Source organism: Ursus arctos, unplaced genomic scaffold (assembly GCF_023065955.2).
Source record: "Ursus arctos isolate Adak ecotype North America unplaced genomic scaffold, UrsArc2.0 scaffold_4, whole genome shotgun sequence".
In the NCBI taxonomy this organism is placed as follows: domain Eukaryota; kingdom Metazoa; phylum Chordata; class Mammalia; order Carnivora; family Ursidae; genus Ursus; species Ursus arctos.
In genome coordinates, this window is record NW_026623056.1 from 85696497 (window position 1) to 85939479 (window position 242983).

General features: G+C 43.5%; 3 protein-coding genes and 3 pseudogenes across 18 annotated transcripts; 5 read left to right on the forward strand and 1 right to left on the reverse strand.

The window, feature by feature from the left end:
* Positions 1-10108: 10108 nt before the first annotated feature.
* On the reverse strand, positions 10109-194451 carry SETD4 (SET domain containing 4). 16 transcript variants are annotated; one of them, XR_008957322.1, is made up of 19 exons: positions 194165-194450; positions 192882-192987; positions 187316-187411; positions 183215-183252; positions 181006-181094; positions 177097-177526; positions 174839-175013; positions 173307-173388; positions 172126-172206; positions 169490-169613; positions 168507-168637; positions 107774-107956; positions 105642-105749; positions 105037-105220; positions 80020-80094; positions 75469-75647; positions 74087-74139; positions 13106-13208; positions 10109-11380 (listed from the first exon to the last, which is right to left on the reverse strand). XR_008957322.1 is itself a non-coding variant. In XM_057306739.1 (14 exons), the coding sequence occupies exons 1-14, from the start codon at positions 194258-194260 to the stop codon at positions 105190-105192; spliced, it is 1770 nt and encodes a 589-aa protein (XP_057162722.1). In that variant the 5' UTR covers positions 194261-194450; the 3' UTR covers positions 103381-105189. The 16 variants fall into 16 exon arrangements, 7 of the variants coding, with proteins under 7 accessions (XP_057162722.1, XP_057162724.1, XP_057162726.1 ...); XR_008957324.1 differs by lacking the exons at positions 10109-11380; positions 13106-13208; positions 74087-74139; positions 75469-75647; positions 80020-80094 and adding an exon at positions 103381-103477; XR_008957323.1 differs by lacking the exons at positions 10109-11380; positions 13106-13208; positions 74087-74139; positions 75469-75647; positions 80020-80094 and adding an exon at positions 103381-103542.
* Positions 194452-200347: 5896 nt separating this feature from the next.
* On the forward strand, positions 200348-204592 carry LOC130542639 (carbonyl reductase [NADPH] 1). Its single transcript, XM_057306744.1, has 3 exons — positions 200348-200755; positions 201324-201431; positions 203894-204592. The coding sequence occupies exons 1-3, from the start codon at positions 200467-200469 to the stop codon at positions 204328-204330; spliced, it is 834 nt and encodes a 277-aa protein (XP_057162727.1). The 5' UTR covers positions 200348-200466; the 3' UTR covers positions 204331-204592.
* A 103-nt stretch (positions 204593-204695) lies between these two features.
* Positions 204696-211072, forward strand: LOC130542640 (carbonyl reductase [NADPH] 1-like; annotated as a pseudogene).
* Positions 211073-217170: 6098 nt separating this feature from the next.
* Positions 217171-217798, forward strand: LOC130542668 (carbonyl reductase [NADPH] 1-like). Its single transcript, XM_057306837.1, has one exon. The coding sequence runs from the start codon at positions 217216-217218 to the stop codon at positions 217627-217629; it is 414 nt and encodes a 137-aa protein (XP_057162820.1). The 5' UTR covers positions 217171-217215; the 3' UTR covers positions 217630-217798.
* A 948-nt stretch (positions 217799-218746) lies between these two features.
* LOC125281475 (carbonyl reductase [NADPH] 1-like) lies at positions 218747-224370 on the forward strand (annotated as a pseudogene).
* A 6564-nt stretch (positions 224371-230934) lies between these two features.
* On the forward strand, positions 230935-234573 carry LOC130542670 (carbonyl reductase [NADPH] 3-like; annotated as a pseudogene).
* The last annotated feature ends 8410 nt before the right edge of the window (positions 234574-242983 follow it).

Consider the following 242983-nt stretch of genomic DNA (forward strand, 5'->3'; position numbering starts at 1 on the left):
CCTGAATCTTAAATGATGGAATCACTCAGATGCAATTTCCTACAATCTGAGAATCAATTAACAGCTCCTGAATCTGTAAAATTAAGAAATCTGTATAGCTTCATAGGGTTGCAGAATGGATTGAACAGCACAGGCTATGTAAAACAAAAAGCACCATGCCTGGCCTAGAGTGACAAGTCTACATGTGCTGTGCTCAGACCTAATTATTTCCCAGGATGCATCACTGATGTATTGCCCCCTCCACCCCACCACTACCTGTCTCACCCCCAACACTCTTCCCTGACTGGCTACGGGACCCTGCTCCAATCAGTCACAGCTTCCTTTATGCCAATGCTGCAATGGATAAAAGAAGGACCAAGAAAAGATAGACCCACTTGAGCATCTGAAACTTCTTTTTACTTACAGCCAACACTATAATTTCAGTTAAAATGTTGGAATAATTTTGTTTTCCATTATTAGCATGGTTCTTACTTACCGGGATGAAATATGATTTCCTCTGGTTAAAAAAAATGCCCAATATTTTGTAAAAGATGAAGTAATGCCTAGTAACCTTGGTTGTTTTTAAAACCCCTTCCTATCAACTGCAAAGGGGACTTGGTTTAATGTTGATCCATGCCACAGTATATTTGCTTCACTTCCAGCTTCTGGCTAACCCCTTAATGAGTAAGTTAATTGGGTAACATGAGTCAATTAATCAGAATGCATACTTATTTTTATGAACTCTACTGCCAATGCATTAATTCATGACATGTGTTTCATAAGTTGGAAGAATGGCTAAAATATAAGTATAGATTTTTACATGACATATGGTTCTAAAAGTCAGACGGTGTGAATAATTCATCCATTCATTCATCTAAGAAGTGCTAATTAAGTATGTACTATGAACCAGTCATGATTCTAAGCACTGGAGGTAATAGATGAATCAAGTCAAAGACAGGAAGTAGGCCCACAAACAAGTCCTTACACACAGATTTATGAGGGAGGTGTGGGCAGAGTGGGATGGTGCACAATGCAGGGGCCATACCCCTGCCAGAGGGTCAACCAAGGTTTCAGAGGGGCAGAGCTGCATCGAGAAGAACGAGTCAGGACTCACTGGATGATAGATGGAGAAAGAGGATACAGTGATAGAAAGACATTCCAGGTATTGGAAATTTCCTGTGAAAATGCCTCAAGGCACCCAGAGCACAGTAATTCAGAATGACTAGAAAGTTAAGGTCCAGGGAAAGAGAGGGAAGCGATGAATAGGAGCTAAGTGGAGGAACAGCCAGAGCTTAGAAGACCTTGAGCAGCAAACTAAAGATTTTGGGCTTTATTCCGAAGGCAATGCAAACTTCTGAAGGGTTCGAGCAGGAGGGCTGATGTGCTAAGATGCTTAAAAGATCATTCCAGGGACAAAGATCACTCTGGCAACTGACAGGAAGAGACTAACCCAGAAGGTAGTATCAACGTTCAGATCAGAGACGATGAAGGTCTGGGGTGAGCCAGAGGCATTTGGGAGAGGGAACAGATAGTAGATTTCATGTATATATTTTTCCAACATCAAGATGTAATTGACTCAGGTATATTTATAGCTCAAATCAATAGGGTTTGCTCATGGATGGAGGTAAAGTGAGAGGCAAGAGTCTGGGGTAGTGATTGGATGAGTGGCAGCACCACCAATTCAAGTACTGGAGACAGAAGGAGAACCGGGTGGTAGGGGGACATCAGGAGCTGCTGCATTCAGTCATGTGGACTTGATGGCACCATCGACATCCAAACTGCAGGTACTCCACAGGCTATTTATAGGTGGGTCCAAAGCTTGGGAAATGAGTCTAAGCTGGTGAAAGACATTTAGAAATCATCACTGCGAACATAATGGAACCAAGAGAGGACATGTAATTGCCCAGGAGGGGCAGGTGGAAGAAGAGGAGTCCAGGAAAAGGTAAGTCTGAGGATGACATAGCAACATAGAGGATGGTAAAGAGAGGGGGTGTGTACATGGAAATCAACAGATATAGCATTTCAAGAATATGCAGTCAACAGTGCCAAATAGCACAAGGAAGACAGGAGAACATGCCATGGATGTGTCGTTGTTTGCAAATTTCAGTTCCCATGAGTTTGAGGATTGGCACTGAGCGTGGGCCACAATCAAGGAGAGGCAATTAAGAAAGAAAGAAAGAAAGAAAGAAAGAGAGAGAGAGAGAGAGAGAGAGAGAAAGAAAAAAAGAAAGAAAGAAAGAAAGAAAGAAAGAAAGAAAGAAAGAAAGAAAAGAAAAGAAAGAGAAAAAAAGAAAAGAAAAAGAGAAAAAGAAAAAGAAAACCTATGGCTCTCAAACTTTAATTTGCAACAACAACAAAAAAAAAAAAAAAAAAAAAAAAAAAAACCTGACAGGTATTTTTAAATATAATTCCTGAGCCCTACTCTCAGAGCTTTTAATACAGTGGGGCTACAGGCGATCCCAGGAATCTGCATTTTTAACAAGCACCTAAGAGTTTCTAAAGGATGGTCAGAGATTCCACTCTTAGAAACACTGTGAAAGTGGCTCTCTTTAAGTTGAAATTGGGTACTTTTTTAACAGAAGCATTTTATTAGCAAAAGTATTTCCCAGGGGTCCATGATACTCATTCCTGTTCTACTTACGGAGACTCAGGAGGCCGCCAGATTGTTTTAATCTTCCCAGTGACTTCAGTCTTACAGCCCTCAGTATCCTCAAAATGAGATCAGCCGTTCTCATAACTGAAAGAATAACCTGAGCATTTAAGAAAATCTGTCTACTTGGGGCGCCTGGGTGGTACAGCGGTTAAGCGTCTGCCTTCGGCTCAGGGCGTGATCCCGGCGTTATGGGATCGAGCCCCACATCAGGCTCCTCTGCTGGGAGGCTGCTTCTTCCTCTCCCACGCCTCCCCCCCGCCCCGCCCGCTTGTGTTCCCTCTCTCACTGGCTGTCTCTATCTCTGTCAGATAAATAAATAAAATCTTTAAAAAAAAAAAATCTGTCTACAATGTCCTGGTTCCACCTTACTTCCTGAATCAGGCTCCCAGATGTGGAGCCCAGGAATCCAGATTTCTGAAGCCCCCCAGTAGATTCTGTGGTTCAGCTAGGTTTAGAAACAACGGAATAGATCATCTCTAATCCAACATCCATCCTTAATAGTCCATGAATTCGGCACACATCTGCAAGAGGAGTTGGGCTTTGGCTGCCAAAATAAGGCCCTAATAAACCTCCCTGTCAAAAAGGAAGTTTAAAATTCCTTGATGTCAGCGGAGCTTGCGATAGAAACTGTAGTCCAACTGTGAGTTTTCAGAGTAAATATTATTACAATGATGTAGAATTTTAGCTGGTCCTATTAATTATGCAGTTGAAGCACTTCGATGAATTGCGGGTGCCCTAATGTAAACATTGGTTCAGTAATTGTTACTCTCAAGTTCAATGGCCTCCTCAAATCAGTCAGCAAAGATTTACCATTGTTGTTATAACAACAAGAGGAGTCCAGGAAGAATGAGTCCTTTCGCCAGCTCTAACACTGGAAAATTCGGTAAACATATATTTAAGTCAGTGCCAAACAATAAATTCTCTGGCTAATAAGGATTATTAAGGGAAATGAGATGTCTCATAAGTAATGTAAAGGGCTGGTAAACACTGTCATTTCAAAGTCCCAGGTCTCCAGAGGCAAAGGTGACAAACTCTTGCAAATAAGCTGATCCCCCCCTCACCTCTTCTTTCCTCCTGTAGTGATCCCCATCGAGTGCTAGTAATGGCCTGTGTTCCAGACTAGGGTTTGCTAGAAGAGAAGGGGAACAGAAAGACTGGGAAGCACATGGCAGAGAAGCATTGAAAACCTGCTGGCAAGCTCTGCCTTTGCTGTGTCCAAGATTTTTTTCTTATAATGGCCCTAGGGAGGTACCTTCAGCTTCCTACAAAAGAGATTTCCCTCTTAAAAACCTCAGTAAGATTCCCCACACCTATATCATAAAACTCACTTTGTTTAGAGGCCAGCAAGAGCATTTTCCCATTGGGCCTTGGTTTCTCCTGCCCACTATCCTCTACCCTCGCTCCCAATACCATACACAGCCTCCATTCCAGCAACATTAAACTTCTGACTTTCCACAACTCAGGATCTTTCTCTGCATGTGCTAAAGTCACCAAAGCAGTAGCCTTTCAGCTCCCTTTCCTCACCTGGAAAACTCTCTTAGCTCTCAAGACCCAGCTCAGACAGTACTTCCTAGGTGAAGCCTTCTCAGATTATCCCAGACATATGGGTCCACCCTTGGTGCTCCGGAGCCCTTTGTTTGAACTCCTGTAACATCAAGTATGCTGCTGAACATTTATCTAGTTGCTTATCCAACTCATCTGCTGGACCATGAGCAGCTCAAGGCCACGCTCATAGTAGGCTCTGTTAGATGGGTACAAGGGAGGGAGGGAGGGAGGGAGGGAAGAGGCAAGAAAGGAATGAAAGAAGGTAAAAAGAATAGATGGATGGAATGACAGACCAAAAAAGGGGCAAAAAGAGGCAGAAAGAACTGGACTAGAGTCAGGAGGCTTTATTTCTCCATCTGCTGATATAACAAATGTTTATTAGGAATAACTATTAAGTTCAAGACATGGTGCCTGGCATACTGAGACAAATAAGACACAACTGTGACCCCTACCAGATGCTCACAGGCCAGCAAAGAATACAGATAAGCAAGCAGACAATCACATTAGAGTCTATGAAGTCCAGTGAAGGTATACACAGGGTGCTATGATATCATATAGGAGAATTCACCAAAACAGTCCAGAGGAGTCGAATGGAAAGCTGAAACTTAAAGCATGAGTAGGGTGGGAAGCAATTTACATTTCCAGGAGAGGAACAGTATGTGCAAAGGAAGGAAAATAAAGAAAAGCTTAGACAAAGAATTGGGGCAAGAGAGATAAGGCTGGAGACGGAAGAGTTCTAGAGTAAGCATGTGGACATGAGAGAAAGCTCTTACAGAACCCTCAGCCTTTGTATGTGCCGCTCCTTTTGCTTAGAATATGCTTGGTTTTCTCCAAATTCTGCCACCCTTTAATTAGAGGTTCCAGGCACACTACACTTTCCCATGATAACACCCTTCAAAATTCATTGACCTATTCTACCTAATACCTGGCTGCCCCAGTAAACTGGAAGGTTCCCCAGACTAGGCATTGCATCTGTCTTGTTCGTCATTGTATCCCCAGCACTTAGAAAGTGTCTGGCCTGTGGTGAGCCCTCCATAAATATTGGATAAATGAATATAAGAAATGCATGGTCTTATTAACCAAATCTTTCCATCATGGTTCTCTGAAATAGTAAAAAAACAAAACAAAAAAATCCCACCTGGGAAAATGTTTGAGAAAAATCCATGAGGTAGAAAGGATCCCAGCAGAGAGCTTGTTCTCACCTAGCCTCTGACACTCAGACAAGATGTGTTCCCCAGCAAGACATGGCAGCTCACCAAGCCTGGGTCTCTTATTTATCAAATGTGGCTACTGGCTTGGATGAAATCTAAGATTCTCTCTAACTCATCAGGTCAATGGTGTTTACATTATAGCTCCAAAGCCATAATGACCCGTGGCAGAGTAATTTGCTGATACTGAGATGAAGGAAAGCACTCGGTGCTGTTCACCTCCAGGACTGTGGTCTCACTGAATTTGTCCTCGGGGAAGCTGCTGCAACATCCACTCTAGACTTTATTAGATATTAAAACACAGTCAAAGAGGAAAGGAAAGGTCACCTCTCTGGCACAAATAAACTTTCTTCTAGTAAGTCCCCAAGAGACGGGGTATGGAGTGCCCAACATTTTCCACTTTCAAGTTTAAAATGGCCAGAAAGAACCACTATCCCTAGAGCCAAACCCAGGAGAAGGGCTTGAGGTCCCTCCAGCAGCAAAGGGCCACGTGGTTTGCTCTATGCCCAGGAGATTCAGGGGATTGGAAACAAACTAAAGCCATGATTTAAGTAATTTCATCTATGTGTTTCCAGAGATTAATTATATTTATTGTATCTGACACCAGTCAGGGATAGCAAACATCTTTTGTGAGGCTTACAACAATATTTAAAAAGCATTACTCGTAATGGCTGATTTTGTTTTATTATATCTGACTCAAAGCCAAGGTAGACAGCACTTAGCTGTCTGTGGACATTAATGTTTGGAGAGCAACAAAGACAGCTCCCCTCTCGGGCCTCCTACCGGCACCTGCACATGTTGCCCACCCCTCTCAGTATATGTGACAGTGGAGTGGGGGCAGGGAGGCAGTCCAACACCTCCAGAATTTGTTGTGCAGCCACTGTGCAGGCACGGTGCTAGGCATTGCTGGATCCTCAGAGGTGGATAAGACAAGGATCCCTGATCCCCAGGTGGGCACAGGGCTCACCTCTAGTTGAACAAACATTACCCCATAAAGACAATACTACGTGCCATACAATGGGTAAGGAAACAGTAGGATAAGAATACGGAAGGGAGGGGTAAGTGCCAAGTAGGACAAATCAGGAAAAGGATGTGGCATATGAGATGAGCCAGCAAAGAAGAGGTTTCTCTTAGGCCAACACAAATGGGAATTGGATTCTGGGTGCCAAGAGTAGCACAGGCAAAGGTGGGGAACTGAGAAGGGGTGGGGCTCAGGCAAAGCTTTAGATAGCATGTGCCCATGTGGGGAAATAGCACACAGTGGGACAGGAAAAATGGAGCATGTGGTGGAAGGCCTTGAATACTTCCCGAAGAGCAGGCGAACGTTTCATATGGCTATGGAGCCATACACGCCCTTGGGCAGAGCAGTAGCATGAGAAGATCTACACTCCGGGGAATTTGCGTAGTGTGTCAGATAAGCAGCCAGCAGGGCCTTTCAGAAAGCGCCCTCCACGGCCCGGATGAGAGCCACTGGTCTAGAACACAGTCACACCCGGCGATTAGGGGCTGTTGGATTGCTACAGAAATTAACGTGGTGGGCTCCGTAAATTCTAGTCAGCTGGCCTGGGGACCTAACGATGGTGTACGCTTAGAAAGAGGCAATTTTAAATTTTCAGTCACTGACAGAAACAATATGCAAAGACAATTCATTTGTAAGTTGGGGACTGCCCTCCCACATGACAGAAATTTGTTTCATATCTTTAAGGGGTGCTTCCCTTTCCAAAAAGAACTTGTCATCTAGTGGAAAAGATGAAAGTATTTTGGACAACCAGGAGATCCGAGCATGAGGGCATTTACATTCACCTGTGCTCACAACATCGGACAAGAACGCAACCCACCAGGGAGGACCCCCACTAACTACGTAGGGGTTTGTCTCCACAAGCCGTAAAAAATAGCACAAAAGTAGAATGTCTTTAAAATCCATCACATCTTCAACAGAGTTAATTTTACTGGAAAATTGTTCTCCCTTTTTAGAACATTAGTCCCTAGGGACAGAGTACGAGGGGGAGAAACTTGTTTTTTTATGAACTTGCCTAAGAAAATTGATACACCCTAAAGCCCATCTAGTTATGAAATTCCATTGCATCTGTCTCTTGTTTGTTTGCTTTGAAACCACCAATCTAAATCTACTTGGGACACTCAATGCAAAATAATAATAGCTCTGTTCATTTTTATTTGGCTTTAAAGGAAAAACCAGCAGAACAAGGGGATCAAGGTCTCAGTTAAAAATCAAGAAAATGTGGCAGAAATTGACATCTATGCAAAATGAATCAAGATCAAACCTCTGTATTTTTGCATTGTCATTGAATTTTTTTCTTTACAAACAAGACATTTATGCCTTTCTTTCCTGCATAATTTCTGGATCCATCCTTGGTACCCCATATTTTGTTGTGCCAAGTATAAATCCTTAAACATCATAAGAAATTTCTACTGTTTATCTTTGAAAAAATACAACTCAAAAGAGCCATAAAATTGACTTGTAAAATAATGGATGCTAGCATAAACAGGGATACATACACATTTAGGTGCCTGTTGAGAAATGCATGTTTATATAAATAGCTTGTTTTTTATTTTAAAGTCATTTTAGACTTATAGGAAAGTTGAAGAATAGTGTAAAGAATTCAGAATTCCCATATACCTTTCACCCAGATTCCCCAAATATTTCTCGTGTGCACGTGTGTGTGCACACGTGCATGTATAGATATGTAATTTGCATGCATGATGCACTTTTATCCCTAATTGCTAGAGTCTGTGTCTCCTCAAAACAAAAGCATTCTCTTACACAACCACAACATAATCCCAAAGTAAGAAAATTAACAAGCTATTGTTCAGACTTATTATACAGACTTTATTCTAACTTTGCCAGTTGTCCAAATAGTGTCCCTTAGAGCAAAAGAAAATCCCAGATCACACATGGCGCTCATTTGTCATGCCCTCAGCAGTATCGACCTTTGTGTGTAAAGAGCAGAGACAAAGTGTTTCCATCACACGGAAACTCAGAAAATACTATTCCCTTGGGTTCTTCCTGAGGAATCTACTAAAGCCCATTCTTCAAACAACAAAAATGACCGGAGAAACATACACATAAGGACAGATGGTGGGCACTTAACATGTAGTTACTTGAAGAACTAAGCCTAAATGAAAGTTAACAGGGAACCTTATAGTATATAGGACTATGTGAATACAGACCTGACTGTGAGGATGTAGGAAAGCCATAAAAAATGGAGGGACAAGGAATAGCATAGGTAATAAAATAAACTAAAATAAAATAAAAAATTCCTGAACTGTTTTCAGGAATCATGATTGGTGGTAATAGTATCATGTTATTACTCTGAGACTGCTGTGTTTATACCAAGGGATAAAGCAAGTGAGTAATTATAGGATATTCTAATCCCGTATGCTTGGGAACTAAGGTTTTTGGTGTGAAAGAGGGAAGATACAGATGTAAATAGAGGAGGTAAAGTAAAAACCCTATAGTCTTTAATCTGAATTAGAAATGGGTGTGTTGTTAAGTTTAGCCATTCTGACTGGTGTGAGGTGGTATCTCATTGTGGTTTTGATTTGTACTTCCCTGATGTTGAGTTATGTTGAGCATTTTTTTCACATGTCTATTGGGCATTTGTATGTATTTGAAGAACTGCCTTTTCATGTCTTCTGCCCATTTCTTAACTGGGTGATATGCATTAAGGAGGGCACTTGATGTAAAGAGCAGGGTGTTGTATACCACAGGTGAATCACTAAATTCTACCTCTGAAGCTAATAATACACTATATGTTAAATTGAATTTAAATTTAAAATTTTTTTAAAAGAAATTGGTGTTAATTGATATGGCATTTTATCTATTTCTAGACAGATGACAGGTAATGAGAAAGAGAGAGTGAGACATAGACAGATATGTATGTGTGTGTGTTTTCCTAGCTCTGTCCACTTAAAATGCCTAGAAACAGTGGCCAACGCAGTTCTAGAATCATGTCAAGGACATACAAGAGCAGCTGATCACAAAGGTCTGGGTGGAAGAGTTTCTCTGGCTCACAGATGGGACAACGTGAACTTCCATAAGGATGAAAATTGCAAGAAATTTGGAATTCATCAAATATATTTAAACTCATGAGCTCATGATGACATGTTTGAAAAACCTAACTGGTAAACTTTTGAGGATGACAAAGAACTGGTACACGATCTTGAAAACTAAGTAAAAGGAAACTGTCGAACATGTATCTTACTTCCTATATGAACTAAACTACTAGGTCACCAAATAGTGGATGAAAGGAAGTATATCCCTATAAAATTATCCCGCAAATAAATGAAAACAAAGTGATGGACTTAGAACATTACTGTTCTGCAGGCTTCAATGAAGGAACGGATCTAGGTGATGTGCATCACATCCCCCAAAATTAAACACAAGAGGGAAAAGAGCAGGTGCGTGACGGAAAAACACAGCACCACCGACAATCACCTCTCAATCATCTCTCCCAGGGGGTGACCCTGAATCTGGTAAGACCTCTGGATCTGGCTGTCAATTTATAGGAGGACAGGGGACAGAGGAGCATGCTGACCTGCACAGTGAGGGTATAATCAGCAAAATCCAGCCTGGGGGATACTCCACAGGTCAAAGGGGCCAGGTTCTTCAAGTTTATACATAAAAACTTTTTATTTAGGCAAACCTATGATGTGTGGGCCTGGATACTTTTAATTGAACCATAAAGATGCAACAAATTTAATACCATAAAAACCATAAAAGTGTTTATTTTTGGTGGGAGTGAGGGAATTTCTAGAATAACTGGCAAAATTCTATTACAATAAAAAAGTTTAAAAATAGATTTAAAAGTCAAAAAATAAAACAGTTGTTATTTTTAAAAACCTTCCCAGAACAGGAATCCATTATGATTATATATACAACATCAGGAAACCCTTACAGTGTGCATCCATATATAAAATAAATGTCTGGAAGAAGACTTGAAACCTACATACCAAACAATGAATGATAATCAGTGGGATGTACTACTGGGGCTCAGATCAGGACAGCGGGGAAGCCCAGAAGCTCAGTACCAAAGGACTCACTTCTTGCTGGATATATTTTTACCCTGTTTGCATTTTTACAAGCAACTTTTCATGCATTATTTATATAGATTAAATGATTCCATCAATCAAAGAATGAGGGAGTGATGAGTTAAGGAATGCGTAAGCTAGTGGGCTAGTGAGAGTAAGTGGGTGACTGAGTGAATGAATGAGTTAATGAATGAATGAGTGAATGAATGAATGAGTTAACGAATGAATGAATGAGTTAATGAATGAGAGATTAAATGAGTGAATGAATGAGTTCATGAATGAATGAATGAGTAAATGAATGAGCAAGTGAGTAAATGAATGAAGAATGAAAAAAGTACCCCAGTATGATAGCCAGGTCTTAACTAGTAAAGTCTTCATAAAATCATGTTAGTAAACCACAGGGAAAAACAGATCATGCAAAGGTCAACCCAGATACCTCACCCCCTGCACATTTGAAGAACTTTAAATCCCTAGTCACTGACTCCATGAGATTTATGCTAAAATTTTATAAATGAAAAATTTATAAGGAAACTTGATAATAGACCAGTCAAGTATGAATTCAGAGCCAAATGCCACTTTGAATGATCCCCTGCAACCACTGTAACACCATCCTGCCTGCCCTCTGGGAACCCCCAATCAGGAGATCCCACCAAGAAGTCTTGCTGGCCAAAGAATTCTAAAGCACACGTCTGCATCCATCCAGAACTATTTCTTTGCAACATTCCTTTTCAAACACAGAATCACAGCCTCTAACTCACTTACCAGCCAGTGTCCAAATCCAGAGCAGAGAAGAATTCTTTCAAAATTTATGCAATTGAAAAACAACTCTACCTCCAACCAAGTTTCTTCAAGTTGCTGTGCTCAGCTCTAGGAATTCAAGTTTTTAGAAAGCTGGTCAGAAGAAGAGTGTCTTCCTTAACTTCTCTAGGCTTCAGTTAGTCTTTAACTGTAAAATGGAAGGAATACATCACCTTGCCTCACAGAGAGGTTATGCGGTCTCAAGAGAAAATTACGTGAAATGCCCAGTACAGTGCCTGGTTCATAGCATGTGCTCAGGAGGTGTTTGCTGTAGTTATTTTTTTTTCTCATTAAGGTGAAATTCACATAACACAAAATGAGCCATTTTAAAGCAAATAATTTGGTGGCATTTAGTATGATCATAATGTTGTGTAACCACCTCTATCTAGTTCTGAAACATTTTCATTAACCAAAAGGAAGTTCCATGTTCATTAAGCAGTTAGCTCCCTATTTCCCTTTCTCCCTGGCCCTGACAACTGCCAATGTGCTTTCTGTCTCAGTGAGTTCACCCATTCTGGGCACATCATACAAATGGAATCATACAACATCCCATCTTTGGGGTCTGGCTTCTCTCACTTAGCCTCATGTTTTCAAAATTCATCCATATTATAGTAATGTATCAGTACTTCATTCCTTCTGAAGGCTTAAAAATATTCTATTGTATGTATAGACCACAATTTGTTTATCTGTTAATCTATTGATGACATTTCAGTCACTTCTACTTTTTGGCTAACATGAATAGTGCTGCCGTGAGCATTCACATACATGTATTTGTTTCAGTGCCTGTTTTCAATTCTTCTGGGTATAAACCTAGGAGTGAAATTTCTGGGTCATACGGTAATGCTAGGTCCAGCTTTTTGAGGAACGGCAAAACTATCATTATTTCGAAAGTATTCATCACAGTCCTACTAAGTATAGGTACTGTTTCATGAGGGGTATAAATATCTACGAGCCAGAAGTTGCTATGAGAATTAGTTTTCTGCGAGCACCATTTTTCTAAAAGAAAACAAATAGTTATTACACACATTTCAAATGGTTATGGGTAAATAATTCTATTCTTTTAAGTAGTGCTGATAACTTCCAACTAGGTCAAACTTGACCTTCTGTAGCATCTAACTAATGAAATGTGTTTCTAGACCTTCCATATCTGTACACACATGAATCCAAAATGGCAGAAAGCCTGTCTGGCCTAATTGTTCAGATGGCTCCACATCAATTGAAGGCAGTTCAAGAAACAAATAGAACAGCAAGCTGAAGGAGGAGCTATTAACAGAGTTCACAGAAATACAGGTCGAGGACACCATTGTGGGCTTCGGAAAAACTAATCCAGGGCAGAGATTCAAAGAGCAGAACAACAGGGCAAGAATGCCAAGACACGGAGAACATCTCCCACTTACAGAAGGAGGCAGGGTCAAGAGATGAGAGAGGAATGTTAGTTTCATGCCCCTGCCAGTATCTTTCATGGCTAATTACACCCTGACAGCCTATAAATTCCTCTAATAGTTTTCAATGGGAAAACTATTTTCTACCCATCCCCTCAACTATTAAGTAATGTAGCTGGTTTAGACTGGCTTCCAGAATCACCCAAGTGGCGCTGATTATCATTCATGGGTGTGGACAAGGGAGAAAGCAAGAATGCATTCTTCTGAGAGCCTTCTGGGCAAAAAGCACCATGTATGGTAAATATCAGATTCCACATATAAAATGTCCCCATTTCCCAACTGAAACAAATATCTAAGGAGCACCTCTCCTCCCCCTCTCTCTCTTCCCACTCTGCCACCTCTAAGACTAGGACCCAGCACAAGAGCTAACCTCTCCAACCGCCCAGCCCTCAAAAGTCATTTTTCACAGTCAAGGAATTTATCTTTCTTACCATGGAAGAGTTCTGGCTCCAAATATATCAGCTAAGAAATAAAAATTCAGCTTTGCAGAAACAAAAGCTCATTCATCTCCAACCCGCAGCTTCTTTCATGGTTCTGGATAAAGAAGATAATATATAGCATTTATATGGCAACTTCGATCTTCAAGATACTTTATAGACATAGTTCAGGAAACAAGTAGTAGGTTGACAGATCACTTTCAAAACCCCGTTTTTGGCTAATCAACACTTAATTTAAATAAAGGAGAAATGGAACAAAGGCCCATTTGAAGAGACTAGTTCTAAGAAGAGAATGAACTATCTATGGGGCAAAGAAAATAAGTAATAAAATACGTGTCGAGTCCCCAAAAGAGAGACCCATGTCTGCTAAAGCCCACTGATTTTGGAGTCAAGCACATCTCATTTCTAATCTTTTACCCTACCATTTACTAGTTCTCTATCCTCTGAGAGCATCAATATTCTCACTGGAAAATGGGAGAAATAACACCATTTACCAAATAGGTTTAAATGAGTTAATGTCCAGCCTGACAATCAGTAGTCATGGTGGTACTGGTAATAATATGCCCCATATTGGTGACCCAACTTTTAGAATACAATTTGTTATGTTATAGGACTAAATCTTTCCAAAATATTAAACAGCTTGGGAATCCCTGAAGACGTCAAAAAGTAGCACATATTTTGCATTTTTTAACAATTTAGAAACTGGTCATGATGGATAATCCTTTTAATGTACTGTTGGATCCTATTAGCTAGGATCTTGTTGAGAATTTTGGCATCCATATTCATCAGGGATAGAGAAATTCAGTAATGTGGTGGGATACAAAATCAATGCTCAGAAATCAGTTGCATTTCTATACACAAATAATGGGACTGAAGAAAGAGAAATTAGGGAATCCATTCCATTTACAATAGCACCAAAAATCATACGTTATCTTGGAATTAACTTAACCAGAGACGTAAAAGATCTATATTCTAGAAACTACAAATCACTCTTGAAAGACATTGTAGAAGACACAAAAAGATGGAAAAATATTCCATGCTCATGGATCGGAAGAATTAACATAGTTAAAATGCCCATGCTACCCAGAGCAACCTACACTTTCAATGCTATCCCGATCAAAATACCGAGGACATTTTTCAAAGAGCTGGAACAAATAGTCCTTAAATTTGTATGGAACCAGAAAAGGCCCCGAATCGCCAAGGAACTGTTGAAAAGGAAAAACAAAGCTGGGGGCATCACAATGCCAGATTTCGAGCTGTACTACAAAGCTGTGATCACAAAGACAGCATGGTACTGGCACAAAAACAGACACATAGACCAATGGAATAGGATAGAGAACCCAGAAATGGACCCTTGGCTCTTTGGGCAACTAATCTTTGATAAAGCAGGAAAAAACATCCGGTGGAAAAAAGACAGTCTCTTCAATAAATGGTGCTGAGAAAATTGGACAGCTACATGCAAAAGAATGAAACTTGACCACTCTCTCACACCATACACAAAGATAAACTCCAAATGGTTGAAAGACCTCGATGTGAGACAGGAATCCACCTAAATCCTAGAGGAGAGTATAGGCACCAATCTCTATGACATCGGCCACAGCAACCTTTTTCATGACACATCTCCAAAGGCAGAGAAGCAAAAGATAAAATGAACTTGTGGGACTTCATCAAGATAAAAAGCTTCTCCACAGCCAAGGAAACAGTCAAAAAAACTAAGAGGCAGCCCACGGAATGGGAGAAGATATTTGCAAATGACACTACAGATAAAAGACTGGTATCCAAGATCTACAAAGAACTTCTCAAACTCAATACGCAAGAAACAAACAAATCCTAAAATGGGCAGAAGATATGAACAGACACTTTTCCAATGATGACATACAAATGGCTAACAGACACATGAAAAAATGTTCAAAATCATTAGCCATCAGGGAAATTCAAATCAAAACCACACTGAGATACCACCTTATGCCAGTTAGAATGGCAAAAATTGACACAGCAAGAAACAATAATTGTTGGAGAGGATGTGGAGAAAGGGGATCCCTCCTACATTGTTGGTGGGAATGCAAGTTGGTACAGCCACTCTGGAAAACAGTGTGGAGGTCCCTTAAAAAGTTAAAAATTGAACTACCCTATGATCCAGCCATTGCACTACTGGGTATTTACCCCAAAGACACAGACATAGTGAAGAGAAGGGCCATATGCACCCCAATGTTCATAGCAGCATTGTCCACAATAGCTAAATCGTGGAAGGAGCCGAGATGCCCTTCAACAGATGACTGGATTAAGAAGATGTGGTCCATATATACAATGGAATATTACTCAGCTATCAAAAAGAACGAGTTCTCAACATTTGCTGCAACATGGACGGCACTGGAGGAGATAATGCTAAGTGAAATAAGTCAAGCAGAGAAAGACAATTATCATGTGGTTTCTCTCATCTATGGAACATAAGAACTAGGAAGATCGGTAGGAGAAGAAAGGGATAAAGAAAGGGGGGGGTAATCAGAAGGGGGAATGAAGCATGAGAGACTATGGACTCTGAGAAACAAACTGAGGGCTTCGGGGAGGGGGAATGGGATAGGCTGGTGATGGGTAGTAAGGAGGGCATGTATTGCATGGTGCACTGGGTGTTATACGCAACTAATGAATCATGGAACTTTACATCAAAAACCAGGGATGTACTGTATGGTGACTAACATAATATAATAAAAAAATATTATTATAAAAAATTTAGAAATTGTTTTTTTTTTAAACCTTTACAATTAATAACCGGACATTAATGATGTAGCATGAACCTGGGCCAAGTCTCTTCCAAGATGCTTGAGTAAAGATGTCTGGGAGCAGGAGAGGCTCCGCATTGTATCCACCCAAATGATTTCAATTCATCACCAAGCTCGCTTCCATGTATTTCCTGTTGGGTGTGGACTGAGATGAAGTGGTGTCATTTGTGGGAGGAATTTCTCCAAGTCACAGAAAGGCTTACAGAGAAATATAGATTTAAGACTAAAAATTGTATGTCAGTTACTTTTATGAGTAAAGATAGGAGTGGAGACCATTGAGGCTTACAACTCTTCTCTCATCAACAGAGAATTTAGACATGTGAAGTACTGTTTCATGCTTACACATCTGGGACAATCTACCTACTTAACACAATCAGTCAAATGGGACCTGTGTGGAGAATTCTGAATGTCCAACTGGGAATTCATTAATGACCTTAAAATCTATTTCGCCACCCAGCTCTCCCCCATGAATTCCAGAACCATCAATTTTAAATGACCATCTCAAGTTCTACTTGTCCAAATCTGCCCTTATGGTCTTCTCCCAACATCTCTGCCCTTCCTCCCTCCTCCTGTGTCTCCTTCATCTGTGAATGGTTCTCTCTGCATTGTTTTGCCCAGTAGAAACTGAGGGTCCATGTTGGCATCATTTTCTTCACCTCCCACCCACACATTATGGCCAACCCATCACCAACTTCTATTTTCTCTTCTAATTCTAATCAGACCTCTTCACATTTCCCCAGTCCCTTGGCAAAAAAACCTACAAACCCAACAGACTGTTATTTTTTTTTTTTTTTTTTTGCATGGACTAGTCCCCCAGCATCCTCCTTGGCCCTGGCCTAATCTCTTCCCCACAGTTTCCAGGATAATCTCAAAACTCAGAGTTCTACCTTTAATCTTTCCTTGGCTTCCCATTGTCCAGGTAAGGGAAAAAACATTGAGCATGGCCTAGAACACTCTCCATGGTCAAGCCTCGCAGATGTTTCCCTACTCTGAGCTCCAGCCAGAGCCTTCCTTTAAGTGCCCACTCCTGCCACAGGATCTTTGCACATGTTCTTCTTCCCCCCCTCTCACACACTCTCTTTCCCCTAACTCTGCCTCCAATTAAACAAGTCCTACTTGCCTTGCAAATCTCCACTCAAAAATTGCTCCTGAAGAAACTTAAATGCATTAGTTCCATGTAGCTCCATGTGGCTCTGTACGTATGTTCATGGAATCATATCTCTTTCTCTCACTGCCCTCCTTTCAGTCTGCATGTGGCTGTTATGACTGCCCTCCTTTCATTGCAGTGGTTGTTATGATTGCCCCTCAACTAGCCTGCGAGTTTAATGAGAGTAGGCCCTGTGTATGGTTTGTGCATCATTATATCCTGACTACCAAGCCCAATGCCTGGTGAAAAGTAGGCACTTGGTAAATAACTGTTGAATGAATGAGTGAAAAAATGAATGTGAAAAGGTATAAGGCATGCCAAATAGGAGAACAGCGGAGATCTACGTGTAACCTTAAAAGAGTTCTATACAACAAAATCCCGGGACATGGCAAAGGGAAGGCAGAGAACCTCTGTGTCCCAGGTCAAGATCTTAAAGCAGTGCCCCAAGATCCTGGCTTTGTTGCGACCAGCAAACTCTGCAGGAAGAGAGGCACAAACATTTGGGCGCCTTCCTCTCCTTTCACCGCTCTGAGAATCTTGAGTTTCAGATGAAGGGTCAACAGTAGGGCTGAAGATGAGTGACAGAAAGAAGGAAAATGTCACTGAAAAACATTCTAGAGCTTTCAAGACAAGATGTAAATGTGCCAAAGAATATCAGATAGAAATTGGACCTATCTATAGTTTTGTAAAATGAACAAGGTAAGGTCATAAATATCCATGTGTTTTATATACAATGGAATATTACTCAGCCATCAGAAAGGATGAATACTTACTATTTACATCGACATGGATGGAACTGGAGGGTATTATGCTGAGAGAAATAAGTCAATCAGAAAAGAACAATTATAATATGGTTTCACTTATATGTGGAATATAAGAAACAAGGCAGAGGACCATAGGGGAAGGAAGGTAAAACAGAATGGGAAGTCATCAGAGAGGGAGACAAATCATGAGAGACTCTTAACTCTAGGAAGCAAACTGAGGGTTGCTGGAGGGGAGGTGGGTAAGGGTACGGGGTAATTGGGTGATGGGCATTAAGGAGGACATGTAATGTGATGAGCAACTGAAGTGTTATACGCAGCTTATAAATTATTGAACACTACATCTGAAACTAATGATGTAGTGTAAGTTGGCTAATTGAATTAAAATTTTTAAAAAATCCATGTGTTTTATGTCCCTTACAAATTATATAGTCCCTCCACCATCTTAAAAACTGTTGGAAATTTCCAACTTGTGGGGAGAAATACAGTCCTCAGCCTTTCCCTGAGATGTCTGAGGAAGTGAGACTAGACAGGGGTTTGGCAGCGTGTCGCCAAAGCCACATCATGTTTCAAAGGAAGATGGGAAGCGATGTGTTCTGCCCAAAAACATGGAATTCTTCGGCTGAGAGCAGCAACTAGATCTGCTTCCAGGCTGCAAACTGCTGGAGGATATTTGCCTAAATGCTAAAAGGACTCTAGTCATGCGCCTTTTCTGTTTTGATAGTTACTCATTCATCTAAAAGGAAAAAAAGACATGAAAATGAACAATTCTCTCATGTGGCTGCCTACATTTACAATAAAGCATGTTGAAGGAACTGAGGAACTAACAAAGCAAGGACAAGACCATCCTGCAGAAAGACAGTAGCTTCCCAAAGAACCACCCCTCAGTTCTTTCCAGGGCCAGACTTGAAAGTGTGTTTGTTGCTTTGTTTTAAAACTTTGACTTTATGTATGGTGACTAACATAATATAATTTAAAAAAATATTATAAAAAAATAAAACTTTGACTTTAAAGCAATATACATGATATTCGGACCTGCATTTCAAACAGAACAACAGCATTCTAAACTCTAGCTTTATGTAAAAGTAAAACATGAATACTTGGCTGGTTTCTTCTGCCCCAGCTCATAGGATTGAGAAAATGCTTGAGAACCTTCTATCGGGAAATACATGAGGTGTTGTCACTCATCCAACTTTTTCTTACCTCTTCTGAAGACCCCACCTGTATTGCTCTGTCCCCTCTGCCTGAACCACCTCCAAGTCAATCCAGAACCCTCTTCTCCTGTTTACTAAACTTCAATCTTTACCCTCTGCCCTTTTCTTGCCTTGGCAAAAACCCTAAAGCTTTCAGGGTGGTTAGCAAACAGTAGGTGTCAGCCTAAGGGTTAAGAATTCACGCTCCCAGATGATAATCATCAGTATATTGTTCTGGAAAATTAAATACACCTGGGCCAAGTTTCTTAAGGCTGTACTCTTTGGAGATGTTTCAATTTAAAAAAAAAAAAGAAGAAGAAGAAACAGTTCAAGAATGTGAACTTCATTTCTCACATATATTTTCCTAGGCTGGCTGGCTTGCTTGCTTGCTTTTCTTTTCTCTTTTTTTTTTTTTTCTTTCCTTTTTTTATTTCATTGTGTGCTTTGGGTTTTCCCCAGATTTTTACCTACTCTTGTCCTTGACATATGAGAAATGTGTTTGCATTCTGCCATCTTAGTAGGGGCATCAAACAACAAAAGACTGTTTGTTCAAAATGTCCTGACTGCCCTATGATTAAATTCAGGCCATCACTGTCTTCACACAGTGCACAGCCCTCCAGTGGCAAGGCTTCACAGCACCTGGCTGTCTAAATGGTGGGTATACTCATTCAAGAAATGCTTATTTACATGAGAGACTATGGACTATGAGAAACAAACTGAGGGCCTCAGAGGGGAGGGGGGTGGGAGAATGGGATAGACTGGTGATGGGTAGTAAGGAGGGCACGTATTGCATGGTGCACTGGGTGTTATACGCAACTAATGAATCATCGAACTTTACATTGGAAACTGGGGATGTACTGTATGGTGACTAACATAATATAATAAAAAAAAACATTAAAATAAAAAAAATAATTAAAAAAAAAGAAATGCTTATTTAATCGTTCTATGCACCAAACGTGGTGCTTGCGTCAAGGCTCCAAAAAACCAATCAAGATGTTCTGGTTCGCAAGGAATTGCCAGCCGTTGGGAATGACAGACTAGAATAGCAGTGAGGCTCCACCAGAGGAGCGGACACCTGTGAGAGAAGGCAGGCGGAGGAATGAAGCATGTGATGGGGTCACTCATGCACCAGATGGTGGAGATGCCGCGGCAGGCCTTCCAGGCAGAGAGCGGCAGAGGCAAAGGTACAGAAACATGAAAGGACATAGGGCAATAAAGACACAGGGCATTTTAAGGTGGCCAGACCAGGCTTCCGGGAAGAGTGGCAAAAATGAAGCTTAGAATTATCTGTTGAAATAGATTATGAAAGCTTTGGTGTGTCGTGCCAAGGAGGTTAGATTTATCCTGCATTAAGAGGAAGGAAAATACAAGGTAAGCTTTTCGTCTGACAAGGGACTCGACAAAGAGTTATAATAGAAAGCGTTATCCTGATGTTTCTCCTACGGCTGTAGTAGAAGTGTAGGCAAGGAGAACGGAGGGGAAAGAGGCATCCTTTTCAAATGAGGACCACCAACTTGAAGGGGACTTCAGGAGGAAGGTGGCCTCTAAACAATGCCTGAAAGGATGAAGAGGGCTCAGGCCATGAATGATGAAAGAAAGCCACCTATTCAGAGCAGAGGTACAGGTACATGGCTTTGTGCAGGAGCAGGGCTGGCCTGCAGCTGTTGGAGGTTTAGTGTAGGAGGTGAGCTGGCAGGGTAGCCTAGGTCACACTGCGGAACCTTGGGATGCCACATTACGGATATGGTTCTGAAGGCAACAGATGCCTGCAGGATTGGTGATTTCGAAGTTAACTCTGGCAACATTGAGGAGTATGGATGGGATGTGGAGAGAGACTAGACAGAGAGACCAGTGTGAGGGCCACTGAAAAAACTAGGCAAGAAATGACAAGGGCTTTGTGGCCGAGGCTGACACAGCTGGACTGCAGCTTCCAGCCTCCACTGCGAGGGGGTGTGGCCATGTGGAGTATGAGCAGAAGTGATGGGCTCAGCCGCAAGATCTGCCCATCAAACCTCCTGAGTACCTCTTCAATGCCTCTTTCCTGGCAGTGATGAAGATGAATCCAGGATACCCTTGGTGGCCCAGGGGACCCTCCATCAGCCTGAGTCCCTACATGGCTGCATGGACTATAACCAGTGTACTTGACCAGTTCTCTTTTACATGAGCAAAAACTAACCTTCTCTTGGTTTTGTGCCAATTATGCTTTGAGATCTATTTGTTATACCAGCTATGCCTGCCTTACCTAACGTTGGCCTCAACTATGATGGTGGCAGTGGGGAAGGAAAGAGACAGAGTCAAGACATATTGTGGAGGTTAGTCCTCAGGAACTGGCTACCAATTTTAAGAGCAGGTGAGGGTGAAGAGTCAAAGATGGCACCAACATTTCCAGTCTGGATGAAGGGGAGGATTGTGAGGTCATTAATCTGAAAGGGTGACTGCAGGAGGAGAAAGGGGTTTTAGAGGAAAGTAATGAGATCCATTTGGAAACTGCAGAAGTTGGGGTCCAGTAGGCAGTTAGGAACACAGGCAAGAAGCTAGCCCATGGAAGCCTGGAGACACTTCCAGAACAGCCCAAGATGCCCAGGAAGCCTGCTGTTCACTTTATTCATACTGCAAGGAAATGTTGCAAATGTCAAGGACTACAGATTATATTAATTAGTTATTTAAAGTATTATTGGTAACCTTTCAAGGTGAACACTGAATGAATTATGGGTGATAAGTTGTCTTGAGTTAAAAAAAAAAAATCCCAGTTCTGCTACTTATCAGCAAAACAAGAAACTTCATCTCTCAGGGACTCTGTTTTCCTCCTGTACAAGATGGGAATAATACCTCTGGCCTTCCAGTGTGGCTGTGAGGAATAAATGGAGTAACATAGTCATCACATGGGGCTCTGCACCACCATGTGTCATTACCAAAAACCAATGTCAAAAAGAGCTGGTACTTAAGAATTATTCTACACATGCCACTGAGTCCACCCACTTAATCTTCACAATACCCCTCAGAGGTACTATCACTTTCGCCACTATATAGAACAGGAACCCAAGACCAGAGAGATCAAGGAGCTTGCTCAAGGTCACATAGCTAATGGCAAAGCCGGGCTATTGCTCCAGCAGACAGACTCTGGTGGATGGACTCTTCCCTACAACATGAGACATCCACAGCAGGGCACTCCTCTTAGGAAGGTACAGTCCCCTTGGGGAGCACAGTGTCCCTCTTCGTCCTTGCCTTTCCTGAGCCCTGGCCTAGGAAGTATTTCCAGTGGCTGTAAGCACTTGCTCATCATCTTTACCAAGCATTTCATCAAGGCTCCTGACAGTTCTCCAAAGATGTGAAGTGATTATGAGAACCTCTGACTTGTTCTTGAAAGGCAGTTTCACAATAATGGGAAAAAGTCAGGAATTCCCAAGGAATAAATGCCAGTTGGGCAAGATAATAATCTTGGGGCATTTATAATGTTCTTAATTTTTCAAACCATGTCCGCAAGCTACATCTCTTTTCCACCAAAGGAGATGGGACTCAGGCCATTCAAAGTTTCATGGAGGGAAACAGAGAACACTGGCAGAGAACTTGTAAATTGTTACCCTTGAAAAAGGCTACTTCCGGCACCTCTCCCTTCTCTTTCTCCTCCTGGCCTGTCACAAGCCCCGGAAAACAAGTGCAAGAGAAGAAAAGGGGAGATGAATCATTCTGGCTACTGGGCCATCTCATGGATTGTGGGACTGACCCTCCCTACTTGGAAATAGCCCGGAGCCTCCCTAGAGGTTGTGACACTACTGTTCCATCGGTCCTTCTCTTTCAGGCTGTTTTACTGCCTGGTCTGGGGACAAGATCAGACTGGAGCACAGGCTTTGCTATGAGTTACTGAATTTAAGTTCTAAGAGGTAAAAGTCGAAGCAGTGGGATGATGCTCGGAAAGACACCAGGGGTGGGGCAGCTCAGACCACGGTGATTGACTTAATAAAGTATGAATTCCCAAAGAGGGAAGCCCAGGACTCTCTCCTGCCTCCATGTTATTAATAGGACATTCCAAGCAGTTTCAAAAGTGAGAAGGCCGGAGAATTTCTGGGTGGTTTCTGACCCCATCTGCTGAAGCTCCACAGGACTCAGCTGCCATGAGCATCTCCCCTCATCTGCCTTCAGCTGCCTCCCCAGCTCTTCTTGTGGGCATCTGAGGGGAGCCATGTGCACTGGAGCCTTTTCTCCATGGTACACAGACTGCTTCAGTCCCTCTTCAGGATTCCACACAGCTTATAGACCTTCCCCTCCCAGCTATAACCCTTATTCCTAAGCCTTGGTGTCCATCGTACTCTCATTTTTTAAAAAAAGTTTTCTATCTTAAAAACCACAAAATAAAAAAAAAATCAATCAATATATATCTTAGAAGTACTTCTAATAGTCTCTGTACCCAACAGCCCTGGTGGCTGGCTGGTGCCTTGTTCTTCTTTGCTCAGTCTGTAGCTCATTTAAGCATCAGTGGAGATGACTCATGCTCTAGTTCTTAAAATCAAACTTGTTCCACCAAACCCAAAACCCTGTATTTATCCAAATTGTAGAAACATGCTCTTACCACCCATCCACCAAAATACCTCCCATTCAGACCAACAGAGCGTTAATGGCTGATTCAACCCTCCCAATTTCCAAAAATATTCATACTGCTTCCTCATCAGGGCAGCAGCCCTCAATTTTCTACTCTCGGGCAGAGAATCCCACTCACAGTGGGCTTACCAACCCAAAGGTCTGACATAGGACTCCTATCGTGGGCATTTTTTTAAAAGCTCAGGGGCTCCAGGTATGTACACCTTGACTGGTGGGATCCCCTGATTCAAGCTCTTCATTTTGCTGGTGGGGAAGCCAGGCCCACAATGTTAAAGGATTTGCCCAAAGTTCCAATTAAAAGATTTACTCAAAGGAAGCTTCATCACCCTCCAACGCAACACAGACGCTCAAATAGCTTTCATATTTTCTCTAGGTCTAGAGGAAGGAAATCACTTCCAATTTTTAAATCCTTCTTAGGTAAACAATCACTTAGCTCTCATTGGTAACAACAACTTCTTTCCCTACCAAAGAAGACTTCATGGCAGAGAGGGCTCAGGCTCAGAGAGCTTGGCTGTGAACAAGCAGAAGGAATGCTCTTCCAGGCAGCCTGAAGGTGAGACCTCCTGAGATCCATAACAAGACCTGGAGTAAGCAGTTCCACAGGCTGGAGCATAAGGCAGATGAAAAAGAATGGTTAAAAGCAGATTTAAACGCTTGGTATCCTTACCACTATTCTTCCAAAGTAATTAATCTCCAATTATATTAATACATATATAGAGATATAAGTCCCATCATGTGCAATTCTATATTATTGTAGCTTCAAGAAGTCTATACCCCAAGAACATTGGGAGAAGTCAAATTTTGCTAATCATAGGAGGGAGATTTCATACAAAGAAGAATTTCCCAACCATTGGGGTTTTTTATAAAAGGCATGAGCTTCCAACAAAGTAATGAGCTCCCCACTGCTCAGTGCATTTGTGTGGGGGCTGGAAGACTGCCTGCTTGGAAGGTCAGAGAGATTTCTGTTTTGATAGGAAGTTGGCAAAAGGACATTAAAGGAGTCTTCCAAGCATAACAGGTTGTGGACTTTTGGGTAAGAACTAAGGATCCACCTGGGTTTAACCCCAGTTCCACTCCTTACCAGCTGGATGACCTGGGCAAAGGAGCTAACATCTCTGTGCTCCAGTTTCCTCAATGGAAAATGAGGATACAAATACTAGTGCCTACTTCAAGGATTATCGCATGGATTAAATGATTAAATTACATGAATATCAGGGTCTAAGACATAATCAGTGCTTGGTAAATGTTCATGGTTGTTCTTGTTATGACATTGTTATTATTATTGTGTGCTCTGGGTTCTCATCCTCTTCATGCTCCAGCATCACGGGATGCCTTGTAAGTAGATGCCACCAAAGTGGCTACACAGCACAACATGACATCCTTCCAAGTACAGACTATGCACAAAATACCCAGTTTCCTTCTGATGGCTCACTTTTTTCTCTTTTTTTTTTTTTTTTTTAGTCAAAATGAAGCATAAGGCAGATGAAAAAGAATGATGAGACTCAGGTTTGAACAGCTGACATCTTTATAACCATTCCTCAGATATAATTAGTCAATAGTTACATTAACACATATACAGAAATGTAAGACCCATCATGTGTACTTCTATCTTATTAGCTAGAATTCAAATGTTTTTCCACCCTCAACCCCCTGAAAAGCACTTCTGGTGAGGAGAGTGGAAAGTCAGATTGGGGACCCTTTCTGCCTTTCCATTGGTTCCCTGGTGTTGAATTTTTCAGAAAAGTTTACTTTGAACTTCCATGACCCTCCTTCCACCCCCCTGCAAATTTACACACAGAACACCTTTGTGCGGCTGAGACATGGACAGAGCACAGAGAAGTTCTGTCAAGCCAAACAAGTTGATTCATGAGCAAAAATCCCCCAACTGCGTTCACAGATTAAATTGGAAAAGTATCAGCTGCTTCTGGTTGAAAATTCCACTGAAACACTTCACAGGGTGCCTGTGCCTTCAGTACATATAGTTCCCAGTGCTTGCACAATAGTCTACACGTGCAAACACACACGCTCAGTGGTACATAAGTGGCGTGTGGCCTCAAGATGTCTGTGTCATCTGACAGCCAATGGTTTCCTGCATATTTTCTGTGCAAACACATCCCTGTCTACTAATGTGCTGCAGCCCACAAAGTTTAACAAGTTTCGGGTGGTGGGGCACTTGGATTTTGAACTTTACAACACTAGACACCTGAGTCTAGCAAAGGGAAGTTCCCTGTTTTGTTGGCAGCCTTTTATGCTGGCATGCCTTTTACGAAGAGCTTCAATGTTGGGTAAGGAACGGCTATAGGTCTGCGCTATCCTATATGATAGCCACTAGCTACTTGCTTTTGACACTTGAAATGTGACTGATCCAAATTAAGACATGCTACAGGTATAAGATACACACCAGATTTCTAAGATTTAGTATCAAAAAAGTAACTCACTAATATCTTTATGGATATATATGTTACAGTAGTAAATAGACTATATTCGATTACATGAAATCTAGTATTAAAATTTCACTTGTTTCCTTCTCCTTTTTCAGTGTGACCACTAGAAAAACTTAAATTACACATATGGCTCACATTATATCTTAATTGTTCAGTGTTGACCACAAGTATTTATTAAAATCAGAATCTCATAGAGGTGCTCCAGGAATCTACATGGTTAATACGTACCCAGGCGATTAAGATTATTGCCAACTGTGGACGCCTGAAGTAGCAGACAGTGACTTGAACCATGAGTCAGAACACCTGGATTCTGCACTTCATTCAAGTTCCTCCTCCTTCCTGGGCCTTGGTCTCCTTATTAACAGAAGGAAGTTCTTGGATTAGACCTAGAAAGGCATACAGCTTAAGGCTTCCATTCCCATTACCCGCTGACTGTATGTCCATCAACCCATGAACTCAGGTCAACAGAGATCCCAGAGACTGACTGGACCCAAATGGATAATAAATTCAGGCCATTGTGACCCGAGAGAAGCATTCATGCTCTTCAATCACAGGTACTCCTGAGAAGTCAGGGAGAAAGGGTTACCTGGGGGCTTCCCAGAGAGTGCAGCTAACTTTGGCTGAACCAGATAGAACCTCATTTATATAAATGTCATCATCACCACTAACTGACCAGGGACCCATGGCATGTAAAGTGTGCGCACACACACACACTCATGCAAATCCTGGAGCAAATTCATATCCTTAGGATGCCCTAAAAGTGGCCAAGATTCCAGGACCAACCTGGGGCAGAACCCAGCTGACCCTCAGTGAAGGCTACTTGATGCAACCTACCAACCTATTCAACCAGAAGAATCCTTTTTCAGACAGGAAGTGGGAAACCAACTTTTTTTTTAACCTTACGGAACTATCAATTTCACCTTTCCAAGAGGGCTCTGACAAAAGTTGTTAAACCAGCCTTCAGAACCTTTGAAATGCATCTTCCTAATGGAAAATGGTTTTCCAGTGGAGAAAAATTAGCTTGTTCAAAATATTTCCAAAAGTAACTAGTGAAATAAGTAGTAAAAAAAAAAAAGTCTGTGGCTTTTGGAGGAGGAAGGATAGGAAGCAGAGAAGGAAGTGGGTAAAATCCACTTCCAATTTAAACCCCAAGTGCCCTTAGGGCAAGGATGTGGGACAGTCTCTGATTCCTGGCTACCAGAGGGCACCAATAGATGGACGTTAGATTTCAGATGGTAGTATTTCAAACAAATGTTTGTTGACTAGTGTGTGAAGACAAAATTCATAAGACTGCCTAAAAGGAAAATATCCTGGCCCCAACCTTTTTCTTAATCAATGTAAAAATCCCCAGATTCCCCACCACTTTATTGACAGAGCGAAGATAGTAGTAAAGACCAGCAACAAGCTGGTCACTCTGCAGCCACTCAGATATCAGTGCAAGGGTCTTCTATGACCCAGGACAGGCTGTACCCAGGGAAAGGGCTTTTTCTCCATTAAATAATAATATGACATAGGGCTGAGACACCAGACACCATGCTGAATGTAGAACCCTTGTGGAAGAGACCAATCTCTATATCTTGCATCACTAAAGACTCATGTTTTTAACCTCAGACCTTCCAAGATTATATTTTCACATTAGTTTGATTTTCATGTTTGACTGAAATGTCAACTTCTGACCAAGCTCATGAAACTGGGGTTGGCCTGACCCACAAGGACTTTACCATCCCAGCTGGACAATTCCTGCCAGCAGGTAAGAGGAGGAAGACAAACAAACTTATAAGAAGTGTAATAAGCAGAACTTGGACCCAAATTATGAGCTAATGCCATGAATAAACACACACAGAGATTCCAGGTAAACTGTAATTCTGTTTACAATGGAACAAGGCATTCTTTCCTGAGACTTCTCCTTCTCACTTATCTGATTAGTAGCTCCACATTCATGTGATCTCCTTCTTAAAAGTTTTCTACTACCACATGTGCAGGTAATAGTACTTTGCACAAGAAGTCGAGCTTAGTTAAACACAATCAGCATGGTCCAGGCAATCAGCTACATACACTGCCAAACAAAACCTCTAGTACCATTACCAACTGCTATGGCCATCTCACTGTATGACCTCACCTCGTCCTCTGAACAGAAAACAATTAATAGTACCCTTTTTGCTATCCTTAGATCCCAGCCTTGAGAGGGACATCTGGGTAACTTAAGTATTGGGTTTTAGAGATGCTGGGTCACCAGGAACCCATGTTAATGAGCAACCAAGGGGCTTCTTGGAAGATGACAGCCCAACAAGCAACTTTTAGTCATCATCAGTGAGAAATTACTGCAAGTAGACCTTGGTACCCAGTCTGAGCCTAGCCCAGCCCAGCCTGCCATATACAGAGACTGTAATGGAAATAGGGGCTGTCTTTAACTAAAGATATTGAAGGCATTAAGGCAAGGGAAGCACTACTTCAGTTACCTTCCATGAAGTACAAGACTAAGTAAAAAGAGAAATTCTCTCCACAGAAGACCACACAGCTGTGGCCCCTAAGGGCTCCACATGTCATCGGCTCAAGCAGAAAAGATGGCACCCAAGGGAGTGGACCTGAGAGGGGAGGCAGCCCTCACTCCTAGGGGTACAGAGGCTCTCCAGGGGTCTTGGGTGGCAATGGAGGCAGCTTCCCAGCATCAAACAATAAAATGGCAGCTGCACATGGTAACCAAGCTCACAAGTAATTAGGAGAAAGGTTTCTGAAGGCTGAGCTCCCAAAAAAGCAAGAAAAATATGAGTCGCCTATACTAACGTGAACCTCTTTTAAAGTTCAGGAGTTCTATGATCTTAACTATAGTTTACAAATTCAAACCTTTTCTGAGATGCAAAAATTGTAGACACACTGAAGGGCTATGGATTCCTCCAAAGGGTGAACCAGAGATCTCTTATGGTCATATCTCCCTTGAGGTAAGGCAATTAGCTGGCTTAATCTGAAGCTTAGAGAAAATGAAAGATAAGCCTCTCGGTGAGTAAACAGGATGAACAACAGAGGTGGCATGCGGTCATAAGAACTCAGTGCCGTAGGGTTAGGCCTAGGGGTTTCACCTGTCTAAAGAGTAGTCATCTTCACAGGGGAGTGGAGGAGCATAAAGAGCACTGACTCTGGGGGCACCTGGGTGGCTCAGTCAGTTGAGCGTCCGACTCTTGATTCCTGCTTAGGTCCTGATCTCAAGGTCCTAAGATCGAGTCCCACATCAGGCTCCACATTCAGTGGGGAGTCTGCTTGGGATTCTCTCTCTCCCTCTCCCTCTGCCCTTCCCCATTGTGCTCTCTCTCTCTCTCTCCAAAATAAATTTAAAAATCTTTTCTTAGGGGCACCTGGGTGGCACAGCGGTTAAGTGTCTGCCTTCGGCTCAGGGCGTGATCCCGGCGCTGCGGGATCGAGCCCCACATCAGGCTCCTCTGCTATGAGCCTGCTTCTTCCTCTCCCACTCCCCCTGCTTGTGTTCCTCTCTCGCTGGCTGTCTCTATCTCTGTCGAATAAATAAATTAAATCTTTAAAAAATAAAAAAAAATAAATAAAAAATCTTTTCTTAAAAAAAGGAAAAAAAGAGCACTGACTCTGGACTCATAAAGATGTGGACTCACATCCCATTTCTGCCACTTGCCAATACTGTGAATTTTAACCAATTAGGTAAGCTCTTGGTATGTTGGACACCTCAACTATCAAATTAATATTCTAATAAATACCTTGCAGGACATTTTTGAGAATTAAACAAAATACATAAAGCTCCAAATAGAATGTCTGGCATATTGTAGTTGCTTTAAAAAAAAAGTAGCTGGAGTGCTTGAGTGGCTCAGTCAGTTAAGCATCTGCCTTTTCCTCAGGTCATGATCCCAGGGTCCTGGGATCAAGCCATATGTCAGGCTCCTTGCTCGACAGGGAGCCTGTCTCTCCCTCTCCTTCTGCCTGCCACTTCCCCTGCTTATGCTCTCTCTCTCTCCTGCTGTCAAATAATTAAACAAAATCTTTTTTTTAAAGTCTCTTATTTTAAAAAAAGTAGCTACTGCTATTAACCAGCCAATTCTAACCAGCTTCCCTTATACATAAAAAAAAAAAGCATAAAAACAAATCAGAGATTGAGCCCACTAATGAAAAGGTCAAGAACAGTGTTTGTGAAGTCCTAGAATTTGAGAGAGAAAATCTCAGATTACATGGTCTAACCCCCTTATTTTTGGACATAGAACTGAGGCTGTTAAGTGTCAAATTAAGGCTACACAATTAATGAGGAACAGAACAGACCCAAAATCCATGCTTGGCTACTGTTGTGGGTTGAATTGTGTACTCCCAAAATAAAATATGCCGGAATCCTAACTCCCAGTACCTGTCAATGTGGCCTTATTCAGAGCAGGAGTCTTTACAGAGGTAATCAAGTTGAAATGAGGTCACTAGGGTGGACTCTAATCCAATATGACTGGTGTCCTTATAAAAAAAAAAAAAGGAAATGTGGACACAGACACACACACACAGGGAAAGCACCAATGGGAGGTTGGAGTTATGTCACATCAAGCCTGCATAACTACCAGAATCTGGGAGAGAAACCCGGAACAGATCCTTCCCTAGAGCCTTCAGAGGAGCAGTGCACTGTAGACACCCTGATCTTGGACTTCTGGCCTCCAGAACTGTGAGACAATAAATTTCTATTGTTTAAGCCACTCTGTTTTTGGTGTTTTGCTTAGGCAGCCTTAGTAAACTAGTACAACTACTTCCCAGTATACCATGCCAATACACCAGTAGTCTTTAAATCCTGTTCCATAAGGCCCTAGGGCTCCTGAAAAACAGTGATGTGCTGATAAATGTTTGATAAATGGGCCTCAGGAGGAGGTGAGGGGGACCTAATATGTACTATTTACCAATTTCCATGGTGTAAATACTCCCACCATGGCCAATTTCAAACTACAAATGTGTGGTCAGCAAATGCAAAGTCGGGAAGACCTGCACACTGTCAGCTCTCCTAAGCCAATATGAGCCCCTGGGGGGCACCGCAGGGAACGCCACAGACAAGCAGAAGACCAAAGAAGCAGGACTCCAGGATCACCGGTAGCCCAAAATAAGCACTGTGTATTTGGGAGTAATGCTACTAAAAAAAATGCATGAAACCATTGCCATAAACCATGACCCTCAGAAGAATATATCCACCTCTTTTTTTTCAACCTGTAGCTCCAGTTAAGTATCTATAACCTGCATGGACCTCTGGAGCCCTGGATAAGTGCCTGTGGAGATCTACCAGCTTCAGAGGGTACCTCAAGGGGCTCTTTGTCAGACGTCACCCCCTTTATTTCTGGCCTCTACTTCCTGTCCATTAGAGGTCACGCAGCTTTCACTGACCTAGAGATGAATTTCAAAAAGAATATCTTTCTTTCATAGTCAGCAAAGGGCCAAATTCTTTACCAAAAAAAAAAATCTCTTTGGGAAAAAAATTCCAGAAGAATCTATTCACAGATTCTGAGTCCTTAAACCAACTATCCAATGTGACACAGAGCTGAGACACCATGAGAAGGTTTCCTTTTACTGGGCCTGTTCTCCAGGTTGATGCTTCTGCATTATAACATTGATGTCTCAAGACTTCACATAACAGTTCAACCCACAGGAGTCAGTGTTTATGAAGTTTCTTTCCCAAGATGACATATTTATCCCACAGTTCAACTATTTCTTTTTTTAAAAGATGTATTTATTTATTTGAGAGGGAGGGAGGGGAAGAAGGAGGGGAGAGAGAGAATCCTCAAGCATACTCCTCGCTGAGCACAGAGCCCGACACGAGGCTCAATCCCAGGACCCTGAGATCATGACCTGAGCCAAAAGCAATCCCAGCTTAACCAACTGAGCCACCCAGGTGCCCCTCAACTATTTCTAACAGAGAAAATGTATAGACTAAACACAGCAAACAATAATGGTGGAAGAGAGGGGGGGTCATATAGTGGTTCTCAACTGGGGGTGATTTTGCTTCCCAGGAGACCTTTGGCAATGTTTAGAGATATTTGTGGTTGCCACAACTGGGAAAGTGGTTGCTATTGGCATATAGTGGGTAGAGGTCAGGGGTGCTCTTAAACATCTAACAAGGCACAAGAAAGCTTCCCATGATAAAGAATTATCCAGTCTAATGTCAACAGTGGGAGGTTAAGCACCCCTAGATTGGGGAAATGGATGGCCCAGAACACAACAAGATAAATTTGTTTATGGTCCCATCATGGGTCTAAAGAGCTGGCCAACAAAATGGTCTCAGGATAGTGGCATATCTTCTGTATTGACACTCAAAGAAGAGGCTCTGAACAACAAAATCATTTTCAATAATAATATAAAATAATTAATGAAATTAATTAATGAAATAATAAATAAGAGACCCTATTCCTTTGACTCATTCTTTGTATCCAAGACAGACAATTAAAATGCTTTAAAAAAGAAAAAAATTTCATTTTAAAGATATTACCCAAATTCAAGAAAATATTTCATTCATGAACTAAAAGTTGCACTTATCAATCAAAAACATTTTCACCCGGCAACTCTCACTGTTTCAATGTTTTCAATTTTCAACACAAAAATTCTGAGCGGTCATGCAAAATAACAGAATTAGAGGAACTCAAATTTCATTTCTTCATCTTTGTAGTCAGGGCACGAACAATGTTTATTTACAGTCTACTGTTTAAAAGGCAAGAACGTGTAGTGCCGTAGCACTGGCGGCACAAACTGTAAAAAAAGAAAAAGTGAGGTCAAATGGTTCGGAATCTTTTTAAATTTAATCTTTAAAAGAGTGCATATAGCTGAGTCTCCTTGTGTGGGGAGCTGACTCTATAACTGGAGTTTCTCAATTAATTTCCACAGAGAATAGAGTTTACCTATGAGCCAGGCTAGAACTCAAATTCCACCACTCGCTGCCACCATATTCTAACGGTCACACGGGCCAGGCCCTTCAACATGGGAAAGGCCTACACCAGGAGGTGAATTAGTGAGAAGGTGAGGATCACATGGGGGGCCACGTTGGAGGCTGGCTACCACATTTGGCAATTCATTGTCAGCTGTCAGTTTTGTGTGGCAGGGACCCCACTACACAACAGCAAGAGAAGTCTTTCTTTTTCTGCCTCAATGCAGGGCATCAATACTGCATCAAGAGGACGTTCTTATTACAACAGTGAATGTCTTCAGTGTCCTATTCATATTCCTCTTGTTTCACTAATAGCCAGCTCTCATCTTACAAGACAGTAAGCCGACTTGGCAAGAAGACCGAACACAGTGATTGTGAACAAGAGAGTATGGAACACTGCATCAAAAACTAAGGATATACTGTATGGTGACTAACATAACATAATAAAAAATTATTATTAAAAAAATAGCAAGTAAAAAAAAAAAAAGATAGTTTAACCATCATGGACAGCTCTAATTAGCAAGAAACAGGAGCGGTGACCAGTCTGAGTTGGCGTAAACACCTAGAAGGGAGTATTATTTTGATAAATGACCAAGACTCCTCAAACCTACAATTCACTGGCTGAAGTCAGCCTGGAGGACATTATGCCACATCTCCTGTGACTTGGCCACTCACTCGCTCTGTGAATTCTCCCTCTGTATCTGCACTCAGGGGGTTCTCAAATACTTGCTGAGTAAGTAATACCATCAACAGATTTATAGTCATTTGACATTTTCATCCTAAATTTTGCCCTAAAAAATACCAAAATATTCACTAAAGCAAATACTACACAATCTCAAAAATTATATTGATAAGATTAAATAACATGAGGAGATCACTGTGACAAAGCAGAAAATCAAAAACTTTTTTGATAGTATTTTTTAAACTTTGGAAAAAAAACAGCTATTGCAGAAAACATTGTTTGGATGAATATATGGTAATTACACATAATGGTTGTGTTTCAGCATTAGGACTAAATTGATATATTTTCCTTTTTTTCCTTTTTTATATTTCTATTTTTTTCATAAGGTTTCCAACAGTATTAATTGACAGGGAGGGGTCTTTAGTTAACTCTGTATAGCTAAGTAACATAAGAAGTAAAAGAGCATAGAAAGAGCACTGGCCTGGGAAAGAGAATGTCTATGTTCTAGTACCGTTGTGCTGCTAGTCTGCAATTTGAAGTCTTTCCACTTCTCAGCTTCTGCAAAAGGTGGGAATAGGGAGTACTAATCACTTCACAGGTGTGTCGTATGGATCAAATGAGACGCCAAACACAGCAAACGTATTTTCATTCTTATTTTCCACTTCTCTGCTTTGTTCTAGCAATTCAGGTAGAACGGCTCATGTGATTGATTAAAAAGAGACCACTTTCAGAGTTGCTTTCATTGTAAATAGCAAACTAACCAATAAAAAAATAATTCCAAAAGTACTACATTTTTTATTGCTTAGTTTGAGAGATTACAGCTAGAACATTTCTTTTGAAGTTGAATATATTCTTGAAGAGTGTTTTCCAACCATCATGGCTTCCAGCCACACCAGCACCAACTCTGGCATATCTGGGTGTGTTAACGTGTCAGACACCTTAGGTGAGAGCCCCCTACAGTAAACTACAGCTTGAGACCCAGTGGTATGCACCAAAACGGACAACAGAATATATAGAGAAGACTCCAAAAGAACCAGGAACCCATCTGTCTCCTCATTTGATCTACATGGGCACACGCACGCACACACACACACACACACACACACACACACACACACATTTCAGTTGCTTCAGGAGAACTGGACCACCAACAACTCAGAGCCAGTGGGCTGAACTTCCTGCTGCAGAGAAACAACTCTGATGTGTAGGTTTCCTGCTTTCCTACAAGGAAAGAATGAAGATGGCAGGGCTCAGGGATGTATTGATAGGATGCTGTCCTTTAAAGGAGCAAAAAGGAGGTGGCTGGATGGCTTAGTCAGTTAAGCATTGGACTCTTGATCTCAGCTCAGGTCTTGATCTCAGGGTGGTGAGTTCAGTGTCCCAGGTTAGGCTCCATGCTGGGTGTGGAACCTACTTTAAAAAATAATAATGAAAGATGCTGAACTCTAGGAAACAGAGGGTTGCTGGAGGGGAGGTGAGTTGGGGGAGGGATAAGTAGGTGATGGGCATTAAGGAGGGCACTTGATGGAATGAGCACTGGGTGTTAATATGCAACGGATAAATCACTAAATTCTACCCCTGAAACTAATAATACAGTATATGTTAACTAAATTGAATTTAAATAAAGAATAAAAATAATAATAATAAAAATTTAAAAAATAAAGGAGCTAAAGGAACCCAGTGAGAGAGAATCCAGGGTTTCCTGTCTGGGGGAATGGAGAAATAAGACAGGGAATGTAATAGTTAGAAAGAAAAACTATAGGAACCAGGAGGCACTTACATCCCCTCCACCCCAGTTCTAACATAATACAAAACGAAGTACCCCTGAGGCAGGGACCATAGAACTGCATGCAACTTTACCAAAGGAGTAAAGGGACATCCTAGAAGACACAGTGAGGCCCCGGGATGGGAGGAAAGGGAGGGACGCTCAGGAAAAATCAGCAAAGGTGGCCAGTCATGGGTGCCAAGGGGACAATGAGGAGCACAAATTCCCAGCAAACGTGAGGCAGCAAAGTGATTTAAGAAAGAATGGGTGGTAAACTGTGCCAAAGTTGGCAGGAGATGAAATAAGAGGGAAAGAGGACTGGGGTGCCTGGGTGGCACAGTCGTAAAGCGTCTGCCTTTGGCTCAGGGCATGATCCCGGCATTCTGGGATCGAACCCCACATCAGGCTTCTCTGCTAGGAGCCTGCTTCTTCCTTTCCCACTCCCCCTGCTTGTGTTCCCTCTCTCACTGGCTATCTCTCTCTGTCAAATAAATAAATAAAATCTTAAAAAAAGAAAAAAAAAAGGAGGGAAAGAGGACTGAGATGCAGCCAATGGTTTGTCAATAGGTAGCAACTGGGATCTGGTTGGGGGGCAGGGGGGCTTGTTGTAATGGAGTGGTGGGAACAGGAGCAATGACCAGGTGGAGATAATCTCCAATAATCATGCCTCATGGTGCCCCTAAGCATACACCAGTAAAGAGAGACTACGCTGGAGGAGGCAGATTTGTAAAACCGGGAAGGAGAAATTATATGGTAAGAAAATATGAATACAAATAAGGGTGAGATTAGGGGATAGGAAATGTATGGGTGTTGGGTGGTTTGTCACAGTAGGATAGAAGAGATGTAAAGGGGCCCAACCTGGAACTTGAAGGACTCACGGGAGTGAGGTAGAATAGGTGAGAGCTGGGCACAGACCCAACTCAGAATCCAGTTCAGCAAGTAGGGCCCAACGTCCACAGGGGTTGGCAACAACCAACCAAGTGTCATCCAGGGAGGCAGACAGCATGGGATGGGGTGAGAGAAGGGAGCACATCTGTCAACATGGTGAGCCATGAACTTTCCTACAAGTAAACTGAACCAGGAACAGGAAAGAAGCAGAAGCAGGAACTGTTCTAGGAAAGAGGCAGAAAGACAGCCAAGCAGCATCAGAGAAGAAGGGCAGAGAATTGGACTCCTGCCAATGGACCATGGTTCAGAGGCAAGACTCCAGCCCCTGGGGAGGACTGACAAGGGCAAACAGAAAGGAGAGGCCGATCCAAACACAAGTGGGAGACTGAGTACTGGGCAGGTTCCCATGAGAGGAGCCAGGTTCCCAAGAGAGCATGGCAGCCAGTGGTAGTCTTGGGTACAAAGCAGACCTAAGAGCACGGACAGTGACTGGTTGCACCCAGAGTGCTGGGCCAGAACCCTAAGCTCCCTCCCCTAGAGGCACAGAAAGACCAGGAAGCTTGGCTGAACATCCCTCTTTGGTTCAAAAGATCCCAGCAGAAGAGGACCACTGACGCAGAGAATCAGCAGGGGCCAGAGATGGGGTGTGTTAACACAAAGTGCAGCTCATCTTAGAAACATAAGCAGAAAAGGAAGCACGCAGCGTAAGCGAGAGCTTAGGAACAGTCTTGAAGAGTATTCCGTGGAGAGGACTCCCAGGAAGAAGTGAGAGGGGATTCCCAAGGAATGCTTGCACTTGCTGCCCCCAGGCCTAAGCAATCATGGACCCAGAGCTGTTGCAGAACACTAATTCATCAAATTCAATGCACCCCTGATGCACACCAAATCAGAGGATTCGAGACTGATCTGCTGTGAGGTCCAAGGAAGAATCTGACTTCGAGGACGGGTAGATGCCCATGGGAGTTCCCACAAGAGGTTATGAACATTCTTTCTTTAGAAGTTGTTTTTCATAGTGCCGATTCACTTACTCTGAGACAGTCTGCATATAGTTCTGAGGGCCAAGAAATGAGTCCAACAGCATCACACAGTACTCTGCAGCCCATTTGTTCCCTCTCCTCCAAACCTGCCCAGCACAGGCCAGCAGCTGCTTTCCATTCTGCGACTCTCCAAGTTTAGGGTACTGGCTCAGGCACTCTTTCAGTGGGATGACTGAAAAAGTGCATTTCTTCTTAGCCAAACAAATGCTTCAACATCATCGATTCCTATCTTAAGCCTTTTAAAAGGCCCAAAACCCTCAAGGGCCAACAACAAATTCTTTAAAACTTTCTGACTTTACGTTGGCTGCCTTAAAAATTGTATGCTTGGTTTTTCTTTAAGGCAAGAATATTTTAGATCTGGGATGCCTGGGTGGTTCAGGTGGTTAACTGTCTGCCTTCGGCTCAGGTCATGATCCCAGGGTCCTGGGATCAAGACCCTCATTGGGCTCTTGCCTCAGCGGGAAGCCTGCTTCTCCCTCTGCCTGCTACTCTCCCTGCTTGTGCTCGCTCGCTCCCTCTTTCTCTGACAAATAAATAAAATCTTTTAAAAAAAGAATATTTTAGATCTGCTCTTGTTAGCCTCAGATGAAAGATCTGCACCTTTAAGTGAATATCTTACCCAAAAGAATAAAGCATTGTGCCACCCCGGCTGCTGAGTCCAGGACTCTGGGGAACGCTGAAGAGCAACCCAGAGAGACCTTTCAGAGGAGCTAGCACTTGGCAGTCTCCTGTTTCTTTCAAGAGATTAAATCATAAATGTCCCCTGGGGCAATCGGACTGACCTTAATAAAAGATCTTAGTAAAGAAATGAGGAGGACAGCTTGACCCAAAACTCTGGCCCACATATCAGGGATGTGGCAGGGATAAGCGAGGACAAGATTGGACCTGGAGTCCAAGTGACAAGACTCTTACCTCTTTGAATCAAGTTCCTCTCAAAGAATCAGAACCTTGGAGCAGATAACTTAAAAAAAAAAATGTCTCCAAACTGTGCTGCGTTTTCAAATCCAATAAAACATAGATTTGGGTCATTTTCAAATTCCAGTAAAACAATTCAAACATGAAATTCCTGGGATTAAGGTACCTGCACTTTTTCTGAAATCCTTTTTTTCCTCTCAATACCATGTATAAGATGCCTCAACATGGACAAACACACATACAGAAATAAAAGTCCATTTTCGTGGCTTATAACCCACACACTGATAGAGACCAGGAATCACTCTCCAATTCCTTCCCCATCTTGTATCACCTCATGGAATCTCCTCTGCAAAAAGCCCCAGGAGGGCAGATAACAGTGAACAGGGGGAGGACCCAGGCAAGCCACTGCTGTCTGGTTTCCCCAATGCATGTCTACTCCACCAGCCCCCACGTGAGCTTCACGCACCAGCTTACACCAGCACAGTGCCCAGGATCTCCCCTTCCTCTCGTCCATCTTCCCTGGTCCCTTCTGTTGATTGCCTCCATGGGAACCCCTTCTCCCTGATCCAGGAGCATCCTGAATGATGAGGTAGCCCTGGCCTCAAGTCTAAACTCCAACATGTAAAATCTGTCTGACCCTCTAAGGCTCAAGTTTTTTGTTTATAAAATGGGCTTACAGTATGGAGGTTCCCCAAAAAGTTGAAAATAGAGCTACCCTATGACCCAGCAATTACACTACTAGGTATTTATTCAAAGGATACAAACAGTGATTCAAAGGGGCACATGTACTCCAGTGTTTATAGTAGCAATGTCCACAATAGCCAAAACATGGAAAGAGTCCAGATGTCCGTTGGCAGATAGATAAATAAGATGTGGGATATATATAATGTAATATTACTCAGCCATCAAAAAGAATGAAATCTTGCCATTTGCAATGACATGGGTGGTACTAGAGGGTATTATGCTAAGCAAAATAAGTCAGTCAGAGAAAGACAAATACCATATGATTTCACTCATATGTGGAGTTTAAGAAACAAAACAGATGAACATAGGGGAAGGGAAGTAAAAATAGTAAGATGAAGCTAGAGAGGGAGGCATCCATAAGAGTTCTGAACTCTAGGAAACAAACTGAGGGCTGCTGGAGGGGACTTTGGGGGATGGGGTAACTGGGTGATGGGCATTCAGGAGGGCACTGGATGTAATGAGCATCAGTATAATGATGAATCTAATAATACAGTATATGTTAACTAAATTGAATTTAAATAAAGAATTTAAAAATAGGCTTATGATACCCGCAACTGAGGACTTCTGTAGAGATAAAATGAGATCATATATGGAAAGCACTTGGCATAAGGTAGTGCTCTGAGAAGCTCTGTTCCTTTCCTTCTCAATTTACTTATAAACTAATGCTAACTGGATGCCAGGAATACTTTGAGAAGTATTTAACATAGCTCAAGGAATAATTTGAAAAGAGTTTAATGTAGCTCTTGTCCCCCAAGAAATACATAATGAGTTACAGAATGTTACAGAAATGTTCAAAGAAGTAGAAGGAAAGTGCCCCAGAGGATGTAGAGATGCCCGTGAGGGAAATGAAGGAGACCAAAAACTTCCAGTCTGGAAAGCCAAGAGGAGATACATGTTTGGATGCTACAAAATCTACAAAGATTGGGCACAGAGGGTTAGAGAGGTTTAACATGTTGGAGTTTAGACTTGAGCTCAGGGCTACCTCATCGTAAGTCCCAGGATGCCCCTGAATCAGGGAGAAGGGATTTCCATGGAGGCAATCAATAGAAGGGACAAGGACATTCTTATCAAATCCTGATACATGGCAACATTCCCTGCTTGTATCTCTCCAAATCTCTTTCTTCTTCTACAGAATGAGGATAATAATACCTACCCCAAAAGATCACAGAGAGGATTAAGGTTAGATAATGCGTAGAAAAAATGTAATGCAATGCCTGCGTGTTCGTTTTCTATAGCTGTTGTAACAAATTACCACAGACTTAGTGGCTGTTTAAAGACACACATATTATCTCATGAATCTGAAAATTAAAGTCCAAAATGGGTCTCACTGGGCTAAAATCACAGTGTCAGCAGGGATGCATGCCTTTTGGAGGCTCTGGGGGAGAATCTTGCCTTTCCTAGCTTCTAGAGACCACCTGCATTCCTTGGCTCCTGGCCCCTCCCTCCACCTCCAAAGCCAGTAGGATAGCATCTTCCAATCTCCCTCAACTCTACTCCTCCTGGTTTTTTAAAGCATCCCTGTAGTTACATTGAGCCCACGTGGCTACTCCAGGAAAATCTCCCCACTGCAAAATCTTTAATCATATTTACAAAGTCCATTTTTCCATGCACAATGACATGTTCACAGGTTCTGGGGATTAGAATGTGGACATCGATGGGGGCCATTATTCTGTCAACCACAGCTTGGTATGAAGTATGTTCTCAACACATGGAAGCTGCAGCAGCAATAAGGAAGAGGAACGGGCAGCAAAAGAAGTAGACGGGGCCTAATGAAATTCATTGCCCAAATATTAAAAACCGGTTCAAAAGAGAGTTCAAACAAATCTACAGATGACACATCCAAGAAGGTCTGTAAAGCCAAAACCAAAAATGCAAAAAATAACAAGTGTTGACAAGGCTGTGGAGAAAATGAACTCTCATGCACTGTTGGTAGGAATGCAAGCTGGTGGAACCATTGTGGAAAACAGTATGGAGGTTCCTCAGAAAATTAAAAATAGAATTACCATGCAATCCAGCAATTCCACTACTAGGTATTTACCCAAAGAAAATAAAAACACTAATTCAAATAGATATACACACCCCTATGTTTATTGCAACACTATTTACAATAGCCAAGATATAGAAGCAACCCAAGTGTCTATCCATAGATGAATGAATAAAGAAGATGTGGTATATATATATATATATATATATATATATATATATATATATATATATGTGTACACACACACACACACACACACACACACACACAGAGTGGAATACTACTCAGCCCATAAAAGAGAATGAAATCTTGCCATTTACAGCAACATGGATAGACCTAAAGTATATAATGCTAAGTAAAATAAGTCTGAGAAAGACAAACACCATATGATTTCACTCATGTGTGGAATTTAAGAAACAAATAAAAGAACAAATGAAGAAAAGAACAGACAAACAAAAATAAACTCTTAAATACAGAGAACAAACTGGTGGTTGCCGGATGGGGGAGTGGGTAGAGGGATGGGTGAAATAGATAAAATAGATTAAAAGTATACCTATCCTGATGAGCACTGAGTAATGCATAGAATTGTTCAATCATTATATTATATACCTGAACCTAATATAACACTGTATGATAATTATACCTCATTAAAAAAAAAAGTTCTCTAAAGAAAATCTAAGGATATTTGTGCTATGTCATCAACTCCTGAAGGCTGGCATTACAGATAACAGCCAACTCTTCTTTAGTAAATGTGTTGGTGCTATTTAAAATTATGAGAATTTGTAAGTATGTGTGGCAATGGTTGATAACTAGGTTTCTCATGTTCATTTCACCATATATACATACATTGAATCATTATGTTGTACACCTGAAACTCCTGTTATATGTCAATTACATCTCAATATAAATGCATGCATACATAAGATCATAGGAATCTTAGCAGTATTCAACTCAGATCAGCATTTTTGACAAGAAACTGAAGTGGCCCATGAGCTGCAAATTGCATCATTCATCATCACCTTGAGGAGCATTCTGCCTCTGCTTATAAACTCTTAATCACTCAGTTCTATGCGTCTCAATAATTAACATATTCATTCATGGCAGTCCTACCTATATTTTTAAGCATTTTTTTGTCCTAAGATATCTTGACCCTATTAAAGTGCATGTTCTGGGATTTTCTTATGTTTCACCTTTCAGAGCAAAGATACTGGCTCATTCAACATTTTAGTATAATGCTACCTAAAAGCAAAGAAATACACTCTTATTTCACAAAAGACAACACTTCACAATAAGAATTAAAATGGTCTTGTTGCTCATTTACTGAATCACTGCCTTGCCCATCTATTGGCATCACCAACACTGGGCCTTCAGCCATAATGAGATTACCTAAAAGCACAAAGACAGTACCATTATCTTCCAGATATCTTTCCAAAATGCCCCCAGCATCTGACACCTCAGCCAGGCTAGACTTATTCTCCAAAGTATGCATGTTGTACATTTTTCAGATACCTCATAAGTTACATGTGTGGTGAGAAAAGGGAGCTTTGATCCTAGAACACGCCCCAACAAAAAATTTTCATTCTAATCCTCAGAACAGTCTTAAAAACAAAATTGTTAAAAAGGGTTTCTTCTCACAATGTTAACTAAATAGAGGTTGATGGGGGGAAAATTTTTTTTGCAAAGTGCTCTGTAAGCCTAAATTGGACTGGCACCAATTTACATGAAAGTTATATAAACCTTTGGAGACCATACTGGACAGTCTTGCCATGGTTTTGGCTATCAGTATCTTAAAACTTTCCCCATGTTTGGGGATTTCCACCCACACATACTGCCCATCACAATAGCCTGTCACTATAGAAGCTCAAAGTGCTCCCACCCCACTTGTTCCTATGCCTGTGAGGAAGGCTGGTACATGACCTCTCGTGACCAATCAGAGCTCTAGCTGGTTTTTTGACCCTGAACTGAGGGACCCGGCCTTATTTTTCTTCACTGCACATCACTATATTTATGGGTTCATTTATTATATTTCCCCAAATGAAGGTAAGGCTTCACGATGGCAGCAAATTTTGTTCACTACTGTATTCCTAGTATCTGAAATAATACCTCCGTCATAAAAGGAACACAATGAATTTCCTAAATGAATAAAAAAATGATGGACAGATGATTCATGTGCTAAGAAATGCAATTTACTATTTCCCTTCCCACAGTATCATGCATAATAAAGAATTTATTTGTGCATTCCTTCATCCAACCATTATCATTAAGAGAAAGGCACAGAGGGGCAATACAAGATCATTTTCTTGTTTTGTTTTAGGGTGCATTCACTCCTTTCATTTTGCAACCTGTTCTCATGAGTAAAACTCTACATATTCTTTCCCCTGGCAGTGCATATTTAGAAGGATATCTTCAAAATGGTAGATTATCACCATTTTGATGACTGCAACTTCCAAAACTCCCAAGAGGAAAATATTACAAAATGATCCAAACATGTCAGATAGTCAGCCACTGTTGGTCACCTTAGAGGACAAAAAGAAATATTTCAGAACAGAGTCAGGCAAACAATGCCTTAACATTTTTAAAGGGAAGAAGATTCATAGAATATATCATAATACTTAACATCAATTTCCTTAAAAATCTAGAGCAGATTAACAAAGATCTATGATATGTTCTGCATATTTTGACACACATACACCCCCATCCCATCTTATATTTTACTCTCCATGCAGAATATCCTTGGTTTCCCCGCAATTACCCTCTGATACGTTTTCCAGAACAATCACCATCATAGATGTCCTCCACTTGATAAACTCCAGGTTGTCTATATCTGTTATAAATTGCAATATCCAAAGCTAGAAATAGTATTCCAGATATTATGAAAACACAGAACCATCAATCACCCTTTTGGTATCAATATATGTCTATCAAAGTAGCTCATGATTTCATTTTTCTTTTAGCAAATTCTTCATACTGTACATTGAAACTGCTCCCAAATCAGTCATTCCATACTATACATTTTTCACAAAAAGAGGAAGACATAAAAACAAGTGGCAAACATAGTACATTCATCGAATTTCCCTCCTTCTCCACACCCTTATAAATGACAGAAGAGATGGTTTTTAAAATACTGGAGCCATAACAGCTGTGCAGAACAAGAAACAGTACCCAACACTAACCAGAAATTTTGAAACAAAAAGCAGAAAGATAAAAATCAGACAAGATCATTATCTCCTCCAGTCCCGTCCCCCGCGAAATAAGTCAAGCAGAGAAAGACAATGATCATATGGTTTCACTCATTTATGGAACATAAGTAGGAAGATCGGTAGGAGAAGAAAGAGAAGACGAAAGGGGGGGGTAAACAGAAGGGGGAATGAACCATGAGAGACTATGGACTCTGGGAAACAAACTAAGGGCTTCAGAGGGGACGGGGGTGGGGGAATGGGATAGGCCGGTGATGGGTATTAAGGAGGGCACGTATTGCATGGTGCACTGGGTGTTATACGCAAACAATGAATCATGGAACGTTACATCAAAAACTAGGGATGTACTGTATGGTGACTAACATAATATAATAAAAAAATATTATTATAAAAAAAATCAGACAAGATCAACTTGCTAGAGAAAACCACAAGCAAACACTTGTGTACAAGAAAGCCGCTACAGCAGCAAGGTCCACAATAGCCAAGCTGTGGAAGGAGCTGAGATGCCCTTCAACAGATGAATGGATAAAGAAGATGTGGTCCATATATACAATGAAATATTACTCAGCCATCAGGAAGGAAGAATACCCATCATTTGCATCCAAATGGATGGAACTGGAGGGTATTATGCTAAGTGAAGTAAGTCAATCAGAGAAAGACAATTATCATATGGTTTCACTCATATGTGGAACATAAGGAATAGCTTGGAGGACCACAGGGGAAGGGAGGGAAAACTGAAGGGGGAGGAAATCAGAGAGCGAGACAAACCATGAGAGACTCTGGACTCTAGGAAACAAACTCAGGGTTACAGAGGAGAGGGGGGTGGATGGAGGGGGTAACTGGGTGATGGGTATTAAAGAGGGCACATGTTGTGATGAACACTGGGTGTTATATGCAACTAATGAATCGCTGAACACTACATCAAAAACTAATGGTGTACTATATGCTGGCTAACCGCACATAAATAATAATAATGATGATAATAATAATAAAAAGAAAGCCGCTACAGAGAGGAGTGGTTACACCATTACACATTACTCCAAGCTCCAAGAAAATGGACCCAAGAAGCAAGAGTGAATGGGCAAAACAATAGGGGATTACATGGGCCATTGCCTTTGGAGCAGACACATCTCTGGCTCCTCTCCTCCACTCCACACCCCACCTCCCACCTTGAACTGAGTGGTAACTAACAGCAGCACATAACACAGGTAAAAGTGATGGATTGAGACACTTATACCTAAGAGGCATTCATTCACCTGACGCTATGGCAGAAAGTGGCTTGATGCTCACTAAGCCCATCTTCCTCTTTCTGGACACACAGGAAGACTTTATTGCCAGCCTCTGCTGAAGTTAGGTTGAGATCCTGTAACTAGTTTCTAACCCATAGATGACAATAAAGTGCACCTTTCCAGATCTGGCCATGAAATGTTGCATGCAATCATCCTCATTTTTTTTTCCTCTCTGAAATTAAAGAACACAGTGAAAATCTATGAGGAGCTCCTGGAAGATGACAATGCTCCAAGATGTAAACAGCCAGGATCCCAACATCAATAGAAAGAAAAACAAATCTGTATTGAACTACTAAGAGCTTTGGGTTATTTCTTACAGCTGACATGAGTTCTCCAATTAATACCATAGCCAAAAAAGCACTCAGAGGATATGGAGCAGCCACAGTGAGAAAACACCTCACCAGCATCTCCATCTTCTCTATCAGGGCATTGACAGGAAATGGATGGCACACCTGAAGCATTGACCAAAGAGATATTCACAAATGGACTATTTCAAGAGTTAAAGGGAGGGCTGAAGGAACCATCCAAAGATAGAGAAGTTCTCAGAGGTTAGCAACAGAGGAAAACCATGACTTCCCCCAGGCCTGAAGGGGGAAAGGATAGAGCAGGAAGAGCTGTAGCCATAAGGGTAGAGTATGTCAACATAAGTTCTGACTATAGATAAAAATAACAACAACAACAACAAACATCACTATTGCCAAAACCAGGATGACAGAGGGCAGGGCAGGGGGAGGGAGGACCAATACTCAGTCTTTCCTCCTGCCCTTGAGACTCAGCTGGAGTTTCCCTTTAGCTGAACCAACTGGAAGGCGCTGGGCAAAGGAGACCAGTGACACAGAGATCAGCCTCCTGGGGCCCAGAGCAAGGCTGATTAGTACAGAACATGGATCTGGGAGACAAACAGAAAACCAGAATATGTTCCCAACAGTCCATCCTGCCCAGCCCCCAGTCACCAGAGATAAGCACCTGTGATCAGACCTGGCATCCACAGAGGGACAAACAAAAGAGAAATGAGTAGACAACAAAGAATCAAAGATTTAAAGAAAGAGCAGCATGAGATCACCACAAAGAAGAAATAATACCAAAGGTACAGAGTTCATAGAGCAAATAGAAGAGGATTAACATAAATTTCATGTTTTGGAAATGTTAAAAATGACTATCATATCCATAAATTAATAATTACATGAGAAAATTTGAGAAATCTTAAAATTTTTTTTAAAAATGGATTCAGAAAGTAAAATACCCCGAGTAAATGCAACTGGAGAAAGTTCATATTTAAATAGTGACTTGTTGACCTGGAAAACTGAGCCAAGGCATTGTTTAAGAAAATGTCATCTAAAAGAAAAAATGGAAAATAAAAAAAATTTTAAATGTACAAAGTGCCAATATACATCTAATGAAAATTCTAGAAATAGAGAACAGAGAAAATTCTAGAAATGGAGAAGAACAAGTAATCAAGAAACAAAAAGAAAAATTTCCAGGGCTGAAGAAACATATGAATTCAAAATATTCATCACCTGCCAAAAGACCTACCTTCCCTTTGACACATTGGTACAAGATTCAGGAGTCTGGGGATAAGAGAAAATCCTAAATGTTTCATAAGAAAATAAAACAGTCTACCGAAAATGAATGAACTTCTCCTTGACAATACTTGAGGCTAAAAGACAATAGAGTAATAACTTAAATTTCCGAGGGGAATTATTTTGAAGCTAGAATCTGATTCCCATCAAAATTAGCATGGAAAACGAAAAACAAAATAAAGGTATTTTCAAGACATTTGAAGATTCACACATGGGCCTTAGATTAGAAAAAAGAGAAATTAATTCAAAAAGGGAAAGATGTGGGGCACCTGGGTGACTCAGTCAGCTGGGCATCTGACTTTTGATTTTAGCGCAGATCGTGGTCTCGGGGTTGTGAGATCCAGCCCCGCATCGGACTCCACACTCAGTGCAGATTCCGCTTGGGATTCTCCCTCTCCCTCTGCCCCTCCCCACTCTCTCACTCTCTGTAAAATAAAGAAATAAAATCTTTTAAAAAGGGGGGGGGGAGATGTGGGACCCAAGAATCAACAATAAATGGGGAAACCAATAAAACATAGTTTGGAAATATATTTTTAAATTCTTAACAATAATCTGCAACTAAAATCCCAGAATATCTCTATATGAGAGAAGATGTCTACAGGGGAAGGAGGAAAGGGAGTAAAAATATGCTAAGGTTCTCATTGTGTTTGGGATAGGAATGAGAAATAAATAAATTAATTCTTAATGACTAATTTGGAATTAATATTCCAAATATTCATTAACCTAACAATGAGAAAGGGGATATAATTTTAGATAAAAGATTTTATTAAATAAAAGCAAGTAATACTATACAAAAATTTTGATGATCTCAGTAAGTATGTGATTTTTTACAAAAATATGAATTAATCAAATTTCATCTTAGAAAGGGTAAAGACTGTGAGTAGGTGGATAAATTAAAACCCTTTTAAAAACTGAAAAGGTAGTCAAAGCCAGAATCCTTTTTAAAAACAAAGGAATTATGAACAAGTACTTTTATAAGGATTTCTATTCCTTGAAGCAAGTGGTAATCCTTAAATTATGTATCTATCTGGAAGTACACAAAAATAGAGAGATTCCAGACTCATTCAACACAGGTAGCATCACTGTGATTCCAAAACCAGACAAGGTTAGCCACAAATAAAGTGAAGCCATAGGCCAAAGTTACCTATAAATATGTAAACATAGATGTAAAATACTAAAAATTATATTAGCAAATCATATTCCGTAATATATTATTATTTTTTAATTCTAGCCAAGCAGAATTCATCTAGAAATGCAAAAGTGGTTCAACATTAGGAAATTTATGATGCAGTCAACTACAACAGATGTAAGGACAAAACATTCTGTTCATCTCAATGCAAAAATTTATTTGATAAAATTCTATACTATTTCCAAATTTTTTTAAAAAACTCTTATTACACTAAGAAAGGATGTAAAATCATGTACCTGAAACTCACAGAAAATATCATACCAAAAAATGAAAGATTAGAAATTTTCCATTACGGTCAAGAACAAGACAACCATCGTTGCTATTATTCATCATTGTTCTGCATTATAGGTTCTATTTTAAAAGAGAGAAAAGTAAAAGAAACAAGAGGTGTAAATTGTGGATAAAAATTTCCCTACATGTAAACCACACTGAGATACCACCTTACGCCAGTTAGAATGGCAAAAATAGACAAGGCAAGAAACAACAATTGTTGGAGGGGATGTGGAGAAAGGGGATCCCTCCTACATTGTTGGTGGGAATGCAAGTTGGTACAGCCACTCTGGAAAACCGTGTGGAGGTCCCTTAAAAAGTTAAAAATTGAGCTACCCTATGATCCAGCCATTGCACTACTGGGTGTTTACCCCAAAGATACAGACGTAGTAAAGAGAAGGGCCATATGCACCCCAATGTTCATAGCAGCAATGTCCACAATAGCTAAATCGTGGAAGGAGCCAAGATGCCCTTCAACAGATGACTGGATTAAGAAGTTGTGGTCCATATATACAATGGAATATTACTCAGCTATCAGAAAGAATGAGTTCTCAACATTTGCTGCAACATGGACGGCACTGGAGGAGATAATGCTAAGTGAAATAAGTCAAGCAGAGAAAGACAACTATCATATGATTTCTCTCATCTATGGAACATAAGAACTAGGATGATCGGTAGGGGAAGAAAGGGATAAAGAAAGGGGGGGTAATCAGAAGGGGGAATGAAACATGAGAGACTATGGACTATGAGAAACAAACTGAGGGCCTCAGAGGGGAGGGCGGTGGGGGAATGGGATAGACCGGTGATGGGTAATAAGGAGGGCACGTATTGCATGGTGCACTGGGTGTTATACATGGGAAACTGGGGATGTACTGTATGGTGACTAACATAATAAAAAATCATTTAAAATAAATAAATAAATAAATAAATAAATAAATAAATAAATAAATATTTAGGAACAGGAAAAAAAATTTCCCTACATGTAGACAAATTGTGATCCCAAGAGAATTGACAGAAATATTATTAAAAATAATATCGGATATGAAACTAGTAGCTTTCTTATGCACAAGCATTAACAAATTGAAGACCTTTTAGATTTTCTTCTAATACTTTTGTAGTTTAGTGTTTTACTTTTTTATTTGTATGTATTTATTGATACTATATCCTCACATAAATAATAAAATGCAAAAAAATACAAGTTATTTGGGAGTTTGGTGGTACTTTAATTTGCCAAGTTGTTTAAAGTTATAAAAGTATTTAAAAATTGGCAGCAACGTTTTTGATTATTTGAGAGAAAATTTTGCACACAATATGTCATATATTTTGGACAAAATGCAATACATTTCAATGCAAGCATATACTACATAAAAGCACACCTACTAGAGCTCAAGGTCCATGTGATGCTACAACAAATGAACTAATTTATTTACTAATAAGTTAGTATTTTGGGAATATATTATGTGTTAGACTCTGCAGTGCACACTATGAGAAAAATGAGATGGAGCATTTGCCAGCACATAACTTTTCTTACATCTATAGCAAGTCATAGCCTCATATTAATATAAAATTTACCTTTATAGAAAGAATATGGTTATGTGTAAGCAGAAATTTATAAAGTGACACTGATGTGGCAAGGGATAAGTATATTAAGAAACTAGATTGAAGAAAAGAAGTCTTTATTAAGTATAATTTGGAAAATTATGGAGAGTTTAAAGATGTTTTTATAAAAATCTCTGTTTATAGTCACCACTAAATAGTGGTGAGATAAGTAATCATAGAAGCAGAATATTACATGACTAAGGTGAAAAGGGATGGAGATCCTCTGCCAGAATGAAAAAAAGAAAAGAAAAGAAAAGAAAAAAAGCAGTATGTTGTTATTTTGTTTAATACAATGTGATTCTCTTTTTTTTTTTTTTTTTTAGTTCCTTAAGCCATCTGGAATTCATTTTAGCAGACCATGTTTTCTTCATTTTGCTCTCAGCAGAAAGTGCTCTGTGGATACCAGTGGCTGCATGACTCTCTTGCCCTCAGTCCTGTCCTACCTGGGATTTTAGAGGTTAAAAGAATGATACATTGCCCAGTTTCAACCCCAATATTGCCAGTTACTACTTGTGTGATCTTAGGCTGCTACCAAACTCACTGAACCTCAGTCTTCTCATCTACCAGGAGGAGAAAATAATACCTATGTCATAGCATTGTCAGGAGGATTAAATAAGAGCACATATGAAAAGTCACCAGCACAGTGCCTGGTGTTGTTCTTACAGCTGGGAAACAAATCCCTCCAAACTCAATGGCTTAAAACAATGATGTGCTATATAAATGAATCTGCTTCTGAGCAGGTGTCAGCAGGGACAGCTCATCTCTGCCCCACCTGGAGTAAGCTGGGGAAGCTCTGCCAAGGTGACTCTCTCACAGGGCTGCTAAATGTTCTGGCTTTTGGGTATTCCCCACGAGAGCCTCTCCAGGGGCAGCCTGGGCCTCCTCTCAACATGGTGGCTTGGATTCCAAGAATAAGCATCTCCGGAGAAAGGAAGCAGAAGCTGCCAGTTTCTTAAAGCTTCGGCCTGAAAACTGACACAGTGTTCCTTCACCATATTCTATTGGTCAGTTACAGAGCCCAGATTCAATCTGCCTCTGGGCACATATTATTCACATCCCTCACCCATGCAAAATACACTCCCCCTCCCAGATCTGCCAAATGCCTCAGTCCTCTAAGTCATATCCAAGTGTAACTGAAGTTCCCTGTGTGTGGCTCTTCATACACAACTCATGGAGTACTGTTCGTCACCATCTGAATACTGTGGACTACAGAGACCCCCACATACACACACACACACACTCCACACATAGTAGTGCATCAAGCACAGAATACCCACAATAGATGTTCCCATTCAAAACAAGAGAGACAGGAGGCACACAGTCAGCAAAGGTCCAAAGCAGTCCCACACTCCAGCTGCATAGATGCTGTAGGGTTCTTTCTAGGACCCAGTACTACTCACTGCTCTTAATTCTACCTTCTGGGCCCTTCTCTCTGACTCCAAGCATTCTTACTTTTCTAAAAGAACACATAGTTGGTGATCCCATAGAAGCCAGTGCTCTACTTTGCTTCTTTTGATCCATTCTGGTGATGTTCCCAGTCAATAAGTGTTCACAGTCAATAAAGTGCTCACAGTCAATAAATAGAGTCTATTATTGTTCCTGCTATTAATAACATGGGTAAAAATATACAGATGACTTACCAAACAGGCGATACTTACCAGTAATTTTGGAGGACAGGATTAAATAGGTAACCTCACAAAATGAAATTTAGTAAGAGTCAAGAAAATTCCTGCATTTAGACTTTAGAAATCAATTTTATAATTACAGGATGGGGCTGGCATGCTTGTCTCTTCCACTAAGCTGTAAGCCTTTTACAGGAGAAAATTGAGGGGATTTAGTTGACAGCAAGCTCACAATGAAACAAAAGCATGAAGAGACACACACTGTAAGTGGCATCCAGACAATGTAGCTTATGATCAGGATGGTGAGGAAATAAAACCACATCACAGGAGTAACTTTGAAGAAAATGAGTGACTTCAGCTGGAGACGAGAAAGCCTTAGGGAAGTGATATCGACTGAGGGGCTGGATATCAGCTTCCTATGTCTCAAAGACTGTCATGTCAAAGAGGAAATGGACTTAGCTCCAGAGGACAGAATTCATGCTCTCAACCTCAGTTGCCTGTTGGCATTACGCAAAGAGTTTTAAATAATAGTGATACCAACACCCTCCCCAGAACAATTCCATCAGTCACTGAGGGTGGACCCCAGGCTGTAAAGGTTTTGTAAAATTCATCAGGTGATTACACTGGACTGCCATGCTTGTGTATACTGGACCTAGAGCAAACATCAGTGAATGAGCTGACTCACGGGCATTGGCTTGCCCATCACCAGAAGCCCTCAAACAAGAGGCTGGGAACTGTCAGTCCCTATTACTATTACAGAGAGGTCCTGCATCAAGTGAGAGCAGATGAGCTTTAAGACCCACTCCAGGATTTATAGATTCAAGGATGGAGAGTAATTCAATCCCATCCAGCAACAGAAAGGAGTCAGAGTCCTCATTGCTGATGGAGCTGTGCCCACATGTTCAGCCTATGGCTCTGTTCCTCCCCAGCCTCCTGGGACAGACAGCTGGAGCCCCTCCTCTCCATAATGGGGTCTCCTGGAGCGGACTTCTTTGCCCAAATGGACAGTTTGAGTCAAAGAATAATCTGTTTGGAATGGTTAAGAAAATAGGAAGTTTGGGGGGGACACAGAGTGGAGGAAGAGGTACTTAAGCCCATGATGTGGGTATTTTAATTTGAAATTTTATGACCTTTGTTCCACAAGGAGGCTCTTCCATCTCCCCCACTTCTACCCACTGAGTTTCCAACCCAACTCCATTCTTTTATATCAAACTAAATTGCTCTCTTTTTGGACTCACATTCCCTTCAAGTATGTGCAGATAGCTAGTGGTTCCCATCATTTTCTGTTGGTAAGGCAAAGTCCTCATGAGGTATTAGTTCTTATAAGTATAAATCATAGCCTAAAGCCTCACATACCTGCTTCTCTGCCCCTCTCTGAACTCTCTCCAGTTCTTTTTTTAAATAATATTTTTTATTACATTATGTTAGTCTCCAGTTCTATTTCTACACCTTTCTATTACTGAAGTGCACAAAATACATTAAAATATCCCAGCTGTGTTAGCAGCAGCCTGGAATAAGAAATAAACCACACTGACCATACTCCTGACAAAATTGTGTTTCACAATCAGAATCCTTTCTCATTTTCTTATAACTCCCACCACAAGAGAAGACACCACTGCATCTGCGTATCCCACAAACCAAGAGCTGATATTTAGCAACTATCAGGTGACTGTGTTGTTTTTCCACATGAAATTTTTGTAATTTGCAGATACGGGTCTCCTTCACACTGGGCATTGACCAAGACCGGTGGCAAGAAAGAGAGATTTTTCTTGTAATGCGAATGCAGATTAAAGAGGGAAAAACTGTTATAAATCACAGCACTGTCTTCTGAAGGCCAAGTGCACACTATAAAACTTGCTCAGTTCATTTCAAGCAACTGTTTAGTTCATCAATGCTTTATTTGTAAAAGCAAATGCTTGGCCTTACAAAACATCTATTCAAACATCAGTGACTCAGAATTCTGGGACTTTCCTGCTTGTCTGGGAATTATGTTTATGATACAAATGCCTAGTTAATAAAAGCTTGCCTTCCACGCGTCAAAGACCTTTACGATCTTAAAGAAAGAGGGGAAAAAAGCTGCACTGGCCGCTTTCCTTTGTTCTTCTTTTGCAACATAAATGACATCTGTGAAGTTTCATTGTACTTGAAAATAACCAACCAGAGGATTTTTAGGGTTGAGAAACTACTCCGTATCCAGTATAATGGTGGGTACATGTCATTAAACATTTGTCCAAACCCATAGAAGGCACACCACCAAGTATGAACCCTAAGGTAAACTACGGACTCTGGATGATAATGGTGTATCACTGTAGCCTCACCAACTGGAATACATGTGCCACTCTGATGGGTGATATTGCTAATGGGGTAGGCTGTGCATGAAGGGGAAGGGAGGAAGCCAAGGGGCATATTGGAAATCTCTGTACCTTCTGCTCAATTTTGCTCTGAAGCTAAACTGCTCTAAAAAGTAAAATCTATTTTAAAAAAATAAATAAATAACCAGTCCTATTGGAAGTAGGCCCTCGTGCATTCATGGGCTCTGAAAGCATTTTGAAAGAATATTTCCTTTGGAAAGACCAGAAGGTATGGGTGCCTCAGAGAAGGTTGCCTTTGGAAGTTGGAGATTTTAGGGTTGATTGTTACTCCCTTGGGATGTTTACACCTGCCGGTCTCATTACCTGGAAATCTCTTCCCCAGGTCTTTGCATGAACTCAATTTAAATGGCATCTCCTCGAGAGAGAGACAAGCCAAGAAACTGACTCTTAACTATAGAAAACAAACTGATGGTTATCAGAAAGGAGGGGCCTGGGAGGGCAGGGGCAAATAGGTGATGGGGATTCTGGAGTGCACCTGCTATGATGAGCACCTGGTGATGTATGGAAGTGTTGAATCACTATACTGTACACCTGATAATAATATAACACCATATGTTAACTCTATGGGAATTAAAATAAAATAATAAAAATTAAAATTAAAAAATAAACGTTATCCCCTCAGAGAAGCGATCCCTCCCTCTCTCCCCACCACCCTATCTAAAACGGCTCCTACTCACCTGCCGCCATATCAGCATGCCTCCCCGCCATCATCACCCTCCGATTCTCCTGTGGGTACTGGTTCTTTGCCTTCCCCACCCCCAGAGAGTTTTCCTAGTGTTTTGGAAAGTGCCTCTTCGTTCTTTAATATTTACTGAGAGCCAACAAACTGCTGTGAAGTGCAATGTTTGCCTACATTACCAGGACGTTGCCCAGTTGATACAGGGGAGGACAGACCATGTTGGTCGCCACATGCTGCTCTCATGGTGCATCCGGTAGCCTCCTGTTGCATGCTACCAGGCGGGGGGGTGGTCAAGGCAAGGAGAGCCGCAGACAGCCACACCCCTGCGAGGACCTCAAGGAACAGGTGGGGATAGATATGGCTGGCCCAGATATAGTTCTTTCTTATCTGGAAATATAATGTCCTTACTTCTAAGACTTTCAAAGAAAGACTCTCATCTCTGGCTGAAACGTAGCCCAGCTTTTCCAGATCAACCTAGGAGGACTGCCCCTGAAAACCACTGAGGCTCCCAACACAGAAAGCTGGTTGGGACATGCCAGTAGTTGGGGAATTGAAAATAAAATCACAGATGAAAAGTTTAGGATGTTGTTTCTTTTCCAAGGGAGATCCTATTCTAATAGGGCAGCCACAAACACCTCAACCATATCACAGTGATAGAACGAAAAAGAACTCTGGGAAAGCCAGATATAAGCATTCTTACCAGGATCACATGTACATATGATATAGACTCATATATAGATGGAAGCATTATATTATAAATTATATTTATAGAGATATGATTTTATACATAGAATGTAGTTTCTTCCTCTCTCTCTCTGTTACAATTTGCCAAATTTTAACCCGTCTCTCTGCATTTGCACCCCTGCCCAGGCTTGTCATGACCAGACTGTATTTTCTTGCCTGCTGACTTGGGCTAGGCCATGTGACCTGCCTTGGCCATGGCACGTGGGTGGAAGGCAAGGGCACTGCTTCCCAGCCTAAGTCCAAGCAGCCTCACGCATTTCCATTTTCCTTCCTCACCTCCACCATCACTGGGAAGAACATGCCTCAGTTTACCCAGTGGTTAGCCTCCCATCCCCAGAGGAGAATGAGAGATGCTGGAGCAGGGCCATCCCAGCCAGCCAGCCATGCCTGCAGATACACGATCAATCACAGTTAATTATAGTTTTCAGCCACTGAGTTTTGGGGAGCTATGATGTGGCATTCTGTGGCAAATGACAAATGATCCCCTGTATCCCACACAGGGGATGTGGATATTTCTTTGTAAAGACCTGAAGGCACCCAGCATACATTTGGGTGTCATTTCTTACCACTCTCCACATCATCCTTCCAGTTCCTCAAGAGACATTTTTGTGTTTTGAAATTACAGATGCGTAGAGAGAAATTTACAAACACCCTGTCCCCAATGCCCATAACTGCTTATTATTTAACCATCTGTCACATTTACTTCAAACCATTCTTAACATTCAAGATTACCCATAAAGTTGAAGTCTGCTCCAAGGCTGGGAACTCTACTTTAAATCACTGAAGATGAACCAGCCAAGTCCAATGCTGCCCCCCACCCTTTCCCAACTAGTCATGTGGCCCATGGCATTGGTGTTTTTGGAGCAGGTTGGCAGGAGCTGGAAGAGGCGTGAAGGAGGACAAGGAAAAGGGGGAAAATCATTCAGAAGTTAAGACACTGTGCTGCCACTTGGTTAGGATCAATAGCATCTACTCCTTGCAGGGACCTCATGTCCAGAGATACCTGTGAAGATTGCCATCAAACACCATCACTCCCTTGGGAAATGGCTTAAAAACTCAATGAGGCAATTTATAAGCTCACAAGTCTCTCAGACAATCAGTGGGAACTTTCTTTGGAGGTTCTATGATTTGCCAACTCCCAGGAACACAGAGAGAGAGAGAGAGAGAGAGAAAGAGAGAGAAGAGAGAGCTGCACCCAGAGGTGTCATAGATCTCAGCCTTGTCACTGAGATTGCCAAGGCATACTTACCAGTCCCTTGCTGAGATGGGGCCCACCTCTAATACATTCTTTCCCAACATCCACTATCTGGTCACCTCCCCTTCCCACATTCTACTCCTCACCACCAAGCCACCAAGAAAGTATACAGTGGCTACAGCTGTGGTGGAACACTAGCAGACTCACGCGTTCCTGGGGGATTTATTTGGTTTCACGCACACGTGGGGGTGTGCAGGGGAGGTGAACAAGCGTAAGGGAAAGGTTGCTTTGATCCTAAATCTGGAAACAAAACATACTGACATGAAGCAGTGAAAAGCCAGATACGGCCAATGAGAAACCACAGCTTGACTCTCAGAATAAAACATCATTATCACGTTTTTGTACGTCCCCTATGGCCCCTAAAAGCTCCATTTAAAAACAAACTAAAAGGCCAAAGCTGAAGAGGCTCTTACAATCTGTGAGCCCATGGCCTGGGTGAAAGTAAACTTCTTATTCTGCTCCCCTCACCCAGTGGCATTAACACCTGCAAGCTTCACCCGTACATAACTCAGCCCAGCCACTCTTTTTATCTTGGCAGCCTCTGGAAGCATTTCGCCAAGGTTCTGGGCTCTTTCAGTCAACATGACCAATTCCACATCCTTTTATTAATTACTAACCATTTCCCCTTGTAGTCAGCCCTGAAATCCCTGCTTTGATCTGCCCGACATGTCACATGGTACGTTCTTGTGAACACAGCCCCTCCCGTGGCCGGCTTAGAACTGGCAAGCCTGGCAGACACACACACAAGCAAGGAAGACATTTCCTGTAGACACTAGAAAAAAGGGAGTTCTACCAGGAAATCAATAGCCATAAGCAAAAACTCATTTTGTTCCCTCACTCAGTATTTGTTTAGTGAGAACTGGAAGGTGCGCGCTGAGGATCAAAATAACAGTGGCTCTCATGAACACCCGCCATCCTGTTCGGTTAGAGAAATCGTAACTTACTTAGTTCAAAAGAAGACCATGATTCCAAAACTAGTAAATTATGATGAACTGAATCAGTGCTTAACCAGGAAGATTCACAGACGGGTCCTCTTGCAGCTTCTGTTAAACTTTTCCAAAGGAACTGAGTCATCTGCAGATTCTGACCATGTCAGAATGCCTTGTGATGAGATGCGCTTGTCTTATAACCAGCACAAAAGACACGAGCAGATGCCCTTCATCCAAACCCACTTTCTTCCTTGGACCACTCTCGTATAAACAGCCTTTCTGGTATTTCAAATTGGCATAACAATAACCCAGAAGCATTTCTGAGAGCACACATACAGATCTGTTCTCTCCCTGGAGGCCACAATGGATGCTTCCAGGGAAATCTGAAGGCGAGCACTGTACTGAAAAGTTAATGAAAATGATTGAATTTCTACAGTCCACCACAAGGTCCAAAAAGAAAGTAGCCCTTACCAGACTTACGTCGCCAGGCAAGCATCCAATAGTACATGAGCTGAAATTGGCCACATGATCCAAAACATCATAACAAATTATTTGCCTTTATTAAATATTTAGACCATTTCTATTTAAGAAAATCATGAAGCTTTTTCGATGCACGGCTTAAGATGCAGGTAAGCTAAAGATCAACTTTACTTCCTCCCGCAACCCCCACTCAGGCAAGTCAGTAGTGCCCATCCCACTGCAATAAAAAAAAAAAATACCAACTCGACTCTGCTTCTGCTGAAATTGCTGTCTGGTATGAAGATCAAAGGGGCCTTTTTCCCCAGCAGATTACTTGTCTGCAGTTCCCTGGCCTCTCAGTGTGGTCTCAACTGCTCCCACTTGTCCCATGCTGCTTAGGAGTGAGCAATCACCTTGGTCTCCCAGCTCTGTGATTGGGCTTGTAATGACAGTAATTGCCAGTCTGGTAAGTCACCTCCAACCAGGGAGGAAAATGCCCTCCAGACACATTTCCCAGACCCACATGAAGAGATAGGAACGAATTCATAACAGAAAATTATCCAGTCCTGTTTGTACAATGCCACCAAGACCAACAGGCTTTTTGTTTTTCCTTTTTATTAATGGCTCTCCTAACTAACACCACTGGGCCACAAAGGCATGTGTCTGTTCCCTCAAATGTCCTTGACTTGCTTTGACCACCAGAAGCCCACCAGGAGGCAATAGGTCCTTACAGCATTACACATCTCTCCAAGGTATTGTGGGGCTGGGGTTGCCTTTGAGGTTATATCTGCCCAGGGAAGGGGCCACCCAGGTTCTTATCTCCAATGGGAGATACATGAGGTGTAAACCAAGTTTCATCTAATTTCTTCATTACCTTTTCTGTTTAAATTTGATCCCTTTTGGTCATTGTAGAAAGACAAGATTGGCATGGTCAAGGCATAGATGTAAATTGTAGTTTCCGTCTTATTTCTTACCAATAAAGCCAAATATATAACTAGTGTGAATAAATATTAACATGAAAATTTTAAATATAGTATCTACTAGCATCCATACAACTTCAGAATTGCATGTATATGCTAGATTATAATTTTATATAATTTCATAGAGATGGATTTAAAGATGTGATATCTTGGCTAATAATAAAATGCTATCTCATATATTAACCTAATCAAGTACTGTGCAAGCTAGTTTAAATCTATATAGGATATGGAAAACATTACGGAGTTTCCTCAAAAAATTTAAAATTGAACTACCTTACGATCCAGGAATTACACTATTGGGTATTTACCCAAGCAATACAAAAACACTAATTCAAAGGGATACATGCACCCCTATGTTTATAGCAGCATTATCTACAATAGCCAAATTATGAAAATAGCCCAAGTGTCCATCAATAGATGAATGGATAAAGACGAGATGATATAGATAGATAGATAGATAGATAGATAGATAGATAGATGATAGATATAGGTATATATAAAGGAATGAAAATCTTCCATAAAAAGGAATGAAATCTTGCCATTTGCAATGACGTGGATGGATCTACAGAGTATTATGCTAAGTGAGGTAAATCAGTCAGAGAAAGACAAATACTATGATTTCACTCATATGTGGAATTTAAGAAATAAAACAAATGAGCAAGGGGGGAAAAAGAGAGAGAGAGAGACAAACCAAGAAACAGACTCAACTATAGAGAACAAACTGGTGGTTGCCAGAGGGGAGGTGGGGGGAAGGGGGAAATAGAGGATGGGGATTAAAGAGTACACTTACTATGATTTTAAAATATGAAATGATTTAAAAAATCTATATAGGATATGTCCAGAAACTGGGTGCTGACTAAAGTCTCTTGTTTCTCAACTCCACACCCTCCCTTTTTTATCTTGCTCTCTGACCCTGGGGCAGAAAGCCCAGAAACTACCATTTCCCTTGCCAACCAGCCTTCCATTGGGTTCCACCAGTGGGAGGCACCAGTAGCAAACTGAAAGGTGGGAGTGAGGAAGGTACTATTTTTTCACCTTCTAGGTGCCTCTGGCAATGGTTAGCCCCATCAGCAGGCTGGCAAAGGTGGCTTCTGAACTTCTGCTCAGACAGCTCAGTCTTACAGCAACAGCTTTTGTGGCTCAGCCAGCCTAAGGGGAGAGTCCAGCATGTTCCCCTTGGTTTCTTCAAGCCTAAGAGGATGGTGGCTTCCTGCAGTTACTAATCTCCCCATTTTTACACCTCCATCCCTCTCATATGTACTACAAATTCTCTGTATTAAATTTCTGTTTCGAAATGCCAATAGTGGTTTCTAAACAGAAAAATGCACTGACCAGACACTGATTGTTACAGCTTGTCATATAAATAGTTTATTCCCATAAACCAAATTTGCAATGAAGCAAATTTTAATCAGATGGTGTAAAGATGATGGTAAGGTCGTTTCACTCAGTCTGCCAAATCCATGGCATAATTAGGAATAAAAGTTTAATTACATAAATTCACCTTCTAAGGTCCCATAAAATAGGCAAATGGTCCAATCCCTTCTCCAAATAGTTTTGGCTAGCATTTTGTGATTGTTGGTTGTGGGTTTGTCCATCTGGGCCATGTGGTGGTTTGCTGCAGGACCTCAGGCATTGTCACTGAGTTGACATGGCTGTTTAATGACCTAACGAGCTAGGTATTGGAGGCCAGCACTTTGATCCATGCACATGCACAGGATATAGACATAAGAGCTTCCCAAACCAACTGGATAGAGTCCCAGTGGGAATACTTCACGACATATTAATCAAAGTCAAATGGCAGAGCAAATTGAACTGGTTCATTAATTATGAAAATTCTCTCACAAAGTGACATCTTGTTAACTATGTGGAAGCTTAGCACATTTTCACTTGGTCCTTTTTGTCTACTCAGATATAAAATGTCCCATTTAGTAATGAATCGAAGTTTTTCTTTTCCTTATTTAGGAAGTAAAAGCTATTTCATGCCTAACCCACACATCTAAATATATACTTGTGTGTTTACCTAAGCCCACTATGTGGACAGAGGTAGCGTGTTGGTGAAAGGAAGTTTACAGGGCCAGAATTTGTTTCACAGAGATATATAGAAGGAATCAGGAAAATAGATTTGGAGTATTTAAAAACCTTTGGATCCATGTCAAGTGCCTGCGCACCCTGAGCTAACTGGAAAAATTCTACTGTAATATGAAAAGTTGACCTTACTTTTCTAGGTTTGTTAGCTAAAATAGTAAAAAGAATCTGTGCCTCTCTCCACTATCACCTAAAGGAACTTCAGTTCCCTGGGTCTCTTCTTCCTTTCAATGTGCGGAAGTGAGAAGTTGAAGAAATATATTAAGTATTCCCTTCCTATATTCAGGCCTTTTGTATAAACTGAGATGGTCATTGTATACCATTTGACTTACAAGGCTCCTAAGTATCTCAACTGTCCGATCCTATGACAATGCCTGATCAACAGAAATCCTTTCTGGGTCAGTTGGGTGATTGGTTTGGCTGCCATGACATAGGCCATAGTAACAGGGACTTCAACTGATTGAAGTTTCTTTCTTTCACATAATGGTCTCATCATACATATGTCAAGACTGTTGTTGACCTCCATAACCTCGAAGTCCCAGGCTCTCTCTGTCTTGTTGCTCTGCCATTCCAAACACATGGCTTCCATTTTGCCAGCTATTGACTTGTGTAGACCTAGGCCAACACATAAAAGCCAAGTAACAGCCTTGCACACAGAACCTCAAGGTCGCAACCCACGGACCAGAACATAGTCACATGGCACTTCTCACTGCAAGGGAAGCTGGGAAACAGTCTTTGTCTTGCATTGCCATGCATTCAACATGACTAAAGAACAGACAGCAATGGTTACTAGCCACCTCGGCCACATTCTTCCTCGTGTTCAGGGGCTGTGTGTCCCTAAGTGCACAGACAAGGCACAAAATAGACATTTATTAAATGAACAAATAAACAAATGAGTGGATGAAATTCTTAAGGGGATGCTCATTTAATAACAGCTATGAGGAGACATGGTTAGGATGTTCATGGTTGGTTTTTTTCCATCAATTTCTCAGAAGTGAAATTTAAGTTTAGTTAGATAATTGAGTTGATTTGGATAACATATATCTCTATGTCAGAACAAGAATCCAGTGTGACTACGCTACTGATGACTCCATCATATTTTTCCCCAGCATTTCCCAAATCTATATGGCCATGGAATCCTCTTGTCAGAGAACATTCATATTCATGAGACTTTCATGAAAAACATTCTCTTGCCTAAAATCTTAGCAGAAAAGTAGAATTCAGCCATTCATCTTTTTAGATAGGACTTTCTCAATCTGTACATAGGCAAAATACATTAAAAAAAACAGCGAAGCTACTCTGTAGGATACTATAATGATGGATACATGTAATTATACATTTGTCAAAACCCATAGAATACACAACATCAGAAGTGAACCCTAATGTAAACTATGGACTTTGGATGATTATGATGTGTCAGTGTAGTTCCTCAGTCATAACAAATGTCCCACTCTGGGGTGCGTGGGGGGAATGGTGATAATGGGAGAGGTTATGTATGCGTGGGGGCAGGAGGTATATGGGAAATCTCTCTACTTTCTGCTCCATGTTTCTGTGCATTAAAACTTCTCTAAAAAATAAAATATACTTTAGAATAAATAAGCTTTTCCAGAGCACACTAACAATAGTTCCACGGTATCTTCCCATGGCTGCGAGTAACTACGCAGGTTGACCTACCACCTTATATGACATCCTCATTTCCCCAGTGATTTCCCAACAATCATGGGAGGTTAGAAACGGCAGGGACTTCAAAATGTCATCAAAGCCGCCCATCTGCCTTCAGATCCTGATGTCACTACACTACTGAGAGAAAACAACATCAGAACGAGACCTCATGACATGATCTCATTCATATCCAGGGCCTGGATAACATCATTTCCACTTTAAGTAAACACTAAAAAGGGAAGATTATCCAGACAGACAATCTTAGATGCACTATATTTGTGGAGTAAGGGACTGTAACCAGCAGGCCCAGGAAATCTGGCATTTGTTCGGAAAACACGTCTGGATTTTGAAAGGGCTCTGCCTAACACGTTCAGTGTATGCCCAGAGATCTTTGAGGAAGTGCACTCATAAAGAGGATATGACTGTGCTAGAAACTGTGATTGATCTACATTCATACTGCAACTCTCACTTAAAAGGGAAGTGAGTCCAGTTCCCCTTTGAAACAGCTTCTCAGAAGCACGTGGCCACCAACCCCTAGGAAAGCAGGGACATGAATGTTGTAGCAGTCTCGAAATTCCACTGTTTTGTAACGACCCTCCCTTTATCCATCCAAAGGGTGTGTGAGTGAGGGCAGAAAGGGTAGCAGTTGCAGGTGACAAAACTCTCTTGGAATTACAGAGCTCGTATTTAACAGAGCCTGGGGCATTTGTCCCATTTCAAAGAAGTGTTTCAAAATATTAATTAAAAGCTCTATGTTGGAGAACCCCTTTAAGGAGCACGGTTTGGGGGAGGAGAGCTGAGAAGAAAGTCAGTTGAAAATAGTTTGGAGCAATCTATTAACCAATCTACACCCTTCCACCATAGTTTCAGTTATCCCATTTATGAATTTTGAGTCTCCAGAAATTAAAAAAGACTCTTTCTCCATCGATCTAGGCAGATATCCATTTCATGAAGACTGCAGAAAGCTAGATAATGATAGAAATAATTGTGCTAATTTTGAAAAGAAAAAGGTTAAGTTTGATTATGGTAAATAGTAATGAAAACCGTGTGTTATTCAATGTAGTCACTAAAAGGATGGAAATGTTTTCAAATGTGATTCATTCCAACTGAAACAGGAAGGGAAGTAAAAACATGAGCATCTAACAAGGCAGTTAAACTGCTAGGTCAGAGCAACTCTGCCCCATGGGGAGGAAACTGTCCTCCTCCCTGTGGGAGCTGGACCCACTCAGTCCAGCCAGCAGTCTCTGGAGAAAGAGTCATTGTACCGCGCATGTGCATACATGCCTACACACCACACTTGCCCACGCATGCGCGCACAAACAAGGGCGCACACACGACAGCAGCCAGCCAAAGCATGAAAGTGGGAAGGCTACATCAACCCCTTAAGAACCAGGGCAGCCAAAAGACATCCTTCAAGAAGGAAAGGAATCAAGAAAAAAAAAAACTTATGGATATCTTAGGTCAAAATGTTGTTGGAAGAGGGTTGGCCAGTTTCTGGATTCAGGGGTCCTGAGACAAAGAGCCTAAACGTCAGTAGGCACTTTGGGTAAGGAAGCCAGAGCAGACTTAGAAGGAAAGGGGATGAGGCCCTGCAGAAATAATACACTGCACACGTTCAAATGTGCATGCTACGCCTTGGGGATTTGCAACCTGAAGAAAATGGCCGAGTTATTTCTGAAGCTGGAAAAACGTACAGAAAACACATGCTTCTAAAAGGGGAGAGTCATGGAGTTAGGAGAAAGGGATGACCTTGGCTTCTATGAGTCTATGCTCCTACTTTACTTTCCTTAACCAGAAAAATACTTTTGTGTAATGATACATTTATCTTTTAATTTTTATTGAAATTCAATTTAATTTATATATACTGTGTTAATAGTTTCAGAAGTAGAATTTAGTGATTCATCAGTTACATATAACACCTGGTGGTCATTACATTAAGTGCCCTCCCTAATGACATCCTCCAATTATTCCACAACAGCCAAACTATGGAAAGAGTACAGATATCCATCAACAGATGAATGGATAAAGAAGATGTGAGATATATATATAAAGGAATATTACTCAGCCATCAAAAAGAATGAAATCTTGCCATTTGCAACGAAATGGATGGAACTAGAAGGTATTATGCTAAGCAAAATAAGTCAGTCAGAGAAAGACTATCTTATGAGTTCACCCATATGTGGAATTTAAGAAACAAGACAGATGAAAATAGGGGAAGGGAAGGAAAAATAAAATAACGAAATCAGAGAGGGAGGCAAACCATAAGAGACCCTTAACTCTAGGAAACAAACTGAGGGTTGCTAGAGGGGAGGTGGGTGGGGGATGTGTCATGATACATTTAAAGCCCATAAGCAGAAAAACCTAGCTGTGCAATAATCAGCAAGAGATACCAGAGAACATATACTCTCGCATTTGCCTCACTTCCTCGTGAGAGAAGCCACTGGCTCCACGTTATGGAAGAGTCAAATGCGTGTCATTTGTTTTAAGTTTTTCAAGATTTTGACTGAATCTAATCAAGGCATGAGGAAGGGAGTCAACTACTCCCGAGGCAGATACAGTCACAGTCTTGAGGGGCGCACACACCTAGACATCTGCTCCTGACTTGCTCTTGGCTCAGCCTCATGCCGGCAGCTGCACTGGCCACTCCCCCAGGGAGATCCCACAGACCCCCAGCCTTTGGTGCCAGCCCATCCTTCCCTGTGTCCCTCTCTCCCCTTCCTCTCCCCTTCTCCTCCCAACCTTCTCAGCCATTCTCTGCTAGACCTCCATTAGCGAAGTCATAGTCCTCACCTAGAATGTTCATAGTCCTTGCTGGAATATTTTGGCATATCCCTGCTTAAAAGAACTCTGTAACTCCCCTCCCATACAAGATGAAATCCAAAGCTCTCCAATGTGAACAAATAAACAAATCATAAAATGGGCAGAAGATATGAATAGACACTTTTCCAATGAAGACATACAAATGGCTAACAGACACATGAAAAAATGTTCAAAATCATTAGCCATCAGGGAAATTCAAATCAAAACCACGTGGAGATACCACCTTACACCAGTTAGAATGGCAAAAATTGACATGGCAAGAAATAACAATTGTTGGAGAGGATGTGGAGAAAGGGGATCCCTCTTACACTGTTGGTGGGAATGCAAGTTGGTACAGCCACTCTGGAAAGCAGTGTGGAGGTCCCTTAAAAAGTTAAAAATTGAACTACCCTATGATCCAGCAATTGCACTACTGGGTAGTTACACTAAGATACAGACGTAGTGAAGAGAAGGGCCATATGCACCCCAATGTTCATAGCAGCATTGTCCACAATAGCCAAACTGTGGAAGGAGCCAAGATGCCCTTCAACAAATGACTGGATTAAGAAGATGTGGTCCATATATACAATGGAATATTACTCAGCTATCAGAAAGAACGATTACCCAACATTTGCAGCAACATGGACGGGACTGGAGGAGATTATGCTAAGTGAAATAAGTCACTCATTTACTCTACATATTTTTTAATTGTAATCATAATAGGTAAGAACTGGTTATACCACATTTTCAATTAACATTTTTGTGTGTAGCCCATATTTATAATGAATGTTATAATGATATGATAATTATGCTGTTTACCCATGAAGATAAACATTTTTCCACGTATTTTTTAAAATGTGTACTTTTTTCCCCTTGTGAACTATTCTTTCTCTAATCATCTCTTTGAGGCCTTAATAATTATCTTGTACATGTTATAGAACTCTTCCTTGGCTATTTCTGTGAATTTTTTTCTATTCTATTTCTCAATTATCTCACCCAGTAAGTGCCTAACATTGTGCTGAATACAAAATGGGTGTGACATAATATTGTCGATTAATCATTTTAAATTATTCACCCTACCAAGTGACGAAGGTTAGCATCACCACTGATAAGTCATATTGATATTGTGTATTCCTGACATGATGCGATGAGAAAGGCACTTCATCTCTACGGTATTCTTCCCCAAACTCCATCACCCCAGTCTAATCATGAGAAAATAGGAGACAAACTCCAGTTGAGGGACATTCTATGAAAACCTTAACCAGTACTCTTCATCAATGTCAAGGTCATAAAAGACAAGGGAAAACGGAGAAATTGCCACAGATTGGAGAAGACTAAGAAGATAATGACTAAATGCAACATGGTGTCCTGGAGTAGATTCTTTATAGAAAAGGAACATTAGTTGAAAAAGCCAATAAAATCAGAATAAAGTCTTAATACTATTGTACTAACATCAATTTCACAGTTTCGATCAGCATCATAGTTAGATAATATACTGACAGGAAGGGAAGCTGGTTGAAGGGTATATGGGAACTGCCTGTGCCACCTTCCCAACTCTTCTATAAATCTTGTTATTTCAAAATAAAAAGGGTTTTTTTTTCTTTAAATGATTCACTCTGGATACATGACTAGAGTCACTTCACAGAAGGTCACGTTTTTACCCAACACAACCTTAGCTCTTTCATCAACAACTTCAAATGACAGAATAAAGGAACTGTTTACTGGCTTCATAATAAATGAGAAGATAGCTAAGACCCAAGCAAGTATGGTGTATTGGATGTGCGTTTGCCAAGTTGGAAGAGAGATCAGAAACATAATTAGGTCATTAAGACAGGTCGAAATCACCTTTCTAAGGCAGGAGAAGTAGACCAGACAAGCTAAAGACAAGTTCCCCCAAAGCAGCATGGTGTGCTGGAAACAGCCAGGTTCTGAAGCTGACCCCTGGCACGGCCCATCTCCGGTTGGTTGGGGACCTGAGGAAAGTAAACAACCTTCCAGAGTCTTGGCTTCTTCAAACTTGAAGTTGAAATAGTAACATTTCTTTCATGGGGCTCTAGTGTAGGGGTCAGCAAACTTTTTCCATGAGACAGGAAATATTTTATGTTTGGGGTCAGATGAGCTGTGTGGCAGGTGTTCAACTCTGCCAACGCACCTTGGAAACAACCATAGACAATACAGAGTGGCCAGGGTCTTAAAGAAGATCTTCACTGGGGAGGAAGAAGAAGAAGGAAGAGGAGATTGATAACTTTCATATGCCACAGAATTCCCCCAAACCAATGCCAGGATGGTGGCAGAAGTAGTGTTGCGTACAGAGCCCTCTATTTCTAAATGCAATATGGTTCATGTATTAGCACCCTGGGAATACAGGAGCTGTAACATGTGTTTGCTCTACTATTTTAAAATAGTCAGTACAATTACAGGAGGAAAATAGATGGGATGGATGGAACTCGAAGGACATATTACTTGCATAGATAGGAAGCTAGTGCCTTGTACAAAGCAGGTGAAATGCACTGATGTGTAAGTAAACTAATGTGTTAACTACAGGCAGTGACTAAAACATCTGGCATAATCCAGAAGACATGCTGTGCTACATAGCAATAATAAGTTAGCCACATAGAACATGTGAAAGATAGAATAGATTGAACTTATTATCTTAAAAGGGTGGTAGAACAGACAAGTGTTACCAGTAGATAAAATGGAGCACAAAGATCAAGTCATAAGATTCAGATCAATGAAACCTCCAGGCCAATAGCTTTTTCATCCCTAAACTGGCCACTCACTGATGATATCCATTATGGTCCCATTCTGGCCCATATGTGCTCTGCCCTCAAAAAACACACATTAAACCCACAACCACCATATTATTTCTATAACAAATTACCACAAAACCTTGCAATTTAAAAGAACTAAATTTATTACCTTACAGTTCTGGAAGTCAGAAGTCTAATGTAGGTACGACAGGGCTATAACCAATGTGTCGATATGCCTTCATTACCTTATGGTGGCTCCAAGGAAGAATTTGTTCCCTTGGTGTATTAGTTTGCTAGGGCTGTGTAACAAAATACCACAGACTAGGGACTTAAACAACAGAAATGTACAGCCTCACAGTTCTGGAGGCTGGAAGTCCAAGATTAAGATGTCAACAGTTAGATTCCTTCTGAGGCCCTTGAGGAAAGGATTTATTCCAGATCTCTCCCTATTTTATAGATGGCCATCTCCTTCTTGTAATTTCACATCATAATTTCCTTTGTCCTTGTTTGTTCCCAAATCTTCCTCTTCTTATAAGGACATCAGTCATATGGGATTAGGGGCCACCCTAGTGACCTCATTTTAACTTAATTTCTTCTGCAAAGACCCCATCTCCACACATGGTCACATTCTGAGGTACTGGAGGTGAGGACTTCAATATATGAATTCAACAGGGGTGAGGGACACAATTCAGTCCATTAACACTAGGCTTTTCCAAATTCCAGAGGCCACCTGCATTCCTTGGCTCATGGCTCCTTCTTCCATCTTCAGAGCCAGCAGTGTAGCATCTTCAAACACACATCTATCTCCCTGACTCTGCTTCCATTATCACATCTTAACTCTGACTTCCCTGCCTCCCACTTTCCCCAAAAGGCCCCTTGCCATTACATTGGGCTCACCAGATAATCCAAGATAATCTCCCCATCTCAAGCTCCTTTATCACATCTGCAAAATTCCCTTTGCCAGGTGGGGTTACATATTCACAGTTCTAAGGATAAGATGAGGGCCTCTTTGGGGGCCAGCATTCTGCCTAAAACAGTCACTCAGCATTTTAATTGGTGACCTACAGCTATTGTCAGGTATCTTCCCAGTACATCAAACGTGTACTGGTTAAAGTACCTCCTACTTACTGATCCCTTGTTTAACCTCAGCTCTAGTTCTTATAACTACATCGTTGGCAGGGAAGGCTGATTCAGCAGATAGTCAAAACTCAGCCCAGGATTCTAGAATCCTGGAAGGATGGTCCTGTCATCTCACAGGCACTGGACCACAGGTACATTCATTACCCCATCAATTTCTTATTGCTTTTCACGGTAAGTTTTGAATTTTTTTGTAAACCATGTGATTTGAGCATCTCATTTTGGTCTGTGAACACTTCTGTTCCATGTCAGCTAGGATAGCTTGCCTGGTGGGGTATTAGAGGTTACCAATACATCAAGGTCATTTTCCACACGTCATCAGCTTTCATACAGAAGCAGACTTTTTAGTCAAGAGACATGCTGAAATTTGATGGAGGAGGGTAAGGTCTAGGATGTGGGGCTTGGGCTCAGAGAGGGTAGTCTTGGGTAGAACCCAACAATGAGCAGCCCACCGTCCATGAAGTTCTCAGCATCAGAGGACCGGGGGGTGACAGAGCATCCACTATCAAGGAGAAGGACACTGTAGGCCAACTTCCCCTAAGCACGTTGCCCAGACCAGCCCTGCTTACACAGTGCCCGGGGCTCATGGCAGGCCAGATTCCAGGAGCATTGTGTCAACTTGCTTTGAGGCAGTTAGACACACCAATGAACTTGGAATAATGTGGGAAATCTGACAGCCAGGACATGAACAGGAGGGCAAGGAAAGGAACAGCGAACAGAACTCCTGTTTCCCCTTTAGTGTTGTCTCTGAGCTATGACTTTCATAATTTGTGGAATCCAAAGCAGAAAAAGAATGTCAAAAGATTCGTACATACATAGGTTTAAAAAAAACTTTCTGCCTTTTTCCAAATATCAAAATACCAAAAACAGAAATATTCCAGATTTCAAAACGGAAATACATGCTTAATTTAATTTTTAAAAAAGGAATGCCGTTTGAAAAACATTAAGAGGTGTTCTTCTTATACCAAATGCTGAGTCTAGAAATAGATTTTTACTTCAAAAAGACTTTAAAAAGTTAAATGAATATCCTTTTCATTCAATGTCAGTCTTTTAAAAGTTAAAAAAGAGAGAGAGCTTTTCCCAATAGTAATTATCACTGGACTGCTTTCAAACCCCTACATTTTGGATTTCTTATTAAAACGGAATAAAATGTGTCCTGCCTAGTGAAAGAATATGGAGAGTTACAAGGACCATGCCAAAAACCCTTCCCTTTAGATTCCAAAGCAGGATAAGCCTGAACACATGTGGGTGTGTCATCTACGTTGAGCCCACCACAAAGACTGGAATCAAGAGTTTCATTGAGCAATGGGCATCATTAATAATGCATAGACGACCGCTCACCAGTCTCTCCAAGTGACAGAAGACATATAAACCTTATGAAGCTCAGTAGAGCTTCATACCCTAGCCTTATAAAAAGCAGCCTTTTCTGGTAGAAACCTTCATAGTTAAGCTTTCAGGAAATTAATGATACAAGTATAAGGCAAGGAGAAAAATAGCTTATTTCCAAAGCGGAACGATCTAGGTTTCCTGCCACTGACATTGTTTTATATGAAGAGATGCTACGTGAGAAATACTTGGCAAAATGCAGATACAATCCTAGTTTCAGAGCTCCCTAATCTGACCCTGAATTGACAACCAAAAGAATAAAGAATTCTTCCTGAGAAAGGTTGCATTTGGCTTCCATATCAAGAATACATTTGTTCTCCCCTTAATTCCAATTACAGATATTTATTCTAAAGAATTAATCAGAGATGTGAGGAAAAAATGCATATATAACAATATTTAGTTCAGCATCAACTCTGAAAGTAAAGAATTTGAAACAACGTAAGTGTCCATCAGTAGGAAAACAATCAAATAAAGTGAAGAAGGTAAAAACTGGAATAATATACTGCCTTTAAAAACAGGGTTTTTGAAGACTATTTAATGCTGTGGGAGTATGCCCAGGGTATAACGCAATATGGAAAGAAGGATATAAAATCATAAATACTGATTTCAATTTTGTCTCTAAAACGGTTAGAATTATTATTTTCATGATACTTTGCTGTTTTTTCCAAATTTTCTACAATGGAAAAGTATCACTTCCATAACCCGGGGCGGGGGGGAGAATATATTATTCAAAGAAATGGATTTATCCAAAGAAAACTGCCCCTTTCCAGCGCTACTATTTTTACAGTAGCCCAGAGCGTGGATGGAGAGATGAGTACAAGGAAGGCTCCCGCCACCACACCCTCCAAACTGTTTCCACCCAAGCCCCTGCAAGGCTTCCCCCTGGTTAAGACGGCGTCTACACCCCCAGGGGAAACACTACTGCAGCCGCTCTAGAGAACCAGCCCAACTATAACTTTATGGTTACACTGATGGTTCAAAGTCTGACCACAAAGCAGTGTTAGCAGTGAGTTCTGTCTATTCAACAACAGACGGATCCCGCCCTCCATTCCTGATATTCACAGATAAGCAGTTCAACAAACGCGCCATCCGCCCAAACAAGACTTGCAGGGTTCCCGCACTGTGTGATGACACATAACGCGATGTCCAAGTGTGTGTGCAACATGTGGGGGAGACAGGAGACGGAGAGAGGTGGGGGAAGGGGAGGGGTGGCAGAAAAAGACAGGAACGACTGAAGTCTGCGCCTGGCTAATCTAAAAAGTCTGAAAAGTCACTAACCATAAAATCAGTTAGCATCTCCAGGATGGGGAGGAACACATCTCGAACCCTGGCTAAAAGGAGAATAGCCCCTCTGTTTCTTCTTCCAGCCACTCAACATGAACGTCACCAGCTTTGTCTTATGCTTCTGTGCACACAGTAGTCTAGAGCACTTGAAACTGGTGCCCAGTAAAAAGGGAGCATTGAGTTGTTCTTTCAACAGGATTGCCTAGCCTGACTGCATGCATAGTCATCTGCATGCATTAACAAGTACACGGAATAGTGGAGATCTGGCATGGGTATAGAGAGCCATCTAGTGGCCGCTTGGGTAAAAAACAGGGCAACACGGCCTACACAGGAAGCAACGTGTCATCTTCTACCTATGACAGTATTTTGTATTTTATTTGATAAATAATTACTAAGCACCTAATGTGTCCTAGGAACCAAGCTAAGTTTGGGGAAATGCAGGATCAAGACCCAAAAAAAGGAAGAATTTCTCACAATTTGTAAATATATCTCATTAGAAAATATCTCCTTTTGTTGTCTCTGTTTATGAAAGACAAAACAAAATCCCACGTTCAAAACAAAACATCCCGGGGCGCCTGGGTGGCACAGCGGTTAGGCGTCTGCCTTTGGCTCAGGGCGTGATCCCGGCGTTATGGGATCGAGCCCCACATCGGGCTCTTCTGCTATGAGCCTGCTTCTTCCTCTCCCACTCCCCCTGCTTGTGCTTCCTCTCTCACTGGCTGTCTCTATCTCTGTCAAATAAATAAATTAAATTAAAAAAAAAAAAACCATCCCTTGGAGGAAAAGCAGGTTATTTGCTTTCCTCTTTCAAGGCAAGTATTTTCCAAAAGCTCTAGAAATTGAAGAATATTCTATGTCGGTAATTCCAAATTTGCAATACAGGCAACAGTCTTTTTCTTTGATTTTTGTAACAATTTCCCCATATTCCCTCTCCCAACCCAGAGGGCTGAGCAATATAGAAATATTGCTTTTAAGGTGATTGTAAGTGAGTTTTATTCAGATAATTTTAGAAATTACTTCCATAACATTCTTTAGGTTCATTGGTTCAAATATCAGGCTCACAAACTCACTAAAAGCAAATATCAACTGCAAAATTCTAAATTTCAGTCCCCATAATACTATCAATAATTTGTGTACAGAAACTTTTCTATGCTAAGAATGGAAAAGTAGGGGCACCTGGGTGGCTCAGTTGTTTGAGCGTCTGACTCTTGGTTTCCACTCAGGTCATGATCTCGGGTCATGAGATCATCCCCACGTCAGGCTCTGTGCTGGGTGTGGAGCCTGCTTGGGATTCTCTCTCTCCCTCTCTCTTTGCCCCTTCTCTCCCTCCCTCCAAAAAATAGAAACGTATTTGTGTGTGTGTGTGTGTGTGTGTGTGTTTAATCCTTGACTACCTATCACCACTAAGAAATAATATATGGAAATTCTGGGCTGTATTTCATTTTCAATTATATCATAATATATTGCATATGTAAATGGCACATTGCAAATCACACCATAATATGTTCCTTTTATGTTATAAGGGAAAGAAAATACTTTAATTTCTGTGCACTGAGCACTGGAGAGGTTTGTGAGCACTCTTAAGGAAAAAGGGTCAATACCTTTCTTCCAGGGAAGGTTGATGACAACACACATCACCAGATCTTCTAAGACCCAGCGAGGCAAAGCAACTCAACTGAAGGCTTATCTTCTGGATTGTTGGTGAATAAGAAATACAGGATATGCCATTTATTTTAAAACCAAAGACTAAGAAACATGAAATTATTCTGCAAATACGGTAAGTGAAAATAGGCTTCAGTTCTACATTATGCACATTCCTGGGACAGATGTGATGGGATGGGAGATCAGGGAGAGAGTATATGAATGAATGTGGGCCTTACCGTGTGCCATGTGCCCTGAAGACAGCATGCCTGTCTCCGGAAAGATCTCAACCCTGTAGGTTAAAAGGACAAGTTAAATTTTAATTTAAAAATACAATACACTGGGACACTGGGGTGGCTCAGTCCGTTGAATGTCTGTCTCTTGACTTCAGCTCAGGTCATGATCTCAGGGCTGTAAGACTGAGCCCTGCATCAGGCTCTGTGCTGGGCGTGGAGCCTGCTTGAGATTGTCTCTCTCCCTCTTCCTCTCCCCTTTCCCATACCTGGCTCACTCTCCCTAAAAAAACAAAAAATCATTTTTAAAAAATGATAAACTGTTGCTACTGATACCCTCCTGTCCTCCCTCATTTCCTTCCCAAATCATCAGGGTCTGTTCCATGAAGCCTCCCACCACCCTCCAGCCCAGAGCAGGGCATACACGGAACCAGCTGAAACTTGGTGACTTGTTTCACAGCCCTGCTTCTGTAGGCCAGCAACCCTGGAACAGCTCTTTCCAGACCTGCACGACAGTGGCCCTGTGGCACGTGCCCACCTGCAGAAAAGCCAGGGTGGGGGGCACACATTTCCTGCCTGCCACAGCCCTTTCTTCTCAGCCTGGTATAGTCAGGGCTCTGGAACAGCTCTCCTGCCACCCTCTCCTTCCTCATGGTTCTGAATACCAGCACCATGCCAAGCTGAGCCTGCAGAGGGGATGAACTGGGGTCAAACAGGTTTGACCCCACGCATGCTCACACACACACATGCACACTCACACACACATACTTGTACGTCTTCCCATCTCACTACACACACAGGTCTTTATAGTGACCATTTTATGAGACAAATGAATAAAAGTCAACTACTGTTATAAAGCCAAGCTTGCTCACCCCTGATGTAGAAAATCTTGGCTGCCCGAAGAGGAGGCCAGGTCAATAGTGCCTGGTCAGAAGAAAGGACTGTGTGCTTCCAAATAAAAAACACCCAGAGAAATTACAAAGAGAATCACGGTAATTAATCAAATTGGAAGACTTAGAGTGAAAGATAGAGAGGATTTTAGAGAAATCCTTCAGACAGGATTTCCCTGGTGCCTCCATTCACGACCACGGACGTACATCCATGTTGGGACAGACCAGCAGCCCAGGCGCACCAGCATCAGGCAGCCCCAGCTCTCCCCCAGTCAGGACGGTCATGCTGCCCACCTCCACGCCTGCACCCACACCCCTCAGCCTGGCAGCCTGCCGTAGGGTGGCCATCGCCTCCATAGCCCAGGACGGACCTGGTTTACACCTGTTGACCTGGCGTACGTATTGTTAGCATCCTCATTAATTCTGAAAAGAGTCCCAGTTTGGATAATAAATTTCATGGCCACTTATTTTGGGGGACCTTTCTCCCCACAAACATACCTTTCCTCTCTGCTCACTTGCCGTCTGCTGCAGCATGGGACGTTGGCACTCGTGTGTTCCCAGGAGTGTGCCCTGGCCATCTCCACGGTTCACAGGGGCCAATGGGGACGCCTTCTAGACCATGCACTGGTCAAAAAAGGTAAACAGCTCACATGTGCCTTCTGCTCTCTCCCTTTATCCTTCAAACAGAAGGAACAGGAATCACATCAGATCTTCACGTGCAAGTACATTCAACAGGAGGGACAATCTAATGTATTGGGTCCTCTCAACTGATCCATATTAGAAAGTAATTATCTGTAAGTTACGGAAGATACTCAGTCATAAGTAATAATTTGTGAGACCTTTCAGAGAGCTTTCACTCAAAATGTAAATGGGAAGAAATTCAGTAACATCATTATGTGCTCCTAACCATTAGTGACTCAGGAAGGCAGCAGAGCAGAGCTCAGATGAACACCGGAACTGACATGTACATGTAAATAAGTCTAATTCATAATGTCACCATCACTCTGCCAACTGTGGCCGGGTACCTCCCACCGCATGGCGGACACCCAGCAAGTGTTTGCTGACTCAGGTACTCCCAGAAGGGAGCCCACTGCTCCCACCATGTTTGCAGGCAGCCTCACCAGGGTGGCAAGCTCGGCAGCCAGTCGGACACACCTCTCTCCAAAACCTGGCTCCTGCCTTTTAACCCTTCGACTTCAAACAGTCTCTGGACCATGCTCCTTACTCTGTGAAGTTGGGCTAACAGTACCGACCCCATAGCACCCTTAATAGAGCACGCTGAAAGTGTCGAACACAGTGCCTGGCATCTAGTAAGCCTTAAGTCCTTATTTTTATCTGATAAATACACGTCGTGTGTATTAAACGCCAGGCCCTGTTCTAAGCACTTTACAGATATTAATTTATTTAATCTTCGAAACAACTCCCCGGTGGAGATGCTGGGTATTAGTACTAACCCCATTTTACAGATGAAAACTGCCCAGGGTCCCACTGGCCACCATCCAATCAGTCCGGCTGCAGAGTCTGCCCTCTCCACCGCTGCGCTAGGCTGCTGTTCTACTTGGCTACATCTGTTGGGCCCAACATGGAACCATGAGAGCCCACTGAGCCTCAACGGGGCTGAGGTGGAAGCCCTCGGGTAGCATCTGGCATGTACACTTGGCCACAAGGACAGCCGCTGTCACCGTGACACACCAGGACGGTGACCCGCTGAGATACTTGATAGCCAGATCATTCCAGCTTAACCCCAGATGGGTCCTGCATTGTCTTCTCTTACTTTGGAAAAAAATGCCTTCTCTTTGTTTTCTCCTTTGCGCTGATCTGAACCGCCTGGCGGAGAAGATGAATCCAACACCAAAGGGTTCTCCAGGTAAAGAACTCATGCCAAGTTATTCCTTCAAAGGGGAAGCATTTTAAAGGATTCTGCTGCTTTCATTTTTAGAAAGGACACATCACTCAAACCGCACTGTAGAAATACATGGAGTTGGAAAGCACCGTTTACTGACACCCTTGAGCTCACTCAGGAGAGTTATGTTCCCCAAAAAAAGACAGAAGGGAACCCTAACCTCCAACACCTCCGAGTGTCGCCTTATTTAAAGACAGGGTCTTTACAGAGGTCATCTAGTTAAAATGAAGTCGTTAGGATGGGCCCTAATGCAAGAGGACTAGTGTCCTTATGAAGAGGGGAAATGTGGACCCAGACAGGGACACACCCAGGGAAGACGATGTGACAAGACAAGAAGAAGACAGCCATCTACAAGCCCCAGAAAGAGGCCTGGAACAGCGGCTTTCCCCATGGCTCTCAGAAGGAACCAGCCATGCTGGCACATTGATGTCGGGCTTCTGGCCTCCAGAACCAGGAGAGAACAGAATCCTATTCCAGAAGCCATGCAGGGTGTGGTACTTTGTAAGAACAGCCCAAGCAAACTAAGACAGATTTGGTAGCAGGTTTCTGAACTCGGACAAAGAACAGAGGGGCACCCAAGAGACACGCATATGAGCAGATATTCAGTGAGACAAGGGGCAGAGACAGGAACCGGTGCCCCCAAGGGAGCCAGCAGATTCCTGTGCTTGGCTGTGGTAGTGGGTGGGAGGTGTTCACATGATCTGAGCACTGAGGATCACTTGTCCAGCAGAGCCAGGAGCAGTCCCCCTATGGTCCCCATCAGCACCCCCTGACCACCCAGCCCACGGCAGGCAAGCCCCTTGCTCTAGCCCTTGCATGTAGAACCCTGTCTCTTTATGTGACTGGCCTGTAGGTCTGTTGGTGCCTACTTGATTCTGATCTGGGTCAGCTCCTAGAAGGGACAGGCAGATGGTGATGTGGGTTGTCCTCCGTTTAGATTCACCCTTCACCTAAATGGCAGAGGTATAGCAAATGGAGCCAGTTGAACCAGAGGGTGTTACCCTGTAAAAGGAGAACACCTTCTCCAAAAGTCCAGTCTGCCTTTGTCCTTGACCTCAAGCCTTGCCTAATAATATGTAACAATATGTAACATATTGTCCTGTGTGCCCCCAAAGCCTCTGTGCTGCCTTTGACCCCCTGTCTGACCAACACACCAGTCTGTACTTTTAAATCCTAACGCTCTGCATCCTTGGTGATTCCTGATGCCATGAAAGAGAAGACACATACAGGGGTTTGCGGCTGGTTTGAGCTCTGGAAAATACTGCATTACATTCAACACCAGCTTGAGCTGAGCCCTCCAAATTTGGAGGAATCACCTCTCTTACTAACGTGTAATCACTTCTATGACCTACAAAAAAAAAGAGAGAGAGAGAGAGAGAGAGAGAATGTACAGGATGTAAGTAAGAAAGAAAAGAGGCAGTATCATATATCTGACTACAGTTTTCGTAATATAAAATATGTAGATCTGGATTCCCTTCAAACATCTCTCATCCTGCAGATGAAATATAGATGCCCTTATTTTTAATAAACAAAGGGGAAAAGGATCCTTTAGGTGATGCTGGCTTGGAAGCCTGAAATATCGAGCCATGCCTAGGATCAAATAATCTTAAATTAACCACTTAAAGTCTTAACAATTCCTAGTGTAGTCAAAGAATATTTAATAACATGAGGGACACATCTGTACATAAATATTGAAAGGAAGGACACGGGATTCAAAATTATATATAATGTAGCATATATATATGCACACACAATGATCTTACATATGCATTGAAAAAAAAAGGAAATACTTCAAATAATGACATTTATAGCTGAGTAATAGATCCCAGGTAATTTCTGCACTTTCATGTATTTTCCAAATTTACTATAAAATGAGTTTGCGGGGCGCCTGGGTAGCGCAGTCGTTAAGCGGCTGCCTTCGGCTCAGGACGTGATCCTGCCGTTATGGGATCGAGCCCCACATCAGGCTCCTCCGCTATGAGCCTGCTTCTTCCTCTCCCACTCCCCCTGCTTGTGTTCCCTCTCTCGCTGGCTGTCTCTATCTCTGTTGAATAAATAAATAAAATCTTTAAAAAAAAGAGTTTGCATTACTTTTTTCATCAGAGAAAAATATTCTAGTATCCCAACCATTGATCAATAATACATATACTTTATAAGTATGGGAATACTGATTACTTTTTACATGCAAGAGACGTTAACCCATTAGGTAACATTTTATAGCCAAACTCAAAAGTCGTTACAGACTGTGTACCAGAACACCCGGAAGGCACAAAATACACACCTGTGATCAAAAATTAAAGAAAATACATGAGTTGTTATTTGAGCAAGGATAGCTTTCAGTACCTGACTGTTTCTGTTTGCTACTAGAAATATACCCTCTTCACTAATGTCCTCCTTTGCTTTCTGTAGGTGTATAAAATGACAGCTTAGGTGGAAATCAAACCGAGTTCAAATTACCAATACTATGTGTGCGGCTGGAGGTCAGAATTGCCTTCATAAAGAGTCCTAAGGCACAAAATGAATTTCTATTTATTCAGCATTCTACCTCCAATCTCAGCTAACAAAAACAAGGAGAAAAAAGCAGAAATTAAGATTGTAAGCGTCACAATGACACTATGCGTGTGTCCTCAGGAAGACATTTCAGCTGAGAGATAAAAAGCTTCCAGATGCTTTTCTCTGTGAGCTTCTGGCAACCATAGATATTCTTAGACTGGGGATGTGCTCATTACCAGCCCATGGACTCCAAAACTGGGAAGGACTCAATGTGAAAGGATGAGCTTGAGGGCAGGTTTGTGGAACCAGAGCTAGGGACAGGGAACTCAACTGCACTCTAACAGAAATCATCCTGGTTTATGCTTCTGAAGTTAATTTAACCTAAAAATACATTCTTCTTTAAATATGAAGCACATGGGTCTATAATGGGTATCCTGCCTGGCTTCCCTTCATCTTCTATAACAAACTCAGCCTAAATGCTCTCTCTGCCTAGTCCCTAATCAATTCTGGCCAAGCAAGCAGGAATGCAATGGCAAAGAGCTCCAGTACATCCCCGCCCAGTCCTCTCCCCATCCCCTTGTGTCACCAGACATCCATGAGACATTGTTCAAAAGTGGCAGCGGTTTCTAGAGGGAAAAAAAAAAATTACTTACTTGCAGAAAAGGTCCAAGGAGGGAGTGGTTCATGTTTTGTGTTGCTTTCCAGACCTAACCCCCTTGGGTCTTTGCCTAACAGAAAAGAAAGAATGAAATATTCTGGGAAATATCAGCAGTGGAATCATTAACTCTTAGGCACAGTGTCCTAGAGACCCACCCTTACAGCTCTTCAGACAGGAAATAACAATACCATTTCAGGAAATAGCAATGAACTTAGTAACTTAGCATTTCCTGTAAAGAGGGTAGAGGAAGAGAGAAATGACATGTTAAACTTGCAAAACTTGCAGGGTCTCACATGTACCAATTCTTACTTATGTAAAGGCTTCAAAAGTCAACCCCAACGGGAATACTGAAACGTCACCAGTTGAGATGAACGTACTTATGGAATATAGTTCTGTCACACTGATCCTTCCAAATGCCATCCAAGTTTCCCACAAGGATTTTGGAATATGTCATATAAACCAACAATGGCTCGACAGTAGATATTTTTGTTGCGTTGAAGGGTTTCTCATTCAGGTAAGGATCAGACAAAAGCCTTAAACAACTGTTTTAAACCTGTCTGCCTTTTTTAATGGAAGTCTTCATTTACAAAGGTGAAGTATGCTGTTTTTCATGACGGCTTTGTTGCCACCAACAGAAATTCAAAGTAGAGCTCTGAAGGTGAATCAGGTGGGATTACCTACATGCTGTTCTTGGAATTCAGCTCAGCTTCTGGAAGAATTGCCAACTATTCTCATATTCTGTTTTCCCGGACAACGTAGTCTGTGTTCAACAGAAAGCCATGAAATTCCAAAGCAGCCATTCGACACAGCAGACCCTGTCCTGTCTCTATGCAGGACACAGCTACATTTGAGTCCACATCTTAAAGAAATAACATTATCATCATGTAAACTGGAATAGTTCCAGGACGCAGGCGTTTGTATTCCTGCCTTGCGTTTCACTGAAACCAGGACACGGAGCTCATACTTGCAGACAAAATCAAATTGGCTTTGACCCTCACTCCTACCAAGTTCACTGACACTCCAGGAAGGCAGAGAGTTGCCAGGACGAAACCAAAGAACCTTCTGGCAACCCTCAAATCCTGCTCCTGATAGTGACATATACCAAATGAGCCTGAGAAATGTAATTCATCTGAGGAATGCACCTGGAAAACAGCAATATTATATCCACCAGGGGAACAGTGTTCCTGGGGATTAGTGTGAGCTCTGAAACTTGAGGCCCCTGGTGCTTTCATAATTGCTATCCCAATTAATGTAACTGCAGATACCGTTCTTCTGTTCCCAGTTACAACTGTGCCCTGTTCCCCTGAAGCCCACAAAGCCATTTGCTTCAATACTTGCCTCTGGGTGGGAGTCTCAAGGCTGACGACCCTTCACATTAACCTATCATCTACCTACTGTACAAGCGTGCTTTCTTTGCATTTCAGTCATACCCCTGACCTTGGAGGGGATGGTGTAAAGGGGAATGCCTGATCAACTTTCCATTTATAAACCAATTATTTTACTATTGGCACCTTCATTCTGAAATCACTGACAGAAAATCTTTTACAAAACAAAATGTAATAAATGAGAAATCGATCGGATTTTTTAAAGTTTGCTTTGAACTCAGCCATTAACAAGAGATGTCCTTTAATAAGAAAAGTCTCTCTGTAGAAGTTAGTCCACATCAGAGGCCAGCGGTGCCTCTGCTGAGGGAGATGTGGCCACATCCAGTCAAGGCATAGAACCTCTTTTTCATTCATTTGTAATTGAATTAACAACGAAGCTATTTTTCTACCTAAAAAGGGGGAAGGATACTTTCATGTAAAACTGCACCAAAAGTTCATGCAATGTCAATGAAGGACAATATTTTCTGCTCCCACTGCAGATTCGTTGACCTATGACCCTCCCAGACACTCTTCCCTGAGGGCAGCTCAGCTGCCTCCTTTCTCTCCTGCAGGTCTTCATTCAAATGCCACCTTCTGGGTGAGGATTTCCCAAACCACCCTCTTGATAACTGTAGAGCCCCTGCCCCACCACACCCAACTGCTTTCTCTATTCAACTTTCCTTCATAGCTCCTCTATACTTGACAGTCTTTACATTGTGGCTGGTCTTTTATTCTTATTCCATGTTTCTCTGTATAAGAATGGAAGCTCCATGAGGACAGGGAGATAGTAATGACACCTAACCAGAAACCACCATAGGGCACTCAGTAAATACAATGATGCAAAATGCTTAAAATGGAAAGTCAAAATAAAATTGCCCACCATGAAAAAGTAATCATCACCCTTCTCTCCACTAAGGTAGATAGTACAATGAAGCCATTGTGCAGGTGAACCAAGGACAAAAATAGGAAAAGAAAACTTGCTCATGCCCTTGCACACCAGACACAAAGCCTTGTATCTTCCATTCCACTTTGGAGCCCTGACTCCAGCAACAGCCATGATCTCTGTGCACACCTCCACCTGATAGACTCTAGAGAGAAGCAAGAAAATATTTCCTCTGGTTTCCAGCTTGCTTATTGAGTCACTGGTCAGTTGTTCCCAGGGCCAGCTTCATAAGAGTGCCCTCAGAAAGACTCCCATGTTTGGTTTAATGTTCTGCTGTCAATGTCTTGAAATTCTTAATAATTTCACCTTTGAATTTGTGTTTTGTAAGTGAAGTCCAACGGGACAATGAAGAGTAGAAGTGAGCAGAGAAGATTCATGAAATGAAGGGAAAAGCTTCATATTTTACTGCCTTTATCAGCTCTTTTTGTCTACCTTATTCAACAAGCAGTGCACAGGGCCCCAACAATTATGTAGTTGGCCCCGACTGTATCCATGTTATTTCTGGAGGGCAACAAAAACTTTCTATGGTGGCAGAAGGACATTTATCTCACCATGTGTTCTCCCAACTTGAAAGAAATATGGTCATCTTTTTGGCTAATAGTCACCACCACCACAAAGCTCAGATTCAATTACACCAGAAATTAAGGAGAGTAATTGAGGCAGTGAGTTACTTTTCAAAGGAAAGAAAAAGTAGAGAAAATTATTTTATAAAAATAACTATTGGAAATTTTAATAATAGCAGCTTGGAAACTATTTTATTGTTTGGAAACTCTTCAAAAAGTTATTTAGTGAAATCATAGGACAATATCACTACAAGCGCACCAGGTATTAAAAGAAACTGTTGAATCCACTTCTTCCCCGGGGGAAGAGTGGGGACTAGTAAACATAACCCAAGGCTTCTCAAATACTGTAGAGAATTTGGCCATTCAACAATGACACAAATTAAAGAAAGGCAAAGTGTATCTTTACTTCCACAACTTTCTAATTTTGAGAAAACTCTATGAACCCACAGGTTAAGTTAAAATAGAGAAAATTTAAATGAGCTGCTGAAAAATAAAAGTTAGATGGGTCATTCATAAACTAACTTATCATGACATCCAAGTTTGGTAACTTCCAAGTAAACTTCCAAGTAATCAAATAGTTCAACCGCATAATCCCAAAGGTATAATATTTTCGTAATCGGCCAGACCTCCCCTATTTCTTTAACTCTACTATTCTATATAAGAAGATATAAGATGTGGTATTTACCCCAAAGATACACATGTAGTGAAAAGCAGGGGCACCTGCACCCCAATGTTCATAGCAGCAATGTCCACAATAGCCAAACTGTGGAAGGAGCCAAGATGTCCTTCAACAGATGAATGGATAAAGAAGATGTGGCTCATATATACAATGGAATATTAGCCATCAGAAAGGATGAATACCTACCATTTGCATCGACATGGGTGGAACTAGAGGGGATTACGCTAAGTGAAAGAAGTCAAGCACAGAAAGACAATCATCATATGGTTTCACTCATATGTGGAATATAAGGGATAGTGCAGAGGCCAATAGGGGAAGGGAGGGAAAATGGAATGGGAAGAAATCAGAGAGGGAGACAAACCATGAGAGACTCTGGACTCCAGGAAACAAACTGAGGGTTACAGGAGGGGGTGGGGGGTTAGGGTAACCGGGTGACGGGTATTAAGGAGTGCATGTGATGTGATAAGCACTGGATATTATATGCAGCTAATGAATTGTTAAACACTACATCAAAACTAATGATGTACTATATATTGGCTAATTGAACATAATAAATAAATAAACAAACAAACAAACAGGATATAAGATCTGGGAAGTAAAATCAAACACCTCCAGGGGCCAGACACATAACACCTTTGTGTGAATCAGGCTAGATACAGGGCAGTAGGAAAGGTAGGCAAGTGGGAGTTCCATGTCTCTCTTCTAAAGAGGATTTTTTTAAAACAGGGGCCTGCATTAGTCTAGGTCTTCTGAAAAGCAAAAACCAAGTGGGGATGACATGTACAAGTCATTTATTAAGAGAGCTGCCTTATGAGAGCCACAGGAGGCTCCAGGAGATGCTGTAGGGGAGAGGAGGAAGGAAGTTCAAGGGGATGCCTTATGAACTGTAGAGCAGTTCTACAGAAGGTTGGGCAACACTACTGGGGAGGGCTGGAGGCACAGTCAGAGGCATCCCATCTTTCCCAGAAATGGAGCTGCCTCTCTGTCCCACCTGAGCAAGGGCTCAGTCATGGGAAGGATGGCCTCAGTGCCATCAAGCGATGGATTTCAGAGCACTAGCAGCTGGGGCTATAGGTTAATTCCCAACCTTACCATTGAAGATTTGAGCCCATGGCTGCCATAGTGCCTATAAGATATGCCGAAAGGCCAAGAGTTTGAGACTCTGCCTGAGCCTCACTAAAGTTGCATTCTTCATCTTCTTGACATTGTTCCCTTGATAAACCTCGGTCATCTTTCTGTATGCCTCTACCAATAACTTGAGAGTTTGGTCATCCACCACCCCGTTCAGAGACACTGAAAAGATTTATTAGTTGAAAAATGGGTCTTGCGTTGCTAGAGCAAACACATTTTCAAAACAAGCTGTCATAACAGATCTTTTGGACGTCAGTCACTGGAGCTGCCTTCAGGCCACAGAATTTGGCAGGTGTTCAGTTTGCTCCATTTCCCAAAGAGGTCACTGTGCCTCTTGCTGAATATGGTTCTATGGTCGGATAAGTTGTGCAGAAACAAACAGCACTTTTTTAACTCATCAATTGTATAGTTTCTGGAACATAAAGGAATTTCTCATCTTCTCCTTTTTATATAGTCAAGTGTTCCCCTTGGGAAAGTCCCAATTATCCCTCGGCTCCTTCCACAGATACCAGAAACAGCATCAGTGTTATATTTTAGAAATTGGGAAGACAAAAGCCCAGCACCAGCACACTCGGGGCCCGTGAAAACTCCAGCAGCAGCGCTGCCACATGGCAGGACCAAATGTACAATGGCTGCATTCCCCAAGGTGGCCTCAAGTTACCGAAACCATTCTGTTGAACGCTGAAAGAAAATAAAGAAAAAGGGTCCCTGCAAATACCGAACCAGTGATGAGAACAACAATGACAGTCCTCTTAAAAACACAAATGGAAAATGAAACACAAGGGAAGATTAACAGCTAAGCCCTCACAGGGGGAACCAGAAGAAAAAAGACAACTTTGTTGTTGACTGGTCCAAAATACCACCTGAGAAAGCAGACTGCAATGGGCTCATCAAGGGGAAACAACAATCTTCCTCTTCAAGAGTAGGCAGAGAATGGATCTAATAAAACCATGCCCTGAAAACACATGGTGTGTGTTTTTTGGAAGGAGATGTGTGGAGAAATACTTCGTCAAGAACTAATGTCGTATGTAGAAAAATAAAGAACGTCAGACTCATAAGTGAGCAACATTTTACTGGTATTGTTAACCGAGTCTGTAGTCCTCTAAAAATGCAATTGTGACGTAATCTGTGTACTGCCTTTCCAGATCATTAGTCACCTACCAGGAAGTCCAAGAATCCCCATGTTCAATGTGTCCCCCAACGAACACCCTGACCTAATGTTTTTTTTCTGGAAATGGCAGCCCATCCGTCCAGTTGTAATTACCAGAAATTTATCCATTTGGACAACTTTTCTCCTTCACCCTTACACAACCCATCATCAAGACCACGTGGCTTCACTTTCTCTTGAATCTATCTACTTAACCCTAACTTCCATCCTGGTCCAAACGAAGGTCACTCTTCGCCTACTCTCCAGTGATAGCACTCCAACTAACTTGACTCTTGCTGCACACCCCCACCATTCTCCAAAGAGCAGCTACTGATCTTCTCAGGACATAAATGGGATCATGCTGCCCCACTGTAGTCTCAACCTCTCCAGTGGCTTCCAGTTCTGCTTTATTACAAAGACCCTCATCCTCAATATGCCCCCCAAGATCCTGCATGTCTGCACCCCCTCCCTAACATGTCCACCCATGTCCTCTGCCCCCGACGCAGCAGCAGCACTGCCTTCTTTGAGTTCTTCAAATACTGTATTCTTTCTTGCTGCAGAGACTTTGCAAATACTGTTCCTTCTGCCTCTGCTCCCTCTGTTCACCTCTTACCCCCTACATTTCCCAAAGTTCAGTAGCCACTTCCTCAGGAAAGCCTTCCCTGATATGTCCTCAACTACCCCATCCCAGAATAACTTACATCCTTTTTTCACATTTTTTGTAAGATGCTTGCTGTTTTAGTGTCCTTATGGGGTGATCTGACTAATGTCTGTCTTTATAGCTAGAGTGAGAGCAAAAACTATGTCCGTTATCTCAATTATTTCCCTTACAGCTAGCCCAACACCTGACACACAGATGATAATTATGTTGGATGGTTGGGTGGATGGGTGGATGATTTCTAAGCACAGGAATATTGTAAATCCATAAACCAAATACATCTTTCTGGGACAGAAATAAGTTTTAAATCAAGATAGATATTAATGGGTAAGTATACTACATTTTCGATGTTTTAATTATTTTGAACAGGTAATACATTCACATGTTTCAAATCTAAAAAATACCCACTGAGAGGGGCACCTGAATGGCTCAGTTACTGAAGCATCTGCCTTCAGCTCAGGTCATGATTCCACGGTGTTGGGATCAAGCCCAGAGTCGGGCTCCAGGGTATCTGCTTCTCCCTCTCCCTCTGCCTCTCCCTCTGCTCACTCCCTCTCTCAATCTCTCTCTCTCAAATAAATAAATCTTTTTTTTTAAATACCCACTGAGAAGATTCATTCCTACTCTGAATCCTTCTATTCCATTCTTCACTGCCCTTATAAGTCACCCTACTTTGATTAGTATCTTATATCCTTTGTGTTTCTTTACACAAATACGAGCAAATACAAATATATACGCTTATTTTCACTCTTTCTTACACAAAAGAGGGCAAACCATACACACTGTCTAGCACCTTGGTTTTGTGCTGTTGTTGTTGCTTAATTTAGCAATGTATTCCAAAGATCTCTCTCAATCAATTCACTGAGCGCTTCCTTACTGTTTTATATGACTCCACAGTAGGGCTTTATATGGATACACTATAGTTTGTTTAACCCTTTCCCCTCTAGTCTTTCACTCTTTGAAACAAGTCCATAGTGAATAACATTGTGCACCTGTCATTTTGTACGTGTCCAGGTCTGACTGTAAGGTCAATTCCTGCAGAAGTGGGATAGCTGGGTCAAAGTGGAAATGTACTGATAATTTTGATAAATTGCCATGCATATGTGTTTTAAAGTAAAGTCTCACCTTGGAAATCAAAAATTTTGAAAAAATATAAATTAGGAGATGGTGGGCTAAGCCTTAGAACCAGACATGCCCGGGTGTGAATCTTCACTCTATTATTTATCATTGATGTCAACACAAGTTAGAAAACCTTTCTCGGCCTGTGTCGTGGCTTCAAGCAATTTCCAAGCACCCATCCTCAGCTGAGACTTCCCTCATTTTTCCACTTGCCAACCGGACACCTCCTCTTATATGCCACACATCTTTAAATTACAAACACCCAAAGAAAACTCATGATCTACCACTCAAAACTGGCTTACATTCCTGTATTCCCCCACTTACCCAAAGACCTAAATACTTGAGAGTTTCCTTGTACTCCTCCCCCTCCCTCTGCCCACATTCCCAATTCAGTCACCAAGTCCTGAAAGGTTTTCCTCCCAAATCTTTCTGGAATTTCTTTCTTCTTTTATTCAATTTCTATTCTGTCCCAGAACAAGTGTTCATAGTTTCTCAACTGGACAGGTCCAAAAAGGGACCAGACTGGTGTACCTGATTCTGGTCTCATGGCTGAACCAGAGAAAGTCCAGGACAACCTCTCAAACCAGCCCTGAAGTGATCTTTCTAGAATACAAACCACACCTTGTTGCTCCCTTGATTAGAGCTGTTGGTCCCCCACCTTCTGTGGGCAGGTATCTACCTACAAGCATGTAAAACATATAAACCACAGCCTCTCCCTGCTCTACCTGCACCCCTCCCTGGCCCCTTGCCATAGCAAACTCCTGCCTTCCTCTGGGAAGCTAGCTCTTTCAAGTACCCTTCTCTTTGCACAGGGAACTCTTGTTCCCTCTCTGCCTTTTGTTTCACTTTTTCATTCAGCAAATAATTTTGAGTGCCTAATATGTGACATTTACCCTTTAACTTAAAAAAAAGATGATGTCCGGTATGTCCCCAGACTAGTGAATCCTTGGAAACCTCACTGATGTGACAGACCCCTGAATTTTCACAAGGCTCATCTCCTACTTCTGGTACACAGGTATCCTACTAGAGCAGTGTTTCTCAGCCTTGGCACTACAGAAATTTGGGGCCATATAATAACTTTTTGGTGGAGAACTGGGAGGATGGGGAGGTCTCCTAAGTATTTTAGAATGCGCAGAAGCATCCTTGGAGTCTACCCACTAAATACCAGTTGCTCACAATCCTCCACTGTGACAGCCAAAAATGTCTGCAGACATTCTCAAATGTCCCCTGAGGGTTAAAATCCCCTAAGAACCAATGTTTTAGGGCACTTATGATACTTTCCCCTTCCTGATCAGCAAGCCCAATTAGCATGATGTCATTAGTAGGTGGACCAGAGTGATGGTCTGTGCGATGTCAAGATGACAAGGTCCCCGCAGACGTGTCGACAGTTCTTATCATATAAAGGCACCCGCCACAGATTTTCCCCGTTGATGGGGATTGAGAAGGAAGCATTTGCCAGATCAATAGTCACATACCGAGGGGCGCCTGGGTAGCGCAGTCGTTAAAGCGTCTGCCTTCGGCTCAGGGCGTGATCTCGGCGTACCGGGATCGAGTCCCACATCGGGCTCCTCTGCTATGAGCCTGCTTCTTCCTCTCCCTCTCCCCCTGCTGTGTTCCCTCTCTCGCTGGCTGTCTCTCTGTCACATAAATAAATAAAATCTTTAAAAAAAAAAAAATAGTCACATACCGAGTTTGAGAATGTGTGTCGATCTTCACAAGCAAATACCGCACATCCAGTATAACGGTTTCAAAAGAGATTATCACCTGAATCAGTGTGTGGTGTCCTGATTACCTCGGCCATAATTCACCTGATAATTACACAGTGGGCAAATTTAACGGTGATATTATGGGACCACCACCTTGCAACCTTTATGTCTTTGATTGTGGCAATCACACCTATAGTTCCTCCTGGGATGCGATATTATTTCTGATTTACTCTCTTGGATAATGAGGGAAGAACAGTGTCATATGGTCTTACTTGGCCTTTCCTCCCAAGATGTCCCTTACTCCACAAGTCAGGAGAACTTCTGGGGAGTTCTGTCAACCACTAAATACATCAATCCCATGGTGGGTCCTGAGAAATAACCACAGGATAGTCTTATGGACCCAATGGACCCACTGCAAAATGGACTTGGGGTAAAACTTCACTTGTCATTTGGGCTCCTAAAGCTGCTAATCTCACTGTGGAACCAATATGCGGCATTTCAAATACCCTGCTATCAGTGTCAGCTCAGGCCTTGTACATAGCAGTCCTCGAAAAGTCTGGCTAGGCCCCATTCTCTGGCACTAGTGACTTGGGAGAATCTATGGATTCTAGATGCAAAAACAGACTTACCTTTGGAAACTGAGTGAGAGGCCATAATTTCCCACATCAGTGACCTTGTGTTCTCCAGCTTTTTAAAAAATTATCATGATTATGATTATTATGTTATTATTAAATTTTAACAACACCCTAGTCGGCTGTCCATCTGTCTCCCAGATCATGAGGAACATGATCTATTAGCCATTGCTACAAACCTCTGAAGGTTAAGGCGCCCTAACTGCTACTCTGCAGTGCTTCCAGTTACGAGAATTATGACCACCTCTGCCTCTGGTGGTTAAAAGCTGCTCTAGAATCTCATTACCCCCACTGACATTAAGAACCCCAGTTCCACGGCAGTGTTTATCACCATTAGCCCCAGCCTACAGAAGACAGACATCGACCTCTCACCAATTTCGGTGAGCCTTTACTTTAGGTGTTCCTATTGCCTTCAGAAGGAAGTGTCCTCCGGTCTCTTTCAAGAAACATAGTTAAGTGGAGGGTACTCAGATTTTACAGAGGAAATCCATTTTAACATTCCCAACTCCTCAAGCCTGACCCTTTCCTCTAAATTATGCCAAACGTAATCCAGCATCTCTTCCCTATCAATTGTAGGCCATCCTGCCTACCGTCAAGGAGTCACCGCAACAAACGACTGAGACCAGCTCCAGGGACCGTGACTACCTGACAGTCTTCGCTGACACATGTGCCAGTTCCTGTAAGTCCTCTGACACACAGACTGACTTCTCCTGGAGCACGTCCCCACCAAAGAGCACAGGTTTGTTCTCAGACCTGACTCCGGTTATTAGCCAGGGGATAAGGAGGGATGATGGAAACATATCTCAAGGAAAACAATGCTCGGCCGTGGGGCATCTTCTCTGTGAGGTCACAGCATAATCCCCTGGGAAGGGGAGGCTGATCTCTGCAGCCTCTGCCAGCCAGGGGCTTCAGGCCACCGAGGTCCAATACTCTCTGTCTCAACAGGCGAACATCACCATTCACATTCTCAGGGTCTCCTCTTTCTCCATCAGGGAATTTTCTTTGACACTGAAGGGGCTTTAAGACTATACATAACTCATTACCACATTCTCGTACCAGCATTTAAAACATAAAATGCATAACATATACTAATTGTGCTTCACCTTTGCCTTTGAGGAAAAGTACTTTCACTGAGATGTACTGCTGCTAGGCTATCTCATCGTTCTCCATAGCTCTTCATTTTTTTCCCCATAGGACTTCTGCTTACTCTTTGCTGATGTTGGCAGTTTTTACATGTATTTTGGAGGCTTCAATTACATGCATCTTCTATGTCTACCAAAAATGAAAATTAAAGTTTAAAAAAAAAAAAGACTATACATTTAGTCTTTTTCATTTCCTCCACCCTTCTTATGAGATCCCAACTTTTAGAAACTTCTGTCCTGCCGCTTTAGGAGATAAGAACCCCCCTTAAAGCTGCCACAGGAATACCCTGGCTTCAGAGAGAGCTGCAAGATAGCAATTGGCTGCCCTCTACCCATTCCTTTCTTTTTGCAAAGTTTCCAGTGCCTTCCAAAGTGATTACCCCACATCACGATCCTTATAATTTTCATTGCCCCAAAATGGATCGAGTGTCACAGTGAGTTGATATCGCAACACTTTACCTCCACCTCCTCCTCGTCCTCAGTAACTACAGATAAAAGCCTTGGTAGCTGTGATGCTACCAGATGCCAGATGTTGTCGCCATGTGCTTACCACAACCAAAGCCCACCAGAGGGTCTGCTTCGTGGGGTCAATACAAGTTCCAAATCTTTCGGCCCGTACCATACACTTATGTGCTAACACTTCACTGCAAAGTGTGTTCCTAGAGAAGCTAGGGTGGGATGTAGGGAGCAACGCGGCAGGGGACAGGCAGGCAGCCTAAACGCAGAGGATCAGGGTACCGGGTTGGTCAAAGCTGCCTAACAGCCTGGCTGGTTGTGTGGCCTCATGTGACGTCTTTGGGAAGATTGTAGGGACTATGACATCTCAGACTGTTGCTGGGACCAGCCTCTTCCTATCAGCAGCCTCCCACTGGGCAGAGTCGGCCCCATGGGGTTTTCATTTCTCCACACTTTCAAGACATAGCCCCAGCCTCTTCAGATGCATCAGCCTCTTCTTGCCAGTCAGGCTGCATGGAGAGCGGCTTGCCCTGAAGGGGTGGTGGTAGCAGCAGCTGTGACCTGACTTTGTGACTGCAGGGGCAGTCCAAGCCTGGCTGGGCAGATGTGCAGAGTGCAGTGGACGGATCTGGGTGGGTCCCTAAGCTGGGTCTGGCACAAGCCCTAAAAACACTGGCCTTGCATTTGGATATAAATAAGGGCAATGAATTGGATGTAAAGAAGAAGATGAGCACAGGCACAAAATACAATGATCTGCAAAATCATGGGAGACCTTTCTCCATCCTTTCAAATTCACGTCCTTAGTTTTGTTTTTTGTTTGTTTTTTTAAAGAAAGAACACTGTATAGCAAGTAAGACATTGATCTGTGTTAGTGCAGTCATTGAACCTAAGAAAATAACCACATTTTTCAGGGAATTCTACCTGTTTAATCAATAAGCTGAATTTAGAAAACCAAAATTGTTTTAAATTATAAATGCTATCCTATTGGGTACATTCTTTTTTTTTAAGATTTTTTTTTTTTTTTTAATTTTAGAGAGAGAGGTGAGAGAGAGAACACAAGCAGGGGGAGCTGCAAGCACAGGGCCAAGCTGACTCCCTGCTGAGCAGGGAGCCCAGTCCAATGTGGGACTCGATCCCAGGACCCTGGAATCATGACCTGAGCCGTAGGCAGCCGCACAACCGACTGAGCCACCCTGGCACTCCTACTGGGTACGTTCTTACAGCTCACTGCTGCTATTCTATCCTCTGGAGTTTTGTTTGAATTAGCGAGACAAATTGCATAAACTCTGCACTTCATTTGTACTTTAAAGCCAAAACTGCTTCAGCTGCTTACAGCCTCACGCGCTCTCCAGCCGATAGACCCCTCTGACCGCGGAGCAGCTCTGCGTGTGCGCTAGCCAGCAGTTCACTTGTCGGAGACTGCAACTGAGTAAAATGCAAGACAGAGGATAGAGAGAGAGGAAAGAATAAGAGCGCTTCCCATCTGCACTTACTAGGAGCCCAACTGAACTTGAGGGCTTGGGATATTTCAATTACAAAATGTACTATGTCTGACTTCATTACAGGTTCTTTAAGAAAGTGGCATAAAATTTGACGACACCATATTTTATCTGAATTATGAAAATTAGTCTTTAAAGATACTGCATTGAATATTTTTATTGCTGTGTCATCTTGTGATATGAATCATCACAATTTATTTTATGTTTTATATGTTTAAGTCTATCCAAAACCCTTTCAGAATATCCTTGGATTTCATACATCTGAATTTAGGACTTTGTACCCAAAATATGCGTGACCTTGGTATTAAGCGAATAACACAAGGCAATACAATTTAGCACAGGCCAAAAATAAGAGTAAAAACAGAAATGTATTCAATAGCACATTTGCCATGCCTACAAAGTCTCCTATTACCACCCAAGATAATGTGCACTTATCATACCATTCTGGTTTTGCATTCAGTAAACCAACATTCATGTGGCATTTGAATGCCACGACTGGACAACGTTCAAAGAGTAACCCTTCATTTTCGTCGTATCCAGCTATCTTTGGTGTACGTGACTTGAGTGCTGCCAAGAGCTCACAGAGCAACAAGACTGACAGCTCTGAAGCAGAGACAGCCAACACAATATCAACCCCTAATATGAATACGGAGGGGACTTTTTTTTTTCCAATAAAAATATGCTCTCTTCCAATGTGAAATGTTCAGACTGGATTAGAAAGGGGCTTTCGTAGACATCCAAGCAAACAACTGACCAACACTTGGTTGTCAGCCATGGTGCCCACTGCCAGACGTGCAACAGGGTCCCTCACAAACATACTTTGCTCTAGGTTCTTAACTGTTTCCCAAACTATTCATTTTTTGGAGTAAGATGAGAAAGGATATTACACGGATGAGAGAGAGCTGGTAGAAAAAAAGAACCTCACACACTTAATACGTGATGAACGAATGAAGGAATAAATGAATGACATGATACCCCATGCATTTGTCTGTATCTAAGATCCCATCTAACTAGTCAGAGCTTTGGTAAGATCAACCAAGCAGCGTCTTTCTCATCTCTGTTGTAAAGTATCACCCTTACTTGAAAAATAATGCTAAAATGTATAAATAAGAAATGAAGTTCTCCTAATCGTATTCTTTAGCTTATTACCTCCACTAACAGCTTGCTGTGCATTTTTCCAGGCTGTTTTCCCCGTGCAAACATGAAACACACGTGCATGTTTTCAACAAAGTGAGATCATATATTGCAGACTATTCTGTAAATCACTTTTTATTTATTTTTGTTGTTGTTGTTGTTTTAGGCAGGGAGGAGAAGAGGGAGAAGGACAGACAGAATCTTTTTTTTTTAATGTTTTTTTATTACATTATGTTAGTCACCATACAGTACATCCCTGGTTTCTGATGCAAGGTTCAATGATTCATTAGTTGCGTATAACACCCAGTGCACCATGCAATACATGCCCTCCTTACTACCCATCACCGGTCTATCCCATTCCCCCACCCCCCTCCCCTCTGAAGCCCTCAGTTTGTTTCCCAGAGTCCATAGTCTGTCATGCTCCATCCCCCTTCTGATTACCCCCTTTCTTTATCCCTTTCTTCCCCTACCGATCTTCTTAGTTCTTATGTTCCATAGATGAGAGAAATCATATGATAATTGTCTTTCTCTGCTTGACTTATTTCACTTAGCATTATCTCCTCCAGTGCCGTCCATGTTGCAGCAAATGTTGAGAACTCGTTCTTTCTGATAGCTGAGTAACATTCCATTGTATATATGGACCACAGCTTCTTAATCCAGTCATCTGTTGAAGGGCATCTCGGCTCCTTCCACGATTTAGCTATTGTGGATAATGTTGCTATGAACATTGGGGTGCATATGGCCCTTCTCTTCACTACATCTGTATCTTTGGGGTAAATACCCAGTATTGCAATGGCTGAGTCATAGGGTAGCTCAATTTTTAACTTTTTAAGGGACCTCCACACTGTTTTCCAGAGTGGCTGTACCAACCTGCATTCCCACCAATAATGTAGGAGGGATCCCCTTTCTCCACATCCTCTCCAGCAATTGTTGTTTCTTGCCTTGTCAATTTTTGCCATTCTAACTGGCATAAGGTGGTATCTTAGTGTGGTTTTGATTTGAATTTCCCTGATGGCTAATGATTTTGAACATTTTTTCATGTGTCTGTTAGCCATTTGTATGTCCTCATTGGAAAAGTGTGTTCATATCTTCTGCCCATTTTATGATTTGTTTATTTGTTTCTCGCGTATTGAGTTTGAGAAGTCCTTTGTAGATCTTGGATACCAGTCTTTTATCTGTAGCATCATTTGCAAATATATTCTCCCATTCCGTGGGCTGCGAGAGACAGAATCTTAAGCAAGCTCCACGCCCAGCACAGAGCCTGACTTGGGGTTTGATCTTACAATCCCAAGATCATGACCTCAGTCAATATCAAGAGTCGACACTTAACCCAAATGAGCCACCCAGGTGTCCCTATAAGTCACTTTTTAAATCTAAATTTCTATTACAGATTTTTTTATGTCAGAATACACAGTAAATATACCTCACTCCTTTAAACACTGAGTAACCTTCTAGAAGTCATTTAACCAATCCCCAGTAGATGAAGCAGAATTATAAGGTCACAACACAGGCACTTCTTTCTTCCTACTAGATATCGTCAAATTTGTTTTTAAAATATTACACCACCATCAACACTGACTACTGTTAATTCTCTTAATGCTTGTGATCTGGAGGAAATGCTTTTTAGTCGTTCTAATTTGTATTAATATGATTATCATTGAGATTAAGCACCTCTTCTATTACAAGCTATTTATACTTTCTCTCCTGTGAATTGCTTTTTCATATCCTTTGCTATTTTAAATTGGATTGTTCATTGCTTCTTACTGGTTTTGTAGGCACTTAGGCACTTCTTATGTTAATTTTTTATAACTATATATAGTGAATATTTTCCCCACCTTGATCATGTTTTTTTTTAAATTGGGATTTTATTGCCTTTTGCTATATAGGAGAATTTCTCTTTCAATACTATCAAATGTATCATTCTAAAACAGTATGATTTCTGGGTCACATGTCATTATTTAAAATGCCTTGCCCACTCCAACATAATAAAAATATTTCTTACGTTTTTACTAGTAGACTAAAGATTTTTCTTATGTTCAGATCTACAATCACTTCAAATTTACTTTTGTATACGGTACAAGTTAGGGATATAACTCCTAAAAATTTTTTAACTTCTTAAATCTTCATTTTATTGTTTTTCAATTTTACCCAATAACAGCCAGTTGTAAAACATAACTTATTCACTAATTCATCCTCTTGTCACTGATTTAAAATGACTCCTTTAGCATATAGCAGTTTTCCACATACAGTGGAAGGCTTTGGGAGCCAAGACTGAGGTTTTCAAAAGAAGAAGCAATTCTGCCTCAAGACTGCAAACAGAAACCCTGGCTGAGTTTCCAGCTGGCCTGGCCTGCCTGCAGAAGTTGGACTCAAGTGTGCAACATCAACTCTTTATTTTATTCTGCTAATCTCTTGGCTGAATCCTGGGCAGACATCTCACTCTTTTATTTTTTTTTTTTAAGATTTATTTATATATTTGACAGAGAGCATGAGTGAGGAGAGGGGCAGAGGGAAAGGGGGAGAGAAAATCTCAAGCAGACTCCCTGCTGAGCATGGAGCCCGACGTGGGGCTCGATCCCATTACCCATGAGATCATGACCTGAGCTGAAACCAAGAGTCAGGCACTTAACTGACTGTACCACCCAGGTGCCCCACATCTCACTCTTTTAATTACTATGAATTTAAATTCATTTTCACATCAAGGAAAGTACAAATCTCCCCTATTACTCTTTTTCAAAAGTTTCTTGGCTCTTCTAGTGCATTTGCTTTTCCAGATTAACTCTAGAATCAAATCTGCAACAGTATCATCATATACATTCTGCCTGAGAAGAATCCTTTCCCTCCTCCAACCAAGGTCCACTAAGTAGGCATCTTCTTTGTGCTGGCCGTGGGAGCTAGGGGCTCTTACAATGGTCCCAAGCATCAGAGAGCCCACGACCTAATAGATTATAGATTAATAATTACTGAATTTCCACAGTGTACTGTGATGGGGGAAAAAAAGGAGGATGTGGATGCTCGAAGAAGTTCTAACCCCAACTTAGAGCTTCAGGAAAGGTTTCTACAGGAGGTACTATCTAAGCCTCTACATAAATAATCATGAGTTATCCACAGAAAAGCAGAAGGAGGAGAGTATATCAGGGAGGCAGAAGATCAAGAGAGTAGGTAAGAGAAAGCACGCTGATCCAAAAGACCTGAAAAAAGTCTAATGTGACTGAAACATGGTAGACGAGGTAAAGGGCCAAACATGATACATTCAGGAATCTGTGTTTTTTCTCAAGACCAACGAGCTGCCTTCAGGTGGGTTTTGAGCAGAAGAGAGTAAGGGAAATGTGTCAGAGACATTGAGTAATCCTTAGGTACCTACGCGTCCCCCCACACTTCCCAGCCACGTGGGGCACGTCATGTTGGGTAGTGCCTTGGGACTAGTTTTGGCCAATGGGCTGTGAGTGGAAGTGATCTGTGACGTTCCATGCTGAAGCATTTAGACACTGGTGCTTGACCTGGAAGCCCCCCGCTGAAATGGTGGCTTCCCGAGGCGGAAGCAGCCAGGATCACCAAGTCCTTGCTTGGGGGGCAGCTGCCCTGAAGACTCGCCCAACCCACACTGGAATTATCACAAGCAATTAAGAAATATCTATATGTAAGCCATTGAGATCTCCACACTTATTTACCGCTACAGGACAGCCTAATACTAACCTAGTGACTAATAGTTTCCAAACACGATCCACCTTTTCAAAGCTCCCTAACACCATTAAAAGTCCCTGGATTCCATAGCGAAGAATACTCCTTCCTCCTTTGGGGAGAAAAAGGCTAATACGAACTCATGCCACTCCTATGCCTTCTCATGGGTTTACGAATTACCTCATCGGTGAACACTTTGCTCTACCGAACAGGCGTGAGGTTCTTCCTGCATAGGGAACTTTAACCTGCGATTTTCCTCCCTCCTTCTTCATACTCCCGCCTTCTTTCTTATTTGCCTCTTTGTTCTTTCATCCCTGGCCTTTTTCCTATCTTTCTTCAGCAGTGAGATGGTTCTGGGTGATAACTCAAAGGTGGCCAAATGGCAGCCTAGGGCCACACACAATGTCTCTGCTTCCAGCCCCCCTGCGCCTTCACAGAGAGCAGACAGGCTCCATTGCATTGCTGCTCCTGCAGACAGAGAAACCTGAGTTCAAATCCTACATCATCTCTTCTTCTTCTTCTTCATATGAACTTTGGTAGGTTCCTTAACTTCTCTGAGATGTAGTTTTCTATTCTGCAAAATGAGGATACTAATACTTACTTGAAAGTCTTATGGAGATTATGGAAAATACCAAATACAACGTTCCCAGCACAGTGCCTGGCACAGAGCGTGACTTTCCTAAAACTCTGTTTCTTTTTCTCTCTTGCCCTTTCTTCTGAGGGAGAAGCCGGCTCCTCTCAGATCGTCACAGTTGAATTCGACATTTATCTAGGACTTTTGATGGGCTAAATGCCATACTAAAGTCTGTGGAGGATACCAACGATCAGACAAACTAGGCAGGGAGGCAAGATGTGCTCACGGGGGAAAGTTAACAGGCTATAAATAAAATTTGCAAATGCCCAGTGTTTAATATTAGGCATAAGCCCTAAGGAAATCCACAGAAGGAGCAAGCCCGTGGGCTCCTGGGATTTAGGCTAACGACCCCACATGGGAGGTGAAGACAGAAACTGCTCCTGTTTCCCAAAGGCCAGGACTCCCATGGCTCAGTCAGGGACCCTCTCTGCTCCACGCTTATCACCAGATTGCCAGCTGTCCCAACGATGACAGATGAAGAGAGATTTTTGGACAGGCTCTGTCTACTCAAAGTAGATACCCTCTTAGGTACTGTCAATTGGTTCAGGAAAATAAAGCAAATATACTTTTGAATGAGCGTGCCCACCCACCAAAGAGTTTTGGAAGACCTGCTCTGAATAAGACACAAGAGTAATTACCCCAAAGGCTGTCCTGGACACTGAAGGCGGAGACTCTGTCTGGTGCCGCTTTGCTCACCCCAAATCTAACCCCAGCACCGGACATACAAAGGCTATTTACAGAAGGCCTGAAGATTATCCCTGGGCCCTGTAAACATTGCCCACAAATGCTCTCAAACTTCTAACTGGGGCAGGGCCGGCTCCTTAGTGAGATTAACACCTTCAGCCTGTTGAACTGCTCCTGTCGCCGTGGCCCGCACACAGTCTAATACAGCTCCAGCCACCATTCCCAAAGGGGAACATGAACTTGATGTGATCCCATCACATTAAGTACAAAAAACTATGCAAAGTTGCCTATCAACGTAACATACCCACTTGCCTAAGACTCTAGTATCAAATGTCACAAAGTCCCTGATAAACGCAAAACAAGTGAGTAGTGACTAGGTCAACATTTTTGCTTTTGCTTCTTTCCAAACCCTCTGGTACGTGGAAATTTAAATGAATAGGAGGTCAACTGCTCTTCAGACTTTAAGGTAAACATGAGCCAACAGTGTGACACAGCTGCCAAAAAAAAACAAACAAGATCTCAGGATGGATGAATTAATAGGAGTATAGTGTCCTGAACAAAGGACACAACAGATATCCAAATATGAACAACATATGCCCCCCTTCTCACTCTGAACTGGGGGACGCCTGCAAGGGGTGGCAGAGTGGTGACCAGTATTCTTCCTTTGAATCAGTGAGGACATTCAGCCAGGAGACAATCAAACAGCACAAACACTGTGTCATCTTTAAATGCTGCAAGAACCGGAGTGAAGACAGCTAGATTTTACCATTTAGTCCGCAAAGCAGTGCCGAGACCAAGAGAGAAAACTGGCAGAGACACAATTTTCCACCAAATGTGAGGGAGACCTTTCAAACAATTAAAGCTATTCAAAAACTGCAACAGTTTCGTGAGGCGGTGAGCATTCCTGTCACGGATCATATTCACACAAAGGTGTCTTTCCACTTTCTCGGCTCAGCAGAAATTTAGGCGGAACGTGAGATTCTTCGTGCTTCAAGTCAGGTTTTGTGGAAAGCGTCCCACAGGATAGAGAGGTTAGGTTGGGTGGCCTCAAATGACCGCATCGAAGGTAACCAGAAATTCTTGCTCCCTCCGATATTTTCTCTCTCCTATTACAAATGTTAAGAATTTCCCAGGTCAGATTTTGAATGGGCACCTAATCGCATCAGTAACATCTCCAGTCCTTCTCCCCACTGGAAGGTCCCCTGCTCGGTGGCCCTGGGGTGGCTCTCCCTGCTCCTCCCTGACCCCAAAGTCACACCCACACTCGCTAAAAGCAGCGGCCTATCAACTTCATCATGTATAATGCAAAAAGGGAATCACTGATTTCGTTCTGATTAGTCATCGTAATGCTTTTCTCTTATATGTACTTAATCACTGTGGTTTCTCCGAGAATGGAAAGCTTTCCTTTCTATAGAAGAATCTGAACAGCTCTCCAAACAGACACCAGCTGGGCAAACAGTGCAGAGAATTTCGGTGCAAAGTGATGAGAGCGACCACACCCACAGCCAAGGCGAAGCAGCCTGTCAACATAGCAGCCAAATTACAAAGAGCTGCAGAGGGGCTCCTTTTGATCTAACTGTAGGGCACTTCCATGTCTTAAGAGAACGTTCCATCCACCTCTGTGGTTAGTCGCAAAGCCTGAAAATGATTAATGGGCTGGAGCATGGGCCAGTGTTTCCCTTCCACGATGAGAACCGGTCAGAGCCGAGCAGCGAGGGTGCAAGCAGGAAATAATAGGACAGCTGGAGGCCTGGCTGCAGGCCACACTGAAAGGCTTTCTGGTAGACCTCATCGCTCTGCAGCCTCCCCTTCCTGCTCTGACCTTCTCACTGTACCTGTCTCTGCACAGGGATAAGGCCTTCCATGTCTGTGTCTGTGGGATGCTGGGGAAGTGGGCAATCTTAAACACAGGAAACACAGAAGCTGGCATCCAAAAAACATGCTCTCCTCTGTTCCAAGGAGAGTTCCCCACAGCTAACAGGGTGTGTGCCCCCCCCACCTCCAGAATTGAGGCAGGATGAGATGGGGTGAAAAGAATGAACGCACGCATGAATGAATGAATGAATGAATGACTTCTGTAAGACTGCAGACTGTTGAAAAACCAGGTGGCGATCTCCCCTTAAGGAATGTTCTATTGGGGAGAGGTGGGGGCATGTGAACAGAGCATAGCAGCCTCCTCCTGTTCTCAGGGAACGAGGGCTGGCCAGGGGCTTTTGCTAAGCAGAGAGATTCCTTGGGGCTGGAGGTGGGACCTGTATTTCCAGCAAACGTCCCAGGGGACACAGCAGCTGATGGAAAGGACAAAAAGGAAGAGGGTCTTTAATGCCGAGGTCCCCTGAGGTCTGACCCTGGGCACAGTCATCCTCCCGGGTTGGCACAGTGAACTCAGAAGCTTCCCCTTGGGCACAGGACCGCCCAGCTTCGTGCTCTGTTGGAAGAAGTATGAAGCCACATCTTCAATTTGCATTCCCTCAGTAAGTGGAGTCAAGCCTTTTTGTATTCTCAGACTTTGTGGTTGCCTTGACTGGGTAGTTGGTGTCTTTAATATTGTGAATTTCCAAATTACCAGACACAAGCACACTTTCATTTCTTTGCAATCTGTCTGTATACAACCTAGAACACACTCAGTTGGAAGCTGAGCCCCATTCCTGAAAGAGTGCACGGCCCCCAGGTTGTGCCCAGTTCAGGCTACAGAACTGGACCACATGAGTAAAGTGGGCTCCATCTGGTGTGGGTCTCCACGTTGGACATTGGCCAGGCTTTCAAATGCAGGACTCGGTGAAAATAGCAGATTAGACCCTGCCTGTGAACTGAAAACTAAATTATATGCATGTTCATTTGCCTCGGAGTCGACTTGAGCACTAGGTATGTCCACATCTAAGAACTGTAATCAGCAAGACACTGATGTCAACGGGGTAAGGCCCAGGGCACTCTTGGTGCAACAGTGTGCTCCTCCTCTCTCTCCTCTGAAGCCTAAGCAAGGGCGGTGTTCTAGAGAGACATGGGAGGAAGAGGCAGGGGGAGGTTGTGTTATTGGCATAGAAAAGAGCATCTGAGCAGAGAGGGTGTCTGCCTGGAGCATGGGTGACGACTGTCCTATGCACACAAACGATGAGGGCAGACTCAGGACTGAGCTCCTGCTCTAGCGGGTGGGACTGTGGGCCCCAGCCACACAGAGCCCACTTCCCCAGCTGCTCTCCACGCTCTGCCCTCTTTCCTGACTTTCTCCTCCAGGAGCTTCCATTGACAAGCAGCTGTGTGTGGGGAGGTGGTGTAGCTCCTGGGGCCTGCGTCCAGCCTCCAGACGCAGACAGGCAGCCCCTCTCCACCATGGGGCCAGAGCAAAGCCCTGAGCGCCAGTTTCCACTTGCTCCACCCCGACAGCAGCCCCAGCACTCCGGGCAGCATCTCTCCTCCTGGATTCTGTTCATCCTCTCCTGCATTGTTTCTGCAGGGCCTACCCTAGGATGCCACTTTCTGTTTTTCAGGCACCTTTTGGTCTTTTCTTATGAACTGCTCCAAGTTCCCTCTATATTGATTACATACCTCCATCAACTGTTTTTTTGCAGAGCTTGGCTTCCCCTAGATTGATAAATGCCCACAGCCACTTTGCTGAAGAACCCAGGTAAAACAGAGAACTCTCTGGCTCCCTCTCTGTCCTCCATGATCTCTGGCAAACACGTCCTCTGCCACAGGCCACTCCCTGCATGTCAGAGGCAAGGAACCAATTGGCAAGAGGTGTTTCTCAATGGGTTCCAAGCACGTGGAATCGTGAACACCATGACACGTTCAGGAGCATGAGTCAACAACAGCTGGTATGAGATGAGAACTGGGGGAGGATTCCTCAGTGATGCCCCAATATTGAACTTGGATGACCAGGTAGTTGGCAAATGAGGGGAAGAAAACCAAGCAGAAGGGGCCTGGGTGTATGTCCATGTTTAGATCTTCCCCCAAAGGTAACTGCTATCTGGAATGTTGCTCATCATCCCCTTGCTATGTCATATATGCAGACGTGTGATGGTAAATGTTTAACCACCACCTCTCCAAAAATCAAGTGTGTGTGTGTGTGTGTGTGTGTGTGTGTGCGCGCGCGCACATGTGTCTGTATCCCCATATAAGTTTGTTATACATTTTTTGATACAAAGGACTTATAGCTCACAATTTACAAATAATGATCAAATACATAATACCCCATAATATCCTTTATTGTAAATCACAGTTAACTGATTCGCACAGAATTTTTTTGTTGCGTTTTGCCACACCTTCATAACTGCAGCCAACCTAGAGTTGCAATGGAGAAACCGATGTAGTTCCAAGACAAACGTTGGTTGATATTTTCATTTACACTAACAAGAAGAAAGCAAAATGACAAAAGTATATGGTAGAAGAGTCACTTTCTCATCAAACATGTGAGCAGCTTCTTTGTTGAATCAGACCATAGTTTTCAAATACTGGAAGACTATCTCCTCAATTCCTGTGCTATTCACGATGTAACAGCCACAGACATAACCAATTTAACCTGTTCATCATTATTAACATGTTGTCCACCATTGTGTTATGCCCACATGTGTACGTTGAAATGGAACGATCAAGCCCTAGTTTGTAGCATTAGCTAGTCTCTTTCATGGAAGTTAGAAGCTCTTCCCTGGTGGCCTATTTCAAGCTGCCAAGATGATGCCACCAAACACAGAGTTTGAAAGAGACTGTAGTAGCACAGCGGTATATAGGATTTTCACCATACAGACAGAATAGACATAAATAACCTCAAAAGCATAGATAAGAATAAAATTCAGCAAGATAACTAAGTGATGAGTTTAGCATATTTGTTACCATTGTCTTTAGTATAATTTTATTGTAAATTTATATAATTTAATTTTTAATATTGGCTGTGTTTAACAGCTGGGTCACAAAGTTGCTGAAAATTTATTGGGTCTCATAAGCCAGTTCAAGCCAGCTCTAACACACCATTGTATGAAAATGGGATCATGCTATACGTAATCTTCAGGGAGCTGTTTTATCACATATTATGTTGCTCTTGTCTTTGGACCCCCAGCACCATTCCACCCCCTTCTTTGCTCTCAGCTCTGTCAACAGCATGTGGAGGCCTGAGAAGGACTCCCAGAATCCCTTGCAAACAGGGTTTCTATTCTACTACCAATGAGAGGTGGCTGGGAGGACAAAGGCGGATTTCCTCATCCTCAGGCAGCGACGGTGGCAGAATTACACAGGCTCTGCTATAGCAATAGTGGCTGCCTGTGACTTCTTTTTTTTTTTTTTTAAGATTTTATTTATTTATGTGACAGAGAGACAGCCAGTGAGAGAGGGAACACAGCAGGGGGAGTGGGAGAGGAAGAAGCAGGCTCCCAGCAGAGGAGCCCGATGTGGGACTCGATCCCGGAACGCTGGGATCACGCCCTGAGCCGAAGGCAGACGCTTAATGACTGCGCTACCCAGGCGCCCCTGCGTGTGACTTCTTGACCTGCAGGGAACACCCCCATCCTGGGGTTTTACCCCTTCCCCATCCCTTCCAATAATTTTGTAGGACCTGATTTCCTGTAGTCAACCCTTCCTTCTGAAATTTGTAGAATGGGTTCTGGTTTTCTGATTTAAAGACTGGGATTTCTCCGTGTTTGCACATGGAGCCCAGTACCACCATTTTCACTGTGGTACAATATTCTATTCCAGGATAGTATTACACAGGATTCCCCACAGTTAGGCTCCATTTTACACCCTGCCTGCCCAGCCTTTGATGCTTTGAATATAGCCAGTGTACCCAGATTATACAACCATGAGCAACAAGACACTGTTCTGGTGCCCACCCAAATGGCTCTCATGCTTACCCATTAGGCTCATCATTCCTTGCTCTTATCACGTCTGCAGTGCCTTCTGTGGGTGATCCAGCAGGCCTTGCTAGAATTTCTAGTCCATCAACCTTGGCCTAACATACTCTCCTTTGTTGAAGGAGGGTCTACTGGTAGCAGAGAGACTTGTTCCTATGGGTCACTATAAGCCCACAGCTGCAGCCTGAAAAAAAAAAATCATATAATAAAAATGTAGTTCATCTTCTCACAGTAAATTAATGTTAGATGTAAGTTTATAATATTGTAACATAATTGGCAACAGTCCATATATGCTCACTAGTTGATCAGACTCAGCCAGGACTTTTCTAGAGTGTCCTCTGCCCTCACACAACCTGGGCTGAGATGTACAGGAGAGAAGTTAATTTATTTTCAGGAAGAAAAGAGAAAACTTTTCTCCCCTTGTCTGTGGCCTAAAGCCCTATTCACCCTTCAAAACCCAGTTCAGGTATCCCCTCCTCCATGAAGCCTTCTCAAACAGTACCATCTGAAATACCTTGCTCTATATCCTTTGTTCCTTGTACTTAATTCTTTATATCCTTGAGGGACAAGATACTATCTTCCCCCCAAAGAAGAGATTTGCTTACCACTGATTATTAAGAGCACTGGAGTCCCCGAGTTCTGTGTTCCTCAGCTGTGCTGCAACCCACCGCATGCTTAAGATCCACCCGGGCACCCTCATGTGCCCCGCAGGACTGAGGGGATAAAGGGAACCCATGTCAGCATGATGCTCATTCCACCTGCTATGCCATGAATAAGAAGACCTTTGTCTTTGACCCAGGAGCCTTGTGTCTTCTGCTAGCATCCAGGAAATAGCAACAGACTTACTAGCTTGTAAGTAGAGCACAATCCCAGACCCTTCACACGTCCTGGACTGAGTCTGTGTCTTTTCATCCTTAGGAGCTCCAGAATCTAGCACAGGTCCTGATTATTAGATGTTTGGAATTTAATTAAGTTGAATTGACTAGACCAAAGACAAGGAAGTTTTCTTCTTCTGAGTACCTCATAGCCCAGGTTTCTCAACCCTGGTACTATGGACATGTGGGGCTAGATCATTCTTTGTTGGGGGGAGTGTCCTGTGCATTGCAGGAGGTTTAGCAACATCCCCAGCCCCTGCCCAGCTGACGCCACTTAACACCCACTCTCCAACTGTGGCAACCATCAATATCTCCAGACAGTGCCAACGGTTCCCTGGGGAGGCAATATCACTACCCCCAAGAACCACTGGAGTAGCCTATCCCAAGGGTGCAGGTGACAGTTGGAAGAGCAAGCAAAGGGGCCATAATTAAATAAGTTAGCATAGTCTGAAATTTTAATGCATTGGGGAGAGATATAAAATATTGCATAATCTATTATATCTCAGTAAAACTGAGGGGAAAATATTGTTCTTAACTGCCTTTTCACAGCTAACAGTAAACACAGCTGTTGCAAGCACATGGCATAAGTGCTATACAGGGGCCATCAGCTAGATCAGCCCATTTATTTAGATCAGCCCTCCAGCAATTCTGTGAAATAAGCATTTCACATTATAGGAAACTGAGGGATGACAGATTGGGTAAGTAGCTCACCCAAGTGGAATAGTTTAGACTTGAACACAGAGCTATGAATCTCCAACACTCTTGCTCTTAATTATTAACCTTGTGTCATGATCCCACAAGGAAAGGGGATGTCGGTCTGGTGGCTGGAAGTCATGAAATAGGAAATCAAAGTGTATGTTAAGAAAAAAAAAAAAAATCAAACTCATGCGTCAATACCAGTCTCCTAAGGGTTAAAAATACATAACCCTTTAGATATTTTAAGTGGGCACATAAGTACCAAAATCTGTAATAACATGTACTTTAATTCCTATATAAAGTGTTAAAATATAGGCTCTTGTGTGTTGCTCTCTTTTCTGCATCCAAAAAAATGCTAACCGTCCAGTCCAGAAAGGAGAAAAGTGCCAAAACCTGTTCCAACAAGGCAAACATGAATCAGAACTTAAGTGGAGTACCTTCTCCATCTGGTGGTGGGTTAAAGAATTGTCCCTAAAATGCTCAAAGCCACCCAGTACTTTGCAATGAGTGCTCTGAATGAGCGCCCACCTCACTCCCGACTGAGTCAGACACAGAGCGATGCTCCAAACTGACTACTGGTCAATATCAGATTTTGGCAATTTGGAGAACAGAAGAATTACTAGTTACCTATGGAATTACAAAGCTGAGTAACTCCTAAAGAAAAAGTTTCAACTTTTTTAAAACTTTCCCGGAGAAGCTAACATACTCAAACACCATACGTCCTTAGTAGATTTGGCCCATTCCAATGGATTTGGTCCATAAGGACGTACTCCCTACATCCTTAATGCTCAGAAATATTTTTAGTGCACTATAGTGTTTCGTCTTGGAGGCAGAGAAAGACAGCAAGAAAGGAAGGGGGAAAGAGAAGGAATGGAAGAGAGAGGAAGTCTTTGCCATATTCCATGGGGAACCAAAAACCATAATTCTATTAAAAATGTATATGGGGGGTGCCTGGGCGGCCCCCCAGTGAGTTAAGCATCTAACTCTTGGTTTTCGCTCTGATCATAATCTCAGGGTCGTGGGATCAAGCCCCTCATATCGGGCTCCACACCCAGTGTGGAGTCTGCTTGAGATTCCCTCTCACACTCCCTCTGCCCCTCCCGCTCCTGCTCTGTCTCTAAAATACATAAATACATCTTTTTACAAATATATACATATATACGTACATACATACGGGGGCACCTGGGTGGCTCAGTTGGTTGAGCGTCCAACTCTTGATTTCTGCTTGGGTCATGATCTCAGCGTTGTGAGATTGAGCTCCACAGCACACTCCCTGCTCAGTGGGGAGTCTGCCTGAGATTCTCTCTCTTCCTCTGCCCCTCCTCACCGCACTTTCTGTCTCTGTCTCTCTAAAATAAATAAGTAAATAAGTAAATCTTTGAAATACATATGCATTTTTGCCAAAGATGTAAAATTATGTAAGTCAGTTTCTCTCAGGAATCCTGAAAAACACCATCTATAAAAATAAATGATAACTTCTCAACTAAAATAATAAATGTATTTTAAAGTGAAATTAATGGGTTAAGGGTCTGACTCTCGGTTTTGGCTCAGGTCATGATCTCCATTGAGCCCCTCCCCCACATGGACTCCTGGCTCAGCTGGGATACTGCTTGAAGTTTCTCTCCCTCTGCCCCTCCACCCACTCTCTCTCTAAAAAACAATATATATATATATGTATGTATATACATATATATACATACATATATATATACACATTTTTTAAAAGTGAAATTAATGACCAATACTAAGATACACATGGATAGATAACTCATGTTGATTAAAAAAAACACCTTTCTCCAATTATTTTATTTTGTTTCCAATATCATTGTCTCATATCACCATTCCTCAAATCTTTAAACTTCTCTTTCTCTTTGCAGTAATATCACAGAAAATCCATAACACATTTTCATTAATCTAACAAATAATTTATTGAGCACCTACGATATGCCAGGCATGGGGCTATAGAAGGGAACAGATATGTCCTTGCCCCCATGGGGCTTACACTCTAACGGGAAACAGGCAATCCCCAGGTTCTACACCAAGTGTGAGACACTGTCTCATTTCATTTTCACAGCTCTATATGGTGGGTCTTATTATCCCCATTTCACACATGAGGAAACTGGGTCTCAGACTGGTTGAGTGGTTTACGCAAAGACTCAGAGAATAAGGGGCAGGAGCAGGATTCAAAATCATGTATCTTCTCCAATGCCCAGCTGTTAAGCCCCATACCATCTGGCTATAAGTTTGCAACAGCAAAGCAGGCAGCGTGCACTGAGAGCTAATATGTGTGGGGCACAATGCCAGGCCGTATGGAATACAGGGTGACTGGGCCCTGCACCGGAACTGGAGCAGCATCTGCCTGCAAGGACCAGTACATGAGGCTTCCGGGCACAACAGCATAGCCATCCACTCACCAGCATTCTTTAACCATAACAAATTCTCCCAAACTCGACTCCAGCATTCTGGGGGTAGAAATCACTCTTAAAAATTATAATTAAGATGAAATTTAACAAAAAGACTAACGTCAGGAGGATCATCAACAGACCTGCAATTTCTCCACAGATGGGGGGGAGTGAAAAGTTAGGTTGGGGCAATGGATTTCATGGGGCCTTCCCCTCCCCCACTTATTCAATGATAGAGGCCAATTACTGGAATTTTCAGGTGGCCAAATACAGAGATTGAAGTGGAGATCTCACTTCTGTATCAAGAGTGCATTTTGAAAGGCTCAGCGATGCAGAACACAGAATGAGGAATGAAAACTTACAAAAGACACTCCACTTGAACAGATGGAAAGTCAGCACTTCTACCCGTCACGTGCCTCCTGGTATCCTAATTCAGGACTGCATCTAACAAAAACTAGAGCTGACATCAGAGGAGAAACCCCCTTGCAAACACCACTGCTAAGGCCCATTACTCCTGACCATTTCTGGCAAACCTTTGTTTCCCATTTCTTGTCTGAAGCACTCTGTTTGCTTGGCAAATGCCAGGAGACACGAGAACCTCCTACAGCAAATGTTGATATAAAGAAAATGTCCTAAGTGACCAGGGGTATTTATCCAGGTATTATTTCTGCCACCTGTACCACGTTTACCAAGTAGGTGGGGAGGGTCACTCTCTTGTGTGCATTCAGCTTGAGTTGCCCAGATACCACTTCTTGGCTTTAACAGAGAACATAAATCTAATTGTCCTTCTCTTCACTTAAACCATAAGTGTCCCAAAGTAAGTCATGACTATGAACCACATGAGTGAACCTTGTACATTTGAACTCTCTGTGTGGCTTGCCAAAGTGGCCCTCGGAAGCCAGAGGCAGCACACTTTACCATCAAGATGTTCTGGGGTCTTGTCAAACATGTCTAACATTCTAGAATTCTCCCCCTTGGCAGAAGTCCGTTTTGGTCCTCTCTCACTCCCACTAGCTGACCCTCTAAGTTCTGACTCCCGTTCTGCAGGCAAACTGCTGACTTCCATTAAAAACATCCTCATAGGGGCGCCTGGATGGCTCAGTCATTAAGCATCTGCCCTTGGCTCAGGGCATGATCCCAGCATTCTGGGATCGAGCCCCACATCGGGCTCCTCCGCTGTGAGCCTGCTTCTTCCTCTCCCACTCCCCCTGCTTGTGTTCCCTCTCTCGCTGCTGTCTCTATCTCTGTCAAATGAATAAATAAAATCTTTTTTAAAAAAAATCCTCATGAAGTGCCATTTGTGGGCACAATTGTCAGTGCCCATTCACTCCAGGACATACTTGGCTTCCACAGACCAGGAAAAAAAAGAAAAAAAAAGGAGGAAATGTGACAAAAATAAGCCCAGAAAGGACACAATTATAAATGTACACAGGAGCAACCTTTAAAGCTGTAGCTACTTCAGTATCATAGGTAAATCTTGGCTCAGTCGGTGAAGCGTCTGCCTTCGGCTCAGGTCATGATCCCAGGGCGCTGGGATCAAATCCCACATCCGGCTCTCTACTCAGTGGGGAGCCTGCTTCTCCCTCTCCCTCTGCCTCTTCCTCCTGCTCTAATAAATAAATAAATCCTTTCTAAAAATGAATTATCTGCATAATTTTTAATTTAATGTCAGTCTCCCTGGTCATTCTGTAACTCCCTCAGGGGAGGACCCAAGACTGATTTTTTTACACTCCAGCTGCCCTGTATATTGACTGGCACATAGTAGGGCTCAAAAAATTGTCAACACCATCTTTGCAATAGTGCTATGATTTCATTCTTTCAATGTGACCCGTGTTTCAAAAGCTCTATGCTTCATTTCCTAGTTTTGTCACCATGCTACAGTTAGGCAAGATGGTACAGGGGTGACAGGTACATGGAACTTCCCTGCATAATTTTTTTTGCAAATTTTGGTAAATCTGTGATTATTCAAAGTCTTCGATTTTACCTAAACAGTGGGACTTCCATTTCCCCTCATGTCCACACCGCACAATGCTCTTGGCTTGCTGGATTTCCTGAGAGTCTTCTCTGTCTTGCACCAGTTCTTCTTCTAATAATGTGACATCCTGTAAATAGCTAGAAGCTGCTCCTTTTTTCTCTTCCACCCTTGACAGAGGAGATCATTTTGTGCACCAGCAACCCTCCTGAGACAGCCAGCCAAAAGGCCAAGTACGAAAGCAAGTTTCATACAATGCATCCCTCTGTCTTCTCCATAGGGACACCAAGAGTTGTCACATAATAATTTTCAATAAGAAGTAGCTGGAATAGGAAGGGTCAGGGAGAGATGTTACATCGATGAGCCAATCATTCCCTCAAGACGGTTGGTTGGCAAGAAAATCTAGAACATGGGTGTCCGGGCTCACAGTCGATGAACCACACTTCTAAGTACTATGTGGCCACGTGTGTGGCAGCCTCATATTACACCAACAATCAGGCCAGCACCAAGCTGCCAAGAGCCTCAGAAAACTGTACAAAGTTCTTTAAAATCAACAGAAAGGCTGCCCATGTCACAATATTTGGATAACTTTCACCTCTCCTCCCCAAAAGCCACTACTGGCTTGAATCTCACAATCAGATTCAAACTTTTAAACAAACCACTGAACAGATATTAACTTCCCTGTAGGCCTGGGAACACAATCCAGCCCTGCGGGACGTAAAGAGAGACTCAGTAAGTAGGGGCAGAGCCGAATGCGGACTGCAGAGCCTTCTCAGACAGTGAGTTTACCAGCTGCCCACAGTGGCCCTGAGCTCAGCCCACCCTCTGTGGTTCATCGTCCTCCTGGTTGATGACCTCCTCCAGTGGGGGAAAAAAATCCTTGACCTTAGTCTCTGTGGGTCAGAAGACTAGAGCTGTTCGGCTTTCTAATACTTTCACTGGTTAACCACCAAGCATTACCTGCAGTTGACTCTTACTGTAAACACAATGGTAAAAAGCAAAAATTCAAGGGAAAAGAACTGAGAGCCTCTCTAAACAGTAAGGCTGGACAACCAGGAAAGAGCAAAAGAAATGAAAACTAATCTTCATTATCTCCTGGACAAAAGTGGCCAGGAGGGAGAGAGCCAAGAGGAAGAGAGAGAAATGGTCTTCATTTAAAATGTTTTAAAATGGCAGCATGATCAAGACTTATTTCCCCACTGCCAGGCAGTGAGTCCGGAGAGGGCCAAATGGTCTCTTCGTTCACAGGCTTCCTAGCAGAAAAGTAATGTTCCTTTGTACAGCATTTATAAATCAATGAAGTACTTTAACACATGGACACTCAAAGTGTCAGCAACCCTGAACTATTATACCCACTTTACAGATGATGAAACTAAGACTCACAGAGACATAATCAGCAGGAAGTGGCAGAGCCAGGAGTATAGTGGGACCAGTCGGCTGCTCAGTAGAGACATGGAAGAAGCCAAGTGAGAACCGCTGTGTTATTCTCTGAGGAAAAAGAAATAAAGCATGATCCCAACAGTTTATTTTTACTCTTGTTTCCCTTGCTGTAGGAGACATATCTAGAAAAACGTTGCCACAGCCAATGTCAGAGAAAATATTGCCTGTGTGATCGTCTAGGATTTTTGTGGTTTCAGGTCTCACATGTAGGTCTTTAATCCATTGTGAGGTTTTTGTTTTGGTTTGGTTTGGTTTTTTTGTGCCCTCCTTATTTTTTTTTATTTTTTTATTTCCCTAGTTTTTGATGTAAACTTCCATGCTTCATTCTGAGTTTTAATTTCTGTATATAGTGTAAGAAAGTGGTCCAGTTTCATTCTTTTGCAGATTGCTGTCCAGTTTTTCCAGCATCGTTTATTGAACAGACTATCTTTTCCTCCTTGTATAGTCTTCCCTCCTTTGCCAAAGATTAATTGACCACATAAACACGGGTTTATTTCTGGGCTCTCTGCTTGATGCCATTGATCTATGCGTCTACTTTTGTGCCAGCACCATACTGTTTTGATTACTACAGCTTTGTAGCATATCTTGAAATCTGGGATTGTGATACCTCCAGCTTTGTTGTTCATTCTCAAGACCATTTGGCTATTTGGGGGTTTTTGTGGTACATAAAATTTTAGTATTATTTGTTCTAAGTTCTGTGAAAAATGCTGTTGGCATTTTGATGAGGATTGTATTGAATCTGTAGGTTGCACTGGATAGTGTGGACATATTAACAATATTGATTCACCCAATCCATGAGCCTGGAATATTTATCCATTTGTTTGTGTCACCTTCAATTTCTTCCATCAGTGTTTTATAGTTTTCAGAGTATAGGTATTTCACTTCCTTGGTTAGGTTTATTCCTAGGTATTTTATTCTTTTTGATTTATAAGTGGAATCTTTTTTTTTTTTTATTTCTTTTTCTCCTACTTCATTATTAGTGTATAGAAAAGCTACCAATTTCTGGGTATTCATTTTGTTGCACAGCAAAGAAACCGACCAACAAAACAAAAAGGCAACCTACTGAATGGGAAAAGATATTTGCAAGTGATATGTCCAATAAAGGGTTAATATCCAAAATATATAAGGAGCTTATACAGCTCAACACCAAAAACACAATCTGACTGAAAAATGGGCAGAGAAACTGAATAGACATTTTTCCAACAAAGACATACAGGCGGCCAAGAGACACATAAAGAGATGTTTGACATCACTAGTCATTAGGGAAATGCGAATCAAAACCACAATGATGGGGCGCCTGGGTGGCACAGCGGTTAAGCGCCTGCCTTCGGCTCAGGGCGTGATCCCGGCGTTGTGGGATCGAGCCCCACATCAGGCTCCTCTGCTGGGAGCCTGCTCTTCCTCTCCCACTCCCCCTGCTTGTGTTCCCTCTCTCGCTGGCTGTCTCTATCTCTGTCAAATAAAAAAAAAAAAAAAAATCTTAAAAAAAAAAAAACAAAACCACAATGAGATACTACTTCACACATGTCAGAATGGCTAAAATCAAAAAGACAAGAAATAACAAGTGTTGGTCAGATATGGAGGAAAAGGAACTCTCGTGCACTCTTGGTGCAAATGTAAACTGGTGCAGCCACTGTGGGAAACAGTATGGAGGTTCCTCAAAATATTAAACATGGAAATATCATATGATCCAATAATCCAATACTAGGCATTTACCCAAAGAAAGCAAAACACAAATTCAAAATGACATCTGCACCCCTATGTTAACTGTAGCACAATTTACAAGAGCCAAAATATGGAAGCAAACTACATATCCGGCAATCAACAAATGGATAAGGAAGATGTGGTGTATGTATACACACACACACACACACACACACACACACCAATCAACAAATGGATACGGAAGATGTGATGTACACACACACACGCACAGACACGCGCACGCACACACACAGACACACACACACACACAAAATGGACTATTGCACCGTCATAAAAAATGACGGGATCTTGCCATTTGTGACAACATGGATGAACCTACAGGGCATTATGCTAAATGAAATAAGTCAGACTGAGAAAGACAAATAGCATATGTGGAATCTAAATAAATAAATAAATAAACAAAAAGCAGAATCAGATCTATAAATACTGAAAACAAACTGATGGTTGCCAGAGGGAAGGGGACTGGGGGGATAGGTGAAATGGGTGAAGAGGAGTCGGAGGTACAGGCTTCCAGTTAGAGAATGAATGAGTCACAGGGATGAAAGGTACAGCACAGGGAATAGAGGCAATGGTATTTTGACCACGTTGCATGGGGACAGATGGTAACTACATTTGCAGTGAGCACAGCATAACGTAGAGACTTAGCAAATCGCTATGTTGTACACTTGAAACTAATGTAACATTGTGTGTCGATACTCAAATCAAAAAATATTTAAATAAAAAATTTTAAAAAGACAGCACAGTCCCAGGGATGTGGGCGTTCCTGCCCGTCTTTGTGGTGGGCCTAGGAAATCACACCTCAGGGAGTTATTTTTATTATTCTTATTCTGACAATTCAAAGAGAACAGTCCCTCAGCTGATAAATTCTCATTTCAAAGGTGATTCATAGAACATTATCTGCAGAAAGAAATCCACCCAGAAATGTGAGATGAGAAAGCTGCGAAGCGCTGCAGCTGTTACTTGAATCTGTAAGTGCCTCCAACGGGATGGCAGCTTAAGCCAAAATACCAAAGGGCTTTGAAGGCCGGCAGCTCACCTTGCAGGGACTCTGGAACACGACCCCAGCTGCAGACGGAGACACTGGATCTCCAAGGCCAGGCCCACTGTGGCAGCAAGAGGTCAGGTCCACGACTCCAACCCAAGACCGCTTCTGACTTGAGCAGCAGGAAGGGCAAGCGGGCCACACCGCCTGGAGCTGCCCGAGCAGCGGCTCTCCCGCAGGCTTCAGAGTCCCCCCGTTTTGAAGACCTGATTTCCACGGTGGCCTTAGGGACAGAGCAGCGAGGGGGGGAGGGAACTATGCAGCGGAAGGCCCCGCACTTGGTGCTGCCCAACGCTCTACCCACCAAGTGCGCCCTTACCTGTCGCCACTGGGACTAAAAGTGCTTAGCCTGGCTGGGGTGCCGATTCAACCCTCGCCAGCACCCTAGAATATACAAAGGGTAAAGCTTAGTGCCATGACCCTGGGGGAACTGTTTGTGCTGATGCTCAACCTACACCTGCGCTTGAGGCTCCTTCAGGAGGAACACTTTGCTTCGTCCGGCTGCACCGCCTGTGGCCAGGCGCGGTCTACAGGCCATTCGGGAGGTGGGCACTCGGCTCCGTTCAGTTGTGCTGAAGCGGGTTGACGCTCCCCTGGTGCTGCGCCCACATGACTGGGTTTCTCCTCCTGTTAGAGGATTTGGGGTCATCTCACTCTGGGGGGACACTAAGAAGAGCAGAGAGTGTGCTCCGCAAGTGTTAGCAACCGAAATACATCACGAGGCTGGAGAGAAGGGACTGGAGCAAGGTCCTCCCACCAGCTGGGCCCCAGGGAGACCTCACCAAGCTTCCAGCACTTCACTGTTCCCCACAGCTCTGGGAGAGAGAAATGAATATCCACCTTGTTCAAGGAATGCAAAACACATACACAAGCTTGGGCCCAGGGACTCGTGCTGCCCAGTACACAACCCACTTAGATGAGATTTGGGATGTTTCTTCCATTTCAATACACCAGAAATTTGCTCTAACTCGATGCTCTGTGAGATAACTTCGCCTCCCTCTCTCTTGCCCCAGCTTACTCGTTTAAAGTCAATGGGAGAAGCAGAGGAAAGGGTTAGTGACTTGGAGGATGGGTTAACAGAGGAAAAAATGAAAATAGAAGATGGTCTTAAAAAAATCCACGCCCACGAATGTTGGCTACGGGAGATTACTGACTCAATGAAACGATCCAATGTTAGAATCATTGGCATCCCCGAGGGGATGGAGAAAAACAGTGGTCTAGAAGAGATATTTGAACAAATTGTAGCTGAAAACTTCCCTAATCTAGCGAGGGAAACAAACATTCGTGTCCAAGAGGCAGAGAGGACCCCTCCCAATCTCAACCACGACAAACCTACGCCACGTCACGTCATAGTGCATTTCGCAAATATTAGATCCAAGGATACAGTATTGAAAGCAGCCAGGGCAAAGAAATTTCTCACGTACCAAGGCAAAGGCATCAGAATTACGTCAGACCTGTCTACACAGACCTGGAATGAGAGGAAGGGTTGGGGGAGCATTTTTAAAGCTCTTTCAGAGAAAAACATGCAGCCAAGGATCCTTTATCCAGCAAGGCTGTCATTCAGAATTGATGGAGAAATAAAGACATTTCAGAATAGACAGTCACTAACCAATTTCGTAACCACGAAACCAGCCCTACAGGAGGTATTACGGGGGGTTCTATAAAAGTAAAAAGGCCCCAAGAGTGATACAGAACAGAAAGTCACAGCCAGGAGGAGTTAAGATGGAGGAGGAGTAGGAGACACCGTTTTCAGCCGGTCCTCCGAGTCGAGCTGGATAGGTACCAGACCAGCCTAAACAACCACGGAACCAGCCTGAGACGCAGGAAGACGCATCTGGATCTCTACAAATGAACATCTCCAGTGCTGAGTATTGAGGTACGAAGCGGGGAGCCATGAAACCGTGCACAGATATCGGAAGATAAACGGAAGGGGGAGGGAGCCGCCGCGTTCGGGTGCCGGGAAGCGGTAGCCACTTGCACGGGAGAGCGGGCGGGGCTCACGGTCGGCACCCGCAAAACAGCAGACTGAGACCGTGAGCCGGGTGCGCGCGCCACCAGGCATCTCGCGGAACCCCGGAATCCCGGTGCGCTCACTGGATCCAGACTGAGACCGGGAGATCCGGGAGCGTGCGCGGGGCGGCTGGCGGCTGGCGGCATTAGAAACACAAAGGACAGAGACGCGCCAGCCCTGGAAGTGAGGGCTGGGACGCCGGGTGTGGGGCGCACATCCCGGGACGCTGCAGGGTTGAGCAGCACCAACAGTAACAGAGTTAAAGTGGCCAGAACATTCGTAGAGAATGGGCCGCAATCCCTCTGTTCTGTGACAGAGGCTGAAATTTGGCCGCTGCTGCTCTGACTCTCAGAAGAGGCACAGCAAACCGCCAGGGAAAGCCGCCAGAGAACAAAAGCCTGGAAATACCGGCTCAGGGAGTGCCCATCCCCATCCCCCCTCGCAGGGGACACGGAGACTCTACCCAAACAGGGCTGCCTGAGTATCGGCGCGGCAGGCCCCTCCCCCAGAAGGCAGGCTGAAAAATCAAGAAGCCCACAACCCGGGCGCCTGGGTGGCGCAGTCATTGAGCGCCTGCCTTCGGCTTAGGGCGTGATCCCGGCGTTCCGGAAAGGAGTCCCTCATCGGGCTCCTCCGCTGGGAGCCTGCTTCCTCCTCTCCCACTCCCCTGCTTCTGTTCCCTCTCTCGCTGGTTGGCTGCCACATAAATAAATAAAATCTTTAAAGAAAAAGCCCACATCCCTAAGATCCCTATAAAACAAGGGGCACGGCCTGGGACCCAGTCAATAATTTGGGCTCTGGAAACCCCGCAACCTCTCTTCATCAGAATGACAAGAAGGAGAAGCCCCCCCCAGCAAAGAAAAGACAGTGAGACTGTGGCCTCTGCCACAGAAATAATGGATATGGATGTAACCAAATTATCAGAAATGGAATTCAGAGTAACGATGGTCAAAATGATGAGTAGAATTGAAAAAAGTATAAACGAAAAGGTTACTGAGAATATAGAATCCCTAAGGACAGAAATGAGAGCGAATCTGACAGAAATTAAAAATTCTATGAGCCAAATGCAGGCAAAACTAGAGGCTCTGACAGCCAGGGTCGCAGAAGCAGAGGAACGGGTTAGTGAATTGGAGGATGGGTTAATAGAGGAAAAAATGAAAATAGAAGATGGTCTTAAAAAAATCCACGCCCACGAATGTAGGTTACGGGAGATTACTGACTCAATGAAACGATCCAATGTTAGAATCATCGGCATCCCCAAGGGGGTGGAGAAAAACAGAGGTCTAGAAGAGATATTTGAACAAATTGTAGCTGAAAACTTCCCTAATCTAGCGAGGGAAACAAACATTCGTGTCCAAGAGGCAGAGAGGACCCCTCCCAAGCTCAACCACGACAAACCTACGCCACGTCACGTCATAGTGCATTTCGCAAATATTAGATGCAAGGATACAGTATTGAAAGCTGCCAGGGCAAAGAAATTTCTCACGTACCAAGGCAAAAGCATCAGAATTACGTCAGACCTGTCTACACAGACCTGGAATGAGAGAAAGGGTTGGGGGAGCATATTTAAAGCTCTTTCAGAGAAAAACATGCAGCCAAGGATCCTTTATCCAGCAAGACTGTCATTCAGAATTGATGGAGAAATAAAGACATTTCAGAATCGCCAGTCACTAACCAATTTTGTAACTACGAAACCAGCCCTACAGGAGATATTACGGGGGGTTCTATAAAAGTAAAAAGGCCCCAAAAGTGATACAGAACAGAAAGTCACAGCCAATACAAAAAAAGACTTTACTGGCAACATGGCAACATTAAAATCATATCTATCAGTAATCAGTCTTAATGTAAATGGTTTGAACCATCCCATAAACGCCACAGGGTTGCAGATTGGATAAAAAGAAATGACCCATCCATTTGCTGTCTACAAGAGACTCATTTCAAACCCAAAGATGCATTCAGACTGAGAGTAAGGGGATGGAGTACCATCTTTCACGCAAATGGTCCTCAAAAGAAAGCTGGGGTAGCAATTCTCATATCAGATAAATTGGATTTTAAACTACAGACTATAGTTAGAGACGCAGAAGGGCACTATATTATTCTTAAGGGAAGTATTCAACAAGTGGATATGACAATTATAAATATATATGCCCCCAACAGGGGAGCAGCAAGATACACAAGCCAACTCTTATCCAGAATAAAGAGACATATAAATGAAAATACATTAATAGTAGGGGACCTCAACACTCCACTATCAGAAATAGACAGAACACCCTGGCAAAAACTAAGCAAAGAATCAAAGGCTTTGAATGCCATACTCGATGAATTGGACCTCATAGATATATATAGAACACTACACCCCAGAACCAAAGAATACTCATTCTATTCTAATGCCCATGGAACATTCTCAAGAATAGACCATGTTCTGGGACACAAAACAGGTCTCAACCGATACCAAAAGATTGAAATTATCCCCTGCATATTCTCAGACCACAACGCTCTGAAATTGGAACTCAACCACAAGGAAAAATTTGGAAGAAACTCAAACACTTGGAGACTAAGAACCATCCTGCTCAGGAATGACTCGATAAACCAGGAAATCAAAAATCAAATTAAACAATTTATGGAGACCAATGAGAATGAAAATACAACAGTCCAAAACCTATGGGATACTGCAAAGGCAGTCCTAAGGGGGAAATACATAGCCATCCAAGCCACACTCAAAAGAATAGAAAAATCTAAAATGCAGTTTTTATATTCTCACCTCAAGAAGCTGGAACAGCAACAGAGGGACAGGCCTAATCCACGCACGAGGAAGCAGTTGACCAAAATTAGAGCTGAAATCAATCAAGCAGAAACCAGACGTACAGTAGAGCAGATCAACAGGACTAGAAGCTGGTTCTTTGAGAGAATCAATAAAATTGACAGACCACTGGCAAGACTTATCCAAAAGAAAAGAGAAAGGACCCAGATTATTAAAATTATGAATGAAAAAGGAGAGGTCACGACGAGCACCATTGAAATTGGAAGGATTATTAGAAATTTTTATCAACAGCTATATGCCAATAAACTAAGCAATCTGGAAGAGATGGAATCCTTCCTGGAAACCTATAAACTACCAAGATTGAAACCGGAAGAAATTGATTCCTTAAACAGGCCAATTAATTATGAAGAAATTGAGTCAGTGATAAACAACCTTCCAAATAACAAAACTCCAGGCCCGGACGGTTTTCCTGGGGAATTCTACCAAACATTCAAAGAAGAAATAATACCTATTCTCCTAAAGCTATTTCAAAAAATAGAAACAGAAGGAAAGCTACCAAACACATTCTATGAGGCCAATATTACCTTGATCCCCAAACCAGGCAAAGACCCCCTCAAAAAGGAGAATTACAGACCGATTTCCCTAATGAATATGGACGCCAAAATCCTCAACAAGATACTTGCTAATAGAATCCAACAGTACATTAAAAGGATTATCCATCACGATCAAGTGGGATTCATACCTGGGATGCAAGCGTGGTTCAATATTCGCAAATCAATCAGCGTGATACATCATATCAACAAGAAAAGACTCAGGAACCATATGATCCTCTCAATCGATGCCGAAAAAGCATTTGACAAAATACAGCATGCTTTCCTGATTAAAACCCTTCAGAGTGTAGGAATAGAAGGTACATTTCTCAATCTCATAAAAGCCATCTATGAAAAGCCTACTGCAAATATTATTCTCAATGGAGAAAAGCTGGAAGCCTTTCCCTTAAGATCAGGAACTCGACAAGGATGCCCACTCTCGCCACTATTATTCAACATAGTACTAGAAGTCCTTGCAACAGCAATCAGACGACAAAAAGGGATCAAAGGTATTCAAATTGGCAAAGAAGAAGTCAAAATGTCTCTCTTTGCAGATGACATGATACTCTATATGGAAAACCCAAAAGAAGCCACTCCCAAATTATTAGAAGTTATAGAGCAATTCAGTAACGTGGCAGGATACAAAATAAATGCTCAGAAATCAGTTGCATTTCTATACACGAATAACGAGACCGAAGAAAGAGAAATTAGGGAATCCATCCCATTTACAATAGCACCAAAAACCATACGTTACCTTGGAATTAACTTAACCAGAGACGTAAAGGACCTATATTCTAGAAACTATAAATCACTCTTGAAAGATATTGAGGAAGACATAAAAAGATGGAAAGATATTCCATGCTCATGGATCGGAAGAATTAACATAGTTAAAATGTCCATGCTACCCAGAGCAATCTACACTTTCAATGCTATCCCGATCAAAATACCAAGGACATTTTTCAAAGAACTGGAACAAACAGTCCTTAAATTTGTATGGAAACAGAAAAGACCCCGAATCTCCAAGGAACTGTTGAAAAGGAAAAACAAAGCTGGGGGCATCACAATGCCGGATTTCGAGCTGTACTACAAAGCTGTGATCACAAAGACAGCATGGTACTGGCACAAAAACAGACACATAGACCAATGGAACAGAATAGAGAGCCCAGAAATGGACCCTCGGCTCTTTGGGCAACTAATATTTGATAAAGCAGGAAAAAAAATCCGGTGGGAAAAAGACAGTCTCTTCAATAAATGGTGCTGGGAAAATTGGACAGCTACATGCAAAAGAATGAAACTGGACCACTATCTCACACCATACACAAAAATAAACTCCAAATGGATGAAAGACCTCAATGTGAGACAGGAATCTATCAAAATTCTAGAGGAGAACATAGGCAACAACCTCTACGACATCGGCCAAAGAAACCTTTTTCATGACACATCCCCAAAGGCAAGAGAAACAAAAGATAAAATGAATTTATGGGACTTCATCAAGATTAAAAGTTTCTGCACAGCCAAGGAAACAGTCAGAAAAACTAAGAGGCAGCCCACGGAATGGGAGAAGATATTTGCAAATGACACTACAGATAAAGGACTGGTATCCAAGATCTACAAAGAACTTCTCAAACTCAATACACGAGAAACAAATAAACAAATCAAAAAATGGGCAGAAGATATGAACAGACACTTTTCCAATGAAGACATACAAATGGCTAACAGACACATGAAAAAATGTTCAAAATCATTAGCCATCAAGGAAATTCAAATCAAAACCACACTGAGATACCACCTTACGCCAGTTAGAATGGCAAAAATAGACAAGGCAAGAAACAACAATTGTTGGAGAGGATGTGGAGAAAGGGGATCCCTCCTACATTGTTGGTGGGAATGCAAGTTGGTACAGCCACTCTGGAAAACAGTGTGGAGGTCCCTTAAAAAGTTAAAAATTGAGCTACCCTATGATCCAGCCATTGCACTACTGGGTATTTACCCCAAGGATACAGACGTAGTGAAGAGAAGGGCCATATGCACCCCAATGTTCATAGCAGCAATGTCCACAATAGCTAAATCGTGGAAGGAGCCGAGATGCCCTTCAACAGATGACTGGATTAAGAAGTTGTGGTCCATATATACAATGGAATATTACTCAGCTATCAGAAAGAACGAGTTCTCAACATTTGCTACAACATGGACGGCACTGGAGGAGATAATGCTAAGTGAAATAAGTCAAGCAGAGAAAGACAACTATCATATGATTTCTCTCATCTATGGAACATAAGAACTAGGATGATCAGTAGGGGAAGAAAGGGATAAAGAAAGGGGGGGTAATCAGAAGGGGGAATGAAACATGAGAGACTATGGACTATGAGAAACAAACTGAGGACTTCAGAGGGGAGGGGGGTGGGGGAATGGGATAGACCGGTGATGGGTAGTAAGGAGGGCACGTATTGCATGGTGCACTGGGTGTTATACGCAACTAATGAATCATCGAGCCTTACATCGGAAACCGGGGATGTACTGTATGGTGACTAACATAATATAATAAAAAATCATTAAAAAAAAAAAAAAAAAAAGTCACAGCCAATACAAACAAAGACTTTACTGACAACATGGCATCATTAAAAGCATATCTCTCAGTACTCAGTCTTAATGTAAATGGTTTAAATTCTTCCTTAAACGCCACAGGGTTGCAGATTGGATAAAAAGAAATGACCCATCTATTTGCTGTTTACAAGAGACTCATTTCGAACCCAAAGATGCATTCAGACTGAGAGTAAGGGGATGGAGTACCATCTTTCACGCAAATGGACCTCAAAAGAAAGCTGGGGTAGCAATTCTCATATCAGATAAACTGGATTTTAAACTACAGACTATAGTTAGAGATGCAGAAGGGCACTATATTATTCTTAAAGGAAGTATTCAACAAGTGGATATGACAATTATAAATATATATGCCCCCAACAGGGGAGCAGCAAGATACACAAGCCAACTCTTAACCAGAATAAAGAGACATATAAATAAAAATACATTAATAGTAGGGGACCTCAACACTCCACTCTCAGAAATACACAGAACTCCCTGGCAAAAACTAAACAAAGAATCAAAGGCTTTGAATGCCATACTCGACGAGTTGGACCTCTTAGATATATATAGAACACTACACCCCAGAACCAAAGAATACTCATTCTATTCTAATGCCCATGGAACATTCTCAAGAATAGACCATGTTCTGGGACACAAAACAGGTTTCAGCCAATACCAAAAGATTGAAATTATCCCCTGCATATTCTCAGACCACAACGCTCTGAAATTGGAACTCAACCACAAGGAAAAATTTGGAAGAAACTCAAACACTTGGAGACTAAGAACCATCCTGCTCAGGAATGACTCGATAAACCAGGAAATCAAAAATCAAATTAAACAATTTATGGAGACCAATGAGAATGAAAATACAACAGTCCAAAACCTATGGGATACTGCAAAGGCAGTCTTAAGGGGGAAATACATAGCCATCCAAGCCTCACTCAAAAGAATAGAAAAATCTAAAATGCAGTTTTTATATTCTCACCTCAAGAAGCTGGAACAGCAACAGAGGGACAGGCCTAATCCACGCACGAGGAAGCAGTTGACCAAAATTAGAGCTGAAATCAATCAAGCAGAAACCAGAAGTACAGTAGAGCAGATCAACAGGACTAGAAGCTGGTTCTTGGAGAGAATCAATAAAATTAACAGACCACTGGCAAGACTTATCCAAAAGAAAAGAGAAAGGACCCAGATTATTAAAATTATGAATGAAAAAGGAGAGGTCACGACGAACACCATTGAAATTGGAAGGATTATTAGAAATTTTTATCAACAGCTATATGCCAATAAACTAAGCAATCTGGAAGAGATGGAATCCTTCCTGGAAACCTATAAACTACCAAGATTGAAACCGGAAGAAATTGATTCCTTAAACAGGCCAATTAATTATGAAGAAATTGAGTCAGTGATAAACAACCTTCCAAATAACAAAACTCCAGGCCCGGATGGTTTTCCTGGGGAATTCTACCAAACATTCAAAGAAGAAATAATACCTATTCTCCTAAAGCTATTTCAAAAAATAGAAACAGAAGGAAAGCTACCAAACACATTCTATGAGGCCAATATTACCTTGATCCCCAAACCAGGCAAAGACCCCCTCAAAAAGGAGAATTACAGACCGATTTCCCTAATGAATATGGACGCCAAAATCCTCAACAAGATACTTGCTAATAGAATCCAACAGTTCATTAAAAGGATTATCCACCACGATCAAGTGGGATTCATACCTGGGATGCAAGCGTGGTTCAATATTCGCAAATCAATCAGCGTGATACATCATATCAACAAGAAAAGACTCAGGAACCATATGATCCTCTCAATTGATGCCGAAAAAGCATTTGACAAAATACAGCATCCTTTCCTGATTAAAACCCTTCAGAGTGTAGGAATAGAAGGTATATTTCTCAATCTCATAAAAGCCATCTATGAAAAGCCTACTGCAAATATTATTCTCAATGGGGAAAAGCTGGAAGCCTTTCCCTTAAGATCAGGAACACGACAAGGATGCCCACTCTCGCCACTATTATTCAACATAGTACTAGAAGTCCTTGCAACAGCAATCAGACAACAAAAAGGGATCAAAGGGATTCAAATCGGCAAAGAAGAAGTCAAAATGTCTCTCTTCGCAGATGACATGATACTCTATATGGAAAACCCAAAAGAAGCCACTCCCAAACTATTAGAAGTTATAGAGCAATTCAGTAACGTAGCGGGATACAAAATCAATGCTCAGAAATCAGTTGCATTTCTGTACACGAATAACGAGAACGAAGAAAGAGAAATTAGGGAATCCATCCCATTTACAATAGCACCAAAAACCATACGTTACCTTGGAATTAGCTTAACCAGAGACGTAAAGGACCTTTATTCTAGAAACTATAAATCACTCTTAAAAGACATTGAGGAAGACATAAAAAGATGGAAAGATATTCCATGCTCATGGATCGGAAGAATTAACATAGTTAAAATGTCCATGCTACCCAGAGCAATCTACACTTTCAATGCTATCCCGATCAAAATACTGATGACATTTTTCAAAGAACTGGAACAAACAGTCCTTAAATTTGTATGGAACCAGAAAAGACCCCGAATCTCCAAGGAACTGTTGAAAAGGAAAAACAAAGCTGGGGGCATCACAATGCCAGATTTCGAGCTGTACTACAAAACTGTGATCACAAAGACAGCATGGTACTGGCACAAAAACAGACACATAGACCAATGGAACAGACTAGAGAGCCCAGAAATGGACCCTCGGCTCTTTGGGCAACTAATATTTGATAAAGCAGGAAAAAAAATCCGGTGGGAAAAAGACAGTCTCTTCAATAAATGGTGCTGGGAAAATTGGACAGCTACATGCAAAAGAATGAAACTTGACCACTATCTCACACCATACACAAAAATAAACTCCAAATGGATGAAAGACCTCGATGTGAGACAGGAATCCATCAAAATTCTAGAGGAGAACATAGGCAGCAACCTCTACGACATCGGCCAAAGAAACCTTTTTCATGATACATCCCCAAAGGCAAGAGAAACAAAAGATAAAATGAATTTATGGGACTTCATCAAGATTAAAAGTTTCTGCACAGCCAAGGAAACAGTCAGAAAAACTAAGAGGCAGCCCACGGAATGGGAGAAGATATTTGCAAATGACACTACAGATAAAGGACTGGTATCCAAGATCTACAAAGAACTTCTCAAACTCAATACACGAGAAACAAATAAACAAATCAAAAAATGGGCAGAAGATATGAACAGACACTTTTCCAATGAAGACATACAAATGGCTAACAGACACATGAAAAAATGTTCAAAATCATTAGCCATCAAGGAAATTCAAATCAAAACCACACTGAGATACCACCTTACGCCAGTTAGAATGGCAAAAATAGACAAGGCAAGAAACAACAATTGTTGGAGAGGATGTGGAGAAAGGGGATCCCTCCTACATTGTTGGTGGGAATGCAAGTTGGTACAGCCACTCTGGAAAACAGTGTGGAGGTCCCTTAAAAAGTTAAAAATTGAGCTACCTTATGATCCAGCCATTGCACTACTGGGTGTTTACCCCAAAGATACAGACGTAGTGAAGAGAAGGGCCATATGCACCCCAATGTTCATAGCAGCATTATCCACAATAGCTAAATTGTGGAAGGAGCCGAGATGCCCTTCAACAGATGACTGGATTAAGAAGTTGTGGTCCATATATACAATGGAATATTACTCAGCTATCAGAAAGAACGAGTTCTCAACATTTGCTACAACATGGACGGCACTGGAGGAGATAATGCTAAGTGAAATAAGTCAAGCAGAGAAAGACAACTATCATATGATTTCTCTCATCTATGGAACATAAGAACTAGGATGATCGGTAGGGGAAGAAGGGGATAAAGAAAGGGGGGGTAATCAGAAGGGGGAATGAAACATGAGAGACTATGGACTATGAGAAACAAACTGAGGGCCTCAGAGGGGAGGGGGGTGGGGGAATGGGATAGACCGGTGATGGGTAGTAAGGAGGGCACGTATTGCATGGTGCACTGGGTGTTATACGCAACTAATGAATCATCGAGCCTTACATCGGAAACCGGGGATGTACTGTATGGTGACTAACATAATATAATAAAAAATCATTAAAATAGAAAAAAAAATAATAATTCGTGGAAGGAGCCGAGATGCCCTTCAACAGATGACTGGAAAAAAAATAAATAAATAAAGTCAATGGGAGGTGAAGGGAGAAAACCGGTGCCCCCTTGAGTGCCCATCTTCACCTTGAATCAGCCAGGGTAAAAATGCTGCTGAGCAGAGGGAGCTTCGGGGAAAACCTGGAAACAAGTCCAGTGGCTGTTAGCTCCTGGCTCACCATAAGAAGCCGGGCTGAGGTGAAATTCACAGGCAGAGGACTCTGGGCGCACCTGCCTGGTTCATGGACCCTTCCCAGCATTCCTTGAAGCTGTGGCCATGTGAGACGCAAGGACAAGAGTAATAGGAATCGCACAGATGCTCATTATTAGTCAGGAAGGGCAGTCCAATCTTTCTGGATTCTCTTGACAATGGGATACCTGCTGGGACAATAGCAGGAAGTTGCTGCAAATTTCAACCTGCTTGCTTTCCTGCTTCTGGGCTCCAGCCCTCAGGAGAGGTGGATTCACCACTCACTGCACCAGTAGGTAACCCACCCTACACCTCCAAGCTCAGGCAGTTCAACATCAGATGGTCAAAGTGGGAAGAGAAATGCTTTCCCATACCTTTTCAGGAAGGTTGGGGAAAAAAAGTTTTTCTGCTGACAACATACGCATATTGACTGACTTTACAGAGCCTGTGGATAGTTACAGTCACAGATTTGGGCAAGATTTGGAAAACAAAATGACCCAGCTGCTGAGACCAGAGCTGCTTCTCAGCGGGACACTGAGGAAGGAAATCAAGTAGCAATCAAGCTGCTGATAAGAAACCTGATCAGACACAGCAGAAAAGACACTCTTGTCTATCTCTGTCAAATGCACCCTATTCTGTAACCAGGCCGCAGTTTTTGTCATTTGAACCAGTGCATTCAGTTGTATCTCAAAAGACCCCACTCTGGATCCAGCACGCTTGAACTTGATACAGGAAGACTGGAACCCATCCTACCAAGAACCAAGAGGTAATCTACAAGGAGCACAAAGCTGTTGCCCCACCTCTTCTAGAAAGGGTCGCTCTCAGTTTATTTAAAACACTAGAAGCAACTGCAGAAATAATTACATGTAGTAAATAAACTACTACTCAGTTCAAGCGACCTCTCACAGCCACTGAGACCCAGGAAAGTCTACCATTAAGGTTCAAGAAGAATAGAAAGGTGTATCAACATTGAGGTTTTGTGGTGAGCCAAGAAGAAGTCTCTGTACAGTGTGCTGGTTCTATCTCACCAAGCTACTTTCTCCCAACATGGCTGTGGTTTGGTCTTCAAACAAACTGAAAGATAAGCAAATACTTTCCTCCCAGCTTACAGTTGACTGCCCTCAGCATCCAGTGTGTTTCACGAATGCCAACGATACAGTAGAAAGCCACAATTCACCCACACCCAACCACAGAACTCCCATCTAGAATAAACCAGAACTGGGGCAGACGAACCCATCCAAAGAACAAAATCAAATTTGATTGAAAGGTGATACAGTCAGCCTCTTTCAGCCACTGATCGTTTTGAAGTGGGAAATGTGAGAGTTAGGGAAATCAGATGGGTAATTCAAACCACTACAAAATCACAAATGATATATTAGAACCAGAAGCAAAAACTTCAGAATGGATTGACAGACTAAATCTACACTGTCCGATTCAGTATCACTAGGGACGTGTAGATATTTAAATTTAATTTTCAACTAATTAAAATGAAATAGAATTTAAAATTCAGCTCTTCAGTCAGGCTAACCACACATTCCAAGGGCTCAGTTGCCACATGTGGTTAGCGACTACCATTTTGAACAGCACAGATATGGAATTACTTCCATCATAGTACAATGTTCTATTAGACAGGACTAAACACTAAGAAAGGAAGAAGGAAAGGGAGTTTAAAAAGAAATAAAAGAGTTCTTTTCACATACACACACACACACACAAATCAGAAACCTAAGTATCCACCATGTACCTATCTTGATGCTTCCTGAAGGGGTATTCAAACATAATGGACACATAGACAACTTGATATGAGATTCTAGGACTGCACAGACCAACGCTGCTCCATAAGAGGTAGTGACTGTGTAGGCACCATGGGTAATTATTTTTGTAACTGTCATAAGTAAGCTGAGAGCAACCCTTTCAACAAAAGGCTGGTTGGTGGCCTCATGCTCATTTTGGTGATCCATTCTTCTGATTTCTAGTGCAACAAGTTTTGATCTTTCTAAAATGAAACAGGAAAACATCCCACTTTCCACTTTTAGAACATACATATTTACTGGCCCTCTTCTTTCCATAAATGCTCATCAAAAATTAGGTTATTTTTTTTCTTTCAGAAATTTTCTTAGCAGAAACCTTTGCTCTAAGACCATACCAAGCTTGAATGCTAGCTCTGGAGCAGAAGAGATTGTTTTAGTCAAGGTTCCTTGCATAACAGTAACAGAAACCAATCTGTACTACCTTAATGAGAAAAGAAAATTTGTCAGATGGATTCTAGAATACTTCATGGAGTCTGAGGATAATGAGGCCTCGTGAAGGACCTCCACTACTTCTTTCTGCCTCACATTTCTGCTTCCCTTTGTCCAAATATATAATTGTTCACTCTCTTTAGAACTTCATTCTCTGCTTCTCTTCTCACAGGGTGAAAAGGGCCACCCTTCAGCTCTAAAGAACATATACGGCCACCTCACGAGTCTTGGATTTCACATGTCCCTTGGTATTCAGAATTTCAGAGACTCAATTCCATGTGCCCAGAACTGATTGGCCTAGCTTATCTCTCAATGGTCGGAACACTCACAGACGGAGGGCGGGACCAGCCAGAGTAAACACAACAGCAGCTACCAAGGTTTGGGAGAGTAAGAAGCAGACGGTTCTCAGAAAGAGGAGGTCTCAGACAGAGGGTGCTCTGGGCAGTGATACCAAGGATGCAAGGGAAAAAAACGTGAGTTTAAGATACTAACAGGCCATCTAATAGATATATTCCAATACTCAAAAATATTATAAAATAGGATGTTCATAAAATCTGGAAAAATAGCTAATATTTTTATTTTTACCAGATTACAGATATCTTTGACAACAAGTATATTCATTCACCTGTGTTTCCAGACATCACGCGCAGAGTTTACATGACACACTTCTTCATTGCTACACTGCTCAAAGAACGCAGATAGTTTATAAGGAGATTAAAGTGCTAGCAGATAAACTGTTTCCAATATACTTTAAAAGCTGAGATGATTTTTATACTTAAATTTCTGAATGTATGTGCTTTTTGAAAGGAAGTCTAGCCATTTTTTACAATTTATGTAGTGTTCCTATAATAGCCTTTATTTTAGAGATATTCAGTTAAGTTGATTTTGTTACCAATTACCTCCTTACCTGTTTTCTCAGAGATACTAAATATTGGTATTCTTTGAAAGGTACTGAAGCAAAACAATAATAAAAGCCAAATTATCTTTATATTTTTGCTGTGAAAAGCTAAAAAAACATGAAAACTTATAGGTCACCTCAGTTTTTTGGCAAACATTCACACTGTACTTTAATTTTTAATAGTATTTGCCCAAATTTTTCATACTAAAAATTCATTTCTGAAGAAATGCCTTTCCCTTGTATTGAAAAAAGGTATTTATTTCCATTTGCATCTTTTTATCAGACAAGTTTTTTTCTCCCTGGAGTTCCCAGAATAAAATAAAGATCAAGTCATTTAAAACGGAACTCATCGCGTGGGCCAGAACGGCCAAGGAAGTAAGTAACCAGCTGAACTTTTGTTTACCCCTTTGGCTTTGCATGTCTCATGTCCCAGGCTTTCAAGATCTCCAGAAACCCACCCAGTTTTCCCTCTGTTCATAGCTAATTGGGTAACAGGAAAAACATATTTGAAGTCAAATACCATCAGTAAACTATATGATTTTGAGAAAATTACTTAAGCACAACAGAGCCTGTTTCCTCATCTGAAAATGAAGTTAATAATGGAAATCTTACAGGTTTGATATGAACATTAAATGAGTCAAAGTGTGTAAAATACCTAACCTAGTCCTCAGCACACAATAATTAACCTATATTAGTATTAAAATTATTATTTTTGTTGTCTTTCTCTCAATGGCATGGCTTTTAATATGTACTATCTTCCTGAAAGTGACCTTCTTTAGCTTGGTCTTGAAAATCTCTCCTCTCCCACCCTCAGTTCCAGCCCTGGGATGCAACTCACTCGGACACTGAAACAAAGGAACAGCAAGACAAAAGTAGACTCAAATGCCTCTGAAATAAATATTGGTAAACCTCTGTAAGTCTGATTGAAGAAAAGAAAGAAGGCACAAATAAAAAGGATTAAGAATGAAAAACAGAAATATTAATATAGATGCACAAATTAAAAAGAGAAAATTATGAACAACTTTTGCCAATAATCTGAGAACTTAATTGAATTAGGTAATTACCTAGAAAAAATATTAGTTGTCAAAAATGACTACAGAAGATAAAGAAAACCTGAATGGCCCTATACCATTTACAAAATTTAATCTCTAATTTAAAATCTTTCTCAGCTGACTAAGTACATGGGGTTTATTATACTATTCTCTCCACTTTTTATTATGGAAAATTTTAAGTATATGCAAAAGTAAAAATAATAGGGAGATCGGTAGGAGAAGGAAGGGAAGAATGAAGGGGGGGTAATCAGAAGGGGAAATGAACTACGAGAGACTATGGACTCTGGGAAACAAACTGAGGGCTTCAGAGGGGAGAGGGGTGGGGGATTGGGATAGGCCAGTGATGGGTATTAAGGGGGGCACGTATTGCATGAAGCACTGGGTGTTATATGTAAACAATGAATCATGGAACACTACATCAAAGACTAATGATGTACTGTATGGTGACTAACATAACATAATAAAAAAATTTTAAGTAAAAATAATAAAATAATAATTTCTCACAGAGAAATGTTTTTACAGATAAGTTTTATCAAACATTCAAGGAAGAGGAATTCTAATATCTCATAAATTTTTTCAAATACTAGGAAAAGAGAAAACAGTACAACTTACTTTTTTTTTTTTTTTTTTAATTTATTTATTCGACAGAGATAGAGACAGCCAGCGAGAGAGGGAACACAAGCAGGGGGAGTGGGAGAGGAAGAAGCAGGCTCATAGCGGAGGAGCCTGATGTGGGGCTCGATCCCAGAACGCCGGGATCACGCCCCGAGCCGAAGGCAGACGCCCAACCGCTGTGCCACCCAGGCGCCCCACAACTTACTTTTTATGCTAATACAATCTTGATGCCAAAAATAGAATGAGATGAGAAAAGAAACTTTAGGCCAGAGAAGCTATCCTGGGAACTGGGGCATGTTGAACTTGATGGTAACTTTGCCTTTCAACTTTAAAAAAAAAAAAAAGAAAAGGCCATATTTTACATAGAAAGTATTTATCATCCTTCCCCTTTTATGTTGTGATTTATCTTAATTAAACCCCAATCCTTCCATTAATTCCTGATAAATCCACACACACTTGCAGGGCGGTGCTGTAGATGAACATGAAGAATAAAGCCTGTCCTGTACCCACTGTCCTGGCTCCCAGAGACCGAGAGAGGAAATGACAAGCCTCTAGCCCATGTGTTCCAGGAGGGAATCCTAAGCAGAGTGAACAGCGAGCATGTCAGTGACTCCTAATGATTTTGCTGTCCCCCTCCTCCAGGTGACCATTCAAAGAAATGATTTCATCTGACCAAATCTTATGAATCAGCCAGGAGCACCCCACAGCAGCCCTAGAACCCAGCTCAGAACAGGCTGATGCCTTTCCCCTGCTCATCTCCTTAGAAGTGAAGCTCATGACTTGCTGCCCCTGACCCAAAGGTGTTACATCAGAAACATAACAGATTCAAGGCTATCAGCTATTTTACCCCTAGGGCCCTCCAGCCAGCAGTGTGGCCTCACTTGACTCATTAGCCCAACTACACACTATCTTGCTAAGTAACTTCAGAAACTAAAATATTTTTGTACTTGGCAATTTCCCATTTTCCAAGGCTCAATCATTGCTGACAGAACCCATGTAAACGGGAATGGGCATGAAATATTTAAACAACTGTGGCATTACCTGCCTGATTGACGTGGGGAGTTCATTTGCGGAGTACTGAAAGGTAAGTTTGGTTATACCAAGCTAGACCAAGGTAAAAATGGTGTTACTTGCTTGAATAAATGAGGTGGGAGGGGAATTCCAGCATTTTTTTTAGCAGCAGTGCAATTTTAATGAATAAAATTATATATGGGTCTTCAATATATAAAACTGAGGAGATCAGAGCTGGTCTTCTCATAGCAGGAGGGTGGAGATTCAGAGACTCATCCACTTGACTTTCTCCTATCCTCTGAGTCAACCCCTCTAAACCCTAGACCCCTGTCCTTCAACACTATGGGTCCTGGGCACACAGCTCAAAGTCCCCTGCCATGTGACACTAAATTTCCACTTAAAACTTTGTCACAGGGGCACCTGGGTGGCTCAGTCGGTTAAGCGTCTGCCTTCAGCCCAGGTCATGATCCCAGTGCCCTGGGATCGAGCCCTACATCGGGCTCTCTGCTCAGCAGGGGGTCTGCTTCTCCCTCTGCCCCTCCCCCATGCTCGCTCTCCACCCCCCCAAATAAATAAAATCTTAAAAAAAAAAAAAAAAAAAAACGTTGTCACGGAGTCATCCATAATTTAGAGTTGGAAGGTTTATGTAGGGCAAATCCTTTGTTTTGCCAGTGAGAAAACTGTGGGAAGAAGGGTCTTCCTGACTAGTCCAAACTTCACATCTACCCAATGGCAGAGGCAAAAATATTATATATATACCTTGACTCCCACCTCCTCCTATTTCCACCACACCCCACTGAAGTTTTCACCAATTAAACAGAATTGTATTATTGAACTTGCATCCACTACTGACTCCTGTATTATTAATTATTCCCATACTTCAGTGATATATGTACACACTTCTGCATGGTTCTAAGAATACATGTAACAAAAGTCCTGGCTAGGGTACGGATGAGGCCTGCAGAGATAGATGGCCCAGCAACACACACATGTCATCCACTAAGTATCGTGGTGGCCAGAAGCCTCCCAGAAATTACTCGAATATCTGTTGAGCCTGGGGGCAAGTAGAACAGGGCCAAGTAAGGGGAATCAACACAAGGTAGGAAATTGTGGAGGTCCCTGGGAAAGAGCTTACTATACTAGATAAAAGGACTGGATCTGATGGGTCAATCTCACCAACAGAACCTAAGGGATGGGGGAATGGCGATTCCAGGTATGATAAATGCCTCTGCCTGAATGCTTCCCCAAACTCGACCACACTGACAAATGTATACATAACTTGAGAAAGAGAAGAGGTGTGGAATACAGACAATTGAGAAAGTTGTAAGTCCTAGAGGAGCCAGAACCCAGCATCTTCACAGAGGGTCTCTCTCCAAAAGAGATTAGAAAGGAGTTTCCCTACAAGCAAGAGTGGGAGTAAGCCCCAGGAGGGAACAGACACTGCCTTCTTCCCCCACTCCTATTCCCCACCCTCAAGCAAGTGTTAGCAGCCTAAAGGATCGCAAAGCTCCAAGAGACGTGGGGCTCCAAAAGGAAAGCAAGCCTTCCCTGTAAGTCCCATGCAGAAAACTACAGAAAGTCACACTGATTGGCCCTGCTTGTGTCACCACGAGGGGACCAATCACCATGGTGGGAAGGACATGGTGTCATGAGTGGCATGCCCAAGTCAGGTGCCTATCCCGCCAGCCAGCCTCCCCTAACCATCCATTATGGGGGGGGGGGGGGTGGCAAGACCCTAAAGGTGAAGAGAAGTGCTGATACTGGAGAGAGGGATGCTGAACAGACCAAACAGCAGGTATCTATCACAGACTCTCAGCCTGAGAAATTTCTAGACTATTACCTCAAAACAATCAAACATAAAAGGTTTGCAGGTGCCTAGGTAGCTCAGTCAGTTAAGTGTCTGCCTCTTGTTTTCAGCTCAGGTCTTGATTTCAGGGTCATGAGTTCAAGCCCATGTTGGGCTCCACGCTGGGCATGGAGCCTACTTGAAAGAAAAAAAAAGTTTAAAAAGAAAAAGTTTGAATAAGCTGAAATCATTTTAAAGAGGAGTATCTATCTGAAAAAGAAGATGCAAAGGAGAATTTAAGAAGGTAACCATCATATTCAAGGGGATAATAAGGACAATGATAAGGAGCTAAGACAACCAAAGACAGAAGAGCAAGAATGCAGAAGACAAAAGGAATAAACTAAAGATCAACAAAAGCTACCACACAGTCACACCTCCCAGCGCTACACCTGTGGTTCTGTTTCGTCCTCCTCAAAAGCCCTGCCTGACAAATTACCATCCCCCAAGAGCTAAGAAATCTGGGTTTCACAAGGTCAAATCAACCAAGGTCATTTAGCTAGTTCCGCAGCAGAACTGGAAATCAAACCCAGGTTTGAAGGACCTCTGTGACACCTTCCACTTCTCTCTGCTCCCTCACCCGCCCCCTCAGCCCCCTCCCACACCATACTGTCTCCCATGTTCTGCAGAGTTTTAAGGCCAAATCATGAGGATTTTGGAGCAGTGTATTTTTGAAACTATAATAACAGCCATAATTAGAAGTTAGTGTGTAAGAATTCAATAACTAATGACAGTCTAACTGGAATGGAGAGAAGACAGTCAGAAAACCAGCAACGTGTAAGGTCATGCTCCGTGGGTATTAATGCTGAAAGCATCTCTGGGTGCTTGTCAAAACTACACTTTCTAGGAGTGCCTGGCTAGCTCGGTCTGTGGAGTGTGGGACTCTTGATCTCGGGGTCCTGAGTTCAAGCCCCACATTTGGTGTGGAGTCTACTAAAAAAAATTTTTTAATTTTTAAAGAAAAAAACTTCTAGGTCCTCATTCCCAGAGATTTGGGGATTTTAGGTGTGGGGTGAAGCCCAAGAATGGCAGCTTCAACAAGCACCAGTGATTCTGAGGTAGGCCACTGGCAAACAAGCATTCAGAAACACGGATGAGAAATCAGGGCAGGGGCACCTGGGTGGCACAGCGGTTAAGCGTCTGCCTTCGGCTCAGGGCGTGATCCCGGAGTTGTGGGATCGAGCCCCACATCAGGCTCCTCCGCTATGAGCCTGCTTCTTCCTCTCCCACTCCCCCTGCTTGTGTTCCCTCTCTCGCTGGCTGTCTCTATCTCTGTCAAATGGATAAATAAAATCTTTAAAAAAAAAAAAAAAAGAAAGAAATCAGGGCAATTAATAAAAGCAGAGTGTGAGAAGAATAGGAGAAAGGGGCACCTGGATGGCTCCGTGGGTTAAGCATTCAACTCTTGGTTTCATCTCAGGTCACAATCAGGTTGTGAGATCAAGCCCCATGTCAGGCTCTGCACTCAGCAGGGAGCCTGGGATTCTCCCTCTCTCTCCCTCTCCTTCTGCCCCTCCCCCTGCTTCTGCGCTCTCTCTCTAAAACAAAGAAATCTTAAAAAAAAAAAAAAAAAAAAGGAGAGAGATGTATGTGCTCCAATACTGTGTGTACTAGGGAAGAGGAAAAAGAAACACGTCAAAGCAACCACTTATCTGCTTTTGAAGATGCTGTCTTTGTCTCAGAAACAGAATATTCTGGAAAAACTAGGCAACTGGTAAAGGGGGAGGAGGGGTAGTACCTCCTGCATCACTAAGTGGCAAAGTACTAAATCTAAGCCAAGCCTTAAAATAATTATTAATACTTGATCTAAGGTTATAAAAGAGTAAGGAAAGAAAATAAGAGGAAAGAATGCACTAAGTCAATGTTATTGATTTACACTCTGAAAGAAATGCCAGAACTATTATTTAGATGTCAAAATAAGTCCAAGAAGAGTACAAGGCTGTTTTGATCATTTGAAACCAAATACCTGCTTTCTCTGAGATGGGGCTTTCAGACATACAGCCTCCTTAAATACCACTGCAATGCTCTGAACAGATCACATTTCCCCTTCAAAGGTTATACTATGTTAAATTATATGCAATTTCAAAAAGAACAAGTCGTTGTCCTACTTTGAGTCCCTTCTCTTAAAAGCATGTTTTGACTAAGATTAATTTATAGCCCAAGGAGATTTGGGGAAAAGAAAAAAAAAAAAAAAAACCTTGAAATTGCAAGTAAAAATAACTAAGAATTCCGGTTGCTTCTTAAATATCAAGTGACGTTGTTTTGGAAATAGGACCAGATCTGCACAGAGCCGCAGGTAAATGGACCAACTTTGGGATTTGCAGTATCCAGTAGACACTCCAGGGGGAAAAAAGCTAGTTGGAAGGCCACAGCTGTGGAGTAGTCATAATGGGAGCTCAACACAGGGCAATTTGCTCAATTCCAGCCAATGGAAAATGGTACAGTAAGGAAAATGAGGGCAGAGACGCTCAGTGACCTCACAGCAGTGTTGTGAGGCTAATTTAATTAGTGAGCCCTCCTGAAGCACTGAAGAGTGGATCAGCAAGGTGACTTAGCACCTTCGACTTCCGGTTTCTGTAAACCATGTCGCATGGATAAATGCGTCCTGACCACTCCTATCACAGTAACTGCAGACATGCTCACCTCTTTCTAAATAGGACCCTTTATTTACTTAACAAGGTATCCCCATAGTAATTTATCATTTGTGTTTCCTCTTTTTATTTTTTTAAGCAGGGGGAGGGGCAGTGGGAGAGGGAAGATCTTAAGCAGGCTACACACCCAGCACACCCCCACAACGTGGGGCTCCATCTCACGACCCTGAGATCATGACCTGAGCCGAAATCAAGAGTCGGACACTTAACTGACTGAGCCACCCAGATGCCCCGTCCTCTTTTTAAAACTAACAAAAAAAGCATCTCCTTGTGCTTTTTCATAGTTTCTTCACATATGCTAGGAATCTCTTTGTAACACTTGCTCGACCAAATCAGCGTAACTCATCGTTAACTGGAGGGACCCCGGGACAGCCTATGTGGCGGATGGTACTAGGGTTCATTCACCCACCTAAGGAAGAAAAACTCCCTTGTATTTCTCAACTTTTGCATATAGTCACTTTGGTAGTTCCATTTCCAGCATTTTTTTTTTGGATTATTCAGATGCAAATTACAGAAGGGGGAAGATGTTTTCAATGGGATAGGGATTAAGTACTTGCATTGTGTGGCTTTGATCTGCCAGGGCATTTCCTGAGTCCTTGGATTTTAAATTGGCCCAATACTTACTTCCTTAGAGGATTTTGTAGTCTGCTAGGACGGCCATGACAAAATACTACAGACCGGGTGCAAGGGGCGGGGGAGGGGGGCGGGGGCGCGGCAGGGGATCAACAGCAGACGTTTATCTCTCACCGTTCTGGAGGCTGGAAGTCCAAGATCAAGGTGTGAGCAGGTTTGGTTTCTCCTGGGAGCGCTCGCCTTGGCTTGCATGTAGATCCTCTCACTGTGTCCTCACATGGCCTTTCATCTGCCTGCACATATCCCTGGTGTCTCTACCTGTTCTTATAAAGAAAGGAGTACTCTTGAAGTAGGGCCCAGCCTCGGGACTTCATTGTATTAGTTAGAGTTCTCCAGAGAAGGAGACTTATTATAGGAATTGGTTCATGTGGTTGTGGAGGCCAGGAAGTCCCAGAGTATGCTGTCTGCAAGCTGGACAACCAGGAAAGCTAGCAGTTTAATACAGTTCAAGTCCAAAGGCCTGAGAAGCAGGGGTGATGATCTACGTTCCAAACTGAGTCCAAAAGCCCGAGACCCAGGACTGTCGATGTCTGAGAGCTGGAGATGGAGGTCTCAGCTCCAGCAGAGGGTAATTTCCCCCTCGTCTGCCCTGTTGCTCTGTCTGGGCCCTCGATGGACTGGATGATGATCGCCCACGCTGGAGACGGCCACCTGCTTTAGACAGCTCACCAATTCAAATGCTAATCTCTTCCAGAAATACTCTCAAACACAGAAATAATGTTTTACCAACTATTGGGCATCCTTTAGCCCAGTAAAGTTGACATAAAATTAACTATCACTCTCATTTAACCCTAATTATCTCCTCAAAGGGCCTGTCTCCAAATACAGTCACACTGAAGGTTAGAGCTTTAAAATACGAATTTGGAGGAACACAGTGCAGGCCTTAACAGAGCATATACCAGACACATTAATAGAACCAAATATAAAAACTCTATAGAATGGTGGAGAAATTTAAGCTATTACTCTAACTTGACCCATAACACCATCAGTGTACAAATACCATGAGTTAAACAATCCTCCTAAAATAAATCAACTATCTATAGAATAAAAGCACTGTATTTAGGGGAAGGGATTGGTCCTGCTGCTAATCTCTACCTTTTAATATAATTAAAAGGAGCTTCTACTCAACCAGAAACACTTCAACATTTATTTCAGATCCAAACGATGAAGTATGTCAAAAATATATCTTGGAAACCATCTGTATCTAGCTTCTGATGGGGGAAAAATATTGTGGATATAGCACTTAATAAGTAAGAGGAGGGCTTTTCGCTCAATATCCTTTGGATCCAAAAAACTGCTACTGTTAAACTTATCAGCCATTACTATTTCAATAAACAGTGAGCACAACCCAGAAGGCACTTAATCCAAAAGGTATAAAATCTATGCAAATCATCAAATGTGACCAGCCAATGGGGAAGTTGAGCTTCTGGCACTAATTTACTACTGGCCCCTGGTATGTGTTCTTCTTCTTCATCAAGACGCATGGCTCTACAATTCCCTGAGCGCTGACAGAGTATGCATTGTGCACACAGCACAGCAAGGCCAAGGAGCAGTTTATAACACGGGATCGTTTAAAGGAGGGATAAGGTCCTAGAAACAGCCCTAGCTTACATTAAATGGCATCTTCGAGCAGATATAACCAAGACCTACAGATAGATATTTCCAAACCTCAGGAGTATCCAACCTTTTCTGGCAGCTCATGATATTTCTATCAGCTGCCCCACACCTGACATCATCTAAGTGAAAATGTGCTGGTGCCTTCTTGGCCTAACCAATACTGTTAGCTTAAATTTCCCATTTATCTTTACGTTCTCTATCATTTTATCCTTGTTTCCAGCATTGGGTTCTTTTCTTTGAAGCCCCAAATCCATGCTACTTTAGATGCCTGTATCTGTATCCAGTGTGTCTGAACTTATGAACGTTTTCCTATTTAACTTTACTAATGCTGGAGAGTTATGGTGATGAAGACCTACTAATAATTATTAGCAGAGCGGGATGGTAGAGGAGAAAATAGAACTCTGAGGGATACACAAGAACAAGTAGCCCATAGAACAGACTTTTCTTTGTAGTAAAGAAATCTGTATGTATATGACATATTTTATCTTCAAGTGTCTGATTCAATACATATATGGCTGGTAATGGCATCAGAATTGGGAAAACACTCACTGCTAACACTTACTCTAAAGTGGAAGAACCGTGGCCAAGTTTTCGTCAGTAGCACTCAGGCTCCGAAGAACTTCCACAGACAGGACCTAGTCTGTCTAATTTCTTCTCTGATTACTGTTCCCAAATTCTGAACCCAAAAATAACATAGGAACGGTAGCTCCATTGTCCTGTTGCTATTCAACAGTAAATCGTATTTTACTTCTGGAAGGAATATTTAGAGTGAACAACATAAAACATTACATTCATATTAAATTCCCAAGGGGAAACCATCTGTTCACTTGGTTCAGAGTGACCAAGAGCCTTAATGTTTCCCTCAGCTTGACTAAACTTTAGAGAGTTTCATTTCCGACCCTAGGCCCTGACCTCCCTTTCCTTAGAGCATTTTGTCTAGAAAACTTGTAATTGTATATTCTTTCTCTGCCACTTCGAGATATATATAATTTCTTTTAAAGCTTCTTGCCGGTTTTACAGCTCAGGGATGTCTTTCTCAAGCACCCAGGAGCCATTGCTTTAAAATGTAATCATCAAGGGAGATAGCACCCTTACCTCCCAGTCTCTGTGGGAAGGCAGGAACCTCATTTGATGGCCTAATCACAGAGAAAACATTTGGGAACTGAGGAAATAACCCAACGTGCTCTACACATCACATCAACCAACCTCCCGCTAACATCCTCCACTAGCTCACTGCAGCCCATAGAGGTCCTCCTGCCCTTTGTTTCAGTAGATTTGAGTTCAGACTCCATTCTAGTCTCTCCCCCTCATTGTAATAGTCTTGAATAAGGTCACCTTTGACTGTTTAACTTTGTCCACTGCAATTTTTGCTTTGACAACAGTTTATCATTCCTATAACTCTGCTCTTCATGGAGAAAAGGGAAAAATTCCTTTTCTCTCAGCTTCAAAGAGTTACTTTCTTCACAGTTAACAAGGGATCCATTATTTCTTCATGGTAAAATGTCTATGAGACATCTGCTGTTAATTGCTGACAAGCTGTTTGAGAAGTCCATCCACATTTGTTCATAGGGAACTCTAAAGATATTCATCGTTATCATCATTCATTCAACAAATATTTATTGGGTTTTGACCAAAAACTGTGCTTGGTCCTACGCAGGCACTGGCAGCACGCAGACCCAGTCTCAGCCTGCAAGAAACTTCAGTCCAACATCAGTGTTACAAGGGTAGCGGTTTGGAGAGCATTAATGTGCTTTTTTTTTCTCTTTTGCCTTTCTCATTGCTCTGACCTTTGAGATATCCCTCTGTCTAGATAGAGAATGAGGATACAGAAGACATGCAAAGAGACAGACCAACGAAATGTTCACCTTCAAGCATGCACAGTGATGATTTTGCAGCAGGAGATGGCCCTTCAGGCTGGGCTGTTGTCCTGAGAAAAGGCATCCAGCTTTGCTTATCCCCCCAGTAGCATATCAACAGCCAGGCTTGGAGGACTAAGCCATGGGGTCTTTATACCGGAGGCCTGGACAGAATCTGCTCCATTTTGGCCCTGGGTGAACTGTGGTGAGGAGAAAAGAGCCCAGAGGCAGGAGAATAAGACAAGTGCCTTCCTCCACTATGGTTGCCATAAAAAAAAAATACCATAGATTGGTTGGCTTAGACAACAAATGTTTCTCTTTTATAGTTCAGGAGGCTGGGAGGTCTGAGATCAGGGTGCCAGCATGGTCAGGTTCTGGTCAGAGCTCGCTTCCTGCTGTGTAGACATCCCTCTTCTTGGTGTGTGTCCTCGCCTGGCAGAGGAAGACCAGGAGCTCTGGGCTCTTCCTCTTCTTATAAGAGCACTAACCCCATTATGGGGGCTATCCTCTCTTGACCTCGTCTAAGCCTAATCACTGCTCAAAGGCCCCAAAACCATCACACTGGGGAGTTATGGTTTCAACATAAGAATGGGGGGGTGGGGGAAGACAGAAACATGAAGTCCATAATGACAAGCCAACAGGTAGACTATTTTTCAAGTGAGGATATCCAGGACAGAGTTCTGACCACACTACATATGACAGGTATAAAGGAACCAGCTTACAGGCTGTCCTGCATTCCAATTCAGGGATCGGACACATCCTGCAAAATTTGGCAGCACCGAAAAGCATGGTCATTCTAGAGGATGCCTTGAAGATCAGCTATCCTGGGCGACATGGATTCCCGGCCTGGGGCCAGGTAGAGAATCACGCTCAGAGGTCTGCAGGTAGCAAAAGCCAGTAAGGCAGAGATAGCAGATATGCCCCAGAGGCAGTGCCTGGGACAGGCTGCAAGTTCACCAGTTACAGACAGAAGAACCAGCACGGGGAGGGTAGAACTATAAACACAAAACCCCTCCTCCCACCCAATGCCATTTTAGGGAAAGAAACAAGGGAGGCTACTGGACCATGTTTCTCTTCAGGCAATTGCTGAAGCTATTTAAATTCAATGGAGGCTTTTAGATTAAATTGGATGAGACAAAATTTAAACTGGACAGGACTAAAAGCCAGATTTTGCCCAGTAACCTGTGGGGTGGGCTCAGGGGGAAATTGGATCATGCAGCCACAAAGAAGGCATTACATTTTCTCTGTAGTATGAGTTAAATCGATGTCCCTACACAATAGCCAGCTTTGGCTGCGTCCTGAGGTACATTTCATCCTCAAAACAGCCGCTGGAAATCAGTACTCTGCTTGTCTCCATTTACAGATGAAGAGGAAGAGGCAAAGGCTGGACGATAAAAACTTTCCATGGGTCCAGAACTAGTGAGTGGTGTATCAGGACCCAAACCCAGGTGAGGCTCCGGCCAGAACCCATGCTGTAACCCATACCCCACACAGCCCCTGGTCAGAAGACAGTTAAGCAGAAGGCCTCAGTAATCAGAATGCCCTTTCAAGCAAAAGGAAGATACCATACAAAGCTTTCATATCGATGCATCAAGCAAAAATATCCTACCAGCAAACAAAGCCACATGACTTCTTAGTGTCTTGTGCCTGGTGACACAATCTGCCCTCAAAACTAAAATTTAAAAAAATATTTAAAAATTTTTTTTAAAAACGCAGCAGCAATAATTACAGATGAGATGAGAACAGTTAAGAGAAAGGGGAAGTTGGAAGAGGTTCCATGTGAGAGCTGTATTTTTAGGGAAAGAAAGACAGGAGAAGACTGATTTTTCTTCCTACAACTCGGATCAAACTGAGGTTTGATTAAAGAATGACCCTGACCCACAGCAGAGAATAAAAGACAACTTCCAGTAAGTACGCTAGCTCGAATTAATGATTTACTTTTTATTTTTAAACCGAATTCAGTAGAGATTTACATGCATTAGGTTACAATGATTAACATCTGAAATTTGACCTTGAAATAACCTTTACATTGTAAATTCTTAATGATCAAAACAATGTTCTCAGTGATTAAAATATATTAGTGATTAATTATTAAAGGAGAATAATTGCAAATACACGTTCCTAAAATCTCAAGGCTTTTAAACCATTTGTACAAATGACTGAACATTTTTTAAATTTGCTAAAAAAAAAAAAAGAAAAACCCTCCATCTAATTCGCATTTTCATTGTCAATCCAAAAACAAGAGAAAAGGTACTTCTAGGAAGCTAGTAATGCACACAACTATCTGTGATCCCATCAAAGCCAAAGAGAGAAAAGAAAATTGTTCCCTATCTACTTGTAACATTGAGAAATAATCCCAAGAACTTCTGAAGTAAGGCTAAGAAAAGGTCAGTAGTTTTGATCATCATTTATCTTTAAGAAACCACTTTGTTATCAGTTTAATACCATGGAGTCAGACCTGACGCCGGTGCTACACCTATCAACTGTGACTGATGCCCGAGCTGAGAACAGGAGTAGAGCTACTGAGCAAACCAGATTTGCCTCAACAATTTTTACTGAGTGACAAGGTTTCAAGAAATGACTACACTTCAGGCCATCGAGAAACAATACTCAACCAGATAATGGCCCTGTGTATTTGAAGCCATCTTTCCCAAGGCCATGGTTTTTTTTAACTTGGACGCACTTGCCTGGAGTAGATTTCCTCTGCACACAAGGAACCCCAGAGTGTGTACAAGCTGGGGCTGACTATGGCCTCCCAGGGCCAAGGCCGTCCCAGGGCCAGGACGAGGGCCTCTCAGAGGCACCGGCCTCCCAACAGCTGAACACACCTGGCCAACTCTTTGGGGGAAGACAGAAAAGCATTCCCTACACTGTCCCCAAACCTGCCCCATGTCTGTGGGGTCCCATCAGAAGTGACAAAATTTAATAGAAAAAAAAGGCAATTTCCTGGGGAATTGATCTATGTAATTTTCTGAGTTGTCAAACATTATTTTTCACAATTTATTCTATGTTGATCATTAACCTATTTTTTCCAGTAGAAAGGAATATATTTGAAATGTTACCTATATTAATTTTCTACTGCTACATAACAAATTTGCACAAACTTTGCAGCTTCAAGCAACACCATTTTATTAATTTCACAGTTTCTGTAGGCTAGGACTCCAGCACATTTTAACTGGGTTCTTTGCTCTCAGTTTGCACTAAATGTTTATATCACTCAAATTCATATGTTGAAGCCCTAACCATCAAGTGCCGGAAACTTTGGAATTAATTAGCCCTGGATGAGGTCATGAGGGTGAGCCCCCATGATGAGAAGAGTGCCCTATAAGAAAACGAAGAGACTGGAGCTCGTTCACTCTCTGCAATGTGAAGACATCTGCAAAACCAGCCACCTGCAGACCAGGAAGAGGGCCCTTACCAGACACACAATCTGCCAGCACGCTGAACTTGGACTTTCAAAATCTCAGACAGCGAGAAATAAACGTCTGTTGGTTAAGCCGCTCAGTCTATGGTATGTTTGTTACAGCAGCCCGAGCAAACTAAGACAGTGTCACAAGGCTGAAATCAACTTGTTAGCCAGGTACATTGTCATTCAGAGACCCCATGAGGGAAAGACCCACTTCCAAGCAGCTTCAAGTTGTTGACAGTATTGATTTCCTTGGGGCTGTATGACTGAGGTCCCCATTTTCTTGCTACAGTTGTCGGCTGGGGAGCACTCTAGCTACTGGAGGATGCTCTCAAGCCCTTGCCACGTAGCCTCCTCTCTGCCAGAGGCCCCCTCACACTTCAAATCTATCTCTTCAGAAGGCACTCGGTCCCTTTTAAGGGCCCAGCTGATTAGATCAGGCCCACTTAAGACCACCTTTCTTTTGATTAACTCAAAGTCAACTGATTTGGAACCTTAATTATATCTGAAAAATCCCTTCACTTATGTCACATAACATACCCTAATCATTGTGCCATCCACACATCCACACATCCACACATCCAGGAAGGGGAATTACATAGGGTGTGTGTTCCAAGGGGAAGAAATGTGGGACCAATTCTATTGGCCTCGCTTCTCTGGGGAACCCTGACGAATATACATGGTCATTCTGTGAGTGACAATTCAGGCTCCACTGTATGGCTCTCCAAACCCAATCTGTCCTTTATTTTACCCACTTTCATGCAAGGGACAAAAATGGTAAACCCCTTAAGGACTTAAGGATTTTTTAATGTTCAGGGCAGCCTAAAGGGTCCCAGCAAAGTTATATTCCAGGGAACCTTGAGGCTGTACTTGGTCTGCTTTACACGGAAGCCAGTGACTGTCTGATCTCTTTGATGCTACTTTTCTGCAGGTACAATTTATGTTCTCCCAGCCTGATGACATAGAAAATGGGAGACAATAAAGAAAACAGGGAATACTATTGCACAGGAGGCAATAATCACTCTCCAATATTTTCAGCTGCACATAACTGAAAACCCAACAAAAAGGAGCTTAAATGATAATAAAGACATGAGTTACTTCACATAGCAAGAGATCCACTATGGTGGGGGGGAGGGGGAAGAGAGAGAGAGAAAGGAAGGCTCCAGGGTTGATTTTTCAGTTGCTCATAAAGAGCTCTCCCTTTTTCTTCTTTCCTTCTTTCTAGTCTGCTATCCTCAGGGTATTGACTTGGGATGATTCCCCTCATAGTCCTAAAGAGGCTGCCACAGGTCCAAGCATCACACAGAGATGACAACTAGAAGCACAAAGGTACTATTCCTTCTTACTTGCCTCTTTACATTACAGAATAGAGCATGAGGAGCCCTACGTTATGCTACACAGTAAAAAAAAAAAAAAAGAACACCAATACTTCACAAACTCTTCCAAAGAAAAGAAAGGAAATACTTCCAAACTTATTTCATGAGGTGAGATTACCTAATTACCCTGATACCAAAACCAGACAAGGATATGAGAAAACTATAGCCAAAATCCCTTAATGAATACAGATAGAAAAATCATCAACAACATAGTAAGAAACCCAATCCAGCAACATATAAAAAGGATTATGCTCCATGACCAAATGGGATTTGTTCCGGGAATGCAAGGTTGGTTGATATGAAAATCAATCAGTGTAATACATTTTATTAAGAAAATACAAGGACAAAAACCACATGATCAGACACGGAAAAAGCATTTGGCAAACTCCAATACTCTTTGATGATTAAAAAAAAAAATTCAGTAAAGTAGGAATAGAAGGGAACTTTCTCAACCTGATAAAGGACATCTGGAAAAACCCAAAGCTAACATTATACTTAAGGTGAAAGACCACAAGTTTTCCCACTAATAGTACAAGAAAGACAAGAATAAGAGGGTGACTGCACTTACTGTGGTAAGCACCGAGCAAAGGACAGAATTTTCAAATCACTATGTCATGCACCTAAAACGAATATAACACTGTATGTAGCACATGCTTGCTTCTGGAATACAGAAGGGGGACAAAACCATTACTTCTTAAAAAGTAATTTATTCCTTAAAATACTTTCTTAAAAATGTTTCAGTAATTACATTAGCAATATTCATTTTTACCTATAAAATGACTAGTTTTTTGAGATCTTTACATGGCTGCTTCACTCAATCTGTGGATAAATCTGATTATAAAAGTCACCAAAAAGAGCAGTGTCATTTGCCTTATTTCTCTACAAGACTTTGTATTTTCTAAAACTCTGAGTCCACTCACGGGATGTGTGTGTGTATTAGATGTACATACATCTATACAGCTTGGATGTAAATGTCATCCATTATATGTCATCGTGGGTTGAATGGAGTTGAAATGAATCAGGACATGCTACCCCAAAATATGTCATTTTAGCAGAGGGCTTTTTGGGTTACAGTCAATTGAGAAACAGTAGATGCAGGAGAACTCTCTGCCCTCTTCCTTTCTGCCTAAAATCAAGGCACAAATTTCTGTCTGTAAAGGTGCTCCTCCCCCTGTCCCTGTACCAGGAAAAGGAAAACAACTCTTAATCGCCAGGGACTCCTATCACTGGAGATTGCCAACTTTAGTCTGCATAACAATCCTTACTAAATAGCCCTTGTTTTCCATTAGTTTCCCCATATATTTACTTTCCCAAAATCTACCCTCTTCCCAGACGCCCAAACCCCTTTTTCTTTGTCTAGCCACTTCTCTACATTATCACCTTTTTAAAAACGGTATATAAGGCCTCAAGCCTAACTATTTCTTTGGGTTTTGTTTTCTATGTAGCCCCTATGTGCATGCAAAATAAATGTTTTCTCCTATTGATCTGTCTTTTGGCAGTTTAATTCACAAGGCCCTGTCACTGAACCTAAAAGAGTAGAGAAAAAGGTTTTTCCCTCCCCTACAGTGTCCCCCCACCTACCTGCCCACCACCAAAAGAAATGTCTAAGTCATAAGCCCCAGTGCCTTTGAATGGAACCTTATTTGGAAATAAGGTTTCTATGGATGTAATTAAGTGAAGGATTTCAAGATGAGCTCATCCTAGATCAACCAGGTGTACCCTAAATCCAATGACAAGTCCTTCTTTTTTTTTTTTTTAAGATTTTATTTATTTTAGAGAGACAGACCTTGAGCAGCGATGAGGGGCAGAGGGAGAGAATCTCAAGCAGACTCCACGTTGAGTGCAGAGCCTGATGCAGGGCCCAATCCCGTGACCCCAACCCCATGACCCCAATCCTATCACGACCTAAGCCAAAACCAAGAGCGAGACACTTCTTAAGCATCTGGGCCACCCTGGTACCCCCCAAAGAGAAGTTCTTTTAAGAGAAAAGGAGTAACAGAGAGACAGAAAAAAGGTGAAATGACCATGGCAGCAGAGATTGGGATGATGTAGCTACAAGCGAAGGAATCTCAAGGATTGTCAGCAACTACCAGAAACTAGCAGAAAGGTGTGGAACAGACTCCTCCTTAGAGCCTCCAGAAGGAACCAACTCTACTGACACCTTGATTTCAGACTTCTGGCCTTCAGGACTGTGACAGAATAAAACGCTATTCTTTTTGTTGTTTTTGTTTTTTAAGATTTTAATTATTTGTTTGGGGGAGGGGGAACAGAAGGGGAGGGAAAGAAAGAATCTCCAGCAGACTCCACACTGAGCACAAGCCTGACATGCAACTCCGTCTCACAACCCTGAGATCATGACCTGAGCCGAAATCAAGAGTCAGACCCTCAACCAACTGAGCCACCCAGGCGCCCCTAAAATGCTATTGTTTTAGGCCACCAGGCTTGTGGTTATTTGTTATGGCAGCCCTAAGAAACTAATACATAGGTATTGCAGCAGGAAAAAAAAATGTCACCAAAGTACAGATTTTGTACTTCATCCTTGTCAGTCAAGCCCCAGGGAGGTGAGCAGATGTATCGGGGCCAAAAGAGTCTGTCTGAGATTGGAGCATGCTGGGTGTGGTGGTTTTGTGTCTACCAAACACCAGGTAAATAACTAGGCCTGATTCAAAACCAGTGACCAAGAGAAGTACCTCTCCAACAGAGCCACCAAATGGAGAAAGTACATATTCTGTGAGATCTGAAGCAGGAGTCAGGAAGGAGCCCTATTCTGGAAAGGGCCAGATAGTAAATATTTTCAGGTCTGTGAGCCATATGGTCTCTGTCACAACTGCTCAACTCTCCTGTTGTAAGGGGAAACAGCCATAGACAACTGGTAAACAAATAGACATGGCTGTGTTACAATTAAACTCTATTTACAAACTTCTGGGTACACACCCAAAAACACTGAACGCTGAGACTCAAACAGATATTGTACATCCATGTTCACAGCAGCATTATTCACAATAGCCAAGAGGTAGAAACATCCCAAGTGTCCACCAACTGATGAATAAATAACAAAATATGTTATATATTATTCAGCCACAAAAAAAAGAAGAAAATCCTGTAACATGCTGCAAAATGGATAACCCTTAAGGACATGATGCTAAGTGAAATAAGTCAGTTACAAAAGGACAAATACTATATGATTCCCCCCCTGGGAGGTATCTAAAGGAGTCAAGCTATTAGAAACAGAAAGTAGGGGGCGCCTGGGTGGCGCAGTCGTTAAGCGTCTGCCTTCAGCTCAGGGCGTGATCCCAGCGTTCTGGGATCGAGCCCCACATCAGACTCCTCTGCTGGGAGCCTGCTTCTTCCTCTCCCACTCCCCCTGCTTGTGTTCCCTCTCTCGCTGGCTGTCTCTCTCTCTAATAAATAAATAAAATCTTAAAAAAAAAAAAAAAAAAAGAAACAGAAAGTAAAATAGAAGTCCCCAGGGGCAGAGGGGAGAGGGAAAAGGGGAGGTATTATTCAACCGGTATAGAGTTTGTTTTGCAAGACGAAAAAGTTCTAGACATCTGTCACACAACAATGTGAATACAGTTAACCCTACTGAACTGTACATTTAAAAATGGTTAAGATGACAAATTTTATGTCACTTGTTTTTATCACAAAGAAAAAAAGCAGCAACGCAAGATGAGCAAGTTCTGGAGATCTGACGCCATGACCATAGTTAACAGTACTATTTTGTATACCCGAAATTTGCTAGAAGGGTAGATCTTTCTATTTTTTAATAATAATTTTTATTATGTTATGTCACCATACAGTTTATCCTTAGTTTTTGATGTAGTGTACCATGACTCATTATTTGCGTATAACACCCAGTGCTCCATGGAATACGTGCCCGCCTTAATACCCATCATCAGACTATCCCAGGCCCCCACCCCCCTCCCCTCTGAAGCCCTCAGTTTGTTTCCCAGAGTCCACAGTCTCTCATGGTTCATTCCCCTTCTGTTTACCCACCCCCTTCATTCTTCCCTTCCTTCTCCTACCGATCTTCCTGCGATTTCTTATGTTCCATAAAAGGGGGCAGATCTTAAGTGTCTTCACCACAAAGAAAAAAAAATTATACAGTAACTATGTGAGGTGATGGATATGTTAATTAGCTGGATTGTGGTGATTATTTCATAATGTAAAAATATGTCAAATCATCAGGTCGTACACCTTAAATACATACAATGCTTAATTCTCAATCGAACCTCAACAAAGCCTGAGGAGCAATGAATCCCTAACACACATCACATCATGGATGAACCTCGAAAACATGAGGCTAAGTTAAATAAACCGGACAAAAAAGGACACATAGTATACGATTCCATCTCAATGAAACATCTAGAATAGGCAAATTATAGGAGCAGAAAGTAGACCAGAGGCTACCTGGTGCTGGGGGCGGGGGCAGGGAGTGGGAGGAGGAGTCACTGATTAATGGACACAGAGTTTCCACCTGAGGTGAGGAAGTTTTGGAAACAGACCCCGGTGACGCTTACACAACATCGTCCTCAGTGCCGCTAAACTACTATGCTTCAAAACGGCTACGATGGCAAGTTTTATGTTATGCATATCTTACCACAGTTTTTTAAAGTTTGCATTTAGAAAAAGAAAACACTTTATTTACAAAAATAGGGAGTGGTTGTAGTTTGCTGACCTGTGATCTAGAGTTTCCAGGATACTGAGAGGACCCTTGGTGTCCGTTCTTACTCCAGAATGACCCCAGGGTAGTGGCTACAGGGTGGTAAGGACTCACCATGAGCTCTGAGACCCTGTGTCGCTTCCTTCTTAGGACGCACATATGCACATCTGGAACATGGAGCAAGGTGGATTTCTATTAGGATGTGTGACTTGAAAAAGCCTCCAAGCTCTGTCACCTAACTGTGCTGTGTGCCTAGGAGAGAAAACACAGAGGGACCGTCTGGCAGAGCGAGCCACCCAGCGGTTCAGGACACCCAATCCCAGTTCGCCGCATTGCTGTCAGTCACATCCCCTCTGCTCGCGACCTCAATTTGATCCGATGCTTCTACTCTGCTGTATCCAAAAGCACGCTGCTTACAACCAAGACTAAGTGAGAGGGCATTACACGTCTGCGGACGGCTGCCAGCATCCTTAGGTGTATTTTCATCCAGAAGAATAAACAGCCTCATAGAAACAGACATGAAACGTGAGGCTCAAAGTCATAATTCAACGTATAACAACCTGCAAACCGGCGCAGGTTTATTAGACAGCTAATAAAAATAAATCATGGAGGTGTTTTTAAAATGACTTCCCATGTGTTGTGGTTACTTCTCGGGCATACTGTAAATTAACTGTGAAGTGCTACTTCCTGCAGGGATTTTTTTTTTCTTTCAAATATAAAGGGGTTATAAGGCTAAAGAATGCAGACACGCATCATGTCTGCAGAAATCATAAAAAAAGATCAAATGTAATATTTTCTTTCAACATGGGCGACTGCTTTGAGATTTTCCATTCAAGCAGCCTTGAACACAGCCTCCAGCGTTTGCCAGTTACTCCTGACAAATACCATTTGGGCCTGAGTGATGTTGTAAGTGAAATAAAACAGTGGGAGGGAAAAACCAGAACATGATAAAAGGCATTTTTTTTGGTCTGCTGAGAACTTACTGTAAGTTATACATTCATGAGGAAAGGCCTTGCTTCCTGCCAGTGACGGACCCCATGTGATTTTGAGTTCTAAGGTGACTTTTGTTTGACAGTAATAGGAAGGGAAGACAAAACTCAGTTTTCATGTTCCTTAAAAGGGAGTCAGCTCTTTTTTCCCCCCTCACAAAGAAAAAAATGTATATAAACAAAAGAAGAGACACCAGGCACTGTTCCCCATCATTCTGCATAAATATGAGCTAATGTGCGGGAACAATGCCGTGAAATCAGCCTGTCCGGGACGCCTGTGGCTGCCAGCAGCTCCACCTGGCTCTATCTGTGAGTCAGGAGCATGTCCGAACCTGCTGTGGGTAACCAAAGCCACAAAAAAGGAAAGGCACAGCCAGGATTCAGAGTGCAGTTGTCTGCCCTCCCTCCAACCCCCAGAAACCCATGGATGGCCTGAGGGAAGCAAATAAGAAGGCTGCCCCCATCCCCATGGCCTCATTCTTTAAGATTCCAACCAAACTCATCCCTACTCTTAACCGCAGGGTTACAGGAAGTCGGCAAGCAGTCCACAGAAATGTCCCGAAAGACCTTGTATGGGTATAAAGCCCACAGGGCATCAAGCAGACCAGGGCTGTGTTCAGGCAAGGAAGGGACCTTACCTAGTGACCCGTTGAGCTGGGCCTTCTTCATCTGTCAGACAGAGAACAGTCATGTCGAGGATGGAATCCATTCATGGATGGCACCCATCTGGTACTGTGCCAGCCCCTAGTCGCTAGGCAGTCCCTGGAAACACTAAGGAAACACTGGCCAGTCTAAAAGTCCCTGGACTCTTCCAGTCCAGGCCCACCAGTGCTAATGCATCTACAGTGGCTCAGTGACTTCGTAAGAACACTGTTGCATTAGCATCTATCCGTTCCCCGTGAAGGTGAACCTCAGAAACGTGCGTTAGGAAGCCTGCAGCTCCACAGCCAACTGCCCGGCAGCTCGCCGGCATGGAGTGTAGGTGAGAAACTGGCAGCTTCTGTGGGGCCACCTCACCTGGTACTGCAGGGGGGACTGGGAACAGCCCAAAGTAAAAGGGGCAAAACCGTAATTGCTCTGATAATCCAGCCTCTCAGCAGAACCCACAGCCCCGCCCCACTCTCTGTAGATAAGCCGGCTCCAACGGGACGCCTTTGGTCAAGGACCAGCACCCCCAGCTGTGCTATACTGACGGCTGTTGGTCAGACCCGCCCAGCAGACTGATAAGACTCTACCAAACACAATTCCTGGAGCTAGACATGCTCCTGAGACGCAGCTTTGCTACATTTCGCAAGAACACACGTCTTGTGACAGTGCAGACTCTGATTCAGTAAGTCGGGGGGACCTGAGACTCTGCATTTCTAACAAACTCCCAGGGGAGCTGATACTGTCGGTCTGCATTTCAACCTTTGAGGAGCAGGGCTCTATGTGAGCCCAATAAAAGATGCTGACACCACTTAGCTTGCTGAGGGTAGTTCCTGGTGGCCGTGGCCTCCCCTAGACTCCTGCCACTAGTAAGCCATAAAAGAAAAAGGAGGGGTTCTCACAGTTGCCCCCCGCCGTTGTTTGGTCTTACTGGTATCAGAGACACTGTCTTCTGGATAAAGAAACAGAATATTTCATCTTTCACACAATTTCTGCTGATGTTTGTGCCCATATGAGCCGTGGCTCCCAATCCAGGCTATGCTGTGGCTGCCTGCTCTGAATATTGACCTACACCAATCAGAAAGAGCTCATTACCCCAACCTGAAGACTCTTAAGATCTGTTTCCCAAACAGGTAGCCACCACCAGTAAGGCAATTCCAATCAGATAAACAGTCATTTGCATTTCCTCTACTCTTTCGATTAAGGGGGGAAAATCCAATACTGTAGTAAGGGCCTCGTGCAGGTCTTGCCAGCACACTCTAGACGAAACGCCAAAGAGAAAACAAGCATCCACTCAAGGCAAAGCCAGAACGTGTATCAGTAGCAGGTGTAGAAGGAGCGAGAAATCAAAAGGAAAGAGATGCGCCAGGAGCTCCCCCATCTGCAAGGTGAGTCAGTCTTGATCTAAGAACAGATCATGGAAGCACAGAGAGAGTCCAGCAGACCAAAGAAATCATTTCAAATAGGACCGCCGGCCTAGCCACTGTGTGACGGGATCTGAAGGCTGTCAGCCGCCTGTGGACAGGGAAATCCAAGGACACCCTGGCGTTTTCACTCCACCTTGAAGCTCTGTCTTCAGATCAAATGCACGCACCTCTAATGACAGATGGGCCAGCCCTCCCATCAGTCAGAAGGAATGGCTCCTTGCCAGCTCTCGCCACAAAATGCACCATTTTCTAATTCCAGAAACATCTCGCAGAAGAGAAGTCACAGGACTACACCCCTTTCTCTGTGGGGGTGGTCAATTCGAACTCCTTTAAAAGCTCCCCTTCCTCTATTTGCCTGCGTGTTGGGACCTGAGTCCACATGCTATCAGTGATGTTAGAAATGAAAACCTGCTATCTGGTGCTAGACATTGTTTCTTAAAAGAAAGTGCTAAATATCAACATATCTTTATGGCTTGTCTGTAGGCAGAGCCTGGGCAGTTTCTGCATCTTTTCAAACTCCCTTCCCCAACCCAACTCCCTCCTCCGAGCTCAACACACCTGGCCCTTGTCTGGCAGCTGTCACCTTGAACTAACGTTTATCCGCCTGTGTTTCTCACCCAAGGAGATCCAACACCCCCCCAGAGGACATGAATCTCTGCATTTTACCCCAGTAGCAACACAGAGTTGTTTTGCCTTGTCTGGATCCTACTAACAGCTGAAAAAAATGATAGTCTGCTGCCTCATTTTGACGGAGCCTCAGCCCGGCGGTCTTCTTGTGCCATCTAGTGTACGAAAACAGAAGTGCCTCGGCTTGCGGCAAAGTCCCACGAAGATTCAGAGATCCGTTTTGTCTATTTCGGGCACCCAGCCGAACACTTGGGACACTAACAGGTATGACTTGTTTTTAAAAGAGTTGCATGAAAAGAACTAAAATGCACTAAGCATCTGTTGTGGTCTGGCCACCCATACTTCAATGTACTCACTGAACCAAATGTTAAGGCATCTGAGCTTGGGATTAATCTGTTCTCAGTATGGATTGGCACCATTTAAAACACTAATTTCAGCAGCATAAATGTGTGTGGTAGTATAGCAATGGGCACTCTGTATCCCACCTCCCAAACTCCTGTCACTGTACACACTGGAAAACCAGAGAGTTCCACCTAGGACTAGTTAACGCAGCTTTTCTCCTATAGAGCAGAGCCTCAGAAAGGGAACTGTGACATACATCAGAGTCACCTGAAAGCTTTAGGGCCCCAATATCTTGGCACACCCCAGACCAATTAAATCAGAGCCTATGGGCTGGGACCCAGGCTCAATAGTTTATAAAGCTCTGCCTTGTGCAAGGGAGGTGACATCAGTCAACAAGATGGAGGGCTAGGGGGTCCCAATGCTCATCATCCTCACAAAAAAAAAAAAAAAACAAACAGTTTATAAACAACTACGAAGCAATGAAAATAACTCAGGGAAAGCTCTGGGCCACAATTTTTTAAAAAGCAGCAAAAACCCTGCAGAGCTTAAAATCCAAGCTTGGTCACATCGAAAAAGACAGGAAGTGTTTTACCCACATCTCCCCATTCTCAAGTCAAGAGCAGCTTAGTGCATGGGGGATATACTCGGGGGAAGCTGCTCTTATGGGGTAAAGGAGAACAGGAGAACTCCAGCAAGCCACACCACTGTGGATGTTTGCAGCCTTTGCTACCGTGGCCTCCCACGGTCTACACCAGTACTGATCCCAGCTGATGGAGCTGCCTGGACTTCCCAGCACTGAGTCCCCTCCTCATGGCTTGAGCTGTCCCTGCAATAAGATCTGCCCTCAGAAACCCTGTCACTGCTGTGCCCAGCTCTTTGAGATCAAGACTTCACAGTGCCTCACCATATACAAGATGGGAGCTGCCACTGCCCTGAGCCCTGCCCTCAACTCAGGCTGCAGCTTTGTCCCCTGACAGGGGCTACCCTGTGACCCTTCACTGATGGGGCTGTGCTGCCACTGCTCGGAACCCCACCGTCCAGGTTCCAGGTTGCTGCTCTGAACCACCACCACCAGGACACAGTATCACTGCTCTGATCCCTGTCCCTGGGTTCCAGGTCAAAGCTCTGAACTGTCATTGCCAGGGGTACCGCTGCTGCCCGAGGTCTTGCTCCCTGGATCCTAACATGGGGCTTTAATAGGCCATCATTAGACATGTGCTTCTGCTATCCTAAAACTGCCCCTGAGGCCAAAGTCGGGACTGTGACCCACCACCATCCACAGGCTCTGCTGCTACTGCCCCTGCCCTCTGGGCCCAAGCCACTGCTATTCCTTGCTATTCCCAGGCCTGAGCCGCTGCTGCATCATCTACCTGCCAGAATCACTGCAAGACCCAGAGACCCAGACCCTGGTTTCACAAGGTTCTACATACACCTGCACCTTAGACATCAGTGCCCCCGCTGCAGCAAGTGCACCTGTGCCCCAGGGCCCAGGCACTGTGTTAGTTCTACACGCATCCGATCCCAGGACTTCAGCTCGCCTATTGCTCTGAGTGCCAGCATTCCAGACTACAGGCCAAGAAGGATCCCCTTTTCCTAGAACTTCCTCCCGCAGGCAAAAACAGAACAGAAGATCCTAGCAACCTTCGCCTCTGAATATCCCAACAGCCTTAGTCACCACGCCACCCACAGTCTTGGCTACAGAAAACACCCACAGGTCTGTGCCTGCACGGACCTCAGCTGGTGCAACTGCATGGAGACTACACTGCTGTGCCTTCCAAGAATGAAAGACACTGCATCCCACCCAGCTGGCATCCTTGTAGCCACTTCTAGGTGAAAGTCTTTCCCCAAGGCCAAAGTCAGTCAAACGGCTGGAAGAGGTGAATGCACCCTCAAATGTGCAAACAGCAACACAAAGCCATCAGAAACAGGACAAAGCAAACATGACACCACAAAAGGAACATGATTTTTCAGTAACCAATCCCAAAGAAATGCAGATCGGTGAGTTACGAAAAAAAATTTAAAATAATCATTTCAAGGCATTTTAAAAAGGAAGCTCAGTCAGATTTAAGAGAACACAGATAATTTAATGAATTCAGGAAAATAATACATGAGCAAAATGAGAAGTTCAACAGAGACATAAATCATACAAAAAGAACCTAATCAAGACTCTGAGCTGAAAGCATACAATGAACGAAATTAAAAATACAACAGAAAGCTTCAACATTAGGCTCCATCAGGCAGAAATAAGAATCTGGAAACTTGAAGACAAGTCATGGTGAAATTATCCAGTTAGAGGAGAAAAAAGAAATTAGAATGGAAAAGAGTGAAAAAAAACCCTAGGTGAATTATGGAACACATCCAATGAAACAACATGTGTACTATGGGTGTCCCAGAAGAAGAGACAGAGAAAGGGACAGAAAACTTACTTAAAGAATGGCTGAATACTTCCCAAATCTGGGAAAAGTATGGCCGCCATCCAGGTACATGAAGCTCAAAAGTCCGCAGATACGGGGCGCCTGGGTGGCTCAGTCAGTTAAGCGTCTGCCTTCGGCTCAGGTCATGATCCCAGGGTCCTGGGATCGAGTCCCGCATCAGGCTCCCTGCTTCTCCCTCTGCCTCTGCCTCTCTCTCTCTCTCAATACCTCTCTCGGTCTCTCATGAATAAATAAATAAAATCTTTAAAAAAAAAAAAAAAAAGTCCCCAGATACAACCCAAAGAGATCTTCACCAAGATTCAAAATCAAAGACAAAAAGAGAATTTTGAAAACAGCAAGAGAAAAAAGATTAATCATATATGAGGCTATCAGCAGATTTCTCATCAGCAGCCTTGCAGGCCAGGAGAGGAGAGAACATATTCAAAGTGCTCAGGGGAAAAAAAACCGTCAACCAAGAACACTTTACCCAGCAAAGCTGTCCTTAAGAAGTAAAGGAGAAATAAAATCTTTTGCAAACAAACAAAAATTGAGGGAATTTACCACCACCATATCTGCCTTATAAGAAATGCTAAAAGGAGTGGAGGCTGAAACAAGAACACTAATTAGTGACATGAAAACAGATGGAAGTATAAATTCACTAGTAAAGGAAAACATGCCACCAAATTCAAAATACTCTAATACTGCAAAGGTGGTGTGTAAATCACTTCGAATTCCAAAGGGTTAAGAGGCAAAATACAGGTTAAGAGACAAAAAAGAGTAAAAATAACTACAGCACCAATATTTTGTTAATGGATAGATAATATAAAAAGATGTAAATTAGGACATCAACAACATAAACTATGTGAGCAAGTAAATGTGTAGAAGATTTTTATGCAATTCAAGTTATCAGCTCAAAATAGTCATAATTATAAGATGTATTATAAAAATTTCATGATAACCACAAAGCAAAAATCTATAACAGATACAGGAATGATAAAGACAACAGAATCAAAGCATACCACTGTAAAAAAAAATCATCCGCTCACAAAGACAGCAAGAGAGGAAGAAAGGAACAAAGCAACTACAAAACAATCAGAAAAAGCAATTAACAGGATGGTGATAATAAGTCTTTACCGATCAGGAATTACTCTAGGGGCGCCTGGGTGGCTCAGTCGTTAAGCCTCTGCCTTCGTCTCAGGGCGTGATCCCAGAGTCCTGGGCATCCCACGTCAGGCTCCTCCACTGGGAGCCTGCTTCTTCCTCTCCCACTCACCCTGCTTGTGTTCCCTCTCTCACTGGCTGTCTCTCTCTCTCTGTCAAATGAATAAATAAAATCTTTAAAAAAAAAAAAAAAGGAATTACTCTAAATGTATATGGTTTAAATTCCCTAACTAAAAGCAATGAGTGGCTGAATAGATAAAAAAATACGGATTTAAAAAAAAACAACTAAATGCTGCTCACAAGAGACTCACTTAAGCTTTAAGGACACTCATTGAAAGTAAAGGATGGAAAAAGATATTCTGTGCAAATGAAAAGTGAAAGAGAGCAGGGATAGCTATACTTACATCAGACAAAATAGACTTTAAGTCAAAAACCTAACAAAGAAAGTCATTATATAATGATGAAAGGATCGATTCATCAAAAGGATATAACATCTGTAAAAATCTACATACCCAATACTGAAAAACCTATATATAAATTAAACAAGTATTAACAGATGTGAAGGCAAAAATAGATGGCAATGGAACAATAGTAGGGAACTTTAATACCTCACTTTCAATAGATCATTCAGAAAGAAAATCAGTAAGATAATAATGTACTTGAATGACACTTTAAACCAAATGTACCTAACAGATATATACAGAACGTTCTATCCAACAGCAGCAGAAAACACATTCTTCTCAAGCACACATGAAACATTCTCCAGAATAAATCATATGTTGGGTCATAAAATAAGTATTAAGAAATTTAAGAACACTGAAATCATATCAAGTATCTTTTCCAACCACAATGGTTGAGACTGGAAATTAGCAACAAGAAGAAAGCTGGAAAGTTTACAAATATGTGAAAATTCAACAACACACTTCTTAACAACCAATGGGTCAACAAAGAAGTCAAAAAAACATCTAGAAGCAAACAAAAATGGAAACACAACACACCAAAACTTATGGGATGCAGCCAAAGCAGTTCAAAGAGGAAGGTTTATAATAACAATGCTTACAATAAGAAAAAAGATGTCAAATAAACAACCTAACCTTATACCTCAAGGAACTGGAAAAAGAAAAACAAACCAAGCCCAAAGTTAGAGCAGAAATAAATGAAATAAAGACTAGAGAGGGGCACTTGGGTGGATCAGTCAGTTAAGCATCTGCCTTAAGCTCAGGTCATAATCTCAGGGTCCTGGGATCGAGCCCCATGTCAGGCTCCCTGCTCAGCAGGGAGCCTGCTTCTCCCTCTCCTTCTTCCCCTCCCCCTGCTCCTGCTTTCTCTCTCTCTTTCTAATAAATAAATAAAATCTTTTGAAAAAAGACTAGAGAAACAATAGAAAATACCAACAAAACTAAGAGTTGACTTTTTGAAAAAATAAAACTGACATTTAGCTAAACTAAGAAAAAAAGACTCAATAAAAAAAAATGAAAGAAGAGACATTACAATTGATACCACACAAATTCTAAAGATCCTAAGAGACAACTACGGTCCACTATATGCCAACAAATTAGATAATTTAGAAGAAACTGATAAATTCCTAGAAACACACAACTTACCAAACTGAATCATGAAGTAATAGAAAATTTGAACAGACCAATAACAAGCAAGGAGACTGAATTAGTAATCAAAATTCTCCCAACAAATAAAAGCCCAGGACCAGATGGCTTCACAGGTGATTTTTACCAAACATTTAAAAATTAATACCAATCCTTTTCAAACTCTTCTAAAAACTGCAGAGGAAGGAACACTTCCAAACTCATTTTATGAAGCCAGCATTACCATGATACTGAAAGCAGACAAGGACACCACAAGCAAAGAAAATTGCAGGCCAATATTCCTGATGAACTCAAATGCAAAAATCCTCAATAAAATACTAGCAAATCAAATTCAAGAACACATTAAAATGATCACACACCATGATCAAGAAGGATTCATCCACGGGATGCAAGGATGGTTGAACATAAGCAAATCTATAAATGTGATACACTACATTAACAAAATAAAGGATAGAATCATACAATCATTTTAATAGATGCAGAAAAAGCATTTGACAAAATTCAACAGCCTTTCATAATAAAAACTCTCAACAAATTAGGTACAGAAGAAATGTTCCTCAGCATAACAGAAGTCATATATGACGAGCCCACAGCTACATCATATACAATGGTGAAAAATTAAAAGCCTTTCCTCTAAGATCAGGAATAAGGCCATTTCTATTCAACATAGTACTGGAAGTCCCAGCCACAGCAATTAGGCAAGAAAAAGAAATAAAGGCATCCAAATCAGAAAGAAGATGTAAATTACCTGTTTGCAGATGACATGATCTTATACATAGAAAACCTTAAAGACTCTGCCAAAAATCTGTTAGCAATAATAAGTTCAGTAAAGAAGCAGAATACAAAATCAATATACAGAAATCTGTTGCATTTCCACACATTAATAACAAACTATCTGAAAGACAAATTAAGAAAGCAATCCCACTTAAAACAGCATCAAAAACAATAAAATACATAGGAATAAATTTAACCAAGGAGATGAAGGACCTGTACACTGAAAACTATGACACTGATGAAAGAGATTAAAGAAGACATGAATAAATGTAAAGATATTCCGTGTTCACGGATTAAAAGAATTAATGATGTGAAGATGTTCATACTACCCAAAGTGACCTACAGATTCAATGCAGTCCCTATCAAAATCGTAATGGCATCTTTCACAAAAACAGAAAAAAGTATCCAAAAATTTGTATGGAACCACAAAAAACCCCAAGTGGCTAAAGTGATCCTGAAAAATAAAGAACAAAGTTGGAGGCATGGCACATCCTGATTTCAAGTTATATTACAAAGATAGAGTAATCAGAATAGTATGCTATTGGCATAAAAACCATCACATGGAAGAGAACAGAGAGCCAAGACATAAACCCACACGTACACGGTCAACTAAATTTTGACAAGGCCACCAAGAACACACAATGGGAAAAGGATAGTCTCTTCAATAAATGGTGCTGGGGAAACTGGATATCCACATGCTATCTTATACCACTTACAAAAATTAACTCAAAACAGATCAAAGATTTAAATGTAAGACCTGAAACCATAAAACTCCTAAAAGAAAACATAGGGGAAAAGATCCTCGACATGGGCCTTAACAATGATTTCTTGGCTAAGACATCAAAAGTACAGCTAGGCTGCCTTTTGGGATCACTCACCCCTTCTCGCCCCTCTGCCCTTTATGTGATGTGGATGTCACAGTGACAGGCAGGGGGTTGTACAACTGAAAACCACGGGGAGAGGGCTTGGCCCCTGGGGACCCCTGGACAGAACATCTTTCTCCTTGCACCTGGGTGCTGCTCATTCCCTGTTGTCAGTCTGCACAATGAGGTCGAGGAAGTTGCCTGTTAGAACATGAAAATGAGACAAAATAAAGCAAACCGCTGTAAGGGGGTCTATACCCGCCCTGCACTGTAGGCTGCCCATCTTTGAAGGCAGAAACAGGTATAAGTGACAAGTGACAGACTTGAATTCAGAGACTCCTGAGTTCTAATCCCAACTGTATGATGTGGACAGGTCCCATGACCCTTCCGTCCCTCAGTTTCTTCACCTCTGGTAAAACATGGAATACTTGCCCCATAAAGCTACTGTGAAATGAGATGGGAAAATCCTATGAGAATGTGCAGGCCAGCGCAGGCAGGAGCTTGGCTCCTGTTAGCGCCTTCTCCACCTCCTCCTGGGCTGGGGTGAGCATTTCCCTTTCTCCTCCAACTGCCTCACTCCCACTCTGATTCTTCTCTAGAATATGGTTTGGGGAGTCCATTTGGGAGAATGTCTAGATCTTACACTACGGAAGGAAAATGCAGGCCAGTGTGACGTCCACTAGAATCAGAAAGAAAACGCAGATTCTGATATGCAAATCCAGGGTCCAGAGCAAGCTCCTCAATCTCTAGGGGCTTCAACCACAAAATGAGGGGGTCTGAGTGGATCATCTCAAGGCCCTCTTTCACCCCAACCCTCTGACAGGACACGTATTCAGAGGCCCCCAGCCTCAGAGTCACACAATCTGGGGTCTGCCTAACGCTTCACATCGAGTCATGAGATGACCAAATAAAACCCAGGGTCCAGGGCCTCAGAGGGCACTCCTTCATCAGAATCTCTAAATGAGTGGTTCACAAACAACGGGCACTGAAATCACCCAGGGGCTCACTGAAAATACATATTCCCGGTCTTACCCCCCGAGATTCTGATACTATAGGTTTGGGATGGGCTCGTAGAACCTGGTAGTGTCTGATGCCATGATCAGGGCCCACATCCTAACAAGCATGCTCTTAATAAAAGTTTCAACTACCTGTGACCAAAGATAGCTCCACCCCCTCATGTGGCTCTGTGCTCACCTGCTGAATATCCTCAGCCCCGTTACTTCCCTTCTCTACACTCATTTGCTCCTCTATAAAATGTGGCTCAGGGACTGGGTTGCCATTTTTGAAGATGGGTTCCCTGGGCCATAAGTCTGCTCTTCTATATATTAAGGAGTCTCTTTGCTTATCAAAGTAAGTGCCAGGAGAGAGCAGATTTAAACAGGCAAGACTGTAACATCCAGCCCTCCAATGTTCTTCCAAGGATGACCGATCCAGCTACACTTTAACTTTACAGAGTCCTGATCAGGTGAGATCAGATGCCTCCCTAAGCCTGTGTGCACCTTTCACAAACACAGTCTTTGCTGTATGAACGTTACAAGCATGGTGTCTGGAGGTCGACAGAGGTTTGAATCCCACCTGTTCCCCTCAGTGCTAGGTGACCTCAGCAATAACTTCATGTTTACATTTACACAATCAGGAAAATATGACCTCATCAGATCATGGATCAGGATTAACAAGGTGATAAATGTAATGCACAGGCACTTACTGACACTGTCAGACTGACAGCCTCGGGACCTTTTTGGAAAAGCATTAGCTGCAAGTGAGAAGAGGAGTAGAATATTAAGCACTAACCTTACTTTATTAAAAAATAGATTTACTGACATACAACTCACAGACCGTACCACTGACCTATTTAAAGTGTACAATCCAAAGGGCCTCCGTATTCGTGCAAAGCCACACGGCCATCACAGCTTGAGAGCACTTCCGTCACCCCAGAGAGAAACCCTACGCTCTAGCCCTTGCCACCCAATCCCGGCGTGCCCCAGCCCGCCCCACCCGCCCCACAGCAGCCACTCATCTACTTCCCATCACTCGACATTTGCCAATTCTGCACATTTCATACAAATACAATTATATGTGGTCTTTTGCAACTGGGTTCTTTCATTTAGCACATTAAGGCTCATTTGTGTTGTAGCATTTATGAGTACTTTTTCTTTTCTGTGCCTGAATAAGATCCCATTTTATGGAAAAAATCTCATTTTATGTATCCATTCATCCACAGAGGAACCTTTGGGTGGGGGCTGTTATGAACAACTGCTATACGAACTGCTATGAACATTCATGTTCAAGTTTTTGTGTGGACATGTTTTCAAGTCTTGGGTATGCACCTGGGAGGGGAATTGCTGGGTCATAAACTCTGTGCTAAACCTTTGGAGGAACTGCCAGACTGTTGCTCAAAGCAACTGCACCACCTGACTCCCCCTCAGCAGGGTTAGAGGTTCCAATTGCTCCACATCCTCAACACTTCATCTTTCTTATTACAGCTGTCCCAGTGGGTATGATGTGGTAACGTTGCATTTTTATTAAATTCTACTATATTTTTGTGAGGTTTTAAAAATTTATTCACAGCCTAATGTTAAAACTGTGTAATAATCTAACTATAGAATAGAAGGAAATTAGACAAGAAAATATTCCCTCAAGGCAAGGTTACAACAGAATGATAAAGACAGAAAGATGCCCTCTGAAAGGTAAAAACAGAACAGCATCAGAGAGAGCACATGGCACTGTTGTGTGTGGCACGCTGGCGTGTTCTCTATGGTCCTGGCTTTGTTGTATGTGGTACACTGGCAGGGTTATAGAAAAATGCTTCAGGCCTACTTCATCCCTCTTAATGTTCCGTTCCCTTTAATTCACAAATGGCTTTCTGGATCTGTTTTTTGTTTTTTGTTTTTTGTTTTTAAAAAAAAAAAAAAGCCCTTTTCCAAGTGAACCAACGTGGTTGCATGCCTGACAAAGCTCTATATTCATATGTCAGCTGACAAACTGATTTAGGTTTTGTTATACTTTACTCCTCTGGACAAAACTACTACCCAACATTAATCTATCACACAGAACGTGGTTGCTGTCTGCCACCTGGGAGCTAAAATAAATTCCCTATTTCTGGGCCTTAATGGCTCCTCTCAGGGTGGTGTCTAAGTGCTTCGGTGAAAGCCACTTTCATAGAATTAACAGCTCTGATTTCCTAGGTCATTACCAGTCTCCACCTTCAGACTTGAGGTATACCCCAAATAGCCCTTAACTTCTTGGTGTCTGTCCCCTCAGGCCAAGTCACCCCTCACAGGAGGCTTTCCACCCACAAACTCTGATAGCAACAAGGGGCGGGTGTGTTAGGAACCTCAGCCGCACACAAGGCACTAGTGAGGAGAAAACAGAAAAGGAGGAAGATGGAAAGGGTGCTGGGGGAGGGGAGAGGGTGGGACACTAAAGAAGGAAGAAAACAGTACTGCTGGGAAAAGATCAGGGCAGGCTGCCCCTCCTGTTTAGATAGAGATGGTTTTGCTGGCCTTCATGATGATGATTTTTCAAGGACAAACCAGCAGGTTACCTTGTGGGCCAGACTGCCTTACAAGAGCCTCAGATTTCTCCCAAGCATTGTCTACAAATGGAAAAGTCTTATTCTGACATTTTTCAAATACACATAGACCTGATGTGAATGATGAAACACTTCTCATTTGTAAATGTGTAACGACTTTTGTCATTGTCTATTTTTTTCTAAACACTGGACACCTAAAGCACAACTATTACCACACAAGTCTGTGAAGTTTTTCATGTTGGGGGGGGGGCTTTATTTTCAGAAGGTATAAGGCACCTTCAAGTAGGAGTTCATGTACTATATATTATACACATTAAGTTATATAAAGTTATATATATTACATAATATATATAACTTAAATTTTACATATACATACATACATATATACATGTATGTGTGTGTCTGTGTGTGTGTGTGTGTATATATATATAGAGAGATAGATAGATAGTTAGGTCCTAAATGTACACAAACAGGGAACAGAAAAAATAATTATCAAACAGCACAGGGGTCAGCCAACCATGGCCCATGACCTGTCTCTGTAAACAGTCTTACTGGAACACAGTCATGCAACCTGTTTGCATACTGTCTATATGCTGTACAATATAGTTGGGACAAAGACCGTATGGCTCAGAAAGCTTAAAATATTTACTATCTGCCCCTTGAAAGTTTGCAGACCCCTGGTGTATCAAATCCTGAAACACACTGCAGCTATTTAAAAATAAAGTCAACACCAACCATATATATGAACAGGGAAAGATGTCCAGATCCGTCCAGATCCTCTGACTGCCTTCCGAAGTGAGTGGGCCCCATTTGCTTGTTTGGGTTGTATTCCACGAGGGCAGGAATTCCAGTGCTGGGGAAGAATGCAAACCTGGGAGGGAAAAGTGGATTCTGGGCACGAATGCCCAACTGGGGTGGCCCCTGCACTGTGTGGTCCCAGTCCGGCCCCAACCTCGCAGAGGCCTGGTGGTCCCTTCAAGACACCACCCCCTGCGTGACTCATTCAGGGATCCCCTGAGGCCAAGGACTAGGGAGAGCTGAGGAGGGAACATCCCTTCTTCCCAACTGATTCTGAAAACGATAAAGAGGAAAAGAGTAAGGATGGACGTTCACATATAACCATGGCTTTGGGGCACTTTACCTCCACTGAACCCCAGAATCAAGCAGACATCCCGACTGAGGATCAGCGGTACCAGGCTCCCTGACTGGCATATTGATGCCCACTGAAATGGAGGCGACAAGCCCAGAGGTGTGAACTACATCCCCATGTCATCGGGACAGCACGGTACATCCCAGCCACAAACACACCCCAGCTGTGGACCCTGGTCCCTCTGAGGGCAGGGTGGGTGGGCATTTTCACTACAGCACACACTAGGCATAGCATCTTAGGCAATTTCTTCCCCTTTTGATTTACAGCACGGGATAACTCTGAGGCTTAAATAAAACCCTGCACACCAGGCCTGAGCACAGTGCCTCACATCCAGCAATGCTAATATTCAATAAATGTTACTGTCTTATGTTTCAATCGTAGTCCAGTTTTTATAAAAGGTACGTATTTGCTTCTGTGATATATGATAACACCTGCTGACTTCCTCACAGTGGTCCTGAATGTTCACGGACAGGCATGAGAACGCTACGAAGAGTGTAAAGCCTGAGCCAAATCTAAAAAGTACTAATTAGTACACGCTTTACATAAAAACCATTCTCAGAGGAAAGTCAATATCCTAAAATGTTATTTAAAAAAAAAAAAAAGAAAAAGGGAAGGTAAAGACTCTTCATTCAAAATGGCCAACTGAGCCCAGTAATCTCCTATTCCTCCCAAACCCCCATTAAAATAACAGAAAAGCAGCAGAATAAAAGAGTTAAACCACAAAGAGAACGGAAAAGGGACATGTCCGAGAAAGAGATTCAAACACATTCTGGAAAACTGCAGAGGGTGGTCTGTTAAGGCAGGCCCCGCTCTCTCCGGTATTTAATGACTGAACTCGCATTCCATAAAAATGACAGACAGACAGTGCCCCAACTGTCCCTCCTATACCCAATTCCCTGATCCCTGGTAAGTGAGGCCAAGAAGGGGAGAGGCAGCATCACTTGCCCGACATGTGTCCCTGCCCCTTGGCCCTTCCGCTGGGTGGGGGCTCAGGGTTGATGCACAGGGCGTCCACCCCCATTCCTGCCCAATGACCTCCTTTCCAGATTGGAAATCAGAACCAAAAAACGTGACGTGGTTTGCTCCCGCTGGGACAGTCTGGTGCAGCTGGGGTTCGTGAAGCCCAGCTGAGACCCAGGCTGGCCCCGCACTCCCCCATACGCACCACCCAAAGCCACTCACCGCCGGCACATCCCTAACCCAACGGTATTAGAACCTAATAAACATAGAACTTCTTGCCCTTTGACAGGTGCTGAGTCAGAGGGGTTAGGAGGACACCGGGTGAAAGGGCACACACAGAGCCCCTCACAGCGCCCCCTCATCACAGTGCAGTGCCTTCCTCCTACTTCTTCCTGCAGGACTGTGATCTGTTCTGAGAGTATCAGACAGGCTATGAGGATGACACATCCACCTTCGCTTATGGCTCCAGAATCCGCAGAGCCTGCCCTGCCCCCCCAAAGACACCCTTCAATGTCAGGAGCAGCCGCTGCTCCGCCCCACAAACAAAGAAAGCAAGAGGAGCAGGACTTGGTATACAGTTGTTTAATAGAAACCACTGGGTGACTGTAAATGGTACACACCCACCACAGGTGACCAAATGCATCAGGTGACGTTACCTAAAAGCTGTTTGCAAACTGTTTAGAATCTCAGCAGATGCCTGCAGAATCCTTAGCTCTTCTATCCACAATGTTTCTACCAAAGCTAGTTGGTTTATCAAAGCCACTTCTTCATCTTTCATATGAGAAACCTGGAAAGTATTTTAAAATTAATTTTTTTACTGTAGTAAAATAAACATAAACATAAAATTTACCATTCTGACCACTTTTCCGTGTACAGTTCAATGGCATTAAGTACGATCCCAGCGTTATGTAACTGTCACCACTTTGCGTCCCCAGGATTCCTTCACCGTCTCTAACAGAAACAGCACCCATTACACACAAACTCCCCATTCCCCCCACCCCCAGCCCCTGGTAACCTCAACTCTACTTTCGGTCTCTATGAGTTTGCCTATGCTGGACAGTGGAATCACACAATATTTGTCTTTTTGTATTCTGGTTTATTTCACTTAGTATAATGTCTTGAAGGTTCACTAAAATTATTTTCCAATCCCAGTAATGTCTTCATTAAAATGAGCTGATTTCTCAGGGCACCTGGGTGGCTCAGCTGGTTAAACATCTGCCTGCCTTCAGCTCAGGTCATGATCCCAAAGGTCCTGGGATCGAGCCCCACACTGTGTTGGGCTCCCTACTCGGCAGGGAGTCTGCTTCTCCCTCTGCCCCCCCCCCCCCGCTAATTCTCTCTCTCTTTCTATCTCAAATAAGTAAAATCTTTTTTAAAAAATAAGCTGATTTCCCATTTAATTAAAACATTTACTAAATAGAAATACTTAAAAAAAGAGTACTTAAAAATTCATCCAATAATTTTTACCTACTGAAAATATAAACACAATGTTAGCAGTCAAAAAACCCGGAAATTATATCAACATTCATCTATTTAAGGCATCAAACGATGCCCTAATAAGGTGTAACATGTACAAAACAAGTAACTTCTTCATCAAAGTACTTCTGTAACAAAAGAATGCAATATTCTAGAAACATACCTTTCGCAGCATAGCATTGGTCTCCTCTATAAAATACTGGCATATTTTCTGGGCTATGACCAAACTTCTCTTCTCATTTGTATCTGAAATTATTTCCCCAAGAAGTATTTTTTTCCAGCATGTACTAGAACCAAATTGTTCAGTAAGATAATGTCAGCAGGCTCTCAAGAAGTAAAGAAGTCTTTTTATACTTCAACACAACAAACTCTTATTTTTCCAGAAGCATAATAAACTCACTCCAGTAGCAGATACCCTAAAACCTCCCACCACACACAGCTCCTGTGCTGAAGCAGACAAGGTACAGAAGGAGGAACAACTGAGAATAAGAATCAAAGGACTGACGCTCTTTGCGGGAAGAGACTGAATTTGATTAGCACTGCAATCCTGTGTCTGGCACCGAAGTAAGTGGAGTCATGTCCACGAGTCATGGGAACAGAGCAGAAGACAGAACAAGAAGGTGATTCCCAGCCAAAAGGACTAAGGAGTAAGGAGCAAAGACAGTAGAACTTTCCTTCTCTTCAAGTGACAGTCTTTCCTGAACTAGGGCAAACTGAACAGAACACGTTTCACAAGGTAAAATGCTCTGGAGATGGAAGGAAGAATCTACAGTGAAGCCCTTCTGTGCATGCAGGTCACTCCCATTTTACACTGAAAATATGCAGGAAATGGGTTCAGGGGGCAAGTGGAGCCAACCTTCCACAGGCAGAGGAGTAGAAGTATTTCAGGGTAAGCAAGAGGGAGCCACAGCAAGATGCTGAGACAGAAGGTGACGGGGCCAAATCCACACGCCCGCCAGAAGCACTATGCAGAGAACAAGGGTGGAGGAATAAATCCTGGATGCCAACAATCTGAAGTGGAATGGCTTAGGAGGGGAAAGGTAAGGTGACAACTGCCACATCAGAGTGGAAGTATACAGAAGTCACTCAGAAATTCAGAACAGCTGACAAGCCGTACATGGAATAAAGTCTTAAAAGTCTTCAGCTTTAGAGACAACAACGGAAAGCTCAGAAACAGCTAAGTTCTCAGGAAAGGAAGGAAGGAAATCACTCTATGCCAGGAACAGTATTTCATATAAAACAATTATCTAATTTAATCTTCACAATTACCTAGTAAAGAAAGCATTTAGTATTCTCACGTTAGACACAAACTGAGAATCGGGAACGGTAAAGAACTCACCCGAGGTGACACAACACAGCTAAGGAGAGGAAGACACAGCATGCAAACCACATCCGGCAGAATAGCCACCACGGGCCTGTTCTGCCACATCACTCCAGACCGTCAGGAGTAACTCAAGGGGGAAAAGGCCCCAGGGTGACCTCTCGTACCTTTTTCCACAAAGGACTTAAAGACACTTACATGGGCACACGCGAGATGAAATAAAAGATGAATGGACAGTGAAAACCAGACAAAAGAAAGTTCAAAGGAGGAAGGGTTAAGATACAACCAGGATAAATCGCATGCCTGAAAATCCTGCACATTTGGACGGGCCACAAATTGGCCACTGAGTTTTCCAGGAAACAATAAAGAGAAGGAAACATATCAGATACAGAATCCACAGTGGCTGTAAGATAAGAAACACACCATCTGCTGAGAATAGACACAACTATTCCTGGTGTCGAGATTAGGGAGTCGCTTTTTTCCGAGTCCTTATAGAAAAAGAGGTCAGCAATATCCCGACAGGAGTTACTGAATGAGCACCAACTACTTCAGGGCACCGTGCCAAGGGCATCAGCTCCTTCAGTCCTCCCAGCCACTCAAGGGTGGGCTCACCATCTTCAGCAAGCTCTCTCTTCGTATGGTTTCTCTCATCTGAGCCTTGGCTAAGCAGTGGACCCAGGCTGAAGGAGGTCCCTACACTGGGCAGTGGCCAGTCCTTTCCATGCCGGGGGAGGGACCGGCAGCCTCAAGGTAACATTAAGGAGCCTAACCAAGATGTGTGTCTCCACCGGGGGTTCCCCTCTACCTGCCTCCCCCATGAGAATACCCAGACCATTCCTTTAGCAGGGAGCTGGATCTGTGCCCTGGGGCAGAACCAGGGGTAGGAGCTGTTTGCCCCCAGGAAAAAACTACCTACTCAGGGACTTCCCTTTGAACAGTGCCAATGCTCACATTTTTTAAAATATTGACTCAAGGGGTGCCTGGGTGGCTCAGTCAGATGAGCATCTGACTCTTGATTTTGGCTCAGGTCATGATCTCAGGGTGGTGAGATCAAGCCCCTTGACAGGCTCCTCACTCAGCACAGAGTCTGCTTGAAATTCTCTCTCTCCCTCTCCTTCTGCCCTTCCCCGACTCGCACGGGCACACAAGTTCTCTCTCTCAAATAAATAAATAAATAAATAAATAAATAAATTCTTTAAAAAATAAAATTTAAACATCCAGCTGCAGGTCACCAGGGAAAAAATACCTGAGAATAAAAAGGTCCCAGGGCCATGTACTCTGATTATGACTCTAAAACCAGAATTCCAGAAATGGTGAAATGCTCAGGGCATGGGCAAGATCCATAAAGAATAAGCCTCCCAGTATACAATGGCATTCCTTTCTCCTCCCAGGCTGGGTATTTGATAGTAAGCCAACAGAAGCCCCAAGGTTATGTCCAGGTTGTAACCACAGCTCTGGACCAACATGCTGAAACTTACAATTCTTCGGCTTCCAGACATAACAACTTAAGAGCTGTGCGTAGCCTCCAAGATGGTCCATCCCATCCAAATGTCAAATTTCTAAAGTATAAAGACAAATAACGACACACCTGTCATTTCAGTACTTCAGGACACCATGGCAAATGGCTGAAGAGCCAAACATTTTCTGAAGGGTCTAAACACTATGGTCACAAAGACAAAAGAGAAAAGTAAGTCTGCCTCTATTTAAGAATAAAGCCAGAGGTAAAAATAAATAAATAAGTAAGTAAGTAAATAAATAAATAAATAAATAAATAAATAAAATAAAATTCTTTGTTTAAAAAAAAAATGTAAAAGGGGCGCCTGGGTGGCTTAGGTGATTAAGTGTCTGCCTTTGGCACAGGTCATGATCCTGGGGGTCCTGGGATCGAGCCCCAACTCTGGCTCCCTGCTCAGTAGGGAGTCTGCTTCTCCCTCTCCCTTTGCTCCTCTCCCCTGCTTGTGCTCTCTCTCCTTCCCTCTCTCAAATAAATAAATAAGTCTTTAAAAAAAAAAAAGGGTAAAAAACTACTTTCCAATTAATTTCAGAAAGGAGCTGAATCTGGCTGAGGAAGGCAGAGGAAGAGGGCCGGTGCCACAGGTCCCAGGGAGAGGAAAGATGAAGAATCAGAGTCCCCCTGGGCATCAAATAAATGGCAGCCACCACAGCCAGACTGCACTCACACTGCTGCTGGCCCATGTGAAACTTAAGTTTCTTTACCGAAGAAAATCTGAAAGAGAGAGGCTCCACTTGGCGTGGAATCACCTAGCCACCACCCCCAAACCTGCGTCCTAAGCATGTGCACCATGTTGCTGGGTGACTGAGGGCCAGCCTGGCCTGCAGAAGCCCAATGCCATCCCACTGACCATGTGCTGGAGACAAACATTGGGCTACCAATCAATATAAACAGGGCTTCCTTTCAGTACAGTAACACTTCAAGTTCATATCTCATGTCCCCAAATAAGTTTCTTAAAAAGTATCTTAAACTCCTTGCGTGCCCCACATCAAGCACAATTTACTACACATAGTAAATGCTCAATAAATACCTACCTGTCAAATGGTACAAGTCAGAAGGTAGCTCATACCTATAGAAACGCTACCCTCAATTTTCTCATCAAAGTTTCCTGAAGGAATAATTTTGAGACAAAGAAAAAACACTTACTCTATAAAGTCATGATCCTTCAAAATGGAAATCTTCTTGTTCATCTGTTTATCTGTTAATGGAAGATATTTAACAAGTATATCTACAAAAAAAAAAAAAAGAAAGAAAGAAATTTAGGGTGTCATCAGACAAAAGTGTGGGCCTTCTATAATTACTGTCCCTTCCACCAACAATCAAGACCTGTGTAAACAGTTTTACCTAATTCACACCAAAAAGCTCCAGTTGAGTCCAATTCAATGAGATCTTTATTTAGTCCTTGAAAAGCTACAGAATTCCAGGACAGGGGAGAAAACACCCACAACCTCAACACATGTCCCCACCAAGCAAATTAATCCACAAAGCCTGGTAATCAAGACAGTGGCAGGATGAGGGAAGTCACACCCACCAAAAGTACAGGAGCTGTACAAACATGAGGAATTGTTTATAACAAGAAGTTTTCAAAAACCAGAATTCAAAACTGGTATTAGTGATTACAATCATAAGCAACTGAAAGTAAACATGTAAAAATTAACAAAGCTTGTTAGGGTAGCAGGGTAATGACTGATTTTTCTATTTCTAAAATTTCTTTTTTGTATTTCTACGTTTTGGTTTTATAAACGTAAAAATAACTAAAATGTAAATTTTGTTCAAACTGTTTGCAAATCAGTATTTCATGGTCATCAATATTAAAATTATTCTAAAACAGGAGGTTAATCTCAAAGCTAGTTTTCTAAGAGACCCAGCAAGGCCCAGTTTTTGCTTTTAATTTCTAGTTTGAGAAATAACATTATTATTCTGCCCATAGGATAGAGTAGTTTCACCTTGAACAAGTTTCTATTTCCACTACAGCTTATATTAAAACTACCCCAAATTATATACTCGGTAAATCTCTGGCTCCATGGCCTACAAAACTATTTCTCTGCTGCTTCAGGAGAAGAGGGAAAGAAACATTTTTCTATGTACTGTTATTAATACTATATTTGGAATTTCCACAGCATAAATTTAATAGCTAAATTATTATGATGGCTAATCAGTAGGTCACAGGAAAACATAAATGAAATCAATATTTCATCATGGCATTAAACCCCCAAAACAAGGAGACTATGTAATATATTTATCCCTGTCACTAGCACAGTGCCTCACACAGTAGGTACTTAACATTTTTTAATTTTTTGTTCTCTATCCTGCATTTAGTGAGAGTAACAATGTCTCAGTACAAAAATTTCCATTTCTTCCTACCTTTTTAATATTATATTCATTTCTTTAGTGGTCTTCCTTTTCTCCCATTCTGCTGTCTGACCTAATGCAACAAAACTTTTTTCAGTTCTTCCTTTCCTCAGTACTGACCAGAGCCCTGTTGTTTTTCACTTCAACACTCAAATTACATGGTCAGTGAGTGTTTTCCCCTACCTAGGGGAAAATAAATGATACACATTTTAATGTTTTGCCATTTTTACTAAAACTATAAAAAACCACATCCCCAGATTGGGGGCGGGGGGGGTGGAAAAAAGAACTGTATGTATCCTCTTAGTAAGAACAAAGTTGATTCCAACCTTCTGAGACATAAACACAAGCGTGAGGATTCTGGATGGAAACGAATCCATATTCCAGGAGCAGCCGCTGGTTATCGTGAGGGCCATAGCAGATGAACACCTCTTCGTGTTTCCTGCAGCCTGAAGCTGTTCTGATTTCGTAACAGCGAGTTTCCTCATTAAATGCTGCTTTTACCTAGAAAGGAAAATCGTTAACGGTTTTTTTAAAGCCAAGCATAAAAATGAAAATATTAAGTTTACTGTATTAAAGTCAGATGTAGCTTTCAACACTCATCACAATGTGAATTTAACCACATGTGGGAAAATGCCAGCCCTACACTAGGGGATCTCGTGTGCCCCCATGTCACCACTCGGTGAGGGAGGGAGTCCTGCCAAGGGCTCTCAGGATGGCCAAACGCATGACTCCTGAAAGCGGACAGGTCACTAGTCACATATACAGCCTGGGGGAAAGGACACCCCAGCCACACAGGGGTTACGTTTGGGAGCTGTGTGACCAGCAGGGGCCACGGGAAGCAGGCTTGTGGGTAACAAGGAGGTGACCCCCTGGCTCCCGCGGGGAGATGTGAGTGCTCGTGTGAAGAGGCAGGTAGGGAGGGGAAACCGTCAGGCTGAGGGCCAGGCGGGGTGCAGCTAGTTGAGCTGATAGGGCCTTTCTTTTTGGATGGGGGGGGGGTATATCCAGTGAGAGCAGAGGAATTCAGTCAGGCCCCTGGGGCCCTGTGATGCCCAAAGATGTCAAGGCAGCACATGAATTTCAGGTCTCACAATACAGAGTCTTTGAGCAGCAGGATATTGGTTGATACAATCATATGGATTTTGTGACAAGTCTATAAACAAATAACAGAGGAAAGACCAAGATGACCCACCTGCTCTCCACACTAAGGAGTGGGTACAAGCACTGAGGCCACCACACTAAACAGTAAATCCCAGTGAGGGCAAGGATGAGAAACGGGGCTGAAATTCCCAGCTTGCAACATCAACAGATTAGGGCCACGGTTTCGAGTTACACGCCAAAAGCCAGCAGCAACGCACTTCAGACCAAGGTTCAACAATCTTTTTTCCATAAAGGGCCAGCAAGCAAGTATTTTAGGCTCTGCCACGGCCCCTGGGTCACATGCCCACAGGCTGGAGTTTGTAGAGCCCCTACGATGGCTGTCAAATCACTGGCTTGCAGCATAAATGCACCAACAGGCCAATAAAAATGAAGTCATCCCAGTGAGGACTGACTCAGTTCCTGTGTCCAGCACCCTATCATATGCACGCCTCTGACATTACTTCATCAACATCACTCCCAGAAACGGCCATCTAACCTCCATCACCTTCGCTGAATACTGTCAGAAATGCATCTTTCTCCAACAATAACAAGCAGACAGGCAAGGAGATTGCCTCCGCCTGAGAAAGCACAGTACAGGTCTCCCTATGCTCACCTCACACTGGCACATAGGCTAGCCAGGTGCCATTGATCTTCTCCAGGTGGGGTGCAGAACGAAGAGAACAGCACAAGCAAGGGCCCAGCCAGTGTACCTCTAAGTGGACCCTGAACGGGTTACAGGTGAGCTGACATATGGACACCTTTGCCCTCAAAGCCAGACCCCTACCCCAGCATGCCTACACATGTAATCGTCTCCTTTGTGTGCCAGAGGGGAAAAGGGCTGGAGATGAGATCTATGACTATCTCCCAAAGAGGGATTCTTTAGTATTTCCCAGACTCCTTTTCCCCACAAATATTCATCCATTCAGTTAAGGTTTATTAAATGCCTACTATGTGCCTGGCCCTGCACTGGGTTACAGGGAGAAACAAGGCATAGTCCCCATCCTTACACAGCGCAGAGAGGGAGACAGCAAGTCAATCCGTGATCACAGCAAACATAAACTGACAGCTGATGACAGCTGACAGCAATGACACCAGGTATAAAAGGGAATGGGACAGGAAAGCAATCTGGACTTCACTCCCCATACTGGCAGGAGGAAAAGAGGACTCTGCACCAAAGCTGGGGGATGGAGGGGATGCTTCTGGTGAAGGCCATTCAGGGGATATAGCACTGACCTTTGCTGGCCTGGAAGGCAGAGTGGGAAAACACAGGGAGGGGATGCCAGAAAGGAAAAGGGGGCTGGGAAAAAAGACAGAAAAACACCTGGTGGCAGGTAGGTTCACCTAAAGCCAGCAACACCTCTCTCTATGGTTTCAAAGTCAGGTTCTACATGTCAAGAGTCCTTCCTATCAAAACAGAACATGTGTCCCCTTGTCAACTTCCCACCTGGACATGCGGGCTATGATTCAGCAGATCCAAGTACGGGGCGAGCGCGCAGGTGTTCGGCTCCCTGGAGAAACACTGCTCCTGCCTGTGCTTCACGTACACAGCCCTGGTGTTGACCGTGCACCAAGCCCACAGGAGGGCGCTGTAGCTAAAGATGCTCTCGACGGCCTCCGAAAACAGAGGCTGCAGGGAAGAGAAAAAGTCTCTGGAGGAAGAAAAGAACCCCTGCACGTGGGCTCTCTGTTCTTCAGCCTTTGCTTTCAAAGGTTTGGGGAAAAGATTCACCACTTCCGGCTCCAAACACACAGGGCAGGTGTAGGCCTTCGGTAAAATCTCCAGGTAAGGTTTCCAGAGAGACTGGTCCCCAGCATGCTTTTCTGAGACTAAAAAGGTGCAGAGAGCCAGCAGAGGGGATGGAGGAGGCTGCCACCTTTTAAAAAACAGAAGCCAGGTTAAAAGAATTACTTCCATTCCAAATATGGAATAAGCTAGAGATACAGATCCTAGTGGTTTGTTCTGCTCCCACAGGGACTGTGGCCCAAACTGTCAGTACACTCTGAGCTTACTCCAAGCACCCAAGAGGGTTTTGCTTCCTCAAGATTTTCCTCTCCAGAGCCCACCCTGATGTCAATGCCCTAACAAGTCGCACTCATGAGTGGCAAAGAACTGTCTCACTTTGTCTCACTGTGAAACAAGTACCAGCTTTGTTTGCAAGAGAGTCCTTTTTGCAAAGTCTTTTTTCTTTATTATGATATGTTAGCCACCATACAGTACATCATTAGTTTTTGATGTAGTGTTCCATGATTCATTGTTTGCATGTAACACCTAGTGCTCATTGCAACACTTGTCCTCCTTAATACCCATCACCGGGCTAGCCCATCCCCCACCCCCTCCCCTCTGAAAACCCTCAGTTTGTTTCCCAGAGTCCATAGTCTCTCATGGTTCATCTCCCCCTCTAATATCCCTCCCTTCATTTTTCCCTTCCTTCTCCTAATGTCCTCCATGCTATTCCTTATGTTCCACAAATAAGTGAAACCATATGATAATTGTCTTTCTCTGATTGACCTATTTCATTTAGCACAATCTCCTCCTGTTCCACCCATGTTGATGCAAACGTTGGGTAATCATCCTTTCTGATGGCTGCGTAATATTCCATTGTATATACGGACCACATCTTCTTTATCCATTCATTTGTTAAAGGGCATCTCGGCTCCTTCCGCAGTTTGGCTATTGTGGACATTGTGCTATGAATATTGGAGTGCATATGGCCCTTCTCTTCACTACATCTGTATCTTTGGGATAAATACCAGTAGTGCAATTGTTGGGTCATAGGGTAGCTCTATTTTTAACTTTTTGAGGGACCTCCACACTGTTTTCCAAAGTGGCTGTACCAACTTGCATTCCCACCAACAGAGTAAGAGGGTTCCCCTTTCTCCACATCCTCGCCAACATTTGTTGTTTCTTGCCTTTTCAATTTTTGTCATTCTAACTGGTGTAAGGTGGTATTTCCACGTGGTTTTGATTTGAATTTCCCTGATGGCTAATGATGTTGAACATTTTTTCATGTGTCTGTTAGGCATTCGTATGCCTTCTTTGGAAAAGTGTCTGTTCATATCTTCTGCCCATTTTTTGACTTGATTATTTGGTTTTTTGGGTGTTGAGTTTGAGAAGTTCTTTATAGACCTTGGATACCAGCCCTTTATCTATAGTGTCATTTGCAAATATCCTCTCCCATTCCATGGGCTGCCTCTTTGTTTTGTTGACTGTTTCCTTTGCTTTTTATCTTGATGAAGTCTCTAAAGTTCATTTTTGCTTTTGTTTCCTTCGCCTTTGGAGACGTGTCATGAAAGATGTTGCTGTGGCCAATGTTGAAGAGGTTACTGCCTACGTTCTCCTCTATGATTTTGATGGATTCCTGTCTCACATCGAGGTCCTTCATCCATTTAGAGTTTATCTTCATATATGGTGTAAGAGAATGGTCGAGTTTAATTCTTCTGTATATAGCTCTCCCATTTTCCCACACCATTTAGTGAAGAGACTGTCTTTTTTCCATTGGATGTTTTTTCCTCCTTTGTCAAAGATTAATTCACCATAGAGTTGAGGGTCCGTGTCTGAGCTCTCTATTCTGTTCCACTGATCTATGTGTCTGTTTTTGTGCCAGTATCATGCTGTCTTGGTGATCACAGCTTTGTAAGATAGCTTGAAATCAGGTGATGTGATGCCTCCAGCTTTGTTTTTCTTTTTCAACATTTCCTTGGTGATTCGGGGTCTTTTCTGGTTCCATATGAATTTTAGGATTGTTTGTCCCAGCACTTGAAAAATGGCATTGGTACTTTGATAAGGATGGTGTTGAAAGTATAGATTGCTCTGAGTAGCACAAGCCTTTTAACAATGTTTATTCTTCCGATCCATGAGCATGGAATGTTTTTCCATCTTTGTGTATCTTCTCCAATGTCTTTCTTAAGTGTTCTGTAGTTTCTAGAGTACAGATCCTTTATCTCTTTTGTTAGGTCTATTACAAGATACCTTCTGGGTTTTGGTGCTATTGTAAATGGAATAGATTTTCTAATTTCTCTTTCTACAGTTACATCGTTAGTGTATAGGAAAGCAACTGATTTCTGTGCATTGATTTTGTATCCTGCCACATTACTGAACTGTTGTATGAGTTCTAGTAATTTGGGGGTGGAGTCTTTTGGGTTTCCCACATAAAGTATGTCATCTGCGAAGAGACAGACAACCTCTTTGCTTCCAACTTGGTTCTCCAGTTTTAAAGCTTCTGATCCAAGTTCACTTATTTCACTTCGATAAGGGTATCAAACTTGGTGGGGGAAAAAAACTGGTGGAAAGAACCTAGACCTGCCCCATCCAATACAGTAAACACTGGGTACATGTAGTTATTTCAGTTTTAGTTATTCAAAATTAAATAATATTTAAAATTCAATTTTCAGTCATGTAGGCCACATTTCAAGTGCCAATAGGCCTATGTGGCTAACAGCTACCATACTGGACAATGAAGAGTGAAACATTTCTATCACTGCAAAAAGTTCTGTATGACACTAACTTAGAAAACTGAATCAGCTCATTATATATTTGCTAAAGTTTTAATTCCTAAATTTACTCACTCTATTACAAACTATACACTGCAGTATTTTTGTTATCAAAAGATCTCATGTTGCATAAATGTATTTAGAAAAGTTTTCATTAATCCTTCAAAGTCCAAATTCCTATATTACCAAAAATCCTACTCAAAATTTCAAAATGATATAGAAAATTTTAATACTAAGACCATCCCTGCTTCTACTCAGGTCAATAAAGATACATTTGCTCTCATAAAAACATGCCAAGGAGATTAAAAGTCCAGAACTTAGACTGAGTTAAGAAACAATACAATCTTACAATCCTCATAATTTAGAAACCCCTTCTGCTAAGGATCCCCCTCACTCTATTCTCAGCAAGTCCCCCAGAACAAAGGTCCCCCATAACAAAAGCCAGAAAATAGTTTTCTCCTATGTTGGCCTCCTCTCTTCTATGCTAAATAAAATTACGCTTTCATAATGTCAACAGCTCTTTGTAGCTGAAGGAGAATTCAAGCAAATACAATGAGGGTGAAAATAAGAGTAATATTTGTGGAGATCTACTATGATGGAGAATAGGCTAGGAGGAGTCAAGGCGCTCAGAATGATTGACATCAATTCTCCCACTTTATCTTCATTTTCTAGTAAGTGATAGATCAGGATTCAAACCCACATCCTAGGCAGCCTATTAAAGCCCTTAAAAATGCAGCTTAAAATGAATAAAGAACAAACTTCAAGAACAGAGTAAACCTGCCTTAGAGGACATTATTTGCCAATGTTGTAGACTTTACAAGACAAGCATTTGCACCAGATAAGCATGTGTGCGTTCACTTACTTAGCAATGTACGTCCCTAAGTAGCTCCTAATCACTGTGTCCGTGGTGAGCAGGCAACTCTCAGGCAACGAAATAATCATCTGTCCCTCCTTACCAAAAAGAAAGCAAAGTTTAGAACACCCGTGCTTTGAGAAGGACCTGTGTCCTTGGGTCCACAATCGTCCACTAAGAACCCAGGATAACCCAATCATAGACACCAAAGAGCCCACCAACGGTCTGGCTCCCAAGTCCCTGAGTCAGAGGACGCAGGCAAGTTGCTCCAACAGCAGATACTGCAACCCCAACAAGAATTAAAGGTTAATTACGTGACTGACATCCACTAGCAGTCAACCCTTCACCAGAAAGGAATGTGGAAACACTCCTGACAAATCATACCACTCCTTCACTTTCTTATACCAGGAAATAGTGCTATAGGAAATAGGAAGAAACCACTCAAAACAACTCTGTGAAATCCATGTGCCCAGTGACTATTCCCAGCAAAGGCCTATTGTCCATATTACCTGTGCCAACCAGACTAAGAAAGGGCAGCCCAGCCAGCACAAGGGTCTCATTTTACCACCTGCAAAAAGTACAGTTTTCAGTTCCTTCCACTGAGAGAGAAACACGGAAAGAAAAATTAAGATGTCAAGTCACAGACACCAAAAACAAACAGGGCGTTAAGAAGCCTGATGTTAATTAAGATCCTGGCTTTCATTATAACTGGCATCTAAGTTGGTTAAAAATCTCAGGCAAAGTCTTCTGAGTTCAACTTCTGGTTTCCTCATCTGTAAATCAAGATCAAGTTGGACGATCACTACAATCCCTTCCTGCTCCAACATCCCACGATTTTCTGATTTTAAAAAAGCCACTTAATAAAATGTTCTGTATCCTGACTAGAGTAAATCCCTTCATCGACACTTACCAAACTGGATGCTTAAAATCTGTGCATTTCACTATGCATAAGATATGTCCCAATTTTCAAAAAGTTTAACCAAAGGTCGTATTTGAAAGCAGATGTGAAGCAACGGCTAATTCTCATCTCATCATCTAAACAAAGACTACCTACATTTACTGCTGTGTACACGAGAAAGAAGTATATATCCCCTCCCAAAACAGTCAGAACACAATTATGTTCCCTCAAAAAATAAAAATATTGTACAATGTGACTGTACTTAATATTATTGAACTGTACACTTAAAAATGGCTAAGATGGTAAATTTTGTCATATGTATTTTATAATTAAAAAGTTTTAAATAAAACAATAAAAGTGGCATAAGAGAATTACAACATTAAAAAGTACCATTCTTTAGGCTAAATGTGTACATACGTAGCTGGATTTTAAAATTAAGGAACTAAAAATAAATTAAGGAATTAATTTCTAGCTTCACAGAAAATTGTGCATTAGATATTCTTTAAATAGCAAAGAAAGAACTAAAATGGACCTTGGAGATCATCCATGTCGTTTACCTCCTCGTTTTCCAGGTGAGGCAATAAGCCAAGGGGTCCCACCCCCAGCTGAAGGCAATCCTGGGACAGGCTCCAAGGCCTTGCCTGTGGCTTATCAGGCTTAGGCTTACTCAGGCTTGTACTCAGCATGCCAAGCACACCCTCTCAGATGAGAGCCGCTCCCTCCCCTGGCTCACTTAAAATATGGTCTGCTTTATACAATTTGCTGTGGCAGAGATGGCTAGTTGCCAACCCAACATGCCTTCTCTCCTGCCGTTAATGTGACCCTATCGGGAGGTCACTGTGCCAGGGAAAAGGACATATCTCACTTCCCTCACAGCCAGTTGGGGTTGTGTACCTGGTCACTGGCAGATGTGATAGGCCTGGAATTTTCTTAAAAGAAGGAAACCTGCCCTTCCTCACCCCCTTGTGCCATCTTGCTGCTCAAGCTCCAGGAGCTCTTCCCTGGACCTGAGGGTGTGGAGCTTCCTCTAGGATGTGGACAGAGAGCTGAAAGGAGTCTAGGCCTCGAACAGCCATGGGATCACCACACCAGCCCAGGTCTGCCCACCCAGGCTTGAGAGCAAAATAAACTTCTGCTATTACTTAAGGTTTGTCTCCTCTATGCAGCAAACTTAAAGCTAACTGGCACAATTATATTCCAAACTATCATTTAAAAAAAAAAAGGCTGTGTATGTGAAATATTTTTATTTCACTTGATTCGAGCCACAAAAACAAAGCAGCAAAATCTACTTTAGGTTTCAAGGATAAAAGAAATTCTCACCCGCAGGGATGTTTTGCTCATCAGCCCTCTTCCTGTACCTAAGACAAAGAAACAAAAAAAAGGGGTAAATCCTACAATATCCAAAAAAAACCTATGATATCTTCAAGATCTTACGGGTATCATTTTGAATAAACAATGCAATTGAAGGGCGCCTGGGTGGCTCAGTCAGTTAAGCATCTGACTCTTGGTTTCAGCTCAGGTCATGATTTCATTGGTCATGGATTGAGCCCCGCTTCAGGCTCAGGGAGTCTGCTTGAAGATCCTCTCCCTCTGCACTCCCCCACCCCTGGCCTGCTCAGGCTCTCTCACGCACGCGCTCGCTCTCTCTCAAACAAATCTTTTTTAAAAAAATGCGAGTGAATATCAAAATTACACAAAGCTGAAGCTGGTTATCTCTCTCATCCTTTGACTCCCAGGGGAAAGAGAGGATCAAGAAGCTGTTCTAGAAAATGTCCTGACCTCCTTTTGGATTTATGACCCTTGAAGAGCAAAGAGTCAAGACCTAAAATCATTGACTTTATACAGATCCACTACTGGGTGTCTTACAGGACCCTTCAAGCTGGACCCTCTCCCCTGAGGCCTGCCAGCTGTGCTGGGAGCCTACTCCCAATGCCCACCCAACCTGAGAGGCTGGATCCTCAAGCCACTTTTACCCACTACCAGAGCCAGCTTTCCCAGTGATGATCTTGAGGCCTCTTTGACTGGCTGACCAGTAAACCCACTCAGCTCCCGTAAAGCCTAGACTACACCCTCCCCTCCTGACCAGGGAAGCCATTAGACTTTCCTTGACTGGTAAGCTCAACAGCAGAGATCCAGGACTAGACCCTCCCTGTAAGCCAAGGCCTTGACCAGAGCAGGCACAGCAAGTAACTTCACCAGCTGCATTGTCAACATCACTACTGCCCAGAAATTTACCCTTCTAAGCCCAAGGCTCCTTTCTTGTAACAGTCAGCAGCTTTTCCGGCAGGCCTAGGTATACTATGACCAGTAATTATTATATGGGGTACAGAATATTCATCTTTTCAAATTCATAGTTCTTCATCTTTTTCTTTTTCCCTTAACTAGGAGGGAATATAATTCAGCAAAGGTCAAGCCCTGCAGGACTACTGGGAGCTCCTAGTTCATGGAGGGAACTCCTGCCTTGATCCTGGATCAGGTGTCTGAGAAGTCTGATTTGATGAATCCTAACTCATCTATCCACCCAGAAGCATACTTTCCGCTCAGACACATGGTTTTGGTTTCAAAAACTTATTTAATTTCTTCCATGTGTCCCATAGCAGAATTAATCATCCCTATGGGCCAGAACCCTTCCTGGAACCAATTACTAATGGAAGGATTTTTTTTTCCCTATGGGGTCATCTTTTAAAAGACTCACGTGCTAAGTCAACTGGAAATTTCTCTTCAAATACATACATGAACAGAATGTGGCATATGGAATAAAATCTGGAAGATACTTACCTGTATTTCTACAATATAGCATTCAGTATCAGAAAACAAATCACAGTAACCTGCACTTACGAAGGCAAGGCAGGAAGTGGCCATTGGGCTCTTATAAAAGCAAACTTATTACAGACTTTCCTGCACCTGAAAATTTCTATCATAAATCAACCTGGAAGACCCAGATTTGGCCAATGCTTTTGGTGGCAAAAGCGAATACTGGGATCAATTCCCAAAGCATAGATTAGGTGAGAGTCTAAAGACTGAATCCTGCCTGCAACTTAGGAATCCTGCCTTGCCCCTCCACAAACTAAGATTAATTCCCCAGAATTTTGTACATCTTGACAGACTCCCATAACCATTCTCTCCTATCAGATTAAGAGCTAAAGGTATATAAAGATTTAGGGAAGATATGCTGAAATCCCAACCCACAACGTGATGGCATTAGGAGGTGAGGGCGTTTGGTAAATGATTAGGTCATAAGGATAGAGCCCTCATGATTGGGATTTAGTGCCCACTGCAGCTCTAAGAGATCAGAAAGCTTGTCCAGCTCCCAACTCTCTGTCATGTGAGGATCCAACTCGAAGATGGCAATTTGCAAACCTGGAATCAGTCCTCATCAGACCCTGAATCTGCCCACACCATGACCTTGACCTTCCCAGCCCCCAACTGTGAGGAAGAAATTGGTCAAGTCACCCAGTCTATGGCAATTTGTTATAGCAGTCAAAACTAAAGAAGGTTCCTTGCCCCCAGAACTATAAGGAATGGGCTATGATCATTACCAAACCATTTTGCTTTAGCTTTTCTGTGACCATGAATCTGAAGGTGGGCCCAGAAAGAGCTGTTCCATTAAAAATGGTTAACTCGGGGCGCCTGGGTGGCACAGCGGTTAAGCGTCTGCCTTCAGCTCAGGGCGTGATCCCGGCATTACGGGATCGAGCCCCACATCAGGCTCCTCCGCTATGAGTCTGCTTCTTCCTCTCCCACTCCCCCTGCTTGTGTTCCCTCTCTCGCTGGCTGTCTCTATCTATATCAAATAAATAAATAAAATCTTTAAAAAAAAAAAAAAAATGGTTAACTCTTCACTGCTCCAAATTATACACAGATTATTTTTCAGGCATTCCACTCAAACATATGCCAATCCCTGCTTGGTAATTTTAATCCTATCCTTCTTAAGGCAAAGTGACACCTGATGCATAAATCAGCCAAAGGCACAAGTCCACTCCTGACACTATTTTCTCTAGACCATCTTGTGAAGAACTCCATCCAGTAAAATCTAACAGTGTGGCTCTTCCTGGCTTTGTGCTTCTTGACACACAAAAACTGAAAGTTAAACATTCCGTTAGAGGTTGACAAATGGTTCACCATCTTAAATAGGAGCAGCCCAACAGGTAATGCCTCAAAGCAAGTATTTTAGCCCAAAGTCCTCGTGATGTGTAGGGAACTTTACACCCATCACCACATTCAACCAGGACCACATGTGGTAAATCATTTATCCTGACGATGTATAGGAAGTTAATTTGCTCAGAGTTAAATTACCTAATGGGTATTTACTCATTTCAGTGTCCAAAAGCACTCAGAGGCATATGATTTAATTTTCTGTAAGGTAAAAGATCTGTACTTGCCCTGTGATGTAGAACTTCAAGGCCCTGATGGCACGACTGTCTCTATGCTACAGCAGACCAGGAATCCTTTTGAAGAGCATCTTGGTCCTCCTCACGATTACCTCAAGCCCACTTCTGGACAGAACTGGGTGGTGCTGAATGGAGGCACACACCCAGAGTAAGCTGCCAACTTCAGTGAGAGAATGTTTCAGAAGAAAATGCTAACCCAAACTCCAGGACAAGCTCCTCAATTCCAGAAAATTATGTTAATCTACCTCTGCTTAGGTGACTGTTGAAGCTAGGACCACACAGAGGGCTCCTCTTCTAACACCTGGGGAGCACAGCCACAAACCAGCTGAAGGAGCAGTATCTGCTGAGACCTCCCTAAGGATACCTCTCCTCCAGCCACACCACCAGAGAACAAGCACCTCCTTCCCTTAGAAAACTATTCTGATTCACCTGAGCTATGGGATAATCCCATCAGCCTGCATGGTCTGAAAATCCCATGAAACCACTAAGAGTATGATGGTAAGGACACCAGTCACATTACATAAATGTCTTCCCTATGAAGACCCAATGAAGACATTTCCCTCAGGTCTAAGTTCCAGGAATACCTGCACTTCTGCTACGTAAACAACTTAGTTTTGTTTATAGAACACAAAAACAGGTAACTGATCATATTAACTATCTGGCTGTTGGAAAGCTAAGTCAAATTTGTGGCTGACTTCTGACAGGTATGCAAGATTTTAGAATCATGGCTTTTATGAATTATCCTTACCCCTGCCTCCGTCTTATTTTTCTATTCTCATTCCCCTTTTTTATTTTTAATATTATTTTACCATTATGGAATTTCTCCCCAAAAACCACTTCAATTTATTTTTAGAACAAAGTAAGTATAAATAAATATTATAGCTACAAGGCAGGAAGTCTGACACACAACAGAAGATATGCTCCCAGAGAGAACACAGCCCACCTTCACGAACTACCCTTGCTTTCCTATCACCTAGGCCCACACGTCTCTCATGTGAGCAAAGTCCTGAGAGTTGATGCCAGACCTTACCTGGAAAACAAGCAGGTATTAAGTTTGTATCTTCAAACTTCCTATCTTTCAGCCACTTCTTAAGCTCTATAAATTCAGGCTTGTAGCTCTCATTCACTAATCAAAGAGAAGAAAGAAAAGTGGTGATTAAAATCACTATATAATCAGAGCACCATTTATAAAAAATATCTGTCTCAGAGGTGCATGGGTGGCTCAGTCAGTTAAGCATCTGACTCTTGATTTCGGCTCAGGTCATATCTCAGGGCCGTGAGATCGAGCTCCAGGTCAGGCTCCATGGTGGACATGGAGCCTGCTTAAGATCCTCCCTCTCCCTCCGCCCCTCCCCCCACCCTGCTTATGCAAGCTCAAAAAAATAAATAATAAATAAATAAATGAATGTCTCAGACAGATGGTCATATCATAAAAGAGAATAAATAATACCTAAATAATGTAAACTAAAAGAGAAAAACCATATGATCATCTCAAAGATGCAGGAAAAGCACTTGATAAAATCTAACATTTATTCCTGATAAATAATGCCAACAAGCAAGGACAGAAGAGAATTTCCTCAACCTGATAATGACTACCTAACAAAAAACCTACAGCTGACATAATGATGAAAAACTGAGTGCTTGCCCCCTAAGATCAGGAACAAGACAAAGAACAAGTCAACATTGTACTAGTGGTTCTAGTCAGTATAAACCAAAAGAAAAATAAATAAAAGGCATCAATTATGGGTTGAATTGTGTACCCCCAAAATTCTATATTGAAGTCCTAACCCCCAGTACCTCAGGATACAACCTTATTTAGAGACAGGGTCTTTACAGAAGTAATCAAGTTAAAATGTAGTCATTAGGGTGGCCCCTGTTCCAATATGACTAGTGTCATTATAAAAAGGAAAAATTTGGACATAAGCATGCATAGACAGAAGATGACAGAAGAAACACGGGGGGAAGACAGCTATCTACAAGCCAAGGAGAAAGGTCTAGAACAGATGCTTTCTTCACAGCCTTGAGAAGAAACCAATCCTGCTGACACCTTGATTTTAGACTTCTACCCTCCAGAACTGTTAGACAGGGAAATTTACAGTTGTAAAGGCCTATATGAAAAAAGAAGATCCAATTAAAAAAAACAGGCAAAGAATAAATAAATAAAATAAAAATAAAAAACAGGCAAAGAACTTGAAGAGATATTTCTCCAATGACGGTATGTAAATGGTGAATAAGTATATTAAAAAAGTTCAACATCATTAATCACAGGGAAATGCAAATCAAAACTACAATGTGTTATCACCCCATATCCATTAGGATGGCTACTATCAAAAAAACACAAAATGAAAAGTGTTGGCAAAGATGTGGAAAAACTGGAACTCTTGAGCACTGCTGGTAGGAACATAAAATGGTGCAGCTGCTATGGAAAACATTATGGTGACTCCTCATCTACAACAGTCAAAACCACCTTGAAATACTAATTGAAAGCTTATTATAAAGCTATAGTAACCAAGATTATGTAACACTGTCATCAAGACTAACAAAGAAATTAATGAAACAGAATAGAAAGTCCAAAAACAGATCCAGACATATATGAATAGCTGATTTTTTACAAAAGTGCAAAAGCAATTCAGTGGAAAATGGATAGTTTTTTCAATAAATGTTGCTGAAACAATCAGACCTCCTTAAGCAAAAAACAAAGTATTCCTATTTTGTACAATATATAAAGTTAATTCAAAATTAATCACAGACTTAAATATAAAATCTAAAACTATGAAACTGCAAGAAGAAAACATAGTAGAAAATCTTTGAGACCCTGGGTTATGCAAATTTCTTAGGTACAACACCAAAAGGAAGACCCTTAAAACAACAAATTGATAAACAAGACTTCACCAAAATTTTAAATTTCTGTTCTTCAAAAAAAATGCCACAGAATGATTAAAAATATTTGCAAAACACCTGATAAAAGCTTTGTATCCAGAATATTTAAAGAACTCTCAGTAGTCAAGAAAAATAGTCAAGAAAAATAAAACACATTTTTCCAAAGAAACCACAAAGATGGCCAACAGACCCATCAGGAAAATGCAAATCAAAACTACAATGAGATATCATCTCACACCTGTCAGAATGGATAAAATCAAAAACACAAGAAACAACAAGTGTTGGTGAAGACGTGGAGAAAAAGAAACACTTGGGCGCTATTGGTGGGAATGCAAACTGGTGCAGCCACTGTGGAAGATGATATGGAGGTTCCTCAAAAAATTAAAAACAGAATTACCATATGATCCAGTAGTTGCACTACTGGGTATTTACCCAAAGAATACAAAAATACTAATTCCAAAAGATATGTAGACCCCTATGTTTATTGCAGCATTACTTACAATAGACAATATATGAATGCTACCCAAGTGTTCATCAAGAGATGAACAGATTTTTACTCAGCCAAAAAAAGAATGAAATCTTGCCATTTACAACAAGGATGGATCCAGAGGGTACAATGCGAAATGAAATAAGTCAGTCAGAGAAAGACAAATATCCTATGATTTCACTCATATATGGAATTTAAGAAACAAATAAACAAAGAAAAAAAGATAAACTAAAAAACAGACTCTCAAAGTCAGAGAACAAACAATGGTTGCCAGAGGTGAAGTGAGCAGGGGGATGGGTGAGAGAGGTGAAGGGAATGAAGAGTACACTTATCCTGATGAGCACTGAGTAATGTACAGAATTGTTCAATTGCTATATTGTACACCTGAAACTAGTAGAACACTGTATGTTAATTATACTGGAATTTCAAAAATCAAACATCATAAATAAATAAAAATTAGTATTTTCAGCTCAAAAAATTATAAAAGAATAAAGGTACAAAAAATATATAGAAGAGAATTCATACCAAGACACTGCAGTAAAAAAAAAATCAACGTGCAGAAATCAATAGCCACAAGTACAAACAAGAGCCAGAGAGATGTAATGGAAAGTAATGCCTTACTTACCATAACCACAAAACAAAATTTTAAAAAGCAAAAAAAAAAAGAAGAGGAAGAAAAAGAAAAAGAAAACCAGCTAATAGGGGTGCCTGGGTGGCACAGCGGTTAAGCATCTGCCTTCGGCCCAGGGCATGATCCCAGTGTTATGGGATCGAGCCCCACATCAGGCTCTTCCGCTATGAGCCTGCTTCTTCCTCTCCCACTCCCCCTGCTTGTGTTCCCTCTCTCGCTGGCTGTCTCTGTCTCTCTGTCAAATAAATAAATAAAATCTTTAAAAAAAAAAAAAAAAGAAAGAAAAGAAAAAAAGAAAACCAGCTAATAAAAAACATGGGCAAAAGATCTACACAGTCAACCAAAGAACACCTAGGTAACTGGCAAATAAGCAGACCAGTCATTAGGAAAATACAGATCAGAACCACAATACGGTAGTACTTCATACCCGTTAGGATGGCTATAATCAAAAAGACAGACAATAAGAAGTGGTGGCGAAAATCTGGAGCAAATGGAACTCTCATAAACTGTGAAGGAAATGTGAAATCATACAACCACTCCGCAAAACAGTTTGGCAGTTTCTTTAAAAGCTAAACCTACACGCACCATACGACCCAGTCTTTCTACTCCTAGGTATTTACCCAAGATCCAATTCATGCGTCCTTGCAAAGACTTGTACACAAATGTTCATAACAGCTTTATTTGTAACAGGCAAAAAAAATGAGAACCACCCAAATGCCCATCAACAGGATAAACAAATCATGGAATATATTCAGCAATTAAAAACCAATAAACTATTGATACACACAATTTTCTCAAAATAACTATGCTAAGTAAAAGAAGCCATGGGGCGCCTGGGTGGCGCAGTCGTTAAGCGTCTGCCTTCGGCTCAGGGCGTGATCCCAGAGTTTTGGGATCAAGCCCCACATCAGGCTTCTCCGCTGGGAGCCTGCTTCTTCCTCTCCCACTCCCCCTGCTTGTGTTCCCTCTCTTGCTGGCTGTTTCTCTCTGTCAAAATAAATAAATAAAATCTTTAAAAAAAAAAAAAAGAAGCAGCAGCCAAATACTATATGTTGATACACTATATGATCACATAAAACTATAAAAAGCAATAAATCGACAGTGACAGAAAGCAGATCAGTGGTGGCCTGGATTGGGGGAGGGGAGGGTAGAGCTAAAGAGGGGCAAAAGGAAAGGATTACAAGGGAAAACAAGGAAACTTTTTGAGATGGATGGAAATGTTCATTATCCTGATTGTGGTGATAGTTTCCTGTGTGAATATATATGTCAAAATCTATCAAATTATACACTTTAATATTGACATTCATTGTATGTCAATTATGCCTCAATAAAACTTTTTTTAAAACATGATAAAAAAAAAGAACCCACAAACCAAGATCCAAGATTTAAGCCTTCCAAAATATCCTACCATAAAGTAGAGAATAGATTTTATGGTAACAGCATTTAATCAGTGAACATTTAATGAGCAACTACTATACACACAGCACTATGTTAACCACAGTGGGGAATGTTCAACATGTCCTTCAACTTCAAAAGCTGACAACTTAGTTGGGAAATAAGATAAGAAACAACTAAAAAACCACAGGTCCTTAAGAATAACACCCAATAAGCATCATAACAAAGGGTGATGTTAGTGAAAACTGAAAATGACGTTACTAAAAATATAAGATCTCAACTCAGCCTTAAAGGTTGGAAAAAAACTGAATAAGCAGGGAGAAGGAAAACAGGCGTTCTAGACTGACGAATTATGAGGAATGGTAAAGGTAGACATTTGTGTGCTGTGCCCAGGGAGCAGCATGGAGAGAACATTCTTCTGGTACAGCAGTGGTAGGATAGAGGCCACAGATATCATGCAAAAGGGAATGAAAAATCCCTGGAGGCTTTTAAACCAAAAAAGCAACATATGAGTAGTCCCTTAGGAAAGTCAGACTCACAGCAACAAATGGAATAACTAGCAGGGAAGAAAAACAAGGGTGTTGCTACACCAGCAAAGAGCCACCTAAAATCATCTTCCAGTAGTAAAACAGAGAGGGAGAAGCTAACCTAAGAAAAACTAGATGACATTTAGGACACTGGCCACAGAGAGCAAAGAAAGAAATAGTAAAAAGACTGCCTCAGCTGGTGCTGACAGGCTTGGGGTCAGCTAAGAGTTTCTGACAGGCTTGGGGTCAACTCGGAACAGTTTTATTAATTTTTATCAAAGGTAACGACTGCATTTATGTAGTACTTTCCACCTGGCCAAGCACTTCATATACAATGTCTTGTTCAGACTCTGTTACACTGAATCTGAAATGATGAATCTATATCCAAACACTGATATTCTTCAGGTAGCTGGAGGTCAGGAGGAAGGTCAGCACTGGACACAGAAACCTGGGAGTCATCCCTAGAGAAGACAAAGTTGAAGCAATGGGAAATATATTCACAGTCCCACAAGGGTTTAAAAGAACGTAATGGCACTATTAAAAAGAGTATTCTTTAAGAAATATTCTCTTTGAACATTGCCCATGTGTCTTTGAGAAAAGATACATGTATCTGTTAACATCACTCCACAAAGGACTCCTTCTTTTCATCACTGGCACCAAAAGATCAAAACTATACCTCCTCTTGATACAGAACTTCTGAAGAGTTTCCGTCTTCTGATCCGGCTTGTTCTTCCTCTTCCTTTCCTCATCCTAAAACTGCAGTTTCTGTCCAGCTGCCCAATCTAGAACAAAAAGCATTTTCTTTGCCTTTCTTTCCAATTGTATGACAATCACTATTCTTTGTACCTACAAGGATTTAATTACACAAACTTATGTTATTTGGTAAACCATTTCTCTAAAGTGTTTAGGTACACAAAACATTTATACTGTGAGCTAAATCATGATTCCTTGTGCAGTAAGGGAATGCCCATTATACCGGTCCTTCTAAAATAGTTTTTATCTTGAGGTCCTACTAAATGCTGATTAAACATCAAAATCCTCATAACTGATTCACAACTGTGTGCTTTGGTGACTTACATATCTCGAGTCTAATCAACATTAACTAAGCACCAACCTACCACACTTTGAAAAAACAGTAGGCACGAAGCCCTCATCAGCTAAAAAGTCTTAGAGAAAAAAAAAAGACCCTCTTTTAATAGGAAGGAAACAATGATTTGTTCTTAGAACCAGGATACTGAAATCAATATAAGTAAACGGGGTTTGCAACAGATTAGGGAGGGAATGAGAGCCAAGAAAGCAGACAGAACAAAGAAATGGTCATGAAATCCAAAAATTACTATTATAGTTTCTACATGCTACTTCTTTGGAAGAATAAAAAAAGAAATCCATTAACCTCACCAGAATGATACGGACAATGGAGTGGAGCATTATGCAGCCATTAATAGGAAGAAGGTATGTGCTAAGGTGTCCAAATGTTCAAGATATATTAAATGAAAAATAAAGTTGCAGAACATCTAATGATCCTTTTTGGGTTTGCTTTTGACACATTCTGTATATTTATAAAACAAGAGAATTTAAGGAAGGATACTCAAAAAACATGCGGGGGGGGGGGCTTTTACTATTACTTTTGTATCCTCCTGTTCTGTGACTTATATATTTATGAGCACATAAATGACGTAACATGAAAACTACTTATGTGCATATATGTGCATTTTAACCATACTACTGGTTTTAAAATCCACTACTACTAAGACAGAAATGAGTAACAAGAAGTTCAGGCACTATTAACATCCCACTGCAGCAGTGGAAGGCTCCCTGATCTACCCAAAGGCTGCGAGCCGGGTCCCGGAGCCAAACGCCGCTCGTCCCCTCCGGTGCCCAGAGCCCCGCCAGCACCCGGACGCCCGGTGACAGCACGGCTAACCCCCGGCCTCGCTCCCACCCGCCCTGGACTCGCACTTGAGGCTGAGCCTCGGGCCCTAGAGGGACCAACTCTCGGCCGCAGGCTCCTGCGCATCCCCCAGCGCGCCTCAACCACGGCTTCTGGAGCGACATCCGCTGAAGGATGTCCAGATGACGGGGGGGTTACTGCAGGACGCAGCGTAACGCCAGGCTGGTGGGTGTCTGAGAGCTGAGCTGTTCTTTTCACACCAAATAAGTGAAAACATAAGGAAAGCTCCAGCACTAGCCGCGCCGGGACCCAGGTATCCCGCGTCCCACAGCTTCCGCCACCCCGCAAGTCCTTCCGGCTCACCTCGGCGCGGCGGCGGGGCCAGCGCGCGAGGAAGCCCAGAACAGCGGCCCAGACGAACGCGAGTTAAGCAACTGGCCCAAGGAGCAGTGGGAGAGGCCGAGAGCAGTCACGCCGCCTCAAGCCTCCACCAACCTAAGCCCTCAGTCGCCGGGCGGATGTCCCGCTGCGCTGTGGCCGCCGCCTCCTGGCGTGCGCCTGCGCCTGCGCCGGCTTTCCCGGAAGCGCCGGGACCGCCCCGCCCAGCCGAGGGGGCGGGGCGGTCAGGGGTAAATAAACCCAGCGGCACGCGGGCGGGGAAGCTGCGCTCGGTAACGTCCGCCTGCGCAGTCCTTCTCTCCCTAGAAGAGGGGCGGGACCTCCTCCGGCGCGCAGCGCGGCACCGCCCGGCCCTTAAAGCAGTCAGTTCCCCTCCTCCTCCCTCCGTCCTTCGACCTCCGCCTCGCCCTGGGGACCTGCGTCTGGCCCCACCTGGCAACCTTTGCCCCCGCCCCGCCCCGCCCCGCCCGCCCTTGGTCGGCCAGGGCCCGGCCTAGCCCCACTTCACTTGCTTGAGCTTAGGTACCCCAGTCCCAGCGTTACAGAATTACAGATCCTTCTTGGATATGGAGCTCAATTTATCTGCCCACCCCCTCCCCACTATACTTAGTGACTTGCTTCCCAAGACTACAGTATGGAGAGGGAAGAAAATTAACTCCAGTGGAGAAACCTTGGTCAGGTAATGAGGATTAATGGTGATAAATCATGTTGATAGCGTGCTCCCCAGATATAAGAAGGGTACTTCAGGGGCGCCTGGGTGGCACAGCGGTTAAGCGTCTGCCTTCGGCTCAGGGCGTGATCCCGGCGTTGCAGAATCGAGTCCCACATCAGGCTCTTCTGCTGTGAGCCTGCTTCTTCCTCTCCCACTCCCCCTGCTTGTGTTCCCTCTCTCGCTGGCTGTCTCTCTCTGTCAAATAAATAAATAAAATCTTAAAAAAAAAAAAAAAAAGAAGAAGAAGGGTACTTCACCTCTATGGTATTTCTCCCCAAAACCCATAATCCCAATTCTTCTTGGGAAAAATATCGAACAACCCCAAAAACACCCGACCATGTACTTTGACAAAATCTGTCAAAGTTCATGAAAACAAGCAAACTCAGAATCTCTCATAAACCAAAAACAAACAAAAACAAAAACAAAAAAACTAAGGAGACATGACAGTTACATGTAATGTAATGTGGTATTCTGGAGGGCGTCCTGGAATAGAAGAAAAATATTAGGAGGAAAGCTAGTAAAATCCAAATAAAGCACGGAGCTTAATTAATACTACTGTTCCATGTTGCTTTTTTTACTCGTGACAAATAATAGATGTTAATAATGGGAATTTGATGAGGAATTCTCTACTACATTTGCAACCTTTCAGTAAATATATTCTAAAATTAAGCTTATTGAAAAGTAAAGGAGGGATGGGGCCCACTGGGTGGCTCAGTCAGTTAAGCATCTGACTCTTGATTTTAGCTCAGGTCATGGTATCAGGGTTGTGAGATTGAGCCCCACATTGGGCTCCACGCTGAGCATGGAGCCTGCTTAAGATTCTCTCCCTCTCTCTCTGCCAACTCCCACCACTCAAGCACAAAGAAAGAAAGAAAAGAAGGAAGGAAGGAAGAAAAGAAAGAAAGAAAGAAAGAAAGAAAGAAAGAAAGAAAGAAAGAAAGAAAGAAGAAAGAGAGAAAAAAAGAGAAAAAGAAAAGAAAAGAAAAGGATGGGTGGGAATAGTTGGTTCCAGATTTGGACCTGTGATTCAATGCCATCATCAAGGATCAAGGCTCTAATTTTCCACAATGCCATTCTTAGGGAGTTAGCTATTCACATGTTAGTTTGTTTCTTTTTAGTGTCAAGACAGCATTGCTGCAGCTCCAAGCATCACATTCTCACACAAGTGAACTCAAGACAGGAAGAAAAGCATCCCAAGAGACAAGTATTTTCCTTTTATGAGGGAGGAAAACACTGATAGCCCCATTTTCTAGATGGGAATTGGCAAAGATTCTCTCCTTGAGCAAACTCTATAGCCAGGCTCTTCTGAGCCTTCCTCTAGCTAGAACTCAGTCTTGGCCTATAAAATTTGCAACCTCAGTACACTGATTTCATTTCCCCCCAACACACACACACGTTAAAATTATATTTTTAAAAAGCAAACACTAACATAGTTTCTGATAGCTCAAAGCTGCCGGTATTTTAATCCTACTTCAAGTAGACAAAGAAATCTGAAGTCACTTTGGAGTCGTTCAGCCCCAATAGCTGGTACAGAAAATCTCTCATGCCATGAGTTGTACTGACTTGCAGACACCATGGTATAAAAATTGGATCATTAAAGCCACTTGTTCTATCTTACAAAAAAAAAAAAAAGCTTCTCCCAGTCTCTGTGTAGCCCACACAGCTGGCCTAATGACATTTACACTGACCCACTCTTCATAATTTTTCATTTCCCCAACTCTACTCAAGCACCTCCCTTCCCCCTCTACTCCCTCATTCTCCCTTTATTTTTTTTTTTTTTAAGATTTTATTTATTTAACAGAGATAGCGACAGCCAGCGAGAGAGGGAACACAAGCAGGGGGAGTGGGAGAGGAAGAAGCAGGCTCATAGCGGAAGAGCCTGATGTGGGGCTCGAACCCAGAACACCGGGATTATGCCCTGAGCCGAAGTCAGACGCCCAACCGCTGTGCCACCCAGGCGCCCCCCCCCCCTCATTCTCCCTTTAAAACACTCAGCCACCTCTGCACAAATCCAAGTTTGAGTTCAGTTCATGCTGGACCCACTTCCATATTTCAATAGTATATTACTGATTAAAATCTCTCCTTACCACGTTAAACAGTATCCAGTGTTGTTTATCTTTCACAAAATTAAGTAAATTGCTTAGAGTTACATATCTACTAAGTATCTCAGCCACAATTTGATTCTGGGAATCAAAATCCATGCTCCACCCTTTTAAGAAGACTTACTGAACATCCAAAACAAGCAAAATATGTAAGAAGTGGAGCTCTAGGAGTGTAAATAATCATGGGCAAGAGAAGACCCTGAGAGCTTAATAACTGGTCATTTAACAGGACTGTTTTTCCTACATCTTCTATGTTAACAGACACCATAGAACTGGGTACTCTCAGGCAAATAAAATAACTACTTTGGACCAGTGGATAGTAAAGATGTGAGTTCATTCCATGAGTTAAGAGATGTGATAAACATTCTTTCTCCATCTAGCAGCCAGAATGATCTCAGAGTTGACTCACAACGAAGCAATATCTTCCAAGCTAGCTAGTACCAACAGAGATCTGGGGTCTCCATCTCTCCTCCTTTGTTTCATTTCTCAAGTTGTTCAGAAGTCAGACAAGCGGCTATATATGCAAAGTGGTAGGGGCCTCACAAACACACAGCCAGGGTCAAGATCCAAATTTGACAGGAGGGAAAAAAAATTAAAAATCATCCAAATGAGCTTCATTCACTGGCTCTAAACGAGCATGTTTTCAAAAAAAGTTGCAAAATGTTTCCCATACTCAAATCTGTCCTTTCCTTTGTGATTCTTCCCCTGTTCTTATGCTTACAAAGTCCTTTTCCCACAAATTTTAGTTATATTTTCTTATACTCATTTTATGGTTGCATTTATAAAACTGTAAATTTAAAAGTGAGAAAGCACTTTTTTCTCTTTATAGAAATTAACTGATGACATTATGCAATTATCACTCCCTTTCCCCAGGACCATTTTTGGAATAATTCTTTCTTCCCCCCATTAATTGTTAATACCACTTTCATCATATGCTAAATTCTTATTTCCCTGTGATATTTTATGTATTGTATTTTCTTGAGTGTCCTGCCTCATTGACTAAAAGACCTCAAGTCTTGTGTTGGGATCAGTACTAAAAGGATAAACAAATCAGGCAGAAAATATAATTCACAGCCCTCTTGGAATTTGCCTTTTGAAACAGCAGGCCCTCACCATGCCCAAAGTTTCTGGCACACCATATGCTATCTGTGAATGGCTCTCTAGGTGAATTTAATTCCTCGCACTTCCTTCTAACACTGGCTCACCCAGCTATAGAAGAAAGTAAGATGTAATGTGGAGAGAAGCCAGCAAATGACTAACCAAGTATACATTTGGATAAAAGAAGAAAATCCAAAACAAAGATCTTAGTTATCTTGAGTGGAGGAAAAAAAAAAAAAAACCTCCCCAAAGGTTACACTGCACAAGTCCATCTATGTTAACATATTAAAACAATTTTTAAAATGAGGAACTGACTACTGGTTCCAGCCAATACAGAGTGAGAGGGTAGACAATAGAGTATGTTTGGCTATAAAAAAGCAATGGGGGTCCTTCTGCTGATGGAAATGTTTTACGTCTGGACTGTAGTGGTGGACAGACAAACCTACATGTGATAAAATTGTATAGATCCAAATACACACACTATTAAGTACAAATAAAACCGAGGAAATCTGAATATGATTAGTGGATTGTTTTGATGTTGACATCCTCAGTATGATACTTTACTATTGTGCTGTAAAACATTACCATAGAGGAAAACTGGGTAAAGTATAAGGAATCGCTGTACTTTTTTTTACTGTATGTGAATCTGCAATTATCTCAATAAAAATTTAGGTCAAAAAGGGGCGCCTGGGTGGCACAGCGGTTAAGCGTCTGCCTTCGGCCCAGGGCATGATCCCAGTGTTATGGGATTGAGCCCCACATCGGGCTCCTCCACTATGAGCCTGCTTCTTCCTCTCCCACTCCCCCTGCTTGTGTTCCCTCTCTCGCTGGCTGTCTCTATCCTGTCGAATAAATAAATAAAATCTTTAAAAAAAAAAAAATTTAGGTCAAAGAAAGCAAAGGTCTTTCCCAGATTGTTAGTTTTTGTTTTTTGCAACTGCTTGGAAACCCACCTTGAAAGTGGAACAAAATTGGAATCTATCTAAAGCACTGCTTGTAACTTTCTGTTGTGATGGAAATACTGCAGATCAGCACTGCCCAATACAGTGTCCACTAACACATGTGACTACTGAGCACTTGACATGTAGGTAATGCAACCAAAGACTGAATATAAAATTGTATTATTTCGATTAAATTTACATTTAAATAGCCACTAGTGGCTGTGGCTCCCTTATGGGGACAGTACACAAATGAGACTGGATTTAATAGTCCCTATTCCTCCGGGTGAATGGAAATAAGAGAAAGAAAAATCATTTCCCAACACCAAATTAATTCACAAACTTCCTGAGGATCCATTTCCTCACTTTAAAATGAGGATAATAAGATGGACCCTGACAAGCTATTTTGAGTGTGAGAAAGGGCTTCAAATCCCCCTCAAACCCCTACCTTGCAGGACCTGGATACCAGTAACTTGATGATCCTGCAAACATCTAGGGAGGTAATCCTGTGACTTATCAGTGAATGCTCCCCACTATTATGTAAAAACCAGCCAGGATTAGTAAATAGATTTGTTTTCACATACTTAAGGAAGAAAACAACACACACATGATCCCTTGCCATGCTACTAGCAGCTTTTTTCACAACTATAGTTCCAAAGACTTCAGTTCAAGAGATTTTTTTAAGCATCAGGTAAAAAAAAAAAAAAAGTCTGGAAAACTACGCTATTTCCTCAAGTGCACACACAACTAGTTTCATTGTTGGGAGAATACCAGGAAAACTCATGGAAAACCAGAGATAAAAGTTCACTGACTGACTTGGCCAATTAGAACGATTACCTCCGCAGCAGGGCAGGGCTGTCGCCAGGGCAACCACGGCCACCCACCCCCAGGTTTATAAACCGACCTATTAGACCTTCCAGTTCTCCACCGACCTTGGGAGGGTCACGGGAAGCCACGCCCTAAGGGGGCGCGATCTGCCGGGGCGCACCTAGCAACCTCTGGCCTCGCGCAGGCGCACCGAACCCTGCCCACAAACCGAGGCACTGTGCTGAACAAGCTCCGCTGGTCCGCTCTCCGGGCAACTACTTCTTGCGCGTCCCCTCCTTCACACACACACAGCCATGTCGTCAGCCACCCGAGTGGCGCTGGTGACCGGGGCCAACAAGGGCATCGGCTTCGCCATCGTGCGCGACCTGTGCCAGCAGTTCTCGGGGGACGTGGTGCTCACGGCGCGGGACGAGGCGCGGGGCCTGGCGGCCGTGCAGCAGCTCCAGGCCGAGGGCCTGAGTCCCCGCTTCCACAAGCTGGACATCGACGACCTGCAGAGCATCCGCGCCCTGCGGGACTTCCTGCGCAAGGAGTACGGGGGCCTGGACGTGCTGGTCAACAACGCGGGCATCGCTTTCAAGAGTAAGGGGATGGGAGCTGGGAGGGGACGTGGACCCCCGGAGCTCCCCCTACCAGGGTGGGCTCCATCTGTTGGGGAATCCATGCGGTCGGGCTCCTAACGCCTGTGGCATCCAAAATGGCTCCTTAGGGAGGGAGGAGGGATGGACAGACAGCGCTGCAGCACCAACAGAGTCCAACAGAAATTGCAGGACTTATCAGCCTGAGTGACCTTTGTGTTTCCTCCGATTCCTGGGGACTTTTTCGAGATTGTCAGAGTGTTTCTCTAAGATTGGATTTGGGGGCAGCTGGGTTATTTTTACTGCATTTTGAAATAAACAAGAAAACTGCACAAATTTGTTAACAAGAGATCCCACCTGTGCACCACCTCTTCACCCAGCCTCCCCCAATGGTGTGATCTTATACCACTACAGCATATTAAAATAAGAACATTGTCAGTGCAACATACTGTTAACTAGATGCCAGTTTTACACATTTCACCAGATTTCACATGCACTTATTTAATATATGTCATTCTGTGGAATTTTGCCACAAGGCTACTATTAACACTACTCTCTTTCTCCCCCGGAAGCTGATGATCCCACACCATTTGATATTCAAGCAGAAGTGACCATGAAAACAAACTTCTTTGGTACTCGAGATGTGTGCACTGAACTGCTGCCTCTAATGAAACCCCAAGGTGAGCCTCATCAGGGGCCCAAGCTGTGGTGTTTCTGGCATGATCTGCCCCTGCCTCTCTGGCCTCACCTACAGACCCCTGGCCCCTCTCCCTGCTCAGCCACACCGGCCTGATTGCTGTGTCTCCACCTGGACAGGTGCCCCTCTGCCTCAGAACGCTTACTCATCCTGCAATCAGCAGTGCCCTTTGTCCGGCCTCTCCTTCACAACTGCCTGTCTTATCCGTCAAGTCGTCATTCAGATCTCTCCTCACAGGGCCTTTTACTCACTCCGTGCCACTCACAGGTGCAGAACCCTGAGGATTCCTACCTGGACCCTTTCTGTTCCCTCACACTCTCTCCCACGGATTTTACTCACACTAGTGGATTCCTCACTCTTCAAACTTCTAAGGCCCCCCTAACATCGGTCACCTGCCTAGACATTCCCAGAGCTCCAGACACACATCCTTCTCTTCCTGCCACTCACGCTCCTCAGGATGTCTTCCCAGACCTGTCCAGCCTGGGGGAAGACCCCTCCTCATGGTCGCCAGGAGGCCTGCACACTCACATGTGGCCAGAGTTGCTGACAGCCTCACACCAGTGGTACATTTCCACATGGATGGGGCACCTGTACTGCCCCCCACCCCGGGCTGTAATATTGGATGTCTCTTGTTGCATAACCCCCTGCTCATGCATTATCCTCATTCCTCCTCCTCCCACCTCCCTCTTCCACCTGACATCCCCATTCACCTTTCAAAGGGACATCAAGTTCAGCCTCTGTGCTGGTCCTGATTACCTGCAATGATACTAGTCGAAGGAGTGCCTTCCCTCCAGTCCACTCCCATTACTATAGGAAAAGGCTGCATAAGTCTAGAATGAGTGGATTGTTTTAACCACAGCTATGTTCACTGTCATCCAGGTTTCCCAGGTGGGGGAAGAGACAATTCGCTCCATTATTCCCTTAGGAATTCCCACATAAGGACTTAAAGCTATAGTTATACAGTTTCTTCTTTCAAAATTATCCCTGCTTCCCATTTCCACAATTGCAGCCCTGGTCCTGGGACCACGGTAAGAGTGGGAAGAAAAGGAAGTTGAGATAATGTAGGGAAGAACTGTAAGGTCAAGTTAGCATCTTCCCCCACACCCTCTCCCCAGAGTCCCCAGCGAAGCAGAGGAATCTGTCCAGTGGGATGGTCCCTTGGCACCCACCCCACTCATGCTGAGTGTGAATACGTGCAGTGAATGTGTCTAAGCCCCACGTACCTTTATCTCGTGTTTGAGACAACCGGGGATCCAGAGGCCTGTTCCAGTTCTCTGTGGAAACACTTGTCTGCAGAAGAGAACGTGTTGCTTGGCCTGCAGAAATGTAACACCTTAGTCCAAAAAGTTGCAGCATCTTCTGTTCTCATCCCGCTATACTGCTTGAACACTGGCATCTTCTGGGTTTAACCAAAGCTTGGTCCATAATAGTGCCTTGACTCGTCCGGACCCATTTGGAGCCTCTCAAGCTACTACCTTCCACCCAACTTGCCAGCTCTGTGCAGGACCTTCCCCTTGGGCCATCTCTCCCATAACCATCTCCAGGCTTTGTCTCTTTTGCTGAGAAACACAAGAGTCATTAGCATTTTTTGCCTCACAGGGTGCACGAGTCCATGTCAACAATTACCCCAGCTCTGCATGCATTGCTCCAGCTCTCCCATTTCCACTCCTCTCACGGACTAGATGGCCACTTCATACAGGCACAACAGGATATCCACTTGCTGGTTCCACTCCCATTCCAGTCCTGGGAAGGGTTCTTCTGAGGGGCACTGACATGTCCAGCTTTAATCTGCCCCCTGAATTGCCCCACTGACTTCCATAAGCCCATGCCCCTACACAGATCTCTTTCAGTCCCCTGGTTTTCCACTGCCTCTCTCCATGACTGTATTCTCAGGCCATAACACACTCCCAAGTTCATAAAATCCCCATCATAGACTCATCACCATGCAAGTCAGACCAGGCTAATAATCTGTCCTTACCATCCTCAAACAAAATAGCAGCCTTCCAAACCAGATGGAACGGCCCTCCTTACACCATTCAGCTCTTTACTGGTCTGTACAGACCTGATTGTAGACGCCTCCCCACTGACCATAAGATCCTCAGGTGGTCCCAAAGGTGGCCTGAGGGAGAAAGAGGTCATCCACTCTTGAAAGCAGTGAATGTCTTCTTACATTCTCCTTAGCAGGTTCTTTACAGCGTTTCCATTTTCCCGCAGAACACCTGCTCAGTTCCTCCCCCTTAGAGTATTTCTCAGGCATCATCAGAGACTGTGGGTATGACAAGTTTCAAGACCGTATCATAGTCGTCACTCACACAGACAGTCCTCGTTAACGCTCATAGCAAATTAATGAAGTCTCAAGTGGAAATTTTCTCCAACAACATCTTAGCAAAATTGCTATTCGTCATTCCTGTGTCTTTCTACATGACATTTTGTGTTGTATTTTAGGCAGAGTGGTGAACGTGTCTAGCATGGTGAGTCTGAGAGCCCTTAAAAACTGCAGCCCAGAACTACAGCAGAAGTTTAGAAGCGAGACCATCACCGAGGAGGAGCTGGTGGGGCTCATGAACAAGTTCGTGGAAGACACAAAGAAAGGCGTGCACAGGAAAGAGGGCTGGCCTGACACCGCCTATGGAGTGACAAAAATCGGTGTCACTGTGCTGTCCAGAATCCATGCCAGGAACCTGAGTGAGCAGAGGAGAGGGGACAAGATCCTACTGAACGCCTGCTGCCCTGGGTGGGTGAGAACAGACATGGCAGGACCTAGAGCCACTAAAAGCCCAGAGGAAGGAGCGGAGACCCCTGTCTACTTGGCCCTTTTGCCCTCAGATGCTGAGGGGCCTCATGGGGAGTTTGTTATGGAGAAGAAAGTGGAAAAATGGTGAGCTTCATTCACGGATCCGTCCATGGATCCCTTATGATAGTCCCCTCCTTTGACCAAAAGGACTCTTCTACTGTCGATAATTTCCCTATCCTCAGAAAAAATATATATATATAAAATATCCCTGCTGAGTATTCAATTTGAGGAGCCTACTAACTCAGGGAAGATTTTTTTTTTTTTTTTTCCGCTGTGATCAGGGACAAAATAAATAAAATCAGTGAAATAATGAACCCCGGGGATGAATAAATGTTCTCTATCCATGCCTATTTGTGCAGACTCTTTCTATGCTGAGCCAGCTGAGAAGTGCACTACACCTAATAAGACCAGGAGCAGTCGGAGTTTCACTCAAGGGTAAGCACACGTTACACAAGAGGCAGAGAGTAATATGTTTGGCTTCTCAGGCCACACGCTCCTGTCGATCTCCCCAGGTCTGCTGTTGTAGCACGAAAGTAACCACAGACAGTATACAAACCAAGAGCAAGGTTGGACGTGGCATGCAGCCCATTGTACAGGCCTCGAGTAGAGCATGGACGACACCATGAAGGGAAGACACCCCTGTGGTCTCTGATTATCAAACGCACTGGGAAGAAAAACAATTACCAAGTGTGAAATGGCAGAGGGAACATAGACACATCCACAGGGCCCTCTGAGACAACGGAGAAAACTGAGTATGGATTGTGTGTGGTGATGAGTGCCCGGGAGTGAGGCCCAAGACCCCAGTGTGACGAGAAGATTCTTACCGCCCCATCCATGCCAGGCTCCCGGTGGGCCTGACTGAACGTCCACCGCATGCCTCCCTTCACAGGAATATGCATGTTGGAAAGGTGCCTCTTCTATACTGATTATTTTTCACTCTACGCCAGGGGTTTTCAGCCTCACCCAAATGAAAGGTGAGAGACCCTGGAAGCAAGGGTAGGGTCCTTATTTTTCAAGTTTTTCATGTCAAAAACGCTGAAAACTTCCTCCCTGTTATTTTGCATTTAATTTTTCTCTTCTTTTCCTATTTGCGTTTCTAAACTGACAAATGAGGATTATTGATGTCAACAAGAACACACAGGATCTCCACTGCAAATTTGCAAAAATACTCTGAGGTCACATAGGTCTTTTTGCCTTGATATTTTAAAAAATAACACCTCAATATATAAAATACTTCTGAACTGTGAACCTCAACTAACCCATAAAGTAGGCACCTTAGACCAATGGGATTATGTAATCATTAAATCCAACATTCCTTTTTTTTTTAAAGATTTTATTTACTGATTGATTGACAGACAGACAGACAGCCAGAGAGGGAATACAGGAGGGGGAGTGGGAGAGGAAGAAGCAGGCTCCCAGCAGAGGACCCTGACGTGGGGCTTGATCCCATAACACAAGGATCACGCCTGGAGCCAAAGCTAGATGCTTAACGACTGAGCCTCCCAGGTGCCCCTAAATCCAACATTCCAATCAATACCTTGGCCCCCAGCGGCTTCATAAACATCCCCTCCCACCTGGAGATCCTCAGAATCACACAGAGGGAGAGCCCAGCCCACAGCCAAGTCTCAGCACAGGACTGATTCTCTATTTCTCCTCCTTGAGTTTCTCCTACGAAAGGAAGGGGACCTCTACCCTCAGAAGCACTTTCCCCACGCCAGAAATTTCAATGCACCTCGGAAAAACCCAAGCATTCCCATTCCGCAGAGAAAGGACACATTCCCGAGACAATGTCTCCACTCCTTTTTCCCTTTTGTGGTTTTCCCAAAATTATTTTAGGTCAACTACTGTGAATCCCTAGCCCCCTTATCCCATCACCAACCACCTTTCGCGAGCATTTCAGTCCAACCTGAGCCATTGTTTGCCTCAAAAGAGGGAACTTGAGAGGGTAGAATCTCGGCCGGGTTCAAGGTGCAGCTGATGGAGGGACACAACTGGAACATTTGGCCCCTCCTACAATGGAGGGACTGAGGCGGGGCCTTGGGCACTGGGAGCCACAGTGCTGGATCCTAGAGCACAGGTGCACTGGCATCTCTGTCCTTGTCAGCCTCTGCACCGCCAGCCCTCCGTGGGGCCCACAGCACCATCTGCTCAGCACACAGGGCAGTGCTTGCGCTGCACACCGCCATGGCGTCAGCCCCCCGAGTGGCGCTGGTGACCGGGGCCAACAAGGGCATCGGCTTCGCCATCGTGCAGCAGCTGTGCCGGCAGTTCACGGGGGACGTGGTGCTCACGGCGCGGGACGAGGCGCGGGGCCGGGCAGCTGTGCAGCAGCTCCAGGCCGAGGGCCTGAGTCCCCGCTTCCACCAGCTGGACATCGACGACCTGCAGAGCATCCGGGTCCTGCGCGACTTCCTGCGCAAGAGTTCGGGGGCCTGGATGTGCTGGTCAACAACGCGGGCATCGTATTCAAGAGTAAGGACCCGGGAAGACTTAGGGCTGGAGACTTCTCTCAGGGCACTTCCCGTGGGGGTTGGGCGTGGTCCCTGAATGCTGCTGGAGGGTCAGAGCTCCTATGGGGTCGAGAAGGGCCTCCCTAGGGAGAGAGGCTAGACTGCAGGCACAGGGAGAGAAGAAGCCTCTGGCGGTGGCAAGGTTTTAAGCCCAGAGCTCCGTGGCATTGCCGTGGATTAATCTCAGGGACCTGACGGAGATTTTTGCAAGTTTAATTCAGTTTGGATCAGAGCATTTCAGTGAATGTTTAAATTATTTTGTGATAAACGCGAACCGCCAACAGAGAGACACAGAAATCCCAACAGCACTTTCCGCTTAACTTCCTGGAATGATGCCAACTTGCCAAGCTACACGGCATTAAACCACACACGTCACATTGGGAAATTACAGCTCACTAGCCCAGAGATTAATGACAATGCACCAGGTTGCACGTCCAAGAACATGTAACTGTCACTCCTGGAATCCTCTCCCATGGCCTCTATTCATTAATCTATTCTCCCCTCACCTAACAGCTGCTGATCCCACACCCCTTCACATTCCAGCAGAAGTGACTATGAAAACAAACTTCTTTGGTACCCGAGCTGTGTGCACAGAACTGCTGCCTCTAATGAAAGCCCAAGGTGAGCCTCATCAGGGGCCCAAGCTGTGGTGTTTCTGGTATGATCTGCCCCTGCCTCTCTGTTCCGAATACAGACCCAGGCCCCTCTCCCTGCTCAGCCACACCAGCCTGACTGCTGTGTCTCCACCTAGACAGGTGCCATCTGCCTCAGGACTCTTACACACTCGTCCTGCAGTCACCAGCGCCCTCTGAACCCCTGATCCTCACAACTGGCTCTGTCCTTTCCTCAAGTCCTCATTGAAATCTCTCCTCAGAGAGGCTTTTTTTGACTCCATGCCACTCACAGGGGAAATTCCCTGAGGATTCTTTCTCGACCCATTCTCCTCCCTCTGCCTGTCTCCCAGAAATTTTATTCAGACTAGTGGACTCCTCCCTCTCCAAACTCCTCAGGCCCCCCTAACATCGGTCACCGGCGTAGAACATTCTCAGAGCTCCAGACACACATCGTTCTCTTCCTGCTTCTCCTTCTCCTCAGGGTGCCCTCTACCCCCTCCCCAAATCCCACCCTTCCAGCCCCCAACCTACACCCCCATGTAAACATCTACACTACCTAATGACACTCACCATTACCCAAAACCACCCTCATCACAGACCCCACCATCCCACTCACCACGAATAATGAGGTCACCATGTCCAGCACTTGATTAGGGACCAGGTCCTAGGAGATGCCCTATGGCCTTTATCCCCACGCCTCTCCTCCATCCCAGCTCTACAACACACACTCGCCTTTCATTTCTGTATCCTTGCCACCCTCCTAGACACGTGGCTTCTTCAGTCTCTTCCTCTCGGGGCATTCTCTCTGCTCTCTGAGGGCTTGCTTACTCCCAAAAGTCCTTCCGGGTCAAAGCCCAAGCCCTGGGCATCACCTGTAGGCATCTCTGTCATCAGACCTGCCAAACTCCAGGCCCATCCGCTCCCTTCCCCTTCTATACTCTGCACAAAACAAACTCCTGAATTCCTTGCTTGTCAACTACTGTAATACTTCCCCACGAGAACGTGATGCAGGGAACCACCACCCTTTTACTACACTCATTAAGACAAGCTGATGATTTTAGAAAGATTAAGATCTCTAGCATGAACCGACGACATGCAGGTACACTTGACTCTGTTCTGCCCCTGATTCCTCTTCTGTCCTGGAAATTTCTACAACTTCTTTGAACACTGGCTTCACTGGTATCCAAAGGACAGCTCTCTCAGATATCACCGACTCCTTCACTCATCACAACACTTGAGTGGGATGGAGTTCCTTGTGCCACCACCACACATCCTACAGGTATTCCCTTAGGAGGCAAAAATGACTTCTGGCCGAGAAATTTTCCTCACTGACTGAACAGTGTTGGTCCATGCTGTGTGTTGGCCTTGGACCAGAAAGAGGAGTGAGTGCTCCCCTGCATTTGCTAAGGCAGGTTCTCATCAAACAATTCATCTTGCCTCAGGGAAACTAGACTTTATGGACATGGAAATGCAGGCTGTCTTCTCAGTGGAAAAGCAGGGTTTTCTTGCCTTTTGACATAGGAGAGTTCTTCCATTACTTGAGGGGATGGCAGCCACTGCGGCCATGTTACCAGGACTTTCCCTTTAGGGAGACTATCTGGGAGAAATCATAACTAGCACAACAAAAGCCAATACCGTCCCTCCTCTCCCATACTTCACAACCTAAGACAGAAAGAAAATCCTGAATGACTTCGTCAGTTCTCTGTGGGGGCAGAACACATTCCAAGGCCCGTGTTTGCTCTGGTTTTTGGCATGGAAGGAGAAAACAAGACAACTGTGAGCCTAAGGACAATGAGGGATAGCAGATGTTGATTCTTCATTAAATCGTTTCTTCATAATAGAGTTTTACTGAATTAATGAGCCACAAAAAAAAAAAAAAAAAAAAGCAAGAATCTACAACCACCAGGTGCCCCCATTGTCTTCACCAGGCAGTCAGTATCTCGGCCATGTATGTCCTTTCCCACATTCCATGGCATTCCCCCCATCCCCCTAAATTCATATTCTCGAATTAAAGGATACACTCTCTAAAGTGATAAACACTTCTCCTTCTCTTTCTCTTTAATTACACTATGCATTTATTTTGAAAAAGATATTAAGAAAATACTCATTTCAATATAAAAACTGTAAACAATTACTCATGTCAATATAAGTACAGTGTTATAAATAAGAACTATACTTTCAAAAACGACTTATTGGGAACTCTGTAATGTTTACACTTTTAACAGCTTTATTGAGATACAGTTCACATATCGGACGCTTCCCCCATCAGATATCCAACTCCGCGGAGTTTAGTAATGGACAGAGTTATGCAACCACCACTGCTTCTAGATTAGCACACTGTCCAGAGCCCAGGGAGATCCGGTGCCCTTAGCTACCAGCCCTCTGTTCCCCCATCCCCCCTGCCCCAAGCAACCACCAATCTACACTCTCTCCCTCCATTTCCTTTTCCGGACATCCCATGTATGGAGCATCACACCATGAGCGGTCTTTTGTGACTGGCTTTTTAATTTTGAATAACGCTCTTAGGGGTCATCCATGTTTTAGCACCAACATCATTTCTCTTAAAAGCATCCATTTAACAGATTCGTTTTCCACAGCTCCTTTCCATGACCATACTGCCAGGACATTAGTCACTCCTTCTGAGCCAATAACAACCCCAAAAGGAGAAAACCCTTGCAGTTCAGCCCACTGAGGAGACTTGTTTTTCCTACCGAGAGCACGGTGACAATCTACCAGACCCGATGCAGTCTGCTCACCTTCAAGAGGCCCTCAGTTAAGTGATCAGCTCTTTGTGGTTCCGTAGACACCTATTTATACAACACTGCCCGAGTGGCCACAAGATCTCCATGTGGTCCCAAAGGGGGCTTATGAGGAAAAGCGGCTCTCTACTCATGACGTCAGGGAGTGCCTCCTATCACTCTGCTTAGCACGTTCCTGTATAAGGCACGATCTTCTCTTTATGGGACAGCTGGTCACTGCCCAGACCGATTGAGATCATTTGTCTCACATCCTCTGAGACATTATGGGTAAGACAAGGTTCAAGACTGTATCATGTCCGTCACTTACAGAGGCAGTGTTCACTAACACTCAGCCAACTGGGAATTTGTCCCAAATGGACAAATGCTAGCAGTTTCGGTATTCATCATCCTCGTGCATACCATGCTACATGACTCTCTCTGTTGTATTTTAGGCAGAGTAGTGAATGTGTCTAGCGTAATAAGCTTCGCAGCCCTTAAATCATGCAGCCCAGAACTGCAGCAGAAATTTATGAATGAGACCATCACAGAGGAGGAGCTGGTGGGGCTCATGATCCAGTTTGTGGAAGACACAAAGAAAGGAGTACAGCAGAAGGAGGGCTGGCCTGATATACAACTAGTCCCATAGGCAGTGTCCAAGATGGGTGTCACGGTCCTGTCCAGAATCCATGCCAGGAACCTGAGTGAGCAGAGGAGAGGGGACAAGATCCTCCTGAATGCCTGCTGTCCTGGGTGGGTAAGAACAGCCCTGGGTGGACCAACAGTCATCAAAAGCCCAGAAGAAGGAGCAGAGACCCCTGTCTACTTGGCCCTTTTGCCCTCGGATGCTGAGAGGCCACATGCGGAGTTTGTTATGGAGAAGAAAGTGGAACGATGGGCACTCCTCTGTCAGTTACCTTCCTGGCTCCCACCTCTACTCTACCCATGACTGACCAAAACAATGTTATACTGTCAACAATATCCTTATCAAAAAAAAAAAAAAAAAAAATATATATATATATATATATATATATATAAAGAATCACTATCCCTACCGAGTACCCACATTGAATTAGCTACTAATTCTATAAGGTTTCTTGTGATTTCCTCTGTGATATAAGAGGAGAAAAATTGGCATCAATGATAATAATGAATGGAAGAAAGAGAAGAAATAAAAAATTCTAAGTAAATATCCATGTGTGCAGACTGTTTCATGGCAACGAATCCAAGTATCACCATCATTTAGTACACTAAGTACTAAGGACCACCCTAAGGAAGGTCAAGAAAAGGGACAGATTAAATGAGCGCTTGGTAAACATTAGTGAAAGGTCCAGAGAGTAAGTATTTTGGCCTTTAAAGGCCAATCGTCTCTGTTGGACCTACTCAAATCTCCTGTTTTAGTTTGAAAGTCACCACAGGCCATATAGTAACCATGAATGGGGCTGGATTTCACTGGCGAGCATACCCGCTGAGCCTCTACTATGACATGGGAAACCCCACGAGAGATAGACATCCTCTGTGGTCTCGTTAAATATCAAATTCACTGGGGGAGAAACAACTGCGAGGTGTGAAACGGGAGTGGGCGCTTCAGATACATCTCTAGGACCAGCTGAGACGAGGGGAAAGTGAATGTGGATGGGTATCAATGGATATGAAAGAATGATTGTCAAATCTCCCCAAGGTGAATGTGTTATTCACGTAGGGATAAAGGGTCACCGGGTTTGTAACATTAACGCGGGTCAGCAAAATACCAACAGAAGGGGAACACGTAACGACAGTGAAACATTCGTCATTGTTGCGGCTAGTCTGGTGAAGACATGGCTGTCCACAATACTATTCTTTCCACTGTCCTCTTTGAAAGCTCTCAACACAAACAGCAGGACACTAAAAGGTCCTGGCTCTGCCACCTAACCAGGTGACCTTAAGCAAAATCCTGCATGTTGCTCTTTGTCAGTGTCCTCAGGTGAACAAGGGGGCGTACGTCATAGCACTGCTGTGAAGAGGAAGTGAACTGATACAGGTGGACAGGCTGAAAACAATGGCCAGGCAAAGTGTCCTCCATCATGAGCCCCTGTAGTGGGGCCTGACACATCCATGACCCTGAGCGGAAGTTCCTACTGCCCCACATCCAGCCTGGCTCCCCGTGGGCTCCGTGAATGCCCACCACGTCCCTCCCCTCACAGAAGTATCCATGTGCTACAGACCCGTCTCCTCTCATGATTACTTTTCACTCTTCACCGGGGATTTTCAGGCTAACAGAAAAGAAAACCGAAGGCCCATGCAAGCAAGCTTAAGTCTTTTATTTTGAAAGTGAGGTTTCCTTTGGGGCCCCTGGCTGGCTCAAATGGTTTAGCTCGGCACTCTTCATCTTAAAGTTGTAAGTTTGAGCGAACCCAAGTTGGGTGCAGAGATTACTTAAACATAAAATCTTTTAAAAAATAAAATAAAATAAAAAATAAGTACCCTGTTTCCTTTAGTTTTCCCTTCAGCAAGGCTGTTGATTTCCTTCCTGTTAGCTTGTATTTCTTTTCTTTTTTTTTATAATAATATTTTTTTATGTTATTCACCATACAGTACTGTATGGTAGCTTCTATTTCTAAACTGACCCATGAGGAAAATCAAAGTCTAGGTCAAGACAATAGAATCTCTACTGCTAGTTTGGAAATGTAACCTGGTATCACAAAGACCTTTTCTCCTCGATACTTTAAAAATAATCCAAACTATCTACACTGCTTATTAAGTGTGAGGTTGGACTACAAGCAGGCATTGTAACAATCATATGCACATGTACCCATGGAATAAAACATTCCAATCACTGGCCTGTCTCACACTAATTTTCAAAAACATCCCCTCGCGCTGGGGCCCCCTGGAATCACACAGAGGAAGGAGCCCTGCCCACAGCCAAGTCTCAGCACAGGACTGATTTCTCCCTCTTGATTTTCCCTTAAGAAAGCAAGGGGATCTGTATCCTGAGAAGCAGTTTCCCTGGACAGACAACTTCACTGTATTTTAGAGGAAAGCAACCATTCCCATTTTGCGGAGGAAGGACACATTCCCAAGACAATTACTCTGCTCTCTTCTTTTCCCTCTGAGGTCTCCCAAAATAGTTCACTTGAATGCTATCAATCTCTAGTGCTCTATTAACCCGTCACCCACCACCTTTGTTGTGGGGAGCACACCAGTACTCCCTGAACCACTGCTTGGCTCAGAGTTGAGATCCTAAGAGGAAGGAGTCCTCATTGGGCTCAGAGTGCAACCCTGGAAGGGATGGATCTGGTATAGGCTCACTAGGGAACCTTCTGGAACATTTGGTCTCTCCTTTGATGGCGAGACTGAGGAAGGGCCTTGTGCTGAAGGAGGCACAGCACTGGAATCTACAACACACTTCCATTGGTATCTCTGACTGTCTACACCACGAGCCCTCAGTATGGCCTACAACACAATCCACTCACCACACAGGGCCTTGCTTGACCTTGATGACCCTGTCATCAACCGCTCCCCTGCTGCTGGTGACTGGAGCCAACAAGGGCCTCAGCTTCGTGCTCCACCTGTGCCAGCAGTTCTCGGGGGACATGCTGCTCACGGTGAGGGACGAGGTGCAGGCTGTGTGGCCACTTCCACCTGCTAGACATCAACGCACAGCAGCTGCGCCATATCCGACTCTCTGAGCAAGGAGTACGGGGGCCTGGACGTGCTGGTCAACAACGCAGGCATCGCCTTCAAGAGCAAGAACATGGGAACACTTAGGGTAGGTCCCCTCCCTTAGGGGACCCACCCAGGGTGGGTTGGGGATGATGCCTAAACCGCTACTGTGGGACCCAAGCTCCTATGGGATCTAGAAGGGCCTTCCTAGGGAAGGAGGTCAGACTGGAGGCACAAGGAGAGCAGAAGCCTCCGGGACTTGCACGCCTTTCCAGCCAGAGCCTCTTGGCATTGCCATGGATCAGATCATCGGGTAACTCACCAGATTTTGCAAGTTTCTCTCTGATTGGATGTGAGCCATTTGGTGAATGTTTAACTTATTTTGTAATAAACAACAAATTACAAACACAGATACCCAGAGATCCCATTGTGCTCCCTTCCCTTGCCCTCTCCCGATGGCGTCAACCAACAAAGCCACGCAGCGGCAATGCACCAGATAGATCACACTGGGACAATACCGTTCACTAACACAGACATTCCCGAGAATTCACCAGATGGTACATGCAAAACTATGTTGTTGTCACGACATGGAATCTTCCCTGATGGATACTGCTTATTAATCTATCCTCCTTCTCAAAATAAAATAAGACGAAATCAGAGAGGGAGAGAAGCCATAAGAGACTCTTAATTATAGATAACAAACTGAGGGTTGCTGGAGAGGAGGTGTGCGGGGGGATGGGGTAACTGGGTGAGGGGCATTAAGGAGGGCACTTGATGTGATGACGACTGGGTGTTATATGCGACTGATGATGAATCACGAACTCCACTTTGAAATTAATAACACACTACACGTAAATTAATTGAGTGTAACTAAAATACAATTTTAAAAAAATCTATTCTCCACCTCTAACAGCTGCTGATCCCACACCCCTTCACATTCCAGCAGAAGTGACCATGAAAACAAACTTCTTTGGTACCCGAGCTGTGTGCACAGAACTGCTGCCTCTAATGAAAGCCCAAGGTGAGCCTCATCAGGGGCCTAAGCTGTGGTGTTTCTGGCATGATCTGCCCCTGCCTTTCTGGCCTCATCTACAGACCCCTGGCCCCTCTCCCTGCTCAGCCACACCGGCCTGATTCCTGTGTCTCCACCTGGACAGGTGCCCCGCTGCCTCAGGACACTTACACTCGTCCTACAGTCAGCAGCGCCCTTTTTCCCACTGGTCCTTCACTACTGCCTCTGCCTGACCCGTCAAGTCATCATTCACATCTCTCCTCACAGAGGCCTTTTACTCACTCCATGCTACTCACAGGTGCAGAACCCTGATCATTCCTTCCTGGACCCTTTCTGTTCCCTCACTCTCTCTCCCACGGATTTTACTCACACTAGGTCACCTGCCTAGAACATTCCCAGACCTCCAGACACACATCCTTCTCTTCCTGCCACTCACGCTCCTCAGGATGTCTTCCCAGACCTGTCCAGCCTGGGGGAAGACCCCTCCTCATGGTCGCCAGGAGGCCTGCACACTCACATGTGGCCAGAGTTGCTGACAGCCTCACACCAGTGGTACATTTCCACATGGATGGGGCACCTGTACTGCCCCCCACCCCGGGCTGTAATATTGGATGTCTCTTGTTGCATAACCCCCTGTTCATGCATTATCCTCATTCCTCCTCCTCCCACCTCCCTCTTCCACCTGACATCCCCATTCACCTTTCAAAGGGACATCAAGTTCAGCCTCTGTGCTGGTCCTGATTACCTGCAATGATACTAGTCGAAGGAGTGCCTTCCCTCCAGTCCACTCCCATTACTATAGGAAAAGGCTGCATAAGTCTAGAATGAGTGGATTGTTTTAACCACAGCTATGTTCACTGTCATCCAGGTTTCCCAGGTGGGGGAAGAGACAATTCGCTCCATTATTCCCTTAGGAATTCCCACATAAAGACTTAAAGCTATAGTTATACAGTTTCTTCTTTCAAAATTATCCCTGCTTCCCATTTCCACAATTGCAGCCCTGGTCCTGGGACCACGGTAAGAGTGGGAAGAAAAGGAAGTTGAGATAATGTAGGGAAGAACTATAAGGTCAAGTTAGCATCTTCCCCCACACCCTCTCCCCAGAGTCCCCAGCGAAGCAGAGGAATCTGTCCAGTGGGATGGTCCCTTGGCACCCACCCCACTCATGCTGAGTGTGAATACGTGCAGTGAATGTGTCTAAGCCCCACGTACCTTTATCTCGTGTTTGAGACAACCGGGGATCCAGAGGCCTGTTCCACTTCTCTGTGGAAACACTTGTCTGCAGAAGAGAACGTGTTGCTTGGCCTGCAGAAATGTAACACCTTAGTCCAAAAAGTTGCAGCATCTTCTGTTCTCATCCCGCTATACTGCTTGAACACTGGCATCTTCTTCTGGGTTTAACCAAAGCTTGGTCCATAATAGTGCCTTGACTCGTCCGGACCCATCTGGAGCCTCTCAAGCTACTACCTTCCACCCAACTTGCCAGCTCTGTGCAGGACCTTCCCCTTGGGCCATCTCTCCCATAACCATCTCCAGGCTTTGTCTCTTTTGCTGAGAAACACAAGAGTCATTAGCATTTTTTGCCTCACAGGGTGCACGAGTCCATGTCAACAATTACCCCAGCTCTGCATGCATTGCTCCAGCTCTCCCATTTCCACTCCTCTCACGGACTAGATGGCCACTTCATACAGGCACAACAGGATATCCACTTGCTGGTTCCACTCCCATTCCAGTCTTGTGAAGGGTTCTTCCGAGGGGCACTGACATGTCCAGCTTTAATCTGCCCCCTGAATTGCCCCACTGACTTCCATAAGCCCATGCCCCTACACAGATCTCTTTCAGTCCCCTGGTTTTCCACTGCCTCTCTCCATGACTGTATTCTCAGGCCATAACACACTCCCAAGTTCATAAAATCCCCATCATAGACTCATCACCATGCAAGTCAGACCAGGCTAATAATCTGTCCTTACCATCCTCAAACAGAATAGCAGCCTTCCAAACCAGATGGAACGGCCCTCCTTACACCATTCAGCTCTTTACTGGTCTGTACAGACCTGATTGTAGACGCCTCCCCACTGACCATAAGATCCTCAGGTGGTCCCAAAGGTGGCCTGAGGTAGAAAGAGGTCATCCACTCCTGAAAGCAGTGAATGTCTTCTTACATTCTCCTTAGCAGGTTCTTTACAGCGTTTCCATTTTCCCGCAGAACACCTGCTCAGTTCCTCCCCCTTAGAGTATTTCTCAGGCATTATCAGAGACTGTGGGTATGACAAGTTTCAAGACCGTATCATAGTCGTCACTCACACAGACAGTCCTCGTTAACGCTCATAGCAAATTAATGAAGTCTCAAGTGGAAATTTTCTCCAACAACATCTTAGCAAAATTGCTATTCGTCATTCCTGTGTCTTTCTACATGACATTTTGTGTTGTATTTTAGGCAGAGTGGTGAACGTGTCTAGCATGGTGAGTCTGAGAGCCCTTAAAAACTGCAGCCCAGAACTACAGCAGAAGTTTAGAAGCGAGACCATCACCGAGGAGGAGCTGGTGGGGCTCATGAACAAGTTCGTGGAAGACACAAAGAAAGGCGTGCACAGGAAAGAGGGCTGGCCTGACACCGCCTATGGAGTGACAAAAATCGGTGTCACTGTGCTGTCCAGAATCCATGCCAGGAACCTGAGTGAGCAGAGGAGAGGGGACAAGATCCTACTGAACGCCTGCTGCCCTGGGTGGGTGAGAACAGACATGGCAGGACCTAGAGCCACTAAAAGCCCAGAGGAAGGAGCGGAGACCCCTGTCTACTTGGCCCTTTTGCCCTCAGATGCTGAGGGGCCTCATGGGGAGTTTGTTATGGAGAAGAAAGTGGAAAAATGGTGAGCTTCATTCACGGATCCGTCCATGGATCCCTTATGATAGTCCCCTCCTTTGACCAAAAGGACTCTTCTACTGTCGATAATTTCCCTATCCTCAGAAAAAATATATATATATAAAATATCCCTGCTGAGTATTCAATTTGAGGAGCCTACTAACTCAGGGAAGATTTTTTTTTTTTTTTTCCGCTGTGATCAGGGACAAAATAAATAAAATCAGTGAAATAATGAACCCCGGGGATGAATAAATGTTCTCTATCCATGCCTATTTGTGCAGACTCTTTCTATGCTGAGCCAGCTGAGAAGTGCACTACACCTAATAAGACCAGGAGCAGTCGGAGTTTCACTCAAGGGTAAGCACACGTTACACAAGAGGCAGAGAGTAATATGTTTGGCTTCTCAGGCCACACGCTCCTGTCGATCTCCCCAGGTCTGCTGTTGTAGCACGAAAGTAACCACAGACAGTATACAAACCAAGAGCAAGGTTGGACGTGGCATGCAGCCCATTGTACAGGCCTCGAGTAGAGCATGGACGACACCATGAAGGGAAGACACCCCTGTGGTCTCTGATTATCAAACGCACTGGGAAGAAAAACAATTACCAAGTGTGAAATGGCAGAGGGAACATAGACACATCCACAGGGCCCTCTGAGACAACGGAGAAAACTGAGTATGGATTGTGTGTGGTGATGAGTGCCCGGGAGTGAGGCCCAAGACCCCAGTGTGACGAGAAGATTCTTACCGCCCCATCCATGCCAGGCTCCCGGTGGGCCTGACTGAACGTCCACCGCATGCCTCCCTTCACAGGAATATGCATGTTGGAAAGGTGCCTCTTCTATACTGATTATTTTTCACTCTACGCCAGGGGTTTTCAGCCTCACCCAAATGAAAGGTGAGAGACCCTGGAAGCAAGGGTAGGGTCCTTATTTTTCAAGTTTTTCATGTCAAAAACGCTGAAAACTTCCTCCCTGTTATTTTGCATTTAATTTTTCTCTTCTTTTCCTATTTGCGTTTCTAAACTGACAAATGAGGATTATTGATGTCAACAAGAACACACAGGATCTCCACTGCAAATTTGCAAAAATACTCTGAGGTCACATAGGTCTTTTTGCCTTGATATTTTAAAAAATAACACCTCAATATATAAAATACTTCTGAACTGTGAACCTCAACTAACCCATAAAGTAGGCACCTTAGACCAATGGGATTATGTAATCATTAAATCCAACATTCCTTTTTTTTTTAAAGATTTTATTTACTGATTGATTGACAGACAGACAGACAGCCAGAGAGGGAATACAGGAGGGGGAGTGGGAGAGGAAGAAGCAGGCTCCCAGCAGAGGACCCTGACGTGGGGCTTGATCCCATAACACAAGGATCACGCCTGGAGCCAAAGCTAGATGCTTAACGACTGAGCCTCCCAGGTGCCCCTAAATCCAACATTCCAATCAATACCTTGGCCCCCAGCGGCTTCATAAACATCCCCTCCCACCTGGAGATCCTCAGAATCACACAGAGGGAGAGCCCAGCCCACAGCCAAGTCTCAGCACAGGACTGATTCTCTATTTCTCCTCCTTGAGTTTCTCCTACGAAAGGAAGGGGACCTCTACCCTCAGAAGCACTTTCCCCACGCCAGAAATTTCAATGCACCTCGGAAAAACCCAAGCATTCCCATTCCGCAGAGAAAGGACACATTCCCGAGACAATGTCTCCACTCCTTTTTCCCTTTTGTGGTTTTCCCAAAATTATTTTAGGTCAACTACTGTGAATCCCTAGCCCCCTTATCCCATCACCAACCACCTTTCGCGAGCATTTCAGTCCAACCTGAGCCATTGTTTGCCTCAAAAGAGGGAACTTGAGAGGGTAGAATCTCGGCCGGGTTCAAGGTGCAGCTGATGGAGGGACACAACTGGAACATTTGGCCCCTCCTACAATGGAGGGACTGAGGCGGGGCCTTGGGCACTGGGAGCCACAGTGCTGGATCCTAGAGCACAGGTGCACTGGCATCTCTGTCCTTGTCAGCCTCTGCACCGCCAGCCCTCCGTGGGGCCCACAGCACCATCTGCTCAGCACACAGGGCAGTGCTTGCGCTGCACACCGCCATGGCGTCAGCCCCCCGAGTGGCGCTGGTGACCGGGGCCAACAAGGGCATCGGCTTCGCCATCGTGCAGCAGCTGTGCCGGCAGTTCACGGGGGACGTGGTGCTCACGGCGCGGGACGAGGCGCGGGGCCGGGCAGCTGTGCAGCAGCTCCAGGCCGAGGGCCTGAGTCCCCGCTTCCACCAGCTGGACATCGACGACCTGCAGAGCATCCGGGTCCTGCGCGACTTCCTGCGCAAGAGTTCGGGGGCCTGGATGTGCTGGTCAACAACGCGGGCATCGTATTCAAGAGTAAGGACCCGGGAAGACTTAGGGCTGGAGACTTCTCTCAGGGCACTTCCCGTGGGGGTTGGGCGTGGTCCCTGAATGCTGCTGGAGGGTCAGAGCTCCTATGGGGTCGAGAAGGGCCTCCCTAGGGAGAGAGGCTAGACTGCAGGCACAGGGAGAGAAGAAGCCTCTGGCGGTGGCAAGGTTTTAAGCCCAGAGCTCCGTGGCATTGCCGTGGATTAATCTCAGGGACCTGACGGAGATTTTTGCAAGTTTAATTCAGTTTGGATCAGAGCATTTCAGTGAATGTTTAAATTATTTTGTGATAAACGCGAACCGCCAACAGAGAGACACAGAAATCCCAACAGCACTTTCCGCTTAACTTCCTGGAATGATGCCAACTTGCCAAGCTACACGGCATTAAACCACACACGTCACATTGGGAAATTACAGCTCACTAGCCCAGAGATTAATGACAATGCACCAGGTTGCACGTCCAAGAACATGTAACTGTCACTCCTGGAATCCTCTCCCATGGCCTCTATTCATTAATCTATTCTCCCCTCACCTAACAGCTGCTGATCCCACACCCCTTCACATTCCAGCAGAAGTGACTATGAAAACAAACTTCTTTGGTACCCGAGCTGTGTGCACAGAACTGCTGCCTCTAATGAAAGCCCAAGGTGAGCCTCATCAGGGGCCCAAGCTGTGGTGTTTCTGGTATGATCTGCCCCTGCCTCTCTGTTCCGAATACAGACCCAGGCCCCTCTCCCTGCTCAGCCACACCAGCCTGACTGCTGTGTCTCCACCTAGACAGGTGCCATCTGCCTCAGGACTCTTACACACTCGTCCTGCAGTCACCAGCGCCCTCTGAACCCCTGATCCTCACAACTGGCTCTGTCCTTTCCTCAAGTCCTCATTGAAATCTCTCCTCAGAGAGGCTTTTTTTGACTCCATGCCACTCACAGGGGAAATTCCCTGAGGATTCTTTCTCGACCCATTCTCCTCCCTCTGCCTGTCTCCCAGAAATTTTATTCAGACTAGTGGACTCCTCCCTCTCCAAACTCCTCAGGCCCCCCTAACATCGGTCACCGGCGTAGAACATTCTCAGAGCTCCAGACACACATCGTTCTCTTCCTGCTTCTCCTTCTCCTCAGGGTGCCCTCTACCCCCTCCCCAAATCCCACCCTTCCAGCCCCCAACCTACACCCCCATGTAAACATCTACACTACCTAATGACACTCACCATTACCCAAAACCACCCTCATCACAGACCCCACCATCCCACTCACCACGAATAATGAGGTCACCATGTCCAGCACTTGATTAGGGACCAGGTCCTAGGAGATGCCCTATGGCCTTTATCCCCACGCCTCTCCTCCATCCCAGCTCTACAACACACACTCGCCTTTCATTTCTGTATCCTTGCCACCCTCCTAGACACGTGGCTTCTTCAGTCTCTTCCTCTCGGGGCATTCTCTCTGCTCTCTGAGGGCTTGCTTACTCCCAAAAGTCCTTCCGGGTCAAAGCCCAAGCCCTGGGCATCACCTGTAGGCATCTCTGTCATCAGACCTGCCAAACTCCAGGCCCATCCGCTCCCTTCCCCTTCTATACTCTGCACAAAACAAACTCCTGAATTCCTTGCTTGTCAACTACTGTAATACTTCCCCACGAGAACGTGATGCAGGGAACCACCACCCTTTTACTACACTCATTAAGACAAGCTGATGATTTTAGAAAGATTAAGATCTCTAGCATGAACCGACGACATGCAGGTACACTTGACTCTGTTCTGCCCCTGATTCCTCTTCTGTCCTGGAAATTTCTACAACTTCTTTGAACACTGGCTTCACTGGTATCCAAAGGACAGCTCTCTCAGATATCACCGACTCCTTCACTCATCACAACACTTGAGTGGGATGGAGTTCCTTGTGCCACCACCACACATCCTACAGGTATTCCCTTAGGAGGCAAAAATGACTTCTGGCCGAGAAATTTTCCTCACTGACTGAACAGTGTTGGTCCATGCTGTGTGTTGGCCTTGGACCAGAAAGAGGAGTGAGTGCTCCCCTGCATTTGCTAAGGCAGGTTCTCATCAAACAATTCATCTTGCCTCAGGGAAACTAGACTTTATGGACATGGAAATGCAGGCTGTCTTCTCAGTGGAAAAGCAGGGTTTTCTTGCCTTTTGACATAGGAGAGTTCTTCCATTACTTGAGGGGATGGCAGCCACTGCGGCCATGTTACCAGGACTTTCCCTTTAGGGAGACTATCTGGGAGAAATCATAACTAGCACAACAAAAGCCAATACCGTCCCTCCTCTCCCATACTTCACAACCTAAGACAGAAAGAAAATCCTGAATGACTTCGTCAGTTCTCTGTGGGGGCAGAACACATTCCAAGGCCCGTGTTTGCTCTGGTTTTTGGCATGGAAGGAGAAAACAAGACAACTGTGAGCCTAAGGACAATGAGGGATAGCAGATGTTGATTCTTCATTAAATCGTTTCTTCATAATAGAGTTTTACTGAATTAATGAGCCACAAAAAAAAAAAAAAAAAAAAGCAAGAATCTACAACCACCAGGTGCCCCCATTGTCTTCACCAGGCAGTCAGTATCTCGGCCATGTATGTCCTTTCCCACATTCCATGGCATTCCCCCCATCCCCCTAAATTCATATTCTCGAATTAAAGGATACACTCTCTAAAGTGATAAACACTTCTCCTTCTCTTTCTCTTTAATTACACTATGCATTTATTTTGAAAAAGATATTAAGAAAATACTCATTTCAATATAAAAACTGTAAACAATTACTCATGTCAATATAAGTACAGTGTTATAAATAAGAACTATACTTTCAAAAACGACTTATTGGGAACTCTGTAATGTTTACACTTTTAACAGCTTTATTGAGATACAGTTCACATATCGGACGCTTCCCCCATCAGATATCCAACTCCGCGGAGTTTAGTAATGGACAGAGTTATGCAACCACCACTGCTTCTAGATTAGCACACTGTCCAGAGCCCAGGGAGATCCGGTGCCCTTAGCTACCAGCCCTCTGTTCCCCCATCCCCCCTGCCCCAAGCAACCACCAATCTACACTCTCTCCCTCCATTTCCTTTTCCGGACATCCCATGTATGGAGCATCACACCATGAGCGGTCTTTTGTGACTGGCTTTTTAATTTTGAATAACGCTCTTAGGGGTCATCCATGTTTTAGCACCAACATCATTTCTCTTAAAAGCATCCATTTAACAGATTCGTTTTCCACAGCTCCTTTCCATGACCATACTGCCAGGACATTAGTCACTCCTTCTGAGCCAATAACAACCCCAAAAGGAGAAAACCCTTGCAGTTCAGCCCACTGAGGAGACTTGTTTTTCCTACCGAGAGCACGGTGACAATCTACCAGACCCGATGCAGTCTGCTCACCTTCAAGAGGCCCTCAGTTAAGTGATCAGCTCTTTGTGGTTCCGTAGACACCTATTTATACAACACTGCCCGAGTGGCCACAAGATCTCCATGTGGTCCCAAAGGGGGCTTATGAGGAAAAGCGGCTCTCTACTCATGACGTCAGGGAGTGCCTCCTATCACTCTGCTTAGCACGTTCCTGTATAAGGCACGATCTTCTCTTTATGGGACAGCTGGTCACTGCCCAGACCGATTGAGATCATTTGTCTCACATCCTCTGAGACATTATGGGTAAGACAAGGTTCAAGACTGTATCATGTCCGTCACTTACAGAGGCAGTGTTCACTAACACTCAGCCAACTGGGAATTTGTCCCAAATGGACAAATGCTAGCAGTTTCGGTATTCATCATCCTCGTGCATACCATGCTACATGACTCTCTCTGTTGTATTTTAGGCAGAGTAGTGAATGTGTCTAGCGTAATAAGCTTCGCAGCCCTTAAATCATGCAGCCCAGAACTGCAGCAGAAATTTATGAATGAGACCATCACAGAGGAGGAGCTGGTGGGGCTCATGATCCAGTTTGTGGAAGACACAAAGAAAGGAGTACAGCAGAAGGAGGGCTGGCCTGATATACAACTAGTCCCATAGGCAGTGTCCAAGATGGGTGTCACGGTCCTGTCCAGAATCCATGCCAGGAACCTGAGTGAGCAGAGGAGAGGGGACAAGATCCTCCTGAATGCCTGCTGTCCTGGGTGGGTAAGAACAGCCCTGGGTGGACCAACAGTCATCAAAAGCCCAGAAGAAGGAGCAGAGACCCCTGTCTACTTGGCCCTTTTGCCCTCGGATGCTGAGAGGCCACATGCGGAGTTTGTTATGGAGAAGAAAGTGGAACGATGGGCACTCCTCTGTCAGTTACCTTCCTGGCTCCCACCTCTACTCTACCCATGACTGACCAAAACAATGTTATACTGTCAACAATATCCTTATCAAAAAAAAAAAAAAAAAAAATATATATATATATATATATATATATATATAAAGAATCACTATCCCTACCGAGTACCCACATTGAATTAGCTACTAATTCTATAAGGTTTCTTGTGATTTCCTCTGTGATATAAGAGGAGAAAAATTGGCATCAATGATAATAATGAATGGAAGAAAGAGAAGAAATAAAAAATTCTAAGTAAATATCCATGTGTGCAGACTGTTTCATGGCAACGAATCCAAGTATCACCATCATTTAGTACACTAAGTACTAAGGACCACCCTAAGGAAGGTCAAGAAAAGGGACAGATTAAATGAGCGCTTGGTAAACATTAGTGAAAGGTCCAGAGAGTAAGTATTTTGGCCTTTAAAGGCCAATCGTCTCTGTTGGACCTACTCAAATCTCCTGTTTTAGTTTGAAAGTCACCACAGGCCATATAGTAACCATGAATGGGGCTGGATTTCACTGGCGAGCATACCCGCTGAGCCTCTACTATGACATGGGAAACCCCACGAGAGATAGACATCCTCTGTGGTCTCGTTAAATATCAAATTCACTGGGGGAGAAACAACTGCGAGGTGTGAAACGGGAGTGGGCGCTTCAGATACATCTCTAGGACCAGCTGAGACGAGGGGAAAGTGAATGTGGATGGGTATCAATGGATATGAAAGAATGATTGTCAAATCTCCCCAAGGTGAATGTGTTATTCACGTAGGGATAAAGGGTCACCGGGTTTGTAACATTAACGCGGGTCAGCAAAATACCAACAGAAGGGGAACACGTAACGACAGTGAAACATTCGTCATTGTTGCGGCTAGTCTGGTGAAGACATGGCTGTCCACAATACTATTCTTTCCACTGTCCTCTTTGAAAGCTCTCAACACAAACAGCAGGACACTAAAAGGTCCTGGCTCTGCCACCTAACCAGGTGACCTTAAGCAAAATCCTGCATGTTGCTCTTTGTCAGTGTCCTCAGGTGAACAAGGGGGCGTACGTCATAGCACTGCTGTGAAGAGGAAGTGAACTGATACAGGTGGACAGGCTGAAAACAATGGCCAGGCAAAGTGTCCTCCATCATGAGCCCCTGTAGTGGGGCCTGACACATCCATGACCCTGAGCGGAAGTTCCTACTGCCCCACATCCAGCCTGGCTCCCCGTGGGCTCCGTGAATGCCCACCACGTCCCTCCCCTCACAGAAGTATCCATGTGCTACAGACCCGTCTCCTCTCATGATTACTTTTCACTCTTCACCGGGGATTTTCAGGCTAACAGAAAAGAAAACCGAAGGCCCATGCAAGCAAGCTTAAGTCTTTTATTTTGAAAGTGAGGTTTCCTTTGGGGCCCCTGGCTGGCTCAAATGGTTTAGCTCGGCACTCTTCATCTTAAAGTTGTAAGTTTGAGCGAACCCAAGTTGGGTGCAGAGATTACTTAAACATAAAATCTTTTAAAAAATAAAATAAAATAAAAAATAAGTACCCTGTTTCCTTTAGTTTTCCCTTCAGCAAGGCTGTTGATTTCCTTCCTGTTAGCTTGTATTTCTTTTCTTTTTTTTTATAATAATATTTTTTTATGTTATTCACCATACAGTACTGTATGGTAGCTTCTATTTCTAAACTGACCCATGAGGAAAATCAAAGTCTAGGTCAAGACAATAGAATCTCTACTGCTAGTTTGGAAATGTAACCTGGTATCACAAAGACCTTTTCTCCTCGATACTTTAAAAATAATCCAAACTATCTACACTGCTTATTAAGTGTGAGGTTGGACTACAAGCAGGCATTGTAACAATCATATGCACATGTACCCATGGAATAAAACATTCCAATCACTGGCCTGTCTCACACTAATTTTCAAAAACATCCCCTCGCGCTGGGGCCCCCTGGAATCACACAGAGGAAGGAGCCCTGCCCACAGCCAAGTCTCAGCACAGGACTGATTTCTCCCTCTTGATTTTCCCTTAAGAAAGCAAGGGGATCTGTATCCTGAGAAGCAGTTTCCCTGGACAGACAACTTCACTGTATTTTAGAGGAAAGCAACCATTCCCATTTTGCGGAGGAAGGACACATTCCCAAGACAATTACTCTGCTCTCTTCTTTTCCCTCTGAGGTCTCCCAAAATAGTTCACTTGAATGCTATCAATCTCTAGTGCTCTATTAACCCGTCACCCACCACCTTTGTTGTGGGGAGCACACCAGTACTCCCTGAACCACTGCTTGGCTCAGAGTTGAGATCCTAAGAGGAAGGAGTCCTCATTGGGCTCAGAGTGCAACCCTGGAAGGGATGGATCTGGTATAGGCTCACTAGGGAACCTTCTGGAACATTTGGTCTCTCCTTTGATGGCGAGACTGAGGAAGGGCCTTGTGCTGAAGGAGGCACAGCACTGGAATCTACAACACACTTCCATTGGTATCTCTGACTGTCTACACCACGAGCCCTCAGTATGGCCTACAACACAATCCACTCACCACACAGGGCCTTGCTTGACCTTGATGACCCTGTCATCAACCGCTCCCCTGCTGCTGGTGACTGGAGCCAACAAGGGCCTCAGCTTCGTGCTCCACCTGTGCCAGCAGTTCTCGGGGGACGTGCTGCTCACGGTGAGGGACGAGGTGCAGGCTGTGTGGCCACTTCCACCTGCTAGACATCAACGCACAGCAGCTGCGCCATATCCGACTCTCTGAGCAAGGAGTACGGGGGCCTGGACGTGCTGGTCAACAACGCAGGCATCGCCTTCAAGAGCAAGAACATGGGAACACTTAGGGTAGGTCCCCTCCCTTAGGGGACCCACCCAGGGTGGGTTGGGGATGATGCCTAAACCGCTACTGTGGGACCCAAGCTCCTATGGGATCTAGAAGGGCCTTCCTAGGGAAGGAGGTCAGACTGGAGGCACAAGGAGAGCAGAAGCCTCCGGGACTTGCACGCCTTTCCAGCCAGAGCCTCTTGGCATTGCCATGGATCAGATCATCGGGTAACTCACCAGATTTTGCAAGTTTCTCTCTGATTGGATGTGAGCCATTTGGTGAATGTTTAACTTATTTTGTAATAAACAACAAATTACAAACACAGATACCCAGAGATCCCATTGTGCTCCCTTCCCTTGCCCTCTCCCGATGGCGTCAACCAACAAAGCCACGCAGCGGCAATGCACCAGATAGATCACACTGGGACAATACCGTTCACTAACACAGACATTCCCGAGAATTCACCAGATGGTACATGCAAAACTATGTTGTTGTCACGACATGGAATCTTCCCTGATGGATACTGCTTATTAATCTATCCTCCTTCTCAAAATAAAATAAGACGAAATCAGAGAGGGAGAGAAGCCATAAGAGACTCTTAATTATAGATAACAAACTGAGGGTTGCTGGAGAGGAGGTGTGCGGGGGGATGGGGTAACTGGGTGAGGGGCATTAAGGAGGGCACTTGATGTGATGACGACTGGGTGTTATATGCGACTGATGATGAATCACGAACTCCACTTTGAAATTAATAACACACTACACGTAAATTAATTGAGTGTAACTAAAATACAATTTTAAAAAAATCTATTCTCCACCTCTAACAGCTGCTGATCCCACACCCCTTCACATTCCAGCAGAAGTGACCATGAAAACAAACTTCTTTGGTACCCGAGCTGTGTGCACAGAACTGCTGCCTCTAATGAAAGCCCAAGGTGAGCCTCATCAGGGGCCTAAGCTGTGGTGTTTCTGGCATGATCTGCCCCTGCCTTTCTGGCCTCATCTACAGACCCCTGGCCCCTCTCCCTGCTCAGCCACACCGGCCTGATTCCTGTGTCTCCACCTGGACAGGTGCCCCGCTGCCTCAGGACACTTACACTCGTCCTACAGTCAGCAGCGCCCTTTTTCCCACTGGTCCTTCACTACTGCCTCTGCCTGACCCGTCAAGTCATCATTCACATCTCTCCTCACAGAGGCCTTTTACTCACTCCATGCTACTCACAGGTGCAGAACCCTGATCATTCCTTCCTGGACCCTTTCTGTTCCCTCACTCTCTCTCCCACGGATTTTACTCACACTAGGTCACCTGCCTAGAACATTCCCAGACCTCCAGACACACATCCTTCTCTTCCTGCCACTCACGCTCCTCAGGATGTCTTCCCAGACCTGTCCAGCCTGGGGGAAGACCCCTCCTCATGGTCGCCAGGAGGCCTGCACACTCACATGTGGCCAGAGTTGCTGACAGCCTCACACCAGTGGTACATTTCCACATGGATGGGGCACCTGTACTGCCCCCCACCCCGGGCTGTAATATTGGATGTCTCTTGTTGCATAACCCCCTGTTCATGCATTATCCTCATTCCTCCTCCTCCCACCTCCCTCTTCCACCTGACATCCCCATTCACCTTTCAAAGGGACATCAAGTTCAGCCTCTGTGCTGGTCCTGATTACCTGCAATGATACTAGTCGAAGGAGTGCCTTCCCTCCAGTCCACTCCCATTACTATAGGAAAAGGCTGCATAAGTCTAGAATGAGTGGATTGTTTTAACCACAGCTATGTTCACTGTCATCCAGGTTTCCCAGGTGGGGGAAGAGACAATTCGCTCCATTATTCCCTTAGGAATTCCCACATAAAGACTTAAAGCTATAGTTATACAGTTTCTTCTTTCAAAATTATCCCTGCTTCCCATTTCCACAATTGCAGCCCTGGTCCTGGGACCACGGTAAGAGTGGGAAGAAAAGGAAGTTGAGATAATGTAGGGAAGAACTATAAGGTCAAGTTAGCATCTTCCCCCACACCCTCTCCCCAGAGTCCCCAGCGAAGCAGAGGAATCTGTCCAGTGGGATGGTCCCTTGGCACCCACCCCACTCATGCTGAGTGTGAATACGTGCAGTGAATGTGTCTAAGCCCCACGTACCTTTATCTCGTGTTTGAGACAACCGGGGATCCAGAGGCCTGTTCCACTTCTCTGTGGAAACACTTGTCTGCAGAAGAGAACGTGTTGCTTGGCCTGCAGAAATGTAACACCTTAGTCCAAAAAGTTGCAGCATCTTCTGTTCTCATCCCGCTATACTGCTTGAACACTGGCATCTTCTTCTGGGTTTAACCAAAGCTTGGTCCATAATAGTGCCTTGACTCGTCCGGACCCATCTGGAGCCTCTCAAGCTACTACCTTCCACCCAACTTGCCAGCTCTGTGCAGGACCTTCCCCTTGGGCCATCTCTCCCATAACCATCTCCAGGCTTTGTCTCTTTTGCTGAGAAACACAAGAGTCATTAGCATTTTTTGCCTCACAGGGTGCACGAGTCCATGTCAACAATTACCCCAGCTCTGCATGCATTGCTCCAGCTCTCCCATTTCCACTCCTCTCACGGACTAGATGGCCACTTCATACAGGCACAACAGGATATCCACTTGCTGGTTCCACTCCCATTCCAGTCTTGTGAAGGGTTCTTCCGAGGGGCACTGACATGTCCAGCTTTAATCTGCCCCCTGAATTGCCCCACTGACTTCCATAAGCCCATGCCCCTACACAGATCTCTTTCAGTCCCCTGGTTTTCCACTGCCTCTCTCCATGACTGTATTCTCAGGCCATAACACACTCCCAAGTTCATAAAATCCCCATCATAGACTCATCACCATGCAAGTCAGACCAGGCTAATAATCTGTCCTTACCATCCTCAAACAGAATAGCAGCCTTCCAAACCAGATGGAACGGCCCTCCTTACACCATTCAGCTCTTTACTGGTCTGTACAGACCTGATTGTAGATGCCTCCCCACTGACCATAAGATCCTCAGGTGGTCCCAAAGGTGGCCTGAGGTAGAAAGAGGTCATCCACTCCTGAAAGCAGTGAATGTCTTCTTACATGCTCCTTAGCAGGTTCTTTACAGCGTTTCCATTTTCCCGCAGAACACCTGCTCAGTTCCTCCCCCTTAGAGTATTTCTCAGGCATCATCAGAGACTGTGGGTATGACAAGTTTCAAGACCGTATCATAGTCGTCACTCACACAGACAGTCCTCGTTAACGCTCATAGCAAATTAATGAAGTCTCAAGTGGAAATTTTCTCCAACAACATCTTAGCAAAATTGCTATTCGTCATTCCTGTGTCTTTCTACATGACATTTTGTGTTGTATTTTAGGCAGAGTGGTGAACGTGTCTAGCATGGTGAGTCTGAGAGCCCTTAAAAACTGCAGCCCAGAACTACAGCAGAAGTTTAGAAGCGAGACCATCACCGAGGAGGAGCTGGTGGGGCTCATGAACAAGTTCGTGGAAGACACAAAGAAAGGCGTGCACAGGAAAGAGGGCTGGCCTGACACCGCCTATGGAGTGACAAAAATCGGTGTCACTGTGCTGTCCAGAATCCATGCCAGGAACCTGAGTGAGCAGAGGAGAGGGGACAAGATCCTACTGAACGCCTGCTGCCCTGGGTGGGTGAGAACAGACATGGCAGGACCTAGAGCCACTAAAAGCCCAGAGGAAGGAGCGGAGACCCCTGTCTACTTGGCCCTTTTGCCCTCAGATGCTGAGGGGCCTCATGGGGAGTTTGTTATGGAGAAGAAAGTGGAAAAATGGTGAGCTTCATTCACGGATCCGTCCATGGATCCCTTATGATAGTCCCCTCCTTTGACCAAAAGGACTCTTCTACTGTCGATAATTTCCCTATCCTCAGAAAAAATATATATATATAAAATATCCCTGCTGAGTATTCAATTTGAGGAGCCTACTAACTCAGGGAAGATTTTTTTTTTTTTTTTTCCGCTGTGATCAGGGACAAAATAAATAAAATCAGTGAAATAATGAACCCCGGGGATGAATAAATGTTCTCTATCCATGCCTATTTGTGCAGACTCTTTCTATGCTGAGCCAGCTGAGAAGTGCACTACACCTAATAAGACCAGGAGCAGTCGGAGTTTCACTCAAGGGTAAGCACACGTTACACAAGAGGCAGAGAGTAATATGTTTGGCTTCTCAGGCCACACGCTCCTGTCGATCTCCCCAGGTCTGCTGTTGTAGCACGAAAGTAACCACAGACAGTATACAAACCAAGAGCAAGGTTGGACGTGGCATGCAGCCCATTGTACAGGCCTCGAGTAGAGCATGGACGACACCATGAAGGGAAGACACCCCTGTGGTCTCTGATTATCAAACGCACTGGGAAGAAAAACAATTACCAAGTGTGAAATGGCAGAGGGAACATAGACACATCCACAGGGCCCTCTGAGACAACGGAGAAAACTGAGTATGGATTGTGTGTGGTGATGAGTGCCCGGGAGTGAGGCCCAAGACCCCAGTGTGACGAGAAGATTCTTACCGCCCCATCCATGCCAGGCTCCCGGTGGGCCTGACTGAACGTCCACCGCATGCCTCCCTTCACAGGAATATGCATGTTGGAAAGGTGCCTCTTCTATACTGATTATTTTTCACTCTACGCCAGGGGTTTTCAGCCTCACCCAAATGAAAGGTGAGAGACCCTGGAAGCAAGGGTAGGGTCCTTATTTTTCAAGTTTTTCATGTCAAAAACGCTGAAAACTTCCTCCCTGTTATTTTGCATTTAATTTTTCTCTTCTTTTCCTATTTGCGTTTCTAAACTGACAAATGAGGATTATTGATGTCAACAAGAACACACAGGATCTCCACTGCAAATTTGCAAAAATACTCTGAGGTCACATAGGTCTTTTTGCCTTGATATTTTAAAAAATAACACCTCAATATATAAAATACTTCTGAACTGTGAACCTCAACTAACCCATAAAGTAGGCACCTTAGACCAATGGGATTATGTAATCATTAAATCCAACATTCCTTTTTTTTTTAAAGATTTTATTTACTGATTGATTGACAGACAGACAGACAGCCAGAGAGGGAATACAGGAGGGGGAGTGGGAGAGGAAGAAGCAGGCTCCCAGCAGAGGACCCTGACGTGGGGCTTGATCCCATAACACAAGGATCACGCCTGGAGCCAAAGCTAGATGCTTAACGACTGAGCCTCCCAGGTGCCCCTAAATCCAACATTCCAATCAATACCTTGGCCCCCAGCGGCTTCATAAACATCCCCTCCCACCTGGAGATCCTCAGAATCACACAGAGGGAGAGCCCAGCCCACAGCCAAGTCTCAGCACAGGACTGATTCTCTATTTCTCCTCCTTGAGTTTCTCCTACGAAAGGAAGGGGACCTCTACCCTCAGAAGCACTTTCCCCACGCCAGAAATTTCAATGCACCTCGGAAAAACCCAAGCATTCCCATTCCGCAGAGAAAGGACACATTCCCGAGACAATGTCTCCACTCCTTTTTCCCTTTTGTGGTTTTCCCAAAATTATTTTAGGTCAACTACTGTGAATCCCTAGCCCCCTTATCCCATCACCAACCACCTTTCGCGAGCATTTCAGTCCAACCTGAGCCATTGTTTGCCTCAAAAGAGGGAACTTGAGAGGGTAGAATCTCGGCCGGGTTCAAGGTGCAGCTGATGGAGGGACACAACTGGAACATTTGGCCCCTCCTACAATGGAGGGACTGAGGCGGGGCCTTGGGCACTGGGAGCCACAGTGCTGGATCCTAGAGCACAGGTGCACTGGCATCTCTGTCCTTGTCAGCCTCTGCACCGCCAGCCCTCCGTGGGGCCCACAGCACCATCTGCTCAGCACACAGGGCAGTGCTTGCGCTGCACACCGCCATGGCGTCAGCCCCCCGAGTGGCGCTGGTGACCGGGGCCAACAAGGGCATCGGCTTCGCCATCGTGCAGCAGCTGTGCCGGCAGTTCACGGGGGACGTGGTGCTCACGGCGCGGGACGAGGCGCGGGGCCGGGCAGCTGTGCAGCAGCTCCAGGCCGAGGGCCTGAGTCCCCGCTTCCACCAGCTGGACATCGACGACCTGCAGAGCATCCGGGTCCTGCGCGACTTCCTGCGCAAGAGTTCGGGGGCCTGGATGTGCTGGTCAACAACGCGGGCATCGTATTCAAGAGTAAGGACCCGGGAAGACTTAGGGCTGGAGACTTCTCTCAGGGCACTTCCCGTGGGGGTTGGGCGTGGTCCCTGAATGCTGCTGGAGGGTCAGAGCTCCTATGGGGTCGAGAAGGGCCTCCCTAGGGAGAGAGGCTAGACTGCAGGCACAGGGAGAGAAGAAGCCTCTGGCGGTGGCAAGGTTTTAAGCCCAGAGCTCCGTGGCATTGCCGTGGATTAATCTCAGGGACCTGACGGAGATTTTTGCAAGTTTAATTCAGTTTGGATCAGAGCATTTCAGTGAATGTTTAAATTATTTTGTGATAAACGCGAACCGCCAACAGAGAGACACAGAAATCCCAACAGCACTTTCCGCTTAACTTCCTGGAATGATGCCAACTTGCCAAGCTACACGGCATTAAACCACACACGTCACATTGGGAAATTACAGCTCACTAGCCCAGAGATTAATGACAATGCACCAGGTTGCACGTCCAAGAACATGTAACTGTCACTCCTGGAATCCTCTCCCATGGCCTCTATTCATTAATCTATTCTCCCCTCACCTAACAGCTGCTGATCCCACACCCCTTCACATTCCAGCAGAAGTGACTATGAAAACAAACTTCTTTGGTACCCGAGCTGTGTGCACAGAACTGCTGCCTCTAATGAAAGCCCAAGGTGAGCCTCATCAGGGGCCCAAGCTGTGGTGTTTCTGGTATGATCTGCCCCTGCCTCTCTGTTCCGAATACAGACCCAGGCCCCTCTCCCTGCTCAGCCACACCAGCCTGACTGCTGTGTCTCCACCTAGACAGGTGCCATCTGCCTCAGGACTCTTACACACTCGTCCTGCAGTCACCAGCGCCCTCTGAACCCCTGATCCTCACAACTGGCTCTGTCCTTTCCTCAAGTCCTCATTGAAATCTCTCCTCAGAGAGGCTTTTTTTGACTCCATGCCACTCACAGGGGAAATTCCCTGAGGATTCTTTCTCGACCCATTCTCCTCCCTCTGCCTGTCTCCCAGAAATTTTATTCAGACTAGTGGACTCCTCCCTCTCCAAACTCCTCAGGCCCCCCTAACATCGGTCACCGGCGTAGAACATTCTCAGAGCTCCAGACACACATCGTTCTCTTCCTGCTTCTCCTTCTCCTCAGGGTGCCCTCTACCCCCTCCCCAAATCCCACCCTTCCAGCCCCCAACCTACACCCCCATGTAAACATCTACACTACCTAATGACACTCACCATTACCCAAAACCACCCTCATCACAGACCCCACCATCCCACTCACCACGAATAATGAGGTCACCATGTCCAGCACTTGATTAGGGACCAGGTCCTAGGAGATGCCCTATGGCCTTTATCCCCACGCCTCTCCTCCATCCCAGCTCTACAACACACACTCGCCTTTCATTTCTGTATCCTTGCCACCCTCCTAGACACGTGGCTTCTTCAGTCTCTTCCTCTCGGGGCATTCTCTCTGCTCTCTGAGGGCTTGCTTACTCCCAAAAGTCCTTCCGGGTCAAAGCCCAAGCCCTGGGCATCACCTGTAGGCATCTCTGTCATCAGACCTGCCAAACTCCAGGCCCATCCGCTCCCTTCCCCTTCTATACTCTGCACAAAACAAACTCCTGAATTCCTTGCTTGTCAACTACTGTAATACTTCCCCACGAGAACGTGATGCAGGGAACCACCACCCTTTTACTACACTCATTAAGACAAGCTGATGATTTTAGAAAGATTAAGATCTCTAGCATGAACCGACGACATGCAGGTACACTTGACTCTGTTCTGCCCCTGATTCCTCTTCTGTCCTGGAAATTTCTACAACTTCTTTGAACACTGGCTTCACTGGTATCCAAAGGACAGCTCTCTCAGATATCACCGACTCCTTCACTCATCACAACACTTGAGTGGGATGGAGTTCCTTGTGCCACCACCACACATCCTACAGGTATTCCCTTAGGAGGCAAAAATGACTTCTGGCCGAGAAATTTTCCTCACTGACTGAACAGTGTTGGTCCATGCTGTGTGTTGGCCTTGGACCAGAAAGAGGAGTGAGTGCTCCCCTGCATTTGCTAAGGCAGGTTCTCATCAAACAATTCATCTTGCCTCAGGGAAACTAGACTTTATGGACATGGAAATGCAGGCTGTCTTCTCAGTGGAAAAGCAGGGTTTTCTTGCCTTTTGACATAGGAGAGTTCTTCCATTACTTGAGGGGATGGCAGCCACTGCGGCCATGTTACCAGGACTTTCCCTTTAGGGAGACTATCTGGGAGAAATCATAACTAGCACAACAAAAGCCAATACCGTCCCTCCTCTCCCATACTTCACAACCTAAGACAGAAAGAAAATCCTGAATGACTTCGTCAGTTCTCTGTGGGGGCAGAACACATTCCAAGGCCCGTGTTTGCTCTGGTTTTTGGCATGGAAGGAGAAAACAAGACAACTGTGAGCCTAAGGACAATGAGGGATAGCAGATGTTGATTCTTCATTAAATCGTTTCTTCATAATAGAGTTTTACTGAATTAATGAGCCACAAAAAAAAAAAAAAAAAAAGCAAGAATCTACAACCACCAGGTGCCCCCATTGTCTTCACCAGGCAGTCAGTATCTCGGCCATGTATGTCCTTTCCCACATTCCATGGCATTCCCCCCATCCCCCTAAATTCATATTCTCGAATTAAAGGATACACTCTCTAAAGTGATAAACACTTCTCCTTCTCTTTCTCTTTAATTACACTATGCATTTATTTTGAAAAAGATATTAAGAAAATACTCATTTCAATATAAAAACTGTAAACAATTACTCATGTCAATATAAGTACAGTGTTATAAATAAGAACTATACTTTCAAAAACGACTTATTGGGAACTCTGTAATGTTTACACTTTTAACAGCTTTATTGAGATACAGTTCACATATCGGACGCTTCCCCCATCAGATATCCAACTCCGCGGAGTTTAGTAATGGACAGAGTTATGCAACCACCACTGCTTCTAGATTAGCACACTGTCCAGAGCCCAGGGAGATCCGGTGCCCTTAGCTACCAGCCCTCTGTTCCCCCATCCCCCCTGCCCCAAGCAACCACCAATCTACACTCTCTCCCTCCATTTCCTTTTCCGGACATCCCATGTATGGAGCATCACACCATGAGCGGTCTTTTGTGACTGGCTTTTTAATTTTGAATAACGCTCTTAGGGGTCATCCATGTTTTAGCACCAACATCATTTCTCTTAAAAGCATCCATTTAACAGATTCGTTTTCCACAGCTCCTTTCCATGACCATACTGCCAGGACATTAGTCACTCCTTCTGAGCCAATAACAACCCCAAAAGGAGAAAACCCTTGCAGTTCAGCCCACTGAGGAGACTTGTTTTTCCTACCGAGAGCACGGTGACAATCTACCAGACCCGATGCAGTCTGCTCACCTTCAAGAGGCCCTCAGTTAAGTGATCAGCTCTTTGTGGTTCCGTAGACACCTATTTATACAACACTGCCCGAGTGGCCACAAGATCTCCATGTGGTCCCAAAGGGGGCTTATGAGGAAAAGCGGCTCTCTACTCATGACGTCAGGGAGTGCCTCCTATCACTCTGCTTAGCACGTTCCTGTATAAGGCACGATCTTCTCTTTATGGGACAGCTGGTCACTGCCCAGACCGATTGAGATCATTTGTCTCACATCCTCTGAGACATTATGGGTAAGACAAGGTTCAAGACTGTATCATGTCCGTCACTTACAGAGGCAGTGTTCACTAACACTCAGCCAACTGGGAATTTGTCCCAAATGGACAAATGCTAGCAGTTTCGGTATTCATCATCCTCGTGCATACCATGCTACATGACTCTCTCTGTTGTATTTTAGGCAGAGTAGTGAATGTGTCTAGCGTAATAAGCTTCGCAGCCCTTAAATCATGCAGCCCAGAACTGCAGCAGAAATTTATGAATGAGACCATCACAGAGGAGGAGCTGGTGGGGCTCATGATCCAGTTTGTGGAAGACACAAAGAAAGGAGTACAGCAGAAGGAGGGCTGGCCTGATATACAACTAGTCCCATAGGCAGTGTCCAAGATGGGTGTCACGGTCCTGTCCAGAATCCATGCCAGGAACCTGAGTGAGCAGAGGAGAGGGGACAAGATCCTCCTGAATGCCTGCTGTCCTGGGTGGGTAAGAACAGCCCTGGGTGGACCAACAGTCATCAAAAGCCCAGAAGAAGGAGCAGAGACCCCTGTCTACTTGGCCCTTTTGCCCTCGGATGCTGAGAGGCCACATGCGGAGTTTGTTATGGAGAAGAAAGTGGAACGATGGGCACTCCTCTGTCAGTTACCTTCCTGGCTCCCACCTCTACTCTACCCATGACTGACCAAAACAATGTTATACTGTCAACAATATCCTTATCAAAAAAAAAAAAAAAAAAAAATATATATATATATATATATATATATATATATATAAAGAATCACTATCCCTACCGAGTACCCACATTGAATTAGCTACTAATTCTATAAGGTTTCTTGTGATTTCCTCTGTGATATAAGAGGAGAAAAATTGGCATCAATGATAATAATGAATGGAAGAAAGAGAAGAAATAAAAAATTCTAAGTAAATATCCATGTGTGCAGACTGTTTCATGGCAACGAATCCAAGTATCACCATCATTTAGTACACTAAGTACTAAGGACCACCCTAAGGAAGGTCAAGAAAAGGGACAGATTAAATGAGCGCTTGGTAAACATTAGTGAAAGGTCCAGAGAGTAAGTATTTTGGCCTTTAAAGGCCAATCGTCTCTGTTGGACCTACTCAAATCTCCTGTTTTAGTTTGAAAGTCACCACAGGCCATATAGTAACCATGAATGGGGCTGGATTTCACTGGCGAGCATACCCGCTGAGCCTCTACTATGACATGGGAAACCCCACGAGAGATAGACATCCTCTGTGGTCTCGTTAAATATCAAATTCACTGGGGGAGAAACAACTGCGAGGTGTGAAACGGGAGTGGGCGCTTCAGATACATCTCTAGGACCAGCTGAGACGAGGGGAAAGTGAATGTGGATGGGTATCAATGGATATGAAAGAATGATTGTCAAATCTCCCCAAGGTGAATGTGTTATTCACGTAGGGATAAAGGGTCACCGGGTTTGTAACATTAACGCGGGTCAGCAAAATACCAACAGAAGGGGAACACGTAACGACAGTGAAACATTCGTCATTGTTGCGGCTAGTCTGGTGAAGACATGGCTGTCCACAATACTATTCTTTCCACTGTCCTCTTTGAAAGCTCTCAACACAAACAGCAGGACACTAAAAGGTCCTGGCTCTGCCACCTAACCAGGTGACCTTAAGCAAAATCCTGCATGTTGCTCTTTGTCAGTGTCCTCAGGTGAACAAGGGGGCGTACGTCATAGCACTGCTGTGAAGAGGAAGTAAACTGATACAGGTGGACAGGCTGAAAACAATGGCCAGGCAAAGTGTCCTCCATCATGAGCCCCTGTAGTGGGGCCTGACACATCCATGACCCTGAGCGGAAGTTCCTACTGCCCCACATCCAGCCTGGCTCCCCGTGGGCTCCGTGAATGCCCACCACGTCCCTCCCCTCACAGAAGTATCCATGTGCTACAGACCCGTCTCCTCTCATGATTACTTTTCACTCTTCACCGGGGATTTTCAGGCTAACAGAAAAGAAAACCGAAGGCCCATGCAAGCAAGCTTAAGTCTTTTATTTTGAAAGTGAGGTTTCCTTTGGGGCCCCTGGCTGGCTCAAATGGTTTAGCTCGGCACTCTTCATCTTAAAGTTGTAAGTTTGAGCGAACCCAAGTTGGGTGCAGAGATTACTTAAACATAAAATCTTTTAAAAAATAAAATAAAATAAAAAATAAGTACCCTGTTTCCTTTAGTTTTCCCTTCAGCAAGGCTGTTGATTTCCTTCCTGTTAGCTTGTATTTCTTTTCTTTTTTTTTATAATAATATTTTTTTATGTTATTCACCATACAGTACTGTATGGTAGCTTCTATTTCTAAACTGACCCATGAGGAAAATCAAAGTCTAGGTCAAGACAATAGAATCTCTACTGCTAGTTTGGAAATGTAACCTGGTATCACAAAGACCTTTTCTCCTCGATACTTTAAAAATAATCCAAACTATCTACACTGCTTATTAAGTGTGAGGTTGGACTACAAGCAGGCATTGTAACAATCATATGCACATGTACCCATGGAATAAAACATTCCAATCACTGGCCTGTCTCACACTAATTTTCAAAAACATCCCCTCGCGCTGGGGCCCCCTGGAATCACACAGAGGAAGGAGCCCTGCCCACAGCCAAGTCTCAGCACAGGACTGATTTCTCCCTCTTGATTTTCCCTTAAGAAAGCAAGGGGATCTGTATCCTGAGAAGCAGTTTCCCTGGACAGACAACTTCACTGTATTTTAGAGGAAAGCAACCATTCCCATTTTGCGGAGGAAGGACACATTCCCAAGACAATTACTCTGCTCTCTTCTTTTCCCTCTGAGGTCTCCCAAAATAGTTCACTTGAATGCTATCAATCTCTAGTGCTCTATTAACCCGTCACCCACCACCTTTGTTGTGGGGAGCACACCAGTACTCCCTGAACCACTGCTTGGCTCAGAGTTGAGATCCTAAGAGGAAGGAGTCCTCATTGGGCTCAGAGTGCAACCCTGGAAGGGATGGATCTGGTATAGGCTCACTAGGGAACCTTCTGGAACATTTGGTCTCTCCTTTGATGGCGAGACTGAGGAAGGGCCTTGTGCTGAAGGAGGCACAGCACTGGAATCTACAACACACTTCCATTGGTATCTCTGACTGTCTACACCACGAGCCCTCAGTATGGCCTACAACACAATCCACTCACCACACAGGGCCTTGCTTGACCTTGATGACCCTGTCATCAACCGCTCCCCTGCTGCTGGTGACTGGAGCCAACAAGGGCCTCAGCTTCGTGCTCCACCTGTGCCAGCAGTTCTCGGGGGACGTGCTGCTCACGGTGAGGGACGAGGTGCAGGCTGTGTGGCCACTTCCACCTGCTAGACATCAACGCACAGCAGCTGCGCCATATCCGACTCTCTGAGCAAGGAGTACGGGGGCCTGGACGTGCTGGTCAACAACGCAGGCATCGCCTTCAAGAGCAAGAACATGGGAACACTTAGGGTAGGTCCCCTCCCTTAGGGGACCCACCCAGGGTGGGTTGGGGATGATGCCTAAACCGCTACTGTGGGACCCAAGCTCCTATGGGATCTAGAAGGGCCTTCCTAGGGAAGGAGGTCAGACTGGAGGCACAAGGAGAGCAGAAGCCTCCGGGACTTGCACGCCTTTCCAGCCAGAGCCTCTTGGCATTGCCATGGATCAGATCATCGGGTAACTCACCAGATTTTGCAAGTTTCTCTCTGATTGGATGTGAGCCATTTGGTGAATGTTTAACTTATTTTGTAATAAACAACAAATTACAAACACAGATACCCAGAGATCCCATTGTGCTCCCTTCCCTTGCCCTCTCCCGATGGCGTCAACCAACAAAGCCACGCAGCGGCAATGCACCAGATAGATCACACTGGGACAATACCGTTCACTAACACAGACATTCCCGAGAATTCACCAGATGGTACATGCAAAACTATGTTGTTGTCACGACATGGAATCTTCCCTGATGGATACTGCTTATTAATCTATCCTCCTTCTCAAAATAAAATAAGACGAAATCAGAGAGGGAGAGAAGCCATAAGAGACTCTTAATTATAGATAACAAACTGAGGGTTGCTGGAGAGGAGGTGTGCGGGGGGATGGGGTAACTGGGTGAGGGGCATTAAGGAGGGCACTTGATGTGATGACGACTGGGTGTTATATGCGACTGATGATGAATCACGAACTCCACTTTGAAATTAATAACACACTACACGTAAATTAATTGAGTGTAACTAAAATACAATTTTAAAAAAATCTATTCTCCACCTCTAACAGCTGCTGATCCCACACCCCTTCACATTCCAGCAGAAGTGACCATGAAAACAAACTTCTTTGGTACCCGAGCTGTGTGCACAGAACTGCTGCCTCTAATGAAAGCCCAAGGTGAGCCTCATCAGGGGCCTAAGCTGTGGTGTTTCTGGCATGATCTGCCCCTGCCTTTCTGGCCTCATCTACAGACCCCTGGCCCCTCTCCCTGCTCAGCCACACCGGCCTGATTCCTGTGTCTCCACCTGGACAGGTGCCCCGCTGCCTCAGGACACTTACACTCGTCCTACAGTCAGCAGCGCCCTTTTTCCCACTGGTCCTTCACTACTGCCTCTGCCTGACCCGTCAAGTCATCATTCACATCTCTCCTCACAGAGGCCTTTTACTCACTCCATGCTACTCACAGGTGCAGAACCCTGATCATTCCTTCCTGGACCCTTTCTGTTCCCTCACTCTCTCTCCCACGGATTTTACTCACACTAGGTCACCTGCCTAGAACATTCCCAGACCTCCAGACACACATCCTTCTCTTCCTGCCACTCACGCTCCTCAGGATGTCTTCCCAGACCTGTCCAGCCTGGGGGAAGACCCCTCCTCATGGTCGCCAGGAGGCCTGCACACTCACATGTGGCCAGAGTTGCTGACAGCCTCACACCAGTGGTACATTTCCACATGGATGGGGCACCTGTACTGCCCCCCACCCCGGGCTGTAATATTGGATGTCTCTTGTTGCATAACCCCCTGTTCATGCATTATCCTCATTCCTCCTCCTCCCACCTCCCTCTTCCACCTGACATCCCCATTCACCTTTCAAAGGGACATCAAGTTCAGCCTCTGTGCTGGTCCTGATTACCTGCAATGATACTAGTCGAAGGAGTGCCTTCCCTCCAGTCCACTCCCATTACTATAGGAAAAGGCTGCATAAGTCTAGAATGAGTGGATTGTTTTAACCACAGCTATGTTCACTGTCATCCAGGTTTCCCAGGTGGGGGAAGAGACAATTCGCTCCATTATTCCCTTAGGAATTCCCACATAAAGACTTAAAGCTATAGTTATACAGTTTCTTCTTTCAAAATTATCCCTGCTTCCCATTTCCACAATTGCAGCCCTGGTCCTGGGACCACGGTAAGAGTGGGAAGAAAAGGAAGTTGAGATAATGTAGGGAAGAACTATAAGGTCAAGTTAGCATCTTCCCCCACACCCTCTCCCCAGAGTCCCCAGCGAAGCAGAGGAATCTGTCCAGTGGGATGGTCCCTTGGCACCCACCCCACTCATGCTGAGTGTGAATACGTGCAGTGAATGTGTCTAAGCCCCACGTACCTTTATCTCGTGTTTGAGACAACCGGGGATCCAGAGGCCTGTTCCACTTCTCTGTGGAAACACTTGTCTGCAGAAGAGAACGTGTTGCTTGGCCTGCAGAAATGTAACACCTTAGTCCAAAAAGTTGCAGCATCTTCTGTTCTCATCCCGCTATACTGCTTGAACACTGGCATCTTCTTCTGGGTTTAACCAAAGCTTGGTCCATAATAGTGCCTTGACTCGTCCGGACCCATCTGGAGCCTCTCAAGCTACTACCTTCCACCCAACTTGCCAGCTCTGTGCAGGACCTTCCCCTTGGGCCATCTCTCCCATAACCATCTCCAGGCTTTGTCTCTTTTGCTGAGAAACACAAGAGTCATTAGCATTTTTTGCCTCACAGGGTGCACGAGTCCATGTCAACAATTACCCCAG

What these genes read in the sequence shown, in the direction of transcription:
- LOC130542639 (XM_057306744.1), top strand. Translation starts at nt 200,467, where the DNA reads ATGTCGTCAGCCACCCGAGTGGCGCTGGTGACCGGGGCCAACAAGGGC. An exon ending in CGCGGGCATCGCTTTCAAGA is followed by an intron (nt 200,756 to 201,323) that starts GTAAGGGGATGG and finishes CTCCCCCGGAAG; the next exon opens with CTGATGATCCCACACCATTT. An exon ending in GCCTCTAATGAAACCCCAAG is followed by an intron (nt 201,432 to 203,893) that starts GTGAGCCTCATC and finishes GTTGTATTTTAG; the next exon opens with GCAGAGTGGTGAACGTGTCT.
- SETD4 (XM_057306739.1), bottom strand. Translation starts at nt 194,260, where the DNA reads ATGTCGCTCCAGAAGCCGTGGTTGAGGCGCGCTGGGGGATGCGCAGGA. An exon ending in GGCCCGAGGCTCAGCCTCAA is followed by an intron (nt 192,988 to 194,164) that starts GTGCGAGTCCAG and finishes TTTTTGTTCTAG; the next exon opens with ATTGGGCAGCTGGACAGAAA. An exon ending in CCAATGCTATGCTGCGAAAG is followed by an intron (nt 168,638 to 169,489) that starts GTATGTTTCTAG and finishes AATACTTTCCAG; the next exon opens with GTTTCTCATATGAAAGATGA.
- LOC130542668 (XM_057306837.1), top strand. Translation starts at nt 217,216, where the DNA reads ATGGTGAGTCTGAGAGCCCTTAAAAACTGCAGCCCAGAACTACAGCAG.